The sequence below is a fragment of the Podarcis erhardii genome (assembly GCF_964252035.2).
Source record: "Podarcis erhardii genome assembly, chromosome: 9".
Taxonomy (NCBI): domain Eukaryota; kingdom Metazoa; phylum Chordata; class Lepidosauria; order Squamata; family Lacertidae; genus Podarcis; species Podarcis erhardii.
The window spans coordinates 36,665,366-36,953,723 of record NC_138512.1 but is presented as its reverse complement, the minus strand read 5'-3'; the positions used below and the strand labels follow the sequence as shown (position 1 = coordinate 36,953,723).

At 41.5% G+C, this 288,358-nt stretch overlaps 5 protein-coding genes and 1 long non-coding RNA gene across 18 annotated transcripts; 3 read left to right on the top strand and 3 right to left on the bottom strand.

Moving 5' to 3' along the window:
- Positions 1–11,241: 11,241 nt before the first annotated feature.
- Positions 11,242–26,619, bottom strand: NAF1 (nuclear assembly factor 1 ribonucleoprotein; the record flags this gene model as incomplete). Its single annotated transcript, XM_081875344.1, is given in 10 exon segments — positions 11,242–12,675; positions 13,174–13,276; positions 14,207–14,258; positions 16,006–16,166; positions 17,202–17,284; positions 22,317–22,413; positions 23,315–23,456; positions 25,901–26,557; positions 26,559–26,601; positions 26,604–26,619. Coding segments are annotated over 10 exon segments (1,797 nt in total). The 3' UTR covers positions 11,242–12,232.
- Positions 26,620–64,748: 38,129 nt separating this feature from the next.
- NPY1R (neuropeptide Y receptor Y1) lies at positions 64,749–86,148 on the bottom strand. 3 transcript variants are annotated; one of them, XM_081875385.1, is made up of 4 exons: positions 84,884–86,148; positions 69,126–69,995; positions 67,642–69,004; positions 64,749–67,592 (listed from the first exon to the last, which is right to left on the bottom strand). In XM_081875385.1, the coding sequence occupies exons 2-3, from the start codon at positions 69,819–69,821 to the stop codon at positions 68,546–68,548; spliced, it is 1,155 nt and encodes a 384-aa protein (XP_081731511.1). In that variant the 5' UTR covers positions 69,822–69,995; positions 84,884–86,148; the 3' UTR covers positions 64,749–67,592; positions 67,642–68,545. The 3 variants fall into 3 exon arrangements, with proteins under 3 accessions (XP_081731511.1, XP_081731509.1, XP_081731510.1); XM_081875383.1 differs by lacking the exon at positions 84,884–86,148 and adding an exon at positions 83,423–83,968 and having other exon boundaries at positions 69,126–69,793; XM_081875384.1 differs by lacking the exon at positions 84,884–86,148 and adding an exon at positions 83,423–83,530.
- On the top strand, positions 83,581–121,554 carry NPY5R (neuropeptide Y receptor Y5). Of its 5 annotated transcripts, none has more exons than XM_081875394.1 (3): positions 96,809–96,861; positions 97,866–97,964; positions 119,360–121,554. In XM_081875394.1, the coding sequence occupies exon 3, from the start codon at positions 119,369–119,371 to the stop codon at positions 120,689–120,691; it is 1,323 nt and encodes a 440-aa protein (XP_081731520.1). In that variant the 5' UTR covers positions 96,809–96,861; positions 97,866–97,964; positions 119,360–119,368; the 3' UTR covers positions 120,692–121,554. The 5 variants fall into 5 exon arrangements, 4 of the variants coding, with proteins under 4 accessions (XP_081731522.1, XP_081731523.1, XP_081731520.1 ...); XM_081875395.1 differs by having other exon boundaries at positions 96,827–96,861; positions 97,901–97,964; XR_014159890.1 differs by lacking the exons at positions 96,809–96,861; positions 97,866–97,964; positions 119,360–121,554 and adding exons at positions 83,581–83,687; positions 92,938–93,900.
- Positions 100,631–203,676, top strand: LOC309349513. The gene is made up of 3 exons (XR_014159992.1): positions 100,631–101,264; positions 203,033–203,273; positions 203,340–203,676. It is a non-coding gene; the product is annotated as an uncharacterized lncRNA (long non-coding RNA).
- On the top strand, positions 132,847–147,912 carry TMA16 (translation machinery associated 16 homolog). 2 transcript variants are annotated; one of them, XM_081875507.1, is made up of 7 exons: positions 132,847–132,985; positions 137,785–137,897; positions 139,948–139,985; positions 142,111–142,195; positions 143,705–143,853; positions 147,300–147,342; positions 147,560–147,912. In XM_081875507.1, the coding sequence occupies exons 1-7, from the start codon at positions 132,983–132,985 to the stop codon at positions 147,729–147,731; spliced, it is 603 nt and encodes a 200-aa protein (XP_081731633.1). In that variant the 5' UTR covers positions 132,847–132,982; the 3' UTR covers positions 147,732–147,912. The 2 variants fall into 2 exon arrangements, with proteins under 2 accessions (XP_081731633.1, XP_081731632.1); XM_081875506.1 differs by lacking the exon at positions 132,847–132,985 and adding an exon at positions 134,458–134,481.
- On the bottom strand, positions 148,723–268,682 carry MARCHF1 (membrane associated ring-CH-type finger 1). 6 transcript variants are annotated; one of them, XM_081875474.1, is made up of 8 exons: positions 267,835–267,943; positions 245,458–245,731; positions 223,679–223,818; positions 196,647–196,697; positions 187,371–187,450; positions 174,681–174,861; positions 153,599–153,746; positions 148,723–152,011 (listed from the first exon to the last, which is right to left on the bottom strand). In XM_081875474.1, the coding sequence occupies exons 3-8, from the start codon at positions 223,778–223,780 to the stop codon at positions 151,710–151,712; spliced, it is 864 nt and encodes a 287-aa protein (XP_081731600.1). In that variant the 5' UTR covers positions 223,781–223,818; positions 245,458–245,731; positions 267,835–267,943; the 3' UTR covers positions 148,723–151,709. The 6 variants fall into 6 exon arrangements, with proteins under 6 accessions (XP_081731600.1, XP_081731599.1, XP_081731601.1 ...); XM_081875473.1 differs by lacking the exon at positions 245,458–245,731 and having other exon boundaries at positions 267,835–268,680; XM_081875475.1 differs by lacking the exons at positions 245,458–245,731; positions 267,835–267,943 and adding an exon at positions 245,003–245,414.
- Between the last annotated feature and the right edge of the window lie 19,676 nt (positions 268,683–288,358).

Here is a 288,358-nt window from a genome sequence, read left to right as displayed (position 1 = left end):
TATGCTTGGGGATCAGATAATCTGCTTCTTAAGATGATGGCTTTGTTTAGATGGCAGGCTATTTCTTGCACTCCATTCCAGATTTCTCCTCATCCCTCTTATACTGAAGGATGGAGATATGAAATAGGATTTTCCGGTTTTCATTGTTCTCCAAATCAGAAGAGGTACAAGAGAGCTGGTGAGCCTGAGGAGCAATTAGCTATGCAGTAATTGTAGCAAATGTTGCATTATGTGCAGGATTCATTCTGAAATTGTTCCAAGATATTTGGATGTGCCTTTTGCTCAAGGCTCTCTGGCAGTCACTAAAGCTTAATGCTTCAAAGCAGGGTCTTCAAAAAAAGCATATCTGTTTGTTCCTGCTGCAGAAGACTCTCCCAAGCGGGACATAACTGAATCAGGTTTTTGCCACTATGAAGCACACAAATATACTGCCTGCCCTAGTTATCGATTCATTTTTCCAGTTTCTTTTAGCCTAACATCCCTGTCTGTAACAGAACAGAAATGAGAAAGCTTTCCTCATGGACAAAGATACCTTTCCTCTTGGACCGATTATTTTATGTCTGGGGGCAATGCTGCTTACATTTCTGACCAAGCCAACATCAACCTCTTGATTATTTCATCTCACCAATTCCCAAATAACCAGCATTTTCTTAGAGCACCATGGGTCCTAAGCTAAAGAGAGTCCTGGCAGAAAAATGTTCTCTCTCTTCAAAAAACAGCAACCTTGGTCTTATGAGTATTGGTAATGAAGTTCCGTGAACATTATATTTGAGCACTAATTTTAAGCAAAATAACCCACCCGTTCTTTTCAGTTGAAAACCCCCATACAATGTTACTGCCAGTATTTTTCTAGAGATCAGGTAGTTGGGGCGTGCATCTGCTTCAGATGAAGCGCAATTACCAGACTCAATCTCTGCACTTTTAAAACCATTCCCCATCCATTTATGAGGAAATAGATTGGTCCTTCAGCAGGAATACAAACCCATTTAAAACCAGATGCAAATTCCATCCTAATTAGCCAGTTTCCTCAACATATCCATCTTGCTGGGATTAAGTTTCAGCTTCCTAAAAACTATCCATCCTGGTTTTGCCTCCAAGCACCAGTTCAGAAGTCAAACAACTTTCTTAGGATGAATAAACTGAAAAGGGAGCTGGAGCCAAGTGCCATCTACATACTGGTGATACGTCAGTCGAAACCTCCAGATGACTTCTCCCAGTGATTTCATGTATATGTTCACCAGCATGAGGCACAAGGTAGAAATGCAAGACACCACATAGGCCAAAGGTCAAGGGAAGGAGCAGTTATCCATTACACCAAATTCATTCTCCAGAAAGGACCAGAGCCTACATAGCACTGTCCCTCCAAAGCCAGACCCAGATAGTCTATCCAGAAATATACAATAAATACTGAAAGTTGCTAAGCGATTCAGAAAGGCTAAAATGGCTGTGTCCATTTCCTCGTGTAAATCAGGGCAACAGGCTATTTCTGTCCCAAAATCAAGCCTGAAGACAGATTGATGTATTCAGATAATGGTAATTGATTATCTCTTGATTGAAAACAATGAAGCAGTCTTCAGCAAAAGTTTGGTTCTGTGCTTAAGGCAATACGTTATATTGCCTTAAGCACATGAATACCTTGGTTCACTATTTCCAAGTTACATATGAAACTAGAAGTTAAAAGCTACATCTTAGCTTGAATCTGTAAATTGTTGAATCAAGAGTCCGAGAGAGAGGAAGAAATCAACATTCTAGTGCCTTGAAAGCCCAATTAATGTATATTACTTTAATAAGAATCCCATTTAACTCCTGCTAATCCTATTTCATTAGATGAAAGCAATAGGTGTGATAGCATGAAGATGTGCTGTCAGGCAAGAGAACTTTAATTACAACTGGAATGTCTTTTATCACAGGGCTTCTTGAGATTTTGTTATCTTTATTTATTTCTATTGAGAGTTGACTCACTCATCTGAATTATTTTCCCGAGGCAGTATAGCAAAACATGTAGATGCACAAAAAACCAAACAGAACAAAACCACATCCCTGAGCCTGTTACCATTCGACCGCAAGCAGTAAGATACTGCTGTTTGATTCTGACAAGGAAATTCTGGGCTTAGCAATGAATTTATGTTCTTTTCAACGGTATGGGGATTAAGCCGCTTCTCCAGGATGGCTAAGAGATTACCAAATTGAGAGTGGGAGAAGGAGCAGATTTTACCCTCAGATTTTAAAAAAACTCAAGCAAGTTTTTGCACATTAAAAGTCATACGTCCTAACTGCATACAACATACAGCTAAACTGACAAACTATCAAAGACTGGTTAAACAAAACCAAACAACAAAAGGCAATTATAAGGGAGACAAGGAGATATGAGGAAACCTTTTCCTAATAAACAAGAAGAGAAAAATTATGCAGGGGAGCACTGCTCTGACAAGTGAGAAACTGGCATTCATACTGCCTCTGATAGTGGAGGAAAAATAACCATACAGTACTGGCTAGGAGCAGTTGCTAGCTTTATCACACATGATTTTTTCTACTCTTTTTAAAAGCCACCCAAGTTAGTGGCCATCACTACTACTTGTGGGAGCAAATTCCACAGTTTGACTATGTGATGTATGAAGAAGTACTTTCCTTTGCCTGTCATGAATCTCCCAACATTCAGCTTCCTTGGGTGCCAATGAGTTTCAGTCTTAGGAGAGAAGACAAAAACTTTTCTCTATCCACTTTCTCAATCAAAAGGCCCAGTAGTTCCCATCTAGCAATAGTCAGTCATATTGGCTATTCCTAGATATCCAATCTTGACCCTGTTGACCAGGAACTGTGAAGCTGGTGAATTTCAAGTCTTGCTGTCATTGTTCCAAGAACTGGGAGTGGATGATGAGATCATCAGGGTGGGAGTATCTATGCAACCTCACTTCTCTGAGACAGGTAACTTAGCAAAGAACATGGAAGCCAAATCAGGTAAAAAGTCAGGGCTCTCTGCTAGTGTTCCTAAAAATGAATTTTCAGTACCTGTTGCAGCTGAAGTCAGGCGAGGTTCCCTCTGAAGGCTTCCAAGCATCACACACAGTTTGAAACTTTATTCAAAATTGTTTCACGATACATTCTAAATGCAAACTAAATCATTAGTTTAAGACAAGGTTTTCAAAAGGCACAGCTGGAGCAATTGTTTTCAAGTAAATTTAAAATGGCTAATATAAAAATGTGAACTTTCTTTTAAAGACCAAAGGCACATTTCTGTTGAAAGAAAGCACAAAGAAATGTGGTTGCAAAGCTTGGGGCTGCAGCACAGATGTACTGAGCATATTGGTTATTGGAGTGAAATTTCAGAAATCATATGCTGCTGGGAGAAAGACAATCAGGCACATTTTCTTTTAGACTATTCATGCACAACAATTATCAAACAGGGAAACAGTGTGGTGCCTGAAACCCATTCCTTTCATATAATTTGTTTCTCAAGTGCCTAGTTAAGGAAGGAAGGAAAGAAAGAAAGAAAGAAAGAAAGAAAGAAAGAAAGAAAGAAAGAGAGAGAAAGAAAGAAAGAAAGAACCCAGATTTGGAAGTTATTCATTCACACACACAAAAGAAGAGTAAGAATGTGATCAATTGAAACTTTAGAGCTCAGTCAGAATTATGCAGTTTTCCACATACACTTTTTCTGATTTCTCTGGAACACTGAGCATGTTAATGAACTGAAGAATATAGAGGGACCTGCTTTACACAAAACAATTTATCCTAGAATAGCAATGCATGAATTTTCTTCAATTCCTGACTTGCTAAATATTCAGGAGATTAAAGCCTTCCACAGTTATTCTTGCCTCTCACAACTATTTTTGTGAGGGGAACGTGGGGTCTCATCCCTGACCATCACCTCATCACCTGCCAAACCTGTCTTCTCACATTCATGTCTTGGGGCTGAAGATCTGAAGTCTGCTGCATGTGCATTGGCTATGCATGTGATTGAGAAGCCTGCATGATGCAGGGAGTCTGTGCACATAAAAACAAGGTTTCCCAATTGAGACCTTCAGCCCCAAAGTGCAGACACCATGCAATGGTGAACGCAGGGCCAGATGCACTCTCTCGCTCCACTCGATTCCAACCCCATGGACAGAAACAACTAAAGGGGATTCAAGAGAGTGGAAAGGGACAGCATCACTGGAAAGACTGGGGCCTCTTCTGTCACTTGTTCCTTTTGGATATGGGAGAAAGCAAGCATGGGGAACCTTTGACCCTCCATATCTGGCTGAACTACAACACCCATGGCTATGGGTCATGTTTACTGGGGCTGATGGGAGTTGTAGTTCAACAACATCTAGAGGACCAAATGTTTCCCATGCCTGAGATAAAGTGATCTCAAAATAATAGGGCTGATCTGCCTGGTGCATGGAGTTCACATTTCTCTAGAGAAACAGATAACCTAAGAATGACCCAAAATAAATCAGCAAACATGTGAGCTTTGGAACATCCAGAGATTCCTCATCTGGAAGGGGCATGTTATCTCAGAACAAAATTCATTGAGCATATGCAAAGCTGAGGTTATTGAGAGGTTATTTGCAAAGGGGAGTAAAGATATCACACAGTAATTTCCCCCCAGAAAAGGATCTTGGCTAGAAGATATAGAAAGTGTGACAACAGTGTGGGAGAAGGTGAAAGTCAACATGTAATTTGCTGCTTGACTAGTTCTTGAAATTAAGTACAGCTTTAAAAGACCACAGTATCAATTGATACTTACAAGAAACATTCTGGAAAGTCCACAGGGTCAGTGACAACCTATGAGAAAATCAATTATTTAAAAGTTGAACAGTGTATAATGTTTTATTCTCATTTTCTCAAACACTGGGAACTTCTAGGCAACTTCTGCAGAACTGTTGCACGCGTCACAGAATGACAACCAAACTGTTTATTTACAGATACAGAAGCCTGGGATACAATGATAGGATAACAGAAGGGGCACCAGTGATGTTGATATTTTGACAGTGGCAAGCCTAGAGTAGGGATGGAGGAGAAAATCATTCTGTTTGCCCTTCCAAAACTAATATGTGAACCAAAGCACCCTTATCCTTTGAAATGTGCAGTTCTCCAAATACTGTGATGCAGTTCTCCATCCAACAAACGTGTACAAAAATATGCCCATTGGTAATGATAAAAAATGACTTAGGGGAAATTGCTTGCCAAAATGCACACATTAGCCAAAATGGTATTAAAAATGCATATGAGAAAGGTGTACAAAAGTATATATGAATTCTCATGCATACTTTTCAAAAATTGAAAACTGGAAATTGGGTAAACTGAACTAGAAAACTGGACTGCTGAGAGAAGCAAAAATTGACAGGTACACCCATCCCTGGTTTAGAATAATAAACTATATCATTTCTGAACACAGAAATCCAACTGCTTCTGCCAAATTCTCCAGAGAGGCAGCCAGAAGCATGAAAATCTATCGCTCCAGACCTAACTCTGTAGGAAGTGGGCACCACTGTAGCTAATTACTGTGAGCACATTCCCAGTTGCTGACAATCAAAGCTCTGAGAGAGTCCCATCGTTTAAATAAAAAATAACCACCATTAATTATAGACCGACAGCCCTAGCCAGAACTTTAGGTGAAGTTATTTGGCCATTAAAGTAACATAGTTCCGTTTATTAGATAAATAAGAATCTAAGTGACAGCAAGGATGAAAAAGGAAGAGAAAAAGTTTGCTTCCTGGGGCTTAGAAATACTCCCAAGAGCTGCCTGGTCTTGTGCTTCAATTCTCTACAGATGTTGAACTAAGGGGAAGGGCACTCAGCCCACCTCCCCCATTCTCTTCAAAGTCTCACACGTAAGGGAACTTAAGACTGCACCAGTGTCGTGGCAAAAGGACCCCAACGACCCACAGTTCATATATCACAACAGCACTTTAAAGATAATGTAGTGGCAGTGTCAAAAAGCCACATTAGCCTCTCAGCTTTATTAAATAGAGTGCAAGTTTAGCTTTCTAAATGGAACTCTTGATGTGATTTGATAGAGGAGGAAGTGGGAAATCGAACAAAAAGCCCGAAGTGATCTTTGCCGGCAACAAATGAAGCCGTGTGCCACGGTAAGCCAATTTTAGAACACAGATGAGCCTGCGCCGGTTTGTAAATTATTCATAACTGTTGCAATTTGGCTGTCTGCCCAGATAACAAGCACAGACCTCAAGATGCAACATAGAATGTTGCCTTATACCAAGTCCACCCGACTCAGCCCATCTGTCTACACTGACTGGCAGTAGGTCTCCAAAATTCCCAGTTCTAACAGGAGGTGCTGGGGAATGAAGCTGGGAACTTCTGCATGCAAAGCAAATGCTCTGCTACTAAGCTACAGCTCTTTCCCAGGAGGAAACAGGTCTTATTCGGTCCCTGGCTTTTGCTTCCATAGATGTTGGAGCTACGGTAAATACAGTATTGCTCACCTCTTTTACTCTGTTTAATGCCGGTTGCTCTGGTGCTGTTTCCCAGTGTAAAGAGGGATGCTGACTATAGGATTCTAACTAATCAAAGATTACATAAACAGTGCAACATTATCAGGATACTGTGAATTGTCTGGATGTGTTTGAGAACAATATATCCCAGCCAATTCAAATTGAGAGCAATGTTTCCTGCCCTCAATCTGAACAGGATCTTTTACCTTGGTTGGCAACCCTGCCCAAAGAGAATATTCACTGAGGGCAGGGTGCATTTTTTACAGTTGATTAAATAGTCCCCATTTTTTACAGTGTTGCTGAAACTTTTAATACTATCTTAATAATTGAAATATGTATAGAGAATTTTCTTTTTCGTGTTTCTTTTCTATTTTGAGGAAATAAAACCCTCAAAGCTATATTTCCTACATCCATAATCTCATTTTTTTGCCTTAGCTAATATCACACTTGTATGGATTCTTATTGCCTTAAGCCTTTCTATGGCATTCAAGCTAAAAAAAGAACAGCTTCAAGTCAGAAAAATGCCGGTTCTCATTTACTCTAATACTTCTAAAGCTTTCATATGCCTTTCTTCAAAACATGTAGGTGGAAATGGCCCACAGTGTAGAAACATGCCTTAATATTTAGGCAATAGCTTTCAATCCAAGTACTTTATCTGTTTACACATGCAGATATTCACATCACAAAACTCGTTCCTGGAGGAAGGCTGGATTGTTTGCATTGGTTTTTTGCTGCAAAAGTTCCCTTGTAGTGACATTATTCCATCAGGAGAATGTAAAACATTTCCATTTGTTTGGGTCACTAATACATATTCTCACCAGGTCATGGATTACGTTTCTGTGGTGAAGGAGCTGCCATCATCACCATCAACTCCCCAAAACACAAGATGCACAGCTGTACATGCTTAGGCCCAGTCTCTGTAATGTTTTAAGGGGGAAAGGAACTCAAAAATGTGATATGCTCACATAGAGGTCCCCTGTCACACTACTTTTTGTAATATGGTGTATGTGTCCAGGTGTGGGCAATGTTCAAGGTACATTGAGAAGTTGGTTAGTGTGCTGAACACAAATATTCTACCCCTGCCAGTAAAACCTAAGGCTGGCATTAAAAGGTACACTGGCTGGCACTGAAAGAGAAATCACCTCCCAGTAATATCTTGAGCCCCAGAAGATGGTGAAGGTTGATGACACAGTAACCTCTCCACCTCATCCCTATGTGGGGAAATGGAAAGACCACTTTGTTTTGTCTTGTGAGTCCCTCCAGTTCCAGCCATCCTTCTCACATATTAGAAGATAATCCTTGCTCAGGGTACAAAGCACTGTCCACTTTACACTGTAGGTCAGGAATAGTTGGAGGCTCCACACACCCTTCGGCCATTAAGAAGCAGTAGTTGTCACTGTTACAGCTCCTACTTTTTAAAAAGATTGTGCAGAACACCTAAATTCTCTTGTCATTCTTTATTCATACTTTGTCCAATCATTGCTCTTCTTAATATTCTACTTCCAAACTTATTATTTCTTATTATTTTGCATGAGCACAGTCCCTACTGAAAAAGTTAGGGTCGCTGACTTATTAAGAAAAGGTGAGGTATTTTTGAGAAATGATTGGGAATGATTATGCTGTTCAACAGACAAGATTATTATTAGAGAAATTGCTCGACATTGCTCCCATTGAAATCCATATCAAGCTTGACCTACAAGTCAATTGCAATAATATAGCCCTGCCTAGCAATTAAAGGACTAGGTTTAATAAATTTCAAAAATGTTAAAAGCACAATATTGTGAGTATTAAGATAGTATACTGTAAAGCATACATTTTCACATAAAAACCACCAATCCTATCATTATTTTGTGGTGAAAAGATGGAACTATTTGCCAAGCGAATTCTTAATCTTCCTCCAAGGAAATCATATGAGAGAATTGCTTCACAAGTTAAACGACATCCTTCTATAACAACCCTAATAGAATTATGATGCAGTAATATGTTATTGTAAAGTGACGCTAGGTAACCAAAGAAACACTATAAATATGCAATCAATCTGTCCAACACAGCAGCAATAAGTACCAAGATCCATCAGCTTATCATCTCTTGATTGCTGTTGACAGTTTGACATGCTAATCTAGGAATATGGCACTAATCAGATAGGGTTTGGGTATTATCATCCAGGCAATCGCATTTGTATAAGCAGACTGATAATGTAATCGTCCATAATAAAAGATCTGTCACACTAACTTGGTTAAGATAGATGCTTGAGCTAAATTTATACGGTTAGTGAAATTCTGTAACTATTTGTTTCCCCGTAATTAACTTTAATATTTTTTAGGAACAAGGATTCTTAGTTTCATTCTGATTTCACTCACAAAGGATTTGCCAGGATGCAAACTGGGGAAAGAGCTACCACGATAAAGAGGTACCAACAGTTGCCTGGGGATTTTTGAGTCTTGCTTCCTAGTAAGTATGCATAGAAACTTGAAATAATAAATTTGCAGTATGGTTATTTGAAACATCATTGCAGATTATTAAAAGGAGGTACATAGTGTGTACATACACAAACATTAGGAATAATGTGGACTGCATGTCTAACGTGGGCTACATTCACCATAATATGCACATTCATCATGCAGTATAGAAGCAAAATTCACACTATGCCATAACATCTTATTATTTCATTCACCGAATTCTACATTTCCATAAGTAAGCTTGTTCTCAGGCATCCTTAAGACATACAGCTGCACGTACCGATGAAGTGAATATTGATAATCATATAGATTCATAGTATAATCAAGCCTCCATTATCTGAAACTCTATGGAAATTATGTTTAACATTTATCTTGTTGAAAGCTATTAGATTGTGAATGCACGCACTTCATAGCAAAGGCTTGGATCTCTGAAATACATGGATAAGCAGAAAGCTCTTCCACTCACACATGGAAGGACCCTGATCTCTCAAGGCTGCAGCCTCTGCCCTCACCAATAAGAATACTTACCTGGATTCCAAAATTTGCCCTGAAATTATGATAACGTGGTAAATAAAAACAATTGGACCTAATTTTTCAAGGATATTTTTTAACCACTCTTGGCTTCTGAAGACTCTTTGGTGCTATCATTAAATTATTTCAAAGTAAGGAACTTCGCTGCCATGAGAAATGAAAGCAAAAGTTTGATTAACCTTTTGTTAGTTAAATTACAGTCTGAACCACTTATCATTTAATGCAATGCCTTCCATAGCAAGACTTGCTCTTTTAGAAAATGCCAGTTTTGGATATTTGCGGCACTAGCATTTTTTAAACATCACAATAGCAGCAAATGACAAGTTATACTCTTTCCAACTCTTCTGAAAGCAACTATTTCAGACTAGCTCTTTTAACTGCAGCACTAGCTTCAATTATCTTTCTGTGGTTGTGCCTGAGCTATAAAGCTACAGTATTGTTTTCTGGCCATGCTTAATGGAATTTCCGTTTTTCTGTCTGCAAGTGTGCATCATGGCCAGAGAATTGCTTACAATTATTCATAGAAGACATTTTGGGAGATGTGTTAAGACTTTGGTGAATGGTTTGAAAGAACTTTCACCACACATCTTTGAAACAAAGTTTTGAATGTTGTTCTATCCAAATGGGCCGTTAATAGAGTAATTCACGGTATTGCTAATGTTCAGCTATGAGTGCCAATGCTTATTTAACAAAAAACAGCACCAAGCAAATACAAGACAAAAATAGCAACACAGCAAAAAAAATAGTTTTTTTAAAAAGTTGTTTTTAAATCTGGTGAAAAAACCAAATGGGTAATAACCCCTCAAACAGCCTATGCTTTGTGGTTACAGAACGGCAACTGACTGAAGAATGGGAAATGGGAGCTTCAGTCCGGTAACATTTTCTAAAGGTAAGTGAAACAAGCTGAAGGGGAAACACTTATTAAAACCTTGAATCTTTTAAAGTTGCACATGACCTGAACCTTCTAGAATAGGCAACAGAAATAGTTGCCTGGCCCCAGCCTTCAGCATGCACGCTTGAAGTCAGGCGTGGGGACCTTACTGTTCCACCCCTTAACTGACTCCTGGAATGTCCCCACTATAGGGAAGTGCCAGAGAAAAGTTCACTAGACACACCTATTGCATGAAAGGAGAAGAGGCCTTGTGAGCTTGATCAGCTGCAATGGAGAATGATATACAGACCGTGATGGTCAGTAGTAAGGTGGCTACAGTCACATACCTTGTAGAGAGCAGACCAACTGCTACAGCAGACAATGTCTTAGAGAAACTAACATAGCTGTGGCAGCAGCTCTTAGGGTCTTCAGAGAGGGACTGCCACCAGTAGTAATGGCAGCAACAAGATGAAATCAAGAGTCATGTAGCTGGCGACACACTGGTAAATTGGGGCTTAGCATATGCTATCAAAGGAGGCCTGCTCCCATAAGGTCATCAAAATCCAGGAGGATCTGTTCCAGCGTGCTTATCTTGTCAACTCTTGACAACACAGGGGTGTCAAGAGGCAAATGAGGCGATAGTGCCTGTCTGACAGACGCAACGTGCTGCCTACAAATGGCATCCTGCCAATACCGGTCAGCACAGAAAAGTGAAGGGGAAAGTAATTAAAGTCTAGCTCTAGACCATATAGAAAGTTTCATCTAATGCAGGCCCAGTGATGCTGAAAAAAGAAATGAGAAGAAATTTGAGCATGCAGCCTAAAGTGGACTGGCCAAAAATATATATAACCTGGCTTGATTCACTTATGAACTTTGTTCAGTTTAGGACCAAAACCTATAGACATACTTCAGACACCACAAATAATTTTATTCAACACCATAATTTGAACAAAGTCTATTTATTTCAATTTCACACAAAACAGAAAGCCTCGTCAGATCTAGTGGTTAGTTTCTCCATTGATCCATCACATCAAGGTGCTTAAGCCTTCAAAAATGACACATAGTATGAGATGTGGAAGCTGAAGTGAAACTATTAGCAGTCTTAATCTGAACACAAGACTTTCTTCAATGACCTCAAACAGTAAGACTACTTCTTCCTATGGCTACGTTTTTTCATGATGCAGTACAGAAGCTAATTCAGGCTACTTGTACTGTAACTTCTTAGGTCAATCAGACATAAAGGTGGTAACCTAATCACCTAAACTTTTAATTACCACCAAAATGGTCAACAAGCCAATTTCACCATTTCATACCCCTGTCTGATTACTAAATAAAGCATGGTTAAAACCTCAAATTTAAAAGGAGAGAGTTAAGCACCTGCCCACTAAACTCAATAGGTCTTGGTTGGACAACACATTATTTTTATTTTAGGAATTGGCATTTGTTGGCATGGGATATGTTTTGCCATACATTCAGCATATAATTCATAATTTAAACGTATTTCTTGGATAAATTTTTTAATCCATATATATACCCCGCAAACACAATCTTCTTTTATTGCATTGACAAATACATACATTAGTTTAGGACAGCTACTATAAAAATAATGTACAGCTTTATAAAAAAAAAAAATCTAGGAACTTGGATTGTACAAACTCAAGATAAAAATATAGTCGTGTTTTAGTATTTCAATTAGATGTAGGTATGCTCTATAAAATTTAAACCACTATTCCCCTATTCTTTTGTCAGTTCTAAAAACAAACGAAAAATACACATGGTTTATATTTTTGATTCCATACAAGAACCTCAAAGTTTATATTTTTGTACATAGTTTGAAAATCATTCTCTCCACAGGGGACGTAAGAATATACAAAGCATCAGGTGCACAATTATAGATTCTCCAGGTCCCTGAATGACAGAAGAACCACTTTACTCTAAGGAAGATGAGCATTGTGGGGAGCAGCAGGTGGAGGTGGTAGTGGAGGTGGTGGTGGTGGTGGCAGAGACAGCAGTGAGAACAATGGGTCGTATGCATTCTGACTACACTCATGAGGCCACCCCCATGGTACAGAAGGGGGAGGAGGTGGAAAATTTGCCTCGTTGTTAACAGTTTCAAATGTTGGGGGAGGAAAAGAATATTGATGTCTCCTCAGGTTCTCCTGCCTCTGCTGCTGGCAATAAGCTGAAGGCTTTGGAAGTTCTGTGAAGCTAGAGTAATGCTGTGGAGATGTCCCATACTGCCTGAAGGAACGTGGGGAAGCAGATGAATGAGGAAATCGACTCCTGGCAAAGGTAGGATTGGGTTCTCTCCCAAAATATCCATGTGAATAATCTGAAGGATATTGTCTTCTGGGCTGATAATGACCTCCGTTCCCATCTGCAGAAAGAAATGAAAAAGCAATTGTGGTATTTTGGTAATTCAGGGTTATCCTGCGAATGTGGTATCATGGGGAACACGGACTGTCCCCTTCCCACCCCGGGCCAAGTTTAAATGTGTTTTCATTTGTTTCAGTCCTTTAAATTTGTAAACTGCCTTGGTTACCTTGCAAGAAAGGCAGCATATAAATTGCAACGAACCAATGAATGTCTGCTGACACCGTGGATTCATTTGGCTAGAAGGGTGTGATAAAAATTCAATAAATATTTCCAGCTTCCGTAGCAGAATAAATGATAATTTCCCCCTGCAACCCCACACTGTTAATCCGTCCAGGATAAAGGCAATATTGACACTGAAACGTTCTCACACGCAAGGACTAAAATTTACAATTATGCTATATTCAGACAGTAATCCATCTAAGAAAGTGGGATTTTGAGCTTTTATACATTAATTTGGTTTGAGGCCCAACATTAAAATTCCGTAATAGCACCTACTTACTGGAATCCTCTGGTTGTGGTCGGCACTTCTTTCTTCTTAGATTCTGAGATTTCTTCTGCTGTTTAGCTGCTCTCTCTTTCTCATCATCACTATAATCTAAAGCCTAGATCAAAATATTTACATAAGAAACTGGAAACTGAGCAGAATATACCATTGGGTTCTTTTTACTGGCTATCAGCAGGCAATAACAGGTTATTTGATGCTCATTCATAAATATGACATTCTGGAATACACTATGAGCACCTTTACTACCATTGGAGTATAGTTGTAGTGGCTGGAGAAACCCAGGCAGATGGGCGGGGTATATATAATAAATTTGTAGTAGTAGTAGTGAAAAATATAGGAAAGGATTATTTACATAGGATTCAAAGTACAAAATGATACAACTAGTTTTGTATCTTTCCTAAATTTACTATTTAGACTAAAGGAGAAGCAATCTGCAACTGGGCCAAGAATCAATTTCACTGCAGAAATACAAAATTAAAGCAGCATGATCTTCATGACATGTTACGGACCATGGGATTCTAACATGCCTTTCACAAACTTAATGAAAAATCTGCCATTGGGAGTTCCCCCAGCTTGATCCTTGAGAATATTATAGGATATGTGGGGAGCTATAGGTGGAGGGGGCAATGACAGAAAATTACTCCTTCATTAAGTCGCTGAAGAAGCAGTTTAGGATCCAAGTCAATTTATCCTCTTTCTGAGGATGAACTAAAACCTTTTAAAGATTGACAAACTACTTTGAAAATCCAGCTTTCAGACTACTGATACGTGGAGCTAAAGAACTCACACCGATTCTCATAAAGAGCTAATGAAGATGCAGACAAGATATATGCAGCGCTATCTCTCATTGTTGTTCAGACAATTAAATGTTAAGATGCTCTCAGGGAAATTCATATTCCGTTGAACGACAGACACTGCTTAAGTGATTTTTCTATGCATATAATATCCCGCAAGAATACTGCTCTTTAAGTAGTAACCACTTACAGACATTAAGGTATAAAATTTGTACACAAAAGGATGTACTTGCCTCGGGTGGTGGTTCTTCATCATTTTTCCATGATGCATCAGATCCTCTCTCTCTGCAAGATGAGACAAAGTGAAAGATCTATATACTGGGCATTATCTCTATACATGAGTTACTGTTACCCTCAAGCAGGAGGAAAGAATAAAAAAACCACAACTCAAATGCTACCTGCAGCGTCAGCCATTCAGAATTTGAACACTCAAAACAGCTTCCACTATAGATATCAATTTCACATAGGAAAACTCACCTGCATGTTATAATGTCTAATTCATCTTATGTGCAAAACCACACATGGCAAAGAAATACATGGAACATTATAGTACACATGCAGTATTGATTCCAGTCTGGGAACATCAGATTTAATTAAAAGTTTGCAAGAACTGTGATTACTAAGACAACATTTGTCCTTTGAGAGTTCTCTTGTCATGGGTGAGAGGAAAAGCTGGAAAACAGGGTGGATAAAAATAAATGATTTTTTTTAAAAAAACTTATTAAACCTCACAATAATTTAATAATTATCTGTCAATGTATTTCTAATAGTATAACCAAATCAGTAATTTTTGATACAACTGTAAAAACTACTCTGAAAATTTATTATTACAAAAGTGAAACCTTCATCTGGTTGTAAATATTAAGATTATACCAGCAAGAATGTGTCTTTCTGTAAAAAAATAATAATTTAAACCAAGTCTTACTGACTAGTGATTTAAATCAAATCCACCCTGCCGGAAAACCAGTGGCAATTTTTCAAATTGCCCACTTCAATTCAATTGTGTACCATATTTGCCAGCAGCATGAGCCAGAAAGCAACAGTTCAAATCTTACCTCTGTGACAAATTTACTAAGTGGCCTTGGGCAAGTCACAGTTCATTCAGCTCCAAGTTCCTATCTTCAGTACTGAAATAGGACTGTCAGTGAGCCCTAATACCACTCTCTAAACAGAAACAGATTTTAACTGAAACTGACAGGGCCTGATCCAGTCCAAGCCCCAGCATAGCAGCTGCAGCAGATGATTTCATCATGGCTCAGAGCCTTACCCTGCCCCTTCTGTCTAACATGCAAGTTACTCAGGAGAGGGAAAGCAGAATGGAGATATAGACGCCCCATATGAGCTTCTCAATACTTGCAGTGATTCATACATGCTTCCTCCACAGATAAAAGGTTAAGACAGATGAAAAAAACAGGACTTCTGGGTGCATGCATGCTGCATTTACTTAATGAGGCCTTCAGTTTAGAGAATAGCCTGTTGCCACAAGTAAGGAGCAAACCCATTTCCACCTGATCTGATGAACATTTTGAATAAGGAACAGGGGTTATCAACAGAGCAACATTTGAAGAAGCTCAGGATAGATGCTTCCTCTATCCCAAACACACCCTTCTGGGAGAGAATATAGCACATGATTTTAACTTCTGTTCAAACTCATTACAATTTTTAATCATGAATCCTAAATCCAAAAGGCTAATTATGCTGAAGGATAGGTTTTGGATCATTTGAAGGCTACATTAAGTCTAGAATTAAAAAGCCTTCTGGGCAATATGAGTTGTGTATTTCCATACCAAATTTATAGCTCAAAATGAGGAAATCTTCAGGAGAACCAAGGTAAGGACCTCAGAAGATACTTATGTCTTTTAAACAGAACATCTGCATATAAGTCTCATATTCATATATCACGAACTGTAAGTATATGGACACTAATGGCTAGCAAAGGTATTGTCTAAGCATTTCGGAATGCATCATCAAGGAGATGAGTTCTAAATCTATTTAGCAAGACTTTCAAGATGCACACATTTACATTACTTACTGTTTTATTTTTTCTGGAAATATATACTGGGTGAAGCTTTCAATGGATGGAGCAAAATATACAGCTTCGTGCATCTTAATACCTTTGGATTCTATACGCTCAGGACTGTTAAACTGTAGCACATAAAAGGGATGTGACACAGGACCAAATACCTCAAAGACCTGCAAGACAAAAAACCAACATTAGACATTCTATAATTTAGCATTCACCAACCTGGTGCCCTCCACATGTTTTGGACTAACTTTCATCAGCCCCAGTCAGCACAGCCATACTGACTTGGGCTAATGATATAGTAGCAATCCAAAACACGTCACAGCTTGGGGAACTGAAGCACCCAATATAAAATACTATGTTGTATCAAACTCAGCTGCTCATAAGGCTTCTGTCAGACGAACAAGGAAGGAAGCAGTTTTCAATGACTCCTCCCCCCCCCCTTCAAATGGTTGAGTGATTTAGGAAGGGTGCAGGGGCTTAAGAAGGGAGAGGGAATCAGTGAAAATTGCTTCTGTCCTGTTCTGCTAATGGCAGTCTTAAAGTAAGACGGACAACACTGCTGAACACAACCCTGTAAGAATTCTCCTCCGGGCCCCATTGATTTTAGGCATGTTTCTTTGAATGCTCAAACAGAAAAGCCAAGTTTATTTGAATGTATGCAAATAAGTGCAACACAAGAGAGAAATAGGCCCTGCAACATACAATCTAAAAAAAAGGAAGAGGCTTTCAATCTATATTTTATCACTAACTGAACCTATGTGACATGGTGAGTCATTTTTTCAAAATCATCTGTTTGAAAGTACAGTTAAGTATCTTCAAGGTTACTGCCTATGTAAGGTAGCTTGATAGTGCCTTTATACTGGCAAAGTATTTCTACCTCTTGAGTTGTTCTTTACTTTAAAAAATGTATTTCCCCAGAAATTCATTAGACATGAATAAAAAATATGTAAAAACACATAATGAGCAGAATGCAAAAAGCCAAAAGGCTTTAGATTAGTGACGGGGAAGCCTTTTGAGTCTGAGGGCCACGTTCCCTTGTGGTTAGCCTTCGGCAGGCCAGGGGTGGGGAGGCCCAAGTGATGGAGTCTGGGGAGAATCCCAAGGTCCAGATGGAGAGTTGCATTGAGCCCCCAGGCCTGAGGTTCCCCATTCCTGCTTTAAAAAATAATATATACAGTACAAGTCATGTGCAATTTGCTCACCTTTCCCATTGAATGCCGATCTTCTTTAAACAGCACCGTATCTTCATTGACTGGAGGTAGCCCTTTCTGTGACTCTATTATTACTAAAAAGAAAATATTATAAAGCTGACAACCTTTTCCAAAAGAAGGTTAAACAGCATTAGTTTAAATCTCATTGCCCTGCTTCTACCTTCATAACCCAAGTTTGAGGAACTACCATATATACTAGAGTATAAGCCGACCCAAATATAAGCAGAGGCACCTAATTTTAGGACAAAAAACTGGGGAAACTTATTGACTCAAGTATAAGCTGGTTCACCACACCACAAACCTGGCAGCAGCGGCAGCGGAGGAGGAAGAACAAGCAGCCCCAAAGGGCTGCTTTCAGGCTGCTCCTTCCTCCTCTGCCACTGCCGACAGCGGTGAAAGAGGAGGAATAACAAGCAGCCCGAAAGGGCTCCTTTCAGGCTGCTCGTCCCTCCGCCGCCACCTCTGCCGCTCACAAGAGCAGGCATAGGAGCCCAGTTGGGAGAGGCACAGCGCAGAGCCTCTTCCAACCTCGGCCTCTGTGCCTGTCCTTGCGAGAGGTGGGCAGTGGCGGAGGGACAAGTGGAGAGAAAGGGCTCCTTTCTCGCCGCTTGTCCTTCTGCTGCCGCCCGCCTCACTCAAGTATAAGCTGAGGGAGGCTTTTTCAGCATAAAAAATACAGTGGTGCCTCGCAAGACGAAAAGAATCTGTTCCACGAGTCTCTTCGTCTAGCAGTTTTTTCGTCTTGCGAAGCAAGCCCCTTGACGGCTTAGCGGATTAGCGCTATTAGCGGCTTAGCGGATAAGCGGCTTAGAAAAAGGGGGGGGAGGGGAAAAAAACGCAGGAACTCGCAAGACATTTTGCGAAGCAAGCCCATAGGAAATTCGTTTTGCGAAGCACCTCCAAAACAGAAAACTCTTTTGTCTAGCGAGTTTTCCGTCTTGCAAGGCATTCGTCTTGCGGGGCACCACTGTATGCTGAAAAACTCAGCTTATACTCGAGTATATACGGTACTTTAAACTACAATATTAATCTATAGCTGCACTGATGAATAAAGTTTGAGCCATGCATCATGTGAAACCAGCATGTGCACTGGGAAAGCAGTGCCCCGTTTGAAGGTATTCACGTGATGAGCTTGTTGTAAGACAGAGTAGCATTCTCAGTACTCACAAGCTCACTGTTTACAATTGCTTATTGCTACAAATCAGAAAGCTCTATTGTTTCTACAGATGGAAATTAGACATCTATCAACTTCTGCTAGAACTATCAGAATGCTACACCTCTCCATTAAGCTTGATATTCACTGGGACGGTATAATTAAAAGACGCAGAGATCAATAGCTTCAAGAAAAGCACTGTGACACTTTGCTGTAGAACTAATAGCAATGTAATGAATTGTGGATATTGTGGATAAACTGTTACCTTTCCTATTATATACTTTCTGACAAGCAGATTTCATGTTTAACATCAAAAGTGCATGAAACTATGTAAAAGAGTGTCAATTTCTAAAGAAGAAAACTACAAAGAAGGCAGGTGATTTGATATCATTTAATAAAAATGTAAATTACTCCCAATTATCCTGCAAAAATCTAATATTCATTGCTGCAGAAACAAGAAAATGCTTCTGCAACACTTATTAACGGAAACTCATTTCCTGGCAAGGAAGTCATCCATTCTGAGACAGTATAATGATCAATTAAATATTCACACTCATCACTCCTTCACAAAAAAACTCCAGAGTACAATTAATGCAGCAGTGACAGTTTGATCCCTACTAGGGCTATAAAGGTGAAGCAATAGAAAAATAAAAAAGTGCACTCTTGTGACATGTTCTGGCTAACACCAGACTACACAGCGTGCAGATCAACAGAAATTAAAGGACCTAACTTAGTCATGCTCATTAACTCAAACAGGTCTACTCTAAATAAAACTTAGTTGAATAGTAGCAACAGTGATCTTGTGAGTGTCAGTTAATGGCTTTGGTCTCTCTCTTCTCAACTCATCAGGTGTGAAAATATATTGTACCACATATAAACTTTTCTTTAAAGGCCTGAAGCTGTAAATCAAAACCTGTAACTTACTGTAATGAGTTGCAAGGCATTTCCCCACTTGTTCACATTATCAAAGTATCTGTCCATATATGTGTTCTGTAATCTATTGGCATCCCATCTTGAAATGGTTCAGATCCATAAGGATCTGTGCCTTTCATCAATATTTTTGTGCTTTGGTGCTGCTGATCTGTGATTTACAGCTTTGCAGTTTATCACTGTAACAGTGGTTTCCAGAGGACCTTGTGTAAAAATAATTAGGGAGGGAGGGAGAGAGGGGACTGAGGTGCAGCAGCCACAGCACTCCCAAAATTTCAAATGTACCCCCCAGGAAGAAAAAAAAAGGTTGGACAAACCCAAGTACAATGACCCATGTTTTGAACAGATGGAACTACTGAGTAGATTTTAACTCAAAAAGAAATACGTCACCTTAAAATGCATATTTTAGTGACTTAATCACAATGGCTTGAGCATCCAATAAGAACGCTCAGTTGTACTAGTCACACTATATTTCTGCATGCGTGTTTTCATACAATCAGGATTACACAGCTATCAGCACAATTTTAGGCTTGATTTAAATTGCTTGCATTTGACAGACTATGATTCATGTTCTGTGTAGAAAATGTGCTTGAAAGACCCTGTCACTTTAAATCCGTTACCTATCTTATTTGCTTTTAGAAAGGTAAGATTTGCAGTGAAAGCCTGTGCATATTTTTTCAGTCTCATGTCCCACTCTGTTCAATGGGGTTCACTTACAGATTCGCAATCTTAGGAGAAATGCAGCGTGCTAGTGTCTGGCCCATACCATTTCAAGCACAAAAAGAGGGGTAACGCTAAGGGGAACCAGAAGGAAGAGCCGCAACATGAGTCAAAATCTATACAAGAATATTACGCTCAATACACTTTTTCTTCTTGAACAGCAAAAATACTCCCCCCCCCCCCATTATGGCAGTTCATTCATACCATGCGGCTTCAAAACAAACATGGCAACAACATGTTTTCAATTAATGTTTTTGTACATTATTTTGGTTTCAGATGCATTTTAAATGCTTTTAAGATGGTTTTGATTATTGTATTCTCTATGTTGTTCATTTCTGTTGGCTCCCACAGGAAGAACAGTACAGAAACATTTTTTTCTTAAAAAAAGAAACCATTTACCTCACATGCATGCCAATAGCTTTGCTTTCTCCGTATTTTAATTTTATGGTATAAACCCAGGCGTTTTTGGAACAGCATTGCTAGACTCATGCAGCCTTCTCTGGCATGGACAATGTTACTTGCCTCTAGGTTTAACTGGAATAAGTAGATTTTTAATTTGTATAATACAATTTAATATATACAGCGTCCTGCCTAAAGATACAGATTTTTGCAGCTAGCTCTGTGGTACTATCGTGTGTCCCTCTTCTCTTCCTCTCCAACTTTAGCTGTAATTCCAGAATTACCACCTTCAAGAGTAAACAAATGCCCACAGAAAGTATGAAAAATATTGCCACCAATATGGAACTGAATCACTATGTGGACTATACCTCAGAATTATCCTTTGCCAATGGAATCTTTGACACTGCAGTGTTTGTGGCGCTATTAAGAAACTTCCAATACTAAAATATCACTACTAACTGAACACCAAGCGCATAAACCACTACCTTTCCCAAAGCTTATTGTCTATTTACTTTCACATATTGTCATTGCTTTCTGTGATACACATTCTACAAAACTTTTTCTTCTTCAGCCTTTAGTCTCACTGCACTGCAGTTTATCGCTGTCCAAGTGGCTCAATTTGTGCCCCCAGACAACCTTCCACATAACACATGTTTTAGCATTGACAACTAGAAGAAAAGTTAGGAATTCTCAAGACAAAATGATCTTATTGGCAAGGGCACCCTGCTGAAACAAGGAGAGAGCCTAGTGAGGAAGAAGGGGCGGCAAAAGAGTCAAAATGAGAATTTGGCGAGGTGTGGGTTAAATAAGAGCCTAGGACTTGCCAATCAGGAGGTCGGTGGTTCAAATCCCCGCGACGGGGTGAGCTCCCGTTGCTCGGTCCCAGCTCCTGCCAACCTAGCAGTTCGAAAGCACGTCAAAGTGCAAGTGGATAAATAGGTACCGCTCCTGCGGGAAGGTAAACAGTGTTTCCGTGTGCTGCTCTGGTTCGCCAGAAGCGGCTTAGTCATGCTGGCCACATGACCCGGAAGCTGTACGCCGGCTCCCTTGGCCAATAAAGCGAAATGAGCGCCGCAACCCCAGAGTCGGCCACGGCTGGACCTAATGGTCAGGGGTCCCTTTACCTTTAGGTTTTAGTTCTATGTGATGCAATAATAGTCACAGAGATGAGAGGTGTAAGGCAGAAGAGACCTACTACACATTTTGGAGGGACAAAGGAAGCATAAGAAAAAGTTGCATTTTGATGGTAGCCTGAGAGAGAGCGGGGCAGGATGCACAGTTGCATGCACGAAATGAAGGAAATACAGGTTTTGGGTAGATGTGCATGAAGCCAGGGGGTGAAACAAAAAGTACACATCCTAGAGCTTCTGACTATCCCTTGACACTAAACTACAGTGGTGCCTCGCAAGATGAACACCTCGCAAGACGGAAAACCCACTAGACGAAAGGGTTTTCTGTTTTGGAGGTGCTTCGCAAAACGAATTTCCCTATGGGCTTGCTTTGCAAGACGAAAATGTCTTGCGAGTTCCTGCGGGGTTTTTTCCTTTTTTTCCCCCTTTTCCTAAGCCCTAAGCCGCTTATCAGCTGATCCGCTAAAAGCCGCTAAACCGCTAATAGCGCTAATCCGCTAAGCTGTCAATGGGCTTGCTTCGCAAGACGAAAAAACCGCTATACGAAGAGCCTCGCGGAACGGATTAATTTCGTCTTGCGAGGCACCACTGTATACTATACACTTGGCATCTACACACTTAGGAATATGGTATCATATTATAACTTATTCTTATATCCTGCCTTTCCTCCAAAAGGAACCCCTCTGTCAAAACATTAAGCTTCTCAATACACTATGAACTATAAAGGAGAACAATTATTGAAAAAGCATGCACACACATAAACATTTCGCTTACCTAGGTGCTCAATGATGCTGGAAACTTTTCCAAAAGGCATAAGTTCAACCGATTCAGGCAGAATTATGGTAAAATCTTCAACAGGAAGTGGCTCCTGCTGGATAATTTTAAGAATTTATTTTCATAATAAAATATTAATCCTACTGCTGCCCACCCTAGATAATCTCTTTGTAGCTGTCTGGCCGAGGGTCAATTTATAACTGCAGACCTAAAATCCACAATTAGTTAACCTTGTTATTATTCATTAAATTTATATACCACCCTCCATCCAAGGATCACAGGGGAGTTTATGTATAAAAACACAAAAACACATAACATAATAGCAAACAAAACAATGCTCCTCCTTTACCATTGGGGCCCAGTATTCAAGGGCAGCCTAATTCCTTATATCCCTGCCCTATCACTGAGATTTCCAGGAGTCACTGTTAAGTGTTCCCCATGGCTCAGAGGTACAGACCATATCCACCAAGAGCTTCTCCCTAATGAGTGCCTACTGCAGTCATTTTTACTGAAGTTTTACTGAAGTTTATAGTTGCTGTGTTGAGGGTTTTTTTAAAAAAAGAGGAGCAAAAACAGACACTGTACATGAAGAGAAAGACAAACATTAACAAAACAATACTTATTATTATTAACTTGTTTTCTTGATTTTACAGTTTTAATTTTGGAGGTATTGTATCTTAGAAAACTGCTTAGCAACTACTGCAGCCATGCAGTTTATAAATTGTTCAAATATATACAATAATAAACAGTACACTTGTTCTGGCACTTGCTAACTTTAAGTTTGGACCAGAAAAACAAGTGATAGGGAAAGATGATAAAGTGGGACTCCAAAGCATCCCTTGCAATGCTTTAACAGACAAAGGAGGAGGGCCCCTTTGCTCTGAGCACTTTCTATAACAACATCTAATTCTGCCCTATAAAAGCACTACAGATAAGATTCTCAGATAAACCATCCAACTACAGGTAGATGAGGATAGTCTATAAATCAACATACTTACTTCACTTAATTCGCCCTTCTTTCTATTAGGGCAAGAGTTACTTTCAGTCTTAGACTGCTGATCATCATCTTCAGACAGCATTGGAAGACAGGAAGAAGAGGAGACAGAAGATGAACTGTCTGTAGATGAACTGTCTGTATCACTGCACGAAAGTTAAATTTTATTTTTATTCTTCAGCATATCTCCTGCCACATTCTATTTACAGAAAAATCTTAAAAGAAGAAATTGTTGTTCATATAATAGCAAAAGAAGCCTATGGGCTGCATCCAACCATGTCACTCAACTTATGGTAAGGCTTCAATCAGCAGAATAGGGGAAAGTAATTTCCAGTGATTTCCCTCTCTTGCTTGGAAACTGCCCCCCCCCCACCTGGTCAGAAGGATTCCCCAACCCTCTGGAGCACATTTTGGGAAGGAAGCGATGGAATCCTTCCTATCAGCTGAGAAACACCACTGGACACAACTCTTGATTGGTAAGTGCTGTTATGATCACAAAATTTCGCAGAAGCCTAAACTCTGGTTCACTTGGTAGCCTGCCATCAAGGCATGAATGAGATGCAAATCTGAGCTTTAGGGGGACTCTACAGAATGAGCTACAGAGGAAGGAGCAGGAAAGGGGGCAGGACTGGAAAGGGACTAAACAATTGTTTGCTGAGCCTCTCCCAGCAAAAGGCTCTTAGAGAGCCCACAATTTATTCGGACTCTGGCCAGTACCAATGTTCTTCCCCACAAGAACAGACATTTAAAAAGTTCAAAAGCATAATACAGTTGAGCTGAGAACTATGCTGGTCCTCCAAAAGATATTTTGCAATTTCTACCTGAATCTAAACTCAAGTGTAAACATGTGAATAAATCATATTTCTTAAAGCAATGACAGCCTCCACTGTTGTCTTCAATTCTCCCAAGAAGCATAGGCTCTGGTTGAGGACCAAGACCCCTGGAACCCTCTGCACAGCTCAGCAGCGATTTCGCATGGCCTGCAACAATACATTTCTAACTTTCATGGCAGCAAGGATGTATTTCACCGGCTTGTTGATGCCTGCACAAAATTTCCATAGGCAGCAGGTTGGCAGAGACCCAGTATTCCCAGTGCCAGAACTACAATGCTTTGCAAGCCCTTAGTGCCACTTTCTTACTTGGGAGTATTGTGCTAAACAAACAAACAAAATCCAAGTATTGTTAATTCTCATCACAAATATGCCGATAGAATTTAGCTTTTGCAGTATATTAATATTCCAACTTTTTAACAGCACACATAGCTCTGGTCATGACAAGACTAGGTCTGTTCAAGCATTCAGGTACCTACAACCTGAATTTACTTATTTATTTACTTATTTATGGAGACGCAGGTGGCACTGTGAGTTAAACCACAGAGCCTAGGACTTGCTGATCAGAGGGTTGGCGGTTCGAATCCCCGCAACGGGGTGAGCTCCCATTTTTGGGTCCCTGCTCCTGCCAACCTAGCAGTTCGAAAACATGTCAAAGTGCAAGTAGATAAATAGGTACTGCTCCGGCGGGAAGGTAAACGGCGTTTCCGTGTGCTGCTCTGGTTCACCAGAAGCGGCTTAGTCATGCTGGCCACATGACCTGGAAGCTGTCTGCGGGCAAACGCCGGCTCCCTCGGCCAATAAAGCGAGATGAGCGCCGCAACCCCCGAGTCGGCCACGACTGCACCTTTACTTATTTACTGGATTTTTAGAAGATATTTTTCTCCAAAGAGCTCAAAGTGGTGTACATGGTTTGCCCTCTCCTCATTTAATCCCCATAAGAACAGTGTGAAGCAGGTTAGCCTGAGAGGAAGTGGATAGGCCAAGGCCGCCCAGTGAGCTTAATGGGCCAAGTGGGCTTTGGTCTCCAATGTCCTGGTCAGACACTGTAACCACTAAACCACACTGGTGTAGCATTGAAAAATAGGCCCAATATATATGCATACATCTGGTTCTGTTACTTATCACTTAACTAGCAGTTTCCTAGGTTTCCCATAGGCAACCGTGATAAGGAATGCTAGGCTATACAGGCCACTGGCCTGATCCAGCAGACTATGTTCTTATCAATATGTCTGGACATAAACAAGTTTATTGCAAGAGCTAGTTAAAATATTTGGCATTTTTAAGTGTTGGTAGTCTGCTCCATCATTTTTAACTACTTCGAACTCCGTTTAGATTTGTTTTAATATTAACTTACATCACTCCTGCCGCATACTGCCCTAGCATATGTAAGGACAGACGTCAGTTTTAAAATATGTTAAGGAAGAAAAATCTCGTGCTTTTTATAGAGGTGGTACCAACCAAAAGTGGAAGGTAGCACAAAATAAAACAGACTCTATAGAGGAGCACGCGACTTTTTTTCCTGCTACACAACCGGCAACCCATCACTGCCGAAGCACAGCCAGGCAAGGTCCTTTTCCAGCGTCTAACTTTCCCCAAGTGCTTTTCTCCAGTCTCGCGGCCATTGAAAGGTGACGCGCAGCTAGGTGGCAAGCCGAGCAGTACAAATACCCGCTTTCCTCTCCTACTTCCCCGGGAAGTTCGAAAAGGCAAGATTCCGGCCGGGCGGGTTTCCTGCCATGCTTTGCGGAACGACCCACCTGTCGGAATCCGAGGAGGAGCCGCCGCCTTCTATCGCCGACGAGTCCTGCTCGATCCCCAGCGGCGCCGGCCTCGATTCCTCCGCGACACCCATCCCTACATCTTGGAGGTCGCCGTTCAAATCCGGAAAGCTTCTCAAGTCGGGCGGCGGCGGCTTCTCCTCCCTTCTCTCGCCGGGGAGGGGCCTCTCGTCTGCCGGTGCAGCGGGTGCCTCGGGGTCGCGGCGAGGTCCCCCGCCCGGCTCGCCTCCTTCTCCGGCGTTGAAACTGAGCCGCGGGCCGCCGACGGAGGACGACGACGAGCCATTTCCCAGCGGAGGCGGCTCCCCTTCCGCCGCGCCGGACGGCTGCAGCAGGCCCGGACAAGGGCCGGGCTGCGGGGCTCCTCCTTCCGCGCCGCCTCCACGAGGGCCGGCCGCCTCGGAGGCCTCCGTGGCTCCCTTCTCTCCCTTCTTCACGGCAAGGGCCAGCGGGCAGGTCCCGGCCGAGCTCCCCTCGGCACCGCCAGCCACGCTCAGCTGCTGCAGCCGCTGCGTCACTCGGCAGCCCGCGAGGCCGGAGTCGCGCGAAGCCGGGAGCTCCTCCATCTGCGCGCCTTCTTTCCGCGCGTAATTACGCACAGCTGCCCTGGCAACAACGGCGGGAGCTGCAGCGCGCGCGCCGGATACGCTGCTTCCGGCCTCGTTCGTTCTCCGCTTGGGAGGAAGAGCTTCGCGCATGCGGGGACCTGGGGACTCCAGTGTGTGCGCAGGCGCCTTTTGCCTAAATACGTAACAGGCGAGCAGTTAGAATGATGGTAACGTTGAAGTCCAGCCCGCTTCAATCGTTCGCCCAACGTGGGGCTTCAGCACACAATCCTGAGTCTCATGCTCTACCGACTGAGCTAACCCAGGAATAGTAAAGTTGCCCTAGAGCCCCATAAGAAAACGACTGAAAAACCTTCATCAGGCCAACAAAATGTCACAAAGTAGTGTGCCATCTTTGTGGTGGTGGTAGTGAAGGCGAAACTTTTCTTAGACCAGCTGAAACGTCTGTGCAACCTTTTGACTTCTCTCAGGAGGGTTCAGCCTAGATGGCACACCCGAGTCCGTGGCTTCACCATCAGCCACATAGAATAGTAGAGTTGGAAAGGGATTACAAGGGTCATCTACTCCAACCCCCTGCAATGCAGGATTTTTTTTGTCCAGCATGGGGCTCGAACCCATGACATTGAGGTTATGAGTCCCATGCTTTACAGCAGAGCTTTCCAAACTTTACATGTTGGTGACACACTTTTTAGACATGCATCATTTCGCCACACAGTAATACAGCTTTACTGGCAAACCAGAGGTTAAATGAACACCTTTCCAGCCCCAGGAGGAGCATGGGGAGAGTTCATGCAGCACATCTACACAGTGCAGCCAACACACCAACACTTCAGCACACACAGTTGGTAAAGCTCTGCTTTAAGGTTTGAGCTATCCACCCTCTGTGTGAATCAGGATTCTCTCTGGCCACCCCCCCTGGCTGGGTGTGTGAGAGTGTGACCACACTGGCTTTGTTTCACACTCTCCTTGAGTGCTGCTGCATGGCTGGAATGTGTGCTTGAACTCGGATATTGTCTCTTGCTTGCCTAGATAGAAGGGTGTCTGTGTGTACGTGTGTCTGTAGAAACTAGCCTACTATACAAAGGTAGAATTTACATTTGTTCCTTTACCCACTTTCGCCTCTTGCCCACCCACCATTGTCCAGATAGCAATGTAGCCCTCAGTCTGAAAAAAATCCCCCCAGTTCTTGCTTTATTATCTTGCCTGACACTTTTTTTATTATAAATTTATATTTATTTGCATTCATACATCTAAGCTGCATTTCTGCCCATTGAAGTTGCTAATACAGTGGTACCTCGAGTTAAGTACTTAATTTGTTCCGGAGATCCGTTCTTAACCTGAAACTGTTCTTAACCTGAAGCACCACTTTAGCTAATGGGGCCTCCTGCTGCTGCCGCGCCACCGCCACACAATTTCTGTTCTCATCCTGAAGCAAAGTTCTTAACCTGAAGCACTATTTCTGGGTTAGCAGAGTCTGTAACCTGAAGCGTATGTAACCTGAAGCATATGTAACCTGAGGTACCACTGTAAAAGTAACCATGAATAAAAATGCATCATAAAAGAGAATAAACCTGCAGTCACAATTAGCAGAAAACCAGTATTTCAAACAAAAATGAAAAAGAAACCTGGAACCAATCAAAGGCCTGGTGAGATAAAACAACAGTCTTTAACAGTACATCAGAAGGCATTTAGTATGAGGAACCTAGGAGAATGCAGGAGCAGGGATTTTCACAAAATTGTAATAATAATCTTGTTCTTATTAACAGTAACATTTAACTGGTAATTAACTGATGCTGGGGATAGTGGTAATAAACATAGGCTGGTTAGGTACTTGCCTTTTTCATCTGTGCCTTACGTTTCTTGAAAAGCTTTATTCACCTCCCCACCTTGAGGGCAATAGCTTAGTGGCAAATTCAGAAGTGCAGGGTCCCTTCATGATCATCACAGCCATGCCTCCTCGGAGCCATGTCCCTTCTAAGATTATACAACTTTCTAAGAATAAGAAATAAAGGGCGGGGGGGAGTAGGCTGTATGCCGAGCCCATTCTAACCCCTGGATCAAGCAAATGTTGAAATATAAGCCAGGCTAGCTTCCTGATGAGGCGATTGCCTGGGTGATGGGCCATTAAGGGGAACAAAGGAAAGGGGCTCTGTACAAGACAGCAAATGGATAGAAAAGCATCAAGCTGGAGAGAGAGAGATGTTTGATTTTTGTTGGAATCCAAGGCTGAGACTAATAGAAGAAACAAGACTCTTTGGGGGTGTTGATGCTGAGGTGACAGGAAGTTTGGTGCTGTGTTTGTACAATGGTGGGAGCACCAGATTGGCTCTGCCAGTGTGCCCACTCAATACTGGCCTCCCCATTGCATCACCCCTCTCCCAGTAAAAGCTAGCACAGCACCAACTCTCCCCTCCAGCCATGCTTGGCTCTTTGTCAGTTCTGTGGGTTGTGGGGCATGGATGTTCTTAAATGGTAGAGTAACTTGCACACCACAAGAAGAGAATAAGTTTGGCTGGGGGCTCTTGGGGGGGGGGATGCCTTATGTCTCCACTACAGAGGCTTTTCTAAATTAAAGCTTGGCTTCCTTATACAGTAGTACCTTGGGTTAAGAACTTAATTCGTTCTGGAAGTTCGTTCTTAACCTGAAACTGTTCTTAACCTGAGGCACCACTTTAGCTAATGGGGCCTCCTGCTGCCATCACGCCACCGGAGCATGATTTCTGTGTTTATCCTGAAGCAAAGTTCTTAACCTGAGGTACTATTTCTGGGTTAGCGGAGTCTGTAAGCTGAAGCGTATGTAACCTGAAGCATATGTAACCCGAGGTACCACTGTACAGTCAGCATTGATTATTATGGATGTAACTCTCCATGGTCTCAGACTTTTCTGGTTTCCTAGTCCTGTCACCAAAGATGCTTCTTAGGTTTGTGTACCTCTGTAACCTGAGGTACCACTGTATGTGTTTTCAGGCAAAATGAGGCTTATATAGCTCAACTTTCCATTTACCCAGGGAAGGGTGGGACAGGGAATGGCTAAATAATCGATTCTTAATGTTTTTCACAATTGGTTGGATCTGTTGCTGTGCAATACTGAGTGATACAGTATATGCAAATGGGCCCTTTTATGGAAAAGTTAAATTAAGAAAAACACTTGCAACAATTACTTATCTATTGGGCAAATATACAGCTGTTGCTTATTTATTCTTCAGCTATTTCATTCTCTAATTTCCTTCACCAGGATAAATAATTTTATCACATTTCAAAATTTGTTTGCTTAATAGATTTCTTATTTAAATATTTACTGGGCTTCATAGTAATATTTCAGCGCTTCATCACTTATTTTAATATCAGCCGTATCAACGTTGTTACTTTTCTGCACAAATAAGGATACTGTACTAGAGAGATACATTATTTGTCTTGATAACACAAGCTATACTTTTTATTTTTTAAAAAAGGATAAAGAGGAATTGTCAGGGAACTGCCATCAGAGCCAAGGGGGAAGGTAAGGTTCCCCAATGATGCTGGAGAGGGAACCAGCAAGGAGAGAGGGGGAGCTTCCGCTGGGGAAGGAGATAGGTGTGACGCTAGGAAGAAAGGGGAGGCTGAGGGAGCTTCAGAGGGAGGGCTCCGAGACTGTTCCAGCGAGACCAGCGGGGAGAGCTCAGGACCTCCGCTTGGGATGCCCACTCTGCGCAGAAAGCTTCCGCGCAGGGAGGCTAGGCGGAGACTTGGTGTGAAAGAACTTTTATGTTGGAAAAAGTTCAGGAAACGCCCACTGACGGATTCTGCCAGTGATTGAGACAGCCACGGAGTAGAGGCTGTCCAGCCGGGGGAAAGTTATAACCAAACAACTCAGCTTGGAGCAGTTTGTGGCTTACGCACAAGCTACCCCAACCCCCATTACAGGAATCCTTCTCTTCACTGCTGGACCGGGTTATGACAAAGGAGGACATGTCCATCTACTGGCTGCCTCTGGTGGCCCCTATGCATAAGGACCGCTATGAAGGCCCCTACTGCAACCACGAAGAACATGGAGTTCCTACCAGTGGAAGCAAGCATATGGCTTTGAAAGGGGGTGTTAGTGGGTGGGAGAGGAGCAGGGTTGTCCACAAATCTTCTGGAACCAAAGCTGCTCCATTCTTCTCAGCTATGTCAGCTCAGAGCATCTCTCAATCAATGGGTTGCATCTGACTAAGTCATATTCAGAGTAGATCCATTGAAATCAGTTGGCTTGTTAGTCATGTCCATTGATTTCAATTGGTCTGTTATGATTTTGACTTAGTCATAATGCTGCAGTCCTTCACATGTGTCCTCCCAGGCAGAAGTGGCTCACCAGATGGGATGGAGTCACTCCACTAACTTCCAGACAGGTGGGTCACTATTGCTTACTGGGAGGGAAATAATTGTTTCATAGAATCACAGAAGTATAGAGTTGAAAGGGATCCTAAGGGTCATCTAGTCCTACCCCCTGCAATGCAGGAATCTCAGCTGAAGCATCCATGACAGGTGGCCATCCAACCTCTGCTTAAAAACCTCCAAGGAAGGAAAGTCCACAACCTCCCAAAGGAGACTGTTCCATTGTCGAACAGCTCTTATTGTCAGAAAGTTCTTCCTGATATTTAGTTGGAATCTCCTTTCTTGTAACTTGAAGCCATTGGTTCAAGTCCTACCCTACAGAGCAGGAGAAAACAAGCTTGCTCCCTCTTCCTGTGTGGAGAGCCAGTGTGGTGTAGTGGTTAGGAGCGGTTGACTCATAATCTGGTGAACTGGGTTTGTGTCTTCGCTCCTCCACATGCAGCTGCTGGGTGACCTTGGGCTAGTCACGCTTCTTTGAAGTCTCTCAGCCTCACTCACCTCACAGAGTGTTTGTTGTGGGGGAGGAAGGGAAAGGAGAATCTTAGCTGCTTTGAGACTCCTTCGGGTAGTGATAAAGCAGGATATCAAATCCAAACTCCTCTTCCTCCTCCTCCTCCTCCTCCTCCTCCTCCTCCTCTTCTTCTTCTTCTTCCATGTGACAACCCTTGAGATATCTCCTGTCAGTCTCCTCTTTTCCTGACTAAACATACCCAGCTCCTTCAACTGTTCCTCTTAAGGCTTTATTTTAACGAGTTCAGTAACTATGACAACTGAGTGTACTACCTCTAGAATTTGGAATTCTCTGACCTGAGACTGAAAGGTGTGTGCATGTGTAAACATTCAAAGGCCTTTTAGAAAGAGATGCTCAGTCTGCATTCTTCTTGTGCACGCTTATCAGGAGTGAAATCAGTGATATTTACTCCTGGGTAAACAATAACGAGTGGAGTCTGGCTTTGTTTTCTGTTCCCTTGACAACCAGGATTGTTATATAAATTCAAGAAATGTCTTATGGTGGCTAAAAAAAACCATTGCTATTCTTAAAACTGTTTTCCATATTACTCGCCTAATGAACACATGCAGTAGATTGCTTGGATGTTTTATTACAGTCAAGCAGTATATAAATTTCCTTCCTAGGTGCATATAGGAAGCTGATATTTGCAGGGAGTCAGGGTAGGAGGGGGGAAGAAAAGCAAAAGAGAAGGCCGGTTGCACAACACCAGTATCTATGACATGGGAGTGAGAAAGGATAAACAATGACAGGTAGAAATTGATGTTTTGGAAAATGGCAGAAGGATATTTCTAAGTTTGTCTGGCAGGGCAAAAAGCCCCGAATAAAGTTTAAAATACTAACGGATGCGAAAGAAAGAGGGGGGTTTGCCCTGCCGGACTTGAGGTTATATTATGAATCCGCAGCCTTCTGCTGGTTGAAAGATTGGTTTTTGCTGGAGAACACTGATGTCCTGGATCTGGAAGGGTTTGATAATGCTTTTGGGTGGCATGCATATTTGTGGTACGACAAGGTTAAAGTTCATAGATTGTTTAAAAATCATATTGTCAGAAGAGCAATATTCATGGTCTGGACAAAATATAAAGACTTATTAGAGGGTAAGACCCCGAGGTGGCTATCTCCGGTGGAGGCCAAGGCCCGTAAAAGACTTAACATGGAGGCCTACTGGCCAAAATATTGGGAAATAATTGAAAAAATTGGAGACAATTGGAGGTTGCAGAGCTTGGAAAAATTGAAAAATAAGGTGCGAGATTGGCTGCACTATGCTCAAATTCAAGAGGTTTTTAAAATGGATAAAAAGGTTGGGTTCCAGGTGGAAAAATCGAAATTAGAGACTGAACTGTTAGAACCAAAGAATAAGATACTTTCGAGAATGTATAACTTGCTGCTTAAATGGAATACACAGGATGAGACAGTTAAATCCACCATGATAAAGTGGGCACAGGATATTGGGCATAACATCATGTTTGAGGACTGGGAAAGGTTATGGAACACCGGAATGAAATTCACGGCATGCAATGCCCTGAAGGAAAATATTATGAAAATGGTATACCGGTGGTACATGACCCCAGTCAAGCTTGCTAAGATATATCACCTGTCTGATAATAAATGTTGGAAATGTAAGGAGGCGGAAGGGACATTCTTTCACCTCTGGTGGACTTGTCCAGAAGTGAAGGCCTTCTGGGAGATGATCTATAATGAGTTAAAAAAGGTATTTAGGTATACCTTTCCAAAGAAACCAGAGGCCTTTCTTCTGGGCATTGTGGACCAGAAAGTGTTAAAGAAGGACAGAACTTTTTTTTATGTATGCTACCACAGCAGCAAGAATTCTTATCGCAAAGTATTGGAAGACACAAGATTTACCCACGCTGGAGGAATGGCAGACGCAGTTGATGGACTATATGGAGCTAGCTGAAATGACCGGCAGAATCCAAGACTTGGGAGAAGAAACAATGGAAGAGGATTGGAAAAAATTTAAGGACTATTTGCAAAAACACTATAAGCTGTATGAATGTTAAGGAAATGCACGATTTAGGAAATCTTAGCTTCCGCAACTTTAAATAGGTGAATGGAAATCAAGGCACAAGAATTAGGAGGTGGAATTATGAAATAATTTTATTATGTTTAAATTTAAATTTACAAGAATTGGGACATGACATTTTGAACCTAGAAACATGATAAATTGAAAGATACAATAAGTTATGAAACAAGGTAACAAATTGCTGAAGTTTGTATTACAAAGAATGCAGGGTTTGAAGGTTGTGGGGAAGTCCAATTGGTTTGTTAAAAAAATCATGGAAAGTTGAAGTTTCTGTATTTTCTCTTTTCTCTGTTTTCTCTCTTTTTCTTTCTGTATTTTGTAAACCTAATAAAAAAATAATAAATAAAAAAAAGGAAATTGATGGTCTAAAACAACAGAAGAAGCCTGAGTAAAGCAGGAAGGCAGAGAACTGAGAGGGAAATTGAACTTTTAAGCAATGGCGGAGGTTAGACCTTCATACAATTAAATATTGAAGGCTCAAATCCTTGGAAAGAAACTGAGAGGGAAACAATGGTGGCAGAGTTTTGAGTGAGCAGGGGGTGACAGCTTAAAACAAGATTTGAGCACAGTAAGAAGGGAGTTGAGAAAGGTTCTGTTGTGTTATCTTTTTGGTGTTCGTTTCTGTATTGTACCCATCTCTACTATTTCTCCTTGTTAAAACTGTTGGTTGGTTGGTTGGTTGGTTGGTTGGTTGGTTGGTTGGTTGGTTTAAAAACAACATATCCGTTTTCCTCCATATAATTTCACATCCCCATGTATTAGGTTTCAAAACCAGAATTTATGCATGGTTGGATAGGGAGATAACGTCTTCCAAGGCAGAACCTGCTTCAACATGTGCAAGCCAAAAATCAGTGGGGGGAAGTGTCTCCTTCCAAAGCATTGCCTCTTTGTTTGCAGATTGGGTTAGTTAATCAATTTATCAATTGGACCTCATAAACTCATGAAAACAATGTGTCCTTTCCCTAAGTGACAACCCAAATAATAATCCAGTGCTCCGAATCCGGTGCATTCTGACATGTGCACAATGGATCCCTTCTTCTGCAGCTCATCTAACACAACTGTCCTACGCTAAAGCCTCTGGATCACACTACTGACTTTTATTTATTTTTACCAAAATATTAAGCAGGGAAACATATGCTTGTGATGTGCAGATTTATGCTGACGTAACTGATGAGATTATAAAAAAGGTAAAGGAAAAGGACCCCTGACAGTTAAGTCCAGTCGCGAACGAATCTGGGGTTGCGGCGCTCATCTCGTTTTACTGGCCGAGGGAGCCGACGTTTGTCTGCAGACAGTTCATAGATTTTGTTAACTGCATTGCAGACCTAGTGATCAAAAGCAAAGTTGAAGTTGAAAGAGAGCCTCTTTCATAAACGTTATATGTAACATGTACATTACGTACACCTACACAAACCTACACATGATGTTTATCATCCAGTTACTTTATAACCCTTCTTTACTCACCAGTAACCTTAACTGTGCCTCTAACCACCCTAGTGTGACTTTATTCCCAGATGTTTATCTAAGTCTATGTAAAGGTTAAATTACTAAATTACTTTTCAGTGCCCATGATAGAGAGAAGAACAAGTAAATAATCACAGCTGTGTCAAGATGGATGACAGAGAAGGACTGCAGTGAGATTACTTTTCATATTTGGAGACAGCATCTGCCACAAATAAAGCCTGGTTTCCCCTTGTATAACCTTTTGGAGCATAGGAAGGGCTTCAGTATCTTTCTCACTAATTCATTTGAAGGAGGACAGTAGAGCTTGTAAACTGAAATTGCTGGTATCTGCTGTTTAAGCTGGCATTACCAAATTTCAAGGTAAATACCCAAAAAATGCTTCATGGAAAAATCGAGTCCCCCTTGCCCCATGCCTTCTTTTTCAACAGACATGGTTGCCAATATCACGTTAAACATCAAAAAAAAGAAAGAACCAAATGTGGTGCAAATTTGCATTATATTTGCAGGTACTAATGTACATATATAGGTGCAAATTTAGAAATAGTCGATGTGATTTAAATAGAAATGCAGTACATCTCGTTATTGTAGGGAAGACTAACCAGGTGAGCTGTGTGTCTGCTCAGTCTGGGGTCCAGTTGCTAACAGTTGATGGGCAGCTTCCCTTCCTTATGGTTCTTCTTACAGCACAATGGAAATATAGAGGACACAAGGCTGCCTTGTCTTGGAAGCTACAGCATTTGTGGGGTTACTGCCTTAAGACTTCTGGCAAAAAAATTCTTGTGATTTTTTTGCTTTTAATTTCAATGCTATCAAGTCGTTATTTGCCACCAAGAAATGTGCTCAATACATGCAGTGATCAGGCAAGGTGATGACTGCCTAGCACTGAAAGAATAGGCATTTCCATATGGAACGCCATTCACCTAAACACAGGCTGATTGTTGATCACTATTTCTGCTTCTATAATGGCAGTCCTTCAAGGAAACAGAATGTCTACAGTAACGAGTTCCTTTGTGGTCTCTCTCACATACTATACAGTGAAAAGAAATGCAAAATTATACTGTGGTGAAAAAGAGAGACTCGTATTGCCTTGAGTAAATTATAAATCATAAAGAGGTACTTTAAGATCTTTTATAAAATGAACAAAATGACTACCTGTCAACTATGGAAAAACACAAATATATGTACAGAAAAACTGGCAGGTAGCTTCTATTATGAATCAAGGGCATTATTATTCACAGTGGAAGAATCGATCATAATATATCTCCATAAGACTCTTGCTTTTCCAATCCATTACTGTATGTCCTTGATTTCCCGTCCTGTCTCAATGGCGAAGCCCAGCCCTTCCAGCAAAAAAATAGGAACATTCCTCCTTCAGGGTATTTCCAGATGATCTGGGTCGTTGTTGTTTTCAATCTTGATTTGATTGCTGGGAAATTAGATGACATTGGCTGTTGGGCATTAAATCTGATTTGTTGGTGGTGAGGTGAGATGATGTTGCATCAAAGCTAATGATATATCACACTTTCCACTGCGTTTCTTGGTCACTTTTCTTACCCCAAAAAGTCCAATCTTTTGGATAAGTGGGTTTGTTGTGCAAGACCTCCCAATCAACCCTCCAGCATGCAACTAGATTTCACTAAAAATAACGACAGTCTGGAATTGCCCTCAGGCACACATTTCAGAGATGTGTAACAGCAATAATTTTTCCCAGTTAGTGTCTCTAGAGACAGTGTATTAATTTGATATATGGTGTTTAATTTTCATAAACACTAGAATATTTGTTCTCACTTTCCACCCACCCCTGGGACAGGATGGGGAGATATAAAACAAAGACAAGCTACCTCTGGCTGGATGAATTATCTACAAGGGGCATCTCAACTATTACATCACCCCAACTGTTGATTTGGGGGCACCTTCTCCCAAAGAAGACTTTCATTGTTACAAAGCTCTCTTAAGATGGATAGCTTTTCTCTGTCTCCTGTAACCTTATTTTGTTGTATTTGTTTTAACTGGCACATGTCCTTAAATGGTTGGTAGTGCTGCAGCTATAATCATGCTTTCGTACTATGTTTTTATGCTACCTAAGTTAGTTTGGGCTCAGCCACACTTCTGCTTGTCCTGAGGAAACCTGCTGTTTACTGCTGAAACGGAACAAACGCCGTTTCAGCAGTAAACAGCAATGGGAAAGGCAAAAAAACCCCCAACCATTCGGACCCCAAACCTCTCAGACTTATACTTTCTATGCATGGGGCAAACCAGAAGTGTGGTTGAGCCCAAACTGACTTTTTAAAAATGACATAAAAATAATTATATATAGATACATATAAATAAATGTTTTAGTTGTGTATTTTAATCTATAGTTATAGAATATTTATTATAATTATATTTATTAAAGTTAAAGGTTAATAAGGCAAGTTAGAGAGCTTGATAAAATTTCTATTATTTCTGTTTTCACTTCTCCTTTGTAAGCTTTTATATTGTCCATAGAAACAAGTATAAAGGCTGATGAAAAGCAATCATTCATGGAAACCAATTTTAAAGGGCAAACTTTTAATATGCAATCACTCCATTCTTGATTGCCTTTTTAATTATTGCTGCAATCAAAATTCTTCTTTGTTGCAGATAATTCTGTGGCATAGTAAATATTGTGTTTAGACTCCCAGAAAAATCAATGAGTAGTTTTATTCAGTTCTTTTCACTACGCTGATTAAAGATAATCAAATGTAGAAGCTTTTCGATCCTTTTTCCTGCAGGGCAACAAGCTTTTGCCTTTGCCATGATTTCTGTGTCCTGGGTTTTGTTTTCAATCTCATGAGAATGATTTATTTTTATTTTTGAGAAAAGGTGGTAAGTTGCTATTTCTTCCCTAAAAGTTAAGGTGTGCTGCATATTGTGATTTCTGGGGCTGACTGACAAGTTGCCAATACCCTTTTGAGCTTTGCTTCAATTGTTCTGCAGACTACAGAGTGAAGAGAGCAGGTTAAGAGCCCAAATACAAGAGGTGTCTATGTGCGGTGCAGTGAAGCTTGGGTTGAAATTGCCTCTATGAAATGTGATTTGGAGGCATACTGCTATTACATGCCCCTTTGGTACATGGGGTCCATTTTCCTTTCTCATCAAAGTTGTGTTATTGAGTTCCAACTAGGATCTTTTCTAGGCATCAGCAAACTTTAAGCTAGTGACTGATAAGTGCTAGGACAATTACTGTTTTGTTAGTGAATGTGACATATCTGTATACAGTGGTACCTCGGGTTACATACGCTTCAGGTTACAGACTCCGCTAACCCAGAAATATTACCTCGGGTTAAGAACTTTGCTTCAGGATGAGAACAGAAATCGTGCAGCGGCGGTGCAACAGCAGCAGGAGGCCGCATTAGCTAAAGTGGTGCTTCAGATTAAGAACAGTTTCAGGTTAAGAACAGACCTCCAAAACGAATTAAGTTCTTAACCTGAGGTACCACTGTATGTCTAAGAGAGCTTCATACATTCACAAATGGAGTGATGACAGCTATCTTTCTGCCTAAGCCTATTTCATATGGTTATTAAAAAACAAACAAACACCTAAACATTGATCGCAGACCCCATTTTTTTGCTTCCTTTATCTTGGAGTTTTGCCTTTGAAATAGCAATTTGGGATTTAAATGACGTTGCTTCAAAGTAGAGCACAGAGAAACCTACCTACATAACTCTCAAATCTTTCCACTTGCCACAGGCAGAAGCGGGGGGGGGGGGGAGACTAATATTTGATCCCTCAGTAAGTAAATTGTACTCTTTAAAGCCAGTGTACCTTTCGTGGAAAACATAGAGCTCAAAGACGGTGTTTTCAAAAAACAACTGTCTTAAATGAGTCATTGAGCTGATCCTAGTGGAATCTGCACACATATAAAAAAACACTGTGGAAATGCTTTTTTAAAAAAAAAGTTTTGAAAAATACATTGAATTTGGCATAGCTCACTGTCGCCACATAGTGTCACATTTGTATATTGCACTTTATAACATTAAAAACTTTTCATTTGCAGCTGTATAGCTGAGTCCCCTCTTGAGACTCAGGCTGCCACTCATGACGGCATGACATGAGGACAGTACGAAACAGGGGTCTGTATAGATTTTACATAAGAATTCTGTTCATTGATGTATGGTAGCTATCAGAGCCCTTTAAGATTTCACAAAATGTTTTCTTAAGCTTATTGGATTTTGTTCAGTACAAATATATGCAATGAATAGTTGATTAAATGAGCTGAAATGTTTTTTTATTAAACTTCAAAGCACTCTTCGATTAATAAATGTCCCATGCTTTTCATAAGGGGAAGGGGGGTTGGAAACTGGTGGCAAGAAGTCTTAACATTTTATAGGAAACCTATGGAAAATTCCTAGTGACTAGAAAATAGAACTAAATGAAGCTTTCTCTCTCTCACACACACACACATATATTGAAGTCAGCATGATATATTGCACATTTTTATTTGTTCAATGGATTTATGTCTCGTTGATGTTTTTAGTCTTGTAGAAATTCATAGACCGGTTTTATTTTATATGTGGTAAACAACTTTGCTATATCTTATGAAAGAGCAGCTGATAAATTTTCGAATAAATAAATGAGAGAAGGTGGTGACATCTCAGAGAGGTAAGAGTCAAGATTAAGTGGTCTGATACAGTAAAATGTGAAAAGCAGCATATTTAAATGTATAAATGCAAAGCACAATGACAAAATGCCCATCCAACACCCTCTGGGTGCTCTTGTCAATGTGTTAAAATATTAGGTGAAAATATTCTGTGCTTGCAAATCAGTTTACGTATACAAAATAAATTAATTGGTTTGCTGGAGTCTCACTCCTAACACATCGATTCTACCCAAACTGGGAAAGCGGGGTGGACACCTTCAGGGAGTTTGTTGTTGCAATAATGCTTTGTGGGCTGATAGGAGAAGGAAGATAAAAATAGGAAAGGCAACTGCATGCTTATAACTGTTCCTCATGTCAGCCTACACTATAATTTGAAACACCTGTGAATCAGCAAGTCCATGTTTTACCTGAAATAGCAAATATGTACCTGAAACTGGGAAGTATGATCCCCAATGAATGACCACATATGGCATTTCAAGAACTTGTAGCTACTCGAGGTTTTCAGTGGCTGTTTTTACCAATAGCAACTTAACACAGAGAGATCCCATCCACCCCAGTCAACGGCCCACAGGAAAATCTCCTCCCCTATGCTTTCATTCTTGCCTGTCCTTTTCTCACCCTACGCCTTTCTCACCTGTTGTCTGTCCTGGTTTATTGTTTAGCAATGGCTTTGCTAGTAGTTTGCCATATCCCATATATGACCATATATGACCACTCAACTATTAATTTCTATGTATATTTTATGTTAACCAAAATAAAAATCATTCCAGTAGCACCTTAGAGACCAACTAAGTTTGTTATTGGTATGAGCTTTCATGTGCATGCACACTTCTGATTAAGCTGTATGTCAGTCCTCTAAGTAGGTAATGTAAGTAGCTGAGGAACTGTGCTGACCATCCCCTCCATCAAATACCAAACAAGGTGTGAGGTAGATGGTCCATTATAATACCCAACGGCACCATTTCTCCCCTTCCTTCCAGGAATAAAAATCACCTGAGCAGGTTGTGGAGGAAAACTAGCATTTTCTTGAAGGGAGCAGATGGATGATGCAAGGCCTACATGAGGATCTTCTGCTGGTGGATGAACTGGGATGGGTAACTCCTGCTCATTACTTCTATCGTCTCTCATTCTCCTCTATCATTTGTGGTAAAGCTTCACCACCACAAGCACGAGAGTATATAATATTTACGTTACAGGGAAATTCCAGGCAATGGGAAGCCTTTACTGTGGAGCATCTTGCCTGATGGCCTGAACATATCTGGGGTTATAGGAGCCACAATTATTGTAGCACATCAACTAATCTTTTCACCAATTGCATGTACTGCTGCCATGAATAAGAACCTCTAACCTTGGACATGCTTGGTCATTGTTGGTTTCTGTGTGGCTGCTTGTCATGGGGAATTCCATACAGGCCCATAGTAATCAGAAAATATTCTGTTGGTCAAATTCCGCTTAGGCTCTAGTGCGGCCTTTGAGAACGCAACTTTCCCCAGCTGATGGGAGCTGTAGTCTAAAATATTTTGAAAAATGCTGACCTATCATTATTACCTTTCTTGTGGAAGGCACACTTTATCGGTACTATATTCCTGCTGTCTTCCACAATAATTTTGAGTTGCTGAGTTGCAGGCTCAGAAAATTAATATAAGCCATTCCAATGACTCAGCCTTGAGTGTTATGACTCAAACGGTGCCCTTGCGGCACAGTCAGGGAATCCATTTCAAGAGCATCTGGTACAACTACTGGCGCTGCTTGCCCTGTTTTAATATTGATGGTGCTTCACAATCTGTAAGCAAAGCAAGCAGAAGAAGATGGCTATCCAGGGAAGGGGGGTAGGTTGAGAAATAGAATTATGCAATATTAAAAATTCCATGCAATATTTAATTAACGTTAGATTGTTTTGACCTTATCCTTGAAATATTGTGCCAGCAGAATCATATTTAGAATGGTAGTAGAGCTGCAGAAAGGACGAGGACAGCTGTGAGTCCAAAATGACTCCAATGCACTGTAATTGTGTCAATTACCGTACATGTTGTAGAATACCTCCACAGAAAAGGAGAAGGAAAAGCCCTGTGTTCTTCTTAAATCTAGCTTTTCCTCTAACAACTGGGAACTTCTGCAACAGTCCAGGACTATGTGATTCAGCAAATGTATCTACAAAAGCAGCGAGGGCTTTCTCATTGTCCATTATGAAACAGGTTGTATGCAGAGTCCTTTGTATTGCTGACAGTGGGGTTTGGCTATGCCTGGAATAGTGCAGAATACAGTTCAGGAGCTGGAATTATGACACTGGAAGCAAAGGAAGTCAAAAGTCAACATAAATCTATTTCGTTGGGAGGCCAGGTCATGCTTTTCCAATCTTCCTCAAATGTGCTTGGTGACTAATGTCCTGATTTGGTGTTGGATTGCCCTTCTGAAGGGCATTCTAAAGACTAAAAGAAACTCATGCAACTTCTGGCACTACTGATCTGGCACTACTGCAGAGAGGATCCCATATAGGATCGCCGTCTCTTTTTCTCTATCTGCATTTGTGCAGAGCAGACAGGTAAACTCTGCTTTCCAGGGGTCCATATAGCATGCAAAGCCCACCCTGCCCAGACACCCACCCAGCCCATCATAATGGGCACTTTGATAATATAGCTAAAATATATCTAAAGCCAGTGCTTTTTTCTAAAAAAAATATGTTTTGGGGTACTCTCATTTTCCTATTCATATTGAAATACTGCCCCTCAATGAGGCCAAATGTTATGTACTGAAGTTCTCACCCTGGGCCAGCAGGGGGATACTGTAGATAGTTATGCAAATGAAGGATCGAAAGTGACATTCAGTGATTGGATAGTTTTAGAAAGTTGCTACAGTAACGTTGTACTGGAGCTCTATATAAGCAGGCGTACTGAGCCCTTCAGCTCAATTCTGTTCTGGCCTCTGAATAAACAAGAGCTGTTTGAAGAATCGCTGTGTCGTCTGCTATGTTCACCCACAACTTAACACCAAACTTAAATGTTATGGGATATGCATACCCCTGCGTCCCCCCAGAAAAAAGCACTATCTAAAGCACCAAGTCACAAAATCTGGCAAAAGGATGCACTGACTCTGCCCCCTTAAATTGTTCTTTGTGTAGGGGTGTGTGTGTGTTTATTTGGGTTTGAGGAAGTACTGTTTTGTCTAATTCAGCTTAACTACCCCCAATGATCTGGTCCATGGGGTCACGAAGAGTCGGACACGACTAAATGACTAAACAACAACAACACCCCCAATGACCCTTTACTCTACAAAAGTTGTAGATCTTGTAACACCCAGACCTTTTTCTGGGGTGGGGGGAGAAGCTGGAGTTGGAGACAGTGGCAGACTTTGGGGTCTCAAATTTTTAACAAGCAAAGCAAGTTTCCCTTCATACCTGAGATGTCCTTCAGGAATGCAGAAACCACTTTTCTCTTGGTTCTTCCATTTTGCTGCCCACAACTAGGCCCACAACTATCTACCACTTTTTTTGATTTAAAGCTATAACAACATCTGATGCCCTTCTCTTAAATGGTGTGCTTTGGTTAGTAATAAACTCTCTTTAGCCCTTCGGGTTGTTGGGAAGGGTGGGAATGTGGAAAGTAATTAAATTTTTCAAATTAGACCTCAATGAACAGTCTGAGAGAGAAGAACAGCTGGAAACTCAAATCCACTTCATCCCACAGCCAAAGACAATTAAGAAAAATCTGTATGTTGCTAAATCAAAAGTGTCAGCTGTTGAACCCGCCAAGTCCCAAATACCCTGGTCTTTTTGGAACATAAAAAGTAAGTTCCAGTTTACTGAAATATTTCTGCAACTCCCCTCCCCACTGAGCCATTTCCAACTGCACCTCTATGTTCTACTCCATCAGGATCAACATTTCTCACAGTCAAAATGCTCTTCTCTACAAAAATTGAGCTAAAGATAAAAAATCAGATGGCAATGAGGACTCCTGACCAAATTTGATCAGATGCTTCAGAAATCCGTAGCAGTGGCTGGTGGCATGATTCTCTTCTTTGCACAGTACTGACCAAGACTACCCCTGAGCCATGTATAGTGGTACCTCAGGTTAAGAACTTAGTTCATTCTGGAGGTCCGTTCTTAACCTTAAACTGTTCTTAACCTGAAGCACCACTTTAGCTAATGGAGCCTCCTGCTGCTGCTGTGCCGCCACCATGCAATTTCTATTCTCATCCTGAAGCAAAGTTCTTAACCCGAGGTACTATTTCTGGGTTAACAGAGTCTGTAACCTGAAGAGTCTGTAACCTGAAGCGTCTGTAACCCAAGGTGCCATTGTATTAGACCACCCTGATCCATGATCCGGAGGATGGAAGCTAACATTAACAATCAATTCATGGTGGAAAAAGAGGTCCTTTGTGAGATGATGGTGTGGATTTTTCCTGGACTGAGTAGCTGCACATCCCCCCCCCCTTCAAATATAAACAGAATTCTTCTCATCTATATAACTACACCCCCATCACTGCACCGTTCTTTTAATTTTGTAAAAACAAAACAAAAAACCAACATCACTAAAGGAAAAACATTGTGTTTATTTTATTCAGTGATCATCATGTAAATGGATTCTAGTGGCATTAAAAGAGCATCCTTGTGCTGTGTTCTCACTTTCTCTTTAATGAACTATTCCCAGGAAAGAACCTGGGGACCGTAGGAAACAGAGGAGGAAATTAAAATACTGAGTAGCTTATTTGTCACCTTAATGGTTGTTGATCAGCAATGCTGATATTTGTGCAGACTGGGAGGGTATCCCAGGCGCTAATGTGCATCTGACGACTCAAATTAAGAAAAGGTGAGTCTATGTCTGGGTTACATTGAGGGATAGAGCAATAAGTAGAAGACTATCACAAGCATAATGGTTGTGGCTTAAGGAAATTACGTTCTTCATCATCATTTGCATAATGAGACCACTAATTTCTCTGCAGTCCATTATATAAAACCAATTTCTAATTTTATTTTAATATCTAATCAGATTATGAAATTAGAAGTGCTGAACAGATTTTATCGTAGGGTAGTGCATCTCAAAATCTGGAATCACTTAACTCTTAATGTCACATACATATTTTATTTTCTCCCACATGTTTAGTTCAGTGTATTTCAGGGGAAATGAAGACTAAAGGACCCCAGAGGGCAGAAAAGTGAACCACCACAATATTTTTCTTAAGAGTTTCCTCTAGTTTGCTTTCTGGTTTAGACAGCCCTTTTCAGCTTGATTCTGTTGCATATTATTGTACATAATTGGCTTTGTCAGTGATTCTTGCACAAACACCCATATGTGGAGAATGGTTGTGTGAACCTGTGCAAATTAACAGCCATGACTCCCCATGAGATTTGAAGAGAAAATACCGGTGCATCATAATCTCTTACCCAGCAACAATAGAAAACAAAACTTTGGCAGTCCGAAGTAAGCTCCGCTGAGTTAGATGGGGCTTATTGTCAAGTGGGCTCAGCCTGGCAGTACATGGGTGGTTTTTCAAATTTTGAAAAAGATGTAAAAACAATTAATGTAAAAATATGAAATTATATGGGGAAGTAATTTATAGCAAGAGGGACGCGGGTGGCACTGTGGGTTAAACTGCAGAGCCTAGGACTTGCCAATCTGAAGGTCAGCGGTTCGAATCCCCGCGATGGGGTGAGCTCCCGTTGCTCTGTCCCTGCTCCTGCCAACCTAGCAGTTCGAAAGCACAAGTGCAAGTAGATAAATAGGTGGGAAGGTAAACGGCGTTTCCGTGCACTGCTCTGGTTCGCCAGAAGCGGCTTAGTCATGCTGGCCACATGACCCGGAAGCTGTACGCCGGCTCCCTCGGCCAATAAAGCGAGATGAGCGCGGCAACCCCAGAGTCGGCCACGACTGAACCTAATGGTCAGGGGTCCCTTTACCTTTACTAATTTATAGCAAAGTTTCATAAACTGTTATTTGAAGCAGAAGCCACATCCAAATGGCCCACCACTAAGGTTGGTCAGGTTGACAGGTATCAGGGACAGAGCCTTTTTAGTGATGGCTCCCATACTTGTGGAATTCTCTCTCCCAAGAACTCTGATCAGTTCCTTCCCTTTTAGTATTTAAAGGGATCTTAACACTTCTTAAGCTCACCAAGCTTTTTATTGCTGATTCCTCCCTTCCCACCCCTATGATTTTACACGATGTTGTTTTTATTAATACAATTTGTTTTATTTGTTTTATTGTGGGCTACTTTGTGCTCACTTGCCCTAAAAAGTGGGATAGAATTAATAACAGAAGCAACAACCATGAAAACAGATACAATAATATAAATTGAATATGGGCTCTGCAATGACTCACGGCATTGATTCCTATAAGGCTTCACAAACCCCTGATAACTTAATTATGCATTTTGCCTCAGTGCAAAACCTCCTGAAAGTATGAACAAACAACAACAACCAAATGCTTAATACCTCTTTATCTTGACTGCCACATGTGCATAAAGTAGTGTTTTCTTGTTGTAGGTGTTAATAAGCACATTTTTTTTTATCATGCTGAGGTCATTTAGATCCTTCCCAGCGCTATTGCGTCATTCCCCTCCCCCTTCAGTTTAATTAGGGTCAAAATGATCCAATGCTATTCCAGCGAAGTCCTCAGATTAACTAGCACACACACAAAGTGGTGTGCATAGATGGAAACACCAGAGAACAGTCAACCCCTTTACTGGATTACTAAATTGTACATGCTAGGGGAAAAGGATCTGCATATTTTACACATAGTGTCAGTTATGCTATGACCCTTAAATTTTAGATGATTCATTTTTTAAGGCTCCTTCTGAAATCAGAGAATGAGAAAGAGAGAACTACTTTCATTGAAATTTGGATTAGCAATGCTTTATTTGTTCATGTGTCTGAGGTATGCAAAGCTGTTGAAATTGGAACAACATTCTTAAATGTTGAGACTTCTCAGCGGGTCACCTTGACAAATTAGACTGTTACCCAGCTATAGTTACGTAAGCTTTCAACTGGGAAGTTATCATCCTAGCCCCAGGTTTTTCAGAAAATGACACTGAATGCAGTGATTTCACTTTTCTTTTGCTGAAGAAGAGTCTCACATTAGCATGCCCTACCTAATAGAATGAAAACTCCCTCATAAGTTCATAAATCTCTTTAAAGGCATCATAAATTGAACTATGAAATGAAGAAGTAGGTTTCAAGACCCTAAATCATCTTTGTTCAGAGAGACACACAAAGATTAATGCCCACAGATTCTTCTAAAAAATAGAGATATAATGAAACTAAATGCCAATAAATGAGGTGGTTAAAATTTAAAAGGCAATATACTGTTAGAATTATTTTTTTGTTAAATGAACTACAGTGGTACCTCGGGTTACATACGCTTCAGGTTACATACACTTCAGGTTATATTATTTCTAACCCAGAAATAGTACCTCGGGTTAAGAACTTTGCTTCAGGATAAGAACAGAAATCGTGCTCCAGCGGCACGGCAGCAGCGGGAGGCCCCATTAGCTGAAGTGGTGCTTCAGGTTAAGAACAGTTTCAGGTTAAGAACGGACCTCTGGAACGAATTAAGTACTTAAGCCAAGGTATTCAAATACTTTTGTGATAGGATTAGGAGTGAAGGAGCAGTTAAATTTTGGGTATGGTTATGCTGTGCTTTGGACTCTTCCCGATGACCAGTTTAATGAGCATTCTTTTTTAAATAATAATATTTTATTAAAGCTTTTTTCATAATACAATAAGATAAAAGAAACTAATCTAAATAAAATCAGAGAGAGAGAGAGAGAGAGAGAGAGAGAGAGAGAAGACAACACAGGGTCCTCTCTCAAAGTTGACTCCCTTGTCTCACACAGAAAGTGGTGGCCCCTCCCAGCTCTCACCCGGGAGTTTTCCTTTCTTCTCCCAGTCTCTCACCCTGGGAGGTCTTCCCTTCCCCGCCTCTCACTCAGGCTCCTTCCACCAGCCATCCACTACTTTCATGTGTGTGTAATCCTTTCACCCCAAAAGCAGCCCAGAGCAGAGGACACCAAAGGAAAACAAAAAAACTGCATTCTTTCTCATCTCCTTTTGCAAAGCTTATGCAGAGGTTAGACCAGGAAAACTTCCAGACTGTTGTTATTTTCAGGGGGGCAAATTCAGGATACACAAATAAAGCTCATTTGGAGTTCTTGTGGAATAATCCTGTTTCCCTAAAGGTTTGGACTTTTTGCAATAAGGAAAGTGATGGGGAAAGGCACTGGAAAGAGTGTGGATAATGCTTGATGCAATGTCCATTCAAATCAAGATCAATGCTCATTAAATTGTTGGCAAACAGTTCTCTAATTGCATTGCAAACAAATCAGGCAGAATGGTTATTAAACAGGTCACCTGGTATCGGTCTGTATCCAGCCTTTATTGAGCATTTGCATGACAGTGTTATAGGACAATGAACATAGATTCTGAATTCAACCTGATTTGCTTGCATAGTGGTCATACATCTTCCCATTAATCATCATTCTTCCCACACCTTTCTGTGCATTTCCCTGTCACCTTCCTAACTGCAAAAAATCATTTTTAAAAGTGGATTTATTGCTGGGGGAAGAAGAGGGGGAACTCATTTTGCAGTCCTCTGTTTTCTCTACCAGCCTGTTTGGTAGAAGGCAACTTTAAAAACAAAAACAAAAAAACCTTTGTGTATTCTGTATTGCTTTGCAGGCTAGTAATATTTGTGATTTTATTTGCAAGGATACTTTAACTGATGCTCTCTGTTAGTGGGCAACAGTTCTGACCTAAATTACAAGATTGTTGCAAATCTTGCAGTACGTATCATATCAAGTGCTTTGGCTACTTGAAAGAGCCATAATGAGAGAGAGAGAGAGAGAGAGAGAGAGAGAGAGAGAGAGAGAGATATGATAGGTAGATGATAGATAGATGATAGATACCGGTAGGTAGGTAGGTAGGTAGGTAGGTGATAGATAGATAGATGATAGATAGATAGATGATATAGATTCAGTGTAGTGTAGTGGTTAGAGCAGGAGCTGATGTGGTGCTCTTCAGATATTGTTGGATGACATTACCCACCATCCTTGACCACCAGGGCTGAATTCCAACAATAGGGTTGTGGGTTTGAGTCCAACAATGGGCAAAAAAAAATACTGCATTGCAGGGGGTTATATTAGATGACCCTTGTGGTCCTTTCCAACTCTACAATTCTATTATTCTAAGCCCATGGAAGGGGACGCGGGTGGCGATGTTGTCTAAACCATTGAGCCTCTTGGGCTTGCTGAGCAGAAGGTCAGCAGTTGGAATCCCTGTGATGGGGTGAGCTCCCATTGCTCGGTCCTAGCTCCTGACAACCTAGCAGTTCAAAAACATGCCAAAAGTGCAAGTAGATAAATAGGTACCGCTCCAGGAGGAAGGTAAACGGTGTTTCTGTGCACTGCTCTGGTTTCGCCAGAAGCAGCTTAGTCATGCTGACCACATGACCGGAAAACCTGTCTGTGGACAAACACCAGCTCCCTCAGCCTGTAAAGCGAGATGAGTGCAGCAACCCCAGAGTTGTCTGCAACTGGACTTAACTGTCAGGGGTCCTTTACCTTTAAGCCCATGGAAGCCCCATGTTGGCAGCCCCTGGATTGTTAGAATAGGAGTGGGGGGGGTGGTCTATGTTAATATCCCCCACAGCCAAGAATCTCTCTGTGTAACCCTGGACCAGTCACTGTCTCTCAAGCTGATCTACCCCAAAGGGTTGTTGCGAAGATAAAATGAAGGGAGCCCCATGAATGCCCCCTTCCACTCCTTGAAGGAAAAATAAGAAATGCACCCTGTGATTAGTCATCATCTATTCGAGTTTTGCTTTTCCATACTGAAAATCTATTTTTAATTATCAGGACTATTTGTTGCCTATGTGCAGAAGAGGGGTGTATGTCTCCTGTTTTGTAATTACCTTAAATTTAGCCTCACCTCTTGAGACACACTGAAGATCATTAAAACAGGATTAACAGAACAACACAAACCTAAAGCAGATCATGCAACTGGCTCCATTTCATAGTGCAGCTTTGGCTGTTGACACATTACCAGCTTGAAATGCAGCCAGGTCATTCTTTGTCTCAATTTGAATTGAAGCTGGAGTTTTTTTGGAGGGGTGAGGGTGAGGGAGAGAATGTATCAAAATGCTGTAGTATGTGAGGAATGACAGGATAGATATGGATTGTGGCTAATGTCATGCGTACACCACTTCTGCATTGGATGAAATGTAGGTGGGAACACATGCACAGCCTTTATTTCAAAAAATAATTATTGTGGGAGGGGGGAGATTCCATTCTGCAGATTCTACCCATCTTGACAGTTCTTGTAGATTTCCCCCTAGATGTCTGCTGAATGTGATTGGCATTCTTTTTCATAATCTTTTTGGGAAGATCAATTTTATACGTGATGAAATGCTTGTCTTTCGAGTCTGTGTTTATTGTTTTAAAGTTTGATTGACTGGTTTTCTTGTTCTTAGAGCTCGTGTGTCTGTGTTTTATTCTGTTTTTATCCTATACATCGCTGTGGTGGCTTTGCATTTGTTTATGAGTAATAATACCGTGTGGTATACAAGCAAACGACAGATTGGCTGGTTATGTAATAAAAAACACACATCTAGGTAGGGCGACCAGATGCAAAGGAGGACACAGTGTCTGTATCTTCCACATTTACGTAGACAAGGAAGTGCAGCTTTTCATGTCATAATGCTTCAGGAAAAGTTCTACCTATTGAAATCCCCTCAGCTACACACCATTCACATTTCACTCCACAGATTATGCTACCATTTTAATACTCCTGATTATGCAGTTTGAGCATCATTGCTAATACATAGTTCCTGACAATGCAAGCCCACTCAATCTACTCCTCTGGGTGACCTAGTTTATGCACATTCAGGTTGCTTCCATCCATTTTAATGGAGGCAGGATCTCTACATAAATGAAAGGCTACAAGCTCAGCACTTCTGCATTGTGTTGAAGTGTATGGATTGATCCTCACGGGTAGGAAAGTTAAGTCTTCTGCAATGATAATGCAGAAGACCACGGTGAGAGGTTTGGTTATCCCAAAGGTTGCTAGATGAGCAGATGATATATATATCCCTAGCAAGACAGAAGTGCTGATGAAACTTTGAACATGTAAGCACTCCTGTTGACTAGGAAACGAGCTTGGAATGTATTCAGGGAGCTGTTCCCAATCTCACTGTTTGCGAAGAGTCATCAGAAACCCATGTTCATTAAAATGCTTCTAGCAGCCTTTTCACTGTATAAACTAACACAGTTGCTTTTTGCTGCTCTAATAATCAACAGGGTTTTTTTTTCTTCTTATTACTTCTGGGTGATATTTCATGGAATCCTTGCAGGGAATGGGAGATCACAAAGCCATCAGATATCTCATTATGTTTCTCTAGTAACCGAAGAACTGAGTAAAATGGGAGATGGGCCCGCACCACCAGCTCAGGAAAAGTAGGTGACATTAAAGGAAGTGAAGTATCTGAAGAATCTGTGATCCTACAGGCGTTGCTAAACTAAAATCCCCATCATTCCGAACCATTAGCCGTACAAGCTGTAGATTACGTGAGTTGGAGAACAACAACATCCAAAGGACACAGGTCCCCTGCCAAGGGACAGTTTTTAAAAATCAGATTCAGATAAAGATATCTGTGAAATGGAGAGTAAATTGACCCTCGCTGGAGCATAAAAGGCAGATCTCTGACCAATGAGGGTGGGTGGGTGATAATGTCCCTGAAGGTGAGCAAAGAAGATTTAGCTAAAGGTGGAGTCAGATGAGGGACATCCTGGCTTAAAGAGACCTGGGGAGCCTGAAGAAAATCCAGAGAGCTAAAATCACAGAAGAAGAGCAGTGGAGAAAAGGAGAAATCCCAGAAGACAAGTTTTGAGGGAGCTCAGAAGCCAAAAGTTAGCATGGAGTCAGTGCTAAGTTCCTGAAGCAAGAGAGGATTCCTAGACCAGAGGGAGGACTTTGGCAGGATCCCTCCACAGTAGTCTGAGCATCTCCAGAGGCCTGGAATTATGAGAGTCAACTTATAGTGGGGCTGGCATAGGATGACTGACAATTGGTTTTGAGTAGGGGGAGCTGCTATAGTATGCATCATTATTTGAAGCAATAGAAGCCAAATTAAGTTTGATATAAAGCAACCTTTAACGTTAGCAACATCATTTGTTTTATTTATTGTTATTTAAAATACATCTTGCTTTTTCTCTGCCTGCTTTTAAACAGTGTCAGGACTGTTTTGTACCATGAATAAACCACAGTTACTCGTGGATGAATTGGGCTTTATAATTAAATGGTAATGGTAATTGAACTGCAGCAGCAGAGAAAGCAGTTGAATGATAGATGACCAGATAGATAGATAGATAGATAGATGATAGATAGATAGATAGATAGATGATAGATAGATAGATGATAGATAGATAGATAGATAGATAGATAGATAGATAGATAGATAGATAGATAGATAGATTACAGTAGAGATTTAAAAAGAAACATCCAAAACTGGTAGCAGTGTTGATGGGATGATAACAATAGACAGAAATCCTCCACAAGCAAAAAATATTCCCCTGGACCCATTTGCCTGTAGCTTTGCATGCTTTATCCACACTGGAGGGGCTAGCATGCTGATTTTACACACTTCTACCAAAAGGGTGCAGGAGTTACACTCATTTTTTAATTTCCTTATAATGAAGAGGGAAAACAAAGCAGACTTAGACAGCTAGGTTGAATTGGGCAACCAAAGAACATGCTGGTCTGTTTTACAAAGTTCCAGATTTAAATCTAAACCAGTTCTTGTGGTCAACACACACCCCTGCTGGCTGAGTAAATGAGCTGCTCCTACTGCTCCATTGGTGGACCACGGCTTTACTGTACCTGGGAACAGCCATTTCAGGGTGAAGATAAATGCAGAGTCCTCTCCAAGGCCATTAAATCTTTAGGCACTATGTGAAGATGAGTGATAGCTCACAAAATGAAAAGATCATTAAGACATTTTTTAAAAGTTCTCATTGTGCTAGCTTCGCTGACCTTGATAGCGCAGCTGACTTTCGTTTTGTCAAGATGCTCCTTCTGGGTGAATCAATTGGGATTTCAGGCAAGAAGAGTGGAGGTTTTTTTCCACCCAGACAGTATTCTCCAGAGTAAAGATAATGAGGAGTCTCAGCAAGATGTGTACCTGTCACCTTGGCCCGCTGATACGAAAAACCGATGCTTCCAACAGGAAATGATTTAAACTAATAATTATCTCATGCATTAAATTCAATCAAGGAATGGACAGCCTAGATAAATGCAGTTAGTTATGGGAGAAATAGGAAGACTGTTTATGCCATCTTATCTTCATCAGTTTCTTTTTGCAGTAATTTTTCCCCCCTGAGCCTGAAAAAAATAATATTAAAGAAAACATTTTTAAGGATGTGCTGTTGAGACATGAGCACAGAAACACTGAGCGCAGTTGTGATTCTGTATCGTTTACTAAAAATGGAAGATATTTAATTTACTGCTTGAGCTCTCTATCAACAGCAGGAACTTAACCTGCAGAGAGAAATGTAAGTAGATAGAAGTGACATTTTGAGAGCTGCAATCCAAACCCCATTTGCACAAGGCTGGAAAGGTGGGGTTGAATTGGAAGGAGGTATGTCTCCATACATACCTCTGCTGGCTTCCACTGACCCCTGACCTCAGAGTGACCCTAGGATCACTCCGCTGGTGCAGAGCTTCCCATTCCATCTGCCAAATGGGTGGATGGATGTACTGCCAATAGGATTCCAAATGGCAGTGGCAGTCCACAGAAAGTGCCAAAATGGATCATTCAGGGTGGGGAATGTCTGCGGTGACCCAGGATCCGCTGGATCCTAATTCAGCCCCATTCTCATTGCATGATCCAGAAGATGGCAGGGGGCACATTAAGGCTTCTGAAATGTGTTTGCAGAATGGACAACATTCTTTTAGCCTGAAGGCGTGTAGAAAAGAATGATATGAAAACAAATTCGTATTTGCCTTCTACCCTGGCCAGCAGGAGCTGCAGATGTGGTGGTGGCCCTTAAGCCTCACTGTTGCCCCTAAGGCTTAGTTTTCTTCTTAAACATTTTATGTCTATTATATGCACTGAACAACTGATGACTCATTGAGGTGTTGCTAAAAGCATGCCATGATAGGGTTGCCATATTTCAAGAGGTAAAAATCCAGAGACAAAAATTCCCCCTGGGTGGGCATGTAGGACTCCAAAAAGAGGACATGTCTGGGAATTCCCGAACATATGGCAGCCCTAGCCATGCATCAAGATTGCCAGACCCCATTTCCAGAAGTCTCTAATTTGTATTTAGTGCATTTGCAAAAGACTCGTTAGCAGTTGTTGTTTTTCAAGCTTCACATCCTTCTCATTTTTCTTAAGCACTGTACAGAAAGCAGCTGTACAACACTTTTCTTTGTGCTGTAGGCTGCATTACAGTCCACACAGGTCAGAGGTTCCGCATATATACCCACACATACCTACCTTTCTCCTCCATGTAAGCAAGCAAGAAATACAATTACACTTCAAGTACGCAATCCAGCAATCCAAACACATTTGAAGGGGTTGCAGAGCAGAGCCAGTGAGGGGTGTGACCTGGGGAGAAAGGGCATGGCCTGCAGAGAACCCCCATGTTTGAGGTTTTCCACCCATGATTTACAATGCACCTCTTTAGATGTCTAGCTATAAGCACGTCCCATCCATTTCTAAATGTTGTCAGTGAAAATTGGTAAATAGGCATGGGATTGCAGCCTCAACTAATTATCTACTGGTTAAAGCTTGCAATTTGAAATATTTCAGATGCTATGAAAGCTCTGCCTGTGGCCTTCAATCTGTGATGGCCTCTTTCACACATGAAAGTCAACACTTGGGTGTTGCATATGTGAACTAACCCTTACTTTCCATAGTACTGTACAGTATTTCATAAAGTCTTCATAGTTCTATCATTTTAAAAATGGAATTAGCAGTTGGATTGCCAGCTGCTCCTTTCTCTAATAGTGGTCTGACTATTAGCTGAAATTTTCCATTGCTTTATCAAACCCTTATCCAGGCTTATCTCCAGGAAGATTTCATCCACTTACTTTCTGAACGTCTGGCATGGGAGCACATCCAGTAAATTTGACAAGTTTATAAATGTGATAAACGATCATTCTTTAACTTAACAGTATTAATGATTGATAATCGCCATTACTTACTTAACCACCATTCTTACAAGGAGATCAAGGCGACGTGATTTGTGCTCCCCTACTTCATCCTTCCTCAAGACAACTCTAATGCTGAGAGAGACTGAGTGGTCTACTGTTACCCTATGAGCTTCATGTCCAAGTGAGGATTTGAACCCAGGTCTCCCTGGCCTTAGTCCCACACTTTAACCACCACTGTACGCCACACTTGGATAAAGTCCCAGTTGAAAATGGTTTTGCCTATGGGTAATGACAACCTTTAATTCCCACCCACCCCTCCACCCCCCCCCCCAGAACAGAGAAACTTTAGTTCTGAAACAACTGACTTTAGGTAGTTTCTCCAGTTAAAGAAAAGCCCCCAAACACCATGCCAGTGCCTAACCAAGCTCATCTAAATCCTTTTTATAACTCAGCATCCTTATCAACATTAGGTCATCAGTCGCTTAGCCAGAGAAATTGGATAATAATCTTTTTAGTCACACAAATATTATAAGGCTTAATTAACTGCTGTTTGCATAGCTCTTCGAAACAGAAAGCATTGTGCATATAACATATAATCTTGCTCATCGAATGACCGGTAAATGAATGGAAGCAACACATTGAGTATAATGAAAGTCATAAAAGAATATAAATGGTAATTGGGAAGAGGCTAAAGTGTGATCGGAATCTAAAAAAGGGGGGAACTTAGTGCAAGACATTGTGTACCAATGGCATAGTGTCGAATTATGGGGTTAAAGGCATTTAGGTTTGACTGACATGGGCCAACATTGACCATGGCTCTCCGTGGTCTCAAGACGCCTTTCTCATCACCTGCTACCTGAATATTCATTCACTCATGAATATGGATATGCATTGAGAAAATAAGGAACAAAGACTGGGAACAAAAGAACGTTGTCGTAAAACCAAAAGGCAGCACACTGTGAAAACTCAGATGTACAATAATAAGGCTACAATCCCATACCTCCTTACCTAGGATGAAGCTCAGCTGGATAGAGCATGGTGCTGATAACACCAAGGTTGTAGGTTTCATCCCTGTATGGGACAGCTGCATATTCCTGAATTGCGGGGGGTTGGACTAGATGATCCTCAGGATCCCTTCCAACTCTGTGATTCTATAATTCTATGATTGTGTGAAGTCCTGTTGAACTCAGCAGGGCTTACTTTTGCATAGAAATGCTTAGGATGGTGCCACCGGTTGCTTAAAGCAAAACTGCGTCCCATGGCTTTCTACATTCTCATTGTGAATTGTGGCAATTACTGAATTGCAGAAGTCGGAAATTTTATGCCAAGACTAGGAGGTGACTGGAACTGAAGACCATGGATTGCAATTGCATCATTCTTCCCCAGGGAACCTACCAAACTATTTTGGTGTCTAAGCTTTCAATATACTGTATAAGTTCCTGGGGTTTATAACCTTTTCAGCCCCCAAAAGAAACTTCAAAGTAGAAAAACACTGGATTTCACTAGAAGGGAGTTTATAGAAGGTCATTTCTTTAATGGCACTAGAGAACAAGAACTACAAAACAAAACAACTAAGGCAATACATTTTTTTTTTTGTCATTGTTGTGACTGTTATATGCCTTGTCTTTGCCTTTAGGGCTGATTCCGGCTCCTGCTTGTGATGATTTATGTATTTGTTGTCCATAAGACGGGTACCAGTCTTGCAGCTCTAGATATTAAGTGAGGCCACAAACAGGCAGAAAATAAGCAACCTCGCTTTTGTCTGCCTGCCTGTTTAACAAAAGTCTGACATGCAGAAATCAGGAAGTGAAGCTCTGCATGGTATAGAAAGTATATGATCACCAGCTATTTGCTGCAGAACAAAACTGCTATTAAAGGCATCTAGAGGGGCCAGTTCAAAAGCTGGAAACCCTAAAAATATGGATATGGACTGCTGAGAACAAATTTGAACTGAAAAACTGGCTTCCCAGCAAGATCAAGCTGTCATGTGATAGATAGACAAAGCCCCAAATGGCATCACCAAATCTTTATTTTTTTCTAGATATTTTCCGCTGAAACTCCTTTGAATTCAATGGGGATCACTCCAAACTAACGTATCTGAATGCAGTCTAAACTCTATAACTGCTTTGATCAAACATGTGATCACTGCAGGAACAGTCTTGGCTTTCTCACTGTTGGCTATAAAATTGCCTGCTTTCCTGGTTGGAGTTCAGTTTGCATTCAATTCTCTCTAGCTTTTGGCCCTTGGGAACAATTTAGAATCCATTGACTAAGGGCCAATCCTCTTCTAACCTGATGGAGCTGAACTGCACCCCCCCCCCCACACACACAATCAAAAGGTTTGCGTTATGTCTGCCACTATGCCATTCCAATTGGAACTGAGTGCCCTCTCATGCAAAACGATTATTACTTCATTGATTATCATTCTATTATTGCATTTAGTTACCTTTACATTATACTAGTACAGTGGTACCTCAGGTTAAGTACTTAATTCGTTCCGGAGGTCCGTACTTAACCTGAAACTGTTCTTAACCTGAAGCACCACTTTAGCTAATGGGGCCTCCTGCTGCTGCCGTGCCGCCGAAGCACGATTTCTGTTCTCATCCTAAAGCAAAGTTCTTAACCTGAAGCACTATTTCTGGGTTAGAGGAGTCTGTATGTAACCTGAAGCGTATGTAACCTGAGGTACCACTGTACTTAAATTTTGAACACTTGGTAATCAGGCATAACTTTTTCATCATATATGGCTCAATTTTTTTGAGGGACTGAAAGAATAATCCTAGTGGTTACTGTACTGTTCTTAATCGATAACAAAATTCCAAATAATAATAATAACAACAACACTCACAATCATTAGCAAATGCAGACTTTGGGAAGTTTTGAATAGGGTGGGACTTAAAGGAACAGTCAAAATGATTACGTAGATCTATAGCAGACAAGTGCTAAGAGCTCAATACACACTGCAGCTGGAGCTAAATGTTGCTTTTTTAGTGTTTCTTTCAGTAAGTCTTAAGAATATATTGCAAAATGTTTGTTGCTATTTTTGAATACCATCTGCTTTGACCAAAAGCAACATGGAAAATATAAAACACATGCTGATTTTGACCTTCTTTGGGCTGTCTTCTTCGGAGTTAGGTAAACACAGGCGGTGGTTCAGAAGGGATGAGCATGGCAGCTCTGCCCCCTCTCTTGCCATTTCTGTTGCCTTCCATGAGTTAGAGAGCGTATGTCTAAAGTTCTTGTGGAGGTTCCCTGAGTGCTTTAGAACCCTGATTCTAAAGTGCACTGGGAGCACCCCAGTGGTCAGGACTGCCCAAGACATTTTGGCACCTGGGGCGAACCACAAAATGGTGACCCACTTCCAGGGAAGAAGGAGTGAGTGGAGATATACATAGGGAAGAAGGGGAAGGGGAATCAAATCAACCTTACTTGATGGTTGAAGTGGGAATCAAAGGTAGCTATGGTACGATAGCTCTGAATCGTGCTAGGCCACAGTGGCAACAACAGTGGGAGATGCATTTCTTGGGAGGCCAGATCAGATGCTCCTGTGAATGCTGCCGCCTGAGGCAGTTGCCTCACCTTGCCTCATGGGTGGGCCGGCCCTGAATGTAGTGCAGGAGGCTCCCTGCTTCAGGTATTTAATAGTAATAACAATAATTTTGTTATTTATACCTTGCCTATCTGGCTGGGTTTCCCCATCACCATGGAGGATGATGGGAAGAGGGTAGAGCTAGTGAATTCATGCTACCCCCTCTCAACTGATTGCTTAACTCAGAAGAAGGATACCTCCATAAGGCTTATAACTTACTGCTGTCGATGCCTGTTAGCATCTCACTGCTTCTGTTCATATACAGTGGTGCCTCAGGTTACATATGCTTCAGGTTACAGACTCCGCTAACCCAGAAATAGTGCTTCAGGTTAAGAACTTTGCTTCAGGATGAGAACAGAAATCGGGCTCCGGAGGCACGGCGGCAGCAGGAGGCCCCATTAGCTAAAGTGGTGCTACAGGTTAAGAACAGTTTCAAGTTAAGAACGGACCTCCGGAACGAATTAAGTACTTAACCCGAGGTACCACTGTAGTGTCTGAGAGACCCTTATCTGTGTACCCCCTCCAATAGAGTTCCGGAGGGTGGACCTTTTCAGTGATGGCTTGTGAAATGTTCTCCACGGGGGCATGCCATCCTTGTCTGTTTCTAGATGCCAGGCAAAAACATTTTTTATTTGTCCAGGTCTATGGTCATTAATTTGGAGGACCTCTTTTAGTAGGATTGGGTGAATATGTGCTTTAAATATCTATATTTATAGATGAGCATTTTAAGTTATTGTTTTAACTGATGTCTTCATATTTAGTTTTAATGTTGCTCGTTATTTCTTTTCTTACTTTGTAAGTCACTTTGAGGCACTTTCGTGTAAAAAGCAACACATTAATAAAAACATTTTTAACAAATAACATTTTATTGCATTTTGAAGAAGTTCAGCCAAAAAGCGGAAACATAATCTATAGAATCATCAGGTGTTTATTTCACCAGTTTTTTTAAAAAAAATATTAGAGAGGCAAGCTCCATTTGACATGGAAATGAAACAGTCAGAGTAGAGCAACCCACTGCAATTTTGATCTCGATTGGAGCCAAGAAAAAAAATCCAGTGTAATTTATCACTCTTATAAATTGCTTCCTTATCTCCCCCCCTCTATCCAGTTATATTCCTTTTAGCTTTAGAATTAATCTGTATTGTACAACCATGCTATTTTTTAAAAAAAGACACCAAAATCAATTTCCTTTATTCCCCTAGGGATGGCTCTCAAGCATTTTAGGGAAGGGGGAATTCTACATTTTTTATTTGAAAATAAATAATGCATGGTGCACATCTAGCACTCACTAAACCCATGAATTGCTTAAATGCTTGAAGGAACTTTGACAGTCACAAATCTTGCTGAGGAAAAGTCATGTGCCATGTACATTCCCTGCTCTGAAGCTTCTGTGTTGGATGAAAGACTTTGTATACTTCCTTCAAACTTCAGCGGCTGCACATCTGTTTGCAATTAAACAAAATAACAAGAATCCCTTTAACTCTCCTAAGTCAGGGTGAAACTCCCCTCCCAAAGTTTACCCAAGGCTAACCTGTTGAGGTTCTACTTTGAATGGGGTGTCTGCTTTGTAATAAAAAAAATTAAGGTCTTATATATATATAAAATGTTCATAAATGTACCAAGCAAACACGTACATAAATATATAAACCACATGTCAGAAGCAGCACAAGAAGACAGTCCTGAAACCATTTTGATTCCCAAACTGACCAAATGTTTCTCTGCAAGGAGGGAGGGGGTGAGGGAACCTTCCCATTGTCTCAGGAATTAAGTAATTACCATCTCAAAAGAATGGCCAGACTACCAGAAAAGGCAATCAGATAAGGCATTATCAGATAACCTGGCAGACAGGAAAAACAACAACATTCCAATTCCTGTTGTAGACCGCCATTTCTGTGATGTAGGTATGATGTATGGAGGGGTGGTCTTGAGCTCCAGGGCAGGGCAATTCAAAATGTCTATATAAGGGCGGGCACACCTTTGTTCTGGGTCCTCCTCTGCTCTCCTGTGTGTGAGGGGACAGCTTTAATAAAGATCAGGCTTACTAGCTGCTTTGCTTCTCAATGTTCTCTGGTTGGCCTCTGTTATTTTCTCCTACCGATGGAGAACCTACAAAAGACTCTATAAGGGCAGATTTTGTTTACAACAGCTTGCAATATTTCCTTTCTGAAAATCACCCTCCCAGCTGATTTCCACCACCCCCCTCTGGAGAAATACATAATAATTTATTATTTATACCCTGCCCATCTGGCTGGGCTTCCCCAGCCACTCTGGGCGGCTTCCAACAAATGATTAAAAATACATTAAAACATCAGTCATTAAAAACTGCCCTAAACAGGGCTACCTTAATGCCCTCCTCTTTCTCCTAGCACCAATCTCCAAGTTGCAGCCCCAGTGGCTATGTTTGATAAAAATAAAAGAACTTCCCATAAAATAACAAGAAACTACACACAGCATGGAGTTCCACCCTCACTTTGGATTATTTCTGGGAGTTTGTATGAAGCCTGCACTGATGGGCCCATATGCAGATCAGCTGATGGGCAACTAGTCAACACCCTGTTATGAGTGCTTACTGGGGATCCTTAGGGATTTAATTTGGTCCACATTTTTTAGTTATTTGCATCCTTCGATGTATACACTCTTCCAAAATTTGTGATAAAGTTCTCAGCTCAAAGAAAGTTCCAAAATTCAAATTAAAACATGTATTTACTAGGTTAGAGTGCAGACATAAAAGTGCACATTAGGATAAAATGCCTATTAAAATACATATGATGTGGGGGGGGGGAGATGTTAAAATATAGTGGAATTTTCATGTGATTTTAAAAGAAATGGCAAATTGATGGGAACGTAGGACAGAAAAAAATTATGAATGATCATATTAAAAATTGACACAGACGGAGAATAGAATGATATGTCCATCCCCAGAGGTTCCGTCCAGCTCTACCCTTGCAAACATGTACCTGAGACCCCCACCCATGAGGAGGAAAGCAACTGGGGAAGAGGGGCTGAGTGGGCAAAATGCTCAAACGTTCAGCTTCCAGTTGCTGCTTTTCTTTTCCCTTAGACAAAGGAGCGTTGTTCAGTACTGCAGAACTATTTTGCTCAGGCCCTTGAGATGCAAAAGAGTAGCCCTCCTTGAGTCAGGACCAAGAGGGTTGCAACTGTAGGTTTCCAGGGAATGGAAGAGAAATGGGGCAGAATGAGAACACCATGCAGATGCAACTCTGTTCCTCGTGGTTTCAAGTAGCAACGAAGGAGAGCAAAGAATCTGCTGACTCTTCCAGGAACCTGAGCAGCTGCAAGCTGTGCTGTTTCTCCTTAATTCAAGCCGAGACCTTAGTGCCAGTTGAGTGTGTCCTACTCCCAGAATGGGGTTACTCTTCAGTGCATTTGCTTTTTATCCCTGTACATTTTTCTAACCGCATCACTTAGGGCAAGGCAGAGGAATATGTAAACCTCCTGAGGTTGTTACTATAGCTCCCACTATCTCTGATGGTTAGCTCCATCTGGCTGGGGCTGCTGGGAGTTGAAGTCCAGCAAGATCTGGAAGGTCACAGTTTCTCCATCTTTGATGTAGTGAATCAGTATATAACTTCAGGTAAGAGTTTAACTTTGTTTACTGGATTTCAATAGCCCAGGCATACTGAATGCATAGTCTTGTGCAGCAAACTCTTTAACCAGAGCAGGAGGGAGAAGAAGGGTACATGGTAACGTGAATATTTAACTTTCCATTATGTTCTCTGTTTAGCAGATAACATTGCCCTAGAATACGTTAACTCATAAGAGTATGATGTAATAGTGCAGCTCATAACAACAAGGCTCAAGGAAGGGTGTGCAATGAAATATGAGATTCGGGGTTAAGTTCAGGTTCTCTACACCAATTTTGTCTGATATTACTTGTAATGTTTCCAGACATACCAAGGCCTAGCGACTGAACACATTTCCTCACTCTGATTAAGAAACTACTCACATACATCAAAAACAGCATTTTATTTTATTTTATGCCATGGCTGATTTAGCACTGAATCTGAATCAAAACATAAATATGCCACTAAGATGCCTGGGATGGCAGAGGGAGGAATTGCACTTTCTGTTCTGGACTGAGCCACCCAAACAGATTCTGCCCTAGCCCAGTCTGCCAGTAAGAGCAGAAGCAATCAACACACTCCCCATATCATTTCCACTAGTGTCAGGCATGCTAAGGGGAGCTAGGAGATGACTATTTGGCAAATGCGCTGTCCCAATGGGTTCAGCGAGAGAATGGCCACACTGCCTTTCCTATAAAGTAGTGACTGAAACCAGAGGTGGGATTTCACTAGGCCCAGCAGAGTGAGATGACGGGTGATGGGGGCAATGAATGGTGGTGGTGAGTAGAAATACAGAGCTGTGTGAACCTGTCTGACCTGCCCTGGATCACCGAAACTAGCCTAGTGTCCTCAGGTGTGGTGGAGGATGCTGTTCCCTCAGCTGTGTTGAAGTAAGATTCAGTTACCAGTCTGATTTGGTCTGGTACATAGGCGCCGACTCCATGGGGCCTGAGGGGGCCCGAGCCCCCTCAAAAATTCGTTTGGGGGGCTCTGCCCCCCAATAATTTAAGAAAATTATTAGTTATATTATGCTTTGTAAAATCACAAAATTATGTTGGTATTTTTTATTTTCCTTGTTTGACGATAGTTACCTTTTAAAATACATTCAGTAATGAGTTAAAACAAAGCCACTCGCGATCTAGAGAGGGGGTGGGGTTGCGGGCTCTCGACCCATCAACAATTCCCCCTAGCTCATTAATATTCACCGCCCACTGCGGCAGCCAATCGGCTGCCGCAAAGGGCGGGCCCTCACAGGTTCACTTAAGGTCGGGGCAGCCCGGGGCTCGCCCCTTTCGTTCCCCCAGCAGCAGCGGTTTGGAGGTCTTGGGCCCCCCCAATATTTTTTATAAGTCGGTATGGGCCCCCGCCCCCCAATATTTTTTATAAGTCGGCGCCCCTGGTCTGGTACATGGGATGCGAGAGGGTGCCATCTTGTCTTTCACCTCAGGAGGCAAAATGTCTTAGGCCAGCTCTAAAGGTAAAGGGTAAAGGGACCCCTGACCATTAGGTCCAGTCATGGACGACTCTGAGGTTGCGGTGCTCATCTCGCTTTATTGGCCGAGGGAGCCGGCATACAGCTTCCGAGTCATGTGGCCACCATGACTAAGCTGCTTCTGGCGAGCCAGAGCAGTGCACAGAAATCCTGTTTACCTTCCCGCCGGAGCGGTACCTATTTATCTACTTGCACTTTGACGTGCTTTCGAACTGCTAGGTTGGCAGGAGCAGGGACCGAGCAATGGGAGCTCACCCCATCACGGGGATTCGAACCACCAACCTTCTGATCGGCAAGGTCGGCAAGCCCTAGGGTCTGTGGTTTAACCCACAGCGCCACCAGCTCTACTCCCAAGCAATCACCACTCACAACATAACCCTCCCTCTGCCTTGCAAGAAGGACCTAAATTAAGGCCCATTCAGTATCTGCAGCTTTTGAGTGCCATGGAGCTCTGGAAAGTGCCTATTCTGCAAAGTGCCTCTCTGGAGGATATGATATAGTGCAGTGGATTTGCTGCTGGGAGTGTTTTAACATTGTGCCGCTTGTGAGAAATGTAGCCAGGATCCAACGCACTGTGAAACTAGCTGTGTGAGCATAAGGTAGGCTGTAACGGCAAATTGCTTTGGAAGCCCACAGGAATTTCAAAAGCACTTTGCAGCAACACTGTTTGTGGCATGTGTGTGTCAATTGCTGAAAGACACAAAATTCCACTGGGCTACTGTGAACATTTCTTCGGATTCCAGGCATAGCATGCTGCACTCCAAAATAAGCTGAGAAAGGTAAATGGTTTTTAAATGAGGATAAATAAACAAGAGATTATTAGTGCAGAGACAAAAATCCAGCAACAGCTAGTTGCTCAATTATACTCATAATACTAATGGCTCTCTCTGGGATGCTAACACAATAATTCATAACAGCAATGATAAATAAAAGCCCTGGCATGCTATAACTGTCCTGTGATAGCCTATTGTAGCCTAAACAAATACCTAACGAAACTAATGAAATCTACAAAACTTCAGTGTGGTTTGAGGCTGAAATCAAATGCACACCAGACTGGGAGTAAGCCCCCGTGAAATTAGTGGTTCTTGCATCAGAATAAACCCGGATGGGACTGGGCTTCACATTTGACTAGTTTGTAGCCTAAATGTTCTTTGAAATTTGAAATACAGACATGTATGGATGGAACCAGTGGTTTCCCCCTGACTGTGGCTATCAGAATTAATGACTTTGTTTGCAGAATGAAGAGCCAATATTTGTGAGTTGATCAAAATGTCACAAAGAACAAATCAGCAATGTACATTGGTCTACATTTTATGTACAGTATTGAGAACACAATGAAATGATAACTGGACTGATGTTAGTACAAGGACATACTGTATAATTTTTGCACTGTGTGAATGCATTGTTCAAAATATTGCACAAGGCACAATTTAGTTTGAGATTTTTCAAGACACTGGAGAAAAGTTAAGTATTTTAATCTCATAGGCATTTATTCTTGGCAAATTTATAATAATATATAAAGTTCATCATCATTATTGGTACAAAGTCTGTCCGTTACTTATACTAAATTCCTTGGTCACTGCATGGATAATAACAAGAACGAATGCCTGACCTGGACCCTTGGTGATTATTGAATTGACAGGCACAACCATTGTATAGAAATTTTAACAGCTGTAAGAAAACAGTGTCTTTCCATTTGCTTCAATAAATTTATGTCAACACAGATCCCACAACCCAACTCTGTAACTATATATACTGAACACCAGAAAGCCTTCTAATATAATATAGTTATCTACAAGACTGTACAATACATTGTTACCCTGCAATCCAAAGCTCTGCAAGAGCCCAACCGAGCTCTGAGTTTTGTGTGAGGTGGTGATGGCCCAATCACTTCAGTGTGTGTGTGGGGGGGGGATGCTACAGGTGCACACGCCAACCTGCTGCGTAAGACATTTTGCGCTGAGGAGGCCTAAAAAGATGTCAGTTATGGGGAAATCAATGCGGAACAGTTGGAATGTAACTAAAGTAGCCTAATATGTTTATAGTTATGTAGCAGCATTACCTTTTATTATGAGGGTGTGACTTCAAAAAAGGGTTATATAAGGAGATAACTTGGGGGGGGGGCAGCCCTCCTTGTCAGTTAGCCCAGTAAAGGGCTCTCATTGACAAACAAACTGCGAGGAAAATATCAGTTTATTTCTTAAGGAGCTACTGAAATAAAATACTAGATGTATGTGTGTGTGTTTTTTCTTTACATGGCCACAAATAAAAGGTCTATTTAGCTTGCCTTGCAGTCTTATTGGTGGTGGTGAGGTTTTATGGTGACTGCTCTGCCATATCCACAGCCCCACCAGCTTATTTCATCGTTGTTGCTCTGCCATGTCAAAAACCCTGCCAGGGTCAGCTTTCCACCACCATTTGGTTTGGTTTGGTTGTTCATTCCCTTCAACTGATATCAGTGGGGGGGGGATCACTATGCCAGCTTCAGGGCTGGTATAGTTCTTTGCCCTTTTCAGGGGCATGTCAGCAAAATGAGGGGACCTTGGATCTTGTGTCTCTAAGCCAGGCATCCCGAAACTTGGCCCTCCAGCTGTTTTGGGCCTAGCTAACAGGACCAGTGGTCAGGGATGATGGGAATTGTTTTGTAGTTCCAAAACAGCTGTAGGGCCGCCGAGTCTGAGGATGCCTGCTCTAAGCCCTCCCCCCAAAATTATCCACATTCTACTTGCCCTCTTTCACGCTTAATACCTGTGGGTATCTGTGCCCACAGATCTTAGCATCTTCTCAGGTAAGGTACATCACCACAGAAAAGCACTTGCACCACTTCAAATGGTCCCTTAGCAGGCCTTTGGCCAGCTTTAGGATTGCTTTGTTCATATTTTAAAAGCAGAGGATCAGCAGTTGTATAGGGAGGGTGGGAAAGCCATTGAAAGCCAAAAGAAAAAGAGTAGATATGATTTCCAATGTGTGACAAGGAAACCCCTGAGCCTGGCCTTGGCTGGGGAGGGCGGGGTATAAATAAAAAATTATTATTATTATTATTATCAAGGTGTTGTTGGTTAAAAAAAAAGAAATGCTTCTGAAGGACAGGTTGATGGGGGAGGGTTTTCCAGAGCAGCACACCTAAGCATTCCATTTCCTCTTTTTATTTTATGGGGTGCTGTCTACCTTGTGGCTACAGCCCTGAACATTTCCCCAGTTTTATGTGAATGAGACAGCCCTGGCTTGTGTAAATTGCTATGGTGCACCATAGCTGCCAGACAACAAAGAGCCTCAAATAATCAAGTTAGTTTTCAGTCAGAAATTACAATGGATGCAGTCGCTGCCACTACCTTTTCAAGACGGTTAAACCATGAAAATCTGGTCACAGACCATGAGCATAATTATGCTACCGAATTAGGCTAATGACTACGAATGGTATCAAGTCACTGGGACATATTTTATGTAATAACCTGAGATGCTTAGAAACAATAACAGTGGCTAATACTGCCTATTAGGTCGTGAGTCAGCCTGCATACTGAGTTAATCAAATGTGGCGCCTCAGAATTAGGACTTACCTAATTTACCATCTCAGTGTGCTTTGTCCCTGGGTACATTTGTGTAAATTGAGCTACCCTTGGGATACAACTAGATGTGGCATTAGGAGACCTGGGACCAGAACTCCTGCTCTGTTTTTTTGTTTTAAAGGAAAGGACTTTAATGGCAGCTGTGGGGTCAGGAGACTCTAATCAGGGCTGTGGGACTGGGCTCAGGAGTGATAAACCTTGCTCCCTGCCTCATTTTCCCAATTAAACACCCACACAGACATTTAAGCTGCTAGTTACCCTGTGGGACAAAATATACGGGTACAGGTAGTTTCTTTACAAAACTCAGTCAAATATATTTGTGGATACTGCTGTCAAAGTTACTGTGTGTATGAACTGCACAATTTTAAGACCCAGTGACTTACAAGAGAGGGTGTTAAGCATGTAACCAACTATCACCAGTATAGATATTAAAATAATAGTTAGGATTACACATCACACCCCATGGATGCTAAAGAGTGTGATGTGTAATCCTAACAATCCTTACCTAGAGGAAGGTGCCGCTTAGCCAGGGTGATTTACTCCCCCCTTGCATGTGTGCTTAACATTGGGGCCTTAAAGTGCGAATCCTAGGCTGGACAGGGTCCACGACTGGCTATTTAGTTCTGTTAATCCTGTTCATTTTTCATTTTGAATTACACACACCTTTAAATAACTCAGATGCAGTTAGCGAATCGTGTAAATTTAAGTATAATCTGCAGGTTTTGGAGTAATACTTCAATGGTAATACTTCAATACTGTAATACTTCAATACTTCAATATAGTAATACTTCAATACTGTTGCTTCTGACACAGGAAGGTATTTTCTAAGACTAAGGCTGAAATCCTTGCTTCTGAGTTAACACATGGTTAGGATTCTGCTGCAAAACAGCTGCTCAAAGCAGAATGGCCAGATTCTGTTTAGAAGTGGGTTTATGCTAAAGGCTTGAGTCTTATGTGGGGGAGGGGGCCCATGGTAATCTACCCCATTTACTACCATTCCTCTGAAAACATTTATTTCCCCCATTCCTACAGTAATGATATGGGGGGGGTCCCATTTTTTTTCTAATTGCTTAGTGTGGGGAACAGATACATAGGAATATAGATAGCTATCAAGTCGAGACAGCTGGCTCATCTGTCTAACTATTTTCAATACTAACTGGCAGGGGATTTCAAAGATTTCAGGCAGAAGTAGTCCTACTTGGAAATGGCACAGATAAATACCTGGGAACTTCTACAATGAAAAGTATATTTTCTACCACTGAGATACAGTCTTTCCAGGTATACCTGCAAGTATTCTTTGGGCAGGGAGGATAAAATCTGGGGGGAAAAGGGGTAACACCTCCCCCCCCCCCCGAAATAGTATGCATTCCCAATTAAAATATACTCTTTTAAATAAATACAGTTAACAAATTTAAAGGCAGAAATGTATCAACGCACGAAGAAAAAGACTCAAAAACGTTCTTTTGATGAGAGCTTCAAGCAGAAATAGACCCAACTTTCATTATATATTAGGGATTAGATAGATTTGCTCTGGTTTTTACAAGCAGCAAAAAGGGGATAGGGACCAGCAGCAGTTGAACCACAGAAATGAAAGTGACAGTTTAAAGTTCCTCAGTGAGGGAGAGGGGAAGATACTGACTTCTTTAAAGCATTGTGCTTGATCCCTGAAACTATATCATCTGTTGCGGGAGCTTTGGGAGCTATAGTCTTTCATCGTCATTGTCACTAATTTTCTTAAATGCAATGGGGCTCGCTTGCTTCAAAGAGGTCTTTGAAATGTCTGTATGCATGGTGGACATGGCTATCGTCTCGTAGTCATCATCCCTAGGGTGGAAATCGCAGAAGCGAAAGAAAACCTGCAAATCCCTCTGGAAGTTCTTGTTGAGGAACCCATAAAAGATGGGGTTCACGCAGGTAGAGATCATAGCCGTGAGGTGACAGATCAGGAACAGCAAATTGTGGCTGCAAGAAGCAACAGGTAGAATTTCATGGTTCCAGTCAAAGACTGTGTTAAAAACGGTCAGAGGGAGCCAGCACACCGCAAAGGCCACCACAATCGAGATGAGCATGATGTTGATCCTTTTCGTTTCAGTGGATCGGTATTTATTGTCTCTCATCTTATCCATCATGTTGCTCCTCCTTTTTAAGCGCATGTATATCTGCGGGAAAACAAAAATTCAAAAACAACTGTGTAACCTAAAACTGTGGATCCTACAGGCATTTCTTTGGAGGAAACAAAGAACGGGTAAGACACATCACGAAAACAAGATTCTCTCTTACCTTTAAGTAGCAAATAAATATAAAGCAAAGGGGTCCCAAGTACTGTATCACCAAGAGAGCTGTGGTATACGAGAGCCTGATTGTCTCCAGTGGAAAGGAATCCAAGCACACGTACTTCCCTTTGTATTCCTCTATTGTTAGATTGGTGAAAGGTTCGTCGGTCAGTATGTGATACACCAGGAAAGGCAAAGATGAAGCCACCGCTAGAGTCCAGATCGCAGCAATCCCTATGTAGGCATGTCTGTTGCTTGGCCTCCAGCCACGAGGGTTGATAATCAGCTGGTGGCGCTCAATAGCAATGAGGACCAAAGAGAAAACCGAGACTGTGATGGAGACACACTGCACAAAAGGGTTCAGCTTGCACATGGCCTCGCCAAAGACCCAGTGGTCCATTAAGGTATAGACAAAGGTGAAGGGAAGACACATGATGGTGATGAGGAGGTCCGAAAAGGAAAGGTTGACAATGAGGATGTTAGTCACGTTGCGCATCTCCTTTTGTTTTAAGATGATGATGATCAAGGCCAGGTTCCCAGAGATGCCCAGAAGGATGACGGCCCCGTAAGCCAGAGCCAAGGTGAACACCATCGCCAAAGGCACGTGACAGTCTTCATCCTCAAAGTGAACGAGTCCAGAAGCCTCCTTTGAGACATTCTGAATGGAATAGTTTCCTGCCGAGGAAAGAAGTGATGAATTCATGTTGGGTTTCCCCACACGCACACAACAATCTGGGCCCACGCTGAGCAGTGGTCTGAAACGGCAATCGGTTTCTCAGAAGCACATTCAAGGCGTTAATGTTGTTCTCCTTACACAAAGAACAGGCTCCCAGCAGAAGCTGCCACAGAAATGTTCATGCCATCAATAATGCACAACCTGCAAAGGCAAAAATAATGCACATGGATTTTTCTTGGGTTTTCAGAAATGGAGGGAGGTGTTTTGTACTTTATTGGAAAACCAGGGACCTTCTTAATCACAGTTGGAATATTTATTCCTCCTCACTGCCAGGAATAGGCTATTGTTTTCTATTATGTAGTGGCTGTTTAAATCTGAATTTTCACTGCTGAGGTAATATTCAGAAGGGACTGTAGGGTTATCAGTTGCGTGTCAAGGCCCCAAGCCAGCCCCCCCATAAGAAATAAATTCACACTAACACAGAATTTTGGTTTAAGTTTAATGGGCAAAATTTAGGCCACAACTTTATTGATTACGGTAAATGTATTGGCTTAGGCATTGGCAATAGACTATATCTGACTCCTGCCCACCTTGCAGGGAGTCATGAAAGGGTAAACCACCGAAAGAGGTACCACATTGGGGGAACCCGCCTGTAGCTCTCCTCCATGTTCCCAGAGGCCTGGCATGGCCCTAGCCCCTCAAGTGGACTTCGGACAAGATCCAGGCCCCGGATTCCTTTAACGGAATACCCTTGGACATGGAGGGGCAGGCGATGGCTGACCTGCCCCCCCCATCAATAAGCCAATGCCTAACCGCCAAACCTTACAAAGTTGTGACGATTGCTAAGAGGTAGGTGAAAACCATGTGGCCAATGCCAGTCTGCCAAATGGAAAAATTCCTACCTGGCCCCTGTCCCAAGACAGGTGACCAACCAAAGTCCAAAGCAAGGCCAGAGGACACCTAAAATAAAAGGGCGGGTGGATGCGTGTTCGGCAGCGCGAAGCATGTGCGCAGCACACGATGCGCTGCCGCTCATATACCACCCCCCCCCCACACAATCACCTCTCTCAAAGTGATTGGCCAAGGAGGCCTGGGATGATTGTGGTGCCACCCTGGCGTGGAAGGCCTCACTCCACCTACACTGTGGGGTGGGGTGGAGCTGTATTGAGGGCCTGCCCACAACCAGGATCATTTTTTAAGATCATTCCCTACAGCAGGCGTGGCTAACCTATGGTGCCTCCAGATTGCATTGGAGTACAACTCTTATCATCCCTAACCATTGGCCATGCTGATGGGCACTAGAATCCTACAACAACTGAACGCCCACATGCAAAGCTCCCCTGCCCTGCACAGAGACAATATTAATTAGACCTACATCTTTGTACCCAGAGAAAGGATTCCTCTTTGCATAAAGCTTAATTGCAATGCATTGCACCCAAAGACAACAAGCAATATCGGGTTGACTCACAGGCATCTGGCTGAAAGTCGTTCCTGGGGTGCGTGTTCCCAAGGACTTTGAGACAATAACCACGGGAGATCTACACATGCTGCTAGTTTTAGTGCCCAATGTTAAGCATGTTTACCCAGAAGCAGTGCTGGATTAACACACAAGCTAAGTAAGCTGCAGTTTAGCACCCCCTAGATACTAAATTTCAACTTTTACATAAATTATTTCAAAATCAAAAGGAGCAGGGTGAAGAAATTCTGAAACCAGACATTATTGTTCTGTTGTGTATATACTTAATAACTATGCAATTATTGGTCATATCACGTACAGAAATAACCACAATTAATATCAAAATTTCATTCGGCCAGGTGTCCATAAGCCGTCAAAGAGCACTGGTGGCAGACCATACCAGGCTTGACTGCAGAAAATATTTGGCCTAATCATAAATTAGTCTCATGTCTCATTTCAAAGGTTCTTTTTAAAAAAAAAATCATGGAAGTGATTTAATTTTGATGTCATGTGTAGAACACACCTAGTGCATGTTGTATTGTTTCTTCCAGTGAATAAGTGTTATAAGTGCTCTTGCGTTGCTGGAACACAAAGTCTTCAAATATGCTAACTAAGAAATCATAAGGCAGCTTCACTTAAAGTTATTCCACATGCAAAAAGGCTTATTGCAAAAATATTCGTTTTAGTTAGATTGTTTCATTTTTGGCTGCCTCCTTGCCTATGTGGTGGAATGTCTGCAAATATAAAAGCGTGTTGTTTCGATTTTCATTGTTCTTTCTGTTGAAATAATAAACATTTTTGGGTAATGCTCTGGGGCCTCTTAAACTTGACACAACCCTGCTCAGAAGTAAGTACTACTGAGTTGAAATGCAATTTTCTGCCAAGTAAGTGTGTCTAAGGTTACAATAGCGCAGCCTAATATAAGAGAGCCTCAACAGGAAATCTATCATTGTGCCAGCATAAACCCGCAGATGAGTTACGATTAAGAATGATGCCATGATACATTCATCTGCATTATTTTCTGACACTCAGCTCAAGGGTTTAGCTGCCATAATTTGGAATTCAGACTGCACGGTCACATATAGGAACTTTTCTATAGATCCAGAGCATACGAGATTCCAGCAGTAAACACAGTTTAATGATCAAACCGAGTACTTCTTGAGTACTAACAAAACAACACATAACACATTCTTGGCCAGTTCAAAGCACTTATTCATTTGGAAAGGTCATGGAGCAGAGAAACACTAAGCAATCATCAATCTCATTCACATTAGGAATAATATTGCAGGTCACTGTGAGAAGCTCAATCCTCAAAGAAATCAAATGGAGGGGGCCAGCCCACAGAAAAATTTCCAGCCACCAGTCAGGCTGAGAGTTCATGAAAGTTCTCTCAAAGGTGAAGACTCCTTGCCCTTCAATATCATCGTAATGCAGGATTAGCCAATGTGGTGCCCTGCAGAGGTTGTCACAGAATACAACTCCCATCACCTCTGACCATTCACAATCCCAGCTGGGGCTAATGGAAGTTGTAGTCCAACATTGGGTCACCACATTGCCTACCTTTGTCCTAATGTCCCCAGAATTCAAAGACCATGATCAAGATGTATTCCTTGGTTCTTCAGTCACATTGCAAAACATGAAGTTTGACATGCGCTGCAGGGTTAAAATGACAAGCGCCTAGAATTCTGCGTACAGATATAGGTTCAGATGATTGAAGTTAATTGCTAAGTATTTCATTCCAATAGATGTTGCTACAGGTTTGTTTTGTTTTTAAATTTGTTCCTGTTCTTTATATTGTAACGTACAGCAAATGTCTGTGGAGCAGCACGGTTCAGAATAAATTCCATGCACATACAAAACTGAAAACATTTTAAAGTGACTCTAAGGAGAGGGGTTAAAATGACTTGTGACCGACCCAGCTGAACACAGGGCAGTAGATATATATGATGGTCCACTAGAGGTGTGGTAAACCTTATGGGTTTGCCTCCTTTCTGCCTGCCTGCCTGAGATCTCAAAGACAGAAGGGAACGATGCAATAAATAGACTGAGGACAGCATTTGGATTGGTAGGTCACTAGTTGTAAATGCCTGAGATATAGATAGATGATGCTAGATAGAGATAGATAGATGATAGATAGATAGATAGATAGATAGATAGATAGATAGACAGACAGACAGATATAATGGAGCTATACTTTCAGCTCAAGGATCTAATTAGCTGTGATAAGCACCTGAGTGGCTGTCACACACACACCCCGCCCCCCAGATCTCCTTGGACCTTGCTGCCACCTTGTCAGGCCCCTACACAGTGGTGAGAGGATGCTACATTCTCCATCCACCTCACGAACCACCACAGCACAAATCCTGTGCTTTGTGCTTTGGATTCTCTCCCCCCCCCCCGCAAAACCAGCCTCCCTAAGCCACCCACAATCTGGACTGGGATCACAGCCTGAGGGGGAGGGGAGAGTTAACCCTTTCTTTTTGAACCTTTTCCCTACCAAGCCCCCACCCCACCCCCGCTACCTTTAAAACAAAAAAACCCATATTGTGTTTCTGAGCTGGATCATGCCCCACACACTTTTAAAGTGGAGAATTCCAAGCACGGCTTCAGAGAGAGACACATTTAACTTGCCATTGGGTTTGGCACTGATCTAGTCAGTGGTGACTGGTGCCCATTGGGACAGAAGGCAAGGAGACCAATAGGCAGAGCCTGATGATGATAGTTTTGTCCCCACCCTCCTCCCTGCTGAGTGCTACAAGGGGTAGGATGCTGACAGTCAGTGCTACCCCATGGAGTGCTTCTAAGTAAGTAAGCATGCAGGCAGGTGGGGACTGACTGTGGGCAGAGTGAGGCTGGTACCCCATTCATCCTATTGGGTCAACCTCCACCATATACCATATATATTTTGTGTTGTGACCTACTCTGAACCTCTTCTTTTTCTTTACTCCCCTTTACTCCCACTTTAAAAAAAAAAATCCTTTTGGCCATGCTCTTTTCAGCTACCAAGAGACAAGCGCTCAGTGCATTGGAGCAGAGTTACTCCAACGGTTCTTGCAAGCAGTCTCCTTCCCTAGTTAATATTCCAGCTGGCCCCCGGAAGAACAGTAGGGGGCCGAGCACAAATAAGCTATCCTGGTTGCTTTCATCTCTACAGAACTGCTGTCTAGCAGGGATAGGGCAGCCACTGAGGAGACAGGAACAAAACGAAAAGAATTCAAAATTAAAGAGGATTTGAGGAGGGAAAGAGCAAATCAATATTTATCCACGGAACTCAAATATACACACAACAGAGCAATCTCTTGCCATTTACGAAGAGGCAGGATAGAAAGACGGAATCAATGGAAACTTAAACCAGCAATTAATTGACCCACATTTGATGCAATCAATAGACAGCAAAGCCTTGTGGGATATTTCCCCCCTCTTCTGAAACCTCTTCATGTAACTTAAGTTTCCCCTTAAATGGAAAGGCTTGAGCTGAAGGCTGAGTTTACCAAGGCAGCCCACAGCCTTGATCCATAAGAGCACCTACTATTCATTGGCTTATATCACAGATGGGGAACCTTTAGTTCATGGACCAGAGGTGGCCCATGGGTCCCTCCAACCTGGCCCACAGCCTCTCCTCCTCAGCCCCTTGCCTGTGCTTAAAAGGGGAGCTGGTGCTAACAGAAACCTGACTGCTGTCCAGTGGGGTGAGAAGCGAATACAGTGGTACCTCGGGTTAAGTACTTAATTTGTTCCAGAGGTCCGTTCTTAACCTGAAGCACCACTTTAGCTAATGGGGCCTCCCGCTGCCACCACGCTGCCGCCAGAGCACGATTTCTGTTCTCATCCTGAAGCAAAGTTCTTAACCCGAGGTACTATTTCTGGGTTAGCTGAGTCTGTAACCTGAAGCGTATGTAACCTGAGGCACCACTGTACAGCTGGAGAGGAAGAAGGGAATAAAATAATACATTCCAGCCATACTAGAAGAGTCAAAGTTTCACACACACACACACACACACACACACACACACACACACACTTACACACTTCCATTCAGGCACTATCAACTTTCAAGGAAGGCACATTTCAGCCAGGCAAAAGTACTTGTGAGAGAACGAGCAAAACTGGTGAGGGTCTGAGGCTTAGGAAGGGGAGGGAAGAGTCCTGAGGATTAGATAGGGAGGCCTACATTCAGCCCCTAAGCCTGAGCTTCCCCACCAGCTTAAGCCCAAACCAGCTTCAACGGTCTTTGGAGCTTGCTGGCTGCCCTGTTACTTGCCTCCGAGTTCTGATAAACAAACTAGCTTCATTTCTCATGGTCAGCAAATGAAACAGAGATGACAAACATGAAAGCTACAATAGTGGAAGTGTGGTAGAAGAAGACATAGCATTTCAACCAGGGAGGTTATCATTCACCAGCATCCACTGCATACCCTCCAAGATTTCTCTGTTGAAAATAGAGACGTCTCATTCCATAATGATAATTTTACTATTTATACCCCACACATTTAACTGGGCTGCCCCGGCCACTCTGAACAGCTTCCAACATATATAAAAACCTAATAAAACTTCCCTATACAGTGGTACCTCAGGTTAAGTACTTAATTCGTTCCGGAGATCCATTCTTAACCTGAAACTGTTCTTAACCTGAAACACCACTTTAAGCTAATGGGGCCTCCTGCTGCCGCCGCACCGCCAGAGCACAATTTCTGTTCTTATCCTGAAGCAAAGTTCTTAACCTGAAGCACTATTTCTGGGTTAGCGGAGTCTGTAACCTGAAGCATATGTAACCTGAAGCATATGTAACCCGAGGTACCACTGTACAGGATTGCCTTCAGACAGCATGCGGGTCAAATAACTCCATACCGTCCATCATTTCTCCAATAAAAATAGGGATATCCTAAAGAAAAGTGGGACATTCAGGGATCACATCAGAAACCAGGATGGCTTCTGTAAATGCGGGACTGTCTCTGGAAAATAGGGACACTTGGAGAGTCTGCCACTGGGGTGTGTCTGGTTTTTTTAACAGGAAGCCTAACACAGGAGGTAAGATGAACCAAGGGCCCAAGCAAGGTTTTAATAACAGGACTTAGACTTGGACTAGAAAGCAGAGCCTCTCAGCATGGAGAAAAGGTGAGCTTCTCCATTTAAAAGAAGACCTAACCTGGGGGGGAAACTGTAAAGACCTGATGAAGAGAGCACAGCAGAGGTTATATTTTCTGAGAATCCTCCGGAAAAATAATCTCTCAAAGGACCTGTTGATGGCATTCTACTATTGTACTGTTGAGAGTGTATTAACTTATGGTCTGTGTGTGTGGTTTGGGAGCTGAACAGTCAGGAGGGAAAACAATGCTGTCCAGGGTTGTAAAGACTGCAGAGAGAATAATTGGGTGCACTCTTCCCACCTTGGATCAAATCTATGCTCCAGGTGTCATAAGAACATAGCTGTCAACGTTTCCCTTTTTTTTATGGGAAATTCCCTTATTCCAAATAGGATTCCTCGCAAGAAAAGGGGGAAGTTGACAGCTATGCATAAGAAAGCTGCAGAGATGGTGCAGGACAGTACGCACCCCGGAAATGATCTCTTTCAGCTTCTGCCTTCTGGAAGAAGGTACAGGGTTATAAAGACTAGGACTAGCTGCCTGAGAAACCGGTTTTTATCCAAATGCGATTTTGGTTTTAAACACAGTGTAAGGTAGTCTCTGTGGGAGTATATTGTATTTAATTATGGGGTATCAGAGTTTTTAGGGGCTTAACCAGGCTGGGATAGCTGGGATAGCAGACTTGTTGGTTTTTGAATGACTGATGTAGATTTTTTCAATTTGTTTGTTCTGTATGGGACAATGACAATAAAGATTATCATATCGTATCATATAAAAGGCACGTCATCTATGCATCTAGAGCTTAGAGGAAGAGCTTCCAGGCTAGATGGTGGAGTTGCATTCATGTGCCAACATCTCTCATTTTAGAAACATGTGGTGTGATCCTAAACATGTTTAATCAGAAACAGGGTTGCGATTTTAGCGAATTTTATCAGCATGATGAATCCATTAAAATATATTGGTCAGCTAAAAAGGTTCCCCTAACTTACTGACCAGCAGGTTTAAATAATAATAATAATAATTTTAATGTTGTTGTTGTTGATTTATTTAATTTGTTATTCACCTAATGGCCTCTCTGCAATTTACAGCCAGGTTTTAAAACATGCATTTGTAAAAACAAAAGCCACCAAAAGTTAAACAATTGATCAGAAAATAAAATGAACACCAGATTCCAAATGGGATGGGGGCTTTATCAGCAACCTAGACTGGTAGCAATAGAAATCTTGGCTTAGCTGGGTCATATTCTCAAAGCTACCAGCATGAGTTTGACCAAACTGCGGGAGGCAGTGGAAGACAGGGTGCCTGGCGTGCTCTGGTCCATGGGGTCACAAAGAGTCGGACACAACTAAACGACTAAACAACAACAACATTCCATCAAATGCCTAGGTGGAGAGAAAAATCTTAATGTGGTGCCAAAAATATGTCAATGTCAGTTCTAGGACAGCGTGTCACAGTCTGGAGATCTGGGGATGTCAGGGAGGAACAAAGACAAGTCCCTCTCTACTGCTGCCACCCTCCAAAGCTTTTTCAGACAGGGCAAACAGAGAAGGGGCTCAGAGGACACTCATATGGTTCTGGTAGAGTTTTCTTAACAACAACAACAACAACAATTTGCACAACAAAATTGATAAAATGGATGACAGAATTTACTAATAAAACAGCAGATGACTTTAAGAAAAGTTTTATCTCTGGTGGGACTGTGAAACAGGTGGAAGATTATTTCTGGAATAACTGCTTTCTGGATTACAAACTAAATGTCGGGGAGTGCATCACCGGGGAATGGGACAACTGGATGAAAGGAAATGAAGAATATTACTGCACGGAACTCCCTGGAGATTGGCTCCCCAAAGAGAAAGAGAAGAAAATGCGAAAGAACCCAATGGGGAACAAGGATGTATGCAACTACAAACAGAAACAAGAAAACCCGCAGAGGGGGCTTAGAAGTGACCTGAGGGCCTCAGACATTAGAACACCGGATTGAGGATGACATAATGATATAAGGACTGACATTATCCGGAACCAGAAAAAGGGACGTTGGATAAACTTAGAATGAGAAATGCTTTTTGTAATAAACCTATATTTATGGAATTAGTGTAACACTAATGAAATATTAAGAGATGCTGGAAAGGAATAATTGGCTTTAGCAAAAAGTCAAATATGGTGTAAATTTAATAATTTTTCAAGATTAAGAGGATAAGATAAAAATTAATGAGATTAATATAAAAAATGAAGAGGTTTGAGTAATAAGGGTGAATTTGCTGAACAAATTTTTTAAATGGAATACAAAGAGGGAGGTGGGAGAAAGTCAGGAAAATAAGTGAAAGAATGTCGAAAAATCTGAAAGGAGGGATTTTCTTTTTCTTTTTTTTACTTCTTATTTTTTCTTTTTGTCTTGTTTTTGAGTTGAATTTTTGGTTTTTGTAAGTTTTTTGTAATCTTTTTGTGTTTAATTTCTGTTGTTGTCTTTGTAATCTTTTTTCTTGTTAAAATTTAATAAAATATCATTTTTTAAAAAAAATAAAACAGCAGATGACAAGCACCATCTTAGACAGGGAAGGGGAATCTGTGTTCCTGTAGATTTTTGTGGATTCCGGCTCCAACACCCATCCCTGAGCATTGGACATGCTGGCTGAGACGGATTAGAGTTGTCATCTAGCAATATCTGAAAGGCCAGTGGCCCAATGTTCAGGGATGGGTGTTGGAGCCGGAATCCATGAAAATCTACAGGAACACAGGTTCCCCTTCCCTGTCTAAGATGGTGCTTGTCATCTGCTGTTTTTATTAGTAAATTAGTATATTAGTAAATTAGTAAATATGAAGCATCTATATATTAGAAGAGGTATTCCCTTCTGTGTGACAGAGAAGAGGGAATGCGTCTTCTCAATGATGCTTGCTGCAACAATACATGTATCATCATCTAAAAATGAATAGTGCATATTATTCCCTTATTTTTTTCTCCTATGCAAATTTATGCATATTGAATAATCAATCAATTAAAACTCATTTTGGGCTTTTCCACGTTTGCACATTATTTAGCTGCTAATACACTTCCCCTCTATTTGAATTAGATGGGAGCTGCCCACACCTGCACATATCTGAATTTGTATATGAGGTGCAGCTTCAGTTCTTCCTGTTCATGCCTGTAGCTGTTTTGTGCTTGTCCCTGCCTTCCAATTTGTTGATACTATTATGCCAGTTAAGTACTGACAGGGCATGTGTGCAGGTAGCTTCATGAGCCTTGTTTTTAATAAACATTTCCCCACCCCACCCAAAAAGTGTGCAAAAGCAAATTTGTTCATTCCGTTTTCTGATTTTGTGCAAAAGAAAGAAAGGAAAACAGCCTTTGCGGAGCACACTGGAAATAGTTACAAGAACGGCCACAAAAGAAATGAAAGCAATAAAGAAGTACTGGGTATGGGAAGGGGAGGAGCAGAAAGTGGCAATCGCTCCAATCAACCAAAATCACAAAAACAAATAATAATACGTGATCCTGAGTGGAGTGGTTTGGAAAGGAATTTGTATTATTCCAGTATCAGGTGAGCCTGAATTTACAAGCAGAAGTATCAAGATGGGCATTGTTCAAGGGTAACATCATGTGGACAACACAGATTAAATGCGAATGCAAACAGCTGCAAACACACAGAAAACTGGTGTGGAAAAGCCCATGATTAATCACTTAAGATTTCTTTAATTGGAAAACTATCCTCCTTCTAGGCCCCATGGAGTAAGTTACTTCCTAGCTAAGTATGATTAGTTTTGCAGCCTTACATACTGTTTCACATGATCCCAATCTCCACAGCAGTGCAAGATTCCAGGGGACCAAGCATTTACACAGGACCTGTGTTTCCTTTGGAAATGAGGCACAGCGGAGAATGTAGTTCATTTACACATATATACAACCTGAGTCTAAGCTGGAGGACGACAGCATTGGATTTAAACAGACACCTGCCATTTCTCTGCCTCTCTCTCCAGCCCACTGCTTACTAATTCTGTTGAATAACACTCTGCACGAAGCTTCTGCCCACATTACTCCTAACTCTCTATTCTCCACTTGACTTTTTGCAACACAGGCAGAGGAGATGTCCCACTCGCTTTGATCCTGTGTTGTGCTATACTACCCCCAGGCTGCCATCTCAAAGGGGATGTGTCTGACTTAATTAACACTTAATTTATGTAGATTCCCTTGGATTAGCATTGTCTAGTACACAGAGTAATCACAGGGGTTAGGCCTAATGCACACACAGAATCTGGTTATTTCCTGCTTCTAACACCCCCAAGCCTTTGTTAAATTCTAATACTGCTGGTGTCAGGAATTTAGGAAAAACTTATACTTTGGTATCAGGCTGCATAGGTGCCACCCTAAACACACAAATAGTGCAACAACAACGGTGCAATCCTATGCATGTCAGTCTCTTTTACTTCAGTGGGGCTTGCTGTCAGATAAGAGGGAATGGAACTGCCTCTTTGGAATGCATTCCTGTACCACTTAACTGAGAGTTAGCCCCATTGATCCCAGTTGTTCCCAGTAGAACAGGATTGCACTGTAAAGTAAGGAAAGGCATGGTTAAGATCACACTGGTGTTTAATATTCACACCCTGCCTTCTTTCCCTCTATCAAAACTTGCCCTGAGCAGAGGCTGGACTGCCGGGCAAGAGCCTATTCCTGAAAGGGAATCTTGATAACCCTTTCTGACCCAGACACAGGCAAATCCTCACATCAGAACGCAGGGGTGCCAACTTGAATACAATATTGGGCGGCATAATCAATCACAAGACACACACATGCACACGGTTTGAATGGCAATGCCCATCAATGGGGGTGGAGGGGCTCAAATATTTTATGAGGAGGAGAAGGGACCTTGGCCCCTAGGAGTTGGCTCCAATGTCAAAACATAGCTGCAGAGGATCACAGTCACTGACCAAACTTCAACCCTTTCTGCTTCATTAAAAGGGCAAAAAGCAGGAGGTGTAGACAGAAAACTTACACGGACCCCAATATAGCCCAATCCAGAAACCAGTTAAGCCAAAGGACGTAGGATGGGGAGCTGAGGAACTGGCTTCTATGCATGGCAAACTTTTTGACTCAGTGAGACTTGATTCCAAACAAACACGCACACCCAACTCCCTACTCTTAAAACACTTAGAAAAAATCTCTGTTGAAATCTTTTGAATACATTTATACTATTGTTGTTGGGACAGGCCTATTATTATTATTATTATTAAGTTGTCTGCCTTCACACATTGAGGATGAGACGTCAGGTTGCAAATGATGTACCCTTCCATGGGAATATGCTCATTGAACTCAATGGGAAAAAATATACATAGGATGAGACTAGACATAATCAAGTGCATCGGCCAGAACACTGTGTGTGTGGGTGGGTGGGTGGGTGGTGAGGGGAGGCAGGGAATGCAAGACTTCCAATTTTCCTCTTCAGCCCTTAAGAAGCTCCCACATTAAGTCAGCCTCACCCCCAACCCCCTCTCTCATGCCTTGCATGGCTCCTGAATCCTGAGAAGCTAAAACAGCACCCTTAGAGGGGGGGGGATAGGATCCGCCTGTCTGTGTGTGGACGCAACCAAGGGAGGTTAAGGAAGTGGGACCTAAACCGGCTTCAATCCGATTCATCCTCACGACCAGTCTGTGGAGTGCAGCAGACGTCAGGCCGTCTTCCTCCAATTATCTTCCATTGTTTGAGCCTCTCTGCTTTCAAAGCCCCCACTTAACATGGGGAGAACCCTCCACCAACGACGGACCCCCTCGTGGGAATTAAGGAGACGTGGCTAGTTCGTTTCATCTGCTCTAATTCCATCTGCGCTTACGTTTTTTCTGCGGAGGAGACCTGAGCCTCCTCTGTGTCTTGGTTCTGGGAAAACGGGGGTTATTTATTTGCCACGATCGCCTTCCTTTCTAATACAACATTACCCACAATGCTGTCCTCCCCGCCCCCCGGGTCTCCTGGAGACATCGTGCGCTCCTGAGCCGACCGGCTGTAACTTGACACCCACCCCGTCCCATCCCACCGCGTCTCTCCAATCGGACCCTCCAGTCCGGATCTGCCCTAAACATTAACTACCGGCGACTCCCTGCAGCCATAGCTGCTGCGTCTGCCGAAGATTCCTAAGGGTCAAGGTTCAGCGGGGTATTTACTACCCCTTCCGTATACTTTCTGGAAAATAAAGGCTTGGAGAAGGACGGGGAACCTCCAAATGTCTCCAACGCCCATCACCCCTGACCACTGGGGATGCTGGCCGGCGAGGAGGGCAGGCGGAGCCCCACCACATCTGAAGGACTACACAGGCTTCCCACTGTTGTCCCTTTCGACGGAAAGAGCGGTCCCACTTCCCATCAGCGGGTTACCCTAACCCGAAAAACTCTCACTTCCAGCAGAAGCTGGATGGCCACCTGTCATGGATGCTTTAGTTGAGATTCCTGCATTGCAATGGGCTGGGGGACCCCAACCCCCTACAATTCCCCTCCTTTCCTCCTTGTATACCACCTTCTTCCCTATGTTTACATTCCTCCTGGCTGGGAGAGCCAGGCGTGCGGATGAAAGGGGCCAGAGATCGCGCGCCTAGGTCCTTCTGCGAAGCGCTCCGCGCCTCTGCCCGCCCTTTCGCCCTTCGCCGTTGCTGACAGATTCTCCCCAGTTTTTCGGCATCGGCTGGCTTGAAGACCTACAGAACAGCCTTCGGCTCTACTCACAGCTTCTTTCCTCTCTCTTCGAGCAAAAAAGAAAAAGCCCCCTTCTCCCCTCCTTCTCTCCCTCTCCCTCCCTCTCTCCCTCCCTCTCTCTCCGATCTTTTCGGAAGTTTTGGTGGCTTGAGATGCGCCCCTTACAAGATGCCCAACAGGCGCGTCCGACGGCGCTGCCTCGGATCGGCTCGACAACTACGCTCGAAGCGGTTCTCTTCCCATTACTGCGAAGCCCGGGTCTAGCACGTGTCAGATTGGGGAGATCGCTTGTTTCGCGGGCACGGTCATTCCGTCCAATGTGCAAATGGGAACAGGTAAACGCCTTTAGGGGGTGGGGAGAGATCCGCTGGCTTTTTTAAAAAAGGATAATAACAGCCACAAAAGAGTCTCTCACCTGCATTCTTCCTTTCTTCCAAGCACCATCCTAAGTGCTGAAGCGAGAGGATAAGAGACGGCGGACTTGGGAAGCGAAAGGCAAAAGAAGGACAGACCCGCTGGCATTTGCCCACCACGGATCCCGAAGATTGGGTGAGCGGAGCAGGAGGCGTCCCCCTTAAAGCTGAACTCCACCTTATTCTCCCACTATCACATGACAGTGTGCGGTGCGGGATGTGAAGATCCCAGCACACGCGCCTCACCTTTAAGCTGCACATCTGGAGGTGGGTTGCCTAGTAATTCCGAAATAAATGTAATTAAGTATGGAAACTGCAGGGAAGGAGGGGGAGCGGGGAGGAAAGGGGCTGGGAAGAGCTCTCGGGTGTGGGAGACAGTTTCTGAAATGCTTCTGCAATCCGGATTTTTCGTGGTGGTTTGCGAGCCTGCGCCACCTCGTGGCCCAAGCCCGTCGGTGCCGAACCCTTCTCTGGGCATGGGGTTATGTAAAACGATCATTAGCGGGAGTAGCGGCTGGGATGTGATTTCATATGCAACCCCCACCCCACCAAAAAAACCCAAACCCTCGGCTTTTTCGAATGAGAAAATTCGACTGATGGAGAGGCCCAAACGTTTTGTGTGTGTGTGTGCTTGTGTGTGTATAAAAAAAATCTATTATTTAAATGGAAAACACAAAGAAGATGAGCTATCACTTCTGAAATCAACTAACAGAGCAATACAGTGGTACCTCGGGTTAAGTACTTAATTCGTTCCGGAGGTCCCTTCTTAACCTGAAACTGTTCTTAACCTGAAGCACCACTTTAGCTAATGGGGCCTCCTGCTGCCACCACACCGCCAGAGCACGATTTCTGTTCTCATCCTGAAGCAAAGTTCTTAACCTGAAGCACTATTTCTGGGTTAGCAGATTGTGTAACCTGAAGCGTATGTAACCATGAAGCGTATGTAACCCGAGGTACCACTGTACATTAGTCCAGAACTGGAGATATGCCATTGCTATGCTGGCAGAACAGGGTACCACATCCAATGTGTGCCCTGCCCAGGATGGCAGGGAGAAATTAGCATAAAAAACAAAAGTGATGTCTCTGGGAAAATGACAGACACAGCCTCTTGGCATCTCTGGAAACTCTGGAAACTGCAGCCCACCATTCCAAAGCTGTGCTGGGCCCAGCGATGCCACTCTCCCACAGAGGCAGCCAATGAACTCAGCACAACTGGGACACACCCATTGCACCCCAGCACCACCACAAAATGACAACATGGAACCCCCTACTCTGTTAAGCCATGGTGATGCAGCTAGCAACTGCCCCATTGCGACCAGTCCCCAGGCATGCTCTCAGGCAGGGCTTTGAGTCCACATGTGTTCCTTACTGTGGCATTTGCCCGTTCTTTTTAAAAATGTCTGTACAGGGGGAGAGAAAGAGTTAATATGTAGACCAATAGAAAAGCCAGAGGCGGAGCCTACCTGTTTATAAAAGGGCTTAGCCCGAGGTTTGGGTTGGTTGGTTTTAGTTGGTTGGTTGGTTGGTTGGTTGGTTGGTTGGTTGGGAAAGGCAGTTGGGAAAGCAGTTGGCAGACAGTTGGAATTAGAGAGACAGTTAGTGCAGTTGGTTCTTGAGTGAGGGGAGGTAGAAGAGTTAGAGACAGGATAAAATACGACTAAGAAGGTATAGAGTAACAATGTTTTGAATGCAGTTAAAGTTTATTTGTGTTTGCAATAAACTACATTCTTCTTTGTTAACTTAAGAACCTGACTGAGACTAAGTGATTTACCCGGGAGGACCTAGTTGCTGGCAGCGGATTAGTGGTGTACGGGTCAATAGTCCATGGGACGACTGGGGGCTCTGTACAAACGCCACACTTACAACTACTGTTTTTCAGCACACACACACAAGGGAGGAAAGAGAGTTCACATGACATAGCATCTATATAGCTCCCTGGGCAGACCCACACGCCAGCAGACACATTGGACAAGAGTGCATTGGCCCAGGGTGGGGCCAGGAGACACAGCAAGTGCAGCTACAGAACTTATGAAAAGCCTGCTGGATCAGGCCAGTGGCCCACCTAGGCCAGCATCCTGTTCTCACAGCAGCCAACCAGATGCCTGTGAGAAACCAAAAGCAGAAGTGCACTCTCCCTGTGCTTTCCTGGAATTCAAAAGCATACTACCTCCAGCCATGGAGCAGACTGGAACAGAAGCAACATCCAGTGGCTCATTGCATAGGGCAGAAGAGGGGAACCTAATGAGGTCCTTGTGTTTTGATGGCCTTCCTAGTTAGCCTCTGAGGCTAAATGGTGGCTCAGTACCACTTTCCAAGGAATACAGAGAAGTATATCACAGAATAAATAACTCTGTATGTGGTTTACAAAAATTCATTGACAGTAATGTACCAAAAAGGAACATGCAACAGTTGAGCAGTGAATTGCCATTGCATAGTTCCTTTTTGGCCCAACCAGAAGAAGATTCATGAAACAGAGATTGAAATCTCATTGTCAGAGTTCTGTTGCAATTGCACCAGCAACAAGTATACACATCGAGAATTATTCTCTTGGATTCATTACAGGAATATTTGGAATGCCTTTTTTGAAAAAACCTTGATTGCAGGCTTTGCTGGCTTCTTGCCATGCCCAGACATCCTGGATACTTCTTATTACAGCAGACAACTACAAAGACAAGAGTTTTCTATTTGGAATATTTGACTTTGATATATTGAATTGTGTATGTCACTATGATTTTGGCATTGTAGAGATCATTTAAAACTCTTAAGTATTAGGTGGTGTTGATTACTGTCAATGAATTTTTGTGATAGTTTGTGATACGCTCTGGTGGCAGCAGCAGCCATCCTGCTTGTGCTCCCTGAGAGGTCTGCTCCCTCGTGGTACAGGGCATCTGAGTGAGCAGGGAAAGGAGGGACTGTGTCACCTGCCCACCTCCTTCTGAGACCCATTCTGAGGCAAGCAGCTGATGCTGGATCATATTAGGGTCTGACCGTTGTAGTTGCAGCCCATGTGATAGGGCAGAGCCATGCAGCCACCCTCTGGACACCAGTGGCTCTGCACCTTGGTCATAGCATATAGCTGTATGTACATTGAGCCCGGTTCATTGAACTTGTGTGCAGAACTCCCCAGGCCAGGCTTAGCAAAGCGAAAAGAGCAGAAGTTTGATGCCCGTGGATGTGACTGTTGTGATTGGTGCAGAAAGGTGGTTTTTGGCTGCCAAAGTTAAAATGTAAGAGAAATATTGATTTTTGACACCCACAAAAAACAGAATAGATCCTGCATATTGGTGGCTCACGCTTCAGAAGCTGCGAGTCCAAGGCCACATTCATTTTTTTAAAGAAAGAAAACAAAAAGACATCCGCCTGAGAGCACCTTGTATTTTAGCTGTTGTGGCAGGCTCCAAGCCAAGGGCCAGCTTGTCATTTCAAATTGCCGGATGAATGCCGTGAATAATTATCAGTCATACTCCCAACAGACTCAGGATACTAAACAGATACAAATCGCAGTGCTCCTGGAAGAAGACTATTGATTAAACAATAACTGGCAAAGGAAAGAAAATGTCAGATTGACTGCTGCGTTTAACCCAGATGCATTACGTGGAGAGCATATCCATAAGGCATAGGGTGGTCAGATGAGGGTGTTCCAGTAGCCCAGTTTTTTTCATGCTGGCATATTAAGCCAAATTCATTTTATCTTCTAAAGTCCCTCCTTTGCTTCTGGTTGCCCTGTTTAGACTGCATGCAGTTGCTTCTGAGACGGGTTTGGGATAACTGAAGCAGGAGTGGTCAATGTGGTGCCTTCCCAATGTTTTTGGACTACACCTCCCATCATTGCTGCCCTTTGGCCATGCCAGCTGGGGCTGATGGGAGTTCTAGCCCAATAACCCCTTGAGGGTAACCACACAGACTACCACTGAACTAAAGCCTAATATCTTGATTTAATTTTAGTATCTCAATGATATCGAGCAAGGGATGATCATTGTGCACCTAAAAACTCATTGGTGCTCCTAGACATGGTTTGGCTCCTGGATGTTCAGGTTCCAACTGCAACTATGAGCATTTCTCCATAGCCTTGTTTGTGCACCAGCTGCATCCTTTTCTGGAGAAGGCAGATCTTGCTATTGCCAGCCATGCTTTGGTCCTGTCCAGGTTCAGCTTCTGTCACAAATTCCAAACCTTAAAAACTACAGGTGGTGCAGAGTGCCTTGGCCAAATTGCTTTTAGGTTCCCTTTATAGCTGAGGTGGGAAACTCAGGCTCATGGGCCAAAAGCCACAACCAGGCCAGCCCCCTCACTGGCCTTGGTTCACACCCTCCAGATTCTGCCTGACTGGAAGGAGTCCTTGATCTCTGATAATGACTGTGGTTTGTTCAGATGGAGGACAGAGAGTGTGTATATGCAGAAGCTATGAATGCAGAAGTACAAAGGTGTCCTGGCTCCCAGTTTCAGACTCAGTATTCGGACTCTTGGCTCGGGTATGATGCTTGTTCCAAAATTCATTACAGCGCCCCAACATAGTTCATGTTACAGGTTACAAAGTCAGAAGGCACAGCAGAGCATTAAGGTACATGGCCAGGTGTAAGCTAAGATGCTGTCCAAACAACTGCCATGTCCCATAAGCTCTCCTTTTGCAGAGTGGGGAGGACACAGTCATTTGTGTGGTTGTCCCCAACCTCAAGACTGAGCAAGCAAGTGGGCACTCCTTCAAGTAGGCTGAGCGTGCAAACTGTGTTCATGCCACTGAGGCTGCCTTCACGGCCTTGGAGATAGAGGTGGGGCTAGCTTGCTGTCTGATTTATCCATAGGCACCTCTCTTGAGAAGAATGGTTCTTTGCTAACAAGGAGTGGCTGTGGAGTCAAGTTAGCTCGCTGGGATGCAGTATGCAAAGGATCCATTGACACCTGGACCAGTTGCTGTCCTAACCATCCCCTGGACTCCTTACCTGGGTCCTGATCATTGCCTCCCAACCTGCTGGGTCTCCTCCCAAGTCTCCCATTTCCTCCCACTCCTCCTCCCCATCTGACCACTCACAGCAAGCAGTGCCAACTCACCCATGAGGCGGACTGAAACAGCTGCCTGGGGCGGCAGAATCTCATGGGACGGCAGCCCCGTGAGCGCTCTGTTCCTCCCCCACCCCACCAAACTAACCAAATGATACCATTAGGTTGCTGTGCAGACGAATCCCCTCCATGTTTCTCCAAAGTAGGTTTCAATTAGTTCCTTGGGACTTACTCCCAAATTAGTGTGCAGAAAATTGCAGCTTTAATTAAACTGGGCTTTGAAATCCTGCCCAAAAGTGCCAAGTTCATAATAAAATCAGCATCCAACAATCTATAATTAGGAAGGCAAAACGGATCAAGAATGTATTGCTCTTTTCTAGGCATTAAGGAACATTGAATTAGCCTTGTAATTAATGTCTACCATGCATTTAAAAACTTCATACTTTTATAACTCCCAGCCCTTCTCAAACAGATTCCTGCCTATTGATGTGTACGCTTCAGTGGAAAAATGTAATCTGAAGGTTTATTGAGTGAAGCACACTAATGGTTTTGGGCTTTCCCTCCTCCAACTCCTAAGGGGGGGGGGACTATTGAAAAATTAAACAGTTGAAAACTTAACCCAGTTGCATTCATATGTTTCTTTAAAACCAAAAACCTCTCAGTAGCTGCTGTTGTGAAATATAAACTCCCAATATTTGCATAATGACAAACACTGCAATCCTCTACTCACCCGAGAATAGGATTCACTTGAGATTAGACCTGGTTAAGTCTAAGAGTGCAATCCTATACACATCTAAAGGTAAAAAGGTAAAGGTACCCCTGACCATTAGGTCCAGTCGTGACTGACTCTGGGATTGCAGCGATCATCTCGCTTTATTGGCTGAGGGAGCCGGCGTACAGCTTCCGGGTCATGTGGCCAGCATGACTAAGCCGCTTCTGGCGAACCAGAGCAGTGCACGGAAATGCCATTTACCTTCCCGCCAGAGCAGTACCTATTTACCTACTTGCACTTCAACGTGCTTTTGAACTGCTAGGTTGGCAGGAGCTGGGACCGAGCAACGGGAGCTCACCCCGTCGCGGGGATTTGAACCGCCGACCTTCTGATCAGCAAGTCCTAGGCTCTGTGGTTTAACCCACATCTACTCAGCAGCAAATCCCACTGAGTTCAATGGGGCTTACTCCCAAGTTAAGTGGGCATAGTATTGCATGTCTCATGGACTTCGGAGAGATGCACAGGACTTCCAGGAGTGACATTTGGAGACTGCAAAAGAGTGTGATGGAACCCTTTGCATCCTGGCTATCACAAAGAATTTATAAAATGTTCCACCTGCAGATCCCAGCTCTGTGTGTGCCTCTGTGCTAACTATACACCAAGCCGAGGGGACGCAAAATTGAGAAGATCCATAATTGAGAAGGTCCATGTGGAGGCACCAAATTTTGGCCTCACTCTGGGTGCCATATTACCAAAGTCCACCCCTGGGAGTGAGCTGTGGAGAAAGAGGAGGCCAGAGCGGAGTGAATCCGAGCAGCACTGGAAGCTGTTTGGTGAGCACAGCAGAGGAGCAGAGCCCCCCTAATACAGCAGATGAGAGAGATTTGTTCAGCACAAGCACACAACACCACTATTCCATCATCCAAGCTGCTTCCCTATTAATTTCTGGGCACAAAATGTTTGTTTTCATCCATAGAAGTCCCTTCAAGTCTACACACATTTCTTCTATCATGACTGTGCCCTTTGAACACTGTATTGAAGCAGCAAGAAGGTGAGAGCTGTTCTTGGGGAAGCTGTGAAGCTTCTTCCCCACAGAAATGAGACTCAGATTACTTTTGGGCTGCCGGGTAGGATTCAACACCCAGTTGTGATTTAATGGATTAGGAAAACGTGTCTTGAAATCCCTGTTCAGCCATCTTCCTCACTGCATGACTTAAGCTGACACAGGCGTTCTCCGTCAGCCTAACAGACTGCCCTTTGGCTGCTGTGGTGATAAACAAACTCGTGTATGTCACCCTGACCTCCTTTGGTAATAATAATTTTTTTAAGTAAGTGACCTGAAACAAACATTGCAGTGTGGAGTGCTTTTGTTCAGGGTTCCAGCCAGCCAGCCAGCTATACCCTCGTCCAAGACACTCTAATCCATCCTGGATAGCTCAGTTGGTTAGAGTGTGATGCTGATAATGCCAAGGTTGTGGGTTCGATCCCCAAATGGGACAGCTGCATTATTCCTGCATTGCAGGCGATTGAACTAGATGATCCTAAGGGTCCCTTCCAACTCTACAATTCTGTGATTTCTTTCATTTCTGTGATCTCTTGCCTGGTTTTTTGTTTCCCACCCACCCCAACAGTCAGCCACCATTCAAGGCGACTCAACACACTCAGCCTTCATTGGGTTATCCTCCCTACTTGCTACTTTTAACTATTTCCCCCTAAGCTTCTTTTTTTGTACTTTGCCATTTCCCCAAGTCTCCTGAGAATTCACTTTTCAGCACGGATGCCACCATTTTGGCTACATAAACGCCTGCATCTGCACTCTCGTTTGAACAATAGAAATAAAGAGACAGATAAATTAAATGTCTTGGGTTTAGCAAACATGAGCTAATATTCATTGGTTTTACGATAATGCATTCTACAGTTTAATACAGAGTTTTATCTTACTGATTTGAGCAGAAGTTTCAGTAGTATTAAGTGTCCCTTGTCCTTCAGGTAGACCTGGAAAAAAATCTAGCAATAAAAACAAATAGATTGACTTAAAAAAAAAAGTTATGACATCAGGGTGCAAAACTCTGTACACTTATGTGCAGGTAAGCTCTATTGAGCAGGTCCCAAACTCTATTCCACAAGCATCAGCTGGGTGGGCTGTGGCATGTCTGTGGATTTCAGGTTGAAGACACAAGATGACACATTCATCATATTAAATATTCCTATTGATTTTAATTCATAGACTCACAGTTGGAAGGGACCCAAGGGTTATCTAGTCCAGCCCCCTGCAATACAGGAATTAATAATTTCATTTTATTGCTTCTTTTATTTCTGATATTGTATTTCATTGTATTGCAATAAAAGCAATATAATAAAACACAATGTATAATAAACAATTGAAGCAATAAAATACAATAAAAACCATACAGTATTTAGCACGGCACATTATTATTGCTACAATAGGTAGAGAGATCCTAAAGTAGTCCACTGAGGCCCTAAGCAATTTGCAAGTGGTCTGGGGAAAGAATGGGAACCATTGTTCTCTTGAACACAGATGAACTTACAGATAAACTTACATAGCACTGTGTTGTAAAAGTTGGGAGACCCATACAGTGTGTTCAGAAGGTATCTTATGTACCCAGCACTTTCCTAAACAGACAAAGAGACGGTGCTTTTAAACAGAAGTCACACCACATCACACATCTAAAGCACACTTATACCGCATTACATGGCAGGCTAGTGTCTGAAACAAAGATGTGCTCTCCCAAGCTCACATTCCCAACATATTTGCACTCCTCTCTCAGTGACTTCTCTGCTGCCTTGGTCATGTCCACAGAATGGGAGATGGCAGGATCCCCAAGGATGTGCTCTACAGGGAGCTGGCTTCAGGCCCCAGGCCTGTTGGTGGACAAACTCTGTGTTAAAAAGATGTCTGCAAACATGGCATGAAGGCTGGCAACATCAACCCCACCATGTGGGAATCCCTTGGTGGCGACTGCAGCACAATCCATAGCAGTGACTGGAGGAGGAATGACTGCTGGTAGGAGCACAGAGAGAAGAAACACCGTGCTGCATTTGCAGCAGCACAACTGGACACCATCATTTGCCCCAGCTGCAACAAAACATGTCTCTCCTGTATCAGTGTCTACAGCAGGTGCTGCAACCTTCTAACAATTTGACTTCACCCTCAAAGTCACATTCTTCCATTGTCTTCCAAAACAGATGGATGCCAACCAACCAACCAACCAACCAACCAACCAACCAACCAACCAACCAATACCACTTTAAAAGTCATGGCTTCCCCCAATTAATCCAGAGAACTATAGTTTGTTACAAGCACTGGGAATTTTAAGGAGCCCTCTATTCCCCTGACAGATCTACAACCCCCAGAGGTTCTTGGGAAGAATAATTCATAAACCACCATGAGAATGATAGATCAGTTCTCAGGATTCTTTGGAGAGAAGCCACGGCTGTTGATGTGCTATTATAGTGCTTTAAATGTAAGGTACGGATGTGGCCACATCCCACACTTCAGAACAAGCACTGCTTCTGTTCCTTTGGCTGTGGTATAAAAGTCGCAAATGTTCCACTGAGCAACTTCTAACTTCGCAGAAAGAAACGGCAGAGCTGTCACAGAACGTATAATCTAAAGTTCAGGCTAAGTTCAGCATGAAATATTCAGAAGTCCCTAAAACAGCCCCTTGACAGGGGTGTAACCAAGCATTTTTGCACTTCTCTAAAAGATCCCCTTTCAATAAAGCCTTTTCCACACTCCTGCCTTGACGTCCCCTGTAATAATGATGTGACCTTTTGTTTCAGCAGAACTTCAAGAAAGTGTGACTCTTTAATGGCTTGCATAGATGGGATGGGGGAATAAAGACTATAGTCATCGCCATGGCAAGAAGAAATGCAAGAACATGAGCCCTGCTGGATCAAGCTGTTATAAAATTAGTTAACCCGTTTAGCATTTGATACAATGTATAGAATTTAGCATTGAATAAAAATGTATGTACTTCTGTAATCCCTGCATCTACACTCTATAATGGAACCTATGCATCAATGTTCTAATTTCTGTGCCGTGTGGACTTCTCAGCCCTGACCCTCCTATCTTTCTAAGTGCTGTTTGCATAGTTTAGGAATGGAATGCTAATGTGAAATTACCTTGAATCCTTCCAGGCATAGGAAACTATAGAAATTGTATGTTGTGGACTTTTTGAGGGTCTGGATGTCAAGAAAAAGGACAATAAATGAGTAAAATGTTAAATCCTAAGATGCCAAGGGACACCCAAGATAATGGATGGAATGAGCTAACGAAGCCAAGCAAGACAGTTTTAGCTCCCTGACCTGTGACCTTCCCTTTCATGCATACATTCTATGAGCGAAAAACCCTATAAAAGCTGTGTTAAAACATGTCTCAAACACAGTTCTCCTAACTGGTGGTTCTCTGAACTCCTGGTTTGAGTAACTGTTGCAATAGCTTATCTCTCAAACTGGGTCCCTAGTGGATGCTGAGCTCATATTTCTCTCTTAGCTGTGTTTTTCTTTAAAGTGTCATTCCCTCACCTGGGCATGAACTATTGAGAGGTGGCTTAGAAGTAAATTCTTACCACAAGGCCAAAGACCATATGGTCCAGCATCCTGTTCCCAAAGTGTTCAACCAGATGTGCGCATGGGAAGCCCAGAAGCAAAACCTGAGGGTAACAGCACTCTCGCCACCTGTGATTCCCAACTCGTATTCAGAGTCATACTGCCTCCAACAGGGGTAGTAAAACACAAACAAGTGGGACTTGGAGTTTAGTTGGGACACAGAGTTTAGTTTTTCCCCTTTTGAGCCAGTCCCCTGATCTTCTGACCCTTTGAAACCTTATTTTATTTTTTTAAGCTTTCCTTACAGAGCGTCTGTCACACTGCAAACTGCAGTGTTGCTGAGATTCTGGCCATCTGAATCTATGAAAAATGTTTCAGTGCAGAATGCTCCTGTTCCGGTTACTCCATTTCATTCCCTTTCTCACATTCCTTCACCCTTCACCCTACATTCTGCTGTCACTGAGCATGCTCATTCCTCATTGGGCTGTTTTGGGGGTTGATGCCCAGAATTCTCTTCTAACCCTCCCACCCTCTTTTTGTATTTCAACAAGCCTCTGGGTCCCTCCTTGTGTGGGGATGATTACCACTTTGGCTACCAAAGGACTACCACTATGAGATAAGAATGGGAATACAGTGGTACCTTGGTTCTCAAATTTAATCCGTTCCGGGAGTCCATTCGACTCCCAGAACCATTTGAAAACCAAGGCGTGGCTTCCTATTGGCTGCAGGAGCTTCCTGCACTCAATCAGAAGCAGCGGAAGCCACGTTGGACATTCAGCTTCCAAAAAACATTTGCAAACCAGAACACTTACTTCCAGGTTTACGGCATTCAGGAGCCGATTTGTTTGGGAGCCAAGCCATTCAACAACCAAAGTACCACTGTACATACATTCTAAATGTTTTAAACATTTAAAATAAACACCAAAACACCATACTAAATAAAAAGAGCATTTCATTTGAATGCCTTCTTATGCAAGAACTCTTGAAGCCCACTCCTTATGTGAACTCTGACAAAGTATGCATTTCCCTTTGTTATTGCACCACTGCTTTCATCCATCCGTAAATCTGAAGTTAAAAGGCCAGAGTCAATTAGTGGGTTTGGTCTCTCTTCTACCCTATATGAACATTTCAAAATAATTGGACAATTAGCATGAAGGAAAGAATTGCCCACAATTATAGAAGCCCCCACCTTCTTGGTCAAGGATGGAGGTGAAAAGAAATTATATTGCAAGGGGTGCTTTAAAGAAGACACAACATGGAATACTGCAGGCATAGGCAAACTCGGCCCTCCAGATGTTTTGGGACTACAACTCCCATCATCCCTAGCTAGCTAACAGGACCAGTGGTCAGGGATGATGGGAATTGTAGTCTCAAAACATCAGGAGGGCTGAGTTTGCCTATGCCTGCTCTACTGCAAAGGAACTAGCATGAAATAATTGCATGGCTCAGCCTTCCCCAATCTGATGCTCTCCATATGTCTTTGAGTACAATTCCCATCAGTTCCAGTATGGCTGTGTTGGCTGGGACTGGTGTATCCAAAACATCTGGAGGGTACCACATTGGCAAAGATTGATGTAGATGAAGGATGGGAAACTGCAGCTCTTCAGATGTTGCTAGGCTGCAACTCACATCACCCTTGACCACTGGCCATGTTGGCTGGAGCTGATGGAAGGTGAAGTCCAGCAACATCTGGAGAGCAAGGCATTCCCCACCCTAGGTATAGATTATTAGTGTCATGATTCATATTTGTGCATGCTGCTATATATATATAAATACATTGGGAAATGATCGCCCATTGTTTCCAGTTGCACATACACAGAAGGGTATGTACTGTACAATAATAATATAGAAAACCTTTTCATACAGGCTATTCCCTATGCAAAAATGTGTTCCAGGTGAAATTTTGCTGTCTCAGGTAAGCCTAAGAGGGGCTCTAAGAACATATAATTACAGCTCTGTCCTTTGCATTAGAATTAATGGAGAAAGTGTGAGTGGATTGGTGATGTCTGTGATGAAATTAAGTCAAAAAAGAAGATAACCAGGCGTGGGGTGGCAGGGGAAGAAATTCATCCTCAAGCTCCAGGGGGGCTGGCCCCTTAATTTTAAGTGTGGCCCTCTTGTCTATGATCCTTTTGCATGCAGACGAGCCCAGGGTGAGTTCCTGTGTCCCAAGGCAGGGATGGAATGTCTGAAACCTTGAAAAGCCATTGCCAGTCAGTGTGGAGCTAGATGGCTCAATGATGTAACACAGCCTCCTATGTTCCTAGATAAAATGAAGTAGGTAAGTCCAGGTGTGTGGGCTTGTAGGTTTCATTAAAGGGTCCACTACCTTGCCCCTCCCCACAGCACTGAAAGAAGCAGATGAATTTTGAAATGATGCTTGGGAAAACATTTTGGCTGAAAAGCCAAAGTCCTGCCATAAAATGGTAGGAAGAGTGGCCTTTTTCATGAAATAAAATAGGGAAATGCAGAGATTAAATTGACACAGAGCTCAGCTGTGGAACCTCATTTTAACACAGGACTCCGCTCTGGACAGTGGAAATAATGACATAGAGAGAGAGGGGATTGTTCAGCATATGCAGAGTGCATCTCTCTCTTTACTAAAGCAACCACAGCTCACCTCGCACAGCTTAACAGCATGGCAGTCCGAACGGGAAGGGAAAACCCTTCCTTCCACCGCTGAACGATATTTTCCTAGTAACACAAAGTGTGAATTATGAGAAACAAATCTTAAAGAGGAGGAAGACTTGTTTCAAACGTGATAAATCTCCTGTGTGACTAACTCGCCAGGCAGGATATTCCGCGCACGACCAACTTATCCAATATGCCACCATTGCCGAAGTTACAGCCCGAGGATTCTGCCGGTCTCCACCTCCTGCAGCTTTTGCAGCAGCGGACCCTAAAAAACGCAGGCGGGCAAGTGGCGGCTGGTGTCTCCCACCCCCCTTCGGCATCTTAATTGGGAAATCGACGCGGAGAGAGGAAGGGAGATCGATCCGGCGGAAAGTTAGCCGAGGGAGACGCTGCGGTCGGGGGGCCAGGCGAGGCAGCGCGCTGTGCGCAGCAGCAGAAGCAGCGCACATCTCCTTGGAACCGAGCGGACGCGGAACGGGCAGTCTGGCTCTTCCCCATCCGGCGCGGAGCACCTCGAGACCCCGGGTAAGCGCTGCTCTCCCCGCTAAGCGTTTCGAAAGGCAGATGCCCAAGTGCAAGGCAGCTTTAGCGGGTCGGCGAGAGCTTCTTCCTGGCTGCCTGGGGGCGCTTTTGATAGACCCAAACCAGGCACAACGCGGAGCCCCAGGGGCGAGCCGGTCCTCGGGGGGCGCTGCTGCCGGAAGGTTTCTGGAAGCCGAGCTTAGCCTGCGGAGCGAGCGCGAGGTCAGGAAAGGGCCGCGCTGGGAGCGGGATCCGGGGGAGACGCCGAGACAGGGCCCCGCTGCCGTGCCCCAGGAAGGCGCGCAGGGCCAGTAAAGAAAGACGCGCAGCCCCGATCCTCCGTAGCTTTGGCTCAAGGCCCCCCGCGTCGCTGCCTACGGCGGTTTCATCGACGCGCCTTTTAGATTCATAACCGCTTTGTCAACAACCCGCCTTTCCCCATTTTTCCTCTTAAACCCAAAACACTTCTCAGCGCGCCCATCGGTTGGAGAGCTTGAGTGCGCCCAGAAGCTCCAGAAAGAGCGTTTTCTTCGCACCAGGAACCCAGGGAACTCGACTCGGTGCCAGAACGAATCCCTGCCTTCTCTTCTCCCTCCGCGGTCTGCAGTGCCGCGCGGTTAGGTGGTGGATGAAGGGGAGAAGGCGGCCCTGGGGAGGAAGCAGGGGCGAGCATCTCCGGGCCCTGCTTCTTCCACCTTCCCCTGGCGACGCCCTCCAACGCGCGACCCAGACGGGGGAACCCTTCTCTGAAAACGCCCTTACTTTGGATATTAGGGGGTTAAGGAACTTCTTCTCTTGCGGCGTCCTTCAGATAATGAGCGTTTCCTACTTTATTCAGCCTTGCTTGAAATAGAAGTGGGAAATCTTTTTTTATATAAAGAAGAAGAAGGTGGAAACTTTCCGCCACGGGCGAAGGCGTAATTCGCCAAACCGTCACTAATTGCCTTGTGCTTGACTTGGCTGCCAATCGGTTTCTAATTATCCCACGTTTCGTGTTTTATCTAAAGCTAAATCAAACTCTTGCTCTTTGGGGGAATATCAGCCAGGCTTCCTCTTAAACGGAGCGTTCAGAAACTCTGCCTTCTGGAGTCGCGGTGGTGCAACAGGTTAGTTGTAATCCATTTGGCAGATTCACAATTAAAGATTATTTGTAAAGCCCACTGAACCCACTAGGAGCTACTCCTGAGAAGATATGCTTAGCACTGCGTTGTTAGAATAAATTGTTAAGTATTTATGTGCTGGTTTTTTGGATGTATAGCTAATGTATAGAAACCGAGAACAATACAGTGGTACATCTGGTTAAGTACTTAATTCGTTCCGGAGGTCTGTTCTTAACCTGAAACTGTTCTTAACCTGAAACACCACTTTAGCTAATAGGGCCTCCTGCTGTTGCCACTCCGCCGCTGCATGATTTCTGTTCTCATCCTAAAGCAAAGTTCTTACCCTGAAGCACTATTTCTGGGTTAGTGGAGTCTGTAACCTGAAGCGTATGTAACCTGAAGTGTATGTAACCTGAGGTACCACTGTACCTTATACCAAATCCTCACGGATCCTAATGCTTTTTGCATTGGGCCAACCCAAACTCGCCATCAAATCACACATCATGTCCAGGGGCACAGCCTGCACCACATAAAACTCGGATACATGGCTTCCTGGTCGTACCGTGGTCCAAAAACATGGTTTTGAAGCACGGATCCTCATGGATCCTAACGCTTTTTGCATTGGGCCACCCCAAACTCACCATCAAATCATACATGATGTCCAGGGGCACAGCCTGCACCACATAAAACTCGGATCCACGGCTTCCTGGTCGTACCGTGGTCCAAAAACGTGGTTTTGAAGCATGGATCCTCATGGATCCTCACGTTTTTTGCATTGGGCCACCCCAAACTTGCTGTCAAATCACATATCATGTCCAGGAGCACAGCCTGCACCACAAAAAAACTCGGATCCACGGCTTCCTGGCCATACCGTGGCCCAGAAACGTGGTTTTAAAGCACGGATCCTCATGGATCCTCACGCTTTTCGCATTGGGCCAACCCAAACTCACCATCAGATCACACGTCATAGCCAGGGGCACAGCCTGCACCACAAAAATCACGGATCCATGGCTTCCTGGCCACTCCATGGCCCAAAAACATGGTTTTGAAGCACGGATCCTCATGGATCCTCATGCTTTTTGCATTGGGGAACCCCAAATTCACCCTTTATTCAAATATCTTGTACATAACCACAGATCTGACCACAAACATTATGGATCTACTGCTTCATGGCCCTGGCCAGATGCTACCCTGGATATACAGACCACTTTTTAGGTGGGTGTGCTGGGATGGAGGAAACGGAGTCGGCTGAATCTCTATCTATTAAAGATGGTCTTCCAATGGCTGGGCCAGAATGATTTTGGTTCGGTTTGCCTGCTCCCAGCTCTTCATGGGGCGCAATAGTCACCTGTAGCCGCCATCAGGAGTCCCGGTGTGATCCTGGCTGCTTCTGTCTCTATGGAGGCATTGGTCACAAATGTAGCCAAACTGGCATTTTTTAATCTATGTCAGGTTAGGCGATTGGTACCGTACCTGTCCCTTTCCAACCTATCCATGGTGATCCATGCAGTAGTCACCTGCAGACTAGACTACTTTAACTTGCTGTACACCTGAGCCAGGGAGGGCAGGGTATAAATGCGAGAGAGAGAGAGAGAGAGAAATGCAGGGCTACCCTTGAGACTGCTCCAGAAACTCCAAATGGTCTAAAATGCATGAGTTCTTACTTGGACTTTGTGGAGAGCCCACATTCAGTTGGTTGTTCATCAGCTGGATTGGCTCCAGGTGGAGTATTGAATCAGGTTCAAGGTTTTGGTGCTAATCTTTAAAGCCCTAAACAGTCTGTGACCTTTCTTATCTGTGGGAATTATCTTCCAATACACCCCCATGAGTGTGACGCTCATCTAACAGCAACCTACTGGTGGTCCCTGGCCCAAAACATATCCAGCTGTCCTCGACCAGAGCCAGAGCCTTTTTGGTGGAATGCTTTGTCTAAGGAGACCAGGGCTCAGTGCAATCTATCTCAGTTCTCTCACTTGTTATGGTGAGTGGGCTTGCACATTCCTATGACCCTTGTGAGTGAAGCCGTCGGGAATCTGGTACTCCCAGCAGGGTCACCCAAGGCGGTAAGGTCAAAGAAAATTAAATATGCTCAGAGTCCTGTAGTGGTTTAATGCTCTTTATTGCAGCTTGTAAAACAGTGACTGAATTTCCCCCCAAAACCTCAGGCCTTTATATACATTATTTACACAATGAGTCCTGTCTGATTGGCTGATTCTGCTTCCCTCCTGGAGCCTGATTAGTCTTTTCCTGCAAGCCAATCTGTTCTTGCATTCTAGGATCCTACTTGCCTATTGTTCTAGGGTCCAAGCTTAGTACATAACAGGGAAGGAGCTAGACAAAGAATGATCCAAGAAGTCCTCAGTGGCAGAACAGGCGGATGATAACAAGCAGTGTGTTACAATGGCTGTGAAGGTGGATGAAGGCTGCAGCAGATAGGATCCACCAGTTCGTTGTGACTACTCATGCCATCAGAACAGAGCCCTACTGCGAAGACTGTGCGTTGGTCAGCGTGCACTGATCTCTACACATAAAACAAATTCACGCACAGGCGTCTTCCAAAAATCCAACCCAACCCCCGCAAACCCTCCCCCCCCCCATGGCGATCCCTAAATGGCTACGGAGGCAGGAATGTGAAATCTGGAAGCCCCTAGTCATGAACCAACACATGGGCGGTCAGTCATTCTGACTCAAGGAATGAGGCAGTTGAGCACCTCAGCAGCTGTATCCATGACTGAGCAGCCCTTTTTAGGATCCACTCTTCTCACCCCCAAAAGGGGAAGGGGCTGGAAATGGTGCCCTAAACATAGTCTGCCTCCCTTTTTCCCTGACTGGATTACCGCGCCCAGTGGGGTCACCACCCAGGGGTCGTAAAAGACAATTGAACTTTGGAACATGGAATATATGGACTTTGTCAGATAACACAGACAGCGAACGTCCTAAACGCAGCGCTTCAAGACTCTCGAAGAGCAGGCGAGGGACAACTGAAGGAAGAAAAAGGAGGCTACACATTTTTCTGGAAAGATCTATCTGAACAAGAACATTGAATACATAGGTAGGCTTCGCTATGAAAAACAACCTTGTGAAGCTCCTGTCAGAAGTCCCTACTGGCATTAATGAGCGACTCTCAACCCTTCGAATAAAGCTCACAAAAAACCAACAGACTACTATTATAAGCACTTATGCACCAACACTGGGTGCTGATGAAGACATTAAAGAAAATTTTTACTCTCAGCTGGATACCATCCTATCAGAGACGCCTAAGGAAGATAAAATTATCCTTCTGGGTGATTTTAATGCAAGAGTTGGGTGAGATTTTGATCTGTGGCCTGGGACTATTGGGAAAGGAGGAGTTGGCAACAGCAACCAGAATGGAATCTTACTTTTGACGATATGTGCAGCACACAACCTTGTTATTACCAAAACACTCTTTTGACAGAAAAATAAATTTAAAACTTCATGGAGGCATCCTCGGTCAAACCACTGGCACCTCTTAGGCTATGTTATTGTCCGTGCTAAAGATCAACGTGATGTGCTCCTTTCCAGAGCTATGACGAGCACCGACGACTGCTGGACAGATCACCAACTAATACGCGCCACGATGGCTATCAAGATTATACCTCAACGCAGGCTTCAGGGAAGAAAACCAAGGCACAAAATGAACACTCAAGCCCTTCACGTTCCCATTAAGCGGGATTGCTTCTAAATGACTCTTAAGGACCATCTGCTTTCAGAATTCCCTGATAACATCAAGGAACACTGGACCAAGCTAAAAACATCCATTATTGCAGTCTGTGAACAAACTATTGGATACCAAACCAAGAAACACCAGGACTGGTTTGATGAGAATGACAGTGAGATTGAATGCCATGATTGACAGGAAAAGGAAGGCATTTCAGATCTGGCAAAGAGAAAGAAACTGTGCCACTAAGAAAAAAAACATATGCCAATGCTAAGAACCAGAGAACTAAAAAACACCTGGTGGATAAAAAAAAAGCTCAAGAGATCCAGCACTTAGCCGACACTCATGATGCACAGAGTTTCTTTAAAGCCACAAAGACCATCTATGGACCAATAAATCATGGCATATGCCCCCCTACGCTGAGCAGATGGTACCACACTTCTAAAAGATAAAGAAGCTATTGCACTGTGCTGGAAAGGACACTACCAACATCTCCTTAACCACAACTCCCCCATAGCTGCCGAGGTCCTTTTCCAAATCCCGCAAAAACAAATTAGAGATGAGCTTGCAGTATCTCCAAATCTGGGAGAGTTGTGTACAGCTATTAACCAAGTAAAAAACAAACAAAGCCAGTGGACCTGATGGGATACCTGCTGAAATCTTCAAAGTGGGTGGAATTGAACTTACACAACAAATTCACAAGCTCATCAAAAAAATCTGGGAGAGAGAAGCGATCCCAGCAGACTTCAGGGATGCCAAAATTATCAATCTCTTTTTAAAGAGGTGACAGAACTGGGGGCTCCGCTAGGGGCGCCACAGAAGATGGCCAACAATAGCATCTCTCCAGCTTACACGAAGTAATTTAGAGGTTGAGATGGGAGTAATCATGCTCCCAAAATTCTTCCCGGTGGAAGGGAAGATGCAGTCTCAGCCACGGCTGCCCACAAACCACCCCTGAGTTCGTAAAGAAGGAGGGGGTAGGGGCACTGGATGGAAAGCCCTCAAGGGAGCTTGTATCTCCTGGACACTGTCTCTGTGAGTGCTCCAAGTTCCATTTTTTAAGATAAAAGATTGGATTTAAGAATTATGGACATGCATCGAGCGAAGAAAGGGTATTTAACCTGCTAATTAAGCCAGCCACTGAGATGACAAGAGTGACAGAGTGGAAGAAAGATAACATCAAAGAATAACATCTAAGCTGGTATGTTGAAACGGAACGGAAAGGAGGGGGGATAAAACTTTTTCTTTTCTTACTACGATACTACCTAACAACCCCGCCCCAGAAGAACCGTCTATATTACTTATAGCAAGTGAGATAGGAAAATATAAACTGTGTGGAAATAATAATATTAACTAAAACCTTTGTTCTTTGAAATATTTGGAAGAAGATAAAAGACTCTCCTGTGAAGCACTGTTTAATCGGGATCCACCATTATGAGACAGACTGAGTTGCAGAGATTAATAGTCATAGGGGGAGGCAAGATCTTACTTTGTTATTATATCTGTATTTCAAGTTCGATTTGGCAAACCTCCTCTGGAAAGACTAATGTTTGATGCAACCTGTCTGGGAAAATTAATGAGCAAACGCCTAGATTTTATTTCATCGGAACTGAGAAAAGATGGCGTCTTCCACCCGAGAAGGACTTTTGCATGGATTCGGCATAAACACCAGTGTGTGAGGACAGACTGCAAATAAAAGACTTAACAGCTGTAAAAAAAGAGAGAGAGAGTCATACAAAGTTCACACAGAAGCATATTATTGCTCATTTCAGCTCTCCTGTGGAAACAACTCAGAGGCTATGAAAGAAAAAAGGATAACAGCAAGAAGATTTAAAGAAGGAACTATTGGACACTCAAGGCAGTAGAAACATGAGATGATTGGACCCCACTGAACTTGAAGCATGGGAACCCCCAACAAAAAAATTATAATTTGGCAAAATATTTGGACTTTATTATATGTATTTGTACAATTTAGAATATTCAATGTGATTTGATTGGATTGTTAAAATGGAAAACTTAATAAAAATTATTATTTTTAAAAAAATTAAAAAGGTGACAGAACTGATTGTGGAAACTATCAAGGCATCTCTCTATTAGCTGTGGCCGGCAAAATTCTTGCAAGGATCTTAGCAAACCGTCTCTTAACATTATCCGAGGTGACCCTTCTAGGGGGACAGTGGACATGATTTTCACAGCTCAACAACTTCAGGAAAAATGCAGAGAGCAAAACCAACCTTGGTACTCACACCATGCCGCCAGTTCTAGTGGTGCATCCAACACCTCAGGGGCTCCCCTTGCTTGCTTATGAGAAGAACTGGTACTGCATTCCATACAAAATGTCTCCAGTGGACTTTTCTGTCATTTACTGGAATAATCAAAACATCTTTCTTTAGCACACCAAATCTCAAACAGTTCTTCAGAGCTTGCACTGGCCATCTTTGACATATCTGCAAGTAAGTGGGAAAATTGTTCCATCGTGACCTAGCTCTTTGGCCATAATCACCCTGGAGGCAAGAAAGGCATCTATTATGTGGTCATGTATCCAGTTTGATCCTTTCAGTGTGTTTATGTCATAGTCATACACACAGATGTTGCCAACTGAACCCACAAGTCCCATGGTTTGTAGACTGAGTGTGGGGAAGATACAGTTGTGCCATGGGGGAACTGATGCACAAATCAGTGATTTGTCCAAACACTTCTCACTGTGTTGAGAATATGGGGCTGCTATCAAAAGAATCAATATTGGTCACCGTCAAATCCTCTTTCCCACTTTCTGAGGTTGAGTGCTTTCCAGGTGTCTCATAGTCAGTTGGTGATCTTAAGGAGTTCAGCCCCTCAGCAGCCTGCACTGAATCAGATGCTGGAGCTACTGTTATCTTTTCCTGCAGTCTGGGGAACTTTCTTCCTGATCTACTCTTCTGTCTTTTATTTCGCTTCAACTGTGTGAGCTGCAACTGGCAAGGCTTCCCTGGTTCTGGTGGCATGCCGATAGATTTTGTGGCAGCTATAATATGGTAACAAGTCCTGGATGATGGGCGCGCACACAATGTCCTGTACGGACTGCGCATGCATGGTAGACTGTATGGACGTCGCGCATGCGGCAGCCCGTATGGTTGCCAGGAGAGTGGCAGCCCGTACAGCTTGTACGGATGCCGTGAGAGGGGCTGCCTGTATGGACCCTACGTGAGCAGCAGCCTGTACAGTCGCCCCGAGAGCAGCTGCCCGTACGGCCCATACAGTCGCTGCGAGAGGGGCTGCCTATACAGTTGCCGCAAGAGTGGCAGCCCACACAGACGCTGCACAAGCGGCAGCCAGTACAGTGACCATACTGTCACCCTCCACCCAGCGTGGCACCCTGGGGCACCACCACCCCGCTGCCCCTTCGTATGCCCCTGCAGCCAATCAAATGTACTATGAACAATCTGAAGTCTCCATCTAGTTGGTTTAATAATTTACATTCACAGGTAAGATCATCACAATCTCTGCCTTGGATATTCTTGAAGTTTAGCAGCGTCAAAAATTTCCAGGTGCAGTTCTTCACAATGGAAGCTATGGATATGAATGTCATTTTAATACAATGTTCTTGCTAATGCAGAACCATTTCAGATAGAGTTTTTATTTTGGTCATACCATGGACATTGGTGTGATCTTACAATGTAATTTGGTGGAGTCCATTTAACAATCATGACGATCCATGAGGATCAAAGTATTTAATATAGTGTTTGTTCCTTGGCTGTGCTCTGTGGTTTTTGTGGTTCATTCTGTGGTCATATACATCATATGTGATCTGATAGTGATTTCAGGGTGACCAAACATAAAAAGCCTAAAGATCCATGGGGATCTGTGCTTCCTGAGAATCTTTTTACAGCATGGCAGTGCCCCAAAGTGATCTGGCCATGAGCAGCATAGGTGGTTGGGTAATGAATATGGGGCGACCCAGAAAACTGTGGATCCATAAATTATATATATATATATATATATATATATATATATATATATATATATTCAATTTTATAAGGATAGGGAAGTACAGAAAGGGAAAAGGGATAGGGGATAGATAGACAGATTAGAAATTTAAAAGACCTATAAAGATTATCAAAACCTACAAAGTACTGATGATGATGATGATGATGATGATGATGATGATGATAATAATAATAATAATAATAATAATAATAATAATAATAATAATATATTTGTACCCTGCCCATCTGGCTGGGTTTCCCCAGCAACTCTGGGTGGCTTCCAAAAAAATGAAATAAAAATACATTAAAGTCACACATTAAAAACGTCCCTAAACAGGGCTGCCTTCAGATGTCTTCTAAATGTCAGGTAGTTGTTTATCTCTTTGACATCTAATGTGAAGACATTCCACAGGGTGGGCGCCACTACCAAGAAGGTCCTCTGCCTGGTTCCTTGTCACTTTGCTTCTCACAGTGAGGGAACCACCAGAAGGCCCTTGGTGCTGGACATCAGGGTCTGGGCAGAACTATGGGGGTGGAGACGCTCCTTCAGGTCTACTGGGCTGAGGCCGTTTAGGGCTTTAAAGGTCTGCACCAACACTTTGAATTGTGCTCGGAAATGTACTGGGAGCCAATGTAAGTATTTCAGGACATGTGTTATATGGTCTCGTGGCCACTCCCAGTCACCAGACTAGCTGCCGCATTCTGGATTAGTTGTAGTTTCCGGGTCACCTTCAAAGGTAGCCCCACGTAGAGCACATTGCAGTAGTCCAAGTGGGAGATAACAAGAGCATGCACCACTCTGGTGAGACAGTCTCCGGGCAGGTAGGGTCTCAGCCTGCGTACCAGATGGAGCTGGTAGAGAGCTGCCCTGGATACAGAATTGACCTGTGCCTCCATGGACAGCTGTGAGTCCAAAATGACTCCCAGGCTGTGCACCTGGTCCTTCACACCAGCCCACCCCCTGTCCCCCAAGAACAGTACTTCCGTATTGTCAGGATTCAACCTCAATCCATTAGCTGCCATCCATCCTCCAACTGCCTCCAAGCACTCACACAGGACCTTCACCACCTTCACTGGTTCTGAGTTGAAAGAGAGGTAGAGCTGGGTATCATCCGCATATTGATGGACACCGAGCCCAAACCCCCTGATGATCTCTCCCAGCAGCTTCATGTAGATGTTAAAAAGCATGGAGGGGAGGACAGAACCCCGAGGCACCCCACCAGTAATGGCCCAGTGGTCTGAACACTCATCCCCCCCCCCACTTTCTGGACACAGCCCAGGAGGAAGGAGCGGAACCACTGAATAACAGTGCCCTTAGCTACCAGCTCCGCTAGACGGTCCAGAAGGATGTTATGATCGATTGTATCAAAAGCCACTGAGAGATCCAGCAGAACTAGGAAACAGCTCTCATCTTTGTCCCTAGCCCACCAGAGATAATCAACCAGCGTGACCAAGGCAGTTTCAGTCCCATGATGAGGCCTGAATCCCAATTGGAAGGGATCCAAATGGTCCGCACCCTCCAGGCGAGCCTGGAGTTGTTCAGCAACCACCCGCTCAATCACCTTGCCCAAGAATGGAAGATTTGAGGCTGGGCGATAGTTGGCCATACTGGCCGGATCTAAAGATGTTTTTTTAAGAAGCAGTTTAATGACCGCCTCTTTCAGCAGGTCTGGGAATGCTTCCTCACAGAGGGAAGCATTCACCACCCTGCAGAGCCCATCGCCCAGCCCTTCCCGGCTTGCTTTTATTAGCCAGGATGGGCAAGGATCAAGGAGACAGGTGGTTGGTTTCACGCATCCAAGCAGCCTGTCCACATTCTCTGGGGTAACGGATTGAAATTGATTCCATGCAACTTGACCAGACAGGGCTCTAGCACTCTCCCGCCCTGGCCCTGTTCCCACGGTGGTGTCTAACTCCTTCCGAATATGAGCGACTTTATCTGCAAAAAAATTTATCATGCAAAAAGCGTGAGGATCCGTGAGGATCCGTGCTTCAAAACTACGTTTTTGGGCCACGGTATGGCCAGGAAGCCGTGGATCCGTGATTTTTGTGGTGCAGGCTGTGCCCCTGGCCATGATGTTTGATCTGATGGTGACTTTGGGCTGATCTAGTGCAAAAATCATGAGGATCCATGAGGATCCGTGTTTTTTAACCATGTTTTTGCACCATTGCGGCACCACGAAACAGTGGACGTGTGATTTTTTTGGTTCTGCCTACAGACTAAGATGTGGTCTACAGTATCATGGTGTTTTTATTTTGTTTCAATATAAAAATCATATGAATTCATGAGGATCCATCCCTCGGATCCATGTTTTTGTGGTGCTGCAGCGCGGCAAAGTGTTGGACCCACGTTTTTTATATTAAGTTTGTAGGCGTGCCTTCCAGGTGTGATTTGACACCTCACTTCATGAGGATCCGTGTAGATCCGCCTTTTACCCAGACCACTGGAGAAGAATCAATGACCCTGAGACCTTCTGTATGCAAAACATGGACATTACCAATGAGCTATGGGTCCTTGCTTGTATGCTGAAGCATAGGACTTCTTCAACTTTTGGGGGTCAGCATGAAAATGTGACCTTTTATGGTGCACATGAGCCTTTTTTCTCCAGGGACAAGTCAAGACTAGCCCACTGTCTACTTTTATCAAGCAGGTTCTAGGCCTGAGGTGGGGAACTTCTGGCCCCTCCCGACAGGGGCAAAACAAGGCTTTACTTCACCCTGGTCAAAGACCCAGTTTGGCACCCCACCCACCCACATTTACGTGCACACAAACACACACACACACACACAGGCTGGGAACCTCAATGGTGCACTTCTGGAGGGATCACTTGGGGGGGGGACTGGCTAGTACCTACCCCCAACTTCCCCCACCCCGCCGGTAGCTAAGGCACTTTCTCCAGATGTTGTTGGATTCCAACTCCCATCAGCCCCAACCAGCAAAACCCAATGGACAGGGATGATAGGAATTGTGGCCCAGCACCACCTGAAAGCCCATAGGTTCCCCACTCAGCAGCAGTTTTGCAATCGTGTGATTGTAACAGATAGTGCAGCTGGCCCTGAGGGTTTCTGTTTGGTATGGAGGGTTTATGTCCAGCACTGCCCACTCCTGGAAGTGTGTAGTGCTTTTCAACTGATGTGCAAAGGGCACATGCAATTAGTGAGGTTATTTTGCAAGCCTGTTTACAAGCTGCATCATATGGAGCCGTCTCCATGTAAAGGACAAAGCGCTATCTGTGTGCTCACATGCATCCAGATTAAGTGAACTAATTAGTGTGATAAGAATGAAATCTCCAGTGGGAGAAGGAAAAAGGTAAATTCAATATCAGTTCATTTAGCGATCAGAGAATGGGGGGGAGGGAATTTATAAGGCAATTCTGTGGTTAAATTTATGGTGAATAACATTGAAAACAGATCTTGTTGGTTAAAAACCTAAAGCACTTTCTCGGTGTGTGCAAACATTCAAAACATACTTGGGTTCATTTGAGCAGCTTAGTGTAGATCTGGTACAGCAATTGTCTGCTGCAGTGCGGATTGCCTAGTGATAAATATGCTGTTTGCTTGTGTGGGATGTAAACACAGGAGCAGTCAATGACAACATTCCTAGAATGTACATGTTAGAACATGGGGAGGGATGTCAGTCCAGCAAGCAGGTAAACTTCCTGGGACGGACTTCCTCCGCATGTGACCAGAGGTGGGTGTGGCCTCACCTGTGCAGGTAAATGATAAAAGCACAGGGCAGGCAGCCATATCTCTCTCTCTGCCATCTTCCTTCGATGAGGAAACATCTAAGGATGCTCTCTTGGCTCCCAGCCAAGAGAGGAGATAAAGACTATCTTGCTACAAGATAGATTCTGAGCGTATTTTACCTTTTTTAAGCTGTCTGCCTTCTGGGGTCACATTGTGAACAGAACGTGAGTAAACTCTTTTATACTTTTATAAAGACTGTGTCTTGTCTTATATTTTAAGAGGGAACAAAGGGGAAATTACCAGAGTAATTATTATAGTGGTTCTAGTGAACCTGTGCAGACGTTACCGTTGCAAACTAAAAGGGGAATGTCATAAACTCTGCTGATATTTTGGGAACTTGTTAGCACAAGTTGGATTAGGATATAATCTCACAATATATCCTCTCCTGCACCCCTGAACATTCCCACAGCTTGAACCTGGAGGAAAATAAAGACCCCCCCCCAAAAAAAAGCTGTAAGAGAAGAAGTAGGTCCTTTCCTGCCAGTAGGCATTTTACATCATGAGTAAAAACAATGGTTTCATCTCCCGTGGTAGCTAACTGTACCATATAAACTACTCAGGAGCAACATGGAGGAAAGTAAGACACAGGTACACCTACACAGAATGGGCCAAACTTGAATGAATCCATGTATTTGTTACAGTAAATTTACCTTTCCGCTTTATCATCACTGGGGTCATATGCACTTACTGGAACAGATAACTCCAGTTGAAAGTTGTTGTTTTTTTAGAGATCTGGAAGATCAGGGAAGGGAAACCTCAGGCGCCAGGGCAGAATGTCTCCACAATGAGCATATTGCAAAAGAAGTTATCAGAGCATGGAGTTCAGTGGTAAAGACATCTCTGTCCAAAAGAGGTTGTAGCTGGTGAACCTACTGGAGCTGAAAAAGGCACTCCTAGCCACTGAAGTCATCTGAGGCTCCAATGACCGTGTTAAATCCAGGAATATCTCCAAGCTCCTTCCAGGGGAGTGCAACCGCATCCAGGGCAGGCCGTCTCCCCACCTCTTAGACATGAGAAATGAGGACATGCAACACCTCTGTATTTTCAAGATTCTGCTTCTGTTTATTGGCCCACATCCAGCCCATCACTGCCTTTAAGCACTGGTCTAACATCTCAACCACCTCTCCTGTTTCAGATAGAACAGAGAGCCAGAGCTAGGTATGATCTGTATATTGATGACACTTTGCTCCAAATTTGTGACACCAAGAATCAGATGCCTGAGGTGACCACTATGTCCAATGGTAGGACTGGCTGCTGGGGTGAGGCAACAGTAAGTAAAAAGGCTGCCTATTTAGTTGGTATCATTCATGAATAATACTAAAGTATGTTGCAATTCTGAAGAGAAGCCCGTGTGGTTTGCTAATCCCTCATCTCCATAACAAACGACCCCTGATTCATTCATGTTAAGCTGTTGGCAGAAATCAAAAGTATACATTTTCACCCTCATGAAAGAAAGAACTAGCAGTGGAAAATCATGTCTTGGCCCTTCTTTTATGTGGTTTGTAATCTATGTTCAATACATCTGATTCTTGGGAGCCAGGGTTGCTGTCACTCAAAAGGATGGCACATGCCTCTGCTGGTATTAAGGCATATTATAAACTAGGGGAGGCAAAGCAATCTAAAAGTTACAGTGGACAAACAGTAGGAAGCAGCTGTTGCCTTCATGCTTCTGACTTCCCAGAAAGCTTTGGCTGGAAATAGAATGGACCATCAATGATGATATCACTTCCTCCTTGTGATACGCAAATTCCTAATCCAGGGATGGGGAAACCTGTGGCTTTCCTCATGTTGTTGGACTTTAAATTACATCCATCCCAGCCAAGATGACCAGAGGTCAAGGATGGTTGGAATTGCAGTATGATGGCAAACATTTGATAGAAAACAGGTTACCTACCCGTATCTTAATCTATTCTCAATATGATCATCATGGTATTTTTTTTTTATTTTTTTTTGGTATGTAACAGGGAATTTCCCCCTTAGACTTCTATTTTTTTTTTTTTAAGATATTTATTTTGGTTTTATATAATAAAACAGATATTACAATCAAACAAAACAAAAAAGAAATACAGTAAAAAAACCACATAATCCAACAGAGATAAAAAACACAGTATAAAAACATATGACAGAAAGAATAAGAAAGAACAAAGAATAAAGAAAAATTAGTTTTTAAATTCTTATCTTTATAACCCTCTTTCCTGACTTCCTCACGTCTCCCTTTCCTGCATTCCCCTTTACACAATCAAATTTAGCAGCTCCTTACCCTCTTTCAAATCTTAATCAATATTATACATTCCAACCTATTTATGTCTTCTATTTTCCCTTTCTTTTTAAATACATTTTTGCATGTTGTTTATAACTTAATCCCTTATATCATTTTATTTAATTTCAACATGATATTACTCTGGCCTTTACACCCTTTTCTTTTAAAACATTCTTGCATTTTTCTTTTTACCATGTCACTAATGCCATGTTATCTTTATATCCAACATCATTTTAACATTCAAACATTTTACAATGTTTTTGTAAGTATTCTTTGAACTTCTTCCATTCCTCTTCCACCGACTCTTCTCCCAGGTCTCGGATTCTGCCAGTCATTTCTGCCAATTCCATATAGTCCATCACTTGCATCCTCCATTCTTCCAGGGTGGGCAAATCTTGTGTCTTCCAGTACTTTGCGATGAGTATTCTTGCTGCGGTTGTTGCATACATAAAGAATGTTCTATCTTTCTTTGGCACCAATTGGCCGACAATGCCCAAAAGGAAGGCCTCTGGTTTCTTAGGAAAGGTAAGCTTAAATACCTTTTTTAGTTCATTATAGATCATTTCCCAGAAGGCCTTAATCCTTGGGCATGTCCACCAAAGGTGAAAGAATGTTCCCTCAGTTTCTTTACATTTCCAGCATTTGTTATCAGGCAGGTGATATTTGCAACCTTGACTGGGGTCATGTACCACCTATAGATCATTTTCATAATATTCTCTCTTAAGGCATTACATGCCGTAAACTTCATATCAGTGGTCCACAACTTTTCCCAGTCAGCAAACATAATGTTATGACCAATGTCCTGTACCCATTTAATCATAGCTGATTTGACTGTTTCATCCTGAGTATTCCATTTTAGCAGCAAGTTGTACATTCTCGAAAGTATCTTAGTTTTAGGTTCTAACAATTCTGTTTCTAATTTCGATTTTTCCACCTGGAAGCCTATTTTTTTATCCAAGTTAAAGGCCTCTCTAATTTGATAATAGTGTAACCAATCTCGCACTTTATCTTTTAGTTTCTCAAAACTCTGCAATCTCAATGTGTCTCGATCTTGTTCTAGTATCTCCCAATATTTCGGCCATTTGGCCTCCATACTGAGTTTTTTCAAAGCCTTAGCCTCCATAGGTGATAACCACCTTGGGGTCTTGTTTTCCAATAGGTCTTTATATCTTGTCCAGACATTAAACACAGCTTTCCTGACAATATGGTTTTTGAATGCTCGATTAGCTTTTACCTTGTCGTACCACAAATATGCATGCCACCCAAAAGCATTATTGAACCCTTCCAAGTCCAAGATGTCAGTGTTCTCAAGAAGTAGCCAATCTTTCAACCAGCAGAATGCTGCTGATTCATAGTACAACTTCATGTCTGGCAGGGCAAACCCCCTTCTTTCTTTAGCATCAGTCAATATTTTAAATTTTATTCTGGGCTTTTTGCCCTGCCAGACAAATTTAGAGATATCTCTTTGCCACCTCTTGAAACAATCCATCTTGTCCACAATCTGTAAAGTTTGGAACAAAAACAACATTTTTGGCAATACATTCATCTTTATAGGAGCGATCCGGCCCAACAAGGAAAGCTTCAATTTTGACCAAATTTCTAAATCTTTCTTGACTTCTATCCAGCATTTCTCATAGTTATCTTTAAATAAATTCAAATTTTTAGCCGTCATGTTAATCCCTAGGTATTTCACTTTCTTAACCACAGTTAAGTCTGTCTCCTTCTGAAACCTTTCTTTTTCCATTATTGTCAAATTTTTCTCTAAAACCTTAGTTTTTTGTTTGTTCAATTTAAATCCTGCCACATGACCAAATTCTTGAATCAATTCTAACACCCTTTTCGTACTAGATTCTGGCTCCTGTAATGTCAACACCAAGTCATCTGCGAAAGCCTTAAGTTTATATTGTTTGACTCCGACCTTAATTCCTTGGATCAACTGGTCCCTTCTAATCATGTTCAAAAGCACCTCCAGGACCGAAATAAATAACAATGGAGAGATAGGGCATCCCTGTCATTGTTCCTTTTTCTATTCTGAACTCTTCTGACACCACATTATTAACTATCAATTTTGCTTTTTGTTCTGAATAGATTGCTTCTATACCATTTTCAAACCCCCGTCCCACTCCCATTCCCTTAAGATTTTTCTTCATAAAATTCCAAGAAATATTGTCAAAGGCCTTCTCCGCATCGATAAAAATTAAAACTGCTTTTGTATTAATATTCGTTTGCAATAACTCCAAAATGTCAATAATGTTCCTTGTATTATCAGAAAGATGTCTGCCTGGGAGAAAGCCTGCCTGATCTTTATGTATCACTTCATTTAAAACTCTTTTTAGTCTGTTGGCTAAAATATCTGCAAAGATTTTGTAATCTACATTTAAAAGGGATATGGGACGGTAGTTTTTGAGTTGTGTCTTTTCAAATTCAGATTTTGGTATTAATGTGATGAAAGCTTCTTTCCACGACTCCGGCGCCTTCTTTCCCTCCAGAATCTTGTTGCACACCTCCTTTAATGGTTGAATTAAATAGTCTTTCAAAGCCTTGTAATACTTGGAGGTTAATCCATCCGGTCCTGGAGATTTGCCTAATTGCATATTTTGAATGGCACCTTCAATCTCCTGTTCTGTTATTTTATGGTTCAATATTGTCTTATTTTCCTGAGATATTTTTTGTAATCCATTAATTCTTAAAAGTTGGTCTATCTCAGTCTCATTCTGTGGCCCCTGAGTGTAAAGTTGTTTGAAATATCTCTGGAAGCACTTTCTGATCTCCACAGGATTCTGGATGTTTTTTCCTTCCACCTCAAGATTTGTAACCGTGTTCAGCTTCTGTCTTTTTTTCAACTTCTTCACTCTGTCAGATGAAATAAATTCTTGGCCTAACCTCTTATTGATTAAAACCTTCCGATGGAGCCTAATCACATGCGTTTCCTGTAAACAAATTAAGTCCAATTGTTCCAGTGTGCCAGTGTGGTGTAGTGGTTAATTGCTCACTGGAGCAATTCACTCCAGTGAGCCAGTGTGGTGTAGTGGTTAAGAGCGGTAGTCTCGTAATCCTGGGGAACCGGGTTCGCGTCTCCGCTCCTCCACATGCAGCTGCTGGGTGACCTTGGGCCAGTCACACTTCTGTGAAGTCTCTCAGCCCCACTCACCTCACAGAGTGTTTGTTGTGGGGGAGGAAGGGAAAGGAGAATGTTAGCCGCTTTGAGACTCCTTAAAGGGAGTGAAAGGCGGGATATCAAATCCAAACTCTTCTTCTTCCTTTTTTAATATGTGAAAGATCTTCTTCCTTTTCTGGGGGGGAGTTACAACCGTGAATGTTCCAACTTAATAGTTGCAGAGTCATGTTGCAGTATATCTATTTTCCTCCTACTGCTCCCAAAAGTTCTCCTTTTAGCGGTGGTGTCACTTTCTCCTGCACGTCAAGACCCAAAGGTGTAAGTAATGGTCTCAGAGGATCAAATCCTGAGGCTCCTGGTTCTTTTTCAGTCCCTTTCTGAAGGTCTCTTCCGTAGTCACTCAAAAAAATTTCCTTGTCTTCAACTGTTTTGATTTTAACTTTTTTCCCTCTATAGTTAAAAGATAGTCCCTGGGGAAACTCCCATCTGAAGATGATTCCGTTGCTTCTCAGTAGTTTTACCAAGTCTCCGTAGTTGGATCTGAGCTCCAGAAGATGTTTTGGGATATCCTTGTAGACTTCCACTCTAAAATCCTGAATCTCAAGAGTCTTTTGAAAGTGTGCACCCAGAATCTTGTCTCTTCTTTCGTTCTGAGGGAGATCAGGCAATCTCTTGACCTGACCTTCCTCCCTCCCTTTCCAAGTCTGAATGCACTTATAATTTTAAAGTCTTTATCCTCTTCCAAAGGCCAAAATTTTGAAAACTCTTTTGTCAGAAACTCAATTAAGTCCTCCTTTTCAAGCTCTGGAACTGACCTCAATCTCAAATTATTTCCCCTAGATTTTAGTTCAATCATAGACAGATATGCCTGGTGTTCGCCAATCTGTATGCGCAAGGGTTTGATTTCCTCTTGCACGGCCTCTACTTTCTGTTTGGCCTCCTCAGCTGTTTGACGGTTTACTGTAGTGGTTTCCAATAACTTCCCAATAGATTCTGCATTTGACTTAACTTGCTGAGTCAAATTGTTGACACTAGCTGTGTTTTGGTCAAGTTTAGATGATTGGTCCGCCACTTGCTTACTTAGGCCATCTAATTTTTCAAAAATTTTATCTAGCACTGTAGTAAAGTCTCCTCCTGTGGCCATTCCTTCAAGCCTTGTTTGTTCTAAATCTTCCTCTTGTGCCACAGGAATAGCAGGAACAGATGACCTGCGCAGCTGTGAGATTATGCTAGTCTGTTGTGTTTTGGCTTTACTTGATCTTAGAATCATAGAATCATAGAGTTGGAAGAGACCACAAGGGCCATCGAGTCCAACCCCCTGCCAAGCAGGAAACACCATCAGAATCTTGTCCTCCCTCTCATTCCACTGCTGTCTATGTGTCAAGGTCAGTCACACGGTTTGCAGTTCCCATGGAAATCCCCAAGTCCAAAGATGGAAAAATACCCCCAGTCTTTACACCACTTCAATCTTCCACTAGAGGGACACAATGTTTATCTCAAAAGTCACAATTTATACAGTCTCAAATTTACAAAATGTCCCTTCAAATTTATAACAGTTGCAAATGTCCAGCAGACCTAACAGATCCTCTACTTTGCAGAGTTAATCCTAAAATGTTACAATGTCTCCAAAAAGCGTGAGTTGCAGTTTGACAGTTCCTGCAGCCTGACAGCTCTAGTAGCCTGGCAGCCCGATCTCCAGGGGTTCAGTAAATTAAAGTATTTATAAATCCACACGAGAAGAGGGAAAGCCAAATTCTTCCTCTTCCACCTTAAAATAAGGTGAGGTTCTGTGTCCGATGTTCAGATAGCAATCTTTTAAAGCATAGTTCTAGGCAAAAGTAAATTAATCGTCGTTGCTTTAAACTTTAAACAGAGCCGGGAGACGGACTTCCTGGTTGCATCTCCCGTTTCAGTGTCCAAATTAAGCTTCTTTTTTAAAGATACAAATTTCTTAAGCTTCACCTACTCACGGTGGTCGTTTCTTAGCCAAATTGTCCCAGAAAAAAGGTCAGCGCTCACCGGCAGCAGCTTTGCGGCTTCATTCCAGGGAAAGAGCAATCGACTCTCAGCACCGCGCCAACCCCGTCACCTTCCGGAGCCCCTTACGGGGTTCCTATCCAGTTTCGGGGGGCGCTAAAGGTGCCCGCTGAGTCCCACGGCCACAGGCTTCTTCTGCCTGTGGTTTTCCGACGCGGGTCTCTGCTTCGTCGTACCGGACGACCCGTTTCCACGGAGCTCCCTCTTCGCGGTTAGAAGAGGGCAGCCATTGCCGTTCGCGCCGCCTCCGGAAGTCAATATGATCATCATGGTAGATGTGAGAAGAGCCTGTGAGTTTTGATTCTTTGAGCATGGCAAGTTGATCGTATGCAAACACTGCCATGCAGAGAATATAATTTTGCTGGGAACCATGAGAAAGAAGACTTCTTAATGCATACAGAAAATTAAATAAAGTATAGAGGCATAGTTGGTGCACCATAGAGTGGAAACCAAAGACAGTTTATCAAGCAACCTCTATAGGCTAAAGTGCCATGGTTAGGAGAATAGGCTTGTAGTCTTTAATCAGAGTTATTTTAGAACACAGTGTCTCTCAATCAGTTGGAAAGAACAAAATGATTGTGTTTTCTTTTTTTATTAAATGCAAAATACTTGGGACAGCAATGGCCCCACTGTCTGGCCTTTGGCAGATTTCAGGCTTTGAATGAGTAGAACATGAGAAAGTGTGTGCCTCTTTGTATAAGTGTAACCAATGAGAAAATATAATACATGAATCAGAAAGGTGGAGTCTGGGTTTGCTCAGATCTCTTACATCCTTCAGGCTAGCCCTGTTCGCCTAAGCAGGTTTAAGAATTCAATATATGCTTACTACCCATTTTTCAGAATGGTGTTAGAAAAATTATCCCAGGCTGTTTAAAGTATATAAGAGGTCTGGTTATTTCACAGTGGGCAGGGAACTAGTGAAGCCTGTGACCGAGATACAGACAATCAATAGCAATTTTCATGCTGACAAAATATAGGCACCTGCTAGAGAACTTAAGCTGCTGGAATTATATCATCTATCTCTATTTGTTTTTCAAGAGTGCTGTAGAACTTAATGATCAAATATAAGGCAGTAACCTTCAGGGAATGTGTGGTGTCATTTTGCAAAAGAAAATGGTATTTTATTACCAATCCATTTCAGGCAAAAGGGGATAGGGGAAAAAGTAACTCACAACCCCAGCATGTTAATTGCACACAACATCCCTTATCTAATCAGAAGAGATCCTTACTTCACCCTAGTAACCAAAATCAAGAGCCATCTCTTGACACCACTGAAGAGCTTTTTCACATTAATGCTGAATGCCTAGTGGGAAGAATCAGCTATTGGAATAATTCCAGGAAATTCTGTATTTTTGTGAGGTTTTTATTTTATTTTTATTTTTTAAAAAGAGACTGGTATTTCATCCCAGCAAAATTATATATAAGCAGACAAAATACTGATCCTCAAAATACAAATAATACAGCTACTGGTAACACATATGCGGTACCCAAAATCTTGCTGGCACACAATCTGTAAATTTCTTTCCATAATAAATAATACTGATGTTTGTGGAAGTGAAAGGCAGAAATCACATTTTGCATAATACGAATTATCTGTATTGTAGAAAGTATGACTGCTATTAACTGCTATGTGTGGGTGGAGAAAAGGAGTCTCAGTTCAATAAAAGGGGGGTTGGTAAAATAATTTTGTAGTCTCATTGGTTCATGCTTTAGTTGAGGGGCTCCCAAACTGTTGTCTGTGAATCACCAGTGTTTTGTGAGCTTCATTCCTGTTGTCTGTGGCATTTCTGTGGATTTGTGGTTGAAGGCAGAAGATGGCACATCCATCATGTCAAATATCCATACTCATTTCAATTGTATTTTTATTGCTTATTTTCATTCTTTTATATTGCATTTTATTGTATTTGAAATCAAAATCATCAAGTCATCTGCCAACAGCCTCAGCAGTCTTCAAGTGGTCAACAGAAGGGAAAGGTTTGGGAACCACTGTTCTAGTTACCACCAGATTAGATGACTATGGTGTGCTGTACAAAAGACTGTCCTTGAAGTTCTGATGTTTCTTAGAATCTGCCTGTGTTCTCTCTCTCCTCTCACACAAACGAACTGTTTTCAGTACTATGGCTGGGTACTGCACAGAGTTTGGCCATTGCATCCAAGATCTGGAATAGCCTCGTGCTTTTAGACAGTCAGCAGACAGTTTTTCACTTTGGTGAGCTTTTGCAAATTATTTCCATTAAGTTGATTTTACACTAATGCTTCCTTTTTAGCTGATTGTGATATGTGTTGTTATTTGTATTATTTATGTATTACCTTAGTTCTCTTGTTTTGCAACTTGCCTTGAGAAAGGTGGGAAATACATTTTGAGCATCATTTTTTAAAAGCTGCTTCTGAAAGATGATTGAGAGAAAAATCTGATTTTTGAAATTTTTAAGAGGGAAATTTGGCTTTGGATAGAATACATTCTTTGGAGTACATTTGCCACTTAACATAAGTAAAATTACAGCACCACACTTATTTATTAGGTATCGAAATGTGGTTTGCATGGGTGCCCTTGTTTCTGCAGCTGATAATCATTCTATTTCTGGTTCCAAACAGGACTTCAATATGGATAGAGACCTCAAAGATTACAGCAACAGGACACTTGCCACAGAGAACAACTCAGCCACTTCCAAGGGCTCCCATTTTCCTACCTGGGAAGACTATAAAAACAGCGTAGATGACATTCAGTACTTCCTGATTGGGCTTTACACTTTCATCAGCCTCGCTGGCTTCATAGGAAACCTGCTGATCCTCATGGCTCTAATGAAGTGCAAGCAAAAAACCATAATAAACTTCCTCATTGGCAACTTAGCCTTTTCCGACATACTAGTGGTGGTCTTCTGCTCTCCCTTCACCTTGACCTCAGTTCTACTTGATCAGTGGATGTTTGGCGAAGTCATGTGCCATGTAATGCCTTTCCTCCAATGTGTGTCTGTCCTGCTGTCCACCTGGATGCTGATTTCCATTGCTGTGGTCAGGTACCGTTTGATCCGCCACCCTCTTTCTAGTAACCTGACTCTGAGACACGGCTGCTACCTCATTTTCGCCATCTGGACTCTTGGCTTAGCCATTTGTTCCCCTCTGCTTGTTTTCCACAAGCTTGAAGATCTCCACCTGGAAGCACTGAAAAGCAAGCGCTTGTGTGTGGAGTCTTGGCCATCTACGTGCTACAGGGTTGCATTCACTATTTCCTTGTTGCTCATACAGTACATTTTGCCTTTGGTTTGCCTCACTGTCAGTCACACCAGAGTCTGCAGGTCCGTAAGTTCCAGATTGTCAGGCAAAGAAAACAAACTGGAAGAGAACGAGATGATAAACTTAACCCTCCATGCACCCAAGAGCCAGGGGCCTCAGGGACAGCTCTCTAGCTCCGAGAGGTGGAGTTATACTTTGGTTAGGAAACATCGGAGGAGGTACAGCAAAAAGACAGCTAGCGTGGTGCCAGCAATATTAAGGCACCATCGGGGCAATACTTCTGGGGATCTCCCTGAAACATCAGGGACAGAAAGAAGTCAGCTTTCATCCAGCAAATTCATCCCAGGGATTCCCATCTGCTTTGAGGTGAAACCAGAGAGTTCTGAAACACAGGATGGGATTACAATAGCCCGATCCACCACTCGGATTAGGAAAAGGTCTCGGAAGGTTTTCTGCCGACTGACGGTGCTGATCATAGTTTTTGCAGTCAGTTGGATGCCTCTTCACGTTTTCCACGTTGTAACAGATTTTAATGGCAATCTCATCTCAAACAAGCATTTTAAATTGGTGTACTGTATTTGTCATTTGCTGGGCATGATGTCCTGCTGTTTAAATCCCATTCTATATGGATTTCTTAATAACGGCATAAAAGCTGATTTGATGGCCCTTATTCCATGCTTACAATTATCATAAAACTGCTGTAAATGGAACAATAAATCTCAAATTATTATCCTCACAGGTTCAAACTGTGAAACATATCATCTGACTACTTGCAGGAATGCGTTACGGAAAGTTCCTGTTGGCCATTTAATGTGACAAAGGTTAACTCAGTGGTTGGATGATTTGATAACACTTCTCAGTTTGTAAACATGCCAGGTGTCAAGGTTTGACTGGTCAATCTACAGTCCTCTCATCATTCCCTCTATGACAACCACTCATGTCAGATTTTCTTTCAGGAGGCATCTATTCGATGTACAAAAGAAACAGACCGTTTTCAATATGTACACTGTGGGTGGCATCCAGCAAAGTATTTCTGGTAGTGCAAGGATTCTGACCTGTGCAAGGGAACTTCCCCTCCCTCTACCCATAAACCACATGCTCCCCAAATCTGCTCCAGAGGGTTGGGGGAATCCCCTGGACAGATTTAGAGGATGCTCAAAGAGAAGAAAACAGAGGGGAAGGTCTCCTTTGTAGTCAAAAATCCTTGTGTCAGGAGCAGCACTGTGTTGGATGCTACCAGGGCTTTTTTTCACCAGAACTCACTTCCTGCACTTCTCAGGTGTTCGCCATTGCCATTATAAGAGAACAAGAGAGGCGTTCATGGTGAGTCCCGGAACCTCTCTTTCTAGAAAAATATCACTGGATGCTACCTTATAAGCAGAAATGCAATATTGAAACGCAGTTCCACAAAGTTCCTTCTAAAGCTGCTTTAACATCATGTCAAAGATATCTAGATTGCAAATCTTGCTAGCAGATACTTAAAACAATGTATTGTCATGAGGTAACAATCAAATATTAAGAACAATGTATCGTTGTCATGAGTGAACCCATTGCTCTTTAGGCAATATTTCTTTTTAAATAAATTGTTGGCTTCTGTGTGAATGGAATAAATAAGGCAATCTCTTTATTGCTTGATATAAACAATTTCTATTTTAAGAAACTGGATGCTATTGGATAAACCTGGTTGAAAAGAAGCTTGTGCATACATGATGACTTTCTATTGTTTAGTACTACTGAATCAGAGTTTTTGGCTCTAGAAGCTTGCAATCTAAATAAGACAATAGAGGGAAGGAAGAGACAATGATAAGAAAGAACCAGCATTACATTTTAGTACATACCCATGTTGTGTATATTGAGGGCTGTCTCAACTAAGTCATACTCAGAGTAGATCCACTGAAGTCCATGGACCTAAGTTACTCATGTCCTTTAATTTCAATGGGTATTCTGTGAGTAGGATTAATGTGGGATGCAAGCTACGCTTTAGACAAGTACAATAGAAGCACGCGCATCAGGGAACTCTTGCTTGAGATTATTTACTTAGAAAAAAATTGTATAACACTTCATTTTTCTAAAAAAAAATCAAAGCGGTTTACAACAAACATACATAGATATACAGTAAAAAAAAGAGGCAAAAATTTAAAATCAGCATTCAGCTAATTAGTTTTGCTGGAGTGCAGCTTTGAGAGAGGAGACAGAAAAAAAGTAAATACTCTCTATCACTCCTGTTCTGGAGCTGCCTACTGTATTATATCACATCAGAGACTTCAGTGGGATTGCATGCACGTAAATCCTTGCCCTTTGGTATGTCTGTACTGTGGATCAAGCGGCTATACTTTAATACCAAAGTTTAGCTCAACAAAGGGATGTCTTGCTTCTGAAAGAATTGAGCTGTGTTTCTGATCTTTTCTTTAAAGTGTGGTATGACAACTTGGTCATATCTCCCATTATATCTCTCTCAGCATAAGCATATCTTTGTGCCCCAGGAGGTGCTATAATCACATTGGCTGTTTTCCAATTTGGCTACAGCTTTCCAGTTCTGCTCTAGCTGCCTCTCTAAGACCCCTTGCAGAGCCTTTCTATGCTAGCTTGGCAAGTGTAAGGTTGTGTAAATAAAAGACAGATGGGACTATAGGTTTAAGGATGTCGAACTGGTACCATGAAATATCCCATATCTCCATCATGTCTGCTCTTCAATTGTAGGTGGACCTTTCAATGTTAAGTTTTTTGATTACTGGTACTCCAACATAAGGAATGGGACTCATTCCCAGAAATTGTGAAACTGCAGTATCCCCCTGTATTTGGGGGAAGAAGACCCTAGTGACTGTTCCTGTCATCTACCATCATTTCAGAGTGGAGAAAAGAATCCGTGGCCCCCAACCATGCTCTTACAGCTACAGTCTAGACTCTCTAACTACCCAAGCCAGTTGATACATAAGAACTGATCAATATTGCAGCCTGCCTTAAGTGCACAGTGGTGAGTTTATGTGCAGAATCCAATACAAAGTTAAAGCCTGGCAAACAAGAAATATCAACACAGATAACTGGTAGTTGATCCAGGGTCTTAAATGAAAAATTAAATTGACCTTTGGGAGCAGAACAGCAAGATCTGATAGCAACAAGCCGAGTATAAATTCATTAAATTCATTAAATAAATTCATTAAATTAGACATTTTAATAAACCCATAGGCTTACAAAGAAAAACACGGATAAATGAATGCTCAAATGAGTGTCTTTTTCTAACTTGTTATTTATATGAACACATCTAGATGAAATGAATATTATTTCATGCTGTTTTGCATTCATTTTGTGTGTGTACGAACATAGAATGATGAGAAAATTGAATGAGCACTAAAATGTTGCAGCAGTATTTCTACCAGGCAGTCCCTTATTTTCATCCAGGCAGCATGGGATTGGTACATAGTGAAATCCTGATCTTATGGTCCTACTCGACTGGCAGCTTTTATGCTCTTGGTATGTTGGTGATTATGTTAGTGTAAGATAGCACCCATCTCATGCACTCCTAGTAGCAAAGGAGAGAGCAAAATGGTATCGGTAGAAATGAGATTACGTGCCAACATCCAGAGAGAATGTCCATGGTAACACCATCTACCAACCGCAGCAATTATGCATTAATGATGACCCCACCCCAAGCAAGGAAAGCACCAATCAATACTCAGTAATTGCACAGTATGCAGCATATACCTCCCATCACCCTTGAATACTAGCCATGCTGGCTGGGGGTGATGGGAGTCAGACTCCAACAGTCTCTGGAGAGCCACAGGTTCTCTGTCTCTACACACACAATGCACAACGAGACAGCCAATGATACCCTATAGAGCAGGCATGTCCAAAGTCTGTTTTGGGGGCCCAATCCAGCCAGTTTTATCTAGCCCCTGTCAAAAAGAAAGCTCAGCAACTTCAATCCTTTTAAAAAGCTCAACTTTAATCCTAAAAACTTTGGCTGGCCCTTACACATGTTCACTTCATCAAATCTGGCCCTCTTTGAAAAAAGTTTGGCACCCCTGCTATACAACATACACATGCACCAGAACAAGCCCTCTTAGTGCAATGGACAGGTCAGAAACAGCCACCTGCGAACTCAAGCTCCAGCCCTTTCCATAGTTTGAATCCCATGTCAGCCTGCTAAGAACTGCCCTTTTGCCAGAGAAACTGACAAAGCAAAGGAAGGCCTCACGGCCTTATCATAACTGGTAACCACCCTCCAGTGCCAGCACAATACATTTTGGCACCTGAGGTAAACCACAAAATAGCTACCAGCCCATCACCAGACAATAAAGGATGAGCGAATATCTACATCAGGAACAAGAGGGCAATAAAGATACACATAAGGATCTGCTGCCCCTGTGGATGCTGCTGCCTAAGGCAGTCACCTCACCTTGCCTCATGGATGGGCCAGCTATGCCACCCTCATTACCCAGCAGGTAGGAAGCCTGCATGGAGAACCCATGGGCTCCCAAAAGAGAAGGGCCTGAATCTCACCATGGGAATAATGTTCCCACAGAGATCATTTTCAAAACACTCCACCAAACATGCACACATTGGCGTCTGTGTGAGGGGAACAAGCATTTTGCAAGGGCTACATGTGCAAGGAAAAATAGCAACAAGCTTAAAGCAGGCCGTAACAGGAGCTGCCTGGTAAATCTGGGGGCAGCTTCTGTTAAGAGCAGCAGAATGGAAACCAGGAGATACACAAGGCTTGCCATAGGGAGAGGCTGAAATAACTTGAGCTGTGGTCCCCATTGCCTTACTAGTGCCTCATCATTTATTTTCATAATGCATGGAGCTTACCTGCTTATTTCTTTGAATGGTCCCTGAGTTGGATGTGAGTCACTAATGTGCATCTCTGCTTTACAAAGGTACCGTTTAACAATGTTATACATGGGATCCATAGATAACCTCAAAACAAGACTTACCCTTTGCTTCTCTATCTAAGGTGTGTATTCTGTCCACAATCATTGTCTCGTTGGCAACACTAGCCATAAATGATTTCACACCTCCTGGTGATTGAATGCTTATTAAAGGATACTGTTATGCTTACTAAAAGACAAACATATTGGACTATTGACTTTCATCAGCTGGTTATAAAGATCAAATCAATTTATGAAGGAAACAGGATGAAGATCAGCACAGCACCTTTGACAAAGCAGTCCCCATGAAGCCTGGAATAACTCATCTATGGAACTCTCACTCTGTGATATGACTCTCTTGCTGAAATGTATCAGATAGGTGACAAACAAGTGAGCCCAGCAGGAAAATCCTCTTGCATCCTAGAGTTTATAACAGGGAGGGCAAACCTGTGGCCTGCCAGATTCAAGAGAAACACAATAACAGCTAGCTTTTAGCTGTTGCTCAGTCAGTGGGTAATAATAATGATAAGTAAAATACTGTTGTCTTGGTTCTCTTCTCTGCTGGTCTTCCCTAGGTAGGCTGTCTGATTATATCCATGTAGCCAAAGGGAATTTTAAGAACATGGTATAATGGTTGGAAACTGTTCTCGAAGCTCCGAACATGAGTTTGACCAAGCTGCGGGAGGCAGTGGAAGACGGGAGTGCCTGGTGTGCTCTGGTCCATGGGGTCACGAAGAGTCGGACACGACTGAACGATTAAACCACAACAGCAGCATAATAAATATTGATTTTGTTTAGCAATACCCACTATGAATCTATCAGTAATGACAGATATGGGCTATAGGCAACCTGCTTTCTCTCCATCCCATCCCAGTGGCAGTGTATTGCACCAATATACAGCAGGACACAGTCTCCTCTGAGATATTTCACACTGTGTGCACTGCTGCCCTATCTCACCATGGCTTTATTAAAAGCAGGGCACTTAATAGGAAAATTGCATGTGAAATTAACAAGCAGATACATTCAGCATGTCTTTACAAATGCAGCAATGAACACAAACAAAGGCAGCAGCAGAAGCAATGGAACAATTTTTAATTGGATTTTGGAGTAGCCCATTGCCCTATTGCCCTGGGGGCAGGAACATATGTCACCAAGACAGAGCATGTTTACTTAAACTTCCCTAAGAGTAAATATCAAGAGAATTATGATTGAAACAGGATCTGGGGTCTTAGTAGACCACAAGCTTAACATGAGTTAACAATGCGATGCAACGGTGGGGGAGGGGGAGAGCTAATGCTATTCTCCGCTGCATCAACAGAGGTGGAGTGTCCAGAGCAAGAGAAATCATAGCACCGCCCTATTCTGCCTTGGTCAGACCATACCTAGAATACTGTGTCCAGTTTTGGTCACCACAATTTAAGGAGGAGATCGACAAGCTGGAATGTGTGTAGAGGAGGGAGACCAATATAATAAAGGGTCTGGAATTCAAGCCCTATGAGGAATGGTTGAGGGAGTTGGCTATGTTTAGCCTGTAAAAGAGGAGATTTGATAGCCATCTTCAAGTATCTTAGGTGCTTTCACATGGAAGATGGAGCAAGCTTCTTTTCTCCTGCTCCAGAGGAGGTCCAAAACTAATGGATTCAAGTTACAAGAAAGGAGATTCCAGGAAGAACTTTCTGACAGTAAGCAGTGTTCAACAGTGCAATGCACCTCACCCAGAGGTTGTGGACTCTTCTTCCTTGTAGATTTTTAAGCAGAGGTTGGATGGCCAGTTGTCATGGATGCTTTAGTTGAGATTCCTGCATTGAAGGGGCTTGGACTAGATGACCCTTCCAAATCTATTCTAATGAATAAAGAATACTCAACATCACAAATGAATCATATAGCTTAAAGGATAACTTTGTTTTCACTGTGGCATACTGATTGATTGATTGATTGATTGATTGATTGATTGATTTTTTATTATTAAATTTATTACCTGCTGTTTACTAGCAGGCTCCCAGGGTGTGTTCCAACAATCAAAAATTCAGAATTAAAAACAGTTAAAACAGAATACCTACAGTTAGGTTGCTAAAAGTCTCATCTATAGTGAGGATGTTAAAATAAAAAAGTATTTCTCATTATTATTCATTGGTTGCTATGTTTACTGACATATTCAGTCCAAAGGAAAAGATGGAAAATCTATTCTGAGAGTCTTTTTTATTTACCCAAAGATCCAGTTAGCTAACTTACCATATCAGGCAGCTGAATATAAAACCAACCTGAGACAAGACAGCTATTAATATATATTCATATGGAAATATTGTCCACTTCATACCGAGAAGGTGATTATTTTACCAAAGACATAATGTAGCACAGGAGGCTGGTCTGTTAGGGTGAATGGTGTGTTGCCCCATCAGCCTCTGTAGGCCCTCAGTCAGCCCCCATCACCACCTGCCTGCCTTCTTAGTTATAGCCAGTTCAGGTGCTAGACTGGTGCTTGGAAGTGGTGATGGGCTGGATGTGGATCAATAAATTGAGGGTTAATTCTGGTAAGACAGAGATGTTTGAATTCTGAGAGATGAGGAGATGGTCTGTTCTGGCTGGTGTTGCAGTCCCCTGGAAAGAGCAGGCCTATAGCTCGAAGGTGCTCCTGGAGTCCACATTGTCACTAGAGTTTCAAGTGATTTTGGTGATTAGGAGTACCCATTTCCAGCTCTGGCTGCTTTGCCAGCTATGACCACTTTTTGAGAAGTGTTGATTTGCTACTGTAATCAACACAGCACGAGACTCTTAATCTCAGTGTCATGGGTTCAAGCCGCACGTTGGGCAAAAGATTCCTGCATTGGACTAGATGACCCTGTGGATCCCTTCCAACTCCACAATTCTATGATTCCAGATTTGATAATTGCAATGCTTTCTATGTATGCCTACTCTTGAAGATGGTTCAAAACTTCGACTGGTCCAAAACACAGTAGCCAGATTACTAGTTGGGGTTCCATTTAGAACTCAGCCCTTTTTGAAAACAGCTGCACAAGCTGCTAGCTCATTTCTGGGCCCAATTCAAGGTGCTTGTGTTAGTGTTTAAAGCTCTAAACAACGCAGGCTCCAAATATTGGATGGGCCACATCCTTCCCTACAGAGCCTCTTGCATGTTAAGGTTAGCAGAGGGGGACCTCTTGGTAGTTTCATAACACCCAGAAGTTCAGGAAGTGGCATCCAAGAAGAGGATATTCTTCTAGATGACCCTTGGAAGAGACATTGATTGCTAAACCTCTCTAGCAATTGTAGTCCTGTGAGAGAAATAGAGGACTTCTAACACCTTAAACAAACTCAATTTCCCAGGATTCTTTGCGGGAAGGCATGACCCTTTAAAGTGGTGTGTTGCTGCTTTAAATGCATAGCACAGTAAAATGATAAAGTGTCTGTTTAGCTCCTTGACTGGTGTGTCCTCCAAGACTTCCATTACAACTGCCTGGGGTTAATAAATGACACTTGCTCATAGCATGTAATGGAAAATGTGCTAATCTTATTGTTCCAGCCAAATGAATGAGCGCTATTATTTACTCCTCAGTTATTGTGGTAATTCTAAAATCAATTAAAGATTTGCTGGTGTGTTGTTTAGCACTGACTAATCCTACCTTCCCTGATAAGGACAGCTTCTTAAATTGTCTAGTGGCACAGCCACGGGGATTAACTGTTGACCAGCAAGTTTATTTTATTAAATAAACCAAACATATGATAAAGAGCAAGATAATTTAAAATAAGAGATATCTTTCTTTCTTTCTTTTTTTTGGCATTACTTGTAATTTTCCATTCTGTATCCAGCCTGTAGATGCACATCACATTTATTGTTACTCTTACGACAATCAGTTACCATATTTTTTGCCCTATAGGACGCACTTTGTCCCCTCCAAAAATGAAGGGGAATTGTGTGTGCGTCCTATGGGGCGAATGCAGGCTTTCGATGATGCCTGGAGAGTGAGAGGGGTCGGTGCGCACCGACCCCTCTCGCTCTCCAGGCTTCAGGAAGCTATCCGCAAGTCTTGCAAGCCCGGCGGGAGGTCCCGTGGGCTCGTAAGGCTTGCGGGCAGCAGCCTGCAGCCCAAAAGCTCGGGGGACAGCGGGGAGGCGGAGCGCCGCCACCCCGCTATTCCTCGACCTGGTCTGGAGGCTGGGGGGGGGGGAGAGAAGCAAGCTTGCTTCTCCTCCCCGCCAGCCCCACAAGCTCGGGGGATAGCGGGGAGGTGGAGCGCCGCCACCCCGCTATTCCCCGACCTGATCTGGAGGCTGACGGGGGGGGGGGAGCAAGCTTGCCTCTCCCCCCCGCCAGCCCCACAAGCTCGGGGGATAGCGGGGAGGCGGAGTGCCGCCACCCCGCTATTCCCGAACCTGATCTGGAGGCTGGCGGGGCCAGCCCCACAAACTCGGGGGACAGCGGGGCAAGCCGCTGCCCCACAGAGGCTAGGGAGGCTGTCCCTTAAGGCAGAAGATGGCTGCACAAACCTGGGGGGGGTGGAAATAATTCCCCCCCCCCTTGATTTCCTCCCCAAAAAACTAGGTGCGTCCTATGGGCCGGTGCGTCCTATAGGGCGAAAAATACGGTAATATAGCACTTTCATTTTGAAAAGTGGTTTTTGGTCTGTATCATCATAGTTCTTTTAAACCAAGCAAGACCATTAGTAGATTGTGAATTGGACCTACTTCCCCTTATTTTAATCCTATAGTTTAGGATTGGAGGGGAAATATAAATAGTGGAGGGGAAATATATATATATAGGAGGCAAGCTGTGTAGTTTCTGTAATAAAAACAAGAACACAGTCGAAACCTATCTATAGGTATTTGAAAATGTTTCAGTGTTTTAAATTTGGAAACTACTATTCCAAAATGTTAATAGAAAATGCCCCATCAGACCCTAACCCCCATCTATATCTTATTGAAAAATAATATTTATCCAACCAGACTATGTCCAGATAGCAGCTTCTTTGAATGCTAGTCTTTAACACTAAACTAGAAGTACCTTTAAAAAAAAACATAGGAAAAGAGGTACCAACTTTCATGAGGATTTGTGCAATAAACCTCAGGGAACCTGAGATGTAGATTCTGTTTTCCACCCTTTTTGCAAGGAGCAGAGAGAAGCACTTTAGCCTCACAACAATCAAGCAAGGTAGATTAGATTGCAAGAGAGTAACTAAGTAATCTAAAACCACTGAATAAACCGCAGAGCCAAGATCCAAATTACGAATTGTGTGTGCTGGTGATCTATGCCTCCCTTGTCATGTGTAGAGAAGAAGAAGAAACAAGCAGTGCAGCATAACCATATACTGTATGTTTTAACATGCCCCATTCTACACCTCCCACTGTCAAACCCAACATTCTAGCACTGTATAAAACTAGCTCTTGTTTCAGAAGAATTTTTTTATATATAACCTGCCCCCCCAACCCTCTTGAACTGAATCTGTATCAACTGAAGCATTCCATAAAGTACAGTAAATTTCTGCAGAAGCCTTGTAAATGTATTCATCTGTACCTAAATCAGACTTGGCAGAATATCATGACTGGCATCTGTAGTTACCATAATCAAGGCTCAATAAAGGGCAATCTTCTCTTGAAGCCGTGAAATCGTATTCATTATTTCTCACCTCACTCATGCCATTTAGAAAATCGCTTTTCAAATACCTTGACACTGGATGCAGTGTTACAAAAAGCAACTCAAATTTTCCTACACAAATCAGCATGGCTAGCTAGCTAGAGAACATGAAGCCTAGTATAGTGGTACCTCAGGTTACATACGCTTCAGGTTGCATACGCTTCAGGTTACATACGCTTCAGGTTACAGACTCCGCTAACCCAGAAATAGTGCTTCAGGTTAAGAACTTTGCTTGAGGATGAGAACAGAAATCGTGCTCCGGCAGCGCAGCGGCAGCAGGAGGCCCCATTAGCTAAAGTGGTGCTTCAGGTTAAGAACAGTTTCAGGTTAAGAACGGACCTCCGGAACAAATTAAGTACTTAACCCGAGGTACCACAGTAGTCAGATGCCCTGAGAATTAACTGTGTTAGGCAACATAGAGATAGCAGGCAACAACATGGATGACCAGAGTTGGCTCAGCCATTAGGCAGGATGAGGCCAGTGCCTTAAATGGCAAATAGCCAATGGGCAGGGCAGGGGGCAGCTGCCCCCCAGTCAAGTAAATGAATAAAAATAATTAACTGAGGTTCTCCCCCCCACCATGAAGCTTGCCCCTGCTAACATAAATCCTGGCTATGCCTATGACGGGTGCCCTGCTGCCTCCACCAGAAGTGGAGAAGCACTACTGTCATTGGTGCTGATTTTGGGCAACAAAGCATCCATTGGGGGTGAAATAATCCAAATTGGCACCATCTCATCTAAAATCAGTGCTGACGCAGCAGGAAGCATGACAGTGGCTGAGTAGGCAGCTGCAGGAGCAGGTAGGTAGTGGCAGAAGTGGCGGCGGCAGCAGGGCAAGCAGCACTTTCAATTTCGCCTTGAGTGGTGGAAAAGGGTGCGGCGCCCCTGTGTATAACCATCCAGGCAGTGTGAGCAGTGTAAATTGTTGTAAGCTGCTGCCGTCTTTACAGAAGGAGATAGGGGGCAGCGCTTGGTGCCAAGGCTGCAAATCTTATGTGCCTTTAAATAGGAATCAATCCCATGAAATACTGTGGATTGTATCCAGTGGTGGCTTTGCCTTAATGCAAATAACTTCCGCTTTTGCAACTTGGGGTGGCTCTGTTTTTCCTTACCTGACTCCTTCTAACCAGAGCCATTAAGCAGGGTAAGGCCACTGTCTCAGGTGGCAGAAACTCCCCAAGGTGGCATCCCTGCAGATATCCTGCCTGCCCCTGCCAGCAGCAGGAAGTGGAACCACCATAGGTGCATCTATTTTGAGAGAATCCTCGCCCCAAATGGGTGCTATCTTGCCTGAAATGTGTGCCCATGCTGGTGGCACTTCACCAGTCATAGCTGCAGCAGAGTGGCAGCAGAGCAGGTGATGTAGGCAACTCTGGCGGTAGGTATGGTGGTGGCAGCAGTGGTGGGAGCAGAGGCAGTGGCAACACCTCCCATTTCGTGCTCCTGAGAGTTGTAGGACCCTCCAGAAAAACCATTTTGGACTTGTGAAGACCTTTTAATGTTGTGAGCCAACTTGTCCATAATTTGCTATGGAAAGATGGCATACAAATAAACAACGGTTCATTTGGATGCTTGTTTTGCTAGCTGATTCAAGTGCCCTGTCCCAATTTACTTTATCAATGGGTGGTCGTCTAGTGGGTCATGGAACTTACTGCTATTTCTTTTTAATAAGGCCAGTAGCACCCTGGAGGAAATGTGGGGCTAAACTGAATAATCAATTAAGTTAAAAGAACAGCAACAACCATTCAGCCTCCTGCAACCTCGTGGTAGGAATATTATTATTACAATTTATTTCTTTATGCCCTGCCTTTTCCCCTGAAAAGGACTTATTTCTTGAATTCAAAATAGAAGTTCATGTTCTTGGGGGGACCAAATTAGTGGTGGATGAAATACGCACACTTTTAAAGCACATTCAAAGCACCACTTGCCAAAAGCACGGGAGCTAGTTTGTTAAGGGTGCTGGGAACTGCAGTTTTGTGAGCAGGGATAAACTTGTTTCCAGGATTCGTGTGTGCGCTCTCAATGTGCTCTAAAGGTCTGTGCATGCAGGTGCTATTGTGAATAAAACTCACCAGAGAGCTAATTTAAAAATAGACCTAGAACTGAATAGCTCTCATTCTAAAGGATCCTTTTGATCGCTAAAGGAGCTACTGTAAACGCTCATAAGAGGCAAATAGCACACACGCAACGCGCGTATTTTGCGCTTTTTCGACGCGCACGCAGCTAAAAGAAGACTGAGCAAGCGGTCGGGTACTTTCGCTCTTCTGACGGTTGAACAACACCCGCTCCTCCCAATCACAGCTCGGAAGCAGGAGTGACGCAGCCAACGACGAATCACCGGGAGGCTGCTGTTAATTGGCGGGAGGAAGCGGAACCGAGGGCTCGTGGGTCGCAGGGTCTAGCCGGGTGGTTTACAGCGACGGACTCCGTCCCCCACTCTGAGGCGCACGTGCCGGGAAGCTCTGCTTGGTTTCTTCCTCCGCGAACATGGTGAGCTCGGGAGGGCCATTGGACTTCGGAAAGAGCGGAGGCGAGGGGGAATGTACACGACTCTTTACCGAGCGCGGTTGTCGCAGCAAAGGCCCGTGCGAGAGAGACAGGCCTGTTCCGGCTCGTTTCCAGTGGCTGCAACCCACGAAAGCTCTGGCCAAAAATAGGTTTTCTGTCCTTTAAGGGGCCCCTGAACTGCTGCGGCCACTGCAGCAGGCCGCAAATGCTGTTGGATTGCAACTGCTACTATCGGGGTGGGGGTGGGGGTGGGAATGGGAATTATTGGTAGGTATATATATATATGTGTGTGTGTGTGTGTATATATGTATACACACACACACACACACACACATATATATATATATTGATTTTGTTCTGTCTCTAAGACATCTGGGTATAGGGAGGTATACAAATTCAATAAATCATCATCATCAGGACTTGAGTCCTACTGTGGATTCAGTGTGACTCATTTCTAAGCAGACGTGCCTGGAACCTACATTGCAAACGGTTAACAACGTTCCGTCCCCCCACCCATTCACACCTGCTTGTGCTTAGTAAGTTAGTAGCTGGCTGTGTCCTGTCGATGGTGGTTATTTAAAGTTTATGGAGAACATTTGTGCCCTGCTCTTTGGTCAAAGAGGCCCCCAGAATGGCTTACGTTGGCCATCAATTGAAACAAGGCAGTCCCTGACTACAGGTTTTACAATCTTAAAACACAGAACACGCAGTGGAAAAGGGGGTAGGGAGGGAAGAGGGGAAAGGATGGAGGCATGGATAAATAAGTACGTAAGAAAGAAAGATGCTACAGCCAATCTGGCTGCCATATATTGTAGAAAAGTACTGCATATAGTAAATGGTTGTCTGTATTATTGCTTGTGTATGAGCACATGTTTAATCACTAGTGGTTATTCACTGCTAGGTAACAGCCAGCCTATATCAGGTGTTTGCAGCATTTGTTCCTAGATAATCTATGGTATTTGGCAAGTTATTGGTAGCATCTGTGCTCAGATGCTACAAGAAAAGGTTATTCTCTGCACTGTATAATTAATATTTTTACTGTCTTGCACAATTATTTTCTGCTAGTTTTAGGGAAGATGAAGAACCTATAGGGGGCAGTGAAGTCTCTCTTTGAGTCCTTGAAATATTTTTAGGAAGTCCTGTCTTAGATTTCAACAGGTTTCCCCCTCAAACTTCCAAGTACATCTTTGTGACCATTCTTCATGTTATGTGGAAATGTTTTGTTAACTGAATCATTATATTATTTTGGTGGTGAATAATAATAATAATAATATGAACAATAAAAATGAGCAATAATAAGCAATACTAATTTTGTAGCACTTTAAAGTACCCAAAGCACTTCACTTGTATTGTGTAATTGTAGTTCCTACAATAATGTTGCATGGTAAGTCAATATAATTATCCCCCATTTTGCAGATGGGGTGGGATCGAGTTTGAGAGTGTCTTGCCTCAGGCCACCTAGTGAGTTTATGACAGAGGTGAGATCCAAATTTCCTGACTTCTGATTTGTAGGTCAGTCTCTTAGTTGCCACAGTATGGAATAGTGTGGTGATGCTACTCATTCTGTAACCACCCATAGCCTTTACTTGGAAATAAGTCTCATTGATGTTATGTTCATGGATCTTTTCTGAGTAAATATGCTCAGTGCTTCAGTCCAAGACTAAAATTCTATCCATTAAACTTAGTGAGATTTCTGCAAAACATATTATTGGGCAGCATAAGTGCATGAATAACTGCTTTTGAATACTTTTCATCATCACAAGAAATTCAGAAGAGGAGGTGAAATGTTTTGGCTTCATATGGAAAAATATAAAATCTGATTTGAAATGTTTCAGAGAAAATTAAGGCTGTAGTCCTGTGCCTGTTTACCTGGAAGTAAGCCCCATTGAACTCAGTAGGACATACTATTGAAAAGAGATGCATAGCATTACATTGTGCAATAATTCTATTTTTGATTGTCACCCTCTTCAAAAATGTCCCCAGTAATACTGTACTGAATACAAAATGAAAAACACACCATCTGCGCAACCTATTATCATAATTTGCTGCAGAGGAAACACATTTTTATTTTAGTTCTGGATGTCCCCCAACTGTGTGAGTTGGCTGGCAGTAAAATAAAAAATGTGATGGAACACTATGTTTGGAAAATGATTACCCCCTTCTTAAACTAAGCCTGCCAAGGTGGAAATGTGCTTTTCATTGCACAAGACTCTGGGAAAGTTTCATGTACATAGAATAATAGTGTGATTTAGAACTCTTGGTGATTGACACAGAATATAAGGGAGAAAGCATGAAGGGCTGTTTACTCAAACCTTTAATTTTGAATTGAGTTTGGAAGATAATAGGGAGATTGTGTCAAAGAATACACTTGAGGTTAAATTATATTGGAGCCATCCTACATAATCAACAGAACAATCCTTGTGGAAAGACAGCATATAGGTAGAAGGGTCCAAGTGTAGCCTTCTCCAAGATATTCGGGTTTTATATGTGTTAACATTCAGTTATATAACCCCCACCCTACACATCCAGTTTGATAGCTGCATATGAGTGTATTGTAATGTTTCTGACTTTAAAAATCGCTTCAGGATAATGCAGCCTTTATGGTACCCTTCTGCGGTATGAATACATAAAATGTTGCTATTCCAATTCTCATAATGGACCTTAGGAAAATACACCCTTTAACCAAAATCGTGCCTGATTTTACAGAAATACATTTAAATAGAAGAATTAAGCAACTGTTACATTTGTTAATGAAGTTGCTAATATAGGGTGTGCCGTTTTGTCTTTGGCTTTCTTCTCTTTTCATACCAAGAATGTTGTTGAACTCCCATCATCTCTGACTCAGCCATGGAATGATGGGAGCTGAAGTTCAACAACATCTGGAAGGCTACTGGTTGCCTCTCCCTGCAGGAGACAAATACAAGATATACTTTACTATAAATCCAGAAATAAACTTTATTTTGATGTTTGTAATTGCTTTGTAGCCCATTCAGTGTATTTTTTCTTTCTTCATAGTGGTAGGTTTTCATTCTATTCTAGCTACTCATCTTTATCTCTCTTTTTAGGGGAAAAAACTTTTTAGCAATTCAATATTTTTCATCTTATTTTAGTTATAGCCCCTTCTATTCTAGAGTAGTTGGCAGGATAACAGTATGCTGAATTTGCTTTGCCCACTGTATTTGTGGATAGACACCAAGACTTCACATGCTGTTTTTATTGTCACCAGTGTACTGAGGAAAACTGGGAGAGGGAAATGGGTCCTGGAAGTTATACAGAATTTTCATATGTACTAGACATGCAGTTGTCATTGGTTCTCTGCAACAAAAAGTATATTTTATCTATTCTTAATCTTCTGACAATCAATTTCACAGAGTGACCCCCAAGTTCTAGTCTTAAGGAAGAGGGAGGGGAAAAAAATCTCAATTTTCTCTACAACAGGTGACTGGCTCACAGGCTAAATTTGGCAGTGTGATAGTTTTCCACAAACCATGCCCACCTGCCCTACTTCTGATTTCATAAGTCATCTTAGCTGTGGGGCAGGTAAAGACATGGCTGGATCACCTGTGCAACAGAGCAGATAGCCCCAGCTAGCTGTCACATATGGTATATGAGTGATAAGGGAAGTTCCCCACCTTGTTCTATTCTACCCATAATTGTGTACACCTTGTCGATGTCTCTATTTGGTCATCTTTTTCTTCCTTCTAAAAAGCTCAAACACCATAGCCTTTCTTTTGTGTTGAATGCATCTACTCTTGGATTCTTTTGATTATCCTAGTATGTACCTTTTTCATCTCTCTATCTCTCTCTCCCCCCTGCCTCGGTAATTAGAATACCATTCCCCTGCTAGACACTATGCAGATAGTAAGGCCACCAGTGCATCTCATTGCTGTTTCCTGGTTCACAGCTAAGAGTCCTGGGATTCAGAAAGCTGATGTTACTATAAGTGTTTGTGGAGTTGGAGGACAACAACACATTTAATGCAGATGTAAAAACTGAACATCCATAGTGATTGTTTGAGATTAATTACCAAGTGCCTTATATAGATCCTGTTCATAATTCTCCCCTTGGTTGTTTTTAGTGCTCCTTCTAATATTTGTTAGTATGTTCTCATTATTGTAAACCTAGTTTTGGCATCAATCCTACAAACTGAATAGCACTGTCACCAAGACACATCAAGGGCGCTGGATGTATTGATTATTATCACTAACATTTCAAAAGGTAGACTGCAACAGGAGCTGTGTAGCCAGTAGCACCCCCACAATCCCATTGCACATACCAGCCAGGGTGAAATTTGCTGGGGGTGGGAAGGGAAGAAAAATTGGCCCTTCACTGTGCCAGTTCCAGGCTGGTACAGCAAAGGCCTAGCTCAAGTCCATTGTTGCCACGTGATGACAGCAGTGCTCAGGATCCAGTCTGTTAGCAGTGGGGTGTTGGGAATAAGTCTTATCAGCTGTGCATTTAGAAATTATTATTGGTTTGTAAATTTGCTTTATCTCAGATAATAGCTTTATTGTTTTAGCTGGGTGTGTTTGTGTTTCATCAATATGTAGTTAAATACGTTGAGTCTATTAAAATCTCTCATTTTAAACCCTTACTTTGGTAAATAAAATGTTTTAAGTGACATAATCTGTCTTGAATTTAAGGTTTGACTGTTTATTTTTCACCAGGTCCTGCTGCTTCTGAGCTGCCTTTCACCCACATGCAATAACTCCCAAGAAGCCGTCGAAGGAAAATACTTCTCAAAATTCTTACTGTGCCTTTCTTCTGATTCTTTTTTTCAGCCTAAAGCAGCAAAGGGCAAAAGGGGAGCACAGGAGAAGAAAGTTATCCATCCCTACAGCAGAAAAGCTGCTCAGCTTACAAAAGAAGCACACAAACAAGAAAGAAAGGAAAAGTGAGTCCCTTTGTACTCTTCAGAGGCAGGGAAGAGAAATACTGACCTGCTGGGTTCTTCAGAGATTTTTCTTGCCCTAGAAATGTCAAGAAATAACTGAGTTTGCAAAGCTTCTCTTAAAGTGGGTTAACAATAAGATGAATTTACAGGTAGATATCTCCCTGACAGCCAATTACCACTAAGGCCATAAACACTTTCGCCTGTGATCTCACAGGATTGCTGACACATTAGAGGCTGTGATGGAAAACATCAAGCTACTGAAAGGCCTTCCTCTCAACCTGTTGCATCTCGACCATGCAACCACTGCACAAATATTCTTCAGCATAACTGTTTTCTGATGTCTGCATCAACGAAAGCTACTGTCAGAAGATCTTGCCATTTCTCATGATTCAGTTTTATAACGCTTGACATTTCTCATGTGGTTTTCGAAGGAACAGAATTGTAGAGTTGGAAGGGACCTTGACGGTCATCTAGTTCAAGCCCTTGCAATGCAGGGATCTTTTTGCCCCCTTTTGCAAGGAGTGGCTTCAGATACAGGGTAGGCAAATGCAGCTGGAGTGGAGAATTGGGAGACATTGGACAGGTGGTGTAGACGTTCCCTTGATCTTGCTCCAGAAAAGCAGCGCTTTCTTGGCTTGCACATTCTTGACTTACCTGTGTGCACGTATGTGAAAGGGGTGGGGGAAGTGAGAGGTTGCATTTTTCAGGGAGTGAGTGCTGTGAAGGTGCATCTGCTAAAGGTCTGCAAATGCAGATTGACTGAGCTTCTACACATTACCTGCTCTGGGTGAAATGCTCTCACTAGATCCCAGGAAAGGAGGTAGAAGAGGAGAAGCTAGTACAACAGTCAAAGTCAGCAGTACCAGAGACAATGACAGTGGCTTTTCTCCTGTTTTACAGCTGTATGGATCAGGGTTACAGCCCATGAAAGTCTTATACAGGTCTGGTATATGTGTGAGAGGGGGGTGGGAAGGGTGATGGTACACAGAGAGGAAGGTATAAGGAACCCATTTGCACTCCTTCATAATAATCTTTAACATTTTGTGACCTTAAAAAAAGCACGCTTTTCTGTTACATAGTTTTAATATACAGGCGGACTCTTAGAATAGCATCTATATTGCCAGTGAATCATGGATCATGCACATATTTTAAAGTGCCAGGACATTCCTGTATTTCACAAGAAGTAATATGTCAACTGAGATTCTAACTGTATTTATATCCTAGAAATATACGCCTTCATGTTGACATGCAGAGCTTTTTACATATAGGATGCTCTTTCAAAGGTGTTCACCTTGTCTTCCTGAGTAATGATGTTTTGCTTCCGTTGACTATTATATGGGAAAGTATTTATGGCATTTGTAGGCGTGTAATGCTATTTCTATTGTAAATATATATTGCTCACCTATTGAAATAAAAGATTATAAAAGAGCAAAAATACTTCAAGGGAAAATATTGAACTGACAGAAGAGGACTTTCTGGAGACTCTAGCAAATGATGCATAATTTCTCTTCCTTTCTCACCCCCAATATTTACTTCATTCTTCATCTACTTACAGCTATGCCTCCCCTCAAGAAGTCCCACTAGCAGCTTCTCTGAAGATCTGCCACAATCTGAATTTGTGGAATAGCAATGCTAGTAAACTTAGTCATAGTATGGATGACTAACTTTATTTTTATAACTGCATTCAGGCATGGCCTCGCCTGTATCAGCTATTACAAGAGAAAATAGAGCTGGGTATCATCAGTATACTGATCCTAATCTCCTGTTAACTGCCCCCAGTGGTTTCATACAGATTTTGAATAGCATTGGGGACAGATTTGTGCCCTATGGCATCCTGCAGGGGGCTGAGCCACAGTGACCCAATAATGCTCTTTGGTACTGACCCCATAAGCAGGAGTGAAACCACTGTAAAACTCTGCCTCCTTCTCATGAACGTGAGAAATTTAATCTTACCATTCTGTCTTCCACCCCGCTATGTGTGTGTTTGCGTATGTGAGAGAGATAAGTTCTTTATATAGGAAATTATTAAATTGGAGCTATCCTTTTGCAGGTTGAAAAATGAAAAGGCCTATCGCCTCAGCGTTGTGGGTGAGTGTGAAAAACTATTTTATTTTTAGGCTCCAAGTTCAGCAGAATTAAGTTTTGTAGCATGCCTTAAGCCTTTAAGCCTTTCTGGAAAAAAGGCAGCCTACATAAGGCAACATGCTCTATACCTTTAGAATGACAATGCTCTCAGCTTGGCTTCATGAAAGCTGGTGAAGTCACTGCTACTGGGATACTTGGTTCCTTTGATGTCTGTTCTTTGAAGCACTTGCAGACATTTCTATTACTGCTTCCTTGTGGAGCTGCAGTGGGCATTTTGGCATCCTTCAGAATAGAATTGCAAATAGAATTTGGCCACATGTGGCTAGCTAAAGGTATCAGCTTTTTGCTTTGGATTTAAAGTGTGCATCTTGGAAACTGTGTTGTGTGATGTTTTTTTAAAACAAACATCAGCGTTTCTAAAGTTCTGATTTGCCATTACTCATACTTAGTGCATCTAAACTTTTTTGCCTTTTACAAGCAAGTGGACTAACTTAGTTTTCCGCATCACATTGCCAAGATGCTTAACTAGCAAATACCTTGCCTGGCTCCTCTTTCTTCTCCTTCAGTGAGGGAATGGGAAAAGGTTGCAGCTCAGTGGTTGAACATACGTTTTACATGCAGAAGGTTCCAAGTTCCTTCCTTCCCCACAAAGGATGTTGGGTAGAAGGGTAGGGAAGAACCTCCTTTGACATAGGAAGAGTTATGGCATATCCTGGCAAGCAGTGTTAGGCTGGCTGGACTAAATTGTCTGATGGTGAGGCAGTTTTATCTGTTCACTGTTAGTATTAACAATAGACACGGCTCCTGCATATTGAAGTTTTAGTTAGGAACATCACTGTCACATTTGTGCAGGAAGTCAGTCTTGGCTGTGCTGCTTCTCTGCTTCTATCTAAAAACAGGTAACTACAAAATCTTAAGAAGAGTGGTTCTTGCCACTTTCCCATTTTGTAAAGTATAGCTTGGATAAACATTTGATAAAGGTAATCTATGTCCTGTTCACAGCATATCCAGTTGATTCTCATAAGTGGCCACCTAGTCCTCTGCTGAAAACGTTAAAAGTTCTCCATCTTCCTAGGCATCGTAGTGCACTGTGGAACTGTAGGATGTTCAGATGCCTCATTGTATTTGGGGAGACGTAGCCTTTGGATGGGTAAAACCCCCATGGCATCCATAAGACAGGAAAGCTTGCCACATGTTCACTTGCCCCATGTATCCTGCTGGTTGCTTTCTCCACGCCATCAATCTTGAAGATGCTCGTACTTTTTTCAATCAAGACAAGGAACTCAACTGGAGTCACACAATCAGGTGGCACAAATATGTTCAAAAATCCCTCTGGGTGTATCCATTTATATTATCACATGTTATGTTACTTTATGCAGCTGGTCTGTTTGAGAATGTTTAAGAGCAGTTGCTTAGAGAAAAGTAAGCAGCAGGACAGATGTGTGAACTGACTCCATGTGTAAAGTGTCTGAACTCATATGCGTCTTTTCCTGTAATATATGTTGCACGTACAGTGGTACCTCAGGTTAAGTACTTAATTCGTTCCGGAGGTCTGTACTTAACCTGAAACTGTTCTTAACCTGAAGCACCACTTTAGCTAATGGGGCCTCCTGCTGCTGCCACGCCGCTGGAGCACGATTTCTGTTCTCATCCTGAAGCAAAGTTATTAACCCGAGATACTGTTTTTGGGTTAGCAGAGTCTGTAACCTGAAGCGTATGTAACCCGAGGTACCACTGTACCTTCTTTGCATTTGGGGGTTTATAGCAGATACCCTTGAGCTGAATTAAAGACTGTACTGTCCTTGGCAGATAAAATAAGTGACAAAAGATTGCCATAACCCATCATGCCTCTTGGGCATTCTTCTGACTTCTAGGAAATGCATGGCTCTTGACCACCTTTTGTCTTCTAACAGCCACTTCATGGGAGTTGGCAGCAGGGGCCTGTCTGGGAGCCGAGACTTCATTCTTGGATCCCATACAACTCTGTGGAACAAGTTCTCATCATTTAGCTAACTGCCCCTTAAAATATTTATCTCTTATTTGTTCCAGAAACAGTGGAAGGCTTTTACTTCACCTGTGTTATATAACAGGTGTAGTAAGCTCTTGAGCACTTTTTTTTTTCTTATAGGGGAAAAATTGCTTTGGTTTCAAAGTCACCTTGATCCCGACAAAGTGGAGTACACAAAAAAAGAAGCCTGTGAACTAACAGAAAAGTAAGTTTGCAGCACACAAGGAAACAGAAGGCCTGTTTTGGTGGATGCAAGAGTGATGAGGTGCATTCTCCCAGCTGGTGTTTACATGCATGACATGCCTTTCCTTTGCCATTATTTCCCCCTTGATGTTCACCAACTCTTGACTTATTTCAACATTTTGTGTGTGCTCAGTTTTCATGACTTTGTAGAAGACTTAAGTATTACATGGATAAAAAAGTAACAGTAATAATTAGTAATCCTTAGCTCATTAATGTTCCAGAATCATTTTATTTCAGTTGCGCAGAATTATTTTGCACCTATTTACATGTATCTGTGAAATACTTGACCTCGTTTTTTATTAAAGTTGTTTAAAGCCAGGAGATAGGGAAAGTAAGTGAAAGCAGCATAAGCAATCTAGTACTTAATGAATTGATGTTATAATCAATATGGTTGGTGAAAATGTGTTCAAAAGAGGTGACACAGGTCTATTTTCTCCTTCCGAAAGCTGCTTACTGGGGGGGGGGGGGTGGAGGAGCTGGGACAATTTCCCAGCTAGCGGGTCTCAGTTGCTTATCAAGAGGAAGAGGTGAGAAGACAGCAACCTTGCTCTTCCTACAGCAGGCTTTAGTGTGAGTGTGTATGGTACTATCCTGGAAGCATGAATAGCCCTATACTCTCCAATTTTATTTCTACCTTCTGGGAAGCTAGCATAGTGGCTTCAGTCTGCCACTTTGTTCCCTTCATAGCTTTCTCCTGCTCTGTCATGTGAAATCATGGGTGGGGAATGCTTTTCAGATGGAGGGCATCACTACATGGCAGCTATGAGTGGAGCCAAAAGTGGATGGGGCAACCCCAAGTCTCTCACATACCACACATTCATTCATTCATATTCTCACACACAAACACCCACACCACGCTGTTCTTGTTCCTCCACTCCTTTCCTTTGCAGCAATGACACCTGAAGAAGCCTCCCTTTGGAGCCAGTGTAAGTCCTTTAAAAAATCTTAATTGCTTCATCAGGGATTTCCAGAGGGAGGCTGATCTCAGAGGTGCCTGTCTGCAACCCCTTCTGCCACCCCACCCCCAAGCAGTTAACACTTCAGTGCCAGTGGAAGGCATTTTTCAAGCCTAATTGCTGTATGGAGTTGGAGCTAGGAGCAGAAGGCCTTGTGGGCTGTATCTGTTCTACAGGCCAGAGGTTCTTCACTCTTGTGATGCATATAGATCATAGGTATAGACCAGTGTTTCCCAAACTTGGGCTTCCAGCTGTTTTTGGACTACAAGTCCCATCATCCCTGACCACTAGTCCTGCTCGCTAGGAATGATGGGAGTTGTAATTCTAAAAGAGCTGGAGACCCAAGTTTGGGAAACCCTGGTATAGACAGTGAGTTGTTGTTGTTGTTAAAAAGGTGCCAGTACTTAAGACCTCTGTTAGAGCTGGTTCTTGTGGGCTTTGTAGAGCAACTGCAAGGGTGTAATGTTTGAAGGATGAAAACCTTTCCCCACATTGACATTTTTACTGTGTTACAGTTATTTGCAGCGTTTCAGCGATGAGTTGGAGCAGATTGAACTGCGTAACAGTATTAAAGGACGGCAGGGCAGACAGCACAGTTCCAGAGAAACAGCCATCAAACAGACTATGGAGCGTGAAAGACAGATGTATGAAGGATATGGGCTAGGTATGACTGCGTTACTGCCTTGCCATGCTAAGAACTGAATCTGTTATGAATAATTTCTTGCAGGCAAATCAGAACTCTATACAGGGCAGTAGTTCACTGGATTTCTGCTTTTGGACATAACCCCCTTCCATAACCTGCAACAGTTTCCTTAGCATTATTTTCCTTTAATTTACTGTGTGACACCCTCCCCTCCCCAGTGCAGTTGTATCTCACATGGCCTTCACAATAGTGGGTTAGAATCTCCATGGGGGGAAGCTGGTGAGTAGATACTTGAGTTGCTTGGGAATCCTAGGAATCAAAAAAAGGCAGTGCAGTTTTGAGAGGGTTAGTCTGCCATCTTGATTAAAAACGACATCCATTTGTATCTAAACGTAGATGAAAACCTGCCTTCGATCTCATGACCCACTGTGCAAAATTTGGTTACAATATCTTAAGGTTTCCAAATGTAGAGTAAACAGACAGACACAAGACAGGCAACTCTGTATTATTCAAGAAGCAGAAGGAAAACTCATTTTAAAGGTTGCATGTTGTATACAAGCTAAAAATACACCTCAGCAATATTCAGAAAGTGTGATTTGTTGGTGACCCTTTCCTTGTTAAAGGTAACCTCCAATCATTCATTCCTTGTTAATGCTCCTGCTGTGGATGTTGGCACAATGCCTGTACCGAGCTTCAATTTAAGGAAAATTGTTGCAGCAGATAGTGTAATTAGAACCTGCAGTCTAAAATCAAGAAGTCATTTAGACCATGTAGCGTAACTTAGTTTTAAAACCTTTGGCATTTCCAGGAAGTCTCCCCCCACCCTGCAGTTTCCTTTCTCTTAATGAGAGAGAATTTATGTAGGCTTGATTTAATTAATTCTTTTCTTGCCGAAGATAAAGTTTCTCATCCCTTTTCGGAAGAGAAAAATAAGACTATCTGGACTTGTATAAGCAGCAAAATAGGAAAGCTTATGTGTCCTTCCAAGATTTGTAGGTGTTAAGCAATGAGCAAACTGTCTCACTTTATGTTGTCATGGTGCGTGGTGGCGCACTGCCCTCCTAACCACGCCCTGGAGCCAGTTTGGGGCATGGCAGTGATTGGTGGCAAGACTTGCAAGTGCCCACACATCTGTTCCTGTCGCTATTGCCATCAACCTGGTACTCCTCTGCTATGCGCTCTGGCTTCTGTCACAGGGTTCCATTGCGCCAGAAGCAGTTTAGTCATGTTGGCCACATGACCCTCATGTTGGCCACATGACCCTCATGTTGGCCACATGACAAGCTGCCTGCAGACAAACGCCGGCTCCCTCGGCCTGAAGCGAGGATGAGCGCTGCACCCCATAGTCGCCTTTGACTGGACTTAGCCGTCTGGGGGTCCTTTACCTTTTACTCCTCTGCTCTTGCTGTCACACCCCATCCTGGTCCTGGTGAGCAGTAGCACTACTGCAGTTGAGAGAGTGGTGTGCTGGCAGCTCACACAACACAAGTGTTTGTTCAGCAAGCTGCATATGTTTTTTTAAAAAATAGTACAGTAACAAACTGGGCTGTCCAGGCAAATCAACAGGTGTTGCCTAAAGATCAGAGGCTTTCTGGCAATTGGAGACAGGGGTTTCCAAAGAGATTCTGTGACCTTCCCTGAGTTTCTATACCTGCCTTAATATATCAGACCCCCAAACACGTGGTTGATGTTACTTTCCATGCATCATTCTTTTCACTTTCCTTTGCTGTGCTGTGTCATTGGCTGAAGGCAAAACGGAATTAGTAGGTTTTACTGAAAATTTTATCTTCCCCCTTCCTGTTCCCGTCAGTATGGTACATGAGCAGTTTGGGCTTTCAAGCACTCTGTTCTTGGCTGTTAATAGCTCCATTTTGGGGAACTGCATGCTGATGTCAGTAATCTGCAAAATAAATCCAAAATCTTACACCCCTGACACACACAATGGCTGTATGAATCAACTACTAGACAATGGACAGTTTAGTGTTAATTCAGTCAGAACATTGCAATATATATTTAGTGTCAAAGCGTCCATCAGAATAATCTCATGCAGCAGTCAAATTGGGAACTGCATGCTTTAATGCTCTCAATGTCAAGAGTGTTCGTTCTGCACCGATAATTTTTTTCTGCTCTACCTTTCTCACGATCACCTATGTTGAATGAGCAATTTGCTAGTATGACTACCCTGCTCTGCCCCAATCTGCTCCCTGAAATTGCAAGGCGGCTGCGACACCTGCTTGTTATGGGTCTTACTTTAGTGGATTCTCAAATGAGCTAGTTCTATTTGACAAAGAAATATACTTCTCTGATTAGGAGTGGTTTGATTAAAAGCTTTCAATCAACTAAAATGGTGTCCCTGATTGGGCATCGGATTTTTCAAAACATATTTTTAAACACAAGTGTTTCTAGAAACTCCATACGGCAAGCACCACCTTGAAGCATTCTCCCTTGTGTCAAACACAGGAGATATGCTTCTTCCAAGACTATGTTTGCTGTAATACTTGTTTCATCCAAAATGAAGGGGGGGGGGGAAGTATTCTTGCTTCAGAAATGTTTATTAATTATATACAAATTTAATCAGCCAACTAACACGCCTATGCAAATTTAATCAGTCAACTGACACTCATATCATATGATCAATTTAAAGTGTCTTCAATTGAATTGCAGCCCTGCTTTTAATGGTAGCTTTCTTTAAACAATTTGTTTTTTGCTCTTTGTTAGGGGCATGACCTTGAGACATCTAAAGCAGCTACCATTTCATTTCAGTGCAGCCTTCCCCAACCAGGTGTTCTCCAAATTGTGGGTAGGGGGCTGACTGGGGCCAAGAGGAGTTGTAGCTGAAAACATCTGGAGTTGCTCTGATTTTGACCTTTCTAAGTAGTATAATCAGTAGAAAAATGATGAGAATTCAGGAGATGAAGTGCACTATCTGGCAAGGTTTTCTTTTGTTTCAGAATCTCTGAGCACAGATGTTATATAATCTATGGTGTTGTGCATTTGGAGATACTGTAAGATTTAGTATGTGACCAGTAATATAACCACAGCTGTAAACTGTTGGACAAAGGAATCAGAAGTGAGGTATTATCATTATCACCACTGATACATGCACGAAGATCATTGAGGTTTAGCCAAATTCAAAAAGCTCTCAAAAGAAGCACCCTCCCCTGATGTATAGTAGTACTTAACAGGTTGGTGCTAAAGATGCTTTCCCTAATAATTCTTTCTTTCATAGTAGACAGAACTCTTGGCAAGAGTCCAGTATTTGTTTTCTGTTTTTTGAAGGTCGGGGGTGTGGAAATTCTCAGTTTCTTCTAGGTAGGTACTAAGTCTCAGAGCAAATTGATTAGTCTCTTTCATACTATCAGAACCAGAAGTAGAGGGTCCTTCAGCTAGCCTTTTAAAAGGTCTCAAATCAAAATTTCTGTTTAGAAATGGTTGGATGAGCTTGGTTTTTATTCTGTTTCCAACAGAGATCCCTGACATTGTGAACTCGAAGCACCTTAAAACATTCAGGTGAGTTGTTTTCTTATTTAAACTCACTCATGCTGTAGCAGTTCGGGGGGAGGGGGATGTCAGTGTGGGGCAGTCTTCACGTCAGAACAAAGTTTGGTCACTCCCAAGTCCTTAATTTAAGGCGGAACACATTAAATTCACTGGTAGAAATGTTTGATTAGCAGTGGTTTCCATGATCTAAACTACTGTCATTTCCCCTCCTTTCCCTACTTCACAGTACCTGGGATGGTGATTTGCAGAAGCTACCAAACATTAAAATGAGGAAGATATCCAGGAAAGATGCTCTTAGCAGTTTAACTAAGAAGGCAACAGTTGAAGCTGAGATGGACTTGGATGTAGCAAAGGATGCAGAGAAACAAATGCTTGCTGGTATGGGAAATGACAGCTGAAGCAAATTGCCAAGCTGCTATTTTAATGTTCAGTTAGAGCTAGACTAAATCACATTTTGAGTGTAAATGTGACAGGACATCTTGACGATGACGAGCACTGTAGTTTAGCCTTCAATTCATGATGTAATAAGATGATGTTGCATCATTGTCTTTTGAAAAACATTAAAGTATTTCAAGTTCATAGACGTAGCAACTAGATGCGGGGTACTCTGACCATGCTGAATTTATTTAAAGCAGCAGGTGAAGGGAAGGGTGAAAAAGCTACTCCTTTTGACAGGTTCTTCCCAGCTGGTTTTTTCTTGGAGAGTTGCTATAATGTCTATTTTGGCCCAAATGGATCCATTTTTATCATGCGCTTTCAGGATGTCATTCAGTAGGTTTAGGGCAGGGGTGGCTAATATGTTGCTGTCCAAATGTTGTCCGAGTCCAACTCCTGGCATCCCAGTCAGCCATGCTGTCTGGGGCTGTTAGGAGTTGGGGTTCTGTGACATCTGGAGGGTCAGTGGTTAAGCACTCATGCTTGGGTTAGGAGGAGGATGTTAACATGGTGCATTCTTGAGAACTGATGTCTCCTTGCCACCCTACCGCCCTTCTTCCTGGATAAGACTGTTATATAAAAATTGTAACCGTGCAGTGGCAGCTTTCAGGTTTTACCAGTGCAGAATTTGTGGGTTGCAGTGCCCTCAAAAATCCAGAGTGTATGACCACTTGGCCCTCTTGCTCAGTGCCTGTTTGCACACTGGCTTAGCCTGTTGTGCAGTGAAATGTTCTTTTCTCCATAGGTGGTGCATGGTGGGATGTCTCTTACCATTTTGTGGCCTTGTTATCTTTTTCTGCTCTTTAGATTTAGCAGCCTTATTGTGTTATGCCACATACACCCCTGCCCCAAGTTGCCGCATCATTTTCTCAAAATTTGAAATGCATCCATTGGCTCGGAAAGGGTTGGCAGTCCATATTATCAACATATACGATCGCACTTTAAAAGCAAAAATGACTTACAAGTAACCCCTAGAGGCATCTGTTTAATACAAATACAGATTTGTTCCACAACAATTAGTAGTTTATATTAAGTTTCTTTCCCATCCCAAATACCTTTTTAATACACAAGTCACCCACAAAAGCATCTAAGCTCTTTTGCAAAAGAGAACTGGGTAAAACAAGTAACAAAACTTTTGGGTCTCAACAATATACACAGTAAAATATTTGCATCGTAGATTGCATTGCAGTGCAAGTTTCAAAATTTGACTGCTAATTTTGGTGGTGGAGTTGTGTACTGATGTACACATTTTAGAACCAAACTATTGACTGCTTTCCAGCAGTGGCAATAGCACCAGTAGGCTGCTTAGTTATGCTTGTAAAGCTAATAGAACAATCCATAGGGGAATGCCCCTGATAGCCCCATACAGAGTTGATGAAGACAATTAATTTGGCATTTAACACTACCTCATTGTTAACTTTTCATCATCTTTGTTTTCTAAGGGTAACCTTATTCCACCATGTAAACATTTTCTTTGATACAACTTCTGATATCTCTAATGGTCATCTATTAACTGGCACTAGAAAAGACAGATAACACTATAGTCTGTGTGTGACAACTGGCATCTCCATTTCATGAAAAAAGTGGTAACTATTCCTTCATAGCTGCTTCAGCCAGCTGCATTGAATTTCAGAAGCATCATCTTAAAAAGGAAAAGGTCTTGCTTCTAAGCAATGGAACCATACATGGTCCTCCTGGTGATAAAAAAAACTATTTCTGCCCTATGCATTGTGATTTATAGTCATGCCCGTCTCCATGAATCCAATGCTTTATTGCTATGCCGTTGGGAGAAATAATCAGTTGGCCTTCTTTTAATGTGCTAAATGTATGGGGGACCTAAAGATGAAACATTGATGATTTGGTTGCATTTTAGTGGAATTCGGTAAGCAATTTATATTGTGCCCTGTCCAGTATGGTGCGATGTGCTGCAGCTGCCTTATCTTTTAAAGTATTTATATCACAGTAGTCAGCTGTTTATGCAAAGCAATGGTACATTATTATAAATGGCTATAGCTGGGCAGAAAATCACCAGGTTAGCTATCACTTCAGTTTATAGTTAGACTATATCTGGATGTTTGTGTGTCTTTTTCTTAGTGAAATGGATATGAACCACTCAGTTTGGAATTAATTTTATTCTGATCTTAATTTTGTTCAGTCCCTCCTATGACCTCTATTCAAATACACAGTGTTCTAAACCCCACAAAGAATTTGTGCGGCTCCTTCATCTGACAGTTTAAATGTTAAAATGCATTTCTTCATTTTAGCATTAAAGTCTTCATTGATGGGTTATTTATGCAACTTCTACTCAAGATCCCCATTATCAACTCTTTTTGCTAAACTATTATCTTACATAATCTCATTTTAATGTTTCCAACTAGTGCCATGATTCCAATAAGAGAGGCCTTATTTCAACTACTGAAATCACTGGGGAAAGGCCCATTAATTTTAAGGAGGCTATGTGCTTTTTGCAATGTCTCAGTTTATCCATCACATACATCTGCTGAGTCTTTTCAGAATCAATGTCTTACTGTGTTTTATAAGTATGAAATATGAAATGTAGTCCTTTTTAAAAATTACTTAATCCACTGCAGTTTGCCACCATAAGTTCCTCTCATTACTAGTAACACTGTTCTTGTATAACTCACATTACTTGGGCACAACTCACAATACATTCAACAAGCATAAGAGTGGTATAAGGACAGGTGCAGTGCCCTTTTTTTTTAGGACATCCAATCATTTAGTCTGCTGAGGTACATCATTCTGAAATGGTATGCCAAAGTTATTGGCTTTCCCCCCATGCATGTCATCCCTGCTGGGTACAACATGATACTGATATATATCTTCTGCATTTTCTATTTAGTCACACTTCAGTCTTACATTACTATGCTAAAACCACAATAGTAACAACTGAACTACTGAACCATTAATGATTCAGCTTTACTCCTGTATAGAAGGTACCACATACTTTGTCAATTTAGTGGACATCAGAGAGATACTGGCATATGGGTAATGCTGCCTACTTTGACTCTTTCAATACTGTCCTAACAAGTTTCTGAATCTGTTCTATCCTGATCTCTTAAACAAAAGAATAGAATTTAATCTCCCACCCTTTGCATATTTTACACACTAATATGTAAGTACTAAAAACATGTTTTCAAGGTTTCCTGCTGCTCTGTCTGCAATATATCTCTGATTATAGAACATATTACCCTTTAGCAGGATTTTGGAGGTGGCAGGAATATTCTGTCAATTTTAGCTCTTATGAATAAGGAGCAGTCAAATTGCTGCACCAAATGAATATAAAAATGTGAAAGAAAATGATCATTTGTGCATACAAGGGATATTTTCAGCTACCTAGTTTACAAATACTCACATTTTAAACATACGTTTTCAATGGTAACTTTTGGAAAGGATTTCCTTCATATCGCCTTCAAACCATATATGCTGCAGGTCAGCCACCTCTTTGTAAAATTATCACATTACGAGGTTCGGGTACTTTGTGCTATGGTGCATATCTCTTTCCATGACTTTAAGGGTAAATATGAATCATTTTAAAAATTGCCTTGAAGAGAGTGTGTCCAAGATTACGATAATTAGCAAAAAAGACCATAGTAACAAATAGATGTAAGGGTTTTCTCCTTGTAAACAGAACACTGGTAGTAAATCTGCATATGCAGCTCTTTTCAGCCATAAACAGTGGTACTTGCCATGTTTGTTTGCCTGTTCGAAAGTCATCTCTGATGCGCTTTCTTCTTTGCATTTTCACTATGCTTTGCCACTTCACAATTACATTCCAGAGGTAACATGTAGCTTCTCTTGATCGATTTCCCCATTTGTTCTTCCTTCAGATTTACTTAGTGGTTTTGCTGTTTTAATGTGGCTGAACAGTAGGAAAGCACATTACTTTGTTCTTCAGTAAAGAAAGAGAAACGCAGCTTCCATCAAACCGGCATCACATCAGAAACAGTTTCTTCTCCTGAATGTTGAGAGTTTGTACCTGTCTGTGATACTGGCACCACTACGGAGTCTTTGATTTCAGTGTTCTGATTGGAGGAATAATTTTTCTCCTCTAGTTTTTTGGCAGTGTCTGGACAGTTTTGAACAAATATCACTCGATTGTAAGCCTTAAGCCTTCGCCACAATTGAATGTAGACTTTACATTGCACGTACATGAAGACAAGGCCTCCCGTGAACCCAATGGCCACCACAACCAATTTTGTCCAAAATGGCCACTCCAGCACACCTTTCAGAGTTAAAAAGGGGTGAAAGAGGTAGAGTTAATATTACTGTTTCATTTCCCTGCAAATTTGCTATTTGCTTCTAAATTGCGCTTAGTGAAACCTCCTGACACATAGAGGCTGCAAAGGCTCCCCCTACCAGCTCAGTTCCTAAGGCCTCTCGTGTTGAGCAGTGAAGCTCTGAAATTTTCTTAATATTATGGTTTTATATATAGGAGGGTTCCCAGTAATGAATTTGCCTGTACTGAACAGAAAGAATAATTATTTGCTCATGCATGCAAGCTAAACTTTCCTGACATTTATGTGAAAGGGTTCAAGTCCATGAGATTAGATGGGGGAGAAGCTCTAGGCTGTCATAGCCTGCCTATGGAGTTCCCATAGGAATCTAGTTGGGTACTGTGAATAGGACTCTGGATTAAATGGGTCCTTTAGGCCTCTTAAAGTTTTAAACCGGATGTGGAAATCACTTATTTGGGGTCACCCCCTGTCAGTTACCCACATTTGCAATTGACTTTTAGGTCCTTCAAGTCACTACTTTGGGCAGAGCATTTCTTTTTAACATTTATTTACAGAAAATCCTTTTACCCAGGAGATATTTCTTTTGAGTGAGTTAAGATTTGCTAGAAGAGAAATTGTTTCCTGCAGGATATAACTTTTAAAATGCTCTTATGCCTCTGAGATTAAGAATCTTGCCTATTTGAATGCCAAGTGTATAATTTGCCACTGTATAATTTAAGCTTGCCGAGGGCAGTTTTACTGGGTGCATGAAAATGTTAAACACATCAGTAAAATATCATTTTTGTTTCATTTATTTTTTGCCTAGCAGGATCTCTTAAGCTTGAAAAAGAAAAATAAGGCATGCATATATACATTTTTAAATGGAAAAATGCAACGTTGGAAATTGTATTTCAGAGCAATCTTGGGCACAGTGATACTCAATGTTTGTTTCATGTATACTCAGTTGCTTGTCTTTAGAATATCATGACACCCAGTGGCTATCCTAAAGACAAGTCACTTTATGAAGTAGCCAGGGCTGCTTTGTAAAGTCAGAACATCTTCTGAGAATAGATCAATCATGTTAACCATGCCAGCATATGCTTTATTTTAGGAACATAGGAAGGGGCCTCAGACCATTTGTCCATCTTGCTAGGTGTGGTCTACACTGACACTTTGGGGGTTCAGACTGGAGACATTCTCAGCCCTATGTAGAGATGCTGGTCATTGAGCCTGGGTCCACCTGCATGCAGTGCAACCCCATTTTGAATAATTGCTCTGTCAGTAGGGGTGGGGAGCAATGCAGAGCACTCAAACCCCCTTAGATGCTGGAATTCCCACCCTAAGCAGCGCCTGCAATTTCACTAGACATTGGCCACATGTTTTGAAACCTGTTGCCTGGGGCCTAAAGGGCTAGAAACCTACTTCTTTTATGTAAAAGCCAAAGTTCTCAGAACACTGGAACTAGGGAAGTTGGGTGAATGCTCCCATTTGAACCTGTTGCTTTTGGTTCTGTGCACTCACTTGCCTTTACAGTCTCCATTTCTAAAATCATACTACCTAAGAACATAAAGAAAGAAAATGATAAATACACTCACCATTGTCATTGCCTTGCTTAATTTCCTCTGCGGTCCGATCTATTAGTACATACAGTGACCAAACTACGCAGGTAATAGCAATAATGTGGAATGTGACTGAGCAGACAATCTTCCTCCTTTCACTTGTTGTCATCTGTAGCTTTTCCCACTGCAAATGGCAAACAGAAATGGTTGGGTTTGCAGGAGTTCTTATGTTACTAAACTCTCCCCGCCCCGCTAAAATTAGCAATGAGGATGACTTAATTTTGAAATCTCCTACTTGTTCTCTAAAATACAGGCATTCAGGGCTTCCTTAATTGAAGGGAAATAGCAAAATTAATAAAATAAGCTCAATTTTGGAGAAAACCCATGATGTATTTTATTCAGACTTATCAAGGAAGGCACCCTTTCCTTAGTTTTGTGAAGTGCTGAACAACTGTTTAAAAGTTTCCCTGTCCCATTAAAGACTATAGTAGCAACTACAGTGGTACATCGGGTTAAGTACTTAATTCTTTCCGGAGGTCCGTTCTTAACCTGAAACTGTTCTTAACTTGAAGCACCACTTTAGCTAATGGGGCCTCCCGCTGCCGCTTCGCCGCTGCCGCACGATTTCTGTTCTCATCCTGAAGCAAAGTTCTTAACCTGAGGCAATATTTCTGGGTTAGCGGAGTCTGTAACCTGAAGCGTATGTAACCCGAGGTACCACTGTACCAGCCAAATAATATTCTCTATGTGCAGTTTGATTTTGAAGAGAGAATTCTGCCCCTACAGGTACTCTTGAAATGGGAAAATTTGTCTCCTTTTAAATTGGTGCAGTTTTTATTGGGATAGAACCAGGCCCATATTGGGCAACTCTGAAGTCTGTTGCATGTATTTAAAATGTCTGCTGGCAGGTACAGAGGCCTAATATACACAAGGAAACTAAATGGCCTCTAAAGAATTCTTGAGTAAGACACTCAACCATGAATTTCAGTGGAGTTCAGGGTGAATTCAGACATCATACTAATCACATGGTTGGTTCCTTCTCTGCTTTTAACAAGAAGTAAATAGCAACTGAAGGTGTAGGGTCTTATCTGGATCATGCCCATGGTTTGCTCCCATCGTGGTCTTAACCTGGATTGCCTTCCTCCCACAGCTGCTATTTAGTAACAAAATAAGAAAGCAAGCAAGGGCCAATCATGCAATCAATGCCACATTTACTTTGTCCCTTAGCTATCATCTGGAACGTTGAATTAACCCAATAGTGGGCCTGAAAACTAAAGCAAAAAGCATTTTTCTTCTCTAGATCAAATGTGGATTTTTATCCTCATGCAAATCATGTTTTTCCTCTTTCATAAGTAGATTAAAATGCTGAGCTGATGAGGCTTTTCAACTTTTGAATCTCGTTAAAATATCTCAAGTGGTGGAGAAATGCAGTGCAACGCTGCCACCTTCCTGCTACTTGTAGTACTACATGGCTGAAGTGCATGTTCAAAGCAACATTTTAATATGCGTGCTACATTTCTTCCAAAATGACTCCAAATAGTTGATAAGGCCAGAAGGGAAATAAAAAACCAAACTTGGAGAAAGATGAAGAAATAAGGTGAGTTTTGCATGCCAATGAAATTGCTTTCAGCTTCAAACAGAAGTTGCACACATTGTCATAAGCTGCTCAACTTAAAATTGCTTTTTGCAATATACAGTACTGTGACGTTTCCAGTGCAGTATTGCCACACTAAGTCAGAAATATTTCTATTTCTCTTATTTGTAACAAGTTATATCCTGCCTGTCTTTCAATACTATTTAAAAGAACGCCATCACTGAACAATGATGTGTGCCTCTGCCCCCATGGCAAAAGAAAGGAAACTATGGCTGCTTAAGACAGAAGTGATTACGAGATTTGACACACAAGCAGAACCATCTGCCCAAGATGTGCCAGTAAGGTGTTAGAGGTACTGTTAGATTAGAACTCTAGTATCAGATTAGCCACTATGGGAACATCTTTCAGCTGAAGAAGAGCAAAGGATGGGGATATACTTTATTGACCCCAACAGGATACCAAGTCAACTATGCACATAAACAATACATTTTTGGGGGGAGTGGGCACAGCAGACGGTTTTCTTTGAAAGATGTGCAAGTGAAAGCAATCAAAAATCATAAGAATGACTTACACTTTCTTCATGCTACTAGTAAGTTCAAACTTGGAAAGAAAAATCAACTTAATGATGCTTTGGTTTGGTTTGCCTCCTGCTTTTTCATATTTCTTGAATTTTACATTTTTTAAAAAAACCAAGGGACAAGCAGAAGTGGACATAGTGCTTTTTTTCACAAAAAAAAAATGTTTACGGGTACTGTCATTTTGACTCAAGAAAAATCACCATTTTATAGTTCAAAATGGGGAAAAATACAGTAAATGGACAAAAGTACGAAGATTCACAAAGTGTTCAGGGGTATGGATACCCCTGCGTCCCCCCAGAAAAAAAGCACTGGACAGTAATGCATGCCCGTCCATTCCCCCCCCCCCCATTTAGGGTATTTCTTTTACAATTTCATAGATATCATGCCACCTAATTGTTGGGCAGCTTACCGTATATCCTGCCTTTCCATGGTGTCTTAATAGTGTGTAAAGGAATACAACCATTGAACAACTCAAAAATTCAACAGACAGATTAAAACACCAAATAACTACCTTGTTGGTCAGAAAGTCTCATGATCACAGTCTGCTGTATTCGACTTCCTCATTCAAACCAAGTGCAAACTAAAGCTTTGTGGGCAAAACATTGCAATAAAGGAAAATGAGACTGGGACAGATGAAGGAAAAAGAGAGAGCGTGAGACAACATAGCTCTTGGGGAAGGGAAAATAGCTAAAGAGCCATGGGTGCAATGGAAGGAGCAATAGCATTGACAAAAGTACTAGAAAGAGGCAAATGGGGTAGAAGCTGGAAGCAGAAAATGAATATGCCTTCCCATAGTTATTTGACTGGCCACTTCAAAGACAGCTTGCTGAACTAGGTAGACAATTGGCCTGGTCCAGTTTGCTCTTCTTATGTTCCTAAAGAAAGAGCTAAAAAGCCACACCTACAGGGAACATGCCAGAAAGAGAAAGAAGAACAGAGTAGGAACATATTATACCAGGTCAAGACTTTGTCTGTCTAGCCCCGGATTGTCTACTACTTGATTATTTTGACAATTTGTAATTTCAGGCGTATCTAAAGGGGTATACCTGGACATGCCAAGGACTGAACCCGGTACCTTTTACATGCAAAGCTGATGCTCAGTCACTGAACTATGACCCTGGTCACTGATGTCAGATTATTGTATTTTCTGTTGCAGAGAGTCAAAATGAGAATAAAAACATGGATTTTTAAAAAGTAAGTTTGCAAGCTCAGAAATATGTCCCACTTTGCTGAATTAATTGCACCTAGTTATATCACAGTGTAGTAATCCAGACATTCCAAATTTCAATAGTGTTACATTGAAATGTTAGGACTAGAAGTGCAGTCTGTTAGACACTAGAGGGTAGCAAAGGACTGTACAAAAGATGTTCCATATTCTCAATGATTTAAGCACAACCATGCATGTCTAGATTAATGTTAAAATATATTTCTTAGAATACTGTATCTAAGCCTCCCTTTCTTCTTTGCAAACTACATAGGATTACAAAAACAGAGTAACTGAAAAACAATTAATCAAAAATAGCATCTAAGAACTTCAATAGTATTTAAAGAAATACTACTGCCTAAAAAATAAAACTGCCTAAAAATGGAAATTAAACGATACCACTGAAAGAAAACCTTCAATTTCAAAAGCAACATATATTTATAGACTGGTTGTTCCATCTGCCAATTATATATTGTTTTCATTTTCAATTATCAGCTCTGTCATTAGACTAAAAGCAAAAAGGGAATTATATTGAACACCATATAGTTTTGACACTGCATTTCATTTTGGCTTGAGCCTTCTATGAAACATGAATCCAAACAGCTGTACCATCATTAAACAGAGTACATTTCCTATTATTTAGGCTTGATTTGTATAGTTGAAATTTAAAATTCCCATACTTTCAAGCAGCTGGCGTTCTTGTTCAATCATACATGTGTCCGTGATCAGATGGGGAAATGTTTGTGCAAAGCAGGTCATGCTCTGATTCTTGTGATCACACCAGCTGGGGAAAGTGAGGTACAGCTGAGAAAATGGCTGATGGCTTTCTCAGTCTGCAATTTAATTTATGCCGTTTCTTGCCACAATTGTGGAACAGCACTTTTGAGATGAAGTGGAACCAGATCATGTGAAACAGTCCTAAAGATTCTGCCTCATTAGTTCTCTTCTGTACTATTTGTTGACACATTTCCACAGAATCGGGGCTTTGCTTTTCTGCCACACTGCTTTAAATACAGGATGCTATCCCAGAGACACTGCTTTTGCCTCAAGAGGCTCAGCATCTCTAAACTTAACTAAGAACATCAGGAGAGCAACAGTGCAGTAGATTCCTCTAGCAAGTGATGAAAAACATTTTTAGTTTGCCTTGGGCAGTCAGCTCACAGTGGTGGTCTGCATAAAATACATTCTTATATTTAGCTGCTGCAAAAGCCACTGCAGTGTAGCAGCTCGGAGAGTTTTATTTACTTTCATTTATTGAGTTTATATACCACCCTTCTTCTGAAAATCACAGGGCAGTTTACATCTTTAAAACATAAAATAAAAACACATGAAGTCTCCAAAACACTTGACTATAAACTTGTTGCTGTTCTTTATTTATATAGTGCTCTCTTACTCAAAGGCTCCCAAAGCGGTCAACAAAATATTAAATAAAAATAGTAACTAAATAAATACAACATAAAACAGCAAAATCACTAAATGACCACCAATGCACCTAGGAGCAAGCCCATGCATAATCAGCCACCCAAAGGAAACTGCCCTTAGCCTCATCATATCCCCCTCCCAGCAAGGAATAATCTGGGTAGCCTTAGACATGTCAGTGTCTCGGAGCCTTAGCTGGCAGCATGGTCATAACAGCCTCCTTTACAGGGTTGCTAAGGTTTGTGGAGAATGCTCTTAAAGCCCTTTGGGCACTTGGAAAAGTATAAATGCCAGGCATTGTTATCTTATTTGTGCATATTAAGCTTGCCAGACACTTGGTGGTGGGGTCTCTCGAGTGCTAGTTCTGCAGAAGATGCACTCCTTTAGAACAGGTTCTTTCACCCCAAGTCACTGCAAGGTGACTGTCCAAAGCAGCATTTTGCAATAAACTTGTTGTTGTTGTTTAGTCATTTAGTCGTGTCTGACTCTTTGTCACCCCATGGACCAGAGAACGCCAGGCACCTCTGTTCTCCACTGCCTCCCGCAGTTTGGTCAAACTCATGCTGGTAACCTCGAAAACACTATCCAACCATCTCATCCTCTGTCGCCCCCTTCTCCTTGTGCCCTCCATCTTTCCCAACATCAGGGTCTTCTCCAGGGAGTCTTCTCTTCTCATGAGATGGCCAAAGTACTGGAGCCTCAGCTTCATGATCTGTCCTTCCAGTGAGCACTCAGGGCTGATTTCCTTAAGAATGGATAGGTTTGATCTTCTTGCAGTCCATGGGACTCTCAAGAGTCTCCTCCAGCACCATAATTCAAAAGCATCAATTCTTCGGCGATCAGCCTTCTTTATGGTCCAGCTCTCACTTCCATACATCACTACTGGGAAAACCATAGTTTTAACTATACGAACCTTTGTGGGCAAGGTGATGTCTCTACTTCTCAAGATGCTGTCTAGGCCTGTCATTGCCCTTCTCCCAAGAAGCAGGCGTCTTTTAATTTCATGGCTGCTGTCACCATCTGCAGTGATCATGGAGCCCAAGAAAGTAAAATCTCTCACTGCCTCCATTTCTTTCCCTTCTATTTGCCAGGAGGTGATGGGACCAGTGGCTATGATCTTCGGGTTTTTTGATGTTGAGCTTCAGACCATATTTTGCGCTCTCCTCTTTCACCCTCATTAAAAGGTTCTTTAATTCCTCCTCACTTTCTGCCATCAAGGTTGTGTCATCTGCATATCTGAGGTTGTTGATATTTCTTCCGGCAATCTTAATTCCGGCTAGGGATTCATCCAGCCCAGCCTTTCGCATGATGAATTCTGCATATAATTTAAATAAGCAGGGAGACAAAATACAGCCTTGTCGTACTCCTTTCCCAATTTTGAACCAATCAGTTGTTCCATATCCAGTTCTAACTGAAGCTTCTTGTCCCACATAGAGATTTCTCAGGAGACAGATGAGGTGATCAGGCACTCCCATTTCTTTAAGAACTTGCCATAGTTTGCCGTGGTCAACACAGTCAAAGGCTTTTGCATAGTCAATGAAGCAGAAGTAGATGTCTTTCTGAAACTCTCTAGCTTTCTCCATAATCCAGCGCATGTTTGCAATTTGGTCTCTGGTTCCTCTGCCTCTTCTAAATCCAGCTTGCACTTCTGGGAGTTCTTGGTCCACATACTGCTTGAGCCTTCCTTGTAGAATTTTAAGCATAACCTTGCTAGCATGTGAAATGAGTGCAATTGTGTGGTAGTTGGAGCATTCTTTGGCACTGCCCTTCTTTGGGATTGGGATGTAGACTGATCTTCTCCAATCTTCTGGCCACTGCTGAGTTTTCCAAACTTGCTGGCATATTGAGTGTAGCACCTTAACAGCATCATCTTTTAAAATTTTAAATAGTTCAGCTGGAATACCATCACTTCCACTGGCCTTGTTATTTGCAGTGCTTTCTAAGGCCCATTTGACTTCACTCTCCAGGATGTCTGGCTCAAGGTCAGCAACCACACTACCTGGGGTATACGAGACATCTATATCTTTCTGGTATAATTCCTCTGTGTATTCTTGCCACCTTTTCTTGATGTCTTCTGCTTCTGTTAGTTCCTTTCCACTTTTGTCCTTTATTATGGCAATCTTTGTACGAAATCTTTCTTATCTCCAATTTTCTTGAACAGATCTCTGGTTCTTCCCATTCTATTGCTTTCCTCTATTTCTTTGCATTGCTCGTTTAAGAAGGCCTTCTTATCTCTCCTTGCTATTCTTTGGAAATCTGCATTCAATTTCCTGTATCTTTCACTATCTCCCTCGCATTTTGCTTGCCTTCTCTCCCCCGCTATTTGTAAGGCCTCATTGGACAGCCACTTTGCTTTCTTGCATTTCCTTTTCATTGGTATTGTTTTCGTTGCTGCCTCCTGTATAATGTTGCGAGCCTCCATCCATAGTTCTGCAGGCACTCTGTCCACCAAATCTAAATCCTTAAACCTGTTCCTCACTTCCACTGTGTATTCATAAGGGATTTGATTTAGATTGTATCTTACCGGCCCAGTGGTTTTTCCTACTTTCTTCAGTTTAAGCTTGAATTTTGCTATAAGAAGCTGATGATCTGAGCCACAGTCAGCTCCAGGTCTTGTTTTTGCTGACTGTATAGAGCTTCTCCATCTTTGGCTGCAGAGAATATAATCAATCTGATTTCGATGCTGCCCATCTGGTGATGTCCATGTGTAGAGTCGTCTCTTGCGTTGTTGGAAAAGTGTGTTTGTGATGACCAGCTTGTTCTCTTGACAGAACTCTATTAGCCTTTGCCCTGCTTCGTTTAGATCTCCAAGGCCAAACTTGCCAGTTGTTCCTTTTATCTCTTGACTCCCTACTTTAGCATTCCAATCCCCTATAATGAGAAGAACATCCTTTGGTGTCACTTCTATAAGGTGTTGTAAGTCTTCATAGAATTGGTCAATTTCAGTTTCTTCAGCACCAGTAGTTGGTGCATAAACTTGGATTACTGTGATGTTAAAAGGTCTGCCTTGGATTCGTATCGAGATCATTCTATCATTTTTGAGATTGCATCCCAGTACAGTTTTCGCCACTCTTTTGTTGACTATGAGGGCCACTCCATTTTTTTTATGGGTTTCTTGCCCACAGTAGTAGATATGATGGTCATCCAAACTGAATTAGCCCATCCCCGTCCATTTTAGTTCACTGATGCCCAGGATGTCAATATTTATTCTTGCCATCTCATTTTTGACTACCTCCAACTTACCCAGGTTCATGGTTCTTACATTCCAAGTTCCTATGCAATATTTTTCTTTACAGCATTGGACTTTCCTTTCGCTTCCAGGCATATCTGCAACTGAGCATCCTTTCGGCTTTGGCCCAGCCACTTCATCAGCTCTGAATCTACTTGTACTTGCCCTCCGCTCTTCCTCAGTAGCATGTTGGACACCTTCCGACCTGAGGGGCTCATCTTCCAGCGTCATAACTTTTATATGCCTGTTGTCTTTGTCCATGGAGTTTTCTTGGCAGGGATACTAGAGTGGCTAGCCGGTTCCTCCTCCAGGTGGCAATAAACTAGCCCCACTCAAACATCCAGGGCATGCAATGATAATTCAGTGAATCGGGAGAACTCACTCAGCCTGCCTTTATTGTCATGCCTATGCTGGCTCCTCCCCAAAGCTATCCACATGTTTAAGTGCATGGCTGCATGGGGCAGGCTGCCAAGACATGTAAGCTCTCCCCATGAGTTAGAAACTTGAGCGCTCAGGGTTCCAGCTCACAGGGACAGCCTACTCATACAGAGTCAGTAGTCTTTATACTGCATCAGACCACTCACATTGTCCATTTTTGAGTAGCAGGCTCTCCCAAGAGTTTTGTAGTCTTGCCACCTGAGATCCTTTTAAGTGGACATATCAGGGCTTAAACCTGGGGCTTACGGCCTGCAAAGCATTCACTCTATTAGACAGCTGTTTAAAACAATCATGTTTAGATTCATCAAGCAAGCTTCCCCAGAACCACAGAGGCATCCTCTTCCCTTTCAAAATACGTTCTGAATTTGTGCAACAGCTCTCAGAAAAGCATAGGCATTTCTTCATCAATGTTGTATAGCAAGCCTCCTGCCTCATGCACATGATCTCCATCAAGGCCTCCCATAACCTCCAGCTAAATGAAAAGGTTTGGCTCACAGTAATTTATGTACTCCTATAATTTTGCATCTAATTACAAGCTTCCAAACCATATGCTATTTACATAGACAATTTTGTCATTTAGAGATGCAATCAGTCTGTGTGAGAGAGGGAGAGAGGGAGAGAGAGAATATAATTAAAAGTGCAAATGTAGAGACATTTCATAACTGTAGTACCCTAGAACTGCTTGCAACAGGGGAAAACATACCTTTGTAGTGAGCTTCAAAAAGAATGAAGATGATAAAGAAGGCACCTCAGAGCACAAGAAATTCAGTAATCTGCTAGCAAAGGAGAAATGACAGCTCCAAGTCCAGGTCAGTTACTGTCCTGAATGCTAGTGCCATTGAAGCAACTCAGAGAACTGAGTGGTTCAAAGGGGACATTCTAGGAATGTAGTGCATGATCACATAGCAAAAGGGCAAAAGATCACAGTGAGGAATGGCATCTGCATTTTGTCACATTCCCAGGCTTCTTGTCAGGGAAATTTTAAGGCTGAGAAAATGTGTTAACAAACAGTAAAAGGTAAAGGACCCCTGGATGGTTAAGTCCAGTCAAAGGTGACTATGGGGTGCTGCGCTCATCTCGCTTGTCAAGCTGAGGGAGCTAGTGTTTGTCCACAGAAAGCTTTCTGCATCATGTGGCCAGCATGACTAAATTGCTTCTGGCACAACAGGACACCGTGATAAGTGCCAGAGCACATGGAAACGCTATTTACTTTCCTGCCATAGCGGTACCAATTTATCTACTTGCACTGGTATGCTTTTGAACTGCTAGGTTGGCAAAAGCTGGGACAGAGCAACAGGAGCTCACCCCACCGCGTGAATTTGAGCCGCCAACCTTCTGATCAGCAAGCCCCAGAGGCTCAGTGGTTTAGACACAGTGCCACCCAAGTCCCTGGACAAATAGCACAGAAGTCTGTTATAGGCTGTGGCCTGGTTCATGCATCGTGCTAAAACAAGCCTCAGGTTAGCATGAACACGTGAGCTTCGGGATGAGTGCACAGCAGCTTTGCTCCTCCCTGCCACCCCTCTTTATATAATTTTTTAAAATTGAAACTTTTCAAAATATAATAAAAAAATCAAACTAATCTAAATGAAAAGAAGGAACAGAGAGAGGGGGGAAGGAAGTTAACAACAAAAAACAGAGAGCCCTCTGTCAGAGGTAGATCTTAACCCTTGTCCCACACAAATTGGGGTGTACCATCCCAGCTCTCACCTGGGAACTTCCCTTTCTTCTCCCAGCCCCCCCTCCGCCGCCAAATATCTTCCATTCCCTGCCTCTCATGCAGGGTCCTTCATCAGATATCCATCACCTTCCTGTCAGTATCCTCATTAACCCTGAATAGAGGACATTAAAACAAACAAGTTCATGTTGAGCAAAGCAGCTACAAGCTCCTCTCTGGGAGCCTGGTGTTCACACCAAGCTAAAATTTGGCTATGTGCATGAGGCCTGTGAAATTCACCAATGACTTGTTAGCAGTCTTGTAACAGTGCCGATTTCCCACTGTAGAGATGTGCTGGATTTGTTCTTCCCAACATCTGATCATTGGCAATTGCCTCTCACAGCCCTATAACTGAAGACACAAAAATCGAAATTGTTCCGACTTACTGGTCAAATTTTCTACATATATGGAAATGGATATAATTAACTTCCAGTCTATATACCTGCCAACATTTCACAGATGCACAGTTGTGGTTCTTTGTTAACTCCAACTTTCTTAATCATTGTGTTATACGTTTTCCCCACTGTTTAAAAATGGAAGGAGAAGGCCACTATATTTCTAATTAGATTTCCTCGGGTGCAATTAAATACACTCATGGTAGCAGGAAAAGCACAGAACCTTTGCAGAGAGGGACATGCAGCCTCTTTCTCCATGAATTCAGAATGCAAGCCAAAACTATATCAGGTAAATTATGAGAAGCAAGGCTTTCATTACATTTTTCTACTGCTGTTAAAGCTGTTGAAACATCAGGTGTGACCTACATTCTGTAGGTGCATGCCATTCCCTTCCATGATTTGTAAACCTCTTTCTTGGTGGCAAACAGATCACCTCTACTTGTGTAGGTTGTGAGAGAGGCATGCTATCCCACACATGGTGGGGCCGACTGCAGACAGAGAGCCTTTATGGCAGATCACAGTGTGAACCAGCCTGCACCTAAAACTGAGATCTGTGACCTATTTTTTTGTTCAAATGTTTGCCATGGAAAGCCTGCACTGTAAAAACTAGTGGGCATGATCATTTATATACAAATTGGCAATAGCTGTCTGTTTATTGCTAAAAAAATTAAAAAGGCTGTATCAGGAGGACTTGTTTCCTCAAGGCATCACAACCAGATTTAAATGCTGTAGAATTGGTTTAACTTTAAAAGCCTTAATATACACACCTTCCCCTGAGACTCTAGCTGTTCTCCATAACAACATGATAGCCAATAAAGAAAAGGGAAATATTGTGCATAACGGTTAAGTATTTAACCTTATGTATTACCAGGAAAGACAGTGATTTAAGGTGGGCCATGTCTGAGGCACAATTTACTAGTGGAAAGAAAACACTGAAGCTGGTTGCCTTGACAACGTGCCGCAGCAGTGCTGAAAATTAAAGGAAACATAGGCCTCTCTGTCATGGGAAAGGCTTGCAAAGCATCCACCAAATTAGGTTAAAAGAAAACTAATCCTACAGCAAATCAGTGTTACCTGTCCTAAGCAATATCAGCCATCACTTTTTATCATGATCCTTGTTATAAAACTGATGGGAAATCAGAGTGATTTATATAAGCCAACGGTAATAGGTAGAGCCACAACAACAACAATACGTTATGGTGTTGAGAGCTCAAAAGTTTCTGATTTCTCCCAGGAAATTGTGCAGGTCACTAGAGGTTCTTTGTGGAACCTACAGTACTGAGGGAAAAGGAGAGAATTCAAAGAGGGACTAGTTTAATTTCTCAGCAGCATCTCCCATAGCTCTCCCTGCAGGGAATACTGCTTTCAAGAGCCAATACTGCACGGCATGGTTTTAAATAATGAGAGTAAATAAGAAAGATCAAAGTGAAGCTATGTTTTAAAACAAGACATCAATATCATTCAACAGCCTAGTTACTTTGTAGCTCACAGTACCCAAAGCCTAATTTTCTCTGTAAACACTGGATTCTGAAGCAGACTCACCAATATATCTGTGCATTCCTGTTTTATTTGCTACTTAAATATATTACTGACTTCAGGGCATTAATTGAATCCCGTTTCAAACAAAGCATGCTATCAAGCTATTTGAACCAAGGAGCCAAATATTTCAAATATCTTTGACAGAATCCTTTGATTGAAAGTATGTTGTTATTATTGTTGTATGCCTTTCGGCAGGGGAAAAAATTAAAAGGCCCATTGATTTCAGCAGGACTTACTGCTATGTAATGGACTGCAGCTCTGGAATGAAAAGTAACTCTTGGCATAACACTACATACCTGTATAGATAATATAATGTTCCTAATTGGTTAACTGTGGTTAAACAAAAAGTATTATGGACTCCCTCCTCACCACCATCGCTCTTCCAGAAAACCAGTTCCTCCACCGTACCCATGTGTGACTAACTGCTTCCAATGCAGTCACATAGGTGGAACTAACTAGAGTTTCTATTTGGCTTCAGATCTGAAATAGCTTTCATTGGTTTTAGATAAGCTAAAGGGGAAACATTTGCCTAGTTTGAACCATGATTAATGTTGTCAATATGATTAAGCATGATTAGGCCCAGTTGGAGGAATTCCCCAAAGCTGAATTGGTTAAGATGTTACATCTGCCCAGGCAGTAAGCTGATATCGTCAGGGCTGGCCCTCTCGCTAAGTTGAGCCTCTTGTCTTGAGATGATGGCAAATTGATGCCCCCAATGCATTCACCACTGCCTTCCTCCTGCCTGCAGGGCTACCAAGCACCAAGGCTTGCTTTCTCATGCTGCCTTCCAGGCTGTCTGGCCCCTGGTCGGTTGTCAAGTGGCTGATGACAGCTGCCTAGGACTTCAGGAATGCCAACACCAGTTTGCCACTGCAACAAATTGGTGGTGGACCTCCTAATGTGCTCTCTGGGTTACAACCTTTGCCTTGACCTATTGTGTGCAAAGCTGCCCAGAGAGTGCCTCTTTAAAGTTAACTACTACTACTGTGAAACTTTAAACAGTATTTACTGCTGCAGCCTGCCAACAAAGATTCTGAGATCACCTTACCCACAATGTCATGCTTTGGGGACAGACGCTTCTGTAGAGAGAAATATTGTGGGAAATGATGGCCCTGGATGGAAGCAAAAACAACAAAGATCCAAGAGTTCAAAGAGATGAAGCACTTTCTCTAGGAGGAAAGCTAATGTGCTTGGGCCTTTTTACTCTAGAAAAATATGACTGGTGGGGGGCATTCTCAAGATTTATAAAATTATGAATGGTATGGGAAAATGGATAGGGAGGACTTTTTTTCCACCAACATTCTCAGTAGCCTGCCTACCTCTAAGGTTTGGAAGGAATGTAGAGTTTTATGCATGTGCCAATGTATGTGCCTTGAATTTCACCCCACATGGCAGAAAGGCTGTGCTGGATAATCTCCAGCTGGCACAAGGTGTAACTATGCTGGTAAAGTACCTTCCCAAACAGGAGCAAACCTGTATGACCCAGTGGGTATAACTGAAAAGTGGGATTTCTAATTAATGTCTGACCCTAAAATATAAGCTAAAACATTGGATGTAACTGTTAACTGGGAGAAAAATGCTTGCTCATGTAAGTCAGCTTTAAAAGCTATTGTGGATTTGGGGTTGTTTTTTGTCTATGAGTCAGCTGCCTGTGAAGTCAGGACATCTGATACTGTTGCATTGCACTGCCCCCCAGAAATGAACCAGAAAGCCCTTGCAGACAGGGACCTGTGCGTGTACACTGCCATTCCTAAATTTCAAAATCTATGGGTCATCATTCAAAGGAAAGAAATATGCTCGTATTCACCCCTCCCGAAAGACTAAGAAAAACGGGAACAATGTGTTTCAAAAGAAATATAAACCTCAGAGACCAAATGTCTATAAATAAATAAAACCAAAGAATTTTTCATTTGAAAAGTAGTCATAGCAAAAAGCTTTGGGGAAATCTCTGTTTGGAGATACATTACTGTGTTTATGTACATTTTAATTCTGTCATCCATTCCATATGGATCACAGTAGCATGTTGATTGCCTTTATATTTTTATCATGTTTCACGCTTCAGATACCAGATTAAATATACATCCGGTTCTCAGTTCTTTTTTAAAAGGGGGAAATAGTTTCTCTCAGGAGTGCAGAGATATCCCGTGATGAAAGGAGGTCAACAAAAAACAACACTAAAACAAATGAATTGTATAATTTAGAATCTCTGCACTGCGTTGCAAATCTACTTTCTAGTTTTCAAATACAGAATGGGAAAGCAAATTAAACTACTTTAAAGCCATTAATAATGGTAATTAACATGGGAGAGGGGAAGATGATAATATACAGCAAACACTTTTTCCTCTATAACCCTGCTCTTCCACTGCTGTCATGAGTGCTTGCTCAAAAGTACCCCTCTGCTTTTTGAAATGTGATTGGTAGGGACATGGAACAAAGGCTTTCCAGCTGCATTGTCCATGCTGTGTGACTCCCTATCCAAGATGGGCCAACTGGCCGCCTCTTTACTGGTGTTTGGTATATTGTTATGAACATTTGTTTTGCTATGTCTTTGGATTGATTTGATTTCATGGAATTGTAGAGTTGGAAGGGACCCTAGTCCAATCCCCCTACAATGTAGGAATACACAGCTGTCCCATATGGGGATCAAACTTGCAACCTTGGCATTATCAGCACCACGCTCTAACCAACTGAGCTATGCTGCAAGGGTGACAACCAGCCTTTTGGCCACACACCATATTGAATGAAACATAAATTTCACATTTGATCAAAACTGTACACTAAATGTAAATTTAAAGTTAGCATTTGATGAGTACATCTGATCAACATATATGAATTTGAAAGCTTAATGCTTCATAGAATTGCAGGACTACAAACTTGGAAGGTACCACAGAGGCCCATCTAGACCAACCCACTGCAGTGCAGGAATCCTGCCCACAGCTGTCCCTGGGTGGGCTCAAACCAATGACCTTCTGGTTAATAGCCAGATGTGCTGACCCACTGCAGCTCATCAAAGGCCTCCTTTCTTATTTATCTATGAAAATATTTATGTCTTTCAACCCCACTGAAGCCTAAGGTATGCCCAAAACATCAAGTTTGAAAACAATGAAACAAATAAATATAAAATCTATTAAATAATAGAACAGAAATGTAGACTCCTAAAATCACAGAGCAGCAGGGGGAAAATACACAAGACAATGCTGGTTCACTACAGCTGCTTTTAAGACTTATCCAGACCCAGCTCCCTTTCATAGTTATTAAGGACAGATTTACCTGATGTCTTCAACTTTGTTGAAATTAAATGAGATAGGCATGTATTGTTGGTTTGAGACATAAAAGCTCAGAATTTACTTTTTTTTTTCCACCCATCAATCATGCTAAAATAAGTTCCTTTTAATGGCAAGCCTGTATGTGTTGTAACTAGAAAAGCAGACGGTATGATAATAATCTGAGCTTAGATTCAATATAATTAACAGTTATAAGAGAGCAGCACTCGGAATGTTACAAGGATGTTATAATAAAGCCAATCACAGCAGAAACAAACTTCAGTAATCTGGGCACAAGAAATAGGATATGCAGCATTTCAGCTTCCATTTTCTGCTGCACACCTAGAATGTTTCTGTACAGTACCAGACACTGAACTTTCATGCAGAATTGATCTTTTTGGAAAGACATAGCTTTCCCCACTTTAAAACAGGAAATATTTTTAGGCCCCAAGGCTAAAAAATACAATGATCCAACCTGTAACACCAGGGAAATGTGATCCTGGCAAAGTGCTTTTGAAATTAATAAAATTAATTTTAAAAGTGTGTTTTTGGAGGGTTGTCCCAATGACCCTGCTCCAGAAAGAGTTACCCTTGCCAAACACAGAGACCTCATTGACTTCAGCTGTATTGAGATGTGACCAACTGTGGCCAATGCCTTCTGAAGAATATCTTTTCAAGAAGTAAAGAGAAATTTGGGGTTTACAGTGATCTCTAAGTTTTGGACTTGGAGTACGGTGGTGTCAAGCAGTTAATGAAAACCTTTCAACTATGAGTAGCCCCCCCCCCCCTCAATTAAAATCCACACAAAAGGTACAATATAATTATGTTATTGTGTGCATGGCAGGGTCTTTTCAGGGTACAATTCAGGTGCCAGGCTCTTCCTTCCAGAGGGAGAGGGAAGAGAAAACGGCAGATGAATTTTGAAAGTTGGCTACTATTCCACTATAGAACTAAATTATGATCCCAATTACAATCTGAATTGTAAAAAATTGTGGCTCTTTCTGGGTCTGATGGTAAAGAGCAAATAGTGTTTCTGTACTGTAGCACTTAATACTGTTAAGTTGATGATCAGAATAGTAAATAAAACTTCATAGGCTTCATTGACACTTATTAGAAACTGAGTTCAAATCACAGCAGCTTTACATCTTCTAGCTCAAAATATTTATCATACAAGGATTTGTTTCAGATTCTACTGTTTGATTCATATTCAGTTTCAGATTTGATTCAGATTCTACTGTTGAAGAAATATCACTTCCAGAAGGGAGCTGGAAGTATGACTAGCTGGCCAAAAATGCAGAGCAAAGTGCAGGGACACAGTGAACAACTGTGCAAAAATTATTGTCACCAAACCAGTCAGTGAAAATTTAATCAACACTTGCAAGGGGTGAAGAGTGAGAGGAGCCTGTAATGACTTAGATAAAACTTAAATTGTCTGTATTAAATCCTACCATTAGTTGCATACATGTCACAAATTCCAGGAATTCACCTTCCTTCCTTCCTTCACTAATGTCAAAAGTGAAAAGGGACTTGGCTACAGCCAGCTATGACCATTACTTTCTGGCACTCTTATATTAAATAATAACAACAACATATTAATTTTCATTACCAGCATAAAGCTTTTGGGACTGAAGGATAGTGGTGTGTGTGTGTGTGTGTGTGTGTGTGTGTGTGTGTAATGTGTAGCACCACCGCAAACTCTTTTCAGACAATGTTTGGATTGGGCCAAGAATGTGATTCTGCAAGTCACTTATCAACTTCAGGTCCCCTTTTGAAACAAATGGATAGAGATCTTTTGGGGAACCAAAATAAAAGGAAGCAAGCAGAGGAACAGGGAAGTGTGCTCCCTGGTGCAGAAAAATGTGGTTATAGGATTATGCTACATGTAACAAGTCAGTGAATAACAGGGTCAGCCCAATACATTTTGCTGCCTGAGGCAAAGAACAAAGTAGTATCCCCCCACTTCTACTCCATGCACAGAAGCTGAATAGACAGGGAGTTGAGTCTAGTGATGGGATAGTGTCCTGCAATTGTGTGAAAGGTACCTCATAGGCCACAAATATCTCTCTCTCTCTCTCTCTCTCTCTCTCTCTCTCTCTCTCTCTCTCACACACACACACACACACACACACACACCCAGAGCCTTTCCATGGCTTTAAAAATGCTGCAACTGCACACAAACACAGACAAAGCGCAGAATGTGGCTTCCTAATATATTTCTTTCACTTTGCTCTTTCTCCTTGCTTTCTAAAGCGCAGTTCTAGCACTTCTGGTTTAGAAGATATGTTCAAAGGTATATTGGCAACAACGCCCGGTGAAATCTCAAAAACTGGCAGGGTTGCTGAGTAAGATTTCCAGGGTCAGACTGCAAAGATTTGCAAAGTGTACACTGGTTGCAACATTGTATTTTTGGTTCACAGAATTTCGGTTACCATAGTGCCAAAATCTGTGTAGTGTCTCAATAGTCCTGAGTCCTTCACACACAGAATATCCAGAATTTCAACAAACTACACTTATGCATACCGTGGATAGGGAGCACCATGATTTATCCAGCCAAAAAAGCAGCCTGGCATTTGCTCTAGGGTGAAGGGAGCACTGAGACAGAAGGGATGGCAAATCCCATGTGAGCCCTGTCCTCCCTCTGGAAGGCAGCTAAATGTGCAGTGATATCAATAGGTTCTTGTGTCTTGAGCCATTTTCCATATCTTGGCTATAGGGTCTCCCTAAGGGGATGCCTCCTTATTGAACCGTATCTATACATTTAAAAGCCCCCCCACCGCAAGAATCCAGGGAACTGGAGTTTGTTAAGGGGGCTGGTAATTCCAGTTCTAATAAATAGTTCCCAGGAATCGGGGCGGGTGGGGCAGGGATGCTTTGAATGTGCTTTAAATATAAGTTGCCTATGCAGCCTAGTGCAAGTCTAAGTGCACTTGGATGGGGCTATTTTTTACCTTTTCAAGTATACTGTAAGATGCAGGGGGGGGGAACAGGGTTCCTTGATCTGGAACAGGTGAAGGATGCTAATCACTAAGATTAATCTACTGCCCCATTTACTACCATTGTTACACCCTGATGTTAAGCTCTTTGTGGCATATTGTGAGCTTTATGGAGTCTTATAGGCTGGACTTCCAGCTACAAGAATTCTTAAGTTAGGACTGTGAGGGCTGTCCTATAAAATTATGAACATCTGATAGCAATATAAAGCTAACTATTCAAGTATATGGAACACTTTCACCAGTACAAAGGGTATATGAATATTGTCTGTAAAATTCACTGAACCCAACAACAAGAAGGTACAGCAAGGACCGAGGAGTTTTTTAATGGCTCTGCGATTCCAGAAGGTGTGACATAGTACATTTTTGTCTGAAAACGCTTCTCTGTTTTCTAGCATTCCTCCGTATGTAGAAATGGTAGCCAAGAAAAACCTGCTATGCTCCTGTTAAAATGACCTGTAGAAGTTGGAAGCAAACTCTTACTGATTTCATTGTGAACAGCTTCACACCTACTCTAATGGTTCCGACAAGATTCTTGTGAGTCTGCACTATGAAGGGGAGGAGGAGGAATGTGCATAATGGTTTATATATTTGTTATGTTCAAATGACTGAGTGGGATTAGTGAAGAGTTCAGAAAGATTACTGAGATAAATTGGAGACATCAGAAATTACCGAAGGTTCAGATTTCAGCTTGTGTAAACTGTCATGGCTGTTAATGTATACATAGCTATTAGTGTAGAACATATTAAGGGCTGATCAATATATGGACCCCTTGAGTTCTGCCTCTGCAGGGACAAGCAAAAACACTTGGTTTATAATCAAGCTTCCATTAATTCTGTAACATGCTCAGTAGAGAGAAGAGCAATTTCACACAAGACAGACACTGTAGATTATTTGGCAGAAAGATATAACAAGGCCTGTTTGAATTCTGTGATAAATAAAAATAAATAAATCCATAATTCTGAGCCGAAGTACCCTACATTCTGCAACATGAAAAGCAGAATTTTGCAAACTATATATTATTTTTAAGATTTCCCCGATTTCCCCTCTCATTGTGAATGATTTATTCTCCTTCTATCAGTCACACAGATAGGAAGCTTTATTGTTTACTGAAGCTGCACACTCTGACCACTGGAAACCTCAAGCAAGTCCTTTGGCTTCTGACATTTCACTAGCTATTGCTCACACACTTTCAAGCATATTTTGCAATAGAAGAGCTAGAGACATGCTTTTTTAGAAATTAAAGCTAGGAAACTTGGGGATCTTGATCTATTATTCCTGGTGAATAACACATATGGCTGCTTTTCTGGTCGTCTATGGAATTATGGCATACATACAGGGGTGTGGGGGGTGTATAAGCAAACCTTTTATTAGCTTTTTGGTGTGTCTTAATTCTGCAAAGTGCATAATTATTTTCATAAAATAATTTTCATATATTTTATTAATTCAAGTAAGCAAGAACCTGGCATTTGCAAACTTTGGAATTTGGTGAGAAACTTTGGCAGTCGAATTCAAAAACTGGAGAAATTGTGCTGATGTGGAAACCCTCAAATAAATATGTGATTTCTGAAAGCCAAGGGATCAGTCTGTCCTCTTGAGGATTATACTATGGATGAATAATATCTGGTAATGGTAGCAATGTAATTAACAAGAATAATCATGTGTATGACTTTTAGATAATAACGTTACAGGCTCACTGTACAATATGCTGCGAACAAGATAGAGTGGGGGACGGGACACAGGTGTGCTTGGCAAGGAGTTAAAAGGTTAGGAGTAAAATGAAAAAAAGAGTGAGGAACAGGGCCAAGGACAGTGGACTGAAGGCAGAGGGCCCAAAGCAATGGTTGGGGGATGGGTCAGTTATATGAAGCCAGCTGCATATAAGGAAACTGGATACATCTAGGGATAAAGGTAAAGGTACCCCTGACCATTAGGTCCAGTCGTGACTGACTCTGGGGTTGCGGTGCTCATCTCGCTTTACTGGCCAAGGGAGCCGGTGTACAGCTTCCGGGTCATGTGGCCAGCATGACTAAGCCGCTTCTGGTGAACCAGAGCAGCACACGGAAACGCCGTTTACCTTCCCACTGGAGCAGTACCTATTTATCTACTTGTACTTTGACGTGCTTTCGAACTGCTAGGTTGTCAGGAGCAGGGACCGAGCAACTGGAACTCACCCCGTTGCAGGGATTTAAACCAGCGACCTTCTGATTGGCAAGTCCTAGGCTCTGTTGTTTAACCCACAGCGCCACCCGCGTCCCTACATCTAGGGATACAATGTGGCAAAACTGAGTAGACTATCCAATTTGGGACCATGGGCCAAGGACTCCAAAATAATTGAATTGGCATGATTTGAAAGTGAGGGAGACTTGATTTTTCCACACCGATTTCAGCAAAGCAGCAACTGACTGCAAGATTTGTCGTATGTACTTGATTAGCTTAATACAGAGTCTCAATCAAGGTAACCGGAAATGAGCAACCTCAGAAACAGTAATACAATAATTTGCGTTAAGCATATGCATAAGAAATATGCATCGTAATATTCCAGCGGAAGGAAATTAAAACAAATAGCAGTTATAAGATGACAAAGCTGAAATATGAGAACTGATACAGCACGAGATCGATGGTATTGTAAAATACACACTCACAGAGCTGCATGCATCAAACAAAGCAGAAGAAAGGATGACCTAGACTGGAAATGTTAACTTCAGCTTTGGCAGCTCACATGGGCTGGATTTAATTCTTAGCACCGTACCTTTCGAAGAGGCTTGAGCTTGGTCTCCATTATGAAGTCATACTTGCAGAGTTCACAGCAGCGTGTGTCTGAACTCTTAATCCACTGATGCAGACAGGCCTGATGAACAAAACGCAGGGTCCCTGTGCAGCGACACGGTGTGATGAGGGGGCTTTCGTCATCTCCCTCACAGTGACAGATCCTGACAGGAAGGACAGCAACAACGAGTAAGCAAAGGTAGAGTTTATTTGCACTGCCTTTCATACCAAGAGCTGACATTCAAAACACTCCGAAAGTGCTCAACCTTTGAGATTAGATCTGAGAAATGTATTCCTTTTCCTGTTTGTTGCTTAGTTACTATATGTTCCATTTTTAGCATTACTCAGACATGGAAACATACAAGGTTTCCCCAATGACACATATCAAACTCTCCTTCTCCCACCTTAATATTTTAATATAATGTGGCTAATTGAACCCAGCAGCTCTGGGCTTGTATGCTCCTTCTTGCATGGCAATTCCATGCTTCCTACTTTGGTTCGCAATCAAACCATAGTTTAATTTGCTGGCTCAGAGAAATGGTTAAGTGTTGTTTTTTGTAAGCTAGAATAGGAACTCCTGTGCATAGCATCACTGTGCATGATTGAAATTGGGTAATAGGAGGGAATATGTTGGCCCAAGGCTCCTGACAGCTTGTTCATGGAACCTGATTTTGATGTTCCACTGTGTTCAATAGGATTTACTCCCTAGGACCAAAGGCTAACACTCCCACTTAGATAAATGGTACCTAGATGTGTCCTTAACTGGACTGAATCCTGCCTACTGTTGAAAATTAAGTTCAACACTTTTAAACATAGTTTACACTAGAATTCTATGCATGCTTACTTGGAATTACGCATTAACTGTGTTCAATTGTATTTGCTGTCATGCAAGTGCGTACAGGATTGCAGTTTATGGCTCTTGAAATTCCAACGCATATCGTAGTCATACGAAGGAAATGCAATCTGCATCTCATCTAGTTTTGTGCTGAAGTTGCAACAGCTCTGAGTAAGATGGAATTGGAATCACCTTCAAAGATGGGCTATTTTCACTCAAAAATGTAAATGACTGCAACTGTAAATGTGTATCCAGTTTTAATTTAGGGGGAAAGTTTGGCCCAACTATTTGGTTGTGGTCCTGTAGAAGTGCATAGGTTCAACTGAGAGTTAGTATTGTGTGGTGGTTAGTGTTAAACCAAGACCTAGGAGATCAGGGTTGAAATCCCAACACAGCCATAAAACCCAACACTACCTCACAGGATTACTGTCAGGAGGAAACAGGGATGAGGAGAACTATGTGCACCACCTTGACCTGCTTGGAGGAAAGTTGGGATATAAATATAGTAAAATATAAATATATGGGATTTATGAACAAGTAACCATGGACACAATCCAGTTCTCATGAGCTCAGTAAATGGACTAGGTGGTATTTAGCAGGGGGGGAGAGGGAGGGAAAAGAAGAGACCAACAAGTTCCCACATGGCCCTAGCCAAATCCATTACTACCCACCCCATCGACAGTGCCTCATCCTTTAGAAATAACTTACCAAAAAGTGGGGAAAGAGGGAAGGAAGTTTTCCTTGGCACTAATGCATTTTCCAATTGATCCTGTTCCTTAAGGGCAGCATTGAAAGAAACAGTTTCCTGTCTGGAAACTGTTTCTTTCAATGGTAGGAAACAGTATGAAGCCCATGTAAGATCAACACATAAATCCATCATCAATCTACATAGGGGTTTCACTCTGTTTCCTACATAGAAAGTGTTTTCAGTGCAGGAAATCTGTAATGTGTGAAGCAACCCTGAGTAAAAAAAAAAAAAGAATAGTGATATGTAAGGCAGTAACACCCCTAGCAGCTAATTAACTTTTGTGAGTGTCCTCATGATTTTGCCGGTGCTCCAATAGCAATTTCTAAGTCATACCCTTTGCCAGTTTAGATAAAACTTTTATCTTACTGTAAAACATTACACAAAGAGAGCAACATCATTTTCTTTTTAAATTAAAGCCATTTCCCAAAGGGGAAATACAGGGCTTTGTTCATTTTAATCCCAGCTATATATAATTTATTTTACAGACTTCAGTGTTTAAGCCATTTAGAATTTAGACAAATAAATTGGGTACCCAGGAGTCCTTTTCAACCACTGTCAGAATTGTTTTGAATTTTAACAGCTAAAATATCAACCTAAAATTCCACTGGGATAGACAAATAAAATGACACAGCCACTTTGAACACACAATGATTCTTCAACAGAAACACTTAACACAAAACACTGAGTGAATTATAAATTAAAAACGTGTAATGAGAATATTGAGTGCTGTGGCAATAGAAATAATGTCCAGAGGAAATGATTATGGAAACAGCTTTAAACATATTAAGTGCTCTTGTCTTCTGTTTGTTTTTGTTCTGTTTGTAATTTATTTCCCTATAAAAAGATTGGTTGATAATGATGGGTTTGCCTAAGGACGGAGAGAATAAATATGTCTGTGCATGGATGGAGCATGCAAAGGATAGTGGGAGAGCTTGAACTGCTTTGTGTCCTCTTGACGAGTTCCTTCCCCACCATTACTGAAGACTTGACATAGCCAGAGCTACAGAACCAGGCTGCTTCTGTGCATCAGGTTGTATAAATAAATGCCCTCTTTGTATGCATCAATAAGAAATGTTGGGAAGGTTACAGCTACCATGCCTCCTTCACTGTTTGCAGTTCAGTGCTGGATGTGTACCAACCCTAAGAGCAGGGAAAAGAAATACTATACAAGGAGTCATGCCATAGAAAGCACTGTGCCAGCAGCTACTGCTTCTAGAGAGACTTTGCTTGGGTGTCACCTGCTGAAAAGGGTAACATATGGTTACCAGATGTTTTTCAATGAATCCGGGGACACTTTTTTTTTTGAAGCTGAGTAGCAACAGGGAGTCAGTAGTGGGGTTGGCGAGGCAAAAGACCCTGGGCCCAAGCACACATGCATATTGTATAAATTGTATAAAGGTGCAAAGCCCTTCTTTTGCACTCTGTGAAACATAAATGCACAGAGTTGTTTTTTTTAAAAAACTGGGCAATGGCACGCCACCCACCCGTGACTCCCGAGCCTTCCCCAATCACCTTCCCCCTTTGTTTTGACAGATCAGGGAAGGCTCGGGAGTCACAGGCGGGCGGCCGTTGCCCAGGAGGGGCCAGCCTGGTAGTGCAGTTGGCTCTGGCTGGCTTCAGGAGCTGCTCGCTGCTGTGGCACAGGAAAAATGGCGGGCACCACGGCAGCGAGCAGCTCCTGAAGCCAGCCAGAGTCAACTGTGCTACCAGGCTGGCTCTGGGCTGCTGAGGCTGCCGCTGCCACATTTCCCAGGGACAGATTTGCAAATCTGGGGACATTCTGGGGACAAATTTGCAGAACTGGGGACTGTCCCTGGGAACCGGGGACGTCTGGTAACCCTAGGGTAACAGGATTTGTTTATTACAACCTCTCCTTTGCTACACTCGCCCCAAATAGCCAGTTGTATCTCTAGGGGCTCAAGAGCAACCCCCCCCCCCCAGCTCTGTGTTGGGTTTTTGCATCTCTTTTTTTGCATACTAGAACCTTTTGCACAGTGCTGCATCCCAACAGCTTTGGCATCCTGAAAAGGTGCACCTCTTTTTCTAGAAAAAGAGCCCTGCTCAAGAGGATAGCTGGAGGATAAGAAACAAGGATACATAGGTAAAACCCACTGAAAGCACTCTTACGCCATTTCAACAATTGTGGCTTCCCCCAAAGAATCCTGGGAGGTGTAGTTTGTCAAGGGTGCTGAAAGTTGTTAGGAGACACTTCAAAAAGAGCTACGATTCTCAGCACCCTTAACAAACTACAGATCCCAGGATTCTTTGGGGGAAGTCATATCTGGTATGCTTTAAAGGTTTCAAGTTGACCAAACTTCCTTGAATGGCAAAAATGCTTTAGGAGGCGCCATGCAGCACATGACAGCTTTACACCGTGCAGGGAATCTCTGCCCTAGGGATGTACCAGAATTGCAGCTAAAGTGAACAGTAATAGTAGCTAAATTACCCACCCAACAGATTATCCTTCACTCAGAGAAAGATAAAACACCTCCAAGACAGGCTTATTTGGCAATGTCACTTCTAAATGTGGAAAGGAACTTCAACCTTGATGCTCAGTGTAAGGTGTGTTTCTCTATCATCAAGCTCCAAAGTCATTTTCACATGGTAGCACTGAACCTAAAACTTAAGATTCCTAAATACCATCATCTCTATGGCTTTCTTTGGATTTGTCGGTTGAATGAAGAGAATACTTCAGACAGTGTGAGCCTTGTCCCCACAACTGAATGATGCAGCTTGGATATGGCTTTCAAGTCTGAAAGCAGAATCCCATGGAGACAATGTTGTTTTACAAATTACCAGGTTGCAATTATTAAGGTTAAAACAGCCAAATCTGTTGTCCAATAACCTCAACACAAATATGAGAACAAACAGCTGAAAAACACACCATGTTCCCTAAGATGAAAACAATGACAGGTTGTCGTTGTTGGTTTTGCAAGCTTCATCCTGTCTTCTCCTATAAATGGAATTGCATATCCCCAACATACTATAACTGAAAATACAAACTTACAAGGGACAAGGAAGGAAGTGTTCAAGGAAAACAAGTGTGAAGACAAGGAATTAAGATCAACTGCAACAATTCTTGCTGACAAAAAACATCACAATGAAACGCTGTATGCCATGACAGGTAAGAATCACATAGTTCCAGAAACTCATTGCTAGTTTCTGTGGCAAGTGGAAGTGTATGTGGACTTTACTGTCTGGATGCTTGGAATATTTTTTTTCCAAGCTGGTCTTTAAGGTGCTACTGGAACATCTTTCAATATTTTTTTTTATCTTTCATCATTGTTATTTTTTTCCATGTTTGTGTATTTTGGGGATAGGCATGTTGAAAAATTCCATTGGAAACGAAAGTAGAATTTGCTACTGTTTTTGTCACAGGTTCAGAATAAAAATCAATCCAGCGAATACAATCGGTATTTGCTCACAACATTCTTGTGTGTGTGTTCTTAAGCCCTCAACCAATATGTAACTGATTACTGTTTTTAAAAAAACATTGTTCTGTTCCTTCCTTTACACAGAAATGAATGGTGTGGAATAATTATGTAATTAATTACGTTAAATTCATAACTTACATAATAAGTAAATTATGTCAAATAGCATACAGCAAGAAGAATAACAGTACTTGGTGGACATGGAAACAGCAGGTTGTGATGAAGATGGGTCAGAACAAAAACCACTATCTTCTTACACTCCTGTTTTGGAGTTTGCTTAACACTTAGCAATGGGATTAAAGCTGGGTATTTTTTATTTATTTTTTTGAAAAAAAGAAGAATAAATGAAATCCATGTCTGAACACAGAAGTATAACAGAACTCTTAACATAATCACAAAGGATCTCAAAACAAGAAAAAGGCATTCAGCTATTTTTGGTGACCAGATCTCGGCTTCTGCATGGATGTTTCCCATGCATGAAGTTCCTTTGCCACATGCCTTGATAAACTATGAAGTCATAAGGTTATAACAATAGCCTGCTGGATCAGGTCAGAGACCTATCTAGTCCAGAATACTGTTCCTGCATTGGTCAGTCATATGCCCATGCTAAGCCTGCAAGTAGGGCCTGGGTGCAACTCTTCTCATCTGCAATTCCCAGCAACTGATATCGTCTCTGATAGTAAAGGAAGAACATAGTCATTGTGGCTAGTAGACACTTTCACAGACAATAAGACTAACTAACCGGTTTCCTGTTTTATCCAAACTGGGAAGCTATGGTTAACACCAAAATGTTAAAAACCAGTTTGAAGTTGGTTAATGATCCTGGCTTCTTTTGAAGCTGGTAAGCATAATCAGAGACCTGGCTTATCAAGGGATACCACTAAGGAAGGACAGAAGACCTTTTCATTTCTCATTATTAAGATGAGAACAATTATCCAAATGTAGCCTCTATGGCCTAATACCTGTGAGCCACAACATTTTGGTTTCAGTTATATGAACATTGTTCTTGAACATTTCCACCCCTATCGTTCAGCCTGGACACTGAGATCCAGCTCTGAGGGCCTTCTGGCAGTTTCCTTCACTCAAGAAGTGAAGTTACAGGGAACAAGGAAGAGTAGTCGTGCCTGTCCTGTGGAACGCCCTCCTGTCAGATGTCAAGGAGATAAACAACTATCTGGCTTTTAGAAGACATTTTAAGGCAGCCCTGTATAGGGAAGTTTTTAATGTTTGATGTTTTACTGTGGTTTCATAGTTTGTTGAAAGCCACCCAGAGTAGCTGGGGAACCCAGTCAGCTGGGCAGCATGTAAATTAAAATACATGTAATAATATTATTATTATTATTATTATTATTATTATTATTATTATTATTATTATTATCCCCCTCCTGTTTCATGGGCATGCCAGACAACTGTTGTAGGGTAGAGATTTAACCTGTCATCATGATCTTCAAGTCACCAGTCTATGAAGTAATGAAACTGTTTCATCATTCTATATTCTGTTCTTTTTTTTATAAAATGGTTGCTTTCTTTTTTTAGAGTGTGTTCTAAGCCAAAAGGTTCAAAGTTAAGAGGAGGGTCAAAAGTTAATTTGGCGGTTAAGAGGAAAATGAAGCCTCAAGATAAAAGAGGGTGGGCAGCCTAACCAATTAGGGGAATTGGACTCTATCCTCCCCCCAGTTGAAATAATGTATTTAAGCAGGGAGTTGAAGCAAATTAGACAAAAGAAAAGCTGAACTATAAAGTTATAAAACATGCTTGCAGCACTGTAGAAGAAAAAAGCCATGACAGAAGGCCACAAATGGAACCAGAAGCAGAATTCTGAGAGAACTGGTTAAGTATTGGCTTAGTGAGGCAAGCAGCCTAGTATACGTTTAGCTTATTTTGCTCTAATGGGGAACTGATTAAACAATTTTTAAAGTTTTAATCTTAAAGATCCTCTTTAAAAAACTGCTGACTTGCCAGTCTGCTTCAGTAAAAACCACATTTGTTTGCATTTAAATATGGCTGCTATCTTCTTATTCATGCCATACTTAATTGCCTTCTCACTCCACCCAGTATTGAGAGCTGGCTTGGCCAGTTTGAAAAAGAGGCATGATTAGTAGAGACAGCGGTGGAAAAGGATATCTGCTTGGTGGCAGAGGCAAAGTTAGCAAAGAGGAGGAACTGCGTTTGCTTGCTTGCCTTCCTTCCCTTTCAAAGTGCAGGCTAAACCTCATGGTGTCACAAATTCCCATTTCAGGTATTTGAATAAGAAGGGGGAGGGAAATTGGGCAGGTTGTTCTAAAGTGTGTGTTTGAAAAAAAGAAAAGGGTGTAAGATCAGATTCTATATACTACAAAATCTTAAGGGTAAACAGCTGATTCAAGCAGGGCTATGAGAAAATGTGTTTTAAAAAAGCAAACCAAAATTGACTAATTTCCTCCCAATGTGAAGTAGTTCTAAATGAGTTCCTCCTCACTATACATACATCAGCAACATATTTTATGATGACAGAAGTATAGCCTGACTCAGTAGATGACTGAAAACATCCCCTGTTGATCCAGTCACTTTATTCTCAGATACAACAAATTTGCATTCACAAAGTACATGGTTCTGTTTTCAGTAGTCTATGTACTACACTGCTATTGTAACATACGGAAAAGCCTTTATGGAAGACAAATCCCTTTCACCTGACCCCTACAACTAAGTTTGGAGAATATCAGACCAGGTCAACAAATACACTGAGATGGCAAATACACCAGCAGAATTCTCAACTCTATTCCACAGCAGATCCAGTTGACATAGTATATTTGGACTTTCAAAAAGCTTTTGATAAAGTACATCACTAAAGACTCCTGAGTAAGCTTAGCAGACATGGGATAAGACATGGGTAGGCAAACTAAGGCCCAGGGGCCGGATCCGGCCCAATTGCCTTCTAAATCCAGCCCACAGATGGTCTGGGAATCAACATGTTTATACATGGGTAGAATGTGACCTTTTATTTAAAATGCATCTCTGGGTTATTTGTGGGGCATAGGAATTCGTTCATTCCCCCCCTCCCCCAATATAGTCCAGCCGCCCACAAGGTCTGAGGGACTGTGGACCGGCCCCCTGCTGAAAAGGTTTGCTGACCCCTGGGATAAGAGGAGAGGTCCTCTTGTGGATTAGGAACTAAATAAGCAAAAGGAAGTAGATAGTAGGAATATATGGTTGGTTCTCCTGATGGAGGGATGTAGAAAGTGATGCCCCTCCAAGGGCAGATACTTTTAATTCATGGATCCAGTACAGATTCAATTCCTGGAATAGCCAGGCTAGTTTCCTGGTGAGGTAATGACCCTTTAAGTATGGGCCATTAGGAGAACAGTCTCTAAGGGCTTTTAAAAAGGATTGGATGATTGTGCCTATTAGCCACAATGGTTATTTCCACCTCCACTGTCAGAAGCCAGTATGGCTCTGAATACCCGTTGCTGGAAATCACAGGTGTGCAGAGTGCTGTTGCAAAAGCTGTATTCTCTGCTACTGAGCTGCCAGTATCTGGCAATATATTAAGCTGCCAATACGTGGGTCCATTATACCCAGCTGGAACCATCTGAGCAAGCAGTGGTTCTCTAATCCAACTGCGCAGCTTTCAGGTTGCTCTGCTGGATTTCAAGATAGCCACTTGTCCCAAGTATGACACAGCAGTAGCACCATTGTTCAAAAGGTTAGTGGCAGATTATGTGCATTAACCACTTAACAGTATAAATAAAATATGGTTGATGATGAGGGACAATCATTAATTGATGCGGGACTAAGTTCTGCATCCAGCACTCTTTTCACATCCACAGATTAGTTAATTGATTGATCAGTTTTACTGAAAGGTAGCAACAACAGGAAGAAGCAGATGCAATGGGACTGCTGCCACAGTCTATTTAAAAAAGGTTGTTTCCTGGACTCCTGACAATTTACCTGTCTTTTTAAGTAGTGTGCGTACCCTTTTAGTTTTGGTATGCAAGTTAAATTACCCAATGTTCAAATGAGACAGTGTAGTAGATAATCTCTCTTTTCTCAATGAATATTTTATTGCATTTTTTCCCTTCTTTTCGAAAAAAATGATGACTATCAGAAAACGGACTACAAATTGGCTTTTGACTCAGTGCAGGAATGTATCTTTCACTAAAGTAAAAACAGGAAAGCCTGTTTTTAGCTGAATCAGTATTATTGGGTCATAAATCTCTCCTACTTGTTCTCTGATAGTTTAACAAGTAAGATAGCTTACTGGTGATAAAAATTAGCATGCAGCAGTTTTTGCAGCATTTACTCTACATGTACTTACTACCTCTCGGTGTGATACATTTAGGAATGATTACAAGATATATATCACTGTCTTGGAGAGCTCAGTTTGTGTGTCAGCATGGAAAAATAGTAGTCTAATTTTCATTACAGCTGAAGAGACAGAAAACATAAATGGAGGCCTGCTGGATAAGACCAAAGGCCCATCCAACCCACCACACTGCTCTTACAATGACCGTCTGCAAACAGGATGTGAATGCAAGATGTGATGTTGTCATGCAACACAAACACATGCTCCAGGAAGGTTGGCCAATCATAGCTTCCAGGTTTGTGATACCCATCATCTCAGGAGCATAGCTGTCAACTTACAGATTTGAAAATAAGGGACCAGCAGCCTCGAAAATAAGGGATCAGCAGCCAAAGTAAGGGATTTTCCAGGCACAGGTATGTTCAACTTCTGAGCCCCACTGAGCCAAAGGCAGAAAGCCTAGCCAGCAGCCAGACGAAGCCTCATCAATAAGGGACAGCAGTGGGACATGGCGCTGGGATAAGGGACTGTCCTGCCAAATAAGGGACGCTTGACAGCTATGCTCAGGAGTCATCATTGATTCAACTTTTTATACACAATGATTATTTCTATTCCAGTCCATCAATATATGGCCCAGTCAAGTCCTCACTATATATGAGGTCCAGATGATATTGGTTGCACACTTCCTGTAGACATTACTATATTTACACTATGGTAGATTACAGCTGTGACACAATTAGGTACACAGGCTGATGCATGCAACTAAATCTGTCGGCTCATAAAACACATTTTAAACCAATCACCATGAAATGCAAAATCCCCACAGAACTCTGCTTTGTGAATGAGTCCCTCATGGGTGTATCTCCAAGGCCCCACATAACTTCCCCCTTTTAAAAAAATCACATTGCCCCCAAAGGTGCACATGGTCTGAGTTATAAAAACAAAGTCATGCTTCACTTGGTAGGCTTTGATCATGCCTATGTCTTGGTTGTAGGGAGAAGACAGGCTAAGATCTACAACAGGATCTGCTGCCCCTGTGATCCTGCTGCCTGAGGCAGTCACTTCATCTTGCCTCATAGGTGAGTCATCCCTGAGCTAGAGCATAATTGCTTGCAGTCTGGGGGAAAAGGAAAGCCGATTCTAGCACAGGCACTATTGGTAAGATATATCAGGCAACTGTTTTTCCTTTATATAAAGTAGTTCTAACTGATTGATATTTTCACATTTGCCAAATTTCTATATTTCGAAGACAACTGGTGCAATCTCTACATCCAAAAAGTAACAGCTGATTTTGAGCTTTATCCACTTATATGACTCAAAACATTTCCTCATTTCAATTCCACTTATGCACACTTCTGCCTAGGTCATCACAAAAGGAAGCCAGCAGATCTTTTAGCAACATGTAAGGACCAGTCACACAATAATTACGTGGACCATTTACCCAAGTCTAACAGAATTAATGAACTTTATATATATTTTGCGGCATGATAAGGGAGTAAAACAGGGATCTTGTGATATCTGCTGCTGTTGCTTTTCAGTGGATTTTAATGTTGCTTATTGTTTGATTAACTGTATTTTTTTTTGAAATTGCATTAAATTACTGAAAGCTGCCTTGAGTAGTACATGGGGACTAGAAAGGTGGGATAGAATTTTATTTTTTTAGAATAAATAAAACTGGAGGAAAGCTTATTATCACAAATCTCCAACAGTAAGTAACTGGATCAGGGACAAAGGACCATCTAGTCCAGCATCCTGTTCTAACAGTTGCCTATGAGAATTCTGCAAGCAGCAGCTGACTGCAATAGTACTCTTCCCCCTTCTGATTCCCAGGAACTGTTATTCGGAGGCATATTCGGAGGCAGAACTGTAGCTATCATGCCTATGTTCATATAATTATATAGGCATAATAACTTGCATAGTGCTACTTAAAACTACAGATTGATGACAAGCCTAGGAAAGTTGGTATTATCATATATAGGTTATAATTCATATCATCAGGAGAGCATATACTTTTCAATGCAATAGTGTTCTTGCCATGCACACAGTGTCTCAAAAATCCCACCCCAACATAAAAGAAGGAGCACTCTGAAAGAGGATTCTATATCCTATTGCATTTTAACAACTTTTTAAAAAATGACCCAATATCATGTCTCAAGATGGTTTTTGTGATTCCAAGATTAAAGTCTGTATGAAACCCAGATTACCTGCTGCTGTTTAGTTGCTAAGCATGGTTCTTATGTATCTAGACACTAAAAGCAGTATGAATCAGGGAGGAAAAACAACCACCAACCATCTCCTTTATATAATTCATAGCACTTAGAAATTCCTTTTGCATTAGGAGACAAACCTGCACACTTCGAAATCATCAGACAAGTCATCATAAAACGCAGGTTTCTGAACAGCAGCCGATGCAGCAAGCCCTGTCCCAGCAGGTACTCCATTTTCTGGAACTGACAAAATATCACTGTCTGGGCCTTTCTCTGAACCACTTTCCTCCTTGCTTGCTTTGACTCGCCTCATGTTCCTTGAAGGCTCTGGATCCTTGCGGCTGCACTTGTCCTGGGGTTTCCCACCTTGTCTAAAGGAGCTTCTTGCCTCCACAGAAGACGGTGAGCGGCAGGTCTCTTTACACCGCGAAATCCTTCTCCTGCGGTGACTAGGAGTGCAGCCTTCAGGCTCAATCTTCTCCTCTTGCTTCTTTTCCCCAGCTGTCCCCATAGTTACAAGTTCAATGGCATTCTTCCTGGAAGAATCATCTGTCCGAGTGTTTGAAGTACTCCGCCTTCTCATTCTCCTGGGCATGTTGGCTCTCTCTCTTTTTCTAACCAGGGCCCAGTGGTTCTCATCTGAAGATGATGAATCGGATGATACTTTGCGCAAGGCATTCCATGCACGATTTGCAATGTTGGGGTGCAACTTGCCATCCTTCTCTCTTTTTTGCTTTTCTGCATGCCCATCATTCTCCTCAGGCTCTTTCCTTCGCCTAACCCTTCGCTTCACTTGTTTCCTACCAGTTTCTTTACTAGCTGGACTCAGTACCGTGACAGGGGTCGAGTTTTCAAACTTATCTTCTGATATGTCATGCAAGGTGGGAGGTCTAAACAAAGCAGCAAGCGAAGGAGATGGATGGGAAATGATCAAACAAAAAGAGAGAGAAAGAAACGAAACAAATCAGGATTTTGAAATGAAAACAAAAATAATTGTGACTTAAACAGAAAAAAAGATATGGAAAAGACATAACAAAACACTGAAAATGACAAACCAAAAATAGATTTGAATGTAAATCCATGGAGGGGGGTTAGGCAAAAGCAAGAGCTACGGATCATTAGATAAAGAAGACTATGCATCAATCAGATTAGGACCACTCTTTTATCACGTACCTACAGATGTCCTGAGTAGAAGGGCAGACAGATAACCGTGACTGGCTTCTGGGTGCTGTCCCTGTGGTAGGACTGCTTGCCTGTTGAAAGAAGTTAGATAATTTGGAATCTTTATCAATGAAATAAAGAGTCGATATTTTACTGCTTTTCCACATGATTAAAACAAAAGTTAACTTGTGCAGCTCTTTACGATGTTTTCACATCCACGCACTTCTAAAATACAGGAAGTGCCTGCAAAAGCAAAACCCTTTTGAGGAACTAAATGTTCTAAGGGCTACAGTTGCAGTCCACATATATATTTTATCTTGTTTGAGGAACAAACTTCTGCAGGCTAAAGGTTTCATTTTGCAGTTGGGTCTACTGAGAGCACAGAACATGAAGGAAACAACAGCTGCCAAATTTCAACAACGATGAGGCTCCTTACTGGAACAAAGTGAACTGCACTGATATTGTGCTGAGTAAGGGCTGAGGCAGGGCTGCCAGAACGTTGCAGTGTGGGAGGGCAGAAGCAACATGAAGCTTAAATACTATTTTTAAAAACATATCAGAGCAATCAGGTTCACTTTCAGAAACTATTTACGTGTCCAAACATCTGAAGCAAAACACTTCCACAGTATGAGCGAGTCCCATCATAAAGCAGCCACAGCAATTTGCAGACTAAACCTGTTGACTTGTAAATATGCTTTGGCTAGAAAACAAGATTGTTCCATGGTAGCTGGAAGGTTACTAACAATATAGTTTTGCACATAGCTAAACTCTGCAGTTAGCTTAATTGTTAATGACCCGAAGGCTTATGTTATGCACCAGCTACATTACTCTTAAAGCTCTGAACTGAAGTCCTCCTTGGCATAAACTTTGTGATTAATCAGTATTCTGGCTGGAGGTATAGCACAGAAGACTGCTTAACACACACTGTTTCACGGGACAATGTGAATGTCTTTAGTATTATGAACAGTTTCTGAAGTGATGATTGGACATACACATTACTCTAAAGACATGCCTATGAGTATCAGCTGTTGAGGAACAAAACCAGGACAGTGCTATCACATTCAAGTCCTGCTTGTGGGGTTCCCATAGGCATCTTGCTAGCCGCTGTGGGAACAGACTGCTATGGGCCTTTCACGTGACCCTGCAGGGCTCTTCCAATGCTCTTATGTATAATCGGCACATGTTGCAAAATACTTCATTGAAATGTTTTTTAATGTAGGAAATTTGTCATGTTGAAGTGGACCAAAAGCGAAAACAATCAGGCCTATACAATATCCTAAGATTCACAATCAAAGTATTACAGTTAAAGGCAAAACTATTTCCCCTACCCTTACAATCATGTATTGCCACAAATCTACATCAGAGCTCTCAGGAATATATTTTTTCTTAATTTTGAACAAAAAAAATTCCTAAAAATATTTCTATTATTACTTATTATTCCTCCAAGGAGCTCCCTCTCTCCATTGTTGATTTGTTCTACCTCTCTCATTTTATCCTCAGAACAACCCTGCAAGGTATGTTTGGCTGAGACTATGACTGGCCCAAGGTCATCCAGTGAACTTCATATCTGAGTGGAGATTTGAACCCTAGTTTTCCAGGTCCTAGCCCAACACTAACCACTGGCTCTTTCCATTAATAAAGGTCTTCTCCATTATTTTCTTTGTTTAAAGCAGGTGTGGCTAATCTACAGGCCACATCTGGACCCTGAAGAGACTTTCTGTAGACTCTTCAAAATCTGTCGCTTTTAAAATAACAGAGCAAGTGTCAGAATAACAAAGAGCTCCTAACATGAGTTTGACCAAACTGTGGGAGGCAATGGAAGACAGGAGTGCCTGGCGTGCTCTGGTCCATGGGGTCACGAAGAGTCGGACACGACTAAACGATTAAACAACAACAACAAATGTCCCTTAATAGAGGGAAATGGCCAGTAGGGCTCAGAAGACACAGCTGACCTGGGGGGTTGCCACTGCTGCTCCTCCTTATATACCCGCACCCACCGCCTCAGATGTCCCTCACATGCTGCCCAATGGTAGGGTTGGCCTAAAGTCAGATTTTCACACAGACTGAGTTATAAATTTAGATGCAGATCACTCTGCATGTTCATTTCCATTTACATCACAATGCTAACTCAGCTTATATGTATCTACATCCAGGGCCATTACGTGTGACAATGTGCACTGGGACCTTTAGGCTGAGTAAAACCCACTGAAATTAATAGAATTTCCTTTTAAGTGGGCATGCATAGGTTTACCCTGTTAGTTTTTAAGAGACACCCACACTTTGTAAGCTTATTGTCGCCTGGCTAAAGATGACAGTATAATTCAATTATAAATTTAACCAGCCTGAAATGTTTTGGGACTGATTATTGCTTTTTAGAAGCACAGAACTTATATGAGTATGCTTGGTTGCTATTCTTTATTGCATAATGTTTCTTTGCTGTGGTGATCCTACCTCACACACAACCTACAGACACTGCCAGCCAGATGTGTCACATTAAACTTTGTGCAGTAGAATGTACAAACGAGACCTACGTTGGGAGGGGGTAGGAAAGAATAATTTCATGTTCTTGAGGGTTTTCTTTTTCCCATATGCAAACATTTCAATTAACATTTCTGTAAGAAGAACTACAAAATCAGAACATTAGGGGAAAGATGCCTGCTGCAGATATTGGCCACAGCTGGTGGGTATATGACACATATTGCATTCCTTCTTTTCTTAACATCTGTGATCAGTTGCGGTAACTCATGCGGGAGTTAGGCATGCGTATCCAGAGATAAACACAGCCTTTTTGTGTGTGTATTTCATGTATATTTATTCAATTTTTATGTTGCTTGTTTTCATCCTGGAAACAAAGCTACCTGAAGTAATTTGGGACACCCACTTTGTCTCCTGAAGCATTCTGGACTACTTATTGCTTTATTATAAGCGGGCTGGGAAGGAACTGTTTCCTTTTCATCCTAAATAGCCATCGTATGTACTGGGCATATACCTGGGTGAGGAAACCCATGCAATTGCCAGATAAAAATCACTTCAGCTTAACAGAAGTTGCAATCCCATGCATGCTTTTATTACTTTTCTATGAGGTAGGAATTCTTTAAAAATTCAGACCCCACGACGGAGTAAAAATGGACCAATCCATGCAGCCCACCACTACCTATTTGGAATTTTGCAATCAACAAGCTTTTGCAGTTATCCTAATAAAAGCAATATCGTTCTTGGCTCTTTACACCTATCAAATACGTATTTTATTTTAATAGATTTATTAGTTTGTTTGTTAAATGTGTATACCACCCTTCATCTGAGGATTGCAGAGGGGTTCAAAGGCATAAAAAATATATAAAAACACAAAATACATAATGAAAACAAGGGGGAGACAAAACCAATAATCTCCCCCCTCCGCCGCCCTCCCAAACTTATTATTTTCCCACAGCTGGTAGTCAGTATAGTACAGAGGAAGCAAGTATATAACATGGCACACAGCAAGTACGCAACATGGCACAAGGATTGTATATTCACTGCCCTCCTGGAGGATGACAAACAGCTGCAGAAACCATGTTCAATTTAGGCAGACAGCGCATTGAGTACATGATTCAAAATTAAATGATTTTTAAAAATATAAATTCTAATGCAATTGTCACATCAAAGAAAAAAAATAGAAAATATGTGCAGCACATATAGAACTACTAATATGCAAGGTTAACATGTAAAACTTCGCTGTCGCAACCTCACATTTAGCACATCATGATTGTAGGCTGTTTGGCTACACAAAAGACTTCTATTTCATTTCATGACAGCATAATTAACTTCAAATGGCAAATTTCTTTAATAGACACTTCATAAAAATACTTTATTTTAAAGCACTATTTAAATGAAGGGGAAAAGTTACACCAGAGAACAGCTGCAGAAAATTCATCAACGCAGATTGTATTGGTAGCATAATTGAAGGCAGCAATACAAAATTATGTTTTGCAGCAACATATTTATAAACAAGAAAGCGCATTTCTTTATGGGAGCAGAGCTAGGCCTCAGAAACAGCACCAATTCTACCAGATTAGTTCTGGCCTTCTGAAATGTTTCTTTTGCCACTATGTCAGAACGTAGCAGTTACATGGTGCTTTAGAGCACTCGCATTCAACAAATGTGTCGTGAACCATAATTGGGTCGCCACCCCACTTAAGATGGATCACCACAATGCTGCTGTCCCCATTCAAAAAACAAAAACAAAATCCTGGTGAATTGTTCTGAGCAAGGGTGAGGTGAAGAAGTAATAGGAGCTTAGAGCCCCAGTGGCTATGAGTGGAATTCATCAGCCCTGCTTGCCCACTACATGGGCCAGGTTGCTTCCTAATTCCCAGCTAGTGGTGTGGTGGAGTCACTGCTCCATCTGGAGTTCCACTACTTGAGCCGGCCAGGGCAGAATATGTGCGTGTGAAGAGGGCTATTTGTGAATTCTGGTGTGCCAGCTCCAGGCTGCCGCAGCAGAGAAAACACTCTGGCTGCTGGAATAGTTTAGGATCCAGAAAAGCCAAGCCTGATCCAATTCTGTCCCTTCCGCATTGCCATTCTTTGGGGCCTTACATCAGCTACGGTGGTAGGAACACCATTAGTGGCTACCTGTTGACTGCCTATGCCACTGGTGGGTGCAGTAGGGTCCTCAACCTTGGCTGCAGACACCCCTCACCTCCCAGGCAGGCAGAGATCACCAGTGCCAGGTGGAAGGATATCTCCACCATATCTTACCACCACCACAAATACGCACACACATGCGTGCGCACACACACAGCGAAGAGTAGGGCTCAGGGGTTAGAATTGATCTCTCAAAGGAATGGATTGCTCCTATGGGATATCTGCCATCTTCCTTAAAAACTCTGGATTCTGGAGTTTTTTCTTATGAACCAATAAACAAATAAAACAAAACCACTATATGCTCCCATAACTAGGCAGTAGGGAAAGCTTCAGCCACCTTGAGTGTATGGAAGCATGGGATATAATTTATGGTCACGAAATATATAGACAACTCCACAGAATTGTGACACTAGTAAAACACTCTGCAAATAAATTGGCACATCATTTTCAGCCTCGCCAAAACATGATCCAAAAGCAAGGCCGTCAGTTACACCAAGTTCAGTTTCAGAGTTAGTGTCTTTTATTCTGGCATGTAAGAAGGAGATGTCAGGTGTACTCATTCATTCCATGGCTGACACGTTAGATCACAGCTTTTCATTTCTACATAACTTAAGTTTTGGGTTTTCACTCTTCATTTTGGCCAGTCCTCACCAGCAAGTTTGAAATGTAGCTCATTTCTCTCTCTCCCCCCCCCCCACAACTTTCACTTGCAACATTAGTGACAGCAAAGGGGTGGGTTCCTTCCAACACAATGAATGCGATGTGTCCTAGAACAGCATTAGCTGCCATAGTAACAAACTCTTCTCCAGTCAGCATCATTCACAGACAAGATTGTTGAAATAATTGTCCATATAAATGTCATCATATTTGTGTAATACTAGAAGTCAAAATCAGAGGGCTGTGGTGGTATTTTCCAAACCTTTACTGAGAGTTTGGCACATATGCTGATGAGGATGGCTAACTACATCATATCTAATCTAATCAGGATCAGAAACGCCTCCCTCTATAATAATTAAGGGGAATGTCTGTGAAGCAATTCACATACTTGCTGAAAGGTACTAAAATACTGGAAGTAAAAAGTACTGATTTGAAGATATGAATACAGAAATCAAGGCAAATTATTCTACGGAGGTCAATATAATAATAATAATAATAATAATAATAATAATAATAATAATAATAATAATTTTTTATTTATACCCCGCCCTCCCCAGCCAAGGCCGGGCTCAGAGCGGCTTACAAACAATAATAAAAACCAGAATGATTACAACTTAAAAACAAAAATAAAATACAACATTAAAATAATGGAACATTAAAATATTAAAATGTAGCCTCATCGCAGGAGAAGGAAAAGAAAAAAAAGAGAGAGAGAGAGAGAGAGAGGGAGGGAGGGAATCAAATATGACTGTGCAGAGGAATAAGGGCATGTTTACGAAGATATTCTTGGCTTTCATTTTCCTTTTAACAGATGTACTCAGTAATATTGTTATAGCTTTTAGCAAGTGAATTTTGGTATGTGCAAGTCAGTTGCTCAATTTATTAAACATCTGTTTCTTACCCTGTTTGAAAACAAGCATAGTATGGTTAATTGTTACATAGGAATGCATTATGTTTGCATATGCCTCTTTGGAAAGTCCACACATACCAAACCTTTAGTTGTTTATACAGATCATATCCAAGTGTGTGTGATGATGATGTGTCTAAGCCAAGATGAATTACAACAGGCTTTTCTTGCACAACCATTATATTTATAAAATTTTAAAATAAATATCTACCATGCCTTCTGATTAAATAAGTCACTGAATCTGCATAGCAATTTTTAAAAATGCATCTTCACTTCCACCGGCTTAAAGAGATCAAGTGTATCCAGAAACAAACTGAAAATGTTCCAATATAGTTTAAATCATTGAAGCTGCAAACCATTTTAAACACTCTGAAATCTTACTAGGGCATGGGTGTAGCCAGGATTTGGGGGCGGGGGCAGGCTTTTTGTTAGGGGGGGGGCATAACCTCAGCTGCCCCCCCCCCGCTACACCCATGCCCGCTGTGTTATTTGGGAGGAAAAAGAAAATTCTAAGTATGGAAGCAAGAGAAAATGCCTAGAGCAGTTTAAGGAATAAACAATCTCCAACATGCTTGTTCACTACTAGAGACGCTTGCACCTCTCCGAACTGGGAGACATGAGTATGAGGGGCCTTAGGTCACAGCACCTGCCCATCCTTCAAAAAAACAACCCAAAATGGGAGGTGGCATACACATGGCGGCCTTTCTGGAGCAGATGATTATTTGGTTGTGATTGAGTTTTATCTACTTTTTACTGTTAACATTTAACTAAAAAATTCCATCAGGCTTTTATTGGCACATCATATTTTCGCTTTATTACTTATTAGGGAAGATCCGATTATTAAATGCCAAGCTCATATTTGTGGCCAACTGACAATAGATCAGTTTAGAACAAAGCGACTCGTTCTTTTTACTATGTGCTAAATTTTAAATATGTGCGATGAAGAGAATCAGTCTTCTAAGAAATCCTTTCACTCCCACACACCCGAATGTGGTTGTAACAAGAACTATTCAGTACAGATCTATGCAAACCATTCATTAAAAAAGAAGCATTTTTTAAATAAATCCCTCTTTGAATTGCTTATACTTCTCACTGAGAAAAGAGGGAACCCTCAAATAAAATATGTGAACATTTTCATACAAGCAGATAGTCTCACACACACCGACATATTACAAAGAGTGGACTGTATCACACCGAAAAGAAACAAATCTAGATTCTTCTGAAATTGTTATTGTCATATTAACTCACACATTTCAAAAGCAATTAAACATTTAGAAAGAAAACACAGAGAAGGTAAAAAAAAAGCAGCATGCTTTACACTGTAGAAATAGCTAGAAACTTCTGCTGGGAGAATCAAGACTAAAATGTAAAATAATTAATGTGAAATTCTAGATAGAATTCCTAGATTCTCTGGCAAAAAAAAGGCAATTTCCTCCAAAATGGTACACCTGCTCTCACTGTTTTAGATAAAGGACAGTCAGGGAATGATCCAGCCCCTCCCCTACATGTATGCATGGAACTGCACATGAGGTAGGAGGCTGGAACTCATCACTATGGCAAGCATTCTGCATGCATGCAAAGCTACAAAAATATTTGAGAAATAAAATGTACGGTATTTCTCCCTTCGAGACAGAGAGATGCATGTCCCACCCCTGAAAGAAAGGGGGGAAACATAGATTTTCTGTAACAAATGCCATCTATATAAACAAAACACCAGCCGATTACCAGGAGAAGTGGACACTTTCCCATCCTTCTGTCACTTGTGCAGATTCACATACTGCCAGCAGAAACCTTTATGTGTGTTTGTGTGTGAAGTTGCCGCTGGCAGGTAATTCAAAAGAAAGCACTACATTGTTTGAGCCCTTCTTTGATGTGCCTTTCCACTGTATAAATGAATATCAAGAGGAACAGTAAATTTGGCAGGTGGGGGAAAAGAGATTTACAATTGCTTGCCTAGGTTGGCAGGTTTACTCTAGAATGCCGCTGCTTTCACAAACACCTAGCAACTACCGTGCCTTCAGATGTAATAAGTTACTGTTCATATTACCCTCTGATGTAGTGCTCACCTTCTCGTATCTTGCTCAGCAGCTTGGTCAACTATGTTTAGTGGCCACAAAATGCAGCTATTTCTTCCTTATTCATTCAGACTCAGGAAATCAATTTCTTTCTCCATTTATTCAGAGTTTTCACCTAATCTGATTTTCATGCTCCAAATGACTATTATTATAAAACTTATTAATCTCCTTCCATAATCTCCTGTGCTCTTGGCACCACAAAGATTATGGAGCAGGCTGAATATCTATATCTTCAACCTGCTTTTGAAATGTGAAAATATATGGAAGGCAATTTGTCAAGAGTCTGCAAAATAAATTTAGACACACACACACACACACACACACATATAGGGAACGGAAGGTTTGAGAGAGCAATATTCAGATCTAGTGAAGCCAATGGACTTTATACTGTTGACTTCAGTGAGATGTGGCTTGTTTCCAGAGTGACACATCTTGGCCTTGGGTGGGGAGAGGAGTATAAGGCAAAACCTTGGTTTAGTACTATGAGAGCAAGCCATAGTGATTCTTAGGCATGCATACTCCCTTCTCTGGTGCAGCCACAAGAAGGTATTGGGAAGCTTTCACTTCTGTTTTAAATTAACCACAGCTTTTCATGAAATCTGAACTGGGACAAAATATGGTTAATTTTAACTATGGTTTGCTGAAACAATTCAATTTCAAACCATAGTTTATAGCTCACTTGAACAAACCATAGTTGAGGTTAACCACAGTTTTCTATTTAGACAACACAGCAAAAGAGAAGCTTCCAGACTTTCTCCTTGTTGAGAGGAATAGAGGGCATGGGAGAGGTGTCTGCGATCAAGGCTTGCTTCAGCTCATTCTTGTAATGCTAAACCACAGTTTAGTGTTAAATGAAAACATACTCAAAGTATTACAAAGCCTATTTAAAAATGCAGCCCAATCATACTCATGTTTACGTTCTACTGTATTCAATGGGACTCACTCCCAAGTAAGTGTGCCTCAGATTACAGCAAAAACAGTATATGTCACAGTAGGTCTGCCTGAGAGTAGTTCGTAACTTACCTTTGAAATGTTACTTGAGCGGCTTGTTGAGCGGCCTGGAGATTTCTCATTCTGTAAAAAGAATAGTAAAGGTTGCTTAGCTTCTGTCTAAACCAGAAAATTAAAATTTGCACAGAATTATCTTTTGCTTTAACTCTCAGCATCTGAAAACCTACAAAGTTCATGTCATCGAAGGATTACCAGCTGGTATCCAAAGAAGTACTTTAAGCAAGCTCAAGACCTCAGGAATTTTAGTTATTTCTTCTTTCCACAGCAGATCTTTATGCTTTAATCATAATTTTAAAAATCCCAACGATCTGTTGTCCAAGAAAGGAAGTTAGAAGCCCCTTAGGGCATGTGGAACTAGTTATGCGTTTCTTTGGTTTCTAGCCATTTTTTAAAATTACTTAATAAATGTCAAATCTGGGAAAGAGAGAAAGCTGACAGTCTCTGTAGCCGCTGAATGTTGCTCTGCACAGCTGCAGGCACTATATGTGGGACGCCGCCAAGAACATGAGGAAGAACTAGCTATGTATCCTAGACATTTTCCAACAATATTTAAAGTGTATTTACAAATCAAAGAAAACCATGTACATCTAGGCATAAAACTATCTTGACTCATATGAATGGAGCCTGACCCTAAAACTCAGCTAGATATTGTTATGTATGATATACATATACATACACAGACACAAGGAGTCAAAGGAAAGTATTGCTTAAGCCAGGGGTCCCCAAACTAAGGTCTGTGGGCCAGATAAGGCCCAAGGGACTCGTTTATCTGGCCCACGGCGACCCCCGCCACCTGCTGCTGCCACCCGCTCTTACCGGCACTGTGCTGCGTGGGTCGGAGGGGCAGCAGAAATAGCTTGTGAACAAGCATTATTTCCAGTGCATATCCGGGTCAGAGGAGGCCTGTGCGCATGTGCACAAGCTATTTCCTGTGCTCCTCCGCCCCGGAAGTGCGCTGGAAATAATGTGTGCGCATGCACATGGGCACGCGCTCCTCCGCGCAATCAGTGCTGGAGACACCAGCCCGAGGTGCGATAAGTTTGCTGACCGCTGGCTTAAGCAGTAGTTATGCCCAGGTCAGCAGAAAGATGCCTCCTAGTTGAATGGTGCTTAACTCCCAACACAAGTAGGCATATATTACAGAAACTTGCCAATGATTAAGTCCTTGAGGGATACCAACCATCAAACAAAGCTTGAATTTGTTATGCTTCCAGTAAGGATTCTAGACAACAACACCCTGCAATATCTCAACTATGAAGCCCCTATTTGCTGAGAAGCAGCAAAAAAAGAGAAGGTGGTGATGTTCTGAGAGGGAAACCATCTTAGTAGGACAGATCATAGTTGGATGACCTACAATTTTGTCCTTGTGTATATGGAGAAACAAGTGCACCCAACTAGAGCCAAGTTTGTTCTTTGGAAAATTGGACAGAGGTGCAAAAGCCGGGGAGGTGGGGGAAAGTAGAGGAGAATATCTAAAAATGGTTGTGGGCACAATGGGCGGGAGAGGTGCTTACTGGACTTTTCTGTGTACTTTTAAAAACATAACTGCACCACTGGTACAAGCAGAGATAGAGCTGCAATCAGTGGCTCACCATGTCTCCACACAATACTTCAGTTAGAATTGCTAAGCTAAAGCCTATGCACAAAAAAGAGCAAAATGATGTTCATTTCACAATGCATATGTAAAGATACTGCCATAAATATTAATGCATTTACAGATGTTACTTGCTAATTGCTAAGGCATATGTCAAGCGCATTTAGGTTACGAACATCTATGGCAACAGAATAAAATACAGTACTATTTCTATATTTTCCCCGTCAGACGTATCTCTTATTCAGCTCTGGAATTTTTCTTTAGTTTCCTATAACATTAATCAATGCATCCAAGTAACAACCTAGTTTTTGACTTGTCTGAGCATGTCACAGTCACCTTCTGTTGCTTCTTTGCTCATGCCTAAATTACAGTCATACCTCATGTTACGTCCGCTTCATGTTACATTCTTTCAGGTTATGTTCCGCGGTGACCCGGAAGTACTGGAAAGGGTTACTTCTGGGTTTCACCACTCACACATGTGCAGAAGCGCAAAATGACGTCACGCACATGTGCAGAAGCGGTGAATTGCAACTCCTGCATGTGCAGACGCGCAGACGCGGGTTGCGTTCTTTTCATGTTGCGAACGGGCCTCCAGAATGGATCCCGTTCGCAACCAGAGGTACCACTGTACCTGGAAATCATTAATAGCATGTGAGAGTGCACCAACATTTAATACTAGGTTAAGGCTAAGGAAGCTTGAGTATTCATTTACAGTTTTACAAAAGGTATGAACAGCAAAGTATATTTTTGTTGTTTCCTTTACCCCCAGCCTGCAAACATGTTCAAGTTGCTGTGCAACATGTACAAGGTACACTAGCCTGTCAGCTAAAGCATGCTTTTATAATTAAAATCATTTATACGTTTCCAAGCACAATTCGCAGGCTATACATGAGAGTCGGGCATGCCAACTCTAGGGGGCAGAGATGCCAACTCTAGGGGGCAGAGATGTCATCAGCCCCTTCAATATTCCTTAGCAAAGGGCTCAGCCCCCCAAATATTCAAGGCACAAGGGAGACCGGCACAGCCAGGCGCAAGGCCTAGCTGAAAGCTGCACTGGCTCAGATGGTGTCAGGAGATGTTGCACAGGCTGGTGCAACATCGCACCAGCCCAAGCCAGTCCCTGCAGCATCTCCTGACACCAAGGGGACTTGCATGACCTAGTAGAAGGCTGAACTGGCCTGTGCTGAATCTCCCATCACTGCACAGGCCAGTGCAGCCTTCCGCTACCCCACGTCAGTCTGGCCTGCATGGCGTTGGAAGATGTGTATGACATCATGTGATGAATGTCACACAGATATAAGAAGGTAGGTCCTAGAAAGAAGAGAAAAAACACCTAGCAATTTTATCCATAAAGGATTTTGCTGGGCTCTCAGTCCGTGACTTCCTGGCTGCACAAATATATCACACAGCTTGCTTGAGATTTAATGTTTTCCACCTTGACTCCCAACAGAAGCCTATAGTCCTCTTCAACATTTAATGATTCTGTTTTAGAACTCCTATTTCTTCTTTAGAAAGTTAGTGGTAATATGTTAGTATTAACATGGTTACTTCTTTGGAAAGTATATATCAAGTGGGCATGTTAATGTCAAATAAATGAGCAACTGTTATGAAAAGCTGGTGTAAAAGCTATGCATGTAACAAAAATAAAATTATGACAAGGGCCAGTGTATATAAAAACAAAGCCTCACTCAATACTAAGTTCTATTGGGTTTTGTTTTTTTAAAAAAAGAAAAAAAAATCTAGAGATATGAAAGAACCAGAAGTAAAGAGATGCTGTCACCACCTTTCCAAACCACAAAGGAGAATAGGTAATTTTTTACACCAGCAAAATCTATAGAATGAGGCTCACAACTACCATCTTTGATCATCCTTTTTTCCAGTATCTCAATCAAATTTAAGCACTTTGATTAGTATCCCTTCTTCCCATTCTGATTAAAGTACATTTAACCTTCAAATAGGGACGCGGGTGGCGCTGTGGGTTAACCCACAGAGCCTAGGACTTGCCGATCAGAAGGTCGCCGGTTCGAATCCCCGTGACGGGGTGAGCTCCCGTTGCTCGGTCCCTGCTCCTGCCAACCTAGCAGTTCGAAAGCACGTCAAAGTGCAAGTAGATAAATACTGGCGGGAAGGTAAATGGTGTTTCCGGGTGCTGCTCTGGTTCGCCAGAAGTGGCTTAGTCATGCTGGCCACATGACCCGGAAGCTGTATGCCGGATCCCTCGGCCAGTAAAGCGAGATGAGCACCGCAACCCCAGAGTCGGTCACGACTGGACCTAATTGTCAGGGGTCCCTTTACCTTTTTTAACCTTCAAATGCAGCATACAAAACATATAAGGAAGAATGAAAGGCACATGTCTGTTCCATTTCTTCTTTCCTTATTTAAAGCTTTTAAAAATTCTATTTCTGAAGTAAAGTTTTGGTTTGAAGAAACGTGTAAGGGAATTCACACAACTGAATGTAAAGGGTACACAGCATATAAACTGTCTTGACTTTTATATGCAAGAGATCAACAGGAGATCAGCAGGTGGCTAACACGAAAGCTCATACCAGTAACAAATTTAGTTGGTCTCCAGGGGTTAGAAGGATCTTGCAAACAGTCTACTCCCCCCTCCCCCCCAAAAAAACTCATAAAAGTATATACAGCCACAGGCAACTGAAAATTGGTAGGATTTGATTCATCTAATCAGTGGATATTTTGTCTCCTCTCATTGAACCTGATGGGGAAAGGGAATTCAACCCAAATTGGAATGAGTGGTGGGAAATAAAAAGGCAATCTCAAGCCACAGTCAAGGTCAGTTGGTGGGTCTGTCACAGTAAATAAGTGAGCAAAGAAAAGGACAAAAGCAGTAGAGCTGGAACCTGACGCTAAGCAGAGAACATAAAGGCTTAAAGGTTTGAGATGCCTGACAGAAGCCAACAACTGAAATGACTCACAGAAGCTGAGGAGGTCTCTGGGTGAAAGTCACTGTCCCAGAGGTAGCCTTCGAGAAAGTTCTAAGACCAATTCAGTAGGGTTGCTGAGTACCTGACGAAGCAGAGTTTGCTGGCACTGAAGATTACAGCAAAAGTCCTGATAGAAGCCTGATAGACGAGGCTGTGGACCTGAGTGAAGACTGCAAGTAGAGTCCTCAATGCCTATAGGTGAGGAATTGAATCCCTTAGCATAGTCTTCTTAAATGTTATAGTGCGTAAGCCTTTTAGTTAAAGAAACAGTATCCAAGTAAAGTTCAACATATGAATTAGTATTACCATCTTTTTACATTTTTAATTAAAGTAAAATATATTTTGTGAAGCTTTCCACTGCTTTGTACCATTCTTATGCATAGCTACTGATAGGTAAACCAAGGCTTTGACTTTGTATTTATACAAGGTGGCAGGAGTAAAAGGGTTGGATAGATAAGTAAAAGTTTTCAGCCTGAAGTAGAGAAAGCATAACAGCTGAATTGTGCTTCAATAACAACAACAACAACAACAACAACAACAGCAGCAGCAACAGCAACAGCAACAGCAACAGCAACAGCAACAACAACAACAACAGCAACAACAATTGTGTCGGAGATGGGGGTAGTTCGTTATGATCTGGTGGCAGTGCGGTGGGAGTTGTGACAGAACTTCATCTAGCTCTGTTCTTAGTGGAGCAGAGATTTATCTACAAAATATAAATGTTTAGATTTGTTAATTTAGAAGACAAATTGAATTATTTGGGAGCCAGAATAGCTCGCAAGGAAATCCATCAGGCCATGCTAATTGGCAGACAACAGTCAATTAACATCCAAGATGAAAGAGTAGCCAAGTACTTGACAAACAGCCAAAAGCATTTCAGAAAGAAAAGTACATTAATTAAATACACAGAACAGAGGTGCTTCAATTAGTACAGAGCTGGAAAACAACCTTGTTTATTTTATTTACAGCATATAAAATATGGATCTTTTTCATACCTTCCTAACAGTACATTCCTGCACACTACTCGAAAATGAGTCCCACTGAGTTGGGTAGGACTTACTCCAAGCACATTGGTAGTGGATGACAGCAGAGCAGATTTGCTTTACAGAAGCCGTGGGGTCACAATTCATTCCATGAAATCATTTTTAGAAAAAAGCAAATTTGTGAATAAGAGTCTTGGAAATCAGAGAGCTGAAAAGAAATGGCTGTTACTTCTGCACCTTATATGTTGATGTAGCATAAAGTGTAAAATAACTACAAGAATAGGTTTTGTTGTACCTAACACTTTCCTTCAATAATATTTTTTGTAGCCCAATAGCTCTTTTAGCACTATTGCTAAATTTTATCAAGTTGCAGAGAGAGCCACATTCCTACTCTATGTCTACCAATTGTATATATTAAAATAGATGCAGTAGCTATTTTCCCACTGCACAAACAGTTATTGTTGCATGCCAAATTTATATACAATAGAACACTGGATCTTACTTGCCCTGTCAGCTGTATTTATTTGGATATTCTGTATTTTGCTCCAAAAACAAATTTCATTTGCCATGAAACTCACTGGGGGACCTTGGGCCAGTCATCACATTGAAGGATTGTTGTGGGAATAAAATGAGGAGTGAGGTAATGAATGCTACCATGAGCTCCTTGGTGGAAGCTTCTAAGAATTCTAAATGTAATAAATTACATATTCTATAGTATCCATCCAATGGCTGACCAGTAAAGGTACAGCAACTTTTTTTAAAAAAGGAAATACCCGGACGCCAAAAATATTCATGAAAGGGTACATTTTACAGTGGAACCTCGTTTTTCGAACATAATCCATTCCAGAAGATCGTTCGACTTCCTAAACCAGGCATCAGCAAGTTCAGCCCTCCAGATGTTTTGTGACTACAACTCCCATCATCCCTGACCACTGGTCCTGTTAGCTAGGGATGATGGGAGTTGTAGTCCCAAAACATCTGGAGGGCTGAGTTTGCCTATGCCTGTCCTAAACGTTCGAAAACCGAAAACTGAAAGCAGAAGCCTCAATACAATAGGGAAACTCAAAATGGAAACTGTGTGGCACATTCAGGTTCTGAAAATCATTCAAAAACTGAACCAGTTACTTCCAGGTTTTCGGCGTTCAAAAGCCGAAATGTTCAACTTCCGAGATGGTTGAAAACCGAGGTTCCACTGTATATGGAATTTGAAAATTGAATGCTTGAAGGGTAAATGCAAATAAAAGTATCCTCTTCTCCCTCTCTATGGCCTATGAAAGCTCTTTATTATGATCAAGCACTGACCTCACTCTTCATTAAGATGCTGCTTTTACAGAGCTATGGCAGCAAACATCTCACATAAGCAAGCTCCATGCTGATCTCCATGACAACAGGTTATATTCTCTACCAATAAAAACTACTGTGTCCAAGGTTATTCTTATTTTTCTTTTTCCTGTGCAACTGGCATAATGCAGAAATATAAAGCTGCAATGATTAGCTATTCATTGTGAGATTACGCTTAATGACAAGATGTCTGCAACCCTCCAAAAATCAATGAAATAAAACTTTTAAGACATTCTGATAGTATGTTCATAGTAGATGCTTACATTTTGATAGTCTTCATCTTGCTGGTTAAGTGAATATAGCCTTTATTTCTACTAGAAGCCTTTCTAGTAGAAATCCTTAGCTGATGGATTTGTAGCTCTTTTGTAACTGAACTATGGGATAATCCATTCAGACAGGAGAGCAAACCATGGGGATATTGGAAGTGTGCTGATGTGGCAAATGGTGTTTGCCCAGGCCACAGTTTGCCATGCTAAGATGCAAAGGGAAACTGGTTTCTCACTAACAAGAAACTTGAAATCTCTTCCCTTTGTGCTTGCGGGAAGGGGCAGAGGGAGAATATGCTGAAGGCCTATGTGATTCCTTTCCATATCTCCAGAACATAGTAGGATTCATAATACAAGTGCACTCTAGTATGTAGCCTTTCCTTAGACTTGGGAGATTTCCTGAGCTGGTCTGGGCTAGGTTTTGATCAAGTGATCAAGTGTCAGACGCTAGCACAGTAACTCCACAAAGCAGTTGTCTAACTAAAAAATAAAATAAAAAATGTTTTGGTAATCTTAGTGGCATTCTTGTTGCATCCACTTAAAACCACACAACACCACCTTGTCATCTAGGGCATAGATCACTTGACACAGTTGCACAATGCAGTGCTCACTGTTACAGACACATTCAGCCTCAATTTTGTGTGGACCACACAGGACTGAAAGTTAGGGATGGGGCACCTCTGACCCATGGGCCAAATTTGGCCCACAAGGCTGTTTTCCTCATACTCAACTTCCTAACATCTGACATCATTTGCGTCATCGGGTGTGGGGCAGGTTACATGACCATTACATTGGCTACATGACCAAGGTCTCTGTGAGGAATTCAATAATGCAGCTAATCCCTATATAAAGCAACTCTGTCAGCCCCATGTTTGTGGCTTGGGAAGTTCCAAGTGAAGGGCTGTTGTCAAGGTCCATTAAGGATCAGGCCCACTAGACCAAAAAGATTCCCCATCCCTGCTATGGAGCCTTGCAGCACAACCCATCAATGAGGGTAACACCACATCAAACATCAGTTGCTTTCCTATATTCATTGAGAAATAAGTTGTTGAAATAGATAGACTGGAGGCATAGTGACAACTTTCTACTTTATACACAAATGTACTGAAAAATACTCACCACCCTCAATCAAAAGCAGCAGAGGATAGCCTGGGTAGAGAGAAAATGAGAGGGTTTCTCTCCTCTCTGCCTGTGCAACAGCGATACCAGATCAGTCAGAAGGAGGAGAAACCTAGCTGTCATTTCTTCAACTTCAGAGAAAAGAAAGAGGCCACTCTGTGGCCTGGTTTGCACATAACACTAAGGACATGAGTTGTTTAAGAAACCACAAGTTAAACACAGGTTGTCTCCAGATGACTGGAGAAACAAGTCATATTTCCCTCCAATGTTTGTTTTGCTTTCCAGCTACTCTTGCCTCTTGTCTTTATAGCTGAATGAATTTATGGAGTACACATTATGGTTTATTGCCAGTAAACACATAGTCCAGGAAATCATGGCTTAGCTGTGCAAACCAACTAGCTTGGCAGGCAAAGACAAAGATAATAATAATTTATTATTTATACCCCACCCATCTGGCTGAGCTTCCCCAGCCACTCTGGGCAGCTCCCAATCGAGTGTTAAGATCAGGTGATGAAACATGTGGCTGCTCTACAACTCTGCAATGATTTACATTTATTGATTGATTATTATTGATTGATTATTAATTGAATTTAATAATCAGGCTTTGTGGGAGTTCTGCTTAAGTACAATATTTTTCCTCTTTTCTATTTTAAAAGCTTATTTTTGTACAGAATACAACTGAATACAAAACAGCTTGGGGAAAATTGAATATGGTTAACCAGATTGTTCAGTTTAATAAGGAATTGAAAATGATGCTAAATTGCAAATAGTGTCTTTAACAGGAGGCATACCTACTATATTAACACATGTTTTGTGCAAAATGCAATATTAAAAACGATATAACATTTTCTAATTGAAATAAAATCTAACAATTGCATAGCTCACCTGTATCAGAAAAAAAGTTGCAAAAAGTTATATGTCATAAGATGGGTTTCACAAATTGTCTTTGCTGACTTATTGCATTTTAGGGAGCCTTAATCTGAATATGCTAATATAAAGAGACATGAGGCTTAAGATCAAATCAGCAATCCACTGTCCTTTAGATTACAGTCTTCCATTTATTCCGAGTTTACAGATAAAAGCTTTGAGGAAACAATTACCTTATATGTCTTTTCCATTAGCCATGCAGTACATGGAACTGACCAGTTGATTGTTATCTTTTGTCACATTGTATTTTTTGTGTGTTAGCCTGATCTTTCATTCTCTGGACAGACTGGAGCATTCCCTTTATGTGGAGGAGAATCAGGAAGAAGTGTCCTTGCTGCATACTATAGGGGTGAGGTTGGAAGAATGGGTAATTTACCGGTAATTGATGGCGAAGCGGGGAGTGGATAAGATCTAGTACTGCTCATTTTATCTGGAGCCTAGTAGGGGAAGGGTTTAGCTCTTTGTCTGGGTCCTAAACAAGAATTCATTGAGAGAAAAGTTAGTAAGAAAGAGTGGAGAGGAGCCCTAAGAGGGAGATGGGGATGAAGGACTTGGAGGACTGGAACTTGCTGTTGAGTGAATACGTTTACAGTTGCCAGAGATGTTTATCAATTTACAGTTGCTCACTGTATATTTTACATTTATTTAAAAGTATATTATCATTTTTTCCAAAATGTTTCATTGGTGATGCTTTTCCTCAAACATATAAGGAATATATGCAATGGAAAGAGCAAGCGAGTGAAGGAGGCTAACAGCACTGAGTGAAACCAGCAATATAAAAGCAGCAAGAAAATACCAAACACTGAATCACAGAATCATAGAACTGTGGAGTCAGAAGGGACCCAGAGGATCAAATGGGTCAGTGCCCTGCAATGTGGGAATCTCAACTAAAGCATCCATCACAAATGGCCATCCAACCTCTACTTAAAAACCTCCAAGGAAAGAGAGTCCACCACCTTCCAGTGGACTTGGTTCTACTGTCAAGCAGCTCTTACCACTGTAAAGTGCCTTCTGATGTTTGGTCAGAATCTCTTTTCTTGTAACTTGAAGCCATTAGTTTGGGTCATACCCCCTAGAGCAGAGGAAACAAGCTTGCTCCATCATCCATGTGTCAGGCCTTTAGATATTTGAAGATACGCCTCCTCTTTTCCAGGCTAAACATACCCAGTTCAATCTACTTAATTTTTTTTATCTACAAAAATATCTTTGCTCTACAGATCAATTCAAATAAAAAAACCAACTCTACAAAATGACTGAACTAATTGTAAACCTTACACATTTTGGGAGCTAATAATGCTTGAATGCTGAAGAGGAAGAAATTTTGTGAGGTTTGGAAACATTTTATGGCAAAAATCAGAAGAAAACTGACTTCCACCACAAACTGCATCGAAACTCAGTCTCATAGAAAAAACAGACAGGTAACTCACACCTCTTAAGTCATTTGAGATGGAAAGTAAACTGTCTTATAATGCCCATTTATCATGTAAGATAAGTGATAATATAATTATATGAAAATACATGGATTGTAAAATAAATTGCCATGAATACTTGATCAGCTAAAGAAGCTATAGAAAAAAGTTTTAATACGAGAATACAATCTGAATTTGGAATAATCTCTGCCCAGGTTCATATAAACTGTGTTCAATACAAAATTATTGATTGTGAGAGACCAACGCAAAGAGTGATGGCATAAACTCTAGAGCTCAGATGTTTCGGTCTCTCCCTAGCAGAGAAGTCATGAACAGTTATTAATTCAGAATAAGCTTGCTCATAAGGCACTACCCTTTTATGCCTTATTGTTTTACTAAACCTCTGTGAAGTCTTATTTGTCTCTTCCATCAAAAGTTGCAGCAGCATCCATCCAATGACTAACTTACTAGACATTTTTGCTGAAAGATTAGAGAGCAAGAAACTGCCTTGGGGGAAAAATGGGGAGCAGTTAAGTGCTCTTTAAAGAGAATGGACCAGATGCTGACTGGTAGTATAGGCATATAATTTTTCAGACTGCCATCACTGGAGCAAATTAAAGATGTGATTTATGCAAGATCAGTGCAGACTCTGTGCACTATGACTCCCAAGGATAATTATTATCTGTGTTCTGAAGGACAAACTACAGTTCTATAAAGGTCACTAAGCACTATAGAATCTTGTGTGCTTGAATCTTAAAGGAACAAAAAGAATACCCAAGGACCTGCAAAATGATGGATGAGAATAAACTACTGCTGTGTTTATAGCACTGTCAAACATTATATAGGATTCTTACTTATTCCCCTAAATGATAGGCATCTATCTAGGCACTAGTTATAACTCATTTCTGAGCATCACATTATGCCTAGGTACTACCTAAATCAGATCACAGCTGATAGCCAAGAAGGAATGAACAGCAATAAATGATAGGTGCATCCATACTTTTTAGCATGTAAAACCTGAACTCCATTCTCAGTCCTTGGCAACAGCCAGAGAGCTCTGGGATCCAATATAAACATTGTGTTAAGCATGTTATTGGTCCTTGAGCAATACTAAATAGCAGCTACATTGGGGAGGGATCTAGATTTTGATCGAAACATTACCACACTTCTGAAATGGAGTGCTCCACAACTGATATCTAATAAACAACTGATACCTACCGTAATAAACAATAGTTTATTAGTTTAGACCTTTCCTTTCCCTCCTACAATGGATACAGCAAAACAATTTTACAAATATTCATCTTGATCATCATTTTCCAAATCTGAAGTCAATGCAATGAAACTAAATTCAGGACTGGTTAAGAAAAATATTTCATCTGCTAATTTATCTCAAAGCACTTAATGTTTTGCTCTTATATTCATCATTTTAACTTCTACATTTCAAAGTACATTTTTTGAAACATTGAGTGTGATTTATTTTCTTAATGCTGTAAGTTCATTAATTGTACCACTCAATAGGGCCCATTTGGTTGTACTAGCTTTCTCCGCTGCTCAAAATTTAACTTGAATCATTTGCATTTAGAATCTTTTCAGCATTTTTCAGACAAACTTAATTTTCAGCACTAAAATAGCTAAACAAAATATTTTTTAAAAAAAAGACAACATGACACTTTCCTATTCATTCAATGCAAGCTCATTGTTTCTATAAAAACACATGTTTTGTTTTTAAATGAACTACTCAAATTTTGTTGCATTGTTTTGAGTTCCTAGGCTATATGAAAAATTCTATGGCCCCAGAGTATGCATTCTATAATCAATAAATGCAAATAAAATTTTACAGTTTGTTTAAACAAAATGTGAACTTCAGCAGCTGTATTGGGGTGAACTGGAAAGGTGTAGGCAAGAAAAAGAAAGCTTGGGTTGATTTGTAACACTCATTCCATTTTTACATTACCAACCATTGTGTTTCTCCGAAGCTTATAGTTACCAAATAATTCAAATCCCTTGTTACCAAAATCTCATCCCAGATCAACAACCACAATCTGTTTTATCTGTTAAATGGTTTCCTGCCTTTTTTCAACAGTTTTCTCAGTTGCCTTGAAGGGCAGTAGAGATCCAAGAATATAGGAAGTAAATAAAATGTGTGGCCCTAATAAAAAGGTAAAGGGACGCCTGACCATTAGGTCCAGTCATGGCCAACTCTGGGGTTGTGGCGCTCATCTCGCTTTATTGGCCGAGGGAGCTGGCGTACAGCCACTTTGAATAGTCACTTTGAATTCAGCACTAAAATATATAGAGATTTAAGGGAAGGGGAAGGATGCGGGTGGCGCTGTGTGTTAAACCACAGAGCCTAGGACTTGCCGATCAGAAGGTTGGTGGTTCGAATCCCCGAGACGGGGTGAGCTCCCGTTGCTCAGTCCCTGCTCCTGCCAACCTAGCAGTTCAAAATCACATCAAAGTACAAGTAGATAAATATGTACCGCTCCGGTGGGAAGGTGAACGGCGTTTCCGTGCGCTGCTCTGGTTCGCGAGAAGCAGCTTATTCATGCTGGCCACATGACCCGGAAGCTGTATGCTGGCTCCATCAGCCAATAAAGCGAGATGAGCACCACAACCCCAGAGTCGGTTATGACTGGACCTAATGGTCAGGGGTCCCTTTACCTTTACCTAAGGTAAGGGAAAGGGGGAATCTTGGCAATTGTAACAGGTTTTCATAAGTGCTCCGTGGTGAAATCCATGTGTTGTTAAGATGCATATGCAGAACTTGCAGTTTTAACCTACAGAATAAGCGAGCACGAAGAACATATATTTTAAGAAGAGTGGGAAATATTGAATGTATGGAAAATAATTGTACACAGTTGAAAATGCTGGCAGCTTTAAAATAAATTCAACAGAGTAAATAATTAAAAATTAGTCCAGTAGCACCTTAGAGACCAACTTAGTTAGTTCTGGGTATAAGATTCCGTGTGCATGCACAATTCTTCTTTGCATTTGAAGAAGTGTGCATGCACACGAAAGCTTATACCCAGAACTAACTAAGTTGGTCTCTAAGGTGCTACTGGCCTATTTTTTAATTTCGACTGCATCTGAGCAACACAGCTACCACCTGAATCTAGAGTAAATAATATTTGATTTATGTAAAAGTGGAAAATTGCTTTGAATAGTTATAGTAAAATATGCAGGAAACTATGATATGTGATATGAACCATGGAAGGAGAAGGAGAGAAGTCATTGGATATTTTAAAGTTTGTAAAATGTGTGTGTGTGTGTGTGTGTGTGTGTGTGAGAGAGAGAGAGAGAGAGAGAGAGAGAGAGAGAGAGAGAAGGGGAGAGGGAGGGGTGGGGGTGGGGCTGAGAGAGACAAATGACTGAATTTATCAGAAAATGCCCAGTCACCATCTGTGATGCTTACATGAACTGAGGAAGACCTAAAAGTAATAACGGAAATAGGACATTTTGCTGCATAATGGTCTCCTGCTGCTGCTTAAAAGCCAAAACCAATAGTGACTCACTCATGATTATTCAGAAGTAGGAGATATTGATCTTGGGGCAAACGGCTATAGTGACATTTTTATTATGCCAGGATATTGAAAGAAGCATAGTCATTTGCATTGTTATAAGATCAAGGCAGGTACAGTGAAATAGCTGAATATTCTTCAAAGTGCTGCATGGACCACAGCAACAGACTTGAACACTTCAGTCCACTCCATATGTATAAATTGCAGCAGAGACCACAGCTAAGTGTCAGTGTTGGCAGCATCTTCCCTACTCTCCCTCCCTCAGTTAAAAAGAAAACAAAAGCAAGCTTGCTATGGGCTTGCTTGTTGAAGAGGACTAGGGAGGAATTTTACTCACCACACAAATGGCTAATTCATGATGAGATTTTTGCCTTCTCATAGCAACATGCATAGTTGGTAGATTACAAAGTATACTCAGTACTTTTTTTCTAGAAGAGTAGGTGCCTGTAATCACCACAAAGTTGTTACAGTAAATGCCACACTTTTTAACAACAACAAAAAGAGGTGCCAGTACTGGTTACCCTTGAGTGCTCCCTGAAAAAAAGCACTGAATATACTTGTTTTGTTCTCAACAACAACAAAATGTTTTGAAGTTATTCTTTGTCACCACTTGCAATGTTGTGGGGAAGGGGCAGGATCCATAGTCTAATAAGGGGACCCCCACAAGGGAGCTTGGGTGGGGCTATCCTAAGGCCTCAGCTCTACCTCAAGGGCTGGGGCTGGCTCCCTTGCACCCAGGTTCATGTGGGGGCTTACTGGAATGGCCTGAACCAAGCTGAACCATTCCCTAAATTCTGACAACTCCCTCCCTTCAGATCCCAGCCAGCAGGCTCGATATGCGACATTGGTCAGCAATTGGGCTACCCTAGTCCAGTATCCAGCTACATTATAATCATAATGGGGATTGACCTTGACATAATCAATAAAAATTGTGTGTGGTGTTTGCTCCTTCTTGCTTGCACTCCTGGGCCTGAGGCACCGTAAGTTGATTATATTCTAAAATCAACATACAAACACACAATTACATCTCAAGAGAGAGAGATGTTTTCATCTTTGTACATAAATGTAACAAAAGTAATAATGGGCTATCACATGGCACTCTTTATTCAAAACTATCCACAGGCCAAACAGCAAATGTTTATTATATGTTAATATGTAAAATGAACATTAAGGTTTTACACTGATCTCCTATGCATGTCTAATCAGAAGCAAGAAAATCCCAATGAGTTCAATAGGGCTTATTTTAAGGTGAGTGTTCACAGGATTGCAAAGAAATCTATTGTACAATAAATTTGTCAACAAACCGCTTATGCATTCTCTTGTGCAGCGATGTTCCACTAGGGCAAAATATTTTACCAGAAGAACAAGCATACAATTAACTGATTTTAATATAGCACGACACTGGATTCGGTCCATTGTTTTTATGTTACTTTACTGTATACTGCATAGACATTTTTAAATACTAAGTGATTTAGAACTGCATATATATAGACATAAATATATAAAACTTGACAAGAAATGTTTCTCAAGGCTGCACACACCAAAAGTGAACATCATAGTAGGCTGATACCCTAACTATGCAAATTAGCGTCAAAACATCCAAGATTTTCCAGGTACCAACACTCATTAATCACAGTAGACTATGGATGAATAAATGTAATTCCTGCATCTTATGCAGTCCATTGTATTTCAGTGAAAAGCAGACAAAATAGAAAATTGTATTGAATTTTCTCATGTATAAAAGAACAAATTGCATTCAATCTACTTTTTTTTATCTACAAGAATCTCATTACTCTACAGAGTTGTTTAAATCAAAAAATAATTCTACAAAATGACTAAACTTTACACATTTTGGGAGCTGATAAGCAACAAATTTCTAAGGAAATACACAGGAAAACTGACAGAACTAGCCAACACAGGTATCATTTAAGAAACAGTATTATTGAAGAGCAGCTTTACGATGGCTCCATAGCTTGTATTTACAGGAACATACCACTTAAAATGCCAAATCACTGGCTGCAAAAACAGCTGGAATTACTGTATACTCCTGAAAACATTCTGTACCATAAGCAACCATTATGGCTGCATGCGACAAAAGCAAAATGAGAAATCACTATACCTATATTACACAATTGCAAAGAAACAGAATTGCCTTCAATTCCTGCAGGAAATCTTGAAGTCTTACATATGGAAGCCCTGCTACTTCTCCTCAAGTGAGGCACTAGGCATCCTTTAATGGTACCCCAAAATCTAGCACTTGACCCAGCATGCCCAATGGAAGGACTAGCCCCCATTAGACATTGTATAACACACGGGTTATGTCAGTATGGCACAGTTGTTAGAGTGCTGGAGGCCAGAGTGCTGGGAGGCCAGAGTGCAAATCCCTACTCAGCCACAAAGCTCAATGGGCCAGTCACTGACTCTCAGCCTAACTGACCTCATAGGGTGGTTGTGGTGATTAAATGAGGTCAGGGAGAACCATGTGAACCATCCTGAGCTCATTGGAGAAAAGGGGGGAATAGATATGCAATAAATAATAATAAATAATGGAATTTCTGTGCGGGATCTCTGTAAGGTCTGAAACAGACCTCAAAGAACAACATTCTCAACAAACCAAAGGAGCAATGTATTCCTGAGAAGGAGACTCCAGCACAAATAAAACAACTTCTTTAAAACAAATCAAGTATTTTACAACATACATTTTAAAAAGCTACCACACAGTACCTTCCTCACGAGCCTTCTCATTTGTTCTTAAAAGTTTTCATCCAAGTTTCCCCCAAATCCCCATATAATTATAAAGTTGCGACAATATCCTCAGCATACTCATTTTGCCTGCAGGCTGCTAGCAGGTACTCTTTCGTTCTTAGGTAGCAAATTGTGTTTTGTCTCATCACTGCTAAATGAGTAATAAAAGTCAAGTTTCTAAACAGAATGTCTAGAACCTGAGTGATAAAAATGTAAAATCCAAGGAGTCCAAATGTAAAAAAATCAGTGGGACCAGATGTTGGTAATTACATCTAAGCTATCAGAAAGCCATGAAACCAAAACAAGGATAAAAACAACCTTTCAGTTTATAAGAGAATCAAACCTGAGGACAAATCAGTCAGTTCAAAATCATTCCTGTGTGGTACCAGGGATAGTTCTGTCAGACCATTTCTCTAAATTACATTGATCTTCACGGAAGAAGGATTACACTTCCATGCTAACAGAAGAAGCATGAACTGATTTGTGGTTGTTGTTTTTTTAAAAAAAAAATGGCAGGGGTATTTCAATAATATTTCAATTTCCTTTAGTTTTGTTTGTTTGTTTTTAATTCTACAATAAGATAAGCAAAATATGACTCCTTGTGTTCCATATAAGCTTCCAAGCACTTTCAAGTTGTTCATGGCAGTGGATTCAACTAGCAATTCAGATAAAATACAGCCAAGTAAACAATTTATTTCACTGCCTCTGTGATATCTTAGTGTAAAACCACCTGAATTTCTTTGATACTTTCAGAAGAACTCCAATTACTTTTCTAATTAATTGAAAAATCATTGCTGTTTTTGTCCTACGTTGCTGTATTGCATTTAACTCATTATTGTACAGCACACCAGAATTCTGTTAGCTGTTGTATAAACAAGCAATATTTATTTATTCCAGAAAGGAATAACAGCAAACGAATGAATACAAAAACCAAAGGTAAAAGCACAATAAATCATGTTTAGGATAATCAGAATATATTTAAATGCTTGGATGAATTAAAAGAAAATGCCTTGAAAAGACAGAAGAGTTGGTGCCAGGCATACAGTGGTACCTTGCAAGACGAATGCCTCGTAAGACGAAAAACTCGCAAAATGAAAGAGTTTTTCGTTTATTGAGTTGCTTCGCAAGACGGATTTCCCTATGGGCTTGCTTTGCAAGACGAAAACGTCTTGCAAGTTTGTTTCCTTTGTCTTGCAAGTTTGTTTCCTTTTTCTTAAAACCGTGCATTCACTTTGAGGAGCAACTCATAGCACGCAGTGTGGTAGCCTTTTTTGAGGTTTTTGAAGACTTTGGTGATTTTTGAAGCTTTTCCAAAGTCCGTGCTTCGCAAGACGAAAAACTCGCAAGACGAAAAAACTTGCGGAATGAATTAATTTCATCTTGTGAGGCACCACTGTACATCTCTGAGGAGGGCAGATTCTTGGGGAGGTGGCACTTTTTCAAATATTATGGTTCCAAGGCATAGCATGCTCACACTGGGGAGTCCCTATTGTGGGAGGTATGTGTGTGAGAGCTTACAGAGGGGAGTTGTCTAGCCTAATCCTCATAAATACATTTGATTTGATAACTGGCCTCTGGACATTACGCAATAGGGCACCTTCTAGCTGAAGCCTGCATAACCAGATTCTAGATGGGAAGTGCATCATAGCACATTTCCATGCCAGGAGTTACAGTATAATCAAAACTGTACTTTGTTGTGGGAAAAGATAACTATGTATTTGCTCAAATTAACTGCATGTACAATGAGACAGAAGGCTCCAGTGAGCTATGATGAGAACAACCCCTTTCACCTTTCCAACAGGGAGGTTAATTGCTTAGCCCTTGCCTGACTTGCTAATTTTCCAGAACAGATTTTCACAAGTAACAGGAAGATTACCCTCTGGTAATGTTACAGAGAAAGCTTATGACTGGTTTTCTCATTAATTATTTCACTCTCTCTCTCTGTGTGTGTTATTTGTATACAAAACTAATACTCCTCAATCACATGGAAATCCAGGACTGCATTGATGCAGGTGAACCATTCCTGCTATACTCCAAAGAGAATCTAGTAATTACAATCAACATCTCAAACATATTTGGAGATTTGATTATAAAACAAAGGCACCACTGTGATTTGGAAACAGAATGGTTCTTGGGGGACTATTTCTAGCCTCAAAGTGACAGGCTTTATACCATCCATACAGATCTCAGAAACTGGGAGCCAGCCAAAGGAGGTGCTTGCTTTTACCACTTGATCCTTATGAAGACCAAGAAACTCTGATGTGATCCTTATGAAGACCAAGAAACTCTGATGTCACCAAACTATAATGCAAGCAGCACCTTTTATATGGATTGTGCCTAGATTTCCTTTTTCAACCAAAGAACCAAGAGACTGTTTGGTGCTAATGCTAGGCTTTATATTTCTAATCTCATTTCCAATGTGTATCCAGTTACTGTTTTCCCTTAAGAAAAATATAATTGTGTGAGATTTAGAATTTTTCTCAGTGTACTCTTTGCTACATTTATGGCTGTCTGTAAGACAGGTAGACAGCACTGTTAATTTAGGACCAACTGCAATTAAAATACTTAATTTTTAAGGTTTCCATAGCAGCCTTTGTGTACGTATGCAAGTCCAGGCACAATCAGGATTAGGAACATGGAGCTTAGCCTCTTCCTCACACCATGATCCCTGTGAATATCCCACATGAAGCTGCTCTTAGCCTAGAAGCAAAGGTTAATTGGTGCCAATAGCCTTCAGAGTCTAGTCACAGTTGGGAGGGGTAGAACCAGAGGTGTACCTAGGGGGTGGCGTAACCAGCCCCACTGACAGTGCAGGCTGGGGGGGGGGCACAAAAATCACCAGAGTATGGAACATATAATGTATAGGTGTGTTGCAGCAAGATCAAATGCAGGAAAGACTTTCTGTCCTTCTTGCACCACAGCACAAAGCCGTTTGGTGAACTGATTTGGGTGGGGAGATACAGCTTCTTCCAAGGGCACAACAGACCCTAGGTACACCTCTGGATAGAACAGTCTTAATCCAGTTAGTTTCCATTCCATATGTATTCACTAGAAACGGGGTAGAATAGACACAGAAAAATCCTTTAAAATAAACTGCTTTTCTTCTTCTCTTTTTACATATGCCAGTTGTCTGGAACTGCTAGTGTGTGATGCTTCTGCCACATGTGTGGAAAATCTTGCTGCCATTAACCCTAAGAGAAAAAAGGAGGTGTGGTGATGTGCCATCACTTTCAGAGAGGTTGTACAAGGGGGGAAGGTGGAGTGTACAAGGGAAAAAATGCCTGCCCCAAAGGGTTCAGGGAGACAGACATCTTTTCCCATATACGCTCTCCTTGAGAGTGAAGACATGCTGTCATATCCTGTGGAAACTGTAAGATTTACAAAATGTGCTGCATAAGTAACACTTTCTAGCTGTTCCAGGGCTCTAGTACGTGTAAAAAGGAAAAAAGCTCAGCTCTTAGACCACATTGTAATGGAATCCAATAGGAGTGCAGATTCCAAAGCAGACCCACATCTGATCCACACAATAGTCTGGGAGGTGCAGATTGGGCTATGTCCGCTTTGGGTTGCGAACTCACCAAATATATTCTCCATCCCAACTAAGGTGTCTCTGTAGGAAAGGGGGCACAATAAGTGCCTATAAGAAATCAGTAAGGTGCAATGGGTATCACAGGTTTCAAAGATGATTCATCATAAATCACTGAAAGCATACCCAAAATAGGTCAGGTGAAAAGAAAAGAGGGAAATATGTCCAGGATGGCTAGCAATGAAAGGTGGGTGGTGGCAATATGTACACATCATATTGCCAATAGTTTAGTCTTTGGCTATATGTAAAAAGATATACATAAGATTGAAGTGGAAACCAAACATGAACAGCAGACCCTCTTTTTCCAAGAGGCATTAACACTGATTCACTGGGTACACTAGCAAGGAAATGGAAGGGAAGCCATAGGTTTTCCTTCTCTTAGATTCAAGCTAACAATGGCATTTTATAATCCTACTGCTAGTAGCTATCTTGAATAATGTAGTTCCCAAGGCAGCAAAAATTGTTTTTGCATATACTCTGGAAGTCCCAACGGTATAGATGTACACATTGGGGGTTGGGAGTAGGACAAAAATATGAACTTTTTTATAATGAATCTTAAACAGTGTTGTTGAGATCGATTTGTTGTATAGCATCCATTCAGACCTGCAAATCAGGCTGAATTTTATTTTCTTATCTAACACAACCAAGAAAATAGTATTCAGAAATAATGGTAACTGCATGGGAAATGGGTGAGCTACAATGTTTATGGTAAAAAAAACACACCCAATGATTTATTTTCCTTAGAGAATGCTTGAATTGTTAAATTTAGTGGCATAGCATAGCTATGACATTACAGTAAACCATATCTGAACTAGATTTCAAAATGCTTTTTCTGTATGAAAGTATAAATTTGTTCTCTGGCCCACTTAAGATAATTCTCTACATATATTTAAATGAGGGAATAAAATGAATATAAAAATGGCTTTGTGCATTAGCTTGAGTCATAAGAAATCATTTGCTTTGCCTTTGCTTCTGGTGTCTGTCTCACTAGTATGGGATAATATGGGGAAGGGAGATCTGGGCCAAGGGATGGCGTTATCTACTAGTTCCTCTCAACCTCATGTTATCTTTTAGGATACTAAATGCTGAGGCTGAGAAGCAGCAACTCTTCTATATATGCCATTGCTCTTGACTGCCCAAGAGCTGTGTCAATAGTCTGAACCAAGGCCTCATCTGCACTATACATTCAAAGCAGGATCATACCATGTTAAAGAGTCATGGCTCCCACCCCCAAGAATCCTGGGAACTGTAGTTTATTAAGGTGCCATGAGGTGTTAGGAAACCCTTCGCAGAGCTAAACTTCTAAGACTTCTTTAACCATTAATAATTATTCTCAGCAAAATCTGGAAATTTATGCTCTATTAAATTTCTCATTTTCAATTTCAAGTTCTCCTGATCAGAGAGTTGTAGGCATAGCCTAAAATTTGTAAGCAAATTAAATTAACCTCCCCTAACCCCCCCCAAAGGTTTTAACAAAATGTGCTGATATTCACTCAAGTTCCAAAATGCCAAGAAATAGCAATTGGGAAATTGCAGATGTTAAGGGTTGTGTTCTTAACAGTTATGTTACTTATAGATATGGTATTCTATTTTATCTGTGGTTAGTTCAATCATCACTATTACCTTGGCGCTCAACAGGTGTTGCTGGTTGTTGCCATTCTCAGGTAGGAATTACTCACTGGCCAATTCGGGTTGCAGGATTAACACCAATTTGGAGTTCTTGTGCAACAACACTACTTTCACCCCAAACTAGCCTTTTTGCAGTAAGGAAAGTGAAAGTCATCCTTTCCCCTTCTTTCTAACATTGTCTCAAACTCTGCCTTCTCTTTCCATCTATCTGAATTTCTTGTCAGCTTCCCAAGGAAGAGTCTAATTTGTACTAAACAGATTGAACTTTGCTCCTTTTTCTTTCACCTTTTCAAAAGTTTTTAAATGCTCCCAATCCTGAAAGATTTCCAGCTTATTTTCTAGCCACTATTAGTAATTTCCTAGCGTCAGTCTAAATTAAACCTTTCATCTTCTATCACAGAGGATAACAGGGAGGTTTTAGGTGACAAAAAGTCCAGGTCTCCTTTTCTAGAAAAAATAAAAGTAAGAAAGTAGAAATTAAGGTGATGAAAAAGGTCTTTTCTTTTATGGCAGCTGGGCAGGTGGGTAAGTTTAGCACACTCTTCTCAGTAGCCACAAGAGGAAGCCAATTTTGGTTGCTATGAAAGAGCAGCAAATTGTAATTGTATTTTTACTGCCAGGAATGGGAAAGGATAAGCCAAAATAAATTGATCAGCCTTACACCCTGAACTGGAGTTGGGGAGGGGGGAGGGAGAAGCATTTACTTCTTCATCTTAGGCAACAAAATGTTCTTGGCTGGCCCTGCTGCCCACTAACTGAAGTTCTCAAGGAGACTTACAATTCATTTAAAACACAACGAAAAGGCCTGAATTCTAAGGGAAAGGTGAATGTGTATGTAAGATCCCAGATGTTCCAGCTCACTGCCACTTTGCTCCTGTAAGTTTGCCCAGATTGAAAAAACGAGCTTCTCTGAAAAATGTGTCGAGTAAGTGTTGGAAATGTAAAGAGAAAGAAGGTACATTTTATCATATGTGGTGGTCTCGCCGTAAGGTTAAAGCTTACTGGGAAATGATATATAATGAATTGAAAAATATGTTTAAAATAACATTTGTTAAAAAAAAAAAAAAAACCAGAAGCTTTCCTTCTGGGAATTATAGGGTTAGAACTACCCAAACAGTATAGAAATTTATTCATGTAGGCGACTACAGCAGCAAGAATCCTATTGGCCCCAAAATGGAAAGAAGTAGTCCCGGCGAAAGCAGATTGGATACAAATATTCATGGATTATGCAGAAATGAAGAAACTTACCAGAAGAACAAAAAATCAAGGTGACAAACCTTTTTGAAAGGAATGAAAGTGGTATATTGAGTATTTACAAACAAACTGTAAATAGCTTAAGACATTGGCAGGATTATTGTAAAAACCTGCAGTTTCATAAGAGTAAATAATTAAAGTAGATGAATAAAAAAGTTAAGGTAATTTAGAATATGCAGGAAATGGTAAATATAAACCACAGAAAGAGGAAGGACGACGTTGAGTTTTGAAATGTTAAAATGACTGTAAAACTGTTGAAATGTATATAACTGAAAATAAAATTTAAAAAAAATATTAAGAAAGAAACAGGCTTCTCTGCACTTTCACAAGCAAAGAAGTCACATGAAACTGTCTTCCTTCTATTTTGATAATGGCAGTGCCCCCCTGAGGCTGAAATGCATCTTGCTCTTGCATTTGAGAGTTGTGGTGCCAGTTCACAACTGAGGACTTGGCTACCAATGATCTGATATTGTACACTGTCTTACATAAAAGTCTTTATTGAATGAGAAATCATTTTGGGGAAGCGTTTTCTCTCACAAATTATATTCTTCATTTGAAAAGGAAACCATTTTTTCCCTTTCCTTTCCTTTTTTCAAATTTTCAGGGGGAAAAGGCTTAGGAGAAAAGATCCAGGAAAGAAATTCCCCGCACCTCCCCACGTTTTCTGGTCCCCACCCAGGTTTCATATCTCTAACAATACCAATGTTACTTAAGGACTTGTCAGCTGGAAAATGTACTGAATTCTATGTGAAGAGCAACAGGCTGAAGTACTGTTATGCATTAAAGATGACACTCCTATCAGGAGCTAGTCTTCCAGCTACAGCTTCCAACCTGCACTATTGTTGCTAGCTTCTGAATTCCAACAAAATTATATTCTTTCCAGTAAAGCATCAAGTTCTAAAGTGCAACAGAATAGAGGCCACGGAAAATTCAGGTATCTGGGGAGTGGGGGCTGCCGTCATATGCACTTAGAAGCTCTAGAAAAGTAGCCTACTTATCAACACAAGAACATGCTCTCTTACAGCTTCCAGACCATTTTGAAGTCAGCAGCACACATACTTAGACAGTGGCTAGACTTCGTATGTCAATTGTTTTCCCTAAGGAAAGTGGACTGGAGGGTGGGGAGAAGGTGAGAAAGTACTAGCAGACTTCTTCCACAAACGACTCGCTATCCCTTTCCAAGTGCCCAGTGGCAAAAATAATGTGCTCATCCTGACAAGTCTCCCAGAACAAATCTAAAGCATTTGCCTCTGCTGTCTTCCACAACTCAGCCCAGCTTGCCACATTATCATTCGCCTTAGTAAAGAAACCTGATTTCAAACAATTATTCACTTCTCTTCTGTTTTGATGTTAGGTCCGTGTTTCAACAACGGAAGGGGCTGTTCCTTTCTTTCCCATTCCCTGTTCCAATGTTTCTTCTTGACAGCTCTTTAGTAATGCTTGACTGGATAGGCCTGCCTCATGTAAAACACTGAAAATGTTAAGCATTCCTGAAGAAAATCAAAGTGTGAAAACTGACATGCCATTTGTTTTGAGCAAAGCAGCAATTCTCTATCACTTTAATACAAGAGTTTGGGTAAGAATTTCACTCAGAATAAATGGTTCTATTCACAAAATAAATGTCCTAGACAAAATATTGAGACGGCAGCTAAGTAAGTAGATGCAATATGCTAAAAATAGGGTGTACCTTGGGCACATGCTACATTGTAAATGTTTACGAGTTACTCTGCTTCTTGCATGACTTAAAATGTCTATTTATAAAGTATTGTTTTCATGCAGTAAGCAACCAATATTAGAGAAATGGTAGCAACTTTTGAAGGGAGTGTATGTACAACAGACAGGCAAGTAAATAGAATGGAGAAAAATAATAGCATGCTAACAGGTCTAGAATTGTGGCCTGTTGACACAATACAAACCTGCACAGTGCTACTAATGCCTTTATTATTACAATGGATGTGGCAGAGCTTGATTATGCATTGTTCTGGATGCACAACAACAACTTGTGGCTCAAGACACAGCACTGCAGAATGTCAACACTGTTCCCCAAAGCCTCTGTCTTCATCCACTAAGCTTACTGTGTTAAGGATTTTTTTTTTTTTTTTAAAGATACTGGCAAAGAGAATGCATAAAAGAATCCAGTAAACAAAGTTGCCACAGCTGGGCAAGTATGCAATGCAACATCTCCCCCTTTATTCTGGCATATCTGCCTTTTGACAATCGGGTCGCTAGGCAGTTGGCAAAACATCTTCAGGCCTCAATCATGAGCAATTTGGTCATTCAAACTCTTATTCAGGAAGCTGCACCTCTCCAAAGTCTGGCTGCACTCCTGTGCAAAATATTTAAATACTACTGACTTCAATGAAATTCAGAGTTGCGCCTAGCACTAGTATGGATCTACACAGTTTCTTTAATAAAAAACTGGGCATCACTTTCACACACAGTAGTTGTACTGGGATATTTATAAAATATTATGAATAAGAGTGATTTAGAGCTGGTAATGAACCTCCTAATGGCAGGTTGCATGGAATTGCATTCAAATCGAAACCTAAAACCACTCCTACTCCCAACACAGTACGAATGGCAGCTAAGAGCTGGGAAAAATTAGCATCCCTCAAGCAAATAACCTTCAGCATGAACAATAGGCAACATATAATTTTCAGACAAAAACAGATTGCACTGATTATGTCTTTGGAACAACTATTCAGAGCAGTAAAATATGGGTTGCATTAATTCAGTCTCTTACATTTGTTCAAGATATATAAATATATATTTACTCAGAGTATACATATTGATGTTGATGAACATGCCCAAGTTAGGACCATTAAATTCAAATGGTCTACTCTAAATAAAACTTAGTTAAATATCACTCATAGAAAGTACAATGGAATGTAACTTTTCCAATACAGTGGTACCTCAGTTGCCGAACGGCTTGGCTCCCGAACAAATTGGCTCCCGAACGCCGCAAACCTGGGAGTGAGTGTTCTGGTTTTCGAACGGTTTTTGGAAGCCGAATGTCTGACGTGGCTTCCACTTGAGTGCAGGAAGCTCCTGCAGCCAATCGGAAGCCGCACCTTGGTTTTCGAACCGTTCTGGGTGTTGAATGGACTACTGGAACGGATTAAATTCGACAACCAAAGTACCACTGTATATATTTTGGCTGTCAAAGCCTGCGATCATCCACCCTATGGAACATATGAAAAACAATATTCCAAAATACATTTTCTTTCTTGTCAATGTCATAGGCAAGTTTACAAACCAAGCAAAGCAGTACTTTTAAATAGGGGCCCTCTGTTCATGTCATGCACTGACAACTTTTAAAAATAGCCGAACATATCTGTTTGTAGGAGGGGTCATTTTTACCTTAATAATACTCTTGAAGCTGCTGAAAAGGAAATTTTCTGTTTATAGATGTCAAAGCGTGCAACTCTGTATTCACCTTGATAGAACAGCAATATTATTTCAACAGCCAACACATGCGAGCCAAAAAATTAAAAGGGGAGAGGTGGTTGGCAACAAAAGTACAATATACTTGGAAAGCTTGAGGAAAGAACAGTTTGCATTCAAAGCAAAACAAAAATAAGCAGGCAAAGCCAAAGTGGTTTCAAATAAAGTACAATAAGACGCAAGCACTACTGTTTTTTGTTTTTTTAAAAAAGTTAATTTAGCACCTTTCAAAGGTTGCTGGTATGGATTTGCACATGCCATCATCACGAAATAGAACTTTCACTCACCAAGGCAGAGATATGTGAAGCATCACCTGTGACCTCAGGGGTTCTTGTGCTGTTTGGGAGTCTGTGAGGATTACGAGCTATCGCTTGGCACCAGCCCAACATTTTCTCCTTCCACTTATCCCTTTTCAATTTCTGAAATTCTGAAAATAATTCACATTCCCTGAAACAGTGGTATTTTTAGTTTGTTGCATGTATGTGTCTGGGCATGCAATTATATATATATATGCGTGCGTGTGTTTGATCTGCCTATAAATAATAAAACTAAAATGACGGGGGCAAGGTGGAGTGGAGAATCTAGACCAGGCTTCCCCAACCTGGGCCCTCCAGATGTTTTTGGCCTACAACTCCCATGATCCCTAGCTAGCAGGACCAGTGGTCAGGGATGATGGGAACTGTAGTCTCAAAACAGCTGGAGGGCTGAGGTTGAGAAAGCCTGATCTAGACGCATCAATCCTAAACACACTTTTATCCAGAAACAAGTCCCAAATAAATGGGACAGTGGCTTCTGGCATACCTGTGAAGTTAAACTATAGGTTCTTTACTGTAAGTAAATGTTATTGGATCCAGATTTAGTAGACCAGGGATTGGGAGCCATGAACAATCTGAGGGTCGCATTACCTTGTTGGAAACATTCAAGGGGGTATGTGTCAATAGTGGGTGGAGGCAAAGGAAAAAATAGGCAGAGCAAAAGGTGTAAGCAGGCTACATTTTAGCAATTCAAAAGTAAGAGGTTTCTGCATACATACACCCCCAGTGTAGGCAAACAAGAGTTATCATCACAATTCAAGAGCACATTTCATCAAGTCAACAGCACTTAAGGAGGGCATGGGACAGGGTCAGAAAGGGGTATGATGCAGAGGCGTTGTTTGGTCGACAGAAGATACTGATAGCCAGAGAGAGAAGTCTGGAGAGACACATTGAGCTCCAGGCCTGAGGTGCCCCACCCCTGGAGTATAGCCACTGGATTAAGTGGGATTACTCTAAATCTGGATCCAACCCAATATTTTTAGGACTGAGATTTCATAAGAAACATACAGAAAATTACTAAAATGCATATATACTGGGAGAATTAAGCACACAATATTACATTACATGCATTAATGAATGCTTTCTTCAGGTTCAAAATGTTATGTACCACCAGCAGATCAAATACCACACATGAATAAATATTACATTCTAATAACAAAACTTCTTCAACTGAAAGTATATTCCACATTTTCCAGAATTAACCCCATTACATTCAAGTTTATGTTACTAAATTTTAAAATGTTCAGATAAAAAAATCCCAGATCAACTGCCTTTAGACTCCAGATTTATGAAACATGTAACCAATAGTGTACTTCACAGCTGTATTCTGGATCATACCCTGTTAGAAATGGTACAACTCCAACAGTAATATCTTATGCTTTTTTAAAAAGGAAAAGAAAAAGAAAAACTCAAAGACATTGCATGTGATCCTAAACATGCATAATTGTAAGTAGGCTCACTTGGAACAACCAAAGTTTCCTTCCCAGTTAGTAGGAGGATATAAAATTGAAAATAATTCAAAATATCAGTTCATTTAATTACATCAGTTACATATCACATGTACTGATTTTTTAGCTTATTTCAGATGGTGAGAACAGGTTTATACTTTAAATAAAGTCTGAAAATGAATTTCCTTTTCACTTAAAACTAATGTATACAAAGTCACTGTAGCAAATAGGTGCAGTTGTGGATGTCACATATCCGTCTGCTTTGTTATTCTTTTATTGAAAATCCCTATGCTGAATATGATGAATCTGATACTTAAAAGACTTCCTGAATAGTTTGCCTCACCAGCTTTTGTTCCGACCTGCAATAAGCCAGGTGGGACTTGCAGTTACTCTCCTGCTCAGGTACAGTCCACTCCATTGTTATAACCACACACATTTCCACCATTTTGATTTAATGAACATTTCACTAATTCAAAAATCAGCATTCATGAAGTTAACCTACCATAAACCTCCTAGTATGGAAAGCTGTGCTCTCTGATTGTCTTAAATGCATCTTGCTTAATTAAACTTTCCAAGAGTAATTATCACCAAAACGTACACTCCATATTTTTAGTGGAATTCAAGCATGTAGCCACAATTTATGTTGAATAATAAAAGCAATGCTGATGACAGTTAACACAAAACTTTTGATTCAAATCAGATCCAGTATAGAGGTAGCAGTGCTGTTACTAAAATGGACCTTTCAGACATTCCAGGTTCAGATATGCACTGTGTACTATGCTATCTGTCATTCACACCAAGCCTTCTGAAATTTATAAGTCTTCTAAAAGACTTCAAGAGACCCTTGAACAAAAGGATTCTATGAACTGGTGTATTACATAGAAAATGCACAATGTCTCATAGAAAATCCTTCATTGCAGAAGTACACATTCACATTAAGTGATACTTGCCAAAACAGCCATTAACTCAACGAAATACGTATCAGGAGAAAAATGATGACCAATATGAATACTATGGTATGACAATGAGGAAGAAAATTGCTGTAATTCCAAACATTGCCTTTTGGAGATAGTGGCAATGTGGCTTTTATCAGACCAGTTCAACCCTCGTCACCACTGCACCACCCTCATAAGGCACTACAAGATTTCTGAAGCTTCCCAAAATTTTAGGGTTGGTTTGTTGGGTGGCTAGCAGTTTCTCTTAAAGGAATTCCACTTAGTTGTCCTCTGGGTTCCTGCCTATAATGACAACTCACCAAGTTTTTACACAGCCCATTAAACTTGACATTCATTCTAGGTAAAATGTTTTGTCCTCTGCCAAATTTTTGGAAACAATTGGAAATGCTGTTCCAAAGCTGAAGGCTGCCAACTAGACTGATTGGTCCCCCTTAACAAATTCATGCAAAAAATCAGGCACCTCCCGTAGGCTTAAGGAGTTATTATGCTTTGGAAAATATGCTGTCTACTCAACCTGTGAATATAAAATTTTTGCATCCCTTGCATACTTCTGTTGTCATACTGCTCAGTCAGGGTCTGATCACAGATGAAAATCAAGACAGAAGCGCTCAGGGATCATTATAACACACAGCAATATGTCATTGGGTTTGAGAGTTGGCCCCTTTTGACAAATTACAATAAAAAACAAGCATAATAACTAGTTGTACTTTCTTGCAAACTTAGATAATGTGCATATTCTGATGCAGTGGGGGAACACTGCAATTCTGTAATTTTAAACTGTGTTGCACTCCCACAGAAATGAATATGATCTTACTTGAGCTAATATTCACATACACGAGATTATTTGAAATTACTATGACCAACTGAGTCTAAGAACACCAGGCCAATAAATCCATACAGTCAATATCATATGTTCATATAGGCTCCCCAATCTTGTATATGGCTATTCCTGGCTACAGCTGTGCTGGAATGTGGTGAGTGACACAAGCATTTTGTCCCTTGATTTGTCCCTGGAAACTACACTTGGGTTCAAACCAATATTTTTAATAACTCAAGGGAGATGTAAAATTTAAAGAAAATTAATACAAATTACAGTCTGATGTATTAAAATTAACATTTGTTTCATCTACAAAAGGCAGCTCTCTTTTATTAATGCCATGTAATTTAAATATCTCAACAAGAAACGATTTGAGACACTTTTAAGTCAAAAGTTGATGCTGTCTGATTCCTTAATAAGACACACAAATGGCATTAAACAAAAGGAAATGAAACACAAAGCATTTTCCCACACATATATTGAACAACTTATTCCTCTTTCTTGGCAAGATTCCTAACAGCGACAGAATGAAGGAATTTTGCGAGTTATGAAACACATTAGCAAAGATGGACAAAAATGCCCAGGACTAGAATGGTTGTGGGGGAGGTATCTGAACTCCTATGTGCTAACAATCCTCTATTTTATTTATAAGAAAGATAAGTCACAAAATCAAAATGTTACAAAAGACGGCAGACTACCAAAGACCTTTTTTGAAATGACTGACAATATGGACTGGATTGACATTTGGAGAGTTAAGAACCCCCTGGGAAGAGAGGGAACATTCTTCTCTGAAGCCCAGCTGACTTGGACAAGAATCGACCAAATATGGATAACTAGAGGTCTGGCACCCAAGGTTAGAAAAGTGGAAATCTGCCCAAAGACCTGCTCCGACCATAACGCGCTGAAGATGGATATGACACGCTTGCCAACCGGCTCCTTTAGATGGAAGATGAATGATAGCTTGTTTAGAGACCAGGAGATTATTAAGAAGGCCCAAAAAACTCTGAAGGATTATTTTGAAATAAATATGAACACTACGGTGGAAAAAAGAACTATCTGGGACGCAAGCAAAGCTGTGATGAGGGGGTTCTTGATACAACAGAACGCCGTAAAGAAAAGGACACAAAATGAAAGGAAAGATAAGATCTTGCAGAAAATTAAAGAATTGGAGAAGAAATTAAGATCAAACCCGAAGTCACAGCCGATTCTGAGAGAAATTAAACTATACCAAGCACAATATTCCAAATTGATAAACCAAGAAATAGAATGGAAGATTAAATTAATGAAACAAAAAACTTTTGAATCGGCGAATAAATGTGGGAAACTGCTTGCTTGGCAGTTGAAGAAGAGACAGAAATTAAACACAGTTACAAACCTAGAAATTGAAGGAAGAAACATTCAGAACCCCATGGAAATTAGAAAGTGCTTCCAGAGATACTTCAAAAAATTATACACTCAAGGGCCGCAAGATGAGGTTGAGATTAAACAATTTTTGGAAAGAAATGGACTAACAAAGTTGTCACAAAAAAACAGAGTAATCCTGAATAACAAAATAACACAACAAGAGATTGAACAAGCTATTCAGAACATGCAACTGGGCAAATCTCCAGGGCCAGATGGCTTGACCTCCAAGTATTATAAGACATTAAAAGACTATTTGATCCAACCAATGATGGAGGTCTGCAATGAAATTATGGAAGGGAAGAAGGCGCCGGAATCGTGGAAGGAAGCTTTTATCACATTGATACCAAAATCTGAAACTGAAAAGACACAACTCAAAAACTATCGTCCCATTTCCCTTCTGAATGTGGATTACAAAATATTTGCAGACATTTTGGCAAGTAGACTTAAAAGAGTTCTTAATGAAGTAATTCATAAAGACCAGGCAGGCTTTCTCCCAGGTAGACATATGTTTGCTAACACTAGAAACATTATTGACATTTTGGAACTTTTGCAAACAGACATAAATACAAAAGCAGTGTTAATTTTTATAGATGCGGAGAAGGCCTTTGATAATATTTCTTGGAAATTCATGAAGGGAAATTTGAAAGAAATGGGAGTGGGACGGGGGTTTGAGAATGGGATTGATGCAATATATTCAGAACAAAAGGCCAAACTGATAGTTAACAATGTGGTTACAGAAGAGTTCAAAATTGAAAAAGGAACACGACAAGGCTGCCCGATTTCCCCTTTGTTATTTATCTCGGTTCTGGAGGTGCTCTTGAATATGATTAGAGGGGACCGGTTGGTGGAAGGGATTCAGGTCGGAGCGAAACAATACAAACTTAAAGCTTTTGCAGATGACCTAGTTTTGACCCTGCAGGAGCCAGAATCTAGTACGAAAAGAGTATTACAATTGATACAGGACTTTGGTCGGGTGGCGGGATTTAAATTAAACAAACAGAAAACCAAAGTGTTGGGAAAAAACTTGACAGACACAGAGTCAGAACGGTTTCAGAGAGAAACAGAATTAACTATGGTTAAAAAGGTAAAGTACCTAGGGGTAAACATAACAGCAAAAAACCTGAGTCTATTCAAGGATAACTATGAAAAATGTTGGTCTGAAATTAAGAGAGACTTGGATAGTTGGACAAAATTGAAACTTTCTTTGTTAGGCCGAATTGCTGCTATTAAGATGAATGTATTGCCAAAAATGCTGTTTTTGTTTCAAACATTACAGATTGTGGACAAAACGGAGTGCTTCCGGAAGTGGCAGAAAGATATATCTAGATTTGTCTGGCAGGGCAAAAAGCCCAGAATTAAGTTTAAGATATTAACAGATGCGAAAGAAAGAGGGGGCTTTGCCCTGCCAGACTTAAAGTTGTACTATGAAGCCGCAGCTTTTTGCTGGCTAAAAGACTGGCTACTTCTCGAAGACACTGACGTGTTGGATCTGGAAGGTGTTAACAATGCTTTTGGTTGGCATGCATATTTATGGTATGACAAAGTTAAGATCAATAAGGCCTTTAAGAACCATATTGTCAGGAAAGCAGTGTTTAATGTCTGGACAAAATATAAAGACTTATTGGAAAATAAAACTCCAAGGTGGCTTTCACCTCTGGAAGCCAAGGCCCGAAAAAGACCCAATATGGAGGCCAAATGGCCAAAATATTGGGAAATATTAGAAAAAGATGGAGACAATTGGAAATTGCAGAGTTTGGAGAAAATGAAGGATAAGGTGCGAGACTGGTTACATTATGCTCAGATTAAAGAAGTTTTTAAAAATGACAAAAAGTTAGGGTTCCAGGTGGAGAAATCGAAGTTAGAAACAGAATTGTTAGAACCAAAGACCAAGGTATTATCTAGAATGTATAACTTGCTGCTAAAGTGGAATACACAAGACGAAATGGTTAAATCGGCTATGATAAAATGGGCACAGGATATTGGGCATAACATTATGTTTGAGGACTGGGAAAGGTTGTGGACCACTGGGCTGAACTTCACCGCATGTAATGCTCTGAAGGAAAATGTTATGAAAATGATATATAGATGGTACATGACCCCAGTTAAACTTGCCAAAATATACCATTCGTCTGATAATAAATGTTGGAAATGTAAAGAAAATGAAGGAACATTCTTTCACCTCTGGTGGACATGCCCTAAGGTGAAGGTCTTCTGGGAAATGATATATAATGAGCTGAAAAAGGTATTTAAGTATACCTTCACAAAGAAACCAGAGGCCTTTCTTCTGGGCATTGTCGGCCAGAAGGTGTTAAAGAAGGATCGAACATTTTTCATGTATGCAACAACGGCAGCAAGGATTCTCATCGCAAAAAACTGGAAAACTCAAGATCTACCCACACTGGAAGAGTGGCAGATGCAGCTGATGGACTATATGCAACTGGCCGAGATGACCGGCAGAATCCGTGATCTGGGAGAAGAGAAGTTGGAGGAAGACTGGGAGAAATTCAAGATGTATTTACAAAAACATTGTAATTTGGTTGAATGTTAAGAAGGATGCTAGATTATAAAAAACTGGTCACCACTAAACTAGATTTAAATTTGATGATAAGTGAGACTAAAGAAAATATAAAACTTTCTGGAAGAAGCGCTAGATTATAGGTGTGAGTGGACATGAGATTGTAAACAAGTTGATAATTTGTTTGGAAAAATTTTTTTAACGATGTAAATGGGAGCGGGAGACGTGAGGGAGCCCAAAGAAGTGATGAAACTGTTGTGAAAGAAATAAGATTGTTTATTATGTTTTATATTTAAAAACCTTAATAAATATTTATTAAAAAAAATAATAATATTTTATTTATAAGAAAGTTTTTCAAAAAACTAGGTGCAGTTTCCAAACCAGCCTTAAGGAAAGCACAACTCAAGAGTACATTGCAAAAAGTTAAAATGCCAGCCATTTGAACCAGTTGCAATGGCTAACTGGGACGATGTGAACAATGAGCCTGTAGGTCGAAGATAATCTAAATAAATACATGCAGATATAATTGGATCAGGGTCCTGGGAGATGTGTGTGCCCCCCCCATTGTCTCTCAGGGTAGTTATTCAGAACCATTGAAGGGCAAAGAAAGAATATGTGCCATAAAGAGAAAGAGCCGAGGACTGCTAGACCTCTAAAGCTCTCATACACAGACATGTAGCTCATGCCCAACACCAGTACTTATCAACTTAGTGCAGTCTGTTAAGAGGGCTGAAAAGGAAGACAACCTATCCAGGGACAATGGTTTCATGAAAAGGGGAAGACAGCTGTATTCCCTAGTTTGTTTTTTAAAATGCAAAAACAATAATAATGGCCTACATTGTATGCTTTTTTCAGTTGCTGGTCTTGCTACGGCTATCAGTGGTCATGTTTTTATCTTGCCAGATTGGATTGAAGGCCTACAAATGGCTACTTTCCTTGAGAATATGAAAGGAACATAGGAAGCTGCCTTATAACAGTCAGTCCATTGGTCCATCTAGTTCAGAAATGTCCACAGCCTTCCCGGGTTTCAGAAAGCAGCTTTTCCCAGGCACACCCGGAGATGCCAAAGATTGAATCTAGCACCTTCTGTGTGTAAAGAGTGTGGTCTGTCACTGTCACCCTAGGCCCTTTCCAATCTTGAGGAACAGCAATATGGTGAGCTTGGTAAACAAGAGGGAAATTTGACACCGGGAAGGCATATCAAATAAACTAAAAGAGTACAGTGGTACCTCGGGTTAAGAACTTAATTCGTTCCGGAGGTCCGTTCTTAGCCCAAAACTGTTCTTAACCTGAGGTACCACTTTAGCTAATGGGGCCTCTCACTGCTGTCGCGCCACCACTGCACAATTTCTGTTCTCATCCTGAAGCAAAGTTCTTAACCCAAGGTACTATTTCTGGGTTAGCGGAGTCTGTAACCTGAAGCGTCTGTAACCCGAAGTACCACTGTATTGGACAAAAAGGTCTGCACCAAACAGTTGTAGTCTATATCCAGGGTGAGTGTACCCAAACCCGTTTTCTCAGTCTGCCACTAATGCCACTGGCAGTACATGAGGGGAAGGGGAGAAAGCAACCAAAGTGAGGGGAGTAGGAGAAGCAACCAATCTGCCACACACTCAAGAAATCAGTGGGGCTATAACCATCACTCTTGTTTTAAGTGTGTGACGACCAGTTTATCCTAACTTTTTAAAGAATGTGTGTGCAGTGTATCTCCCCTCCTAAAAGGGAATTTTCCTATTCAGGGTACCAGCCAGGCATTGCTTCCAAGCAGAACTTTCCACTTTTCTTCATTGTCTCACATTCATTTTTTTGTTTTACAACTCTTGTTCTATATTACATGCTGCTTAGCATCCTCATTGGGCTGATCTTTGTGGTTTACCAACTCTACAACCTTTTGGGTTCTCCCAGTCTTGCTGATGTCTCCTCATTTTTCACTGGCTCTATTTTGGCTATAATCCTGGTATGTGGTATTAGTAAGGGGTGACATCCCAGTAAGTCATACAGAGTCTGCTCCTGAGTATGACTAACATTGGGTATCACCCAATTATTTCATCTTTGTTATCTCCACCCAATTAACAATATGATGAAATCTCTGTAGCAGCAGCATGATAGTACAGAAAGCAAGTTTATATAGATTCCTATAAAATTCAATATTATGTCAGGACATAACTAGTCTCCACCTCCACACACAAAAACACTCTATTCTATTTTTAGAACTCATCTGTCACTAATTCCCACTATATTTACTTCAAGAGAAAATTACCCCTTTGATCCCTGTTCTCTGTAGCAGTTTAGCTAATGCCATACAGCATGTATTTATTCAACAACTTTTAAGTTCAGAGAATTACTAGGAAATGAATGATCTAGAATCAAATACAAGTGCAGCTTTTATTTCAGACAGCTTGACAGAAGTCCTAATTCTTTGACTTGTAGGAGTCCAAAATAATTGGTTTTCATTAACAAATGTTAAATATTTGTTATTGAAACTTGTCATTAGTTAATTTAAAACAGCAGAAACAAGAATTTTACAGAAACTTCCTCAAAGAAAGGTGAAAAGTATTTGGAGAGAACTAAGCAGATGCCTGTCTTTTGTTTATTGCTTTGCACAATTAGATGGTGTATTAACCTGGAATACACTATTAACAGGCTTTGGAGGAAATATCTAAAAGTAAAATATCTTGGAATTACAATAACTGAAATTACAACATTTCCCAATGATGCAAGAAAGAAAATGTTTATAAAATGATATATAAATGGTGTGATATATCCTGTAAGATACAAAAAAAGTATCAAACTGTATTATGCCACAAATGCAGACGCAGTGCATGTTTGGTGGTACTGGAAAGTTATGCATTAATTCCGGGGAGGGGAAAGGTGGAAATCATTTAGGCAATGATTAATTGGAGAGCTAGAGAAAAGGACAAAAGAAAGATCATAATGTGTAGCTAGGAAATCTCTTGAAAAGAGCATGGATGCTGATTGCCAAAAAGAAGGAGGAAAACCCTCAAAGGTTTATATTAACAACTGTTGCAGGGGAAAATGGTATATGATGAACAGTATGAAGCATGGGGAAGTCATGGGAATAAAAGAATCCCCTTTTAAAACCAAACGGGGTTAAACACATAGTGTAGAGAACAGAAACTACTATAAAGAAAATGCAGTGGTACCTCGGGTTACATACGCTTCAGGTTACACACGCTTCAGGTTACATACGTTTCAGGTTACACACGTTTCAGGTTACAGACCCAGAAATAGTGCTTCAGGTTAAGAACTTTGCTTCAGGATGAGAACAGAAATCGTGCTCTGGCGGCGCAGCAGCAGCAGCAGGAGGCCCCATTAGCTAAAGTGGTGCTTCAGGTTAAGAACAGTTTCAGGTTAAGTACGGACCTCCGGAACGAATTAAGTACTTAACCCGAGATACCACTGTATCTTAATGGACATCCTGTCAAAGTTAAAGGTTTAAGGACTTAACCTAAGCTTCCTTTATATATTTCAGTATGTCTCATATGTTACTACCAAAGCAAAGGGGAGATTTTTTCAAATGCAGTACATGCATACATATTTAAAGCTCTATAAAGCAGACCCACATGTACAATGAATAGAAGTTCATATACAGTACAGCAAAACCTAGATTATTTTCGCTCCTTTTTGTTAAGTTGTTAAACTGACTGCTTTTCACATCACAGTGCAAGAGAGTGAGAGAGCGAGCGTGCAAATAAGAGCCTGAATGCTCCTGAGAACAATTGTGTAAATATTTTACACACAGCTGATAAGAGCCTAGCCAGAGAGCATTCCCGGAGAAAGAAGAGTAAGATAGCTGTCCCCATGGATCCTGATATTCTCCCACACAGGGCTCTGATATTTGTACACACACAAAGACAGCAGGATGCTCCTGCAAGGTCTGGGGGTGAAATTATGCTAAATCCTAGGCAGTAAGGTAAAGGTAAAGGGACCCCTGACCATTAGGTCCAGTCGTGACTGACTCTGGGGTTGCAGCGATCATCTTGCTTTATTGGCCGAGGGAGCCGGCGTACAGCTTCTGGGTCATGTGGCCAGCATGACTAAGCCGCTTCTGGCGAACCAGAGCAGCACACGGAAACGCCGTTTACTTTTCCCCCGGAGCGGTACCTATTTATCTACTTGCACTTTGACGTGCTTTCGAATTGTTGCTAGGTGGGCAGGAGCAGGAACCAAGCAATGGGAGCTCACCCCGTCGCGGGGATTCAAACCACCAACCTTCTGATCGGCAAGCCCTAGGCTCAGTGGTTTAACCCACAGCGCCACCCGCGTCCCATATCCTAGGCAGTACTGTTCCTCAAATACTTGTATAAGAGCTTGCACAGTAAAACAAACAAACAAACAAACAAACAAACAAACAAACAGGTATTACAAGAGAATAACAAAATGAGAAAGTATAAACTTTGGGAAAAACTGGCAGCAATAAAAACACAGTTAGTAAAACATAAAAAGTCATGGAAAATAAAGCGTTGACACTAAAAAAGATAGAACATAGAGCTGGGTCACTGTCAGCCTCCCAGGGAAGGACATTGCATACACAGAATACTACCAACTGAGGCAAGACCTAAAACCCCCTTCTCAGCCATCACCTGCCCCAATTTCTGATGGCAGGGCCACGCAGAGGAGGACCTCAGATGATGGTCACAATTCACACTACATGGACAAGCTGGTGTGGAGGCAGGCAAGTATCCTGGTCTCATGCTGTGCAGGGCTTTAATGGAAAGCGCTTTAAAGACAGAACTTTGAATTGCGCTTGGTTAAGAAAAGGACCAGTTTATTATTGATGTGACATAATAAATTACAGAGATTCATTGCACTTCTCACCTCATTAAGAATGCCTTCAGTTCTATTTACATCATGTTCTGCTTTTTAAGAAATCTGAACAGCATTCCCTTTACCCAGTTTCAGAGTGTGAGTGTAGTAAAAATGCTATTTTTATTTGAAAAGGGGGAGGGTTCAGCTTTCAACACTTATTTCAGCGGTTGTAAAGACTGCTTCAGGTATTCTTTTCAGACAGCTGCTGTACTTGCCGCTTTCAACCCTCTGACCTTCTCAATTTTTCCATTGTTTAGTGAGAAAACAATGGACAAAAATGTTAACAGCACACTAAACTGCAACACTAGAAGGTGCTGAGAGACCTATACATGGCTGGGTCATTCCTAGCCAGTTTTTCTATGGTTTGCTTCAGCGTGCTATAAATAGAAACTAAAGTCACAAGATCTTAATTATGTTCAAATTGTCCATACTATTTCCCCCCTCTAATTAAAGATCAATTTAAAATAACAACTTGAAAACCTCAGCTATTATAATCTCATTAAGCTCTTTTCCCTTCTAATTCATTAAAGGGCCTATTTTCTCCTCTAATAATGCTTTTCCTTGCAAATGCTGTTAAAAAATATTCTCAACTACAATGTGTTGATAACAAGCTAACACAGTTACCCCCCTAGAAACGAACATTACATAGTTATTTATAAGAATAGAGAAAATCCCTTTATAGTTTACTTATGTAATGGATACTAGTTATATAGTCGGTCACAGGTAATTACCGGCCTACCACAATAATCACCTGTAAGAGGTTCAATAACTAAAATCCATTTATCCTGAAAAATTTAGACTCCACCATCTGCCATTTCATTCTGTGAGCAATGATGGGATTTAAATAGTGAACTTCAAACTTCATTTGGCATATACATAAATGGCAGATCTAAAAGAGGTTTTTAAAAATACCATCTACATTTTAGATGGAATTTAGATACGGAAGGAACAGACCATATATGGAGTGTGATAGCATAGTCTTATCCCCTTTCAGCCTCGACCGGATCATATGCTAGTTTAAGTGCAAAGATATACCTATAAAACATTAAAGCAAATAATGTATTTAAATTATACTGAGTCCTTGCCTTTTGAAAGCCAGTTCTGGAACTATAGTGGGATGTTTATGTTTCTCCTTATTGGTACAAAATGTCGAGAAGGGCAAACATTTCTGCCCTGCCTTTTCAAACATTTCTTACAGGAAAATATCAAAATGTAACAAAGGCTGAAAAACAAATAGAGCAGCATTTTAAAAGCAACATGCTAAAAGAAGAAAACCTATGAAATGAACACCATGAAATCACCAGCAGGGGAGAAACACTAAATTAACACCCACCTACCCCAAAAAAGTTATTTCCCTGGTGCAACACTGACATCAAGGTAGGTACAAGGTGAGCCGCCCTGGGGAGAGTATTGCCACAGTCAGAGCAAAATCACAGAAAAGGCCTTTTCAATAAGAACTTCTGAATACACATCCAACATCAGTATCACATGAAGGAGAGGGCAGGGCCACAGCTTCCCGCTCCACTCTCCCATCCCCAGCAGCCCTGCCCCCTGCCACCCACACTTAGAGGTTGCAGTAAGGGTCTACATGCCTTCCTGGCTTTCCTCCTTCAGATTTTCACCAAAAGCGTATGGAGCCAAGGATGTGGGACTGCAGATTCAGCCCTCCCTCACATGTTGTCAATCATGTGTGATTAAGAACACTCAAATAGAGCTATGATTATGGCAACCCTGATTGTGTAGGTGGGATGGCAGCTGAGAGGATTAAGTAGAAAGTTCAGATTCTGCCCCAAAAAAATTTTTTTGGGGGGGAAACTTACAAATGCGGAAATGGCTTCATACTCTCAATTATCAGCCTTTGACCCAGAGAAGTGTCTCATAATCCCACAGTCCACCAAGTACTCCACCACACATGATTCTGCATATTATAGGAAAAGTCCTAAGACTTCAGCTAACAGGTACATGAAACAATGTGGGAGGAATTAAACGTTGTGTTATTATGATCAGTTCCATCATTTCTGCCTGTCAGACAGAACAATATTCTCTCTCCTTCCCCCATGCACTGTTCTGAGGGCTATCTCCTGCACCCACCGCAGCCAATTTGGGGAAGTACAAAGCATGTTTTGGGGAAGGAGATGGGGAAAACAATGGTTGCACTATTGGGGCTTCTTGTGGTGGCTCCAACTCTTAGCCTGATCCTCAAGAAAGGTTTTTCATAAGCAAGTCCCTGCAACTTCAGTTGGGGAATTCCAAGTGGCCTTACTTCACCATCTAGATATGAGGTCCATAATTAATTTAGCTAAGGTCAAAGTATAAACTGGTACAACACAAAAAAAATCCTTGTTTTTTGATAGTGACAGAGTCCAGTCCCAATACTTTTAGTTGAATCTAGAATACATCATTGTGCGAGACAAACTGTACAGAATGCATTGCTTATCTGCAAAACAAGTGTTTAAATATTTAAACCAGGATTTGAAGTGTTTTATGCTGCTTACTGATTGTTGGCCCTCTACTGAACGAGAAACATTTTGACACACAATTTCTATCATAAAGCAATTTGCATATGTTTATAAGAAGAGTCCTTGAATTGCAAGCACCTGACTTAGGAGAAAGACTAATCCCAGGTGACCAATATTCTGTACTACTCTCATGACCTGAAGAATACTTCACACACACCCATATTCATCCTATGAGCTGATTATCGAGTATCCTTGCTTGTATGAATTAACTACCTGGGTTCCTCAGTCAAATGTGAAACATTAGCCAATGTCACTGAAAGACAAACTGCTGGCTAGGATATTTTCCTCACTTTTCAACTCTTAATCTTTCTTGCTGAGAACACAGAGAACACAGAGAAGGTTAATATATATATATATATATATATATATATATATATATATATATATATATATATATATATATATATACACAGAAGGAATAGTACTATCTTCAAAATAGGCAGCCATCCCAAACAACTACTCTAATTGATTTGAATGCTCCTGTCATGGGGAGAAGTGCCTCTCAACACTTCCCCACTCTGAGTTTTGGGGGCAAGTTACTGAAACAGTTGCCTGCCTTTCCTTGGGGCCATGAAGTGTTTGAGAGACACTGGGAGTAAGCAGAGAGAGGAATTCCTGGCCACCAGTTTGGGTGGACTGGGTCAGCTGATCTTTAAGAAGGTGTCCCCAGACAAAGACTTGTGGCAGGACTTTGATTTGGAACATGGGGCAGGGGATGAAGTGGATTGGTCCAGGGGCAGCAAGAGGAAAAATGATGAGAGAATTCCCTGTGCGCCACTCAGAAAGTAGATGTGTTCCTAGAGTTGTGTCTTAAAGTCCTGTCTTAAAGACTGCTTTGGGACTAGAGTACGAGTCTGAAGTCTCTGATCCACAACCAAAGGAGAGACCAAAGAGAAATTAAAGGGCTCCAAAAAGACTGAACCTATGGTTTGAAACCCAAAGTAGCTGTTGACAAACTTGGACTGTTGTAGCCCCATCCAAGTCCCATTGCTGAGCAATCAGGGACTACAAGTCTCTGAGGAACACTTGCCTGAGAGCAGAATTCACATATGAAGTCCAACAGTCCAGAGGTCAGGAAATCCAAATGATTGCAGAGTCAAGGGTCTAGTCCAGACATCAGGGAATCCAGATAGTCACAGAGCCAAGGGTCCAGGCCAGAGTTAAGGACCCAGCAAGAAATAGCAAGGCAGGGGCAAGAACTGCAGGTGTTGTTACCAGCATCTGACTGCTGCTGAGAGCTCTGTTTAATAAGGCCAGAGCCAGCTGGTTCTCATCAGTGCCTTCTCCTCTGTGAAGGCTGATCAGCTGCAGGTGGAGTCACTCTGCCTTCTTCTCCTTCAGGCTGCTGTTCAGCAGGTGAAGATGACTCCTGGCCTTTGACAAGAACTTTGTGAAACCATCCAGAGCAGTGGAAGAGGAGCTAGTGGAGTGTGCAGACAGGCAGGCAGACTCCTAGCTACTCTAAGCCACAGTGAGGAGACATTATTTTTACACACACACCCCTGGGCTTTGGCCCACCCTTTGGTACACTCCTGATCAGTGCCATAGGAGGTACTGGTGGGCACACTACTGCCAGCAGGTGGCATATTGCAATAACCTGATCTAGACTAGAAAGACTTGAGTTCAAATCCCCACTCAGCCACAAAGCTGAGTAACCTTAGTCTAACTTTATTTCTCATCAGAGTGCATCTCCTGAAAACAAAGGGAGAGCGGTACCAATTAGCTCACTTCTACAGGAATTCTGCACATGCCCCAAGATGGTGTGTGCATTTTGGCTATGCTGGAAGAAAGGATAGTACTAATGTGGTAAACAAACAGCAAGCCTCCCCAACATGGTGAAGCCGTTGTTGACAGCAGTAGGTGACCAGACACAACAGGAATTGATTGAATTTGCCTAATTAAATCCTCAGAGTCCAGTGCTACATATAACTCATAAGATACCTTAAATCCAGCCATTAACCATCCCTTGTGAGTAGATGGATTCCTTCCGGAAAATTTATCCTGATTTGATTAAAACAAATCATCATCATCATCTTATTATTATTATTACTACTACTACTACTACTACTATGCTTCCCTTGAGAATTCTAAACATGGACTGAAATCTAAAAATTTCAGCGTGGACAGTCATTTGTACCCCCAATTTGTTCAGCTTTTTGAAACCCCGCCAGAAGACTGCTTCACACTGCTCTTTTTCATACACTCCAACTCCTGCAATGCTTTGATTAGATCTCATTGGTTCCTATACCCCAGATTCTTGAGCAGGTTTATTACATTTCTATTTCAGATTAGTAAGGCATCCTTTTTCAAAAGGTACTAGCTGGCATCTCCCAAGAGGGAAGTTGTTGTTGTTTTACCCTCTTTTTATTTTTAACAAGGAGGGCTTAAAGGAACTCAAGGGAATACAAGATACAGAAGGCCCATGTTTGAGGTCAGCCGTCCCTTCAGGACCGCTACTTTGACAGGCAGAATGATTATCTTAAAACAGCCAATCCCTGTCAGACCTCCATATCCCAGTTGTGATTGTGAACTGGCACACAAGCAGATCTGTTAACAGGGTAACAAGGTATGCTGCCCTGAGGATAAATACAAAGGATAAAAATGTAATTAATATCCCGGTTAATTTTTTTGTGAAAACTCATATTTATCCTTAACCTTTTTGTTGCAGAACTAGACCATCTAGACATTTTATTAGCACAAGAAGGGGGGGGGGAAAGCCCAAAGATTAGAATCAGGATATAGAACCTTTCATGCAAGATTAACTATCCTAAAGCTTTCCTGAGTACATAATTTATTTAGTTCCGCAGCTAATGTTACAACAGATATTTGGATGCCTTACTTGTTGTTCCAAGGTTACTTCTAAGTATATATGCAGACAATTGTGCACATGGCTCAGATTAAATAATATCCTTTAAGACAGGGCTGCTGAAACAGTACTGGGTGGCAGCACCTTAAGCAATCTGGAAAGAGCAGCTAATAGCAATTTTATCTAAAGGACAGATGTGAAATTTGTTCAACAGGTGATGATAGAAGACTTTAAACATTCTGCATGTTTGGGGGGTACAGTGGTACCTCAGGTTACAGACACCTCGGGTTACAAACACCTTGAGTTACAGACTTTGCTAACCCGGAAGTAGTACCTCGGGTTAAGAACTTTACCTCAGGATGAGAACAGAAATCGTGCCTCAGGATGAGGACAGAAATCGTGCGGTGGCAGCACAAGGCTCCATTAGCTAAAGTGGTACCTCAGGTTAAGAATGGTTTAAGGTTAAGAACAGACTTCTGGAATGAATTAAGTTCGTAACCAGAAGTACCACTGTATTGTCCCCTTATGTGGGGAATGGGAGAAAACAGTGATGTGGTTTGCACAAAAAGCAAAACCATAGTTTAGCAATATTTGTGAACCCAGCAGCTTAACTATGATTTATTAACTATGGTTAAAGAATGCTTGTTAACCAAGGTGTGTAGTTGTTTTTATAAACTTTAGTTAATGTTTACCAGAGCTTCATGTTGAACCTGGACCTCCTTCTTAACTATGGTTAAGGGAGCTGTCACCACCCAAAAGCTACAGAGCCACAAGTGAAGAGCAACAAAAAATTAAAGCTGCTTTCGAGACTTGGCTGCTCTCATTGGTGCTTTTAATTATTTTGTGGTGTTAGAAACAAAGGTTTATCATCTTCCAAGTGCCTCAGCTTTAACTATGGTTAATGTTAACAATGGTTTAGTGTAATGTGCAAACCACCCTTCTTTATTTGTTCTTGCAATGAAAGCCCTCTAGCTGTTCCAGGAAATCACTTCCTTTACCTGGAAATTATACCTGCCATGCATACAAAGGTGGGTCCTTTTAGATCTGGCAACCCTTTTCACAAGGGCATGTGAAAGGGGTGCTTTGGTTTCCAGATGTTTGGGACTTGAACTCTCATCAGCTTCAGGCAGCAGAGTTATAATTCAAAACATCTGGAGAAACATCTGCAAGGCACAAGGTGAAGACTGCTCTACACCATGTATAATTTATAACCTGCTATCATATCCATAGGGACGTGGGTTAAACCACAGAACCTAGGACTTGCTGATCAGAAGGTCGGTGGTTCGAATCCCCACAACGGGGTGAGCTGCCGTTGCTCGGTCCCTGCTCCTGTCAACCTAGTAGTTCAAAAGCACGTCAAAGTGCAAGTAGATAAATAGGCACTGCTCTGGCGGGAAGGTAAACGGTGTTTCCGTGCGCTGCTCTGGTTTGCCAGAAGTAGCTTAATCATGCTGGCCACATGACCTGGAAGCTGTATGCCGGCTCCCTCGGCCAATAAAGCGAGATGAGCGCCGCAAGCCAAGAGTCGGTCACGACTCGACCTAATGGTCAGGGGTCCCTTTACCTTTACCATATCCATCTTGCTAATTTTTCCCTTGTGTAACTTCTCACAAATAGAAGATAAGGAACCAAACCTGTCTCTGGTCTATACCATTTCAAAATGTAAGTTGGAGAGGGATGTTACACTGAATGCTCCTCCATATTTTAGAAGAAAACAAAAAACAAAAACAAAACCTTGCATCCTGAATTGACACAATGCAGAAGAGGTGCCTTGTCTAATTGATATAACTAAGCAGGTACTGAAAATGGCCTGTTTTCAACAGATGCAGCTTGGACACTGAGAAAATTTGGCACATTTTCAGATTTAAATGGTGCAAGTTGAAAATTGATTAGTGTGGACATGTTGGTTGCACTCTTCAATCAACCATAAGCCATAATTAGTTAGGAAGCCTGCTGCAGTTCTTAGTCCTGTCTTAGCTATATGCAATATTTATTTAAGCAAATAACAATCTTATTTTGACACTACCTGAGCTATAATGAAGCCTGCTTTTCTGTTTAAATTAGTATGGTCTTATTTGTGCAATTTTACATAGAACAGATGACACTAGGGTTTTTGTATCTAAGTGCTCACCTTTCGCTAGGGGTGGTGTTGCGGTCAGGCATCCAGGTCCTTGCAGTGATCCGACATAGGGGCGGGGAGTTGATGCCCCTCTTGTGCTGACCCCGGCCATGTCACTGGCGCTGGGCAGGTCCACATCCTGTGTGGCCCTGCTGGCCAATCCGTGTCATCAAAGGGTGTGGCCGTGATAAATTTAACCACAGTGAAGATATGAGGTCTCTCCACTCTTGCCCTTTAACTGGATCTCCCAACCCACCCACCCTCTTTTTATGCTTTGCTATGACACGACCATGCTATGGACAAATGTCGGCCACCATTGGGGCCAGGTAGGAATTTTTCCACTTGGCAAATTGGCACCAGCCATTTGGTATTTGCCAACCTTGTAGCAACTGCCAGAACTTTGAGAGGTTAGGAATTGGGTAAACCTTTGTTTGGATGGAGGCAAGTTTGTAGCCTCCACCTGCCCCTCCTCATCCTGTTAAAGAGATCTGGGCATGTAGATCCTGTCCGATGCCCAGACATGGGCTGGGGCCATGCCACAACAGCAATGGGGACCCCTTGGGATGTCCCTATTTGATGTAAGTCATAAGGCTCCTCCTATTGGTGGTTTACCCTTAGGTGGACTCTCTGCAGATGGGCAGGAGTCGAAATATAGGTTGGCTTCACCTAATGCCTAAGCCAAACCACTCACATCTGTAACCAATAAAGTTGTGGCTTATTTGATCACACACACCTAAATACTTGTGTCTGTGTGTTCATTAATTACTAGGGAACTGTGGGTCACGGGGCCTTGGCACGCAAGTGATAATTTCTAAAAACCTGAAAACCTGGAAGACATTAAAAAATGATCTCATATTGCTCAAATATCATATCCTGCCTAATTAGGAAATTCTATCCTACTGAGCCTCAGCATTCACTCACTCATTGATAAAATATGCTGCCCAAGGAATTTAAAAGGCATGTATGTCAAAGCTATTTAGGTTTCACACCTAGGAGAATATAGCTGATGACTTTAGAAAAAGGTTTTATAAAATGCTGTGGCAATCACCATTTCAATCATATCCTACAAATTATCCCCAAATCACCCACATCTTCTTTAAGAATAAAGTGCTTTAACAGAGTTTAGAAAGAATGATCTGAGTTTAAGCAGGAAAAGGATATACCCTCTTCTTCCTTCTGATAATGCTCTGTTTAAGATTCAAGATTCACTGGGTGATATCTGATATATATGTACTGAACCTGTCTGCTGATTTCAATGAGTCTACGCAAAGCAAACACTGGTTATCACCCATTATTGATTGACTCTTGGGCAGAAAACCCCTACCTGAAACTCAGGATAGGATTTATTCAGCAGAACAGTTTAGAACTTTATATTATTTAAGAGCAATATCTACATTTATAAAAGGAAGAAAAATATTACAACTCAGTAAGTGTCATTATAAAACTAAAAGATAATATATATTGTATCTGCGTTCATTTATGTTACCTACTTTGAGTCATGAGATACAACAACATGAATTGAGAGAACAGAGCATAAATAAATCTACCAAGGCGATAACTATTCTTCTGCCATTTCCTCCTTGGAACAAAAGCCAACCCTATTTCCAAACAAGCACTCTTGTAGCACTAATCACAGATGACTCACAGTCTCATCTGGTTTTGCACTTAAGCACATAAGAAATTACATTGTCCCAAGCATGTGGGTTAGTAGGAAAACATAATTTATTTGTTTGCACACATTTTGACCTTTTAAAAAGAGCATTTATGCAAACTGTATTCTCTACTTAAAAGTAAGAAAGCTAGCAGAAACGACTCTTGCAGGTGCATCTTCATATGTATGTATGAATGAATGTATATTCATATGTAAGAATGTAACTACTTACATTCATAAATAAAGCACTGTGTGTGGTCGGGGCATGTGTAACTCCATTAAACAGATGGAAAACCTTCTAGGCCTTTTAATAGTTGTACTCCCTCCAGAATGGTGTTATGCTACTTTTTTCAATAAAAAGTTAGTATGCAATTTTAATGTTGCATTTTTTCTGGATTGCATTTTATTGATATTTGTAAGCCACCCTGGGAAAAACATGATTGTAGACTGGGGAATTAATATTATAATGAACACATAAGCACATGTGTGACTGTGTATATATTTGTCACAATATTTCAAACCCTCCAAAAGCATAAAACTCTTTTCCAAAATTCCCTGAATCTTTCACTAATCAGGAAAGGAGGGGTAATATGTTATAGTGAAAAGATAAGGACTAGATTATTTGAAGGACCATCTTCTCTCCAATGAATATATCCATGTATTATGTCTTTCTTTGTATTCAGAAACCCGTTTAGCTTTTATGTACGGCCACGGTTGTGAAATTCCAGCTGGCACTTTTTCCTATTTTGCCAGGCATTTGGCTTATTTTAATTATTTTCCTGTCATTGTGGTTTCTGTTGATGCTGTTCCTGTTACTTTTAATTGTGTTATTAACTGTATTTAATTGGGTTGTATCCAATGCTGCATGCATCCAGTTCCACTTGCACAACAGGACATCTCCTTCCTAGCCCTGTGAGCTGTCAATATGTCCTCCAACCCTCTGGAGCAGATTTTGCAGGAGCTGCAGGAAAGAGGAGAGATAGGAAAAAATCCAGTGTGTAAGTGGCAGCAGAGAGGGTGGAGCCAGGGTGGGCATGATTAGCTTAGTATACATGAACATATTTTTAAGTCTTGTGAACAAAGGCAGTCTAGAGGGCCAAAATTAAGAACAGGCAGGAAGAGGTCTACACATAAACTAAAACAGGAGACAACAAAAAGCTTGGTAAGCAAAAACAAAACAACAAACAAACAAACAGGAATAATTTTTAAAAAAACAGGAATAAAGAAACATAGGTATACAAAAATGGGCATGACTATTGTCATAAAGAAGCAGAAGTTTTTAATATTTAGCCAATTTTAATTATAGCATTCTGATATTTCAGCCATTAGTTTATGTATCTTTATATTACAGTATCTATAAATCTTTAAATTTGATAGAACCAGAGATTGCTTGAACTCAATAGTATATGCTACAAAGACACTATTAGTTACTGATTTTATGCTTATGCAAATAACATGCTCTCTGAAATGTATTTCTTTTTGCTCTTCAAGCAATGTAGAAGATGAAAAAAACCTTTATAAAGCAGCTGGTCCTTATCACTATATATGTAAAACAGTCTTTTATTCTGTAACTGTAGTGCAGAGATTTCAGAAGACTGTTCCAAAATGTATTAATGTAAGCAGTTTAATCTTGTCCCACTGTGGCACTGTCTCCTTTGAAGTGATTTAATCTGAATCACACAAACACAACTTTACATTTTGTTAGAAGTCTTTAATTCTTCAAGCAACATTCATCTGAGTTGATCTAATGAATTATATAACAGGGGAGAGACCAATGTGACCCTTTTTAGTAAAAAGATTTATATCAGTTGTTTATCAATCAACTGTGATGAAATTTCAAGATAGAGTGTGTGCTAAAATTAGAGGTGGGCTGGTGGAGGGTCTTTCATGGCTTTGGGACAGAAAGAGATTTATTCAGTGCGGGAGGGCTGGTTCAGTGGTTCACTATATTGCAAGACAGGACGCGGGTGACGCTGTGGGTTAAACCACAGAGCCTAGGGCTTACCAATCAGAAGGTCTCTGCTCCTGCCAGCCTAGCAGTTCGAAAGCACGCAGTGCAAGTAGATAAATAGGTACCGCTGCAGAGGGAAGGTAAACAGCGTTTCCATGCGCTGCTATGGTTTGCCAGAAGCGGCTTAGTCATGCTGGCCACATGACCCGGAAGCTGTACGCCAGCTCCCTCGGCCAGTAAAGCGAGATGAGTGCCACAACCCCAGAGTCGTCAGTGACTGGACCTAGAGGTCAAGGCTCCCTTTACCTTTACCTTTATACTGCAAGATAAGTCCTGCTTTCTTTTCTTTACGTTGTTTTTTTTTTTAAGCCTTGCCAGCTGCTGATCCCACCCAGCAAAACACTCTTCCCAGTTTTCCTATCTCATTTTCTCCTCTTGTTGGTTCAGACTTCAATGAAATGACATAGCAAGGAAGAAGCAGCTAGGCAAGAAAACTTGGGAGAAACTCATCCAAAATAACAGGACTAAAGAGTGCTCGGGACACATCTCTAGATTCATCTGTTATAACAGTGGAGTGAAGGTCTCAGTGGATGCAAGTGGTTTTATCCTCATAATGCTTTGGAATGTTTAGATCTGGTTACTGCAGGCAATTCCAGAGAAATATTTTAATCAGAATTTGCAGTATCATGTAAAAGAGGTGGTCAGGTAATCAGGTTTGTGACACTGAAGCATGGCCCATTACTTCACCTGAGTCTAGAAAACAACCCCACTTCCAGTTTAAAGAACATAACAGAAGTTCAAGTTTCACTACTCATTTTGCTAATCTCATAAAACACTTAAGAAAAACATAATATGCTATTTCCCAAAATGCACAACAACAGCATAAACCAATAGGTAATTATAATTGCTCGTAACAACAGCAGAGAGAAAGTGACATGAATTCCACTCCTGTCACCAAAGTAAGCAGCATCTCCTCGGGGCATTTCAGCAGGCAAAAGCAATACCAGGTGTCTCTATGTCTCAAAGGGAACAAAATTAGCCCTACTGTGAGATGATATTAGAATGCGTATTATATTAGTATACTAATGGGGATAAAGAGTTCCTTCACCTCCCGGGATAATTATGTGTAATCTAATTTCCTGGAAACAGGTTACTGCACAAACCAATTATAATAGCATCTCCTTTTAAAGAATAACTTGTTCCCTGCAAAATACATTTATACATTAGTTTGCTTGCTGAGGGGGAGAAGAGGAGCAATGCCCCTCCCCCACATGCTGCTGGTAGTGTTGAGCATGCCAGTATAACCTCCTGAAATTAGCACCAGATTTATGTGTTATACTGTTCTCCATTTCTAATTAATTCCACAGAACTGTTCTTCATTTCAAAATTTTGTTTTCTCATAATCAAAGCAGAACTGAATCTAATCAGCATTTTATCTTGGAAACTATTGTTATATTAGCAATTGCTACACTACTGACTTGGGTAGCTCATAAAAGGATAAAAACAGACTCCAAGTAGAACTCCACCATTAATTTATGAAAATATTACTATAAAGCCCAAACTTTCCAACTTTTAAATTTCATGATTTATACTGGAAATGTGTTGTTTTTACAAAAAATACACCAATTGATGCCTATTTAGAAGTAGACATCTACTTAGCAGTAAATTTATTTGAGTTCAGTGAGGCTTTGTGATGTTACAATACAGTTAATCCCACCTATGCTCCTTTATTATTATTATTTTAAAAAATTAATATTATGCTTTGATAATATGTAGCAAAAGCCATTATACATCAAACATTCTTGCTTCTCATGAAAAAGAAAGAAAGAAGTGAACTACAAAAGAGGGGGAAAGGAAAGACAAGGAAATGACATATGAAGAGGGGAGAGAGACAGCATAACATAATACTATGAAAAAATTAAAAGGAAAGGAAGAATGTTGCAATTTACTTTGTCATTCCAGAAATGTAAAAACTGGTATGTTTATTTAGCAAATTATTTGCATTACAAAATCAAGTGGTAGGGTAAGGTTTATGGTTCTAAACTAACCAGAGCTAATGTGCTCAATTACAGTTAGTAATTTTTAAGAGTCTTCCCTAGCCAAATAAGCTCTCAATAGCTTTTCCTTCCGGCTAATTTCCCTGCCCTTCATTCACCCCCCACCACTCACTCACAACCAGAAACAGATGCTGGACGGCAGTTTTCCTCTGCTTCCAGCTCCTCCTGCTGTTTTAACTTCTAGTACAATTCAGATATTTCAAGGACTACTGCCTTGAATTCACTCTCTGGTCACCCTGCTACTTGAAGCCCTCTTGCACTGGACTCTGTTGCCTAATGGATGCTGCATATGTTGTTGCTCTGCTTTGCTGCCAGCTCCAGGTTTTCTTCCAGCAGGGTTCTCTCAGATAACCAGGCTTATTCTTTTCTCTATGCTTCCCCAACCAACAACTGATCTACAGCTAACAGAGCTTTCCTCTTACCCATCTAGAAACTCTGACCAATCATGTTCTTACCCGTGTCTGGCCCCCACCTAGTAAGCCTTCTTTCAGTGGACCATGTGTGGTTCTTTATGGACCTTCTAACTACCTATCAGGTTTAATTAGCCCCTTCACCTATAAAATTTGTATTTTATCATACACCCAGTCCATATATAAACAGCATTCGTGACCTTTTTTTTTTTAGTTTACAAAAGGCAAGAAGTGCCGAGTTTATAAAATTATGTATAGCATGGAAGAAAGTGAATAGAAAAAAGCTGTTTCCTTCTCTCTCACAACACTATAGAACTCATGGACTTAATTAAGCTGAATGTTGGAAGATTCAGGCAGAGGGGAAAAAGTACTTATCAGAAAAGTGTAACATAAAACAAAAATTAATCTGCATAAAAACTGTTCCCTTCAAAGGTCAGTATTGCACCCCTGTGAGGTCTGAGCCCTTGGTGGCTGTCCAATTGGCCTAAGGACAGCATAAGCTCTGCCTATCTGCACCACTCCATTGTGAGAGGAGACTCACCATATATTTCTGCAAAGGTATATTGAAGGCACACATCAAAATTTTGTCCATTGTGGTGTTTTAGCTTTGGTAATGTCAGAGGCAGGACTCAGGAGGAATGGGGGGACCTCCCCTCTTCTCCTGAACCTTCCCGAGGACAGGGGGGCAGTATAGATTTAGAACAGTGGTTTGAAGAAGGGCATAGCTCAGAGGCTGCAGAGAGCAGAAGCTGGGAAATATTGGAAGAGGAACAGCAAGAAGAAGAAGAAGCAGGGCAGGGGCGTAGAAAGGGGAGTGCGTGTTGGTTTCTGCTTTCTTCACTGTGCAGTGAAATGCTAGTCACAAGGCATTGTTTACATTCCACAGTCAGAGTTGCTGTTGGGTTTCCCCACGGGAATGGGAGACTGGATGTGACGTACACTGGTTTCCTGTTTTTCACTGTTCTCTCGGTGTTTTCCGAGGAGAGAGGAGTTGCCTCTCTGCTCTCGCAGAGGCAAGATGCATGTGTGTAATCTCTCAGCATTGAAGTGTAAATAAAGTAAAGTAAAGTATGTGGCACGTACTGCTCATGCAGGCTGTGTAGAAAAGCCTGCAAATACAACAGTGTGGGTGGTGCAGTCTGACCCAGGTGTCACCCTGAGGGGGGTGACAAAATGGCGGGCGGCACTCACTGCGGGGCTCTGCGCTGTCCGCCTGCTGCCCCCCCGCAACTGTAGGGCGGCCGAGGGCTCGCATGCGCCATCAGTATGGGCACTGCATGTGCGCAGCCAGGCAGTTCGCCCTGCACCGGGTGCTAGAGAGGCTTCCTCGGCCACTGTACCAGGGGAGTGACAGCTGGCAGACTCAGTGTCCTGGAAAAACATTCCTGACCCCCCTCTCCCATGACCAGGTGGGCATTGAGGGTATTAGAATAGAGAGCTGAGGGGCAGAAAGCTCAGATTAACCTACGCAGGAGTGACGTCAAATAGGGGAGATGTAGAGGGGTTGGAGCAATGCCATTATTAGGGAAGGCTGCATTCCTTTGTCGTTATCTGTGAATTATTGAATAAATTGCTTGGTAAGAACTTTTATCGTTTCTCTGATTCTGGGCTGCCACCATGGGAGGGATCTGATGCCCCAAAGCCTGACAAGTAAGGCCAGTATTGTTGATATGAAATACCATGTGCATAGCAGATGGGGTGCAGCATCAGCCTACACAATCTGCACTATGTCACTCTCCTGATCTGTCTTAGAAAGACGCAGATGAAAGGTCTAGCTTCTGCTACATCTGGCAGCATTTGTTTTGGAATATCAGACATGCAAAGCATATAATCCAGAAAAATTACCAGAGGGAATTTAACACACACACACACACACACACACACACACACACACAAGCATATCTTAATTTATGCTTTATTTGGAGCATTTTTTAGGGTGGGGGAATATATCTATGATTAATAAGCTGCACTGAAATACAGTAAATCTGTTACCTACACACATTTAGCTTGTGCGCATTCAGCTTTACGCATGTAGCAATAAATAAAAAGGGGATGGAAAGGGGTGGGGTTTTGGGGGAAATGATATTGGCAATCCCACCCACCATTGAACCCAATGTGTTTTGACTACATGTGGTTTTGGCTTTAGGCGCAATCCCTGAAACGTAATCCCCATGTAAGCTTGTATGTACCATGCCAGGAAGGTGGGCAACACAGCACAATCCTATTCATATCTAATCAGAACTAAATTACATTGAGTTCAATGGGATTTACTTCCAGTGAAGTGAAATAGGACTGTAGCTTTTAAGCTAAGAAATAATAATAATAATAAGCAATACAGTCTTATACTTGTCTGGATCATGAGAGTGCTGTTGCAATGATTACGTTATTTTAGAACTGATCTAATAAGCAGAAAATGAGAGCTCCTCTTATTAACTTGCTGTTACCAAAGCAACATATGTGAGCAGTAGGAGATCCAGAAAGATGCATAATTCTTTCTTACATTGTAATGAGCTAATTAGTTTGTGGCCTTTGCTTTCAATTATTTATTGCTAAAGATTCTGCTCTTACTCTTCCCCAAACATTACACTGTAATTGTGTTCCAGTTTTAGGGCTAATTTTATTAAGGAAGATGCTTCTGAAAGATCCCACATTTGCCAGTCCTGTCTATTCTCTATTAGTTAAGAAGGATGAGAGATCAGGCTTACGAACACTTCTTCTGACAAATTTATGAGCCTTTAAAAACTATGCAACAAGCTATAACTCAACAGGTGTCATTTTTTTCCTAACATGGTGATGCAATGATGATAGATGCTTTATCTACTGGATTTAACATATACGTACTTGTTAAGACTACGTACTTGTCAAGAGTCCTACCAGAAAAAAAGTTGAGCAATCTTATCTAAGTTATGAGTAGCAGGGACTTCAGGACATAAAAACTGGCAAGGTCCTATTAAATAAATTATCATGAATCTAACGGGCCTGATGTTTAACATGCTCAGATAGGAACTCTTTTGTGTAAGAAGCAAGAGGTATGCCTTCACCATTGCGGGTGAAATCCTATAAACAGGACAGATTAAATTGTAATTTGGTATGAAGAAGCAATTCAACTCCCTCTCCTATTCAGCGAAAATTCATGCTCTAGCAGCACTTCAGAAAAAAGCTTTTGTTCCCAGTGTAAGCATCGACAAATATAGGCAAAAGGGAAATGGTTTTGTCCAATTCCACTTTGTACTCCAGCTCCGTGGTCCAAACTCTGTATCTAGGGGGATGGGAAACCCTCTGAAACAATGTGCAAGGTGGTGGAGGGATAAAGGGGAATGGCAGAAAATTGCCTCCCCTCCTCTTCTATTAGCAGATAACTTCACTGGATCAAAAGCTGTTGATCAAAACCTACAAGCAGGATGACAACACTGGATTTCACCCGCAACAGTGAAGCTGTACTTCTTGCTTCTTACACAAAAGACAGCAATGGAGGAAAACTACGGCTTAGTAGAGCTGTTACGTTAGAAGTTTCTTTATTCAAATGTGTGCAAATCTAGGCTGCAAAACTAAGCACGCCTTTTCTGTTTTCTGCAAGAGCAATGAGTTCTTTTTTAGATATTCCATATATCAGCTTGCTTATTCACTCTTTTCTATCCTCTAAGGCCAAAACATTCAAAGTGAATTTTAAATTCAGTGAATCACGCAATCTTTGAAACTGTTTGGATTAAGTAAAAAAACACTTTCAAAGATTGCAGTATGGGTGCTTGAATGCTCATTTGTTTGATCTCTTGTGCTTTAGTATTCTGTCATTTCTCCATTATGTACTTTGGTATTCATTCAGTTTGTTGTTCCTTTATTGTTTCTTCAAACAAAACTTGCAGCATCAATGTTGAAAGTTGGTGAAGTAGCAATCTTCTTAGATAAGTTGGATAATTAAATGAAGACCCAAACCAATAAACAGAAACTAATAAAAGCAAGAGATTATATTTCACAAATTTATTAAAGGTACAAATTAAGGACAAGGTATTCATTACTCTGTGTGAATAACTCAAATTAAAGTTGGTTAGTTAATATGCATAGCAGTTCCTTCAATTTACATTTTAACCGTGACTTCTGAAACTGAAATGGGGTTCAATTCCTCAAGAAGTTAAGACTGCGATCCCTAGAAGTCAACAGCATGCACACAACATTCTGAAATTCAATGTAGTAGTTCCCACCATTAAAATGGAAACTCCTTTTTAAGCCTTGTCATGTTTCTAAGCCACTTTGATCCAGCATTGGCAGTTACTGGGCAAAACACACAAGACGCCTCATTTTTTATTTTATTTTAAGAAGGCACTGTTTGAACTTGATAGCATTCAGTTCTCAACCCAGTCAATCCGTGTTGGTTTCCACTATCAGGGAGACTACATCTTTATATGCCTTTTAAGATGTCACTATAACTAGATTCATGATTCACGTTTTGCTGCTTGAAAGCATTTCACTTTTAAATGGGCCACAGAGAATATAGATTCCTAGGAATCAATGGCAGATGCAGCTATGCTCACTGAAACTATGGCCACACTAGTTTTACACAAGTTTTTGGGCTTTCTATGAAAATCTAAGCTGGGGAAAAATATTTTCTCAATACCTATGGCACACATATTTAATATGGGGGTATATTAAATGATCACCAGAAGCCCCTATGACCCTGTTCTGTTGCATAGCTACACAACCAGTTACCACTGCAACAACATAGCCATGTTTATCAACCAGCAGCATCAACAGCATAACAATAAAAATGAAAATATAGAAATAGTGATAGACATGCCCAGAGCATCCCATGAAACCTTAGCACTATCCACTCACAATTCTGTGGAGCATCAATGCCCCCACAATAGCCATGTACGAAAAGCACAGCTGTGGCTTACCTGCTCTATGATATCACAGCAGGTTAAGAGGCCTGCATAAAGAGAGCATGCAGCACTGCTGTTCAGAGGAAAAGGACAAAGGACGAGATTTGGGAGAGAGAATGGGAATTTCAATCCCCCATTGAAACATTTGAATCTGGCCACTCTACAAAGCAAAGTATATGTTTTGAACTCCAGGTGGAAAAGGAAGTGACAGCAGGATCACTTGAAAAACAGACAGCCTCAGAACCAGACATACAGACAATAAGAGTCTTTATAGCAGTTGTGGGGAATCTTTGGCCTGCCAGATATTGCTGAACTACAACTCCCATCAGCCTTAGCAAGCATGGCCAGAGTTGGAGGACAAGTTCATGATATGCCCCCACCCCCACCCACCCCCTTTTTTGTAAACCATTACGGGTTCATTCTACAATCAAGATTTTGTTAAATAAATAAATATTTATGGCACCTTTGATGTATGGAATAATTTACATTATTCTTATATTATTGAACACCTCTTTGATGCAGGGTTGTGGTTCCCCCCATTTTACAGACGAACAAGAGAAGCTAGGAACTTGGCATAATGCTGTCCTTTGCCCCTTTCTCAATTGCTTCCCGTTATCCCCACAGTTACCATTTATTTGTCCTAGCAGGAAAAACATACATGTGCACATTATGTTACATTATTGGAACTCATCATAGAGCCAAGCCATTTTAGTATTTTTGCTGTGGATTGGGATAGACTGTATAATCTAGAAGGCACTACAAAGGAGCTGTTTAGAGCATTACAGAAGGCAATACTGATGCACTTAAACCCAAAATAGTAACTTAAAATCTAAAGCATTACAACTCATGACATTTTAAAAATGCTTAATGGCAACTTGTACAACAGTTATGGAATTCTTAATTTATAAATACACAGTGTGGCTCTTACACTTTATGAGGAAGCTATAATTTGGAAGCTTTCAGCTTGTATGCTGTGCATAATTTTATACTGCTGTAGCTAATTAACATTTTTAGTGTAATCATCTGTCTTGTTTTTAACTTTAAGTCAAAGAAAGCACAAAATGGAAGTTTTGTGAGTATATACCTAAATTGTGGATGCACTATCCAAGATATTCTTATATACCAATATGATGGCAAATGAAATAATTTTCCAGACAGCTCAAAACAGATCTATAGTACTCCCTGCAATAGAAAGATCTATCAAAGGTACAGAAATCTCTATAGATGTAGGCTAAAGGAGACTCCAGAGAACAGACAAAAGGTACAAACATCCCCAGACATAGGAAGATAATGGGGACCAATTATTATGCAAAGCATCTACATGTGGATCACGTGCAGGAGACAGTACAGAAATACAGATTTATGACTATAATAAAACAAACTATATTGAAATGAAAAAAAGCAAACCAAATACAGGAGGAAGGAAAGGAACACAAGGCAGGAAGAACATAGAAAAGAACAAAATCTTCTTCTGAATAGCAGCTTCCATGAATCAGCCATGGTTTGTCGAGCAAGTCACAATAAGTCCCTCAGGCAAGCAAAGAAACTGCAGTTGTTTCACCCAAGAACCTTGCAGCCATGAACTAGAATTTCTAGGCAACAGCTAGCCAAGCCAACAAACAAACCCTGAAGAGTGAAGTGGAAATAGTCAGTATTTTATTTTCCTTCCTTCTAAGAGCTTCCTGTACCATCTTAAGTAGATGTAACAATAAGGGAAACTACCTAAAAGTTAAGTTGTGCCTTCAATATGCAGCCTTGCATAGATGTTAGAAAAGTAGTAGAGTGGTCTGTCTACATTTTCCTCCCCTTATAAAGCAGCTGGAATGCAAGGTGAACTGGCTTAAGGTACTGATGACCATGGTAGTGTTGCGCAGGAAAAGGAGCCTGTTGCCGGTCAAAATGATGAGAAAGAGAGCGCAAGATCACTATTTCTGGCAAAGTGAAACCAACAGTCACTTAGTCAAAGGACTGGTTTCATTTTCTAGCTACTCTTGCCTCTGTAGCTTGGAGAGCAGCTGGGGCATGGCACCAAAACAAACCAAAGTTAAGTGAAGATCCTAGGTCTGGATAGAACAACAAACCATGGTTAAAATAAGACAAGATTCATAAGCCGTGTTTTCAAATTCTGGCTGGTTGTCCAGGGTGGGTTTGGATGTGCAAAGAAGCCACAACTGGAGCACACAAACTACAAATTAGCATCACAAGAGAATGTATCCCATGGAGTTGCCAGTGTGGTATTTCCATACAGTGGTACCTCGGGTTAAGTACATAATTCGTTCTGGAGGTCCGTTCTTAACCTGAAACTGTTCTTAACCTGAAGCACCACTTTAGCTAATGGGGCCTCCTGCTGCCGCTATGCCGCCGGAGAACAATTTCTGTTCTCATCCTGAAGCAAAGTTCTTAACCTGAAGCACTATTTCTGGGTTAGCAGAGTCTGTAACCTGAAGCGTATGTAACCTGAAGTGTATGTAACCTGAGGTACCACTGTATTTTTTCAACAACAACTTCTGTCATCCCTGAACATTGGCCAAAGTTGCTGGGGCTGATGCACATCTGGGAAGGACTGGCAGAGCTCTGATGAATGTTTGATGGAGCCAGGGGAGACTGAGGCTGATCTGGGAGAGGGGGCCAGTGATATACGGGGTTTTATGCCACCCGCAAGGTAGGAGCCCAGGCTGGTGGAAGGAAATGAGTCTGAGCAGTCAGAGGCAGGGCAGGGGTGCAGGTTGTGTGAGAAGTGGAGGAAGAGGCTGTTCAGGCAAGGGGCGGTCTGGTCAAATCCACATCACCCACTGCCTCCTAGAACCAGGAGGAGCTTAAAGAGGCAAATGCAACAGCAACTTCTGTTAAATATGAGACAGGTGCTCTCTCTGTTTGCCTTTTTGCAGCCTACTGAAGACCTTGCTCTTTCTACAAGGCTTTTAAGTAGCACTTTTTCCCAGTCTGCGTCTGCTTTGGAATTGTTTTTAAGTGTTTGGTTTCCTTTAGGAGGAAGCTTGGCATGTAAAAAATAATTTTAAAAAGAGATTCCAGAGAAATCACTAAGTCCATTCTTTCCCTGCCATTTTCTATGTCACTGGGTACTTGCCTTTTTCTCTGAACCACAAGAAAAAAAATGCCTTTCCTAATAGAGGAGATACTCTAGCCCCCTGATCATTTTTGGTTGTCCTTTTCTGAACCTTTTCCAACTCTACAACCAGAACTGTACACAATATTCCACATGCGGTTGCACCACAGAATTATATGCTGGCAGTTTTATTTTCAGCTCTTTTCCTAATGATCCATAACACGGAATCTGCCTTTTTCACAGCTGTCATGCACTATCCACTACAACCACAAGGTCTACCATAATTCCTGGTCAGCCACTGCCAGCTCACACCTCCTGAGAGGGCATGTGTAAATTATATTACTATTATTTTTTGCATGAGCAGGTGTCATTTTTATACTTGCTTTACACTGAAAGGGAAGCATCTGACTAGCCACTCTTGGAAATAAAGTACTGGACTAGATGATACAGGCATAGCTCTTCTTACATTCTGCAGGCAAGGCCATTATTATATGCCTAACGTGCATCACATAACAGCTTGGAAAGGCTTTAGGACAATGCCTGCAAGACACCACATCACATGATGCCAGAGTGTCACATGATACAATTCTTAAGTCAGCTGCAGCTGTTTCTAGCTCTCTTGTTTCTCTTTGCAAGCCCTTATGCTTTAGATCCCATGTTCCAGTTAGAAGAGCCCAAATATACCCTGCTAATGCTATAGTCAGATGTTCTTTCAGTCACTGGCTTGAATTTAACCACACACGTGCTCTTATTCCCAATTGAAAATCACTATTACATTCAAGTCACTATCATCCCCACCCCACCCCCAATTTAACTACCAAGATGTGAAGCTATGATAACTTGCTTCTACTTTCACATCAGGGAGAAAAAAACATCCATTGTGATGCTATTTATCATTGCATCTCTGTCAGAAAATTTATACATCAAGCTTCTGCCAGGTGTATTCTTGTAGTATCCCTCCTCATAGTATTTCCCCTTCTTTATTCATTGGGCTTTTTCCCATCTGACAAGGAAAATACAATTCCCCTAACTTCAAAGAAACACCCAGCCATGCACTTGCCATACAGGGTATTGGGGTGTGTTGTGCAGCATATTAGTACCAATATTTTTTTTACTAAAACTAAGGTGAAATATTTTTCCTCACTTGATAACTAGAAGTCAAATATAGCAATGCTGCATCCTCAACTGCACCTTTTGTTGTATCTATTTTCAATTCACTGTTTCCCATCTATTAGAAAAATATACACAGAACTATTTTTATCCACCCATCCCATGTGCAAGTGGAAAAAAGGGAAAAAGAGACTAGTGGTTCATCAATCTGTCTCCTTGCTTTTATGCATTTGGACAACTCTTAAGACATCATCACCCAATGTGGCAACAGTTCCTGAGGTTGAGGAGCCAATTTGAACACCATTGCAAGTCACTTTGAATCTGAGATGGTGGACCAAAAAGTCCAATCTATGATTTCTATGATAATTTGATGCAGCACTGCCCAATTTGGCATTACAGTTTCAAACTCTACCAATTTTGGCATCTCTGGAGATATCATCATCCAATCTAACGTGATGGTTCCCAAGATCACTGAGTGGGTTTTGGTTTATGTTTAGTCACCATCAGATACCATTTTGCATCAAGATGAAAGACTGAACTATTCCAAACTGCACTGAATTGTACACCTCTGAACATAACATTGCCCAACTCACCACAAATGTGGGAAGAAGGAAATTCCCACAGCCTCTGCAAAGGGCAACCCCAGGCCAGTTTGCAAGAAGGCTTTCAAACAGCCCCACACAGCAGCAGCTAGCTAAGTAGCAGCCAAAGATGGCATTATTGGGAACAGCTGGGACCTGAACCATACTGAACCAAGACCCACTAAGGGCAATGATGTGCTGAGAGGGCTGCAGAATGGGGAGACCAAGCATCCAAATACATTAAGTAGCACTGCAAGAATGAACTACCATTATTGCTGTAGGGTGTGCTTTACTAGCATGTCTCCTGCAGGGAACAGATTGGCAAAGCATCACTCTGCAGTATTGAACCATCCTGCCTTTTGCAGCTGCAGTGTCTCCTTCGCCTGCCTCCACCTGAACATTACATTACTCTCAAATTTATTTGTGGCTAGATCCCAGTTAGGTCAGGGCCCTTTATGCACAGCCCTAAAGTAAAATACACTATTCATTTATAAATATCATTTAAAAAAATCATTTTTACCTAGAATTCCTGGGCATGACTGGGTACCTTCAGCTAGCATAATAAACATTTTGGAAAGTTGTTCTCTGTGCATTTAGATACATCCTAAGACGTTGTAACCAAATTTTGGATGAAGGTTCCTGATATAACGTAACAGGTTTTTGTCTATATTTGGATACAATTGAACACACTTAATCAAGATGGTGGAAAGAATTTTTCAAAGTGCAGATTTTTTGGTTTCTTAGAATTCCTAAGCAAGGCTGGGTACAAGGGTACAAGGCTGCCAGTGAACTATGAGTTCAAGCTATAACTTATATCTAACAATGCAATTTCCCACTCTTCCACTATGGTTTCCCTAGCCAGCTTAGGGAAAAATGCATTTTCTGCCTACTGTTTAGAACTCACTGAAATAATAACAGAACTTAAAGTTGAGCCATCTTGTATGAGTACGCAGAAAAACCATTTATATTACAAGCACTGTGTACTTCTGAAGTCTGCAACAGGGAAACTCTGGCAACATATAATTAATCTAATTGAATGCAACTTGCAAAAGGGAAGGATTGCAGGGCAAGGGGAAATTATAAAATATTGTTGATTGAGTATTATTCATGTATAAACACATACATTCTGTTCCCCCCCCCCCCAAGTTAATTTTATCAGTATTATGTTTCTGTAGCTGGAGTATAACAACAGACGTTTTCCTCTCTGGATCAACACAAAGCAACTCCAACACAAGTGATTTCTGAAGTCCAGCATAAGGGTCTAAATTATCATCAACATCCAGTGTCACAGTGAAAACACTTCACAGAATTCTGCATCTTTTATATTGACCAGACTGTATAAAACTTCAGTTCTCTACACAAGACTATTCCCGGTAGGCCAGTTTAAATGTCCCGTCTGCTACATGTAGAGCAAGCACAGAGTTGGCCTGGCTAAATGTGCCCTATGCACACAAAAGCCTACATGCAAAGTGAAAAACAAACAGCTTCCAGGTTTTATGTGCACAGGCTCTTCACACAGAGTCAGATCACATCATTCAAACATCCAGCAAAACTTACTTCTAAGTGTTTACATCTAAAAAAGATGCAGAGTAAATATCACAGCTTCTGTTTTCCCTATACCCTACCTACCATCATGGTCTTATTACAACCTGCCCCAGTAACATTCTTGCAAGCTGGTCTGTGGTGCTGCAGAAAAATAAGAAAACCACAATGCCCTACTCCCTCGTCCAGTGCATCAACACAGGGTTTGTATATGTTTTACTGAATAGCAATAAATACCTGCTGTAGCTAGCCCACTGATTACAATTTTTGTAGGTTGCCACGACTTGGTTAACACAGTTCTGTTGTTGAAAAGAAACTCTTTCGGTCTTCTTTTTCCTGAGAAATTATTTTTTATGCTCCACTCAACTTGAACACTTTGTTTACAATGTACTGAGAGGGCAGGATAGTCTGCTCACCTAGTTCTAAATTAATATGAATTAGGTAAAGGTATAGGGACCCCTGACCGTTAGGTCCAGTCGTGGACGACTCTGGGGTTGCGGAGCTCATCTCGCTTTATTGGCCAAGGGAGCTGGTGTACAGCTTCCGGGTCATGTGGCCAGCATGACTAAGCCGCTTCTGGTAAACCAGAGCAGCACACAGAAATGCCGTTTATCTTACCGCCAGAGGGGTATCTATTTGCACTTTGACATGCTTTCGAACTGCTAGGTTGGCAGGAGCTAGGACCGAGAAACGGGAGCTTACCCCATCATGGGGATCCGAACCGCTGACATTCTGATCGGCAAGTCCTAGGCTCTGTGGTTTACCCACAACGCCACCCGCATTATTAATTCAGAGATTCTTCTTCACAGTGTGTGGGATACAGTGAGAGAGCTTCAAGTTTTAATTTGCAACATGTCAGTAAATATTTAGCTGCATTCATACGGAAAAGGGTTCATGGAAAGTCCCTTTTCAGTTCTTAATAATATTAGATAAAGGACCACAGAGGTCTTTACAAAGAAGTCAACAGATTAGTATATGCATCAATACACCACAGAATGGGGAACAGCTACAAACTATAGATTTGCCATTACTATGTCTAAGATCAAATTACTGCAACACCTCAAAACAACTGGCTAATTGAATAACAGCTAGTTAATAGAATAGGTTGTTACCTCTCACATTCTTATGATCTTCTGCAGAAAACAGATTACAGCATTGAAAGTTTGGGTACAAACGTAAGTTTAGGCATGTTATAGAATGGCAATGGGCAGAAGAAATGAAATACTGAAATGAAGAACATTAAAGCCTGAAGTGAAGGACATTTAATGTGCAAATCAGTGGAAGAGCACAACCACAAATACCCCTTTAAAGCCTTTCCAGCTTCCTTAGAGAGGCATGAAGAGCACCAACTCTTCTGGCAAGGGTTTCAGATATTGTTGAGCAGCTGAGTGGAGATCTACAAGGAACCCTTTACACTCTACAAAATTATAAAATGACATCAAGTATGCTAACACATGGAATGTGGAAACATGGTAATCAACTGATCATTGGTTCAGCCTTCCACCAATTTCCTGTTGTGAAAATCAAACCCCAATTGTACCATGTGAGGAGGCCATTTTCATGAATCACTCTATGCAATTTATTCCAATTACCATTTCTAAGAGGCAAATACTCTCCTGTTAATTTTGTACTTTAGAAAAAATACACAATGATTCAGCTTTTAGAAGCTTGAAATATTAAGTGCAAAAAACTAATTTTGTAACCAGCTCTGAGTGACTTTATGGCTAAATATATTAGTTTTGACTTATATTATTTATAACATAAAGAATGTATATAAAAGTGCATCAATACAATATCACCACAAACCTTGATAACTGTCCAATGTGCTGAAATTATTCATTTTGCAGCTAATGTTTCTGTACCTCAATCTAGAAGCTTCAAAATTAATGTAATCTCAAATAATTTGTTGGGGGGGGGGTTGAAGGGTTTTAATATATTTCATTTGAAAATTCAAGGTTTTCAATAAATAAACATTTTGCTATATATATTTGTGGACTAGACAGACATTTCTAGTTACTTTACTATAAAAACAGAATTTTAATAACACATTTTAATATCACTCTTCCTCCAAGAAGCTCTTGGTGGTATAGGGAGGGGAGAGGCTAGCTCAGTGGTAGGTCCCAGAGTAAATCCCCAGCATCTCCAGGTGGGGCTGGGAGGGACTACTTGTCCAAAACCCTGGAGACCCACTGCCAGTCTATTTGGCAGAACTGAGCTAGATTGATGAATGCTCTGATTCCTATGTCTCTATTCCTCTGCCCTTCTCACTTTACCCTGCCAACAACTCTGAGTAAAGTTAGGCGAAGAGACTTGCCCAAGGCCATCTACCGCGCTTCATTAATGACTGCAATGCTTTACAGTATTAAATGGAACTTTTCCTTCTCTCACATGCTCATTAGGTGATTAGCTTAGCAATATTTAAGTTGCACAGAGCTTGTTTTGTTGGATTTAAGTTGTTCTTTTTTTAAAGAAGAATTCACTGGAACCAGTCCCACTAAGTTAAATGAGGCATATCCCTAGGCCATATGCAAAGGACTGTAGTCTTAGAGGAATTTACCAAGGTACTAGTCATATATTATCATTTTTTATGTTTTAAATTTGTTAGTCACTTTATCTTGTCCAGGGCACCCCAAAGCAACTTAATTTAGTGCAGTGCTGGGTAAGCCAGAGGCCAAACACATCCCTGCATATGAAGTACAATGCTAATAATAAAGTGAAACTAAAGTTCTAGTTTTCAACTGCAGAACTAGAAGAAAGTTGGTGAACTCTACTTTCTGAAAAGTAGGTCTAAAACAAGGTTTTGTAGCACATTTCTCAAGGCTGCAAAGTACTTGCCTCCAAAAACCCTCAATTCAATTGAAGAAGAATGGTTACATAATGCTTTAGACTAAGTTAGAGCAACAGATTTTAAATGATTACTTTTATTCAACTCATCATCAATACACTATTTGGATTAGTAAACTGTGCTGCTTCTGAGATTAGTGAATTGCATTTCTAGCAGTTGTTCTTAACAAGAAACCTGAATGTGTTCAACCTGTAACCAATTCCAGTTACATAGTCAACTTATTAAATAAAGCATCTACTAAGAAACTGCTGCAGCCAAGCACTAAACTGAAGAATAGCAAGCAATATTTTCTTTTGCCTTATCTCCATAAAAAAATGTTCAATATTTTACAGGGATTGTAGGCAGCAATGAAGTGAATACAAGGCACTTGTTTTGGCCTAAGTAATTTAAGATTTGCATTGAAAGATGTTCAGAGCTTTACATTTTAGTTCTCAGCTTAAGAGAAATTCCCTGACGTACAGAATCCAGCTATAAACAGGAAAGCATCATCAGTACCAACCAAATTGTCTATCCCTCACATATGTGCACCTTGTTGAACAAGCATAAAACTTGGGAGACAAACACACAGAAATAAAACATGTAGCACAACATAATAATTACTAACATACATATAGCCTTTTAAAACATGTAATGTGCTTCACATTATATCACTGCAACCCTGATAAAATAGCTAATAGATCAGTGTTGTCATCTGCAATATCAGGAATGAAAGCTGAGAGAAGAGAAAATGGCTTGCCTGTGAACACACAGTGAGTTCATGGCAGAAATAAGATTCATACCAAAGATTTCCCAATTTGTAACTAAATATCTTAGCCACTAGACTGCGCAAGCTCTCATAGACCTGAACTTTATAGCAAAACATTAACATTCTGCTGCCTACCTTTACTGCCCTCACTAGCATGCAGCAGGAAAAGCTACATCTACCTATTATTCTGTGCAGCAGATGGTAGACACACAATGGAATCAGGCATGGTCACACTGCCAAATTCCCCTGCACAATTGAGACACAGCTGCATGGAGAAAGGCAAGCATGGACTATACTATACACACAAGGAGCCAGTCAATCCTTGCTGATCTTGGATAAGGTACAGCTATAACAACTGCTATGACCATGCATCTCCCCACGCAAATAGTAGGTCTCACAACAGTCTTTTTTCATATCATCATGCACCAAAGTACGCAACTGCAGTAGAGACTTTGTCAATGTGAACCAATCTCAGGCTGTGAACCTGAGAACATTCACTTTCAAGCCTTGCATTTAGAATTATAGTCTAAAGTGGCAATTCTATGAATGCTTTCCTGGAAGTAACCACCACTGAACACAGCAAGACTTACTCCCGAATAAATTTGCAAAAGATTGTGCTATTCTATTCTATACCTTAGTAGACTAAATGTTTTTAATCATAGCTGCTTAGTGGAGGAGCTAGTTCAGTGAGGTTTTCAAACAGTGTTCAAGAGTCCCATGATGGCTTATCAGATGTTCCCTAATAAATCAAACAGTAGCAGAAGACAAGCTTCCCTGGAAAGACAGCTTGCTCACCATGCTCTATCTACATGTGGTAGACTTCATTCTCAGTTCCCATGGGGCAACAGTGAGATTCAGCAGACCTTCCAGTGCCCTGGGGGAACTGCATGTAAGCCCTAGAATGAACATGTCCCACATCACCTTTAATGTGGTGGGGTTCCATAGCAAACAAGTTTATATGGAAAAAGATTCCCTGAAAGAAATTCGTAAACCAAATTTGTTAAGTTAGTGGGCTGATGTCTCAACTTCATCCACTATTTCAGAAACATGACATTCAGCTCTCATTTCTCAGAACAGAAAACAGCAATTCCTTTCATTATTATCACTTTTAACAATAGAAATGCTGAAGAAGGGAACTACTGACTACAGGATCATTTCCTCAAGTGGTAAAGTTGGGGAATCTTTTGATGTGGTCAAAGTGAAGAGAATGGAGGATATGGAGCAAGAAGAATGTGCCCCCAAGATTAGTCTGGCAAGGGATTTGGAGGGAGGGTTGGGGCAGATCAAAACAGAAATTCCAAGAAAGTGTCCTCCAGTCTGACAGTTCTATAGAAGAAACAGCTATAGGACCAGGAGGCTATTTTACTGATCAGATCTGCTAAAATGACCCCAAGTCTGGAAAGCATGTAGAATTGAAAGAGTTCCAGTTTTGCAACTGAGATTGATGCACACTTAACTTAAAGCAAGGGCAAAATTAGGCTTTATTTCACCTGGGTCAAAGACCCAGTTAGGCAGCCCCCATGCACATTTGCATGACTGCACACACACACAGAGGCTGGGAGGCTCAATGGCAACCCTCTGGAGGCTTCACCTGCACAAAAAGCCTGGCTAGTGCCCCCCTCTCCCCCAGTAGCCACGGCACTGCTTAAAGACAGAAACAAAACCATGGAGCAGTAAAAACAAGAGGGTCTTTTCAGACACGTTAAAGTACACTGAATGCTGCTCAAAACTGCATATCCTCCCCCAATTTACCCTCAGACAAGTCATTCAGGTACACTGTGAATCTAGGCTACTCATACATAGAACACACTGTTCAGGATTGGACCATGATTTCCAAGGATCTGAATAAAGCATTCATGGATCTACCAGACGCTCACGACTGTGTATGAACAGTTTTGTGTAGGAAGTTTTGTTTTCTTTGAAAGAGGAGTAATGTGAATGAAAGTGGAAAGATTCTGCACAAGAGAATCTTACCACACATATCTTTTCTCATTTTTTTCATCAAAACCTTTGTTTTTCCGATGGTTTCTGAACCTTCTTGAATACTGCTTCCGTAGCCCACCATGAGGTTCTGAAACGCAATGCTTTTAACAAGCAGCTCAAGCTCAAATTAAACTAAACTCAAATTACACACAACTAAGCACCTCATTTTTTAAAAAAAACCCTCCTCAAAATGAGGAAAGAATCCATTAAAGAAATCTATCATTTTGTCTGTGTTTGCATAATGGGTTCTGGAAGAGACAAGAGCTCAGTTGTGGAGCATCCACTTTGCATGGAAAAGGTACCAGCTTCAATCCCCAGCATCTTCAGGTAGGGCTAGGAGACATCCCTGTTTGAAACCCTGGTGAGCCACTGTCAGCCAGTGTGGACCAATGGTCTGACTCAGTATAAAGCAGCTCCCTACATTCCCATGACAACAACTCTGTTGCCTCACCCTAAAACACTTACGTAACTGAGAATTATGCTGTTAACTCATCATTCTGCCAACTTTATACTTTCCCCCTTTTCCAAGCTTTTTTCCCCTCTCTGAACCACTTTCACTTTAAAGTTAGTCCCTCAACAATGAAAACTCTTAATCTGATACTTCACAGTTTTCAGCATCATGTTTGATTATTTATTTCAGTCCATTTTAGGGGAAACATTATTTAATTGCTTTGGAAGAATAACATCAGAGGAGGCTGTAGCTGGGAATAAGGGAGCCATAATCACTGCATTATAGTTACAAGTCAACTGCAAAGGCTAAAGGAGGCTCTCAGCCAAGTGTTAATAAATCTACTGCTATTTTACACAACTAGACAAATTGCGAAGGCATAAACTGTTGAAATCTGAAACCGAAAAGGGGGTCATATAAACCATTAAAAAAAGAGTTACAGTAAAATGCAACATGGAAATGCAGTCAATTTTTCCCCAGTCAAACATTCAAATATTCCCATTTGTTCTCTTCCTGCCACAGTTATTCACAACTGAAAATGTGTGTGTTAAAGGTTAATTATGCATGTTTACTAGGCAACATTTTTAAAAAGGAGCCAAGTGGCTTCAGGAGTCACAGCAGTTAGTTTTCCACACCTCATCAAATAATTTAACTACAAAGTCACCTGCATATATTTACCTTGCGTAAACTGGAATCTGTGCCACAAAATACTTCTGTACGTCTTAATTATTGCTTGTGGACTGTTAACTATATACGTATAAGCATTTAGGAGCCCATAATTTATTATTCAACAACAAGAGTTTCTTCCATGTAAGACAGAGAACAATGGAAATAGGAAAGGGGGAAACAGATGGGTTTCACATGAAAACAGAGAATTCTTAAATATGCATGCACGTCACACATGCACATTCAGTGGACTACTGATATTGCTACTTTATTGCCTTTTTCCATTTAAGAAAGGGTTTGCTTTATGTCATTCCTTTTGCAACGCTCTCCACCACCACCACCACCCGCCTCCTCTGGAACAAGACGCTTTGTTGCCTTTCAGCACAGCCACCTGAAAAGTACAGAAGGAACAATGCCCATTGTCTGCCTAAGTCACTGGACCATATCTCTCCCTTGCACCCAGAGACACACACACACACTCTCTCCTTAGGGGAGTCTCACGCGAAACATTTGCATCCTCTTCTCAGCGCCGTCCCTTATACATGCGCCAACCCCTCCCATCACCCAGGGATGCATTTGAGAATCCTGCATTTCAGGCGTCAGGGAAGACTTGCATCTCCGCGCGCCGCAACCATGTGTGCAGCAGCTGCCCTCCAAACCTCACGCCCCCTGCCTCTATCAACGGGATGGGTGGGGGGTGGGGCATGTGGATCTTCCTCCCACCCTTTGGGGCCGTGGCAAGCGCGATTTGCCCCGGCCGAGCGCCCCTGCTCTCTTCTTACCTCGACTTCCTTGTTCTTCTCTTTGTTTCTGCCCATCGAACTTCTCCCATTGCTGGCCGTCTCCCGCGCGGGGACTACGGAGATCCGCTGGAGAGGCATTTTGACAGGGCTGCAGGTTGCCGGAGCCTGATTGGACGCCTCCGAGCTCCGCTCTCTCCGAAGAGCCCACCTGTATAATAATTGTTCATATCCTTGCGTGGCCAGACACGGAGCTGCTTCGAGCGCGCGCAGCTTGGGGAGGGCAGGGCGGGGGGGGGGGCAAACCCACGCGGTCTTCCCGCAAACAATAACAAGAACAAGAAGGAAAAAATGAAATATATTTATATAAACCACATCCACCCCGGTTAACCTAAGCAGAAAGAGAGCGGCCCAAAAAGAGGCGTCATGATAATCCAGGGAGTTTGGGGAAATTCTCCGTGAGGCGAGTTACTGCGGGTCAGGAGAACTCCGCCGCTTCGCCAGTGGCGCAGCCGCCGCCGCCTCTTCCCCCGCCCGCTTCCTTTCTCCAGAGCATTGTGGGAGACAATTCAATTTCTCCGCTGCCCTAATAACTGTCATGGAAACCGAGGGGAAGCTGGGCCCCGGTTAAGAAGCGCTTCCTTTCGCGGCTCCTTCCATATTTGCTGCGACAGCGGACGAGGCGCCGTTGTCGTCGACGGCTTCTTTTCTGCTTTCCTCTACCCGAGGGAGCGCCTAGCCGGAACCCGACCCCTTCGCGCCGCCGCTTGAAGTAATAATAACAGAAAAACCGAGCGCGAGGCTGCAAGGCGGCTTAGCGTCCTATTTTGGAGCCAAATCCCCTCCTCGGGAAGCGCGGCGAGCTCGCCGTGTCCTTCATGCGCCTCGCGTAATCTGTTTAGGTTTCAAAGGAGCTGCCTGGGACCTGGGGGGGGGGGGGAGGAAGGGAAGCAACTGCGCTTGAAACGTAATGCTATTAAAAAGTGTGGGGGAGTGGCACCCACAAAGAAGCGACTGGAATTGGGTCTGCCCCCAAGGTGGCCAGGAGAAACTTGAACCCGCTCCTTGCAGCTCCTGCACACTAGGGCGCACAGCCAGCCCTTCCTCTCTCAGCCAGAGTTCAACAAGGTTTAGCTTTGGATTTAATGATCACGCTTCAGCTCCGTGGCATTCGCCCCTGAGGATGTCCAGAGTGCCATGGCCAGGGTTGGAGATCAGCCAGACTGGAGCCTCAGGACAACCTGTTTAGACCTAGCCCAGGATTGGAACTTGTGAAATGCTCAACCGGGGCTTTAGGAGCTAACTCCTAGGGCAGGGGTCTGCAACCTTTAAGACAAAAAGAGCCACTTGGACCCGTTTCCAAAGAAAAAAAAAACTGGGAGCCGCAAAACTCGTTATTATAAAAATAACTTTTTTGTCACTTTTTTATTATTTCTTTGTTTGACCCCTCAGAATTACTCCTCCTCATAGAAATAAACATTAAATTAACAAGTTACCTTTTTGTGTGTGTGTGTTCTTCACTCCCCTTCAAAACAGTGACCAGCGTACATGCCCCTTACAATGTAGCGGGCGGGCAGGCAGGAAGGTGACGTCAGGACGGTGCGTGACTAACGCACGCACCGCCCCCATGCGACGTCACAGCCAGTACAGCGCCCGCCACAGTGGGGAGTGTCGGGGCGCACAATGCGCCTCCTCCCCTCGCTAGTATCCACCCCGGAGCCGCGGCAAAGGTGTAAAAGAGCCACATGCGGCTCTGGAGCCGCGGGTTGCAGACCCCTGTCCTAGGGCCTCAAAATATTTGAAGGGGCCGCCAGCACCCCACAAAGTTAATGGGCACTGAATCTTGTGGTTGATTATGTAGGGCTTACCTGCCTCCTTTCCAATATTTTATTCAAGTGTTGGCACCCTGCCAAGGGCATGTGTAAATTGCATTTGCCTTGCCACTGAATCATCATAGCCGGTTGAGATTAAATAAGTAGCGTTTTACACTAGCACTTTTTTTGGGTTTAGAGATTACGCTGCTGCTGAGTAACAATCGGCCACACCTCTCTAAAACAGAAGTAAGGACATCAGTGGATGTGAATTTTGAACAGGCAGGCCTCAAGTTATCTATCTGCCCCATGAAAACAGTATTTTGGCTCCCTTGCAGCACCATGGAACTCAAGGGTTTTTCCAAACTTCATCCCAGTTCCCCTGTTCCACAGAACTGGAACAAAGGAATTAGGCAAAATAGTCTCCTGGGGGACACAACTGTCCTTGCACCAGAGACTGAGTTAATCCAGGGTTCACAGACAGAAATTGTATACTTCCTAGTAATTTCTGATTTTCCCAGAACCACTGGAAATCCAGGCTGGGCCTTTTTCCAGGCAGATTTGAACTTCTGTAGCCCTAGCTTTAGAAATTAAACCCTGATTCCTAGTGCTTAGAGATGATGAAGTGTGTTGATTAGGAGTTATGTTTACAAAACCCACCTATTTTGATAAAATAAAAAATACTTTCTTTAAAAAAAATTTTTATCCAACTTAAAACTTTTGTCATTCATTGTAAATGTTCTCAGCTTGAGACCTCAGGACAGAGAACCCACACAGAGCCCTCCTACAACAAACTGCTTGGTTATGAAACCCTCTAAATGCCAGTGACATTTCACCTGTGTTAAGTCTTGTTTGTTCCAAGCGATGTGTTCACATGTCTGCAAAACTTCTTTATGTAACTGACTCGAATTTTGGATGTTATCACATACAATGTTATACCCATAATCAAATTTAAAAGTAAATACATTGCCATCGCATTGGAAAACATACCAATGGTTATAAATAGCCCTGTGTATCAGTCAGAGATCTCAACAGGATTAAGCACTAATCAATTTAATCCATCTATGTATTTCTCAATGGGGAAGAGGGGGAAGAAGCTTATAAGGTGAGACAAACAGTAAGCCTAACTTGCTTCCTTTCCCAGACTAGGTCAGCAGCCTATTTAGGTTAGTGGAATTCAGTATCCTATGCTATTATCTAATGTAGTGACCCTACACACACTTATTTGGGAATAAGTTCCATTAAATTTAATGGGCTGTGCTTATGACTAAAGATCCCTAGGATGAGACTGTAAATAAAATGAATATTGGTCTACATGACCTTGGTGGTCCCTTTCAACTCTATAATTCTATGATTGTATAACCTTTGAGTGTGTTTCCCACCCTTCCCACCCTCCAAAAATTCATAGTTCCTGTGCATTCTCCCAGGGTGTCAAAGTGAAGATTCATTGGGGGTGAGCAAAGGATGTGTGATTAAAATAAAGTTGTAAGAGACTGTAGGCCGTGGGACCTTTTGAGATAGTAAAGCTATAATTCCAAAGGAACCAATAGTATATTAAAAACTAATACATCTCCAACTAGATGTCAAGGAAATAAACAACTATCTGACTTTTAGAAGACATCTGAAGGTAGCCCTGTTTGGGAAGTTTTTGATGTTTGATGCTTTATTGTGTTTTTGATGTTCTGTTGGAAGCCATCCAAAGTGGCTGGGGAGGCCTGGCCAGATGGACGGGGTATAAGTAATAAATTATTATTATTACAGTGGTACCTCGGGTTACATACACTTCAGGTTACATACGCTAAGGGTTACAGACTCCGCTAACCCAGAAATAGTACGTCGGGTTAAGAACTTTGCTTCAGGATGAGAACGGCGCGGCAGCAGCAGGAGGCCCCATTAGCTAAAGTGGTGCTTCAGGTTAAGAACAGTTTCAGGTTAAGAACGGACCTCTGGAACGAATTAAGTACTTAATCTGTGGTACCACTGTATTGTAAACATGTCTTGCAATGTATTTCTACCAACAAGTTTTAACATACCACCGGTTATATTGATCACTGAACTATTAAAAGGAAAGGAAAGGGAAAAGTCTCAGCACCATTTTTCTGCTTGATCTGGGATTTAATGGGGAAGGTGTGCAAATGACAAAACAGAGTTAGAATGGCATACCACATAAGCAGTAGGTGTTTAAATTGTCTGCCTGGCTGGCTGCCTGCCAGATTTAAAAAGCAATATGATCAAAACATTTAGCAAAAAAGTTAACACCACCTTTCACATTCAATTATGAACATTTGCTCTTCCAAATGATGATGGACACATAATTCAGTAAAAGCACAAAATTTGGTCTCTAGACTGAAATCCTTAAGGCTGTAATCCTATGGGGGTAAATAGTCTCATTGAACTCAGTGGGGCTTACCTCTAACAGACACATATAAGATTTCACAGCAACTTCCCCAGTGCAGAATTCACTGTGGTAAATACAATATACAGTGGTACCTCGGGTTAAGTACTTAATTCGTTCCAGAGGACCGTGCTTAACCTGAAACTGTTCTTAACCTGAAGCACCACTTTAGCTAATGGGGCCTCCCGCTGCCGCCGCAGCACGATTTCTGTTCTCATCCTGAAGCAAAGTTCTTAACCTGAAGCACTATTTCTGGGTTAGCGGAGTCTGTAACCTGAAGCATATGTAACCCGAGGTACCACTGTAAATACTAGGACATATTTACATGTTCGCTATATAATTATCATCAATGAATTATTATTCTCTTTGTTGGCAATGAGGTTTTGTTTTTGTTTTTTTAAACCCAGTAAAGAAAAACTGGGCCCTCATCTATTCTGTACATTTAAAACAAAATCATATCACTTTATACAGCCATGGCATCACCCAAAGAATCCTGGGAACTGTGGTTCATTAAGGATGTTGAGAGTTGACCACAGATCTTCATTTCCCTCCCCACAGAGCTACAGTTCCTAGGTTTTCCTGGGAAGAGGGACTGGTTGTTAAACCCACTCTGATAATTGTTGCTCTGTGGAGGGAATGGAGGTATCTTGCATACAATTGCAGTTTTGAAAGGTTTGGTCTGCCATCTTGACACAAAATGGCACCCAATTGTAGCCAGGAATCATCATGCAAAATTGGGTTATAGCTCAATGCGGACCAAACAAACAACTTTCCAAAATACACAGCAGTTTTAAAACATTTTAACCCACTTTTCCTCCAAAAGAGGTGGCTAAAACAGATAAGACAGTTTGTGGTGAAGCTGGAACTACTTACACAAAAGAAGGCTTTTACAATGTTATAAAAGGACATTAATGAAGTAGCAAGGTGGGTTTCTGTTGTGAGTCACTATTATTACTACAGTCATATCCCAACATTCCTCCAAGGAGCTCAAGGTGGTGTACATTTTATCTTCACAGTAATCCTTGCAAGAGACAATGACTAGTTCAAGATCACTCAGTAGGTTGAATGGAGATTAGACCCCTGCTCTCCCTGGTCCTAGTTTCAAACTTCTAATGTCACCACAACACTGGCCTATGACAGGCACAGCTGCTAAAAGGGCCTTCTCCCCTGTATCAAATAGATGTATTTGTTTTTATATATGTAAATGTTGATATTTCCACTGCAGAATCACATGGATATTTTTTTAATGAGAATTGATTCATACACAGAATCAAATAAATAAACAACTCTGTATTTCAGGGATCACTGAGACACACAAGAGAGCAATCTTAATAACCAGTCAGGAGCACACAGAAGAAAGTGAAAGGATTAGGTCCTATTGAACTCAGTAGGAGTTTACTTCTGAGTAACCATGCCAAGGCTGGTGCTCCATGAAATGTTTTCTGGCTCTCAATGGTGACATTAGAACAATCAGAAAACCTACCGTTTCCAAATGCCAGGCAATTTGCTCTTCTTTAGATCAGCTCTGCTTCTGTGACCAATAAAAGCAACAAAGAAAGGGAGGGAAAGTAAAAGCAATGCCAACATGAAGGAAACAGCTTAAATAGCCAAGTATTAAGGGTTAGCAGAAAAATTAGGCAACCAAAGTGTTAGAATTCCTATTGCTAAAGTGATGCGTGTGGCTGTAAAACCCTGAAATGTAGGAAAACAACATGCACTGACTCACCTATTGTGGGCAGTATTCATTATACTTTGATTATTCATCAGAGAATTATTTCTGTCCACAGATGAAAAAAGACAAAAATACTTGAAGGACAGATTATGCATTCAGACACAGAAGACATATTTCAGCGTGAGCTGAGCAGAAAAAAATAAATGGCATTCTGTTGACTTTAGTAGATAGCAATAAAGCTTGCAATATCACATTTAAAAAACAGCTCCTTGCAAATATCATATGAACGTGCAGCTCAATTGTATCTCTGAATAATATTTCCAATACTGAAAACACTATGTAGATTTAATGCTGAGATATAATTTGCAAATATTCTTAGGAGGGGGAAAAAAACCTCAACAGATTACTATTTAAGTCAACTCACTTCTGACAACTCTCCTTGCTACATGGGATGACACAATGTAAATACTGAGTTTGCATGATTCCTCCGCCCCTCACAGGCTATTTTTGACATATGTAAAATTAGCTTTTATCGTGGAGCACCAAATTCAAACCTCAAGGGAACAATTACAGTTGCAGCAATGATGTGACAACATCTGTCAGATTTTACAGTGGCCAGAGAACTGTATTTTAATTCACAGTGTAAAGCTACTACTGCATTTTAATTGCCACATTCTTTCTCAGTGCAGAGCTCTATAGGAAACTGCTTTATACAGAATCAGGCTGTTGGGCTATCTAGCTCAATATTTTCCACACTGATTGGCAGCAGCTGAGACAGAGTTACCATATTTTCCAGTCCTGCTTAGAGATGCCAGAAATTGAACATGGCATCTTTTACATGTAATGCACATGCCCTACTGCTGATTTCTTCCCGCAGAAATCATGTTTAATCAAAAGCCAATAAGGATATCATTGGCAATGAAAATAAAACCATCCAAGCATTTATTTGTTATTTCCATAGCCCTTCATATGAATAAACTAAATCAAATCCCTACTAACCAATGGACTCAGTCAGCTGCATAAATATTTAAGAACAGCAAAGGTAAGAAGACTTTTGCATCTTTAAGGCCCTCTGGCGGGTCATTTACCCCAAACCAATACAAATATATTGCTTTGTTACACATATACACAGCCACAAAATACATTTTAAAAGGTTGATTCTTTGCTCAGAACAAAGAAGACATAAAATGCTTTGTGGCACTTGCTGCAGTACATAAGGCTTTCTTTCTTTAAGCAAAAGAAAGTTTGAAAAATATTCTAGCCAAGAGAAGCAAAGTTTTTAGTTGAAGTTCCATAGGACTTTCAGCTATATTGTGCTCCCCAGTTACATTATCATGAGTCCGCCAAGGCCTCATTTGCAACAGGGGCTAAATTATGTTATTTTTATTCACCCATTATTATTATCTATATGTGTGGGCCAAACCACATAATGCAAAGGGTTCAGGTTTTTTTTTGGGGGGGGGGGTTGAGTTTGTCTGATTTTTGTTGTTGTTGTTGCAATATGTAGCATTATTTCCAGACTATTCGCTGTGTAAATTAATAAGAGAAAAAGAGGAGACTGAGAGGAGATATAATAGCCATCTTCAAATATTTAAAGGGCTGTCACATGGAAGATGGGGCATGCTTGTTTTCTCCTGTTCCAGAAGGTAGGACTCAAACCAATGGCTTCAGGGTCTAAGAAATGAGATTTTGACCAAACATCAGGAAAAGCTTTCTAACAGTAAGAGCTGTTCAACAGTGGAATAGACTCCCATGACAGGTGGTAAAATCTCCCTCCTTGGAAGTTTTTAAGCAGAGGTTTGATGGCCATCTTTCATGAATTCTTTATCTGATATTCCTGCATTTCAGGGGGTTGGACTAAATGACCCTTGTGAACCCTTCCAACTCTATGATTCTGTGATTCTATTATTGCATTGTACAGCAAGTTAAGGTTTTAGAACAGAATTTCAGGGGTTGTACAGACCTCATTCTGACCTTGAATGCAGGGCTGAACTTAGTGTTGTTTTATATATGATGTAGAAAATTATTTATTTATACACTCATGCTTTTACACATCATTGATCCCAGGCTCTGTCTTTTGCATGAAACTTTCACCTGGGCTTTGGGAATAATAAAACCTCTGAGGAAGTGTACATTCTTCGCCTGAAGCCATTGCCTTAGCATAATGATATCTGTACTGGTAAATATTCAGCTACTACGTATGTCAAGTAATACAATAAGCGTCCCTAGACAAGATGTCAATGAAAACTGTAGTTGTTGTTTATTAACTTGGTGGAAGTAATGTTTAATCTACTCCATTTCTACCTTCATCGAGTCTTTTAAATAAATAAGGAAAGGCTGATGAAGTGGGATGAATTAAATAAAGTTTATTCTACGTATGACATGTAAAGGTAAATAGGTAAAGGACTTCTGGGTGGTAAAGTCCTGTCATAGGCGACTATGGGGTTACGGCGCTCATCTTGCTTCAGGCCGAGGGAGCCAGCATTTGTCCACAGACAGCTTTCTGGGTTCTTTGGCCATCACGACTAAACTACTTCTGGCACAACGAGACACCGTGATGGAAGCCAGAGCACACAGAAATGCCATTTACTTTCCTGCCGCAGCAGTACCTATTTATCTACTTGCACTGGTATGCTTTCGAACTGCTAGGTTGGTAGAAGCTGGGACAGAGCAACAGGAGCTCACCCCAACCTTCCGATCAGCAAGCCCAAGAGGTTGTGGTTTAGACCACAGCACCACCCACGTCCCCTACATGACATAGCGAACACTTGAGTTACAACTTTTTTCTTTAAATTTGATACTGCTTAACCCATGTTATATGTCTACATATTTTACTTTGCAAATTGTCTTTTAAAATGCAAGTCATTTTAAGATGGAAAATAGCCCTCCAGATAATACCTTTTATGCAATGAAGGATAATGGGGGCAACATAAACTACAATACAAAATTAATAAAAGGGTGGGTGGGAATAAATTATGGAGCTAAAATATAAACTATGTAACATAAAGGTAGCCAGTATGGACTACAACTCCCACCAACCCTGATCACTGGCCAAACTAGCTGGGGGTGTTGGGAGTCATAGTACAGAACACCTAGAACATAGTACAGAACACTTTGGCTATACCTGATCTACCAAGACTGGACTGGCAAAGACCATGTGGATGATGCTGTAGCTTTTTAACTACAGCTTAGTCCTTTTGAATGCATTCATAAATGAGGGTGTTCAATGAATTAATAAAACTTACTCAGTTGCCTAAAAATGGATGAATGCTAGATAACGCACACAGCTGAGCACAAACACCTCATAGGATCCTGTGCAAACATCCAAACATCTAGTTGCCTTGTGGTGCTAGGAGTCAACTCTCTTGGCAGCACAATAGCTGACTTGGGTGTTGCTCTCTCTGTGTGTCCCCCACATTCCATAGGGTACAACTAAATTACAAAGGGCCACTGTGTGGAGACATAGAGTGTGGAGACACACAGATTGCTCCCTGCCCCTATGTGTCACAATCTCCCTATATGTTGGCCATACCAATAGCAAAAGAGAGGCTTTCTCTGGGAAGTGGGCCAGGGACATGGAACAATGGCGTTTTTCCAGTGATGGGATTCTACAGCAGTGGGACTGATTACTATGTGTGCCATCAATTTGTTCTTTTTGTAGCTCCAAATATGTGGCTTGACTGAGCTGAGCTGCTCGGAGTTCAAGCTCTTTCTTCTAAGTTAGACCTGAACTCTCTACAGCAACAAGTTCAAAGGAAATAGAAACAGGAAGTGAAGTCCTCCAACAAAGACAATTTCAGTGAACACATTCAGGCCAGTATTCTTGTCTTAACTTAAAGGGTCAAGCACATACAAAGGGTTGTAATTACACAACCTACAAGCCTTTTCAGCACAATTGCACCTGAAAACTTATTTTCAATGGCCTTCCTTTGCCTGTATCATGACTATTGAACTTTATAAAGCAGACCATCTACTTCACCGAACTCCACAAATCATTTTCCTATGATAATTCATTTTGGAAATTATAATTTTATTATGTGCTTTCCTCAGAAGCCCCAATGTCTTAAGTGTATATCAATAAAGCTAACTATGCTCTTCCTTTCATTTTGCTGATGTTGTTGCCTTGTCACTGAATCTCTTGCAGTTCTCAGTTTACAGTGTTAAATTTTGCTTTTGGTATTATTTCTCACTCTAGTGCCATTTTCCACACTGTCATATATATAAAAATATGAATGAAAGAAAAGATATGTACTTTCTCCTATCTCCCGATAATTGTCTAAAATTGAAGTCTTGCAGATAAAAATATCTCTGGGCTGTTATTTTCTATATAAAACAACATACCTGTGTGAGGAGGATTAGGAACGATATAGAAGAGAATGAGATCAATGGCAACAAGACAACCACCCTTGTTGATGAGGAAGATTTAGAAAACCCATTATCTGTTAGTTTTCTTGATTCATATACAGCTCTAGCCAAATCACAATGTGTTACCATGTTAAAACTTTTGTGCTAAACTTCAATGCAAACATGAATTTTGTTATCAATGTCCAAATTTCACATAGGAAAATGCAACTTTGCTTTGTACCACACCTCAACTATGACCACAAAGAAGTAAGTAGCATTTTGGTGGAGTAAGATAGTCACTATTTTGCTGTCTTGGAAATCCTTGTCAGAAGGTCATGAAGACAAACACAACAATATTTTAGACTTCAAGCAAAGGAGTTTCATTATGGTGGTGATGTGGAAAAAGGATTTTGATACCTCTTGCTCTGAATCCAATTAGTAGTTAATGTCTGAGTTTCCTCTTCAGTAAATGTGTCTTGCAGCTGCCATGGAGGTCCCTTGTTCCAGTGATGCATTTACTGCTGCCATTTGCTTTAAAGAAGAAATTTTAATTTTACCCTTATCTGGCATTGGGCACCTTCCCTGGGACAGAACTGCAGAGCTAAATTAGTCCTGCTGAGAATTGCTGTCCTTTAGACTAAATTCACTGGCAAATGGCCCAATTCAATCAGCACCATAGCTATGATATGAGTTGGACACAGTATTGTAAAGACTTTTGATCACAACAGCTTGCTGTTTAACTATCAAGTATTTTACATGTGTTTCAGTTTATACCTGTTCGTTGCCCGCCCGCCCCCAAAACAGATAAGTAGTATACCATGACAGATTTCTTTAATATATTTTTTCCATGTGTCACTTGTTCAACACTGCCTTAGAAGTTTACCGTTAACAAGATGTCATGACTGATTTTTGCATATGAAGTTGAATGGAATTAACATAATTTGCACATGCTGTTCAAAGCACACTTGATGGATATACAGGTATTTCACTTGTTATCCCAATTTTCATTCAGATTTTATGATCCAGTGAGTAAAAGACTTAAGCCAGGTTTGGAATTCTCAGCTAAAGAGCCCAACAGGGTTCTGTTGCACTTATTGGACTCAGTGTGAACCTGCCTCGTTCACTTCAGCATCAGGGAACATTGTACATATGCAAAATCATTGTTTGTGTCATGCATACCCTGGCATTTCGGTGGGAGAGGAAAGTGCATACATCTATGAAACTGTGTCAATGAATGAATATATAAATGCAATAATGTCTTTTTTAAAAAAAGAACAGACAGCCTTCCTGATGCATGGAGGCAGAGACAAAACTGACATCTGAACAAGTGTTTGATTTATTGGTGTATATACACCTATCTATTCTGTCATGAAGCTGTGCTGAATTGCACTGCAGCTTGAGAATTTGCTGTGAGCTCTGTTTCATTATAACTTTCTTTACCCTTCGTTCCCAGGAAAGAGTTACATGCTTTCTGTCATTAACAGTGCAATCCTATGGACCTCTATGGAGAAGGAAGCCCTTTTGAGTTCAGTGGGATGTATTAATCCAGGTACACATGCATAGAAGGTGTGGGGGGATCCTGGAATCCTCCAGTTGTTGCTGCACTCCAACTCCCATCAGCCCTAAGCAGCTTGGCCAATAGTGACGGACAGAAGTTGAAGTCTTAACACCTGGAGGAAATATCGCTTCCCCACCCCTGGAGTAAGGTTGTAGCTGAAACAGTTATGTAGGCAATTCCAACACAAGAGAAGAGTGCTGCATGTATTTACCTAAAGGCTTCTTAAACTGAAAAATTATTAGAACCCTCTGGTTTTGATTTGTTACTTTTAATTTTTAAAAAAGATGCATGTGGAATTAAGAATAATGAAAATAAACTGAACCCTGCTGAACTGACCCTTCATAAATGTGCTATAAGAAACAAGGCAAGGCAAAATAATTATAGCACAAAATGTCAGACACTTCAAGCATCAAACAGATTCTCTTGCTCTTTGGGTTTTGAAAAATGGATATACTTCTGCTCTAGTCTGTAACCTATGCATTAGTCATGGCAATATGACAGCTTATGTCAAAAACATGGAAGTGCATATAATTATTAATTTTTTCAGGACAAATCTGTGCTTCCATCATCTAGAGACTGCACATACCTTACACATTCATTCATTCATTCAAACAAACAAGCAAGCCACTTTGGAAAGAACTGAAGAGATGCCCTGGGAAAAAAGAATGGATTGAGTAGTTCCATTAAGACTGGTTCTCTCATCTACAAAATATTTTTCCCTGATTCTGCATCAATCTCACCTCACAAGATGACCTTTTCATTATTGTTAAATTGTTAAATGATCGTGCAATGCTGCAAGCTTTCAGGACAGGTATGTCTCTCTTTTATGCTATTTTAAATTATTTTTATCCCACTGTTCAACCTCTCAAAAAAAGTATTGTTAAAAACTAACCCACATGATGGAAGCACACAATAAAACCACAATAAGTAGCCCAAGCACACTTTATCTAGCATGTTTATAGAATCCAGAGAGATTCTGAAATGCCACACCAGAGTTTCCGAAATTTGTGAGAATGTTCCTGGAAGCTGATGGATCCTGATCGTTTCCTGACAGCTCTCTGATATCTTCCTGTTGGTGTGGTGGGTTGCCCCGTCAAAGCCCTTGGTTGAGCAGTGGAATGGGAGGCAGACACAATAACCTGCGGGGAAGACTATTAGCCCCAATGTTACTGTTAAATGGAGCAAGTTAATCACCTTGTATAGCGGGGGCACAGTGTTTAGGGAGTGATAGCAAGGTGTCAGTGGGCAGAGCTGAGGGTGCCATGTGGCCTGCCTTGAACCCCCAGACCAGTCTGCTTCCCTTGGGTACAGTGGAAGATACAGCTTCCTCTTCACTATTGAAGTAAGATTCAAATGCAACACCAATTGACTTCTGTATATGGGAATGGAAGGGGAAGCAATCTTGTCCTTTGCCTCAGGCAGCCAAATGTCTTGGGCACGCCCTGTCTTGACACCCTCTCCTTCTACGTAGACTCCAGCCAGATCTTTGGTATACCCAGCAGGAGTGAGCCCTACTCTCACCAATTAGCTGACACTTTGGGAATCATGCTTTCATGGGCCAACTTGGATTGGCCCACAATCCAAAGAGTCACCATCCCTGGTGTATAGGATTGCATCCTCGGCAGGCATGCTATACATGCATACATGGGAGTAAATCTCATTGAACTTACTTTTGAGTAAGCAAGCACACTGAGGGGAACATGTCGTTTTCAAAATGTGCATTTACAATTCCAAAGTCAAAATCTCTCATTCCAAATTTGGCCAGATTTGGTATTTAGAAATATTTCTTTCAGCTCCTGTGATCCCTCCCCTCCCCTGACTTATTCCATCACTCCATATACTTTCTTCAAAGACCTGAGCTGCATTCCTGACATTTCCCCCCTTGACTCAGTGGGTATCGAGGCCTACAAAGAAAAAGATTGAAACATAAGAGAGCTGAAAATCATATGAACCATTAAAATATCAAAGGCACAATCCTGTTTTCATGTTTCCAGACATCTCTCTTACTGAACAAACTTGCTGATTTGGAACCATTGTACAGCAGTGGAGTCACTGTAGGGTTCGTGCTTCATTGTGTAGTATGTGCGAGGACTGTGAAAATTATTTTAATTTTTTTTTAAAGTGCACTCACATCCTGTAGTATTGCGGGTCACACTTTCAAATTAATAGCAGGTAAAATCAGCCAACCTTATCATTTCGATAGACAGCATCTCTTCTTCCTGGTTGTTATTCCTAATTGGCCTTCTCCGACATCCTGAATAATTGCTCTGTGATATTGCTTGAAAGGAAAGAGATAACAGAAGGATGCACTCAATGAGTTATGCTTGACCTCTGGGGAGCATCTGCTCTGCATGCAGACGGTCCCAGCTTCAATCCCCAGCATCTCTAGGTAGAAAGAGAAAGACTCCTGCCTGAAACCCCGAGATGCCAGTCTGCAGAGATGATACAGACCTACATGAACTCGATATAAAGCAACTTGCTCTGTTGCTTCCTCATTTTGGTCCCATCTGCACAAGCAGGATCACACCACTTTAAACAGCCAAAGAAACCTGATAAACATAGTTTGTTAAGGGTGCTGAGAACTGTTAAAGGTAAAGGGACCCCTGAACATTAGGTCCAGTCATGACCGACTCTGGGGTTGCGACGCTCATCTCGCTTTACTGGCTGAGGGAGCCGGCGTACAGCTTCCGGGTCATGTGGCCAGCATGACTAAGCCGCTTCTGGCAAACCAGAGCAGAGCACAGAAACACCGTTTACCTTCCCGCTGGAGTGGTACTAATTCATCTACTTGCACTTTGACGTGCTTTTGAACTGCTAGGTTTGCAGGAGCTGGGACCGAGCAATGGGAGCTTACCCCGTTGCAGGGATTCGAACCGCCGACCTTCTGATCAGCAAGTCCTAGGCTCTGTGGTTTAACCCACAGCGCCACCTGTGTCCTGCTGAAAACTGTTAGGAGAACCCTATTCCCATCACAGAGCTACAATTCTTAGATTGGTTTCACAGTCAACTTCTCTTTCCAGGGAACTTTGTCCTATTTCTGAAATGGAAATCAACTCAGCAAATACCATCTGCCAGGCCCGCCAGCTTGCAGTTGCCACATGCACACGCCAGTGTGTGTGATGATATTGCCTGTGGCAGCAGGCATGCTGATGCCGTGCACGCACGCCCCTGTGGCGTGCACGGCTCCAGCCCCAAATATTGTGGGTGCCCAGCACCTTCATGGGGAATGTTGTGGGGGTTGGAGCATCCAGTCCCCCCCAACCTGATGCCTATGCCATCTGCATTCACTTTTGTTGCTTCGAGCCTGCAAACAATACATCATTGATTACCCCCCCCCCGCCCCGCCACCATTTGCATTGTGCTCACTTTGTACTACAATAAATGGGGTGGGATCAGTGGCGGAGCTTCATCCTCTGGCACTGGGGGGGGCAGAGAGCAGGTGTGGGTGGGGCCAGCACATGTCCTGGGGGCATGGCGTGCCACCTGCAGGGGCGTGGCACCCAGCGCGGGCAAGGGGGCAGCCACAATGGCACCCCACCCAGATTGTGCTGCCAGGGGCGGTGTGCTCCCCCCGCACTCCTCTTCCTCCACCAGTGAATGGGATAACATAAATGACCATGCATTTTATATAATTAGTTGTATAAGTGATGTAATTTCACTACAGCAGGCAGCAGGGCTTAGAACATAGTTTTTGGCTGAACACAAACTGCAATGGAATGGAAACAGAGCTGCATGAAACAAATACAAGGCAGAACCGAAGACTATGTGCTTTTTTTTTTTTTTTTTTTGCATCCTTATCAAAAGCACTTACATCACCAAATGTAAATACTTTGAACCCGAAGGAGCTTTTCCCAGGGTGAGGTTCAGCCATTGCATTATGGCTGCATAATTTGTGGTAGGTACAAAAGCCCTTTATTTAATAGGTAGGGCCCCGTGTATATTTTGTTGAGAGCCTTCTTATATTTTTTCAGAGGGTATAAAGAATATGGAAGCTAACTACTTTTGAAAATGTAGTTCCCCTACCTGAATAAGAAAAATCCAGGCCATTGAACCTCATTGAATCTTGCTCAGAGCCCTTTAGCTGAAATCAGAAATGGCTCCCTTATAGACACTGAGAGCCATAACAGATATCAAACTATTAAATGACGTTCAGAATACAGTAAGAGCTATTTGGCAGCTGAGATAGAAGGTAAATATTATATTTTAATAGCCAAACTTGTTTCAGTGCAAAGACGCTTTTGTCATCATTCAAATGTAATTCCTGTTAAGATCAAACTCTTCCAAAGTATGCAAAATTTTTAGCTTTTTTCGTCAGAGCTTGTCCATTTATTTCACCTTCAGGAAGTCATAGTTCCCTCTCATTTTAACAAAGCATGAAATTATGTTAGAGTAAAGTAAATTATCCTTAGGAACACCAGGGACAGACGTTGCATTTCCTAGTGTAATTGGTTTATATATATCAATTTATATTTTCCATTATATCCTGTATATAAAAAAATCTACATAATACATAATGAAGCAGTAGAAGGAAGACCTTTACAATAATTTATTTTTTTCTAGATGTGCTAGACAGCTTTATACTAGCTTATGATCAGGATGATGCTTACTGAATTCAGAAAAGGGCAAAATTAAAATTTGATTCTCCTCAGATAGAACCCCACACAGAAGAACAGCAAAAAACCACCTATTGTTTAAATCCACATTTAATTTAGAATAGTGTGAGCAAAGGGCATATCGGAGGTGGAATGTTTTCATGATGCCAATTTTATTTATTTTGAATTGCCACACTCCCTTCAGAAAGAAAGCTCTTTCTCTGGTTGGGAACCTTGAACAGTTTTCCCTAAGCACTGTAGTCTCAGTCCAGTGAAACTTTCTTGGAACTCAAGCTGTAAGCTTCCCTCGGGAGAGCATTCCACAAGTGCAGAGCCACTGCAGAAAAGGCCCATTCTCGTGTTGCCATCCCCTAGACCTCTCATGGAGGAGGCACACAAAGAAGGGCCTCAGATGACGATTGCAGGGTCCAGATCAGTGGGGAAAATGGTAGGAAGTGAGAGGCTCCAATTCTGTATACAGTGGTACCTCGGGTTAAGTACTTAATTCGTTCTGGAGGTCCATTCTTAACCTGAAACTGTTCTTAACCTGAAGCACCACTTTAGCTAATGGGGCCTCCCGCTGCTGTCGTGCCGCCGGAGCACAATTTCTGTTCTCATGCTGAAGCAAAGTTCTTAACCTGAAGCACTATTTCTGGGTTAGTGGTGTCTGTAACCTGAAGCGTATGTAACCCAAGGTACCACTGTATATCCATATCAACCTCACACTGAAAGGTCCTCTCCCAGCCCAAAAAGATGGCTTTTGCAAAGGTGTTCAGAACTTGGCTAGAGATGAATTAGGAATGGTTTAAGTAAGAGCTTAAGGACTCCAGTCGGTGTGAAGCTGATTTGACAAACAATGAATGCATCAAACAGCAATATTGGGGGGTGGGGGGGTGGAGAACAAGCTGCATATGCATTTTTGGATAATGCTGCATGATCATGGATTAAAAACCCAGCCCTGGAAATGCAACAAGTGCACAGTAAACAAGAGTGTGAACCTAATTTTGTTTACTATTAATAGAAAAAAATAAGGTGACAACAACTGAGCTGCATTTCTGAACCATGCTAAATTGTGGGAGAAAGAGAGAACTAAACTCTTTTCTTTCAAATTCATTCTTTCATTATGAGCAGTGAAAGCTATATCGGTCTCTCCTGCATGAAAAGGTGATAATAGATGCAAAATTGTACATGATAAACCAATTATCAGCTGGATCTAAAAGTGTGATCTTTTATTAAATTACTTTGGGGGAAAGAGTGATACATCCAACATTTGTCCAACCTCATTGTTTAGCAAAGTTAAAATACTATGCCCAGAGAAAGGTGCTTCGTTGCATTAACATTCCATCAGGCATTTCACTTATTTCTTGTTGGAAAAGGAAAAGCAGTAAACCGCAGAAAATGACATCAGAATAAGACTGTGTTGAAGGAGTTGTCATGCTTAGACTCCAAACACCCGTCAGAGTTGCAGTACATTAAGGCGGATTCATGTACAGTGGTACCTTGGTTCATGAACGACTTAGTTGTCAATCAAATCGGCTCCCAAACATTGCAAACCCGGAAGCAAGTGTTCTGGTTTGCAAACATTTTTTGGAAGCCGACCATCCAATGCGGCTTCCGCTTGAGTGCAGGAAGCTCCTGCAGCCAATCAGAAGCTGCGCCTTGGTATTCGAATGGTTTCAGGAGTCGAACGGACTCCTGGAACTCATTAAGTTTGAGAACCAAGGTACCACTGTATTATCAGGGAAAGGTGGGAGTTTATCTTCTGTAGGCATCACTAAGAAGGGACTAATGACACTTTGGAAAAGGAAATATTGGAAATATTTCTACCGTACCTGCATCACTTGCCCCCTTAAAGAAAACCTTATAGAAATACAAAATGCCATTGTGGCCAAGATATGGGGGTGGGGGGCACTTGTAATGATTTCCTAAAGGTAAAGGTAAAGGGGTCTCCTGACCATTAGGTCCAGTCGTGACTGACTCTGGGGTTGTGGCGCTCATCTTGCTTTATTGCCAAGGGAGCCGGCATACAGCTTCCGGGTCATGTGGCCAGCATGACTAAGCCGCTTCTGGCAAACCAGAGCAGCACACAGAAACCTTCCGGCCAGAGCAGTACCTATTTATCTAGTTGCACTTTGACGCGCTTTCAAATTGCTAGGTTGGCAGGAGCGGGGACCAAGCAATGGGAGCTCACCCCGTCGTGGGGATTTGAACTGCCGACCTTCTGATCGGTAAGTCCTAGGCTCTGTGGTTTAACCCACAGTGCCACCCGCGTCCCTTCTGATTCCCTACAAATAACCTATTGACCTCCCAATGTTTTATAGTGCTTTTAGGAGGTTACAGAAGATAACAAAGGTCCTTGTTAGAATAGCAAGGGTCATCTGAGTGGCATATTATTTTCTATAGGAGCATTACTATGAACTGCTGATGTACAAAGGAACCAAATAATTATGTATATGTTCATTTTCTATAAATATGGACAGTTGCATCTCACTTGTGTTTTAAAGCTAGTTTGTGGCCAAGGATGCAGCCCTGAGAAAAATAGACGCTAAAAAAAAAAATGTTGAGAGAGAGAGAGACTGTGTGCACTAATAGCTTGCATCAACTTACCATCAGTGTGTGCATGTAAATTCCCTGTTCTGCCCCCCCCCCCAAGTAATATAATTTTTTCATTGGGGGAGGCAGGGAGATTAGCAGTAAATTAATCCTTTGTTGAGCAGAAAGCTATGCATGTGAAAAAAGGATAGTGTGTTCAGGAGGCATTCTTGAAAGCAGAATAGTCAAGATATTTGTCCTCAAAGCTCCTATTCCTTTTGAACAAAATCAACCTCATGTGAAAGCAGTCACAGGTCAAAGCCAAAACCAAAATTCAAAGGAAGCCACACACAGTTCAAAGGCATGCAGCAGATAAAAAGTGTAGACCCTTCAAAGATATGTCCACAAGTTTCAGTGTTTTTTTCTCCAAACAAAACAAAACAAAATGAACTCTCACATCTTCCCTATTATTATTTTTAAAGGAAGACAGTCTGATTGGGGCATTCTGGCTGATGTATCATAGTGTGTTTTCAAAAGGGAAATGGCAGCGATAAATTAAAGGGTGAATTGTGATTATACTCAAGTGCTGCATTGGCTTCTGAAGACTTCATGGTACACAAAAGTTCTCAATAACTCCATCTCCTCTATACTTCATGGCTTAACATTATATCTGAATGCAGACAGTGTGGTGGTTGAAGGGCATGATAGGTGGAAGCTTCATTCTTCTAATTTGTGATTATGATCTACTTTGTTTTCAATATGTCAAATAAACAGCAGCCATTCCAAATCAATCAATCAATTGTTTAATAATTAATACACATAAAATATAGTTAGACCTCCATAACTGTCCATGCTTTGCTACCATCACTTATTCTTACATAGTTAGTGAACCTTGCCACTTCCCCTGTTTTCCAACAGCTATCCAGCTTTTTTGCACTATTTCCTACTCATTAATATAGCAGCTGTAGTTCAGAGATTCCAGATTAGTTTAAAATTGGTCTTGTCCAGAATGTTGCTTCAATTGCCTAACAAAACACTGATACAATTAAGAGTGCTATTGTCAGATGTTATGGCATTGATTTCATGTAGCATCATCCTCTAAAAGAGTTATTTTCAAGCAGTCCCACGTAAAATCACTTGTTCTCACTTCCTGATGGCTTTTATGACTTTTATTTAGTTTTGGTAGAGTAAAAGGCTGAACCAAGAAAGTATTTTATTTTACTATTGGTGAATAGTGGTTACACTAAAACTAGGATAACTGTTGATTATCCAAATTCCAAAGCTGATAAAGTTGATTTCAGTAAGTTTTCTGAAATGAAGCTGGACCGCCCTTTTGCATGCCAGGAAAGTGGAGGCAGGAGGGAGCCAACTGGCTCTTACTTGGGTGCATTTCCCTACTGCAACTCAGGATGCCATGGGCAACCAAAGCTGCTTCCTGAGGGTGGGGCAAATGGGAGAAGATTTTCTCTCTCTGAGGACTGGCCTGATCTGTGGGCTGGGAGGTGCGCTCAGTGTCGCTGCCTTTGCCTGCCTCCAACAATTGCGGTCACTGTTGCTTTGGACAGCTGGTTAATGGCTGGAAGGAATTTCACTGATGGCCTTCACTGGACAACCAGCCATGGGGTTTCCTTCTCCAGTATAGCAAGTGCACCCATTTGTTGG

Bases quoted from the DNA above. Each gene is read 5' to 3' on its own strand.
- NPY1R (XM_081875383.1), bottom strand. From the start codon at position 83,681: ATGTGCAGCTTAAAGGTGAGGCGCGTGTGCTGGGATCTTCACATCCCG. The intron at 69,794-83,422 runs GTGAGAGACTCT...TTTCCTCGGCAG, and splicing joins GGAAGAAAGGAAGAATGCAG to GAAACTATTCCATTCAGAAT. The intron at 69,005-69,125 runs GTAAGAGAGAAT...GTTTTCCCGCAG, and splicing joins TATTTATTTGCTACTTAAAG to ATATACATGCGCTTAAAAAG.
- NPY5R (XM_081875396.1), top strand. From the start codon at position 119,369: ATGGATAGAGACCTCAAAGATTACAGCAACAGGACACTTGCCACAGAG.
- TMA16 (XM_081875506.1), top strand. The intron at 142,196-143,704 runs GTAAGTTTGCAG...ACTGTGTTACAG, and splicing joins GCCTGTGAACTAACAGAAAA to TTATTTGCAGCGTTTCAGCG. The intron at 143,854-147,299 runs GTATGACTGCGT...TGTTTCCAACAG, and splicing joins GTATGAAGGATATGGGCTAG to AGATCCCTGACATTGTGAAC.
- MARCHF1 (XM_081875472.1), bottom strand. The intron at 153,747-174,680 runs GTACGGTGCTAA...TGCCATTTGCAG, and splicing joins AGCTCAAGCCTCTTCGAAAG to TGGGAAAAGCTACAGATGAC. The intron at 152,012-153,598 runs GTGAGTGTATTT...TAACTCTGAAAG, and splicing joins TAAGCAAGGCAATGACAATG to GTGTGCTGGAGTGGCCATTT.